The sequence below is a fragment of the Colossoma macropomum genome, unplaced genomic scaffold, assembly GCF_904425465.1.
Source record: "Colossoma macropomum unplaced genomic scaffold, Colossoma_macropomum, whole genome shotgun sequence".
Classification (NCBI taxonomy): Eukaryota; Metazoa; Chordata; class Actinopteri; order Characiformes; family Serrasalmidae; genus Colossoma; species Colossoma macropomum.
This window is the reverse complement of record NW_023494788.1, coordinates 40,835,488-41,114,165: the sequence shown is the minus strand read 5'-3', so window position 1 is coordinate 41,114,165 and position 278,678 is coordinate 40,835,488. Positions and strand designations below refer to the sequence as shown.

General features: G+C 40.4%; 2 protein-coding genes across 2 annotated transcripts in view; one reads left to right on the top strand and one right to left on the bottom strand.

Annotated features, from left to right (window-relative positions):
* Positions 1-29,090, top strand: part of thoc2 (THO complex 2) — a 104,404-nt gene extending 75,314 nt beyond the window's left edge. Inside the window, exons 27-39 of the mRNA XM_036569369.1 lie at positions 426-557; positions 970-1,154; positions 2,544-2,728; positions 6,370-6,472; positions 7,616-7,977; positions 9,810-9,868; positions 11,261-11,296; positions 22,386-22,505; positions 24,988-25,054; positions 25,309-25,448; positions 26,564-26,634; positions 27,977-28,024; positions 28,294-29,090. Of these exons, the coding sequence (XP_036425262.1) occupies positions 426-557; positions 970-1,154; positions 2,544-2,728; positions 6,370-6,472; positions 7,616-7,977; positions 9,810-9,868; positions 11,261-11,296; positions 22,386-22,505; positions 24,988-25,054; positions 25,309-25,448; positions 26,564-26,634; positions 27,977-28,004 (1,488 nt within the window). The 3' untranslated portion in view covers positions 28,005-28,024; positions 28,294-29,090. The remainder of the gene's footprint in view (positions 1-425; positions 558-969; positions 1,155-2,543; positions 2,729-6,369; positions 6,473-7,615; positions 7,978-9,809; positions 9,869-11,260; positions 11,297-22,385; positions 22,506-24,987; positions 25,055-25,308; positions 25,449-26,563; positions 26,635-27,976; positions 28,025-28,293) is intronic.
* Positions 29,091-39,290: 10,200 nt separating this feature from the next.
* gria3b (glutamate receptor, ionotropic, AMPA 3b) lies at positions 39,291-248,922 on the bottom strand. Its single transcript, XM_036569368.1, has 16 exons — positions 248,321-248,922; positions 247,852-248,010; positions 193,783-194,022; positions 128,764-128,951; positions 105,522-105,575; positions 102,794-102,955; positions 99,779-99,946; positions 98,992-99,096; positions 93,155-93,262; positions 88,148-88,354; positions 80,111-80,484; positions 69,717-69,915; positions 53,498-53,745; positions 52,474-52,588; positions 45,184-45,431; positions 39,291-41,091 (listed from the first exon to the last, which is right to left on the bottom strand). Exons 1-15 carry the CDS (start codon positions 248,397-248,399, stop codon positions 45,186-45,188), a joined length of 2,652 nt encoding a protein of 883 aa, XP_036425261.1. The 5' UTR covers positions 248,400-248,922; the 3' UTR covers positions 39,291-41,091; positions 45,184-45,185.
* Positions 248,923-278,678: the final 29,756 nt, after the last annotated feature.

The following is a 278,678-nucleotide window of genomic DNA, read 5'->3' as shown; positions in this document are numbered from 1 at the left end:
GGTGTACTTACTACTTCACATGGCTGTTTTATATATGTGTGTGTGTGTGTGTGCATAGATATATCTGTGTGTGTATATACACACACACAGATATGATTCATAAATCATGAATCAGTGTACAAAGTGTAATTATGCAGTTATACACCCTTGTTGCACTGAAATATGTAATCTAATTTTGCACTCCCACTCTGTGAATTCACTGGACCCAAAACAAAGCTCTGAAACTGTGTTAAGAACTGCATGAGGATTTATTTTTGATGGTGTCTGGTTGTTGGCCAGCTAATACTGATTATGTAAGCTCCCATCAGATGCCCTTTCCAAAGAATTACCCAATATTAACACCAATATTAAGTGTTTTTAGAGCTTTACTTTTAGAATTAAAAGTTAAATAGCGTTTATTGTGTTTATTGTGCTTGTTTTGCTAGGAATGTGGCAACTACCCAGGGTTCCTCACCATATTCCGAGCGAGTGGCTTCGATGGAGGGAACAAGGCGGACCAACTAGACTACGAGAACTTCCGGCATGTCGTTCACAAGTGGCATTACAAGTTGACTAAAGTTAGTGTTTTTTTGTTTTGAACTAAGCTGGATCTATGATTTTGTTCCTTATGCTCAAATGTTAACATTTCCTCTAGTGCTTTTGCTGCGTGTGCTGTAGTCCCTAATGGACTCGGGGTACAATGTGCAAATGTACGCAGCCAGACTGTGACCGCTAATTGAACTTTAAGTAATGAGTCAAGCCATTACGGACTTGATGAAGTGTGAGGTTGAGTCACAGTGTTTCAAATTTAATTGTATTTATTTGGAATGAATAGTCGACGTCATCTGAGTGTTGTTTTGTCTAGTCTGACGTTAAATGGTGTTTTAATAATGGTGCTATTATCTGAAAATGGAAACCTATATGTTAGTTGACGTCAGACGTCCGATGTGCAAAACTTTTGAGTGTGTCTCTTTTGGTTCTGCTGTCTAGGCGTCTGTGCACTGTCTGGAAACGGGTGAGTACACCCACATACGCAACATCCTGATCGTGCTGACCAAGATCCTACCCTACTACCCCAAAGTGCTGAACCTGGGCCAGGCGCTGGAGTGCCGTGTGCACAAGATCTGCCAGGAGGAGAAGGAGAAGAGGCCCGACCTTTATGCATTAGCCATGGGGTAACTGAGCAGAGAGCGGGCCTCGGCCTTGCATTCTGATGGGCCTTTTACCATTCCAGGGTGTTTTGGGAGGGGCGGCTGGGCTTATGTTCTAGAACTCACCTCTGTCAGGGGTCTGGCTGGTGGCAAACTGATAGGATGAAGTGTGGTAGGGCGATTTATCTTTCCATTTTTATTTCAAGTGCTGAGTAGTGGTGTAGAATGTGAAGGAATTTAGCAGATCAATCATAATTGCAAAGCAGTGCAGTTTCTGCCAACTGTTTGTTCCTCATTCGTTGTCTGGGAGTTCCCTTGCTTCTCCCCCAGCAGGTTAGCCCTATTACAGAGGCAGAGATTTATCCTCACCCACTTCTCGCTGGTGCTAGCATATGCTCTGATGCACTGTTGATGAAATTTGCCAGTCTAAAGTTATTTATCAGAGCTGGTGAAGCTGTTCGTGACTGGTAACGTTCTCCACAAGGGATCGGCTCGCAGCGTGCGGTGTGAGAGTGTGGAGAGCGTTCCTCACCGTTTTCCGAGCTCACTTTCAGTCGCTTCCCAACAAAAAGCCCAGTCAATCCAAGCAAGAGATGAGTGTGACAGGTCAACCCCGCTATAAGAGCCTCTGCATCAGGGCTTAATGAATGCCATTAATTCGCTTGTTGGACTCCGCGCCGTCCCTGCGGCCTTTGTCCTGTCACAACGAGGTGATCTTATCAGTTATCAATTGTAATGAGCTTTTCTTCGCCCTGCTAGAATAAGGTTTAAATGCCCAGCCGTTCCGCAGACCACCTGCCTCTCCCGTTCCCGGTAATGACACACTTTGTTTTCAAGCGGCTCGCGGGTGTTAATATTTCACACGTCAGTGAGGGGCGGTAATGGTAAGAGAAGCTGAAATTGTCATTTGCTGATTGGTATTTGTTCATTGTTTCTAAGGTTAATGATGAAGTGACATCCGTTAGCTTGAGTTAGTGTTACTCTTTCCCTCCCCCTCAGTCCTTTGTGCGATATATTGAGCTCCAAGTGTCTTTTCACGCAGACTCTGAGATAATTGAAGTCGGTATTGTTATTCAACTTGAACATGCCACCAGTGGGATTTCTTCCCACGCCCCATCTGACTGGGTGGATAGGGTCGTTGATCTTTTGTCCTTTTGCGCTGTAGAAGTACAGAATCATCAAATGCATTACGACATTAAGTTATTACAATTAAACCAACATTCTCAGATTTTTCTCCAGGCATCTTCGTAAATCTCAATATTAAGGTCCCCCTGCTGTGTTTTTTTTATTTTATTATTTATTTTTTTTTTTTTTTACTGAGATCATTTCATTTAGAGTTGTAGTGTTGTAGAAGCTTTTGAATATGCAGTATCTCTCGTGTGCTGTGATTTTAACCATGTGTGTGACTTGCAGCTACTCTGGCCAGTTGAAAAGCAGGAAAGTGCATATGGTTCCTGAGAACGAGTTCCACTACAAAGAGCCAGTGAGCAGCACTAACCCCGGCGGCCTGCAGAACGGGCCCGGCAACACCGGCAAGCCTGCAGCCGCCGCTGCCTCTGCCACCAGCAAGAACGAGGAGGGGACTGCTGAGGATGCGGGTGAGTTCCATATCAAAAGAGGGAATCTAGGACCATGTAACTGTGGTCTGATTTATTAGGGATGCATCCAAATTCTGGAATTCTGTGGAATCGTGTACATTGGCCTTAACTGAGGCAAATGAAGCCTGCAGTTTGTTAGATGTTCGTCTGGGTTCATTTGTGGCCTCCTGGAGGAGTCCTCGGTGCGCTCTTGGTGAAGTTTTGGTAGGCCGGCTCTCACTGTGGTTCGCTGGAGTCCCAGAGCCTCAGCAACGGCTTTGTAACACTTTCTAGATGATAGATTTCAATGACTTTGCTTCGCATCTATATTTGAGTCTCTTTAGCGTGTGGCATCTTGTCCTGCTTTTTTGAGACCGTTTAGCCAGACAGGTTCTGTTTAAGTGATGTTTAGATTCAACAGTCTGTCAGTAATCATGCCTGGGTGTGGCTAGTGATATTGAACCCAATAGTCGATTAAATTTGGTTAACTGGTTGATTCAGTAGCTTAGTAGCTTTACATTTCCACATAGGGCCAAATATCCAAAAAAAGAAGAAATTGGGAAAGGGCAAATACTTTTTCACAGCACTGTATAGTCTAGCATTTTACATGAAGGACTCATTTGATTCTTTTTTTTTTTTTTGTTTAAATGTCTCTAAATTAATAATTGACAGTTGCTTCATATTTAATGACCTTTTCTAATTTAATGGGGTAAACATAAAATTAACATCATAGTGTTTTTACTGTCCTGTACACATTTTGTAACACGTGTGTTCACTGGGGTCAGTTTGACTTCAGGCTGTTTTAGTTGTGTTGTTTTGGTTGTTTTGGATGACATTGAGGTCACTATAACATGCAGTTTTGTAATCTTGAACACGCTTCCCTCTGCTTCAGGGCCCTAACCTAACATAGCCATACCTGTAGAAGCACAAGAACCCCTGATAGTTCACACGACATGGGGAAGTGGGAAAACATACGAGAACTTTGATATTTCCCAGAGGTTTGAATTTCTCAGGTCAAACTGACCGCAAAGACATAAGATGTTGGTGAATTTGAAGGTAACATGGGGGTTACAATTTCTAGCTGCAGACTTGCGCTCTCAGCCCCAGTGACGTCACACGCACCTGCACTTTCTGCCACAATAGCAGAAGCAGCCCAACAGCACAGTAACATTTGGCTGCTGCTGCTTAGCAACATCACTTAATCCTTATTTCATCCGTAAAACGGCTAGAGAATTACATTAATGTACCTCTCTGTTGAAAAAAGTCATAGAACCCATTAAAACTGTTGGTTCCTGGTGGTTTTCTGTAATCACTAATGGTATTCTGTGTTTTCCTGATGGGTTGATACCACAGTGTAAAGGATTCAAATCAGTTAATCCGATATTCTGGGACTGATTCCACATACATTTGTTTGTTTCTTAATGGTCTCTAACTGCATCTTCCCGTTAGGAAGCGAAACGATCAGGTTTCATTCCTAATGGTTCTAATCGTCTTCAGCATGGCTTTCATGACAGCCGTAGCCTGTTTGTTTTTTCTGCGAATAAACCCGACATTCATGTCTTTATCGTTGTGGTTTTATTTAGAAACTTTCCATATTTAATTACCTTATTATCATGACAGCGTTAATATGTTTTTGCATGTAAACGTTCACTGTAACTCTTGTGATTCACTGTTTTCCCTCATAAAACCGACAAAAACACTGTGGTGGCAGAGCGACACTGACGTCATCAGTAGGTTGGCGGTGCACGTCAGGCTGAGAGTGCATGTCTGCAGCCAGACCCTTCTCAGAATCTCAGTGCCACTAGTTTGTGTTGGTGATTTTGTTCCAAAAAGGTGGTGTTGTGTCTAAGGATGTACCAAATACTTATAAATATACTAGTTTGGGCTCCCGAGTGGCGCAACCGTCTAAGCGTTGTCCCTCATCAGGAGGTCGCGAGTTCGATCCCTGGTGATGCTACAGCCGTCCGTAGCCGGGAGTCCGAGAGAGCACAATTGGCCTCGCTCTCTCTGGGTGGGTAGGATGGCCCCTCCTTCTCCCCCCATCACTCAGCGCGATGCTAGTCAGCGCAGGCCTCTGTTAGCTGACGTAACAGATCTGGCGGTTGGCGCTTTCCTCCGAGCGCGTTCGGCTGTCCAATGACGTTGCGTGAGCGGCAGTTCAAAAAGAAGCGGTGGCGCTTCACAGGTCTCAGAGGAAGCCTGTGTTAGCCTTCGCCCTCCTAGCGTTGATAGCATCGTGTGACTGGGGGAGTCCTGACTAGCGGGTGGAATTGGAGACGACTAAATTGGGGAGAAAATCGGGTAAAAATAAAATATATATATATATATATATATATATATATATATATATATATATATATATATATATATATATATATATATATATATACACACACTAGTTTATTGCCAGTAGCACAAAGTTGCCAAGTCTGCACGTCAGACTTATTGGAGATTGGAGCTACTGAGACTCCTTACTTCATTCCTGACTTATTTGAGGTGACGTAGGGTTTTTTCATCTACAGTCCAAATCAGTTGCATGCTGCTCTGGATTGCTGGCTAGTTACTATGCTCTTCTTTATATTTGTTTTTGAGATTAGATGAGAGCATGCAGGCTAGCGAGCTGTCCAGAGCAGAAGGTACAAAAACGGCTTAAAAACCTTCATCATATAGAATCCAAAATATAGTCACTCCCCCATTCACTGACGAACGAAAGTCTCATTTTTCAGGATGATTGTTAGAAGTTTTCCCTCCGTATCACGTTTATAGAACTTGCTATGAAAATAATAATCAGGAGTGTTTTTCATTTCCTTGTACTATTTCAATTAGGCTTTATTAAAAAGTATAAACGATAAAAAGATAATAGATTGTGTGCTGTAGTATAAAAATGTATCATACTGGCCTAATTAGAATATTAGTCTATAATAATTATCTTTTAGTGGTGGTAATATTTAGAATGCCACTTAATATTGTCAATGATGGTAATACTTATAGTAATAATAAGAGGAATTTAAAAATATTTATTTTTTTCAACGAAACATCTTGAACGTTTTTTATTTGCATAAACTGTTTTAGTATTCGAATGAAATATCTGATAGTTCCAGCTGTGATGCATCCCGCTTCTCAGTGACAGTGATCACGCTCTTCTTGTCTTAATTTTTTGTGAGGAGGGTTTTTTTCCTTCAGCTGTCTTCTCTTGTGGTTTGTTTGCTCTTGATGAAGCCTCCCTCCACATGTAAATTTATTACTGCTTCTCTAAGGACTTGCCCAGTACGTTTAAATAATTCACACGCTTTGAAGCGCCATCTCGGTTTCATTCAGATTTTATGAGCTTTCAATGGCCTCCAAAGGATGCTCGTAGTTTTACTGTGTACATAATGTCCACGCAAAGTGTCATCTGTTGTCCTTTCTTCCCCCCCATAAGCACATTCCATAAAGCGATTGTTATTATAGAGCCATTTTTATCGCCAGTGTCACTTGCACAGCTTGCGTCGCATGACCTTCATCTGACCTACGGTTATGGTTTTATTTAACACCGTAACCAAGGCTTCGGTAACCATTTGCGCTTTTGAGATGATTTCGGCCCATTTTGCGAAGCATGAAAGAATGAAAACCGTCATTTGACACAATCTGTAACAGCTTTATTTACATTTTGATGTTTGCAGAGAAATCTAAGGACAAATCTCAGGTGGCTCAGAAAACTGCCAGCAAAAACCCGACCACGGCGAATAAAGCAAGCAGCAGCAATGGCAGCAGCACACCTAACAGGTACACCCGAGGCTTGGTCCGCACACACACACACACAGAGCACAAGCCAAGCAGGAGCTCTGCGGAATGATGTACTGCTCTCATCTCTTGGATAATGTTATTAAAAGTTTAGGCCCTGGGGTGAGGAAGTTTAGCACCAGCTTATTATTTCAAACTACTCGCAAAATAAATCAATCTTTTATCAAAGTCTACCTTCCCTATGAACTGTGTAATCAAATTGAACAGTGTTCCAGGCGAGAATCCTCTTACTATTCTATTAAGCTGAGCTATTGCTGAAAGAACCATCTTGAAAGGAGCCATCCCGGTACGACATGGCTGTTACAACATACAGACAATTGTGAAAGGCCCATCAAATTGGTTGTGTAAAACTATCATTTTGAAAGAGGACTTCAAAGGGAATCATGTGGCGAGCTGGGAAGAAAGGTCTTCATTAAGTCCCATTCTGGAACAGTGTGAATTTAATGAGTTTGTAATGGTTCCTGCGGGCTTGAACATGCTTTGCAGAGGTCAGAGAATGTTCCCTAGTCAGCCGCTGCAGTGGAGTGCATTTGTAATTCACCTCAGCTGAGAGAAGCGAGAGGTCAGGCTGGTTCCTGGCACTAATAGTCATAGTCTGGTGCTCAGAAAATATTCATTAAGGGCACTCACTTATGCTCAGGGGCTCGGGGAATGGCACGCTTTCTACCAATGAGTCTAAAGAATGTCAAGAGTGTTTAATCGTGGATGTAATACTCCAGGCTAGGGTTTGTGGTAAACTCCCATGATATGAGGCTTAGTTTAGTTTAAATTCTTAAATTCTTTCATTTTTTAGGGTGGGGGGCTTGTTTTGTTATGGTAGTTTGCAGGTAACAGAATTGCAAAATGCTTTGGGTCCTGAAAATTGAGTGATCTGTGCATCGCAGGCAGGCTAATTTTATCTGTTATGACTTGGCAAGACTCCATAAAAGCGATTCAGTTTGAGAGGTTATATTGAGTCGAGTAATTTATGTAAGATCGCCCTCAAAAGATCATGACCCTCCTTAATCAAAACAAGCTTAAATTCAGCTGGAATTGATGCATCATTATTTGCACTACATTAATTATCATTCAACTGAGCTGTCAAGGTTACTTAAATAAATATCTGTTTATTCTCCTTTATTTCAGCACCAAAGGGAGCAAAGAGAAGGAGGACAAAGAGAAGAGTGGGAAGGAGAAAAAGGAGAAGAAAGAGAAGAATTCGGGGAGCACTCCAGAGGCCAAGGCAGGAGGGAAGGAGAAGCAGAAGGAGGAGAAGGCCGGCGACAACAAGGAGAAGACGCCCAAGGCCGATAAGGACAAGAGGAAGGACGAGAAGAAGGATGAGAAGAGCAAGACAGACGGAAAGTCCACCGACAAAGAGTCGTCCAAGGAGCGAGACGTGTCCAAGGAGGGCAAGCAGAAGGAAAGCAGCAAGGGGGAGAAGACCCCTGGGCCGGGTTCCCTCAAGTCACCGGTTCCCAGATCAGAAGGAGCAGAGTCAGAACGGGGTAAGGGAGCGTTTGCTTGGGGTGTGGGTGTGTTAGTTTGGGGAGGGGATGTCAGTGGAATTGGCGATAGATTGCATCTATCTTGATGGTCATCAAGTTGGATGATTTTAAATTTCATGTAGCTAAGCATAAAAACATTCGGCTACATGTAAATAAAAAAATCTCGTGAATCTCGACTGAGGCTACTCAGCCTGTAGGTTAATAGTATCTTCTCATGTTTGTGCTAAGTATTTCCTCTGCCCCTTGAAAATGCTTTTGGCCTTTTTTCTTTTTTCCTAGTCAGCCACAACGAACCCCACCATACATAATGTACCTCCACAGAATGTAAAGGTTCTAGAAAAGCCCCTTTGATTGGTATGGAAAACGTGTGTGGAAGTTCTTTAAACGTTATAAAGGGTAAATCACGTCTCATCCAAAGCAAGGTTCTTTAGGGCCAAACATGCTTCTGCTGTGGCACTGCTCCAGTGAACCCTTTAGTGTCTAAAGTGTACAGTGAAAAAGAGGCTTATACACATAGAACGTTAACGTAATCTATGGAGTTAAATCTGTGTCGCCAGAACCTGAATACGTGATGCTGAACCTGAATTTGTGAACCTGAATTCCTGATGCTTTTTCAAGTTGTAAAATTCAGGTCGAGAAATTTAGGCTGTAAAATTCAGGTCGAGAAATTTAGGCTGTAAAATTCAGGTCCAGAAATTCAGGCTGTAAAATTCAGGTCCAGAAATTCAGGCTGTAAAATTCTGGTCTGGAAATTCAGGCTGTAAAATTCAGGTCCGGAAATTCAGGCTGTAAAATTCAGGTCTGGAAATTCAGGCTGTAAAATTAGGGTCTTGAAATTCCAGCTGTAAAATTAAGGTCTTGAAATTCCAGCTGTAAAATTAAGGTTGTAAAATTATGGTCTGGAAATTCAGGCTGTAATATTCAGTTCGAGAAATTCAGGTTGTAAAATTCAGGTCTGGAAGTTGAGGTCGTAAAATTCCAAACGCTGGACCTGACCAGAAATGATGCTCCAATACAGAATACAATTAACTTCCTTTCTGTAACGGACAAAAAAAATGAACGTTACGTTGGATATAAATCAGCTGAGTAAGAATCTTCAAGTGATGTTTAAATCGGTGGTGGTCAGTGGTATTAGCATCAGGCCAATCATAACTGTCACATGATGATCTTAAAGCTCGATTGTATATAGTGTGTGAATTTAACCCTTGTGTGGTGTTGATGTGTGTGTTACTCAGTGGTCTGCTGGACCCACCACATTGTTTTTTTTAAACCAATACAGCCGAAACAATTTATGTAAAAATACCAGATGTTTAAAATATCACAGGTGGTCAGCGTAGGGTTCTCCTTTAGCAGCTGTAGCCAGTCAGCAGCCTGTCCATGTTGTCCACCCTCACACACACACACACACACACACACACTAACAGCAGGCCATGTAGGAGGAGAACAGAGTGAAGGACACAGCACCTCCACACTTTTACTCCCCGCTGGTTCACCCAACACCACATGTGTAATATAAATGTGTGGGGGGTGAACAGAGTGAAGACACTGAAAATGGGTTATTTTATATGTTCTTCACAGAAAATGAGCAAAGGACAAGAATCTGAGGCTGAAATAATAATAAATTGCATCATTTTTCTTTTGATAAACATTGAAAATGGGTCCCACAGACCTGAACACCACACAGGGGTTAAATTACATTTCACGTTGCTTCGTTATTATAGTACATTGACTATCCAACTCTATGTAGACTGTATGAATTCCTTTGTTGACTTTGCCTTTTCTTAATTTTAACAAGATGTTGAAAGACTGCACTTTGTTTCTTTCTCTGCCAGAACAAAAAAGACGAAAGCTTGACACCCACTCTTCGCCATCACACTCCTCTGCGGTTAAGGTTAGTATGGCCTGAGGAGGGCTGTGCCCTTGTTTCCTCTTGTCCCCCCGTTGGAGAGCACATGTTTATCCACGCATTCCTCGTCCTTCCCCCTCCCATGAGAGAATGCAGGGGAGGCCTCTGGAACCCAGCCTTCATAGGAGAGCAGTAGGGGAGAGAAGTTATACATCAGATGGACTATATTTTTTTTGTTTTTTTTGGGAGAATCACTTTTTAATACATATCAATTTTTATGATAGAATACCATGGACTTGCCAAAAATAATAAAAGCTTAACACGTCGCTTATTTTTTGGCTCCCTTTTTTTGTACATGCTGAAAACCCTACTCAAGTGCCTCAGAAAATATTTTTGTCATATAAAGCATTTTTGTAAATATAGATTATATTTTTGTAAAACGCCCTTTCCTTTTTTTGATTTTTGACATTTTTGTGAGCATATTATTTATTGAGAAAGCGTAAAAGTAAATGAGAGACAAGGCTTTTCTTTCAACTTAATTTTTTTTCCCTTAAACCTCGGGACAAGAGAATGTTTACTGGAAGAGATCCCGATTATAGCGTCACGGCAAACGGCCCTGGCATTCGTGGTTTCCGGATGCCTTTGCTGCGTCACCCGTTCCCCGGATCCTCCTGACGAGAGCCCCTTTTGCCACCTCTGCTTGTGGGTGTGTTGTTTTTTCTTTTTTTTTTTTCCCGCTCTCGAGCAGTTTTTTTTGTGGTGTGCGCCTGCCCTGCGGTGAAAAAGCGGTCCAGCAAGCATTTCCCCTGCTCCCCCAGACCTCCGCATCTTCTGCAAAGGCAGACAGGCCTTCCAGCCATCCAGGGAAAACACCATGATGCATCACCAGCAGCAGCAACATAGGGAGAGAAATGGCTACCAAGGAAAAGCATGGGCACAGCCTTTCAAGAGGGAGCTGCTTATCTGCAACCAGGGAGCTTGTTGTAATTCTATATGCACCCTAACCTCCAACACCTTACACCAAGTGTACACTTAAAACATTGATACACCAGGCCCCCTAATGTAGCGCTGTAGCACTCCACCATGTTAGAATGCTAGTCGGAGTCTAGGCCGTTTTATCTTCCCCAGCACTCACGCAGTGAATTGGTAGAGATACACTTTATTTATTTAGACCAAAGAACCCAGTTAGGATGTAACCAGTATCGCTCAGCGCAATGCACAGGTTCAAGTACATCTAGACGCAGATGCTCCTGCATAGACCAGCATTTAGACTACATAGTCCAGTCGCTTCCTCCACTAACCATGTCAAAGTTTTAGTCTTTGAAGGTCTTTAAGGGGATGTGTTGAATGCCGGCCAGCCTCCCCCCCCACTCAACCCTTTCTCCTGCTGTGTGCCAACCTCTTCAGCTCATCTGTCGTCTCCGTTCATTCCTACAGGACAATCTCAACGACTTAAAGGACTCAGTCTCCAAGGTTTGAACCCTTTTAATGTCTCCACATCTTTAATGTGCATTCCTTTTTCTTGTATAATGACAGGCTTTAGTACAAGAATGAGTGCATCGTGTGCATGCCTTACAAGGACAGGGCCTGTTAGTATGATATCTTAGACAAAATTTGCAGTTACACAAGTGGTGCCATTTGATTTCATCAGGTCTTTCAAATGCTAGAAATTTGTGGAATGGAGGTTTTGGGTTTATTTTGGATCGCAGGATCTAATTATTATGTGCTGTCCAGTGAATTGTACTTGATACCCGAAGTGCTTGAGTACTAGGGCTGCGACTATCAAGTATTTCCATTTTTGAATATTCTTTTGATTATCTTAAATAGCTGGATTTTCATGTAAGAGTAGGAAAAGCACACGACGTTTCACTTTAATAACTGAATGCAGAACAATGTTCTTGTTGCTTTTTAAATTATTATTATTTTTGCACTATCGCATACATTCTGTTTATTTCACATTTTGATTACCTTGTTTGAAATACTTTAGGAAAATGAAAAAACAAATCGGATAAGATTAGTCCTGTCAAAAAAAAAAAAACTGTCAAATTGTGAGAGTCTTTAAACTATGTCAAATCGCAGTCTCCAATCAGTTCAGGGTGTGGTCCTGGCAGCTGTGTGCTGCTGGTGACAAGCTACGGGGAGATTCACTCGAAAGAGGCCCTGAATATTCTGCTGTAACTCCCGTTAGGATGAAGCAATCTGAACCCAAAAATACGCTACATACCTGTAATCGATTGCATTACAATTCGATGCTGGAAGTGATCTCTGTTTTCAGCCAGACACGTGAAGGGGTACGGGGGCTACACACCCGGAAGGTGCAAACGGAGGTTAAACGCAGCGGCGTCTCTCCGGCACCTACCTCATCGCTCCGACACAGGAGCATCCCAGCTTGTTCGAAGCTCTGAGGAGCACATTCACGTTGTTTCGTTCAGATTGCTTCATCCTAGAGAGAGTTATTACAGAATATTCGGGGCCTCTTTTGAGTTAATCTCCCTGTAGTATTTGGCTTGATAAACATTTATTTCCCCAAAGCGCATAAAAGTAGTAAACATCGATTATTTGAATGGCTTTGCCATTTTTAAAATAATAATTATTAATTTTATTGAATATTGCAGAATATTTGTTGCAGCCCTTATCAATGCTCACTTTTGTACACGAAAATACTAAACAGAGCAAAAGAGTGATAATCATATGTTTAGGACACTTGAACAGAAATGCATGTGTTGCAATGGCTGTACAGTGTTACAGTGCAGTTGTGCTAAAAGACATTAGTCTTGTGCGAATACAAAAAAGATCTGTCACACAACTGTCCGAGCCTGATCTCCTCAGCAGCTGAAGCAGCCCAAAGGCCTGTAACTAAACAGCCTCTCTAAGTGCAAAAGTTGTGTAGTTTGGGGCTGTAAAGCCACATGCTGGAATACTAGCCAGCACAAAGACATCTTTAGGTTCAGGCACACTCTGCTGTACCTGCTGCTTTTGATATCTTTTAGATTTTATCATTTTTTTAGAATGAAGTAATTTAAAACTTGCCTATAAAATCAAACTGAGCCTTACCTTTGGGTAATAAAGTATATTTTAAAGTCTGTGACCGCGACCATGCCCAGATCCTGCTGGTGTGGGTTCATAAGTGGCTGTTTCTCTTTTAATGAAATGCAGCTTCAGTGCTAATAATTCGCCCCTGTTGAAAATCTTTTACATGCTTCTTCTGTGCTTTCACAGTTAATAGAACAATGTTGAGCTCACTTTTTCGAAGTTTTATCGTAGACATTTTATCTCAGCGCTACAGTCTTTTAATCTGTGACACACTCGTGCTGCCTGCTCTAGAAATGTATGTGCAGCCCTGATTCCTAATGCACCGTAGGCGTACACGTAGGATGCGCTTGTGGAGCAGAGTTATTCGTTCAGGTATGCAGGTTTGTGAGATCGACGTGCCCATTTCCCCTCCAGAATTTTCCTTTTAAATATGGATGTAAAGCGCAGAGAGAGAGAGCTCATAATAAGCTCACCGTGTGGTTGGAGGTTTACGGTGTTGTCAGGACTTACTGTGTGCATTTAGTACAATAAAATCTCTTTTCCCGTGTTAACAAGATTCTGCTCAATTTGCGTGTTGTAAAACCACAAAGCCCTTCATTAACCCAAAATTTGCATCTCACTGGAAAGAAATCATATCTCATATCTCATAACTTCTTTTCCCCTGCACTCCCCCATACACACGCGCACAAACTCTCCAGCTCCACATTCCGCTAATGTAATTTCTCCTCCACAATATCCTCTATTCTCTCCCCCTGCCCGCGCTCTCCCGGGCCTTCCTCGCTCGTCTTGCTGTCTGATTGGACTCTGGCTCCTTGCTCGCTCTGCTATTCTGCAGCTGACTCGTTTCTGAACAGCTTCTGTCAGCTGGCGGAGAGATAAAAGTGTTTTCGCTGTTATGGTCACTGAAGGCAATGGCAGGATATTTGAAAATATGCTGATGGCACCTCTCGCAAAAGCAATCCAACAGAATTTTGAGTAGGCTGCCATCCCTCCCCCTCCAACAGGGCCTACGTTCAAGGTATTCCCAGATATTATCTGTGATATTATGTTATTAAAGAAATATCAGAAGTGTTGTAGGCTAATGGTCTCAGCATTGCCAGGGGAGCTGTTTTACATTCACTAAGCTGACCCCTGCTGAATAGAAGATCCTCTTTTATTTCCTGCTCTTGGCTCTGGGAGGTGTCCAGCATGTGTGATTGTAACCCAGATTGAAACCGTAGTCGAGAATTTAGAGTAGTTTGCGTTAGGGATGGGAATCTCTAGGTACCTCGATTGCGATTCAGAGGTTGCGATGCGATTATAAAACGATTATTGATGCATCTTTTTTTCTATAAAGGATTTTCTTTCTTTCTCACTCCTTGGAACTTTTAAAGCGCAGTATTTGTGATGATCCATAATGAATTTACGTGATGTGGCAAGTGAACTGGAAGGCTCTCATTCACTGCTCCTGTTTGGAGCACATGAGACGCTGCTGCCACTCATCTGTGATAAAATGCGCCGCTACGGTGAAATAAGATCCAGAGGCAGTGGACGTCCACACAGATCACAGCTATTCTACCCGTTTTGTTCAGTGATTCTATAACTTCAGTTTTGGTCTCATTGTAGACAGTGGGGGGGTCGCTGTGTCAGTAAAATATCTCCGAGACGTGACGCTGTATCTCGGTTCCAAAGTGTGCAGCATAGTCTGAAAGCCCTGGTTCTCAACGACGGAGAACGGACGCAAATCCATGGCTGTAAAAGTTGAGAGAGTGTAATTTGCTTTGTCCTTTCCGAGTTGAGTGGAAGTTTTGACATCGCTTGATCGATGGCAGCAAATACACCTGGGTGGAAAATGGGTGGAAACATGTAATATGGTTTTCCCCCTCAACTCCATAGAACCGAAGTGCTTCCGTACGTTAGCTCAGGGGTCGGCAACTTGCGGCACTTACTGGCCATTTGCGGCTCCACATCAGAATTTGATTTTTAGGTGAAAATAAAATAATCCTCATTTGCAGTGAAATAAAGCTCTGCTGATCATTCAGCACAGTTTTAACAATAAATGGACCAGCGCTTTCATTTCGAGAGCTGAATTTCAGCGCATGGTACATCCTGAGCTTTCAGCTGTGCTGTGTTTTGTAGGACTGTGTTTGAAATGTCTGACTATTTTACAGCACTTGGCTGAAGCACCCAGGGAGTTCTGGGAAATGGAGTACCTTATGTGAATTGAGGCCAGAGGGATGCGTGGCAGGACATCACTTCGAAAATGTAAAATAAAAAAAATCGTCAGTGGAAGTATTTGTTCAGGGGTGCACGACTCCGGTCCTGTCCAGCACGGTTTGGTGATTTACCTGCTCCAACACACCTGATTACATTTACCTGGTAATTGCCAGGTTAAGTGGGTGTGTTTGGGCAGGGAAACCTCCGAACTGTGCTGGACATCAGCCCTCCAGGACCGGAGTTGTGCACCCCTGTATTTGTTATTTATTTGTTTATTTTAAAAATTTAATTCAGTTTTATTTTTTTGATAATATTGAATAATTTGTTAATTGATAATATTGAATATTTGTTTCAGGCGTATTTGAAATCAGTAACTATTTGTACTTACTGTGTGCTGTTTGTAATGCTATTTAAGTCTGAATAATATCTTGAACCATCAAGAAAAGTCTTCTCACGTTTTCAAGAAAAAGCGAAGCAGCTCTCTCACAGTTCTTACATAACTGCCTGATGGCAAGTGTTCAAGCTGATCATAATTAAACCGACTAGTTAATTTCCACAGTGGTTAATTTTTACAGCCATATATTTAAGTCACAACAAGCAGAATGTGAATCGGGTGAGTTTTCATCAGTTAAAGTTTTCAACACGTGAAATGAAAGCAGAAAATGCTTTTTTTGAGACGCTGTGGGTCTCAGGAAAATAAAAGTTGTCATTGGACTTGACGCTAAAACAAGCTTAGAGGACATTGGTGAGTGATGTTTGTCAGCTGTGTCAGTTGAGAGATACAATCTAGGAAGCAAGATAGCTAATCAGTTAGTTCGTCCACTTTAAGTCTCCACTTCAGAGGTCACTAATAGACAGACTGAAAGCTGACAAATGTTGCTGAAATATTACTGAATTGTATTTTATTTGATTTGACATTCAGCTGTTGACTGTATAAGATGTTGATATACCTACTAGGCTACTTCAGTAAACAGTATATGTTAGACATTATGATATTCTGGACATTTTCTATAACTGGACCTTATTGAATTTTAAATTCCCCTGCTCTACTTTAATAGTTGAATGCAGTGAACAAAAAAAAATTCAGTTTTTAATATCAGTCACTTACATGACAGTTAATTGCCAGCTGAAATTTCGTGAGCATGATGGGCCTCAGAATAAATAAGTAGAGAGAAAAGCTTAGTCGATATCTACACCTGTCCTGCACCTTTAGATTCAGCATCGGCACGTAACACCTTAAAAACTCGTGTCAGCAAACACAGCCATCAGATTAAACGAGAATGAAGTTGCTTCAGAGGACTAGTTGCTTTTTTTTGCAGAATCCTCTCATTAGACTTTTCTTCTAATTCAGTCTTATAATTTCCAAAATTAAAATAAGCTTGACTGGCTAGGCTAAGTCTTCTATATCAGGGTTTCTCGACCTGTGGAAGGACCCTGTAATAGTCCGTGGGCCTGAACTCTGAGGTGGCAGTAGGTTGTAGTGACCTGGTAACGTCACTTTAACGTCTCATATATATTTTTTAACATAACTGCAAAATCGGTGAGATTTTAAAGTAGTAGCCCAGCAAGCAAATGATACTGATATGCTGCACCCCTGGAATTTATACTTAATTTAGCTACATTTATTTGTTTTAAACTTAAGATGCATTTTCCTTGGCAATGCTCTGCAGTTAGTAAATAGACTGATTACTCTGAGTTTCCAAAACAGCTTCAGGTTTCATGACTTTCAGAGAGTTTCATTAAGCAATACAGTTTTCTAAAGTTGCACAACACAGGTTAAGTGAGTTTAGATGTAAATTTATATAAAAATATATGAACGCTGTTGTAAACTTTGCTACTTTCCAGTATAGAAACATCACCTGTAGGTGATGCTGGGCTACTACTTTAAAATGTCAGCATTTTATTCATTTTACTGCATTTGTAGCCCTATAGAAATCAATCATATATTTCTATAGTGCTGATCGAGGTAGGTTTACATATTGTTTCATAATTTTATTAAAGATTGTCTTGGCATTGGCAGATATGTCCATGAAAAATATCAGCATCAGCCCTCAATTCCCACATCTGAGCTTCCCTATTAATTCTAATATAATTTGGACATAAGCTTAATGTAGTACACTCTTACAAATAAAGGTGCAAATATATTACGAAGCCCTTTTGGCTCCCAAAGAATCTTTCAGTACATAGTTCATAAAAAAGCCGTATGTGTGTCTGTGTTGATAACCTTTGTACTAAAACGCTCCACATAAGATTCTACACCAGTCATTCAACAATTATCTTTTCTGTTCTGGAGGCCGAGAAAACGTTAGAGATGCTCAGGAGTTTCCTTATTTGTCATTGGAAACAAAATGCTGGCATGATGTAAAATGTTTCTGTGAGAAAATGTCTTCTAAATGTCTCGGTAGTCACAAAGTCTTAAATAGCGAATCAGACATTTTTTTCACAGAAGCTGCATGGGGCTTGGTGGTTTGTTGAGTATTTTTAATAATGCCTTGAAAATGTGAGTAACCTGTCTGAAATGCCCATCGTTAATGTTTATTTGGTCCTTTGAAGAGCTTACAGTGCTTTTCACTGCTCTTTGAAAGACTAGGATTTAGATGTTTGATTATCACTTGCGGTCGACGTCAGTCATTTTGGTTTATTGTCATCGATCCGATCATTTTTCTACTCTGATTTTACGTTTTGGGCGTAAACAGTGAGTGCGTATACATGCATTCAGTAATCCGATCATAATCAGATTTCTGCAGTTATCCGATTATTCAAATGGTCATGTAAACACCATACTCCGATCTAGAAATCCGATCTAGAAATCTGATAAAGAGGCTGGATTTTAGCTCAGTAATCAGATTTCTCAGTGCATGTAAACTCGTACTCTGATTTCTATCGGATTTCTCAGTCTGCGCATGCGCGAGATCAGACAGTGGATGTTGCGAGACGCAGCAAAACACTGTTGGAGCAGATGATGTTTGTTCGTATTTTCAGGTAAAGCGGCGTGATGTTTAAAAAAAGCCGCAGTTTGAGTTTTACGTTACGTCTTCTGTGAGTTTATCGGCTGTTGCAAAGCAGAAATCTGATCATTGTCTGACTCATGTAGACCTGGAGTTTCCCCATTATCTGATTACTCAAGAGCATGTAAACGTGTTGATCGGATTACTGACAAAATCTGATTTTCTGCAGTTATCTGATTATTAAGTGCATGTAAACGCAGTCAGTGTTTAAATATACCAATATGGAGTCGTTCCATGTCATGCAGGCATATTTGAAAAGTGGAAGCTTAGTCAGACACCAGCTGTGTCCTGATTGAGTGGGTTCATTGCGTTGGCCGGGATACATTGCATCCCCTAAACATGATGCACCAGACCCATCATGCACCGTGTGGCAGCATCTGACGGAACCACTGCTTCCCACTGAAAACGAATGGGATGTGTGGTGGTGTGTTGACCTGCTGGAGATGCAGAGTTAGTGAGGTTTTAGAGCCGACATACCACTAAATTACTAACAAATCATTGCTGTGAGAGCGAAACTTTGAAAAACCTCCAAAATGTAACGTTAGAGGAGGAAAAATTCTATTATTTAATGTAGGGGTGTCAAGCTCAACCACTAAAAGGGCCAAATAAAAAACTGGAACAGCAAAATAGGCATTGAAAACTTATTCTAAAATAATTCTACATAAAAATAAATAGTTTTAGGTATTTTTTTTTAAAAACGGTCTATTTGCTTGAAGTAGACACCAGGCATCTTTTCTTTTTGTGTAACCACTGGCCTATAGATTGTTGGGGGAAGGGGATCAAAACACACTATGTTGCGGTGCATGCTGGGAACTGTAGTATATCTCAGGGTGAAAGGAGTGAGTAAGAATAGAAAATTAAGATAATTTTAGAACGGTATCACCGGCCTGACTCGTGTTTGACACATGGGATTTAATGGATTTTAATAATAAAAACAGGTAATTTTGGACCATTTCTGTTTTTCCGCTCATCATAAAACCGTAACGTCTGAAGTGCAACTGACGTTTTCAAGTTATGCAAAAAAAAAGTAAGACGACAGAAATGGAGATAAAAGGTTTTGTTGCAGAAGCAGCAGTGTGTAGATCCCCTGACTGTTCTTCAAGCAGGTCTGGCCTAATGGGCGCCACCCTGACTCGCTTCATTTACACCGTTTTCTGAAAGGTCTCTTTAGGTAATGTGAGCCGGGGAGATTTTTTAGAAAGTAGGCATGTCAGCTGTGCGCAGGGTTTGGACTGAGTTTGAAAGCTCAGAGCTAATATTACGCACCTTGGCAATAAGAGAGGAATCTGTAACGGCCCTAATTAGGCAGCAGAAATATGGCTTCACAACTTAAAAGGCTCTTTTAAAGTCCCTCTGCACAGTCACTCCTTCAGCCAGGCTTCTTCAGCGCTAACGAGCTCCCTCTCTCTCTCTCTCTCACTTCGTCTCTCTTTCCCTCTCTCCCTCTCTCTCTTTTTCCCTTCCATTCCCTCCATCCATCCCTTGCTTATGTCTTTGTTTCACTCCTTTTTCTTAGTATTTATTAGCAGAAATCTGTGGAGTCGTTCCAGCAGGCGATGTGATGTTACCAGCTAACGCTGACAGACTGCTGGGACTGTTGTCAATTAGCAGAGAAAGCCTCAGCTTTTAAGCTTCTGCAGCTGTCCTTTTAGAGACTCTGCACACTTTCTACCGACTCCATGATGTCATTTTCCTTTATATACTCGCTTTGCGGTAGCTGACCTGTCTGGACAACTGTACCGAATCATCTCAGTCTATTTTGTTACTGCTCATGTTTCGCGTTGTACTGAGACACTGTAATGAGCTTCTTAAATTACTGATATCAGATTCGTAAAATGTCTGATTAGCATTTGCGAAGATGCCACATGCTTGTGTTTGGGGACTATTTTTAGCTGCTGTGGGGTCATTCATTTTTGGTACTCGTCCATGGCTAACAAAGCCTCCTGCAAATTAGCGAGTCTGGTAGTGTGGAAATGTTCTTACGGATCTATTTTGGTACAAACTCCTCGAACAGCTTTTGCCCTCATGGTTCATGTGATATGCTGACGAGATTTTCTTTGCCCAAAATGATGAATAGCATCAGAAATATTGTTATTCATAGCGCTCTCCCTTTCATAGCCTGGATGTGATTGCGTGTGGCACGCCGATTGCCGCGGCTGTAAGAAAATGTCATTTCTCCAGCCCTGTGAGATAGCCAGTCATTATGTAAGGCGGCGAGCCTGGACGTTTTGACATTGTGTGCATTTCAGACAACCTTGACATAGACGGCCTCGCAATCTGTTTATCTCTCTGCCCTGTCTTGCCCTCATGCTGCTGTTAAGCTCTGTGTATTTGCTCTCCAGAAGCATTGATTTGAAACCTGGTGCAGTTAGCTTTCCTTTCACGTTAACTGCTGTTTGCGTAGGCTGTACTGGCCATATATTTTCCAGTTTAGAATAATTATTAGGGGGAAAATTATTTTACGATTTTTGGTTCTTAAGTCAAGATTCGTTTTGTGTTTTGTGTTAAATGTCTTAATTATAGAGAGCACCAATTATGTACTACACAGATTTTTTGCTCAGAAATGCATAAAATTGTAGCATATTGTGCAAAATGGTGAGCTTATAAAACATGCAACCCCCCACACAAACACAGAAAGCCTCCAGTTAAGCATGTAGATGTGTGTTGCGTATGTAGAGAACACGTTACATGCAATAAAAATAAACATGACCTCTAGCGAGGAACACACAGTTCCATTAACCAGCACCGAATGGCCAGCATGGCTGTAGGTTTTCATTCCAGACAAGCAAGATCAGACATGATTTCACTGGTTTAATCAGTTAGTCTCTCTTCAAACACATGAACTCCTGCTTTGTTGAAATGAAAACTTGCAACTACACCAGCCCTTTATAGATAAGATTGGAAATCTCTGCACTAGAGGAGTTTGGGGTTGGCTTTTAGAGGGGCTGGAACTTTGTTTGTGGCAGATTTCGCCTCATCTCAGGGCCGAAGTTCTAGCAGGTTGTCTTCATAAGTATCTTCTCGTAATGATTTAATGGCTTGCGTACACAGTAGCTGCGTTCCAAAGCCCAGGATGCAGTCTAAGTAGTGAGGGTCCTGGGTAGGACTGTCCTATGAAGACTCCTCCTTAGTAGCCTATTAGTCACACAAATGGATCAGTCCTAACGGGGCTGTGTGGTGACGCCACCAGAGCGGCGCCAAACTCGTGAGGGAACTGGTGAGAGAAAACAGAGCCGCTGCATTGAATTTGTTGCTTTTTCATTTCTTCACATAAATGGAGGAGATGCTCTTATGTAATACGATAAACTACATATACAAATACTTCTAAATACAGTACGATATATGGATGATCACTTTAATTAATCAGTGATTTACACTTTATAAGGTAACAAAGACGAGTTCAGGGAGGTGAACAACAACGGCTTCGTTTTCCGCCATTTTCGTGGTGCTGTTATTTTTATTTTGTTCCCCTTCGCGTCGTCCGTGCACAGAGAACTGTGGGTAACTGGAGGCTTGGAAGGATAAATCTGATGCGTACTTGAAATCACTCAGAACGTATGCTGCATTTCTAGGCTGTATACGAAGGATGCTTCATTTTGGAACGGCCTGCTATGACGTAGCGTCCGAAAAAAGCAGCCTAGACTTTGGAACGCAGCTGTAGATGCCTAGTTTTGATCACTGATAGTTTCCATGAAAGAAGGCAAACAAGAGACCCCCAGAAGAGACCCCACATAAGTGATTCACACGCTAATAAATGGCACATAAGTGATTCACATGCTAATATATATTTTTTTGTTACTGTGTTAAAATTATTGCACCCAAACGTTCTGTTAATATTGCGCCTTTACAAACCCAAAACCGCTCACAAGAGAACCGTGAAAGAATAGGGTACCGTAATGAGGAAGGTCTAAAATGAGAGAGTCGATATTTAAATGACTAATGTACATTGAAAGTTGTCTGTTTTCCCCTCCTACTGTAAAGTTACTATTCTAGTATGTTTTTTTTCTTCTGACAGCAATTATGTATGCAAATGAGGCAGTTATTTTACATCTTTTTTGTTTTATAATGAACATGTTTATTATTGTTATTATTGGTAGCAGTAGTTTTTATTTGTTTCTATAGTTATCCCTTCTTGCCATGGATGCTGGAGGTGGCAGTAGCAGACTGGCTCACTCTCAGAGGTGTGATGTCCAGGTGTGAATTCTCCTGGAGAGCCTGGCGCAGCTCAAATGGGCCATGCTAATGATGTGGCAGTGCTGCTCTCACTCTCCTTCTGAGAGATTTTAACCCTGCTTTTAACCCTGTCTTGTCCCCCCCCCACCCAGCATCACGCCAACCACAGCACAGCCCCGACCAAGACCGAGGCCGACAAGAAAGAGTCTGAGAAATCCAGGGATCGATCCAAAGAGAGGGAGAAGAAGGAGGACAGGAAGGACCGCAAACGAGTGAGTATGCATTCGCCTGTGGCTGCTATTGGTGGATATAATAATACAGCGCAATTCAAAAAGATTCATCCGATTTCAAAATGATTTATTTCACTTGTAAATCATTACAGATCAATGCAGTGAACTGTAAATGGTTTAAATGAGTATAAAGTTTATTATGTAATTGTACAAGGTCTCAGTATGAACCTCCTCCAGCTGTACAGACAACATCAACACCATAGTCAAATTCACCCCATACTGGATTGAGCATGTCGGGTGTCGCTGCACTCACGGCTCTTTCAGTGCGATTTCGGAGATCATCCAGTGTTGTGGAACCAACGATGAACGCTCTGAGCTGTTGGAGGTTCACTGCCCACGAAAATCACACTGCACAGTTATGACGGATTCACTCTTATTGAAGTGGAGAACGCAGAACGCTTTCTGCTCAGGGGTCTCATCTCCTCTCAGACTGAAGGGATCCATCTTCCACTGACAGTCAGAAACTCTATGACCCCCTCTTTCAATTGGATTGTGATTGGTTCCTAGACGCCTCACGGTTGTAAAAATATGGCGCTTTGAAATCGGATGAATCTTTTTGAAATCACCCTGTACAATAATGTCAAAATAAAAAATGGATACCAAAATGGATGAAAACTACAATCGATTTCAACTTTCAACAGCTGGAGTTTCATCCTCAAGGCTTTCAAGAACACCATATATAATCGTGAGAAATAGTTTTGTTACAGTGGCATTTTTTTTTTCATTGCTATAATTCTGAGCTAATTTTGATCTCCATGCTGCTATAAATATTGGATCAAAATATCTTGGTAATTAAATTAATTGCAGCTATTGAGGCTTGTTTTTCTTCGCGAAGACCACCAGCATACACACTTCCACACTTTCTTTGGGCTGAGTCTCGAACATTAAATGTAGTGTACCAAACTGCCAGTTAGTTGTGGTGGTGATGTCTTGTGCATGTTTAGTTGCTTCTGATTGATCTAACTCATCTACAAGCAGTTCTTGACCTCTGTTTTTAGGTGAAGGTTCCCCGCTTCAAACTGGTTAGACAACATTGTCGATAATTTAGGCTGTAATAAATATTGAAGTACCTGTGATTTAAAAATCACACTCTTTTAAATTGCAAGTTCAATATAATTGAGACAACAAAGGTGGTAATAATTGAGCAGAAAGAGGAAGGGCGATTAATAACTGTAGTGGTACAAGTCAAAAAATGATCATATAGTTAATTCGTATTAAAAGCATTCTCATTTGTAACAAACAGGCAGGACAGGTTTGTGCTTTATTATTATGCCTTGAGTGTTAAGTTTAGTGAAGAACTTCAGGACATTACTGTCTAAACTGACTAGCTAGACTAACTGACTGAATTATTTACTTTATTATTATTATTATTATTACGTTATTATATTTATTATTTTTCTAAAATGTGTTAATCTGTTCTGTGGTCTGTATACAATCTATTTCAGTTTTAAAATGAATGAGAGTATTTCGAAACAAAAGCATAACATAAACACGAGTGACTACTCTGCTTTAGGTGGAAGACTCTTTCCAAGAAGCCGTCTCTCCAAAAGTGAACCCTTAGTTAGACAATAGTCATGTAATATTGATGCAAATAAGAGGTAATGAAGTTGGCTGTTAGTCTGGCTGCTTTAAGCGCTGATTCATGCTGTCAGATTTTTGTTTTATTTTATTTATTTATTTAGCTAGAATTCTCTGTGTGCTCTTCACACAAGTGTTCTGTGTGTTTTAACTTGCCATGTGAGATTTTATGGAATGTTTATTCTCAAATATGTTATCAGTAATGCAGCTTTCCAGAATCGTCTTACCCAGTCATCATCCTGGTGCTTTACGTCCCTGTGGAGTGTAGTTCCAAGCTCACCTGCTCCAGCTATTTAACCTCTTCCCAATTCCCTGATTGGTTGGATTACATGAGGGGGCGGGGCATCTTATTAGACACATACTGGAGCTGCACTGCAGGAAAGTAGATCTCCAGGAGCATGATTGGTGACCACTGATCTAGCCTAATTTCAGGTGGGGTTGACATGGCCCCCCAATTTTGCACCAGTGTTGGTCTCTATAATTAGTTTTTATTTAAAATATTAACAGAACATTTCACAAATTTAACAAGCGTGCAAAGCAGATCAGTTCGGTATTGTTGTATTTTTATATGTGCAAATCCATTCGTAACAAAATCCGAGCGCTAATCGCCTCAAAACCTTTGTTATTGTTAGAACACTGAGCTAGTGCTGGGGTAGTGATATGAGTGCGTTATTGGGCCAGTTTCGGCTCCGCTGTGTTTGTAAAAGTGTCCTCAGACACCGTGGCTTCAAATGAGCCCGCTTGTAATGTGCCGTCCGCTTTGTGTAAACAGCAGATATTGAGCTCCTGCTGTGAGAGAGAGTGGCAGGATGGGGGGGGGGACCAGAGCATCAATTGCAATTCTGACTCATTCATTTTGGGTTTTTTGGTTTGTTTGCTTTTCTAGGACTACTCGAACACCGACCGCGAGATGAGCCAGGAAGCCAAGCGCCGCAAAGATGAGAACGGAACAAGTGAGTTGTAAACGTCCCTTTTATTCATTTGGGCCGCTGCTGTGAGGAGAAGAGAGAAGGCGGTGGTTAGAGGGGGAAGCTGGATGGGAGGAGGGGGTCAGTGAACCAGAAAGCGCTCTCTCTTTCTCTCCAGCAGAGGCAATCAGAGCGACCTCAGCATGCCGCCTCACGTGTGCATGAGTGTGTGTGTGTGTGTGTGTGTGTGTTATCTTCCTCACACCGGCTGCTCTGTTCTGCCCCGGCTCCTCTCGCAGGCTCCTCCAAGCACAGCAAGAGCGCAAGTCCGCCCGACTCGCCCCGCTCCAATGACAAGGACAACAGCAAGCGCTCCAAATCCACCAGCAAAGACAAGACAGACCTGGCAAAGACTGACAAAACCTCTGGAAGCAAAAAGGTAGTGGCACTCGCACGTCTCAGGCGAAAGGGAGTGGCAGGCGTCTGACTGTGACCACCAGTGTGTGAGGGTGTTTTCCTCAGTTATCCCCGTCATTTTATGGGCCTTTTTCCTTCACTGATGTTCTTTCTGGCTCTAATTTGATCTGAAAATAAACTGCAGTAGTAGCTGCTTTGTCTTTGATCAAAATAAAAACAATGATTACTCAATTACTAATATAATCTGTAGTAAAAGCCCTGCTAAAAACCTACTCAGTTATTAAAAATAAGTGTATATGTGGATAAGTGGCAGGAAAGGTAACATTCCCTCAAATCATCATGAATGTTTGCTCAAGAAATTCCCAACAGTGAGGCCTCTGCTTGCTGTTCACTCTGACTTGAAATATTTATATAAGAAATATAAGATTTCTGTATTTCTTTAATGTTTATGTATTGGGGTGTTGGCAGTTATGAACATGAAAGATTTGCATATCTGCATCAGCCTAGAATCAGTGAATCCCTACCAACTTTAGTCCAGGTACTTTTAATACTCTTACTCAGGTTCTGACAGACTACACAGTGTAAATGTTCCCTCAAAGCTCCAACAGTGGTTTTAAGGTCTGATTGTGAACCTTAAATAAGTTTTTCCAGGTGAAAAGTTCGTATTTGTACCTTTTCATAACCGAATGTTTTAAACAGAACAGTAAAATAAAAGCCTGGAGACGAGACGGGGTGTGTGGAGTCAGTACAGCTTAGAACATATCATTTCAGTGGATTATGGTTCAGTTATGTTCCCTGACTAAAGGTACTGAGATGGACCCTTGAGGGGTCCACCCCAGTGACAAGAGGGGGACTAAACTGACAGTTTAGTACCTTTATTGTGTAGTTTAAGGTGTGAAACCTCTGGAATGAGGACAAAATCCTTTAGCTGTTTACACACTTCACAGGAACATTGGAGGTCTTTCACTCTGTGTTTAAACCATTACCGCCATCATTCAGCTACATGAGGGAGTGAGCTCTGCAGTGCTTGTATAGGGGAAGATGGCATAGCATTCTGCTAACTTACAAAGGAACTGGCACGTCTTTGAAAGTGCTCTCACGTTGCCTCATTTATTTGTTTCTTTTGCTTTATTAAAGGAATCCAGGCACGACAAAGAGAAATCAGAGAAGAAGAGAGACAGCACCGGTGCGAAAGAAGACAAAAAACAATATCCTTTGATGTTCTAGCCATTAGTGAGTGTTGTTTGCTAGATACACTTTGGCTGTGCTGTGGTTCTCTGTAAACAAACTGGAGTCCCCACCGCCACCCCCCCACCCCCCGCACACAAACAACCTGAAAGGCTCTGTAGACTGTAGATCGCACTGTGGCTTTTCTTGCAGGGCTTACCTGATACTGAGCGATATGATGCTTTGTTTTCCTCAGTGACGGTGTTAACTTAGGATTTGTGTCCTTTTTAATTTACACTGAAATAGACGGTGCTTGCAGCCCATCAGGCAGCATGTAGGATCAGCTTAAAGCCAACACAACAGCCAGTCAGTACGCGTGTCTCTGATTTGCACTTCCACTTGCAGGAATCATGTTTCAGCAGCAGCTGCATGGTCAAGAAGTCAGAAAGAAAAATGGCAAGTAGAGGCGAGTCGTGAGGCCGACAGTGGAGATTTTAAATGTAAAATGAGGTCATAAAATGTAAACAAAGTGATTAAAGTCAAACGTTTTTCATTTGAAGGAAAAACATTCATATCTCTTCTGTCGGAACAAAACCTCGTATCTCCAAAATGGTAACTTTACAGGAGAAGGAAAAAACCTACTTTACTTTTAATGCAAGTCAACGGAACCAGATGTTTTACCAAGTAATTTCGGGCCGTTTCTTTTGGTCCATTGATCATGAAATAAACACACAATGTAAAGGGCGACGGGCATTTTCAGATTATGTCAAAAAATGGAGATGCGAGGTTTCGTTCTGATATGCTTTTCTGTTTATTAATCCAGTATTAGCAGCAAAAGCTTCAGCTTGAACCAGTTGCTGCCTCACTACACTAAGTGGCAGTGTTTACCTTCTTACTTGTTAGATGGGTTGGAGAAGAAGTCTAGCCATTCACCCACAGCAACACGTGTTGCATGCTGGGTGTCGAATGTAGAAGCACAGGTTCAGTTTCCTCACTTTTTTGTTCATGATAAATCCTAACAGAATGTGCCTTATGTATTCAGAATACTATTTAGATTTAAAATTGGGCTTTAAAAAATGAACATAATGATCAATAAATATCGACAATGAATGATAAAAACTCCCCTTTTTCACAGGTTTGGAATCACTGGCCACGTTAACACTTGTACTTATATGTAAGATATCAGTTGAAAATGTCAGATTTGGTGAGTTTATCTGTTCACACTGACACACAGACACACATCTGTGTCTCACATGAAGAAAAAGATCAGATTTGGGCCACTTTTACCTGCTGAGAGAACAAAGCCTTAGACATTTGTTTCCTGGTCCTGCTTACCTGTTCAGTTTGCTCTTGCAGGCCAGTTTGATCCTTAACGTTCTTCACTCATAAATCATCCGAAAAGCACAGATAATGTATGCTGGCGCGGTCAAGGTAAGACACGACCACAGTTTGATTCATGGGAAGCGGGTTAGTGTTTTGTGTTCTGTAAACGCTGACTCAACGTTTAAGACTCTCCTCTGGGTGAACAGACATTCCGATCTCTCATTTGTTAGAATTGCAGTATTAAAATTTTAATGATTTGAGTGGCAGTGAAGGCGCACTTTGATCTGCTTTAGCTGAGTCTATTCTGCAGTACTGCTGCATTTCCTCCAGTATCGAGTACTTATGAAGTTTTGACGGCAGTAATTATTCCTCCTCAGAATTCCCTGTTGTGAGCTGTGACGAGGCGGAGACCCCCGTTCGCCCGAAACTTCTTTCAGCCATGTCAGCATCTCGACTCTTTTTTTCACCGTCTAAGCAGAGGATTGGTTCGCACCCTAGCTTTTCCTTTTTTGCCTGCGTAGATACTTTTGTTGTTGCATTGCCTAGAAAATGTCGTAGCTTGTATTTTAACCTGCCATTTTTTATTGTGATATTTTCAGTGCTGTGCTGAAAGTTCATTTCCTTTAAATTTTAGCACAATGTGCTGCTGTACTTCACCAGTGGAATTGGGGTCTGAATGATGTCGCTCTCAAATTTGCTTGCATTTTTATGACGAACACACTTTTCTTTCCTCCCCCCCTTTTTTTTTTACTTAGTTTTTCCTTTAAGCAGACAGAATGCTTCTCTGCCTCAGTTAGATTTCCAGTTTATTTATTTTTGTTTCTCTTCCTTTTAATCCATGTGAAATATTTAGACGTAGGTGTTTGAAGCAGTGCGAATGGTCGATTTGTATATTATGTATACTTTAAATAAAATGGTTACTTGTTATACATAATTTCCTGTAACTTTCATTTCCAATGTAAGCCACCTGAATTCCTCACTGTGTGTTCAATCACGTTTTTAAAAGATTTGTATAAATGAATAAAAAAGAATGGCGAGCTGGATTTCTTCATAAATAAATGGACTACAGAAAAATGGAAAGTGTTTGTCACTTTGAGGACTAATTTTAAAGTTTTTAATCTGCTCAAGTCTGCCGGTGTATGCTTTTTTCTAAATAAAGATAGTTTTCTCAGTGTGTCATATTCTCTTCTCTTTTGTGCCGTAATGTGCTGACGGTACTCGTTTTCCTCAGTGTCTTTCCAGGCCATTTGAGAAATTCAAAGTGCTGAGATTTTTGCTTATCTCAGTCGTAACGCCATCGCTTGCGTTGCTGCTGCTTCTTCGGGGCTGAGCTTGGGGGAGTGAGGTGCTGTAGAGAGAGAGAGGAGGGTCGTTTTAAAGATGGGCCCAGTTTAAGTGTCTTAGGGGAAGAATTCGCCCAAACAAGCTATTGCAGCTGGCGGTGAATGAGTGACCTGTGAGCATGATCTAATTTGCTTAATGCTTACTGGTCCGTATCAGCCTTAACTCATTTTCTTATTAATTAATTAATTAATTATCAATTAAGTGACCCTTATTAGTCCCACAATGGAGAAATTTCACCTCCGCAATCTAACCCATCCGTGCAGTTTAACACCACATACTCACTAGTGAAGACACACACTAGGGGGCAGTGAGTAAGGGGTTAGGTGTCTTGCTCAAGGGCATCTCAGTCATGTACTGTCGGCTCAGGGATTCAAACCCGCGACCTTCCAGTTGCAAGGCTGGTTCCCTAACCTCCAGCCATAAAAAGACACTTTCTCAGTGAACTTTAAAGGCTGTGCAGATCAAGGGTTCTCAACCTTGTCCACCTCAAGGCCCAAATGTTTATCAGTAGAAAGCGTGAAGGCCCACAAGATAACAAAACTCAACATTTTTGCTTTAAAATGTCATTTTTGGCAAATTTTCAGTGGGGGGGGGGTACTTTTGCAAGATGTGATGTGTGTCAGTGAACACAAAATATCACCAGAATATTGGTGCGAGTGGACAACCGAAAGGTCAGGTGTTTCTAGAGGCAAAGGGCAAAAAAAGAAGAAGCTGCCTTTGTGCACTGTTACGGTGGGGCTTGTATTAATGTTGTCAACTATCTGAAAACATTTCTCAAAATATTTCTGTTTTATTAAGTCTTCCACTGATTTTTATGCCCCCCCTCCAAGGACCACCAAGGGGTGCTTCTCGGCCCAGTGGTTGAGAAACCCTGGTGTAGATGATTACAGCATCTGTGATTCTATGAACAAGTTTTAATAAAACAATGATAAAACTGATAAGACTAGAATGGTGACTGCTATTAGCACTTCATATTTATCTGATCAGGTCATGAGTTAATCATTATTATGTTCACTTTTTAGTAAAGAGCTTGTACTTCATGATAACCAAGTCATGTACTAACCAATTTTACCATTAGTAGTTTATAAAGTAGTTTATAAAGTAACAGTCTACATTTTGCTGTTGTGGGAAGAAAACCTTGTATCTCTCAAAAACGGTAACTTTACAGGAGAAGGAAAAAACATAGTTTACTTTTAATGTAAGTCAATGGAACCAGACATTTTTCCAAGTCATTTTGGGTCATTTCTTTTGGTCCATTGATCATAAAATTTACACACAATGTAAAGGGTAACAAGTATTTTCAAATTATGCCAAAAACTGGAAAACGACAAAAATGGAGATACGAGGTTTTATTCTGATATATTTTCTGCTTTTTTTCCCCAAAGCTTGCACTTCTACTTGGTGGTCTTTTTGACTGGAAATTAAATAAATGGAGGACGGTCTCAGACTTATATACTGCATATATAAACACACTGTTTATCTCCCCACCTCAGTGTTGTCCCTCCAGGGATGCTGATAACTGTTTTGGTTCTTGACAGTGAATATAATTCTGTCGCTTCTCAGGCTGTGCTGGGCATGTTCATCTGTTACTGCTCAGGATCAGGAACAGGATCTCTGCAGTAATGGATGCCTTGCTGTGTTTGACTGTGTAATGGGTATTTATCACCCTGCCTCCATAAAATCTACTGACGTTATCAACAGAACCGAGTTTTAAAAAAAAAAGATGACTTCCTTCTGTAGTAACTCTGTGCAGCGCTGCTAACAGCTTACAATTTGTGGAAGCGGCCCTGTATTGCTCTCGCACCTGCTTAAACCGCCTTTAAACGACTCTATAAATGAATTATGCATTTTCTTTCTGCGTTTAATGACGACATAATTCAGAAATTATTTCACACCGAGCACCGAACTTGGCTTTTGTCGTTTAGTGGTCTGTTGATTCATGTAGTCCTATTGCAGCGGAAAATCTGATTCATACATCAGCGTCTTAAAAGCCTTCTTCATTACACCCTGGTGGCAAGTTTGAAATCTCCTCGGAAGAATTAGTGTCCACCGGCGTTCAGTAATGAGTCCAGTTGGTTGATTCTTCAGAAAATGAGTCAGTGCCTCCCAGACTGCACGATTCGATTATGTCGGTGTGAGTTTTTTAAAAGACACATTCAGTGTAGATATAAACCAGAGGTCACTAATAGATGGACCACGGTCCGGGTCCAGACCCAGATGCTGTCCTATGCGGACCTGAGCCTATAACCGATAAACTATGGAGAATAAATGTTGACCGGGTGGTCCTGTTTTAATCGGCCTAGCTTTTCTAGCCTTTACTGTACCACTTTAGCGGCCAGGAGACTCACAGACCAATCGCATGCGTTGAAAATATCACACGTGACGCTACTCAGCCAATCTGTGTTGAACGATCAGCAGAGCTTTATTTTACTGTAAAGGAGGATTATTTTATTTTTACCTACAAATCTGATTCTGCTGTGGAGCCACAAGAGGGCAGTAAAAGACCCGCATGCTGTCGACCCCTGAGCTAAGTTAGGCTCTCTAAAACCAAAACTTGGATGTTTCACGTAACGTTTCATAAACATATTTGAAGTCAGTGATAAAATCTGACAGAAACAGCATAAACAGTTTGTATCGTTTGGATCAAATAACACGAAAACCACTTTTTTAGCTTGGTCTGGCCACTGCGCATGCGCATATCTCCACAACGAAGGGATCTTTTCCTGCTTGCGGCTCATTCAGCGAGTTGATTGGCTCTTTTTATTAAAGGGCAGGACTTTCCTCGTAAACAGACGCCATGTTGAGTATTAATAGCTTTCCCATTCATTTGCTAACCGGGTTAATCCTTTGTAACATCTCAGGTTTGGTCTGTCTCGTGTGGCTGCGCCGCCATATTGATGACCGGGAGAAAATGCATTGTGTGGCTTTACAGTTTATTAAACTTACAGTTTAACGCAAGAACAGCCAACAGAAAACAAATTAAAAGTTTCGCTGTGTTCCTGTGTAAGCTAACTGACATGGCAATGTTTAATTTCTTCAGTGTTTGTGCAGTAATATCACTAATGTTAGCGTCAAAACGAGTCCTCGATGAATGGGGGTGAAGGGCACTAAACAGCTAAAAACGAAAAGTTAAAATAGTTTCTAATCACTTATACAGAACTTTCCTTTAATTTTAGAAAGTACAAGGATATATTTCACTAAAAAACAAAGAAAACTCACCTATATACTAAATCTTTTCTAAGAGCAAACGGGTTTTGGGCAGCAGAACGCTAGCAAAATGGCTACTGAGTACTGATTGGCTGGCGAGCGGAGCAGCTCATTGGCTGTTCGCGCTCATAGACGTCATGAACGTACATGAGGCGCCATTTTAAATTCCTATAACTCGAGTTTAAAAGCTCTTAAAAATATAACAGCAGTGTTAAAATGTTTATAGGTAGCTCAGTATATAAACCTATAGGTAGATATATAGATATATATAGATAGCATAAATTATCTTATCGGGGGTAAGATGTAATATTAAGCTGAGTCTGTACTAAATTAACCACTGTCTCGTCTGCCTAACGTTAGATAACTAAGGTGACCACACCTGTTTATTTTTGTAGGCCAATATTACATATTCTCTCTCCTGGTCATATACACTGTTTTCTTCTCTTAAATCTGCCCAGCTTGCCCATCCTACACTGAAACAGCAGCGTCAGTATGCTTTTAATAACGTTCAGGTTTTTACAGAGCTTGGACTGACTGTGCACTGCAGACGCTTTCATCCATACGGCAGTAGGTGAGTGTAGCTTGAGGAGTTGTGTAAACGTACTGTCTCAGTTAGTGCGTTTACATGCTTTCAATAATCCAATCATAATCAGATTTCTGCAGTTATCTGATTATTCAAATGGTCATGTAAACACCATACTCTGGTCTAGAAATCCGATTAAGAAATCCAATAAAGAGGCTGGATTTTAGCTCAGTAATCAGATTTCTCAGTGCACATAAACTCTTACTCTGATTTCTTTCGATTTCTCAGTCTGCAGAAGAGACTGCTGTGCGAGAAATAAACAAGCAGCGTTGCTGAGAGATGCAGCAAAACACTTTTGGAGCAACAGTGAAACCAAAAACACTCTCGACGGAATGAAGGATTTAAATATTCTTCATCTTGTTCATGTTTTCTGGTAAAGTGGCGCGATGTTTAAAACAAAGCCGTGGCGTGAAGTTTGAGGTTTACGTTACGTTTACGTTATGTCTTCGTCTGTGAGTTTATTGGCTGGTTGTAAAGCAGAAATCTGATTACTGTCTGACTCATGCAGACCTGGAGTTTCCCCATTATCTGATTACTCAAGAGCATGTAAACATATTGATCGGATTACTGACAAAATCGGATTTTCTGCAGTTATCGGATTATTAGTGCATGTAAACACACTCAGTGTAACCGTATTCATATCAGAATGGGAAAAACTCTGGTGTGATACCTTGTTGAAATGTCCTACCATAGCACATATTTATAGGTAGCACCCCATACAAAATTGTAAGGAGGATATTTTGATAGCTTAAATCACCGTATCTGAAAATGCTACTAGCATCAAAACTACAGAAAGGATATTTCGATAGCTTAAATCATCCTGTCAGAAAATGCTTCCAACATTGAAATATATAGGTAGGCTATTGTGATAGTCTTCTTATCAAATAATATCACCTGCATTTAAAGAGAAATTAGCATAATTTGATAGTGACTGTGATGTTCAAGACTTTAAATCTGTAACTAATGGAAAGTACCTGTATATCAAGACCATTTATTTTAGTGTTTTGAACATGTCACTTTTTTTCAGCACCGGTATTAAATTCGCCACCATTGCTCTCATTGATGCTGCATGTAGGCTTCAGTTGGCTTTAGCTGGGTTTGGTTGGGTTGAACTGGGTTTGTTGTTTTCCTGATATGTGCCAAGCTTGGTTTGGTTGAGGTTTTATGTTCTGCTTCTCACAGCCCACCTCCCAGTTTTAAAAGATGTTACCCTGCATGTCTGTCTGATTTAATTCTGCTCCTTATTTCATTCTTTCTTTGTCTCCACTGTCAGTTTAAACGTGCAGTGCTGGAGGCACCCGAGTTATAGGAGGACCAAACGTCTGAGGAAAAGGATACCAGGTAAATAAAAACGCCAATCGGTTAAAGAAAGTAGGGTGTGCAGAAAAAGGGGCATTTATATTTGATTAGTTTGGCAAAAAAATAAATTATATTTTATAAATGATAAATTTGCTAAGGTGAGATTTAAACTTAATTGGGACAGCTGATTGTTATATTTTAAATATTTATATTTACTTACTTATATTTTTCCATCATTTAATGCTGGATCTTATGGTCACTATGTGGTCATTTAAGCAGCACTGTCATTAAAAAAATATGAAGTTTTATTTGACACACCAGATAGCACGCTTAATCTCACTAGCAAGCAACCTGTCTAACCTTAGCACAAAACAAACAAACAAAAAAATACAATAAAATTAGAGCTCTGTATGGATTAAATGGTTCCTTTCCACTTAAACAATGTAAACTTTATCCAGTCAAATATCTTATCGTCAAATCTTAACTGTCATGGATTCAAAGATGAGAAAGAGAGACAGTGTTTAAATATATAAACAAAAGGACATTTTTGAAATCTAGATATTGACTTTTTAAAGCTGAAAGTCAAGCATACAGTAAAAAGCAGATAGAGCAATGTTCTCTGTACACCGATCAGGCATAACACTATGACCACCTCCTTGTTTCTACGCTCATTGTCCATTTTATCAGCTCCACTTACTATATAGGTGCACTTTGTAGTTCTACAGTTACAGACTGTAGTCCATCTGTTTCTCTGATACTTTGTTAGCCCCCTTTTACCCTGTTCTTCAGTGGTCAGGACCCCCATGGACCCTCACAGAGCAGGTACTATTTGGGTGGATCATTCTCAGCACTGCAGTAACACTGATTTGGTGGTGGTGTGTTAGTGTGTGTTGCGCTGGTCTGAGTGGATCAGACACAGCAGTGCTGCTGGAGTTTTTAAACACCTCAGTGTCACTGCTGGACTGAGAATAGTCCACCAACCAAAAATATCCAGCCAACAGCGTCCTGTGGGCAGCATCCTGTGACCACTGATGAAGGACTAGAGGATGACCCACGCAAACTATGCTGACACACATGAGCTGTTGTCTCTGACTTTACATCTACAAGGTGGACCAACAAGGTAATAGAGTGGACAGTAAGTGGACACAGTGTTTAAAAACTCCAGCAGCACTGCTGTATCTGATCCACTCGTACCAGCACAACACACACTAACACACCTCCACCACGTCAGTGTTACTGCAGTGCTGAGAATGATCCACCACCCAAATAGTACCTGCTCTGTGAGGGTCCATGGGGGTCCTGACCACTGAAGAACAGGGTAAAATGGGTCTAACAAAGTATCAGAGAAACAGATGGACTACAGTCTGTAACTGTAGAACTACAAAGTGCACCTATATAGTAAGTGGAGCTGATAAAATGGACAATGAGCGTAGAAACAAGGAGGTGGTCATAATGATATGCCTGATTGGTGTACAAGTAGTATTAAAATTCTCTGTACAAAGCCTCGCTCGGTTAATGAGGGTTCAGTAAATTACCCGCACATGCAGCTCTTGCTAGGCTCTAGGATGCCTGGTAAGCTTCTCTGGGCTGAGGTAATTTAAGCAGCTATTTAAATGTGAAATTTTATTCTGTGTTATTAGTGATGATGGGCTGGTTCGGGTCAGTTTCAGACGGTTTTTGTTGAGCACAGGTCAGTTTCGTGCTGAAATGTTGACGACGATGGGCTCAGAGCAAGTATTTTTAGTCTGTATTCAGGCTTCAGGCCTGATTAAAGCTCTAGTGTCTGTACCTCATTTAAAAGAGAATATCACAGGATTGACAGAAAACTGATCATTCAAATTAGACCATGTGTCTTTTTTTGGTGAACTCATGGAAGAAACCAATACGTCTGCAAAACTGTGCTGAATCCAGCTCTCTGTTTATTAATCTGAAGTAGCCCTTCTACTGTATCATTAGGAGGTATTCATTTATTCAAACAGCACTGAGTTGGCTTCCATTTCACAGTGCCAATAGATTTGCACAACCTGCAGTCAGGGCGTCTGGATGGTGCAGTGAAATGCTTTATGGAAGATAGTTATGTCAGAAATTTTTGTAGATGTTTTTCCCTGTGAGATCATTACCATTCAGGTTCATTTCATGGACCCTCACAGAGCAGGTACTATTTGGGTGGTGGATCATTCTCAGCACTGCAGTAACACTGACGTGGTGGTGGTGTGTTAGTGTGTGTTGTGCTGGTCTGAGTGGATCAGACACAGCAGTGCTGCTGGAGTTTTTAAACACTGTGTCCACTCACTGTCCACTCTATTCGACACTCCTACCTTGTCAGTCCACCTTGTAGATGTAAAGTCAGAGACGATAGCTCATCTGCTGCTGCACAGTTTGTGTTGGTCATCCTCTAGTCCTTCATCAGTGGTCACAGGACGCTGCCCACAGGACGCTGTTGGCTGGATATTTTTGGTTGGTGGACTATTCTCAGTCCAGCAGTGACACTGAGGTGTTTAAAAACTCCATCAGCACTGCTGTGTCTGATCCACTCGTACCAGCACAACACACACTAACACACCACCACCACGTCAGTGTTACTGCAGTGCTGAGAATGATCCACCACCCAAATAGTACCTGCTCTGTGAGGGTCCATGGGGTCCTGACCACTGAAGAACAGGGTAAAAGGGGGCTAACAAAGTATCAGAGAAACAGATGGACTACAGTCTGTAACTGTAGAACTACAAAGTGCACCTATATAGTAAGTGGAGCTGATAAAATGGACAATCAGCGTAGAAACAAGGAGGTGGTCATAATGTTATGCCTGATCGGTGTAAATGAGAGCCTCCTTTCATTACAGTTTGCTTTTAAAGTGAACATGAATCAGAAATCATAACCCATTTTCCTTCCATGGTTTATTTCTGAGTGAAGTGCGGTTTCAGGGACAGGGCAGCCGGAGTGCGCCTTTAGTTACCAGGCAAAAAAAATGTTCAAAACCCAAGAATTCAACCTCAGTCAGAAGTTCCACAGCGGGGCGCTGTTGTGCATTTACCCCTGCGTGGCCCTGCGAGAATGTGACTTTTTAAACTTATAATCCAGTTGTTTTGCTAATAATGCTAATATTTTAACAGTAGAACAATAACAAGGTCTAAGGACTCGTAGCGTGTATTCTGACGCCAACACCCACCAAAATGCACACAAGTACACATCAGAGACAATATCAGGTTATTTTAACCATAATACCAAATAATTTAGCATTTATCCAACATGATATCAGTAATAAGTCTTTACATTATGTAATCTGCTGATGTCCTGCCTTTGCAGATAAGTATTTAAGCACAGTCTGCCTGTTCAACAAATGCATTTATTTTAACACTACCGGAAGAACCGGAAGTTTATGTAATTTATCTGTATCCCTCTCAAACATATAATAAATGCCTGGATGAAAAAAACTAGGTATAAAGTTATAAAAAGCTATAAGTTCAATGAAGTTATTAAATTATGTGATTTGTATGGTTATCTTAGTTCAAGAAACTGCAGAGCTTGCACAAACTCATCAACATTAATGAATATTAACATTTTTCATGCGTTTCACTGGATAGGACCGATGTTCCCATGCATTTAGAAAGGCAAACGAATAGCAATAATATTGCAGCATAACTATTACTCATACACAATTTTAAAACCTGCTTATCCTTATAGGCTCTGTAATGCAAAGTAAACTGCTGTGTTAGACTCAGACGCACATCCGTTACATCAGTCATAATCTGAGTATTTTAACTGCTAATGTCTATGTTGATGATACAGATGGGTGGTGCAGTGGCCTCCTCTCAACAGAAAGGACCGAAATGTATGTCAAATGTATATCAGAGATTTCATAACTGATTGAAAACAGGCCTATTCAAATTACACTTTATTAATTTTATATACTTTTTAAAAACCTGCCAAAGTAATGACAAACCAGCCCAAATTTTGTCCACCGAGCACTTTGACCCCTGCCAAAATCAACCAAAATTTTGCAGGAACCAGCCCCATCTGGCGACATTCATCAGGGAGGGCATAGTTGAGTGCTTTGCTTGATCATACAGTAGGTGGGGGTGGTGAGAAGGGGAGGTGAAGCATAATATTATTGGTTAATATTGTTTTTCTCTGCCCACCGGTGGAGGACGTTTTTGATGCACACAAAAGTCACTTCATTTTGATAAAAAATTACAGGAAAACATGTTTTGTCTATTAAATAGTTTGATATTATTAATGCTTCATATGACCAAGTACATGTACCAGCAGCTTTTTTTTTTTACAGAAATTAAGCCAATTTCTGGATTCAGATCAAAATTTAAATCAGGAATAGATTTAAAATGTCTTTAATATCTTAATTTATAAAATGAATTCTAAAAAAGTGTCATTGATGGAAAGCACCACTCTTATGAAGCACCACAAACAACTTGAATGCTCATAGTGCCCCCTGGAGGAGAATCGTCAACCTGCTAAATGAGAGTGAATGAGTTACGGTACCGTCCAGTTTTCTGGCCAGACCTTCGTAAGGTGTAGGAATGATATAATAAGTCATGGCCACGACTTAGTAAGGCATGGGAACACCATTATGATCAATTATCTTGTTCCCATGCCTTACTAAGTCATGGGAGTGCATTATTTTTATTTATACAGGATGTCACTAGTGGAGCTCCGTAGGTGGGCTTTTATTTGCTGTTTCTTGTTATAACGATTCAAGAACCATGTTGAACGTATCTGCAGCAGTTTCGTATTTGTTTTAATGTAACAGAAAATATGTATACAATTATGCTTTTATAATTTTCTAAATTTTTCAGGATTCAGGATCACTTATCCACAGTTACAACGTTACTAGCAAGCCTTTGCAAGGAAATCTAGAGTCCTGTTTTAAAGTTTTCCTTCCCCCTCAAAGAATTAAAGTCCAGCACACACTAAAAAGCAGACAGATCAGTGTTTTCTATACAGGTTTTATTTACAAAATGTATTAAAATTCTTTGTACAAGGCCTCGCTAATGAGGTTTCAGTAAATTATACCCACGCATGCAGTTCTTTCTTTTATCAGTAGGATGCCTGGTAAGGTTCTCTGGGCTGAGGTGCGGAAACAGGAAAAGGAAGGGTAAAATTATGTAAAAATTGAAGATCGATTTTCTGCTCTTCAAGGATTGGACGTAAGTTGCAGGGCTCAATAGGCAATCACAATTTTTTCACATGCAGATTTAAAAAAACAAAACAAAACAAAACAAAACAAAAAAAAAAAACAAAACGGGAACTCAGTCACTCAGTTGTGAATCCTGCTAGAAATTCCATTTAAACAAATGTACATTTCTTCATAGTAGTTTATTTTCTTTTTTAAACTCTTTAAAAGCTTATTTTCTATAGAAAACTATCTTTCCACGGTTTCCAGGATTGATCGTTCCTAAATCCTATGGAATCACAGTTTTTTTTTTCCCTCCTCCAAGTGAACAGAAAGTGTAACAGCAAAATGTAAATGTGCTAAGCTTTTAAGACGACCCCTGTTATCACCTTTTATCAGTCTATTTGAAAATTTATGTTATTAATGCTATTTTATTACTAAGTATTTCATCCAACACTAAAATGCTAAGAAAGTGAAACTAAAAACCAAAGCTTTTATTTAAATGTGCAATGTTTCGGGAAAAATTGCAAGGTTCTCAAGTACTACATTTTAAACAGCCATATCCTTTTTCATGGATTGCGGTCTATCTACATTTAGATGATCCAGTTCATGTACCGTAGGTTCATGTTCTCGGACAGTAGGCTTTAAAAACTACGAAAAAATCCAAGTAAACGAATGCAAATACTGTAGATACGCTGTAAAGTTTCAACTAACGTGTGTATACGTGAATTCGTGTAACATCTGAAACTGATTGCGACTTAACGCATGTTAAGTGCTCACATCGCGATACTTTTTTTAGTATATTTTTGGTCATATTAATAATACAGTATGTGCATTTTTCAGTTACTGACTGCCAAATGTATTATATAACTAGAGCCTGTATGGGCTAAGATATAACCTCTTGCCAGATTTCAGAGAAATCAGCAGCACCAAACAGAAAAAAAAAACAATGACACTACTCAAGTAACAGCATATAATCTGACTCTCTCACATTAAATGATTTCTAGTTGAAATAATTCAAAATTTGATAAATTAATGCTTTGATCAATGGCTGTGATTGTGAAAGCAAATTTACAGTTAATGAAGTACAAGCTTTTTTTTTTTGTTGTTGTTTCTTTTTTCTTGTAGATTTGCTTGACGACCAAGTCCAGCAGCATTCGAACAATCACAAACACTCTCCGAAACAGTTTTCAGTCAGTCTGGCTCTTCCAAATGTGCTAAGATAGCAAATGATGGCTTTGTTTCTCGGTTTCCATGGAGTTTTACGCAGTTCAAGAGTTTATTCACAGATGACAATGGCATTCTTTCGCGATCCGCGTGTGATTGGAGAGATGTGGATGTCACTGTGACGAGCTTGCATTCGAGTGATTCTCAGAATGTTCCGTAAGGCACTGAAGGAAACGCATCCAGATCCTTCTCAAAGACAAGTCCGCTCCGGTAATTCTCTCGGATAACCGCGCCTCGGGCAGTCAGGATGGTCTGGGTGGATGTGTATGGAGTGGGCGGGGGAGGGGAGGGGGAGGGGGTGGTGAGCGAGAGGATGGTCCCTCCTAAAGATCCAGCCATCGCTTTTAAGGTTTTCTTGTCACAATCATCATGGGTGATGCGTCGCACCTGCACGGAAACAGAGATGAAGCGTTAGTGGACGATCGTTTTAAAGCGTAGCATTTCTTAGGGGAGTCAATGGGTGTCAATAGTTTTATCCGTCTACACTTTTAGAATTAAAGGTGCCTAAAAGGGTTCAGTGGAGCGATGCCTTCAAACTCAGGTTCCCAGCTCTGGTCCTGGAGTAGCCCTGACCTGCACTGCTGAGTGTTTTCCTGCTCTAACACCCTCACTTCAAATCAGGAAGCGGCTGTTAATGAGCCGATTAATTGGATCACGTCTAATGGGGGCAGAGAAAAACTACTGCAATAGAAGAACCACGTTTGGGAACCTTTCAAGGGATGGTTCTTCAAAGCAGTGTTCAAGAACCCCAGTGGCGAACCATAATTATTACAGCTACACCTTCAGCTATTCTTTGCTAATTTTTTCTAATAGATTTTTGGTCGTTCTAGATTAAACATTAACTTTTGAAGGCTGTAAAAGACATTTCTTGTTTTGTTTGAAGCTTGTATTAGTCGTTAAACCTTGTGTGGTGTTGATGTGTTTGTTATTCAGTGGTCTGCTGGGCCCACCACATTATTGTTTTTAAATCAATACAGCCATAACAATTTATGTAAAAATACCAGATGTTTAAAATATCACAAGTGTCCAGCGTAGGGTTCTCGTTTAGCAGCTGTAGCCAGTCAGCAGCCTGTCTATGTTGCAAGGTAATTTAAAAAATAATTTTGTTTGCAAATTAGGCTGAGCTGCTATTAGCTCTGTACAAGAGAATAAAGATCTACTTCAAAAATACTTCTAAGAAATATTGGCCAAGTTTACAGAAAAATAAAATTTATGTTTGGCAGCTTGTCATGGCAGTTTGGTTTAATTTTTTTGCTTATTTGGAGACCGCACTCTCAAACCACTGTAAAAAAAATGAGGTCAGCTCAACTTAAAATGATATAGTAACTGATTACACGGCTTTTCTTGAGTTGACTCAACTTGAGGACACCAGAGTTCACCCAACTCAAACTTTGTCAAAAATTCTCCCAGCTACTGTTTCTAGCTCTGCATCTCAGTTAGATAAACAAAACTGAGTTCGTGTTTTTTTTTACTCAGTTTTTCCACTAGCTGGCGCTCCTTCTATCACAGTCCCATCTGGCATATTTTCCTTTTGGGCTTCCGGATATGGACAGCTGTGGTATTGCTGGGATTCAAACTCACAACCTCCTGATATCAGGATGAATTATTAGACAGTTGCACCAAACGAGACGACGCCCTGCTTTAAAGTTAAAACAACAAGTATTTTCTCCAGTGTATTAAACATTTGCAGACACAAAATCAGAGCTGCTTCACGTGTTCCTGAGTGGTGCAGTGGACTAAGCCATCACCCCAACAGGAGGTTGTGAGTTTGAGCCCCAGCAAGGAAAAGCTGCCTAGCAGGATTGTATGATGGAAACAGTCCTGGTCCAAGTTCCTTTTATTTACCGAACTGAGATACAGAGCTAAAAAAATGAAGACTAAGAAGTTTGAGTTGGGTGAACTCTAGTGTCCTCAAGTTGAGTCAACACAGGAAAAGCCATGTAATGAGTTACTATATTATTTTGAGTTGAGCTGACCTCTCATTTTTTACAGTGTACCGTCTGTTTTCACTAATTTTTTTCTTCTATCTACAGCTGGGAAAATGGGAAGCACTTGAAGAGTCACATAGCTTTATTTCCTTCGCTTTACATTATTCATTTGGCGAAAGAGTTTTCATTTGAATTTTCACATTTTTATTTTATCTGCTAGAAAAGTGTCCACCTCAAGCAAGCATACAAACATTTATGTGAATTTTGCAATTTTCTTTCATGTTTGTCATTTCTTTTGTAGTTGATATGCTAAATCCAATAAATGGATAAAATCCTAGTGATAGTGAGAGAACTGTGGAGTAAACAAATTTCAGAGGAAAGCATGAAAACTGTAAACACAATGTCACGATGCGTAGTTTATCTTAATGCCATCCAAGCTTCACAAAAAATACTAGTGTATTGGCAGTTTTGTTGTTTGAAACCTACTTGTTTAGTGGCATCTTTAAAAAACAATATTATTTTTGCTCTGAAAGTCTGAAAGTGTTCAGTCTTCTTTGTAAAACAATCGTGTTCTCAGATCTATTTACAGCAGACGGTCAGTCCTACTCAAATATTATCCAGGGCCAACTTACATCCCTGCAACTCTTGTGAAAGTGTTCGGTTATAAATTTACACGGTTTCTTCTCAGAGTACAAACACCATTAAGCGAATGTGTTTCCATGACATGGTGCAATTTCTGATGCAATGGTTTGAAAATAGCTGGCAGGGTGACAAGCTGCTCAGTAACGGCAATGTAAAGAGAACTGGCAGTCTTTTGAAAATGTAGGTACAGTGCTTTGCAAAAGTCAGAGGCTACCTGTAATTTATTTATTCCACCCAAAACGCCATTAAGTTGTTCATTTTTCAGGAGATATTTGTGAGGAGATTTAGATAATCCACTGTTGTCGGAAGAAAACCTCGTATCTCCAAAATGGTAACTTTACAGGAGAAGGAAAAAACCTACTTTACTTTTAATGTAAGTCAATGGAACCAGACTTTTTTCCAAGGCTTTTTTCTGCCATTTCTTTTGGTCCATTCATCATGCAATTTACACACAATGTAAAGGGCAACAGGCATTTTCAAATTATGTCAAAAACTGAAAAACAGACAGTTAGATAGGTAGAGAGAGGGAGTGAGAGAGAGAATGGAACTGTTAACAACCATGCAAGACCTGGTAGACCACCAAAGCTGTCACTAGTACTTAAAGCTTTCACCTTGTATCTTGCTTCCTTTCTAAAAAAAAAAAAAAGAAAAATTTCAGATCAAACAGAAGCTGCTGGTGTTTTTAGAATAGTGGACTGTCCACCCCAAAGTCCAGACCAAAGTCCAACATCACTGAATGTGTTGAGGATTTTTTGGATTGTGAAGCAAAAAAATCAACTTCTAAGACTGAACTTTTGAGGTGTGGAAGGATATCCCTACAAATTTGTTTGAAAAACTGAAAGCAAGTCTCCCAAAAAGAATGTAAACAGTACTAAAGGAAAATGTGGACACACTAAATACTGAAGATTTTAATATTATAATTATCGATACGAGGTTTCTGTGTCATTCTGCCTTTTTTAAACACATGAAAGGTTGTCTTTAACTTTTGAACAGTACTGTACATTTCTGCCATAGTTCCTTTCAAATATGCAGTTGTGTCAGTGGTTTTGATGGCACTTTAGTGGCACATAGGCTACGTTCACACAGCAGGTAAAAGTGGCCCAAATCTGATCTTTTAAATTGAATCTTTTAAATGTGATCTGTATGGGTCATCAGTCTGAACAGATCAGCTCCTAAACTGACCCACATGCACTAAAGAACAGAGCGTCACGCTGCTTCACGGCTCATCCAGAGGTAAACAATCACGACTGCCAACGAACGCCAGTCGCTCCCGGAGGATCAGCTTCATCTTCACCAGCATCACAGGAGCCATCATGAAGCTGCACTGACTGACAGCTGGGCTCATCACCCAGAATGTGTTCAGCTCGCCGTTAAAAGGGCGCGGTCACTTCTTTGGTTCGCGTCCTCGGATTCTTTAAACTTTGCTTTCTGACTTAACTGTTCTTTGACGCTGCAGCCTCGTTTGGACATTTCTTTCAAAATCTCTTCGAACATGAAAGGCTTTGGATGAGTCTCTTCTAATTTTTTGTACATAAACATCACCCCAAATGTTTATGAGTCTCAGCAACACGAAATTATGACGAATTTTGAGTTGGATTGATGTGCATAAATTCCGATCTGGCAGTTCAGACTGAGTCGCAGTGCCGCATATCGGATTTCAGTACCACATATGAAAGCGTCTCAAATCGGAATTGAAAATGTCCGATTCAGTGTGTTTATCTGTTCACACCGACACACAGACACACATCTGTGTCACACATGAAGAAAAAGATCAGATTTGGGCCACTTTTACCTGCTGAGAGAACAAAGCCATAGACACTTACAGTGTGACCAGGCAGAACATCCACAAACAAATCAGGACAAAGACAGACATTAAAAGAATGAAGGAAAGAGCTGTTTGGATCCGTACCCCTAGATCTTAACGCTCTCCGTCCCGTACACATTGTAGCCTTCTCGGTATGTGGCAAAGTTCTGAGTGTTGGTTGGCGGTGCGGGCTTAAAGTTTTGGGCATTCTTTTCGAGTTTCAGCCTTTTGGCTTCTGCACGTGACTTGTAACAGAACTCTATTAAAGCCACCATCATGGCCAGGCCCAGCCCGCCAACCAGAATATAGAAGACACCAGCTACATTGCTCAGGCTCAGAGCGCTTGTCTTGTCCTAAGAGAAGTGAGGAAGACAGTTAGTATGGTTTGCACTGGTGAGCATTTGACAGAACAATACACAGTAAACATACTTGAGCCTGTAGCATAACCTATTCTCTAAAACAACTGGCATAAATATTAACCAGGACTTCTGACATTTGGATGGAGACATCCTAACATTGTTAAAGCTCCATTGGTGCTTCTCCCAGTGGGATTCCAAAGGGACTGAGCAAACCCGTAACTGGGAATCATTGGCTAAAACTAGCTAAAATTGACTTGGATTGATCTGGCTTCTCTACCACCACCAGGACGTCTGAGGACCTCCAGGACGGCGTAGGTCGATCAGCGCTCCAGTAGGGCGCCATAAGTCAATGCAACAGTAGAAAGCATAACTGGTGAATGTAGAAAAATTCAAGTTCTAGACATTTCTAACCTACTCTCATTGGCTTCTTCATGTGTTTGAGGAAGCTGGTCAGTTACATACAGGTCCGACCTCTGACTTCAACCCCTCCCTTAAAAAGTGTCTACATTGGCTCTTAAAAAACTTGCTCTACTCAACAGTCAGATTCATATTTTGATGTATCTTCTCCAGCATAAAAAAATACTTATTTTAAGAATTGGCTTGAACCATTCTGCTGCTGCTTACCTCCCAAACTTATTCATTAAAAATTTGTTCATAAGAGTTTATACCATTTGCAATTTAACCCTATGAGCTGCGAACGCCTGTAAATGCGGCATCTGTAATATGGTGATCGCCTTGGATTTGAACGCTACCTTAGGAGAATCTCAGAGGGTTAACAAAGAGGTTTATTATATTCTTTAACTTCTTGTGGTGCGCAAACAAAAGGTCCATTGTGACATCTCTGTTTCGAGCACAAATCAAAGACGGTTCTCATCAAGGCCTAAGCAATTTAGGTCGAAACAGTCTGACACAATGAGAAATTTTGTTGTCTGGTTCACAACACAAGAAGATAAACAATCTAATAGACACATTCCATGCAAATAAGTAAGAACGCTAATAAATCAAATATTTAATTAAAAGTTTGGTAAATAGAAACAGCAGCATAATGGTTGTTGTGTCATGGATGTCAAATGGAAGAAATAAGCAAAGAATAACACTTGGTATACTAAAAAAAAGAATTGAAATATCTTTTTTCATTTGCACTTTTACTAATTCCCCACACTATGAATCATCTGATTTAGCATTACGAGGGTAACGTTTTTCATTTAAAAACAAAAATACAGCACTAGTGATAGTATTTCAATGGGGAACCGTGCACAACATTAGGCCACTATAGTTCACTTCTTAAGCATGGGCTAAAAATCTATTCAAGATATAAATATATTTATTTATATATTTTTTTACACAGTAAAAATGAAAATGAAGAGAAATAGCTATTTGAAAAGGTTCTTTTCTTTGCATGTGAACAATACGTCAAAATGCAATTTGGAATCAGTACAAAAGACCTGCAGCGACTGACCTTACTTCCAGAGTCCTTGGTCCCACATTCACCCTTATCGTACCACCATTTGTTTTTCAGCTTGGCTAAGATGCCTTGTTCACTGAGTTTCAATACTGCAAGGTTTACAGGAGTTCTTCACGTGGGAAATAACATAAATAACATTATATTATGTTATTTTATGTTATTCAAGTCTTATCTACTTCATACTTTACAAAGCGATAAAGCAGGACTCCTGGCCATTTTTCAACAACACACACTGGCAGGCATACTATTACCTTCTATCCAGCAGAGCTACGCTAAGGTGCCAGGACCTACCCATATCGCTTTGAGTAATCGGCATACACTGTTAACAGAAGAACAGGCAGGTTTTTTTTTCTGAAGATACAACCTGCTGATCTATAGAAGCAGAGGAAAATGCATTGGTTTATGACACAGACAGTCTGATCACCTAGGGCGTTCCGATCTAAGGCTGGAACCCTCTATTGACTGACAGGCAAACAAAAATTACCAGTAATATTTTGTTCAAGCTGAGGAGAGTTGTAAAAAACAAAGAGAGCTCAGTAGCAATAATAGGCCATTAATTGTGTATGTGTGTGTGGGTATATGTATATATATATATATATATATATATATATATATATATATATATATATGTATATATATATATATATATATATGTACATCGATGTTGTCAGAAGAAACCTTGTATCTCCAAAATGGTAACTTTTCAGGAGAAAGAAAAAACCTACTTTACTTTTAATGTAAGTCAATGGAACCAGAATTTTTTCCAAGTCATTTTGGGTCGTTTCTTTTGGTCCATTCATCATTAAATTTACACACAATGTAAAGGGCGACCGGCATTTTCAAATTATGTCAAAAACTGAAAAACAACAAAAATGGAGATACAAGGTTTTCTTTGGACAGCAGCGATATACATACATACACACACAATTACACGTACTGTGATTGTAGTAAAGTAACACATTTCTATTAAAAGACATTAAAAATTAAAATAAAGAGGCACATATTTTACTGATGTTATTTAGCATTATACAAATAACTTTGTGTGCATTCATAGCTTGAGTTTGAGTTAAAGGAGACTTTCACTGAATGTCTGCATAATTAAGTAAACAATGTCATTCACAGTGGTGGTGATAGGAACCAGCCATCTGAAGCATTTCGTGCCCATAAAAGCTAAAAGTAATTATGAATATATGAAGTTGTTTTATGATGGTTTTGGTCTAAAACTAAATAGTAAAAAATAGTACTTTTTTTTCAGATTTACCAGTGTTTATCTATTATTGATGTATTATCGCTGTCTGAGGAAAAATATTTACCTCCAAAATAGTAACTTTGCAGGAGATGACAAAAGCTGTCTTAACTTTTAATGTAAGTTAAAGTGAAGAGGTTTCATTCTAGATGAATTCAGAGCTTTTCTATTGGTTTATTTGTCATGAACGTTTCACACAATATAAAGGAAAGCCAATGACGTATTGTTTTGGACAGTGGTGATTTAAAAACTCGATTTTGGACGGGAAATAAATTGCCTATTTTTGTGTTGTCCACACTGCAGTGCCTGGGTTGGCTGGTTTCTCTAGAATCCAAAATTTCACATCAAACCACTCTGAATTTACATCTCAAAAACTGAACTATGCAGAAATTCCCCTTTAATTTTTTTGTTTTTCTTAATTTCTGAATTCCTGAACGACACAAACAGCTACTCCACAGGAACCTGACCTGTTCTTTTTATAGAGGTACGAAAGCCAGTCTTCCCGCACGCTGTGGGCATCAAGAGTGGCTTAAACATTCATTGCATTTGCTGTGACCACTCACTGATAAGTGAGCCGCTCTGTCTATGCGTCTGGTTTTGGCTCGAGGAGAGACATTGATTAACAGCGTAATTATCCTTTAAGTGTTTGGTGTGACTGGAGTGAGAAAACCAATCAGAGGGAAGTGATGGCAACAGTCTGCCAAGGGCGGAGAGGAGAAGGGGCTGTCTGACGCATAATGGCGGTTTGTTACAGGTGGTAACGTGTTTTTTCTCTCTCCTTCTCTCTCTCTGAGTCTTTCTTCCCATCTTTTTTTCTCGTTCTCTCAGTCGTTTTCACAGCTGGCTTTCGCGGCTTGGTCCAGAAGAGCCATTGCTGTCTCCCAACACAAGCTCATTAGAGCCAGCTCACCGACTGTGTTGGCCAATGTGGGCTTCAAATCGCTGCAGCAACAAAGCTGGAACAGAGGAGGTGATTATGAAAGCTCATACAACCTGTCACCTTCTTCCACAGCCGGGGGGTTCTCTGCTTGTGACAAAGCGGAGGCGTGTACCAAATGTAGCGCAACCTGAGCCCCTCACTATTGGTTAAAAATAAAAAAACGCAAGATCTCTGCCTTTTAGGGGGTGAAAGATGCTGTAGAAGTGCAGGCCCCATTGTCAGGAGAGAGGAAAGATTCTGAAAAGCCCAAGCAATGGCAGTACTGCCAGAGTAGCGCAAGCTCAGCTATTAACTATTAAATGCATGGACAAAGAATAGGATAAAGGTGCCGGGAAAAAAGTGCACCATTGAAATGGGTATAATACACGGCCTACTTTCTCAAAGTAGGCATGCGGAGAAAAAGTGAAACCTTTGCTGACATTTCTGCTTTTTCAGCGTGATCTTTGGGACGCCTGATAAAACAATACGAGGTTATGATTTAGGGCTGCAAAGGTTACAGAGAAAAATGTTCAGGACAGGGACGGAAGCGTCTCATTCCTCATCTGAAACTGTTTTGCTTTGCTTGGGCCGAGCGCTAACGTCCTGAGAATGAGGCCCTTGAAATCGAAAAACATCTCAAGAGTTGTGACAAAAGAGAACAGCGTCCTCCAGACGACAGGAGGCCTTTGTTTGTCTGAATGGAGACAAAACATATTTGTTAAAGCTTTAGTTCAGTAATGTAAACGTCTCCTTTTGGCCGCCGCTCTTAAAAACAAGTGAAAAGGCAGTTTAGAAGGTAATGATTTTTGTATGGTGTCCTTCTGTCTGATGTGTCATTCATAACAGCCAGTTCATCTTCTCCTTTAGCGGAGATAAGGCTATGGCAGGTCTTCAGTTGTTTCCTGCTGTGGCTGCGCTGCCTTTGTGGAGAAGGTGGAGCAGCAGTTAAGATCAAGTAAAGCCCGTTGTGGAGGGAGGCTTTCTGACCCACTCGGGATTTTGCAAGATGGAGATGTTTCTGCAATGCTCTGTTCCATCAAGAATTAGGCTAGCCTAACTGCACATCACTCCTGTTAAGTAGTGGACAGGTTTGGTGTCTGGACGCTGAACGCTGGCCCTGCAGGACCTGAACTGAATAGCCCTGTTATGTCATAACACTTCGTTATTTCATTAAGCGTCCCATCCACCACAGTGGTTCTCAACTCCAGCCATAGGGACCCCCTGCTCTTTCCAGTTTCCCTGCCCTGCAGTGGCGTAATTAGGATCTTATGGGCCCCAGTGCCAAAAGAACATCAGTGCCCTCAGTATGAAAATGACTTTCAGTTAATAAAAAATGACAGTTGTTTTGGCTCAAACAGTTTGATGCCCTCAAGGCATTCAGTTCCACCAATTAGCATCTTACAATCTCAGCAAAACTGTCATTGGGTTGATACCTTGAAGTTATTGGGATGGTACCTCTAAAGGGCACATCTTCAGTACCTTTAGTTAGCAAGCTTTACTGATCCTTATTCTGTAGTAGTTCTATTTTAAGCTGCACCATTAATGCTGTCCTGAATCCAGGCTTTCACTTTTATTTTAAAAAGAATTTTGAAAAAGGTAAACATGCAACTTTCTCCTGGGAAAGAGGATTTAGCGAAACTCATTTAAGGTACACAGTTGGACCTTAAGACCATTGTTGTGGACCTTTATGGGCACATTTACCTTATCTGTATCTGTTTGGTACTCTGGACAGTGACCATCAACCTAAATGTTTACATTAGACTCTCTATTATACATCGTATTTAGCTGTCTGATGCCACTGGAGGTTACATAGATTGCTATGAAACATACACATTCGATAAAATACATATTTGGGCTCCCGAGTGGCGCAACCATCTATGCGTTGGCCCTATCATCAGGAGATCACGAGTTCGATCCCTGCGCGTTCGGCTGTCCAATGACGTTGCGTGAGCGGCAGCTCGAAAAGAAGCGGTGGCTGGTTTCACAGGTGTCGGAGGAAGCCTGTGTTAGCCTTCACCCTCCTAGCGTTGATAGCGTCATGTGTGATTGGGGGAGTCCTAACTAGCGGGTGGAATTGGAGACGACTAAATTGGGGAGAAAATCGGGTAAAAATAAATAAATAAAATACATATTTTGGTGTATTACTTGAATGGAATCATTCTGATATACATTTTAGAGTTATGAATAGTAAATACATGATGGTTCTCATTCCAAAATGTTTTGTGGTTAGGATTAATAGCACCTTTATCAGAGAAATAAAAATGTGTTTTCCACCTGTTTTTTGATAGAAGCTAACTGGTGAGCTGTGTTAAGTAGGTGGATCTTTCCATGTGATAGGTGTACAGTTACTGTCAGAATCTATGAGGGGCCCATTGGCTGTAGTTCGTTTTCCTCCCTGCCTTCTTCTACCTATGATTCCCTGCTCCAACACACCTGATCCAGCTCATGAAGGGCCTGGAATTACTTGTTGAGTTGGATCTGGGGATTTGAGGCAGGGAATATTTGAAATTGCGCTGGACAGTGGGTCCCCACGCCTGGAACTGAGAACCTCTGCACCAACATGTTACAGCACAGTGTTTCCCAACTCAGTCCTTGGAACTGGATGGTCCACATTTTTCCTCTAAACTGGTCCCAAATACACCTGTAACAGGTATTCAATCTACCAGGTAATGGCTTCGTATGTTGGTAGATGGGATGAAGCAAAAATGAGGACCAAGTAGCCTCAAGGACCAGGTTATAGCACAGCACTGTCTCCTTTGTTTCATTTGGTTATGTTTTCACTGGAGCATAATATCAGTGGTCAGTGCAAGCACAATTAGACGGGGCTGCCTTCAGTGGAATGCTGCCCAGCAGAGGGTAAAAGAAAACCAAATGCACCATCTTCCTCTACCAACTGCTAGGCAGGTCCACTCAGCTCAGAGATCCCTCACAAACACATATATAGGAATGCACTGCACAACCACACACTTAACATTTATAGCGACAGATGAAAAAAACAAATGAGCCCTGACCGCTGGCGGTAAATATCAATGTAATAACTATTTTATGACCTCGTAACGACTGCATAACTAAACACAATCTGGACGATAAGGTCGATTTTAAAGCGACCGCTGCCTGCCTGCTTCAGTCCCTGCTTACAAAAGCTCTCCTCAGTAGGACAAAATCGTACTGGTCCTTTTTTTACCTCCGTTAGCCAAGTCAGGGTTCTGCGTTTGGGACAGTAACAATCAGGGCCGTGTTTGAAGAAAAAGAAAGTAAGGGGGGAATAAAAGAAGAGGGTCACGTGGCCGAACGGCAGCCGTGGGCAGCCGCTCGTGACGGTTCTAGAGGGCCTTTGGTTCAGGAATAACAGCCTTGCCGATTACTCTGCACTATGGTACCCGATTTTGGTGACATTGAGGCTGACCTTGGAGTCACCTCCCCCGCTGCCGCACTCTCCCTTGTCGTACCACCATTTGTTTTTCAATTTGTCCAAGAGGCCTTGCTCATTCAGTTTTAAAACTGCCAGGTTAACAGCATTTCTTGAAACGATAAAACATAACTTGTAAGAAAATGCACAGGAGCGTGAGAAATTCTAAGGCAATAGCAAAGTAGTAGTAACGGTAGTAGTGTTATGTGCTGGAGTCTACTACTACGCAGACTTCAGTCATTAGAATAGTATCAGTATTCAGAATGGTCATTGAAAGAGCACGAAAGGACAATTTGGTTAAGAATTTCACGGATATGGAGATAAAGAGACGCTCAGAGCAAAGAAAGTGTTAAATATCAAAGGTGGCATGGAGGGTTACGCTGTTTGGAACTGAAGTGTGCGGGATGGGGACACTCGTCATTGAGAAGAAAAGTAACAACAACAAACACCATGCAATTAACATTCGTCACAAGTGACAGCGCAGCTTTTACAAGCTAAATTGAAAAACCGTTGAACTGTTAAATTAAAAGTGACAACACAACAGTCAGGAAGGACAGCACACAAGACAGAGAGAGAGAGAGAGAGAGAGAGAGAGAGAGAGAGAGAGATACGGGAGAATGAGGAACAGGAGAGAAAGAGACAGTAAGAGAGACATAAAAGGTGAAATGGTTATTACACTTAGCCCCGAATACTCTAAATTGGATTTCTGGTTCGATTAGAAAAAGAACACAAGCACACAGAAGAAGAAAACACAAGATAATCATCATCATCTTCAATCAAAGAACATTAAAGAAAACGTTATACTGTTACCTCGTCAGGTTCATTGAGAAAAAAATAGGGGAGGGGAGAGGGGCAAAGAAATAAAGGGTTTTGAGGAGGTGGTGGGGGGGAGAGAAGGGTTCAGGGGGGTTGGGATTTGGGAGGTGGGGCGGGGGGGGAGAAGAGAAATGACAACACAAGACATCAGGGTAGGTGGAATACTATAACAACATGGAGAATATTGTTATATTATTCCACCCACCTTAATGCTGAGCCCTTGGGGGTCGCCACACCATAGCCCTTAGAGTCGAGATTGCCGCCCACTTTCATGGTGTCGCAGGGCTTCCTCTGCTCAATGTACTCGTTCATGGTGGACTCGAGGAGAAAGGCGAACTTGCCCTTCGACTTGCGAACGCGGGCCACGCCGTCCGGAGTGGTCTTGGCAAAGACGGACGGCTCGGCCGATTTCATGTACGACCACATTTTTTCGTACACTGCTATTTTTGAGCGCTGAAATAGAGAGAGAGAGAGAGAGAGAGAGAGAGAGAGAGAGACATTCAGACATCATCATAACTCAAAGGTGCACAGATCTGGCACACAGATACTGTATTTCACCATCCGTGTCGACGGCTAAGATCAACTATGTGCTTTTAATCTCGATATATATGGCTAAAAATAACCTTAAAGCGAGCCGGTAAACAGACGCAAACATCTCAACGTGGAACTTTATGACAGGTTTAAAGATTTCGAAGGGTCACGAGGTGCGACATTTCGTGAGATTAATAAAAAGCAGCGCTGCGTGCCGGGGTGTCAACATCAAAGGCACGTCACGGGTTCTTTTCTGTATTTTGTTGTTTTTTCATGTAGTTCTATATTTCGCTGCTGTCGGACGAAAACCTCGTACATCCAAAATGACAACTTTACAGGAGAAGGAAAAAACCTACTTTTAATGTAAGTCAATGGAACCAGAATTCTTTCTAAGTAATTTTGGGTCGTTTCTTTTTGTCTGTTCATCATGAAATTTACACACAGTGTAAAGGGCCACAGGTATTTTCAAATTATGTCAAAAACTGAAAAACGACGAAAGACACAAGGTTTTGTTCCGACAGCAGCGAATTTTCTATCTAAAAATACATACAATAATCCCACAGTGCTAATTCAACTTGTATTAACTGTACAAATGACTCTTGTTTGCAGATACGGGCCACATCAATCAGGCGTGATTACAGTACAATTCAGAACCACCTCAGATCAATTCTGGCACCTAAAACAAACATTCATCAGCTCAAACAGGCCTCCCTTCTCACTGGCTGTGCGTACCGAGCTGTGAAAAAGTATTCACCCCTTCCCCATTATTTCTACACATATTGTCACACTTGAACGTTTCAGATCATCAAACTACGTCTAATGTTAGAGACAGATAACCCAAGTAAACTTCAATAAAATAAATACATTCCCTTTAAGTTTCAGCTCAGCGTTAAGCCCTGTCCTTCTTTTAGGAATGACTTACTAGGATGGGCGCTAGCCAGTCAGAGTGGACAGGATCATAAGGCTGAAATTTGCATAAAATTGCGGTGGCACTTTATTTTGAGTGGTACTTTTAAGCAAAACAAACACTCAACAGACTCTCGGTAACATGTCAAACACATATGGGGGTTAGGGTTAGGATTAGGGCCAGGGTGAGGCTTAGAATCAAGTTTTGGGTTGAGGTTAAGGTTAGGGTTAGGATTAGGTTTTGGGTTGAGGTTAGGGTTAGGGTTAGGTTTTGGGTTGAGGTTAGGGTTAGTATTAGGATTACGGCCAGGGTGAGGGTTAGGATTAGGGCCAGGGTGAGGGTTAGGATTAGGTTTTGGGTTGAGGTTAGGGTTAGGATTAGGTTTTGGGTTGAGGTTAGGGTTAGGATTATGATTAGGATTAGGATTAGGGCCAGGCTGAGGGTTAGGATTAGGTTTTGGGTTGAGGTTAGGATTAGGGTTAGGATTAAGGCCAGGGTGGGGTTAGGATTAGGATTAGGGCCAGGGTGAGGGTTAGGATTAGGTTTTGGGTTGAGGTTAGGGTTAGTATTAGGATTACGGCCAGGGTGAGGGTTAGGATTAGGGCCAGGGTGAGGGTTAGGATTAGGTTTCGGGTTGAGGTTAGGGTTAGGATTAGGTTTTGGGTTGAGGTTAGGGTTAGGATTATGATTAGGATTAGGGCCAGGGTGAAGGTTAGGATTAGGTTTTGGGTTGAGGTTAGGGTTAGGATTAAGGCCAGGGTGGGGTTAGGATTAGGATTAGGGCCAGGGTGAAGGTTAGGATTAGGTTTTGGGTTGAGTTTAAGGTTAGGGTTAGGACTAGGGTTAGGTTTTGGTAAGGTTTGGTTTTGCATAATGGAAGTAACATATAAACATTACATCTACTTGATGTAAGTAATGTATCAATGAAACATCTACAAAATATTTACTTCAGTGTATTCAGATGCTTCACTGATATGTTGTTGATGTGTTACTGATAATCTGTTAAGAGTTTATTAATCATCTACAAAGCACCACTCCAAATAAAGTGCTACAAAATTGCAATATTTAAGTTTCTTTACTGCAGAGGGTGTATGAACTTATTTCACTTAAAAATCAACAAATAATGAAATTTGACCAGGGGCGTTCAAACGTTTGCTTACAACTGCATATAATATAAACAAGCTTTGGTCCAGAGAGAAGGCATTCTCAATCCTGACTGGTCAGCGGTGGATGACGTATGATGCTCTTTTGTGGCCATTCAGAGAAAAAGTTGATATTTTTTCAACTTAAACACGAGTTAAAGACATGATGCACAGCTAAAGGAGCTGCACAGCTCCATACACAAAAATGAAGAGAAGCGAGCTTGTGAGACCTTCAAAAAGCATTATCTGATGCCTCCTTATTATACAGTGTGCTAAATTTTTTAAAAGGTGCTCGATCTCTCTACCAGTGAGAAAATGACAGTGCCACTTATAAATACAGCTAATTCACAGAAGCAGTGGCTGGACCATCTATCTAATAATGCTGGTATCTGGGGGGAGTGAGGCAGAGTGTAATGAGCATGCCTGAATTATTCAATGGCTGTAGGTTGGTTTGTTTATTTATTTATTTGGTTACTTTTTTCCCCTGGTGCCGTGGCATTTTAACGTCCCTGACATAAATTACGGGTCTCGCCGGCAGAACTTTGCCCCCGGGTGCACTGCGGTACAGTGTCATTTGTACTTTCTGAGGCAATGGTGGACATGCAGGCGCATGAAACGAGTTTGCCAACAGGGCCCTGGATTTGGACGAGCTGTCGGGGTGGCACTATCAATTAGAAGCATTTTTCACTGCAAGCAGAGCGAGCACTGAGACAAGCCCCAGCAAGGTCACTGGGGAGAAACCTAATGACACAGTTGGGTTGGAGGAGGGGGCAAACCAGAGCACGCGGATGGCCACATTAATGCCCCAGAATGCTCTGCCAGCCCTTGTTTTCCAGTGTTAGTACGACACATCTAACAACGAGCTGCCTCTGCAGCGAAACACAAGCTACACACCGAGCTACTGCGTACACACCGCAGTAAATATTTACAATGGATGCAACACTGTCTGTAATTGAAATGCTTTCAAGGGCGGATACAACGAATATTTCCCATGCATGAGGGTTCATAAGCAACCTCAACGTCCTGAGAATAGTTTTACATTCACTCAAAAGTTCAGATTCACTTGTCCTATTAATAATATATATATATATATATATATATATATATATATATAATTCAATATTAGCTCACACTGTAGATTATATGAGCTAAACCACAGAAAATATTTTTAGTTGTTTTATTTAATGATTATTGCATAATAAGTTATTCCTATATTACTGTATAGTAAGTTATTCTCAATGTTATACAGCTTTCTGAGTCTTTTTAGAAGCATCTACAGTCAGTTATTCATTCTGGACACATACAAATCACAAATGATGTTAAATGTGTGACGTTGCAGAGTACTAGCACTATATTATAGCCATTTTAAGATGTATCTGCAACAAAATTGTTTTTGTTTTAGACAGTTCTGACAGCACAGTCTGATTGGTTGAGACGGGCTGTCGTACTGGTTGCAAAGTAACAGCTACTAATTTTCAACCTTAACAAATAAGAAAATTGAAAATGAATACATTAGAACTTGTATAAGATAATAATTTATCTGTATCCTATCTAGTCAGATTCTGAAAATGCATGTGACACCAGAACAGACAAGTGAATCAAATTCCAAACCTGTCGTTGCCACTAAGAAACTAACAACCTGCAATAAGCCAGAAATCAGAATACAATTCGGCAAACAAGATGGGCTGTAAAATGCTTTCTAAACTGGTCTAAACAATGAGGCAAATACTGAAAAAGCTGGACAGAACCTGGTATTGCAACAGTTTCATGGCTTTCGGACACTCTCAGAAAACAAGGCAGTAAACTCTCACTGGGACAGTTCCCCTCTTGTCACTGGGGTGGAACCCTCAAGGGTCCATCTCAGTACCTTTAGTCAGGGAACATAACTGAACCATAATCCACTGAAATGATATGTTCTAAGCTGTACTGACTCCACACACCCCGTCTCGCCTCCAGGCTTTTATTTTACTGTTCTGTTTTAAAACATTCGGTTATGAAAAGGTACAAATACAAACTTTTCACCTGGAAAAACTTATTTAAGGTTCACAATCAGACCTTAAAACCACTGTTGGAGCTTTGAGGGAACATTTACACTGTTTGTACCTTGATGAATGAAAAGTGTACCTGAACAGAACCTTTATTTCTAACAGTGTAGTAAAGGTACTACTTTTGTGGGAGAAAAACTTGATGAAATTAAAGCACATTTGGTACAGCGTTCAGGGCTGCTTTACTTAACTTTTTTAATTTGGCAAAATAAATGCAATAGAACATTTAACGGTATATTTTATTGCAGAAAACATCACGGCTACGTTGATATACGGCACTCGCCTTTGCTGACTCAAGGTTGATACGTACATATGTGTAGAAAAAAGACAGCTGAAAAAAATGATGATAAATATGCAATAAACATGTCACAGATGACTTCATAGCGAGAACAATGCAGTGTATGAAAAAATAAGAGCTGCTGATTTAGCAACTTGTGGTGGTTTAACTGAACATTAAGCTGTTTTTGAATTCAGGCAACTATTGACTTGCATGGAAATTATGTTGCAGGCAACTTCGGCTGCCTAAGACTTTTGTATTGCATATGTGTATTACATAGCCAGTTAATACTAATGGTGTCTTAGCAGTTCTTATATCAACGCCACATGTTCTGACTGTACATGTCTACAGATAAAACCTCCATCTGTGCCCAGGAGGCACTGGAAGGACGTTCGCTTAAGGACAATTTCCTGTTGACGCCTGAGATGGCATCCCCAAATGAGGCTGAAAGAATGGATTCTGGCATTGATTACTGCAGGAGGAACGTGAGCTGTCTCACTTCTTTATGAAGTCAATTCGTCAATATTGGGCCGGGGATGAAGTGCCTCGGCAACCCAAATAGGCTGATTCTACAGACTTGATTGTTAAAGCACACAGAGGAAGAGAGAGAGAGAGAGAGAAAAGAAATGAATGACGGCACAATACAGGGACAATTCTGCACGATCATACTTTCATCATGTCTCAGGTCCCCATTTTCAACAGCACTCACTCTCCCTGCTCAACTCTCGCAGTCATTTAAAATTCAATTAGGGCGAATGAATCGAAAGGTTCGTCGCCGCTAATTAAACGGACGTTTCGCTGGGCAATTATGTCACGCTACGGCTTCATATATCAGCCTCCTTCGCTCCACCTGCCTCGTGCCTTTCCCAAACATAATGGAGAGGCGTAATGCGGTTTTAAGGGTTCTTTCAGGCAACAACCTTGGCTGCGCTGCCAATTTATTTGGCCGAGGCAGAAGAGAGACATTGTTTTACGGCCTGGCTTCCATTTCTGCTCTGAGCTCCGATATGTCACTTCCACTGCTGTGGATGTCCCGATAACAAGGTCTGGGAGAGGAGAAGAGAGAGGGACAGGCAGATGGAGATGAGAAAGGCTGTTACTGACCAAATCAGAGCCTGGCTGAGGGTGTCATTGTGAGGTGTAATGCCATTGGCTGTACAGTCGGAAAGTTGTACTGCTGTCATCACTATGGCATCATAAGAGCAACTATTTATATGTAATTCTGCAAATTCTTGTACCAAATATCACTTACGCCAATTACCTGGCCTGTACCATGTGACTTAATAAAATATCTGTCCATTTCAAGTTTTTGGAAACAGTAATCATGTTTACATGCAGCCTGATAATCCGACTAATAGCTCAATCAGAATAGAATACGTCCACGTAAACACCTCAGTCGGAATAGCGTAGTCCGATTGACGCCATTCGGAATACAGTTTCTATCCGATTGAACGAGGTGGGTAATCCTAAGGGCGACCGTAGTGTTAGGAGTCTTGCCCAGGGACTCTTACTGCTATAGTGGGTGCATGCCCAGGTGGGGACTGAACCCCAGTCTACAGCGTAGAAGGCAGAGGTGTTACTCACTACACTACACCAACCACATATATGGATTAACTAATTTGCCGACTTGCTGAGATTATCAAATGAAGAACCGAAGAGTTTCTCTTCACCTTTTCAAACAATCCATACACAGTATACTGAAATAAATAGACAATTAGATCAGAAAAGTCTTTGACCAATGGTACAGTAATGCTAAGGGCACAATTTCTAGATAACAAAACCACCAGCATAACAAAGCACACTTAGGCAAACAGCTCTCGCTGTTCACTGTCCAGTCACACACTCCAGTCTGGCACTGATGAACCAGGGGTCATATCTTCCGGCCCCCGAGCGAAGTATATCAACACTCCCTCAGATAATAACCTCTCCGACAAATAAAGTTGGACGTCAGATAAGAACTGATGACACAAGGAGAAGAAATGAAAGCTTTATCATTGGACATGTTCTGTGGAGTTAAGAGTCGAAGAGACAAGCTTTCAAGGCTATTACTTCAGTGTCAGGAGGAGATGGGCTCTCTGGGGGTGGAGGGGTAAAGCAGAAGAAGGGTACCCCGGACACCTGCAAGGTACTTCTGACAACAGCTGTCTCTGTGGTTGACTCTCAGTCTGCCATTATTTCAGGCTGCTGTCACTGAAGCGGGTGGAATCAGGATTTGTCAGCTTACAGGATGCCTGGCACTGCTGTACCTGCAGCTTCCAGGATCAATACAGATATATTCATATGGGTAGCTCTGAGTGCGAAATCAAAAATGCCAAATGTTTTCGAGAAAAAAAAAATTACGTTGATTTTTAATAGAAATCACACTACGGGCCATCAAAGACCATCCATTGATCATCAAAGATGTTCATATTAAAGATTTTTACATTATCATGGCAGTTTGTAGATCAGTTTGTGTTTGATATACAGTACTGTGGACAAAAAAGAGGCCACCAATAATTTAATTTCTACTCCAAATGGTCATTAAAATCATTCATTTTTCAGGAGATATGTCTGCGGAGATTAGATATAGAATAATCTGCCTGCATAAGGAGAAACAAGCTAGTGAAAAAGCAGGAATAGATAGATAAATCAATCAATCAATCAATCAATCAATCAATCAATCAACCTTTATTTAACCTCGGAGCACATTGAGGGTGACCCTCATTTACAATGTTGCCAAGCAGATACAGGAAAAGGGATTGATAATGCGTAAGAACATATCAAATAATAGAAGTAAATTTAATAAAAAATGTATAAAAATGCAACATTATGAATAAAAATACATAAAAATACAGTTGAAAATATAAGACAATAATTAAAATGTAGCTAAAATCAAAATAAAAGGAGGATAAGATCAAAAAGTAAACTGAAAATACTTTAAAATGACTAAAATAATAAGAAAATAATCATAATTAAAATAAGAATATGAGTTATACTAAGTAAACAAACAAATAAATAATACAATAATGAAAATAAGACAATAATAGTAAAAAATCAGGTGCAGGCAGAGTGGAGGTGGTTAGAGAGTAGAAAAAAATAGATTAGATTAAGATAGACTTTAAAAAATTTGCAAATCAAAGAAGCTGCTGGTGTTCTCAGGACAACAGAATGGCCACCCCAGATTCCAGACCTCAACATCGCTGAAAGTGTTAGGAGTTATATGGATTATGAGAAGCAGAACTTATATGACTGAACTTTGGAAGTGTGGAAAAATATCCCTGCAGATTTCTTGAAAAAAACTGAGAGCAAGTCCTCCTAAAAAAGGGGCGTTGTAGTAAAGGCAAAATGTGGACTGAAAAATGTGATATTATATTTAGTTGTTGAGGCTTTTTTGTTTGTTTTCTGCTTTTTGCTGAAAAAAGAATAGCCTGTACTTATTGGCTGTTTTGATTGGGGATTAAATAAAGGAAGGCTGGTCTCTGACTTTTGCACAGTTCTGTATGTGCCAGGTTGACGATTGAAGATATGTACACGTTTTGCAAAGCAGTCATGCATTTAATGGAATACTCCAGTGTTTTTCAACCCACCCTTTATACGCTGCCATCTGTATCATCGACAGTAACTTTGTGGTGTTTAATAAAGAACAGAAAATCCACTGATTCAAAACATGCTTATAATCAGTGGGAAAGTGTTTCAGCACCTGCATGTTGACTTTACTGTATGTGTGTTTTGAGTAAACATTGTTCTATTCTTTAACGAAATACATCAAAATGTTGAAATTATTGTTTGTGGTAAGGAATATGGAGTATTCCATTAAGGGTTAATATACAGCACTTTGAGTAAAGACAGAGCTACCCAGCCCCCTAATTTCATCAAAAATAAAACAAAAAAAAGTTATTATAATTCTGTTTTGCCTCCTGACCGTGACTCATTTGAACCACAGCAGGAGCCCTCGAGCCAGTTAGCGCCACGGAGGAAAAAGCCAGAGAAGGACAAATAATTTTCGCCCAAAGTCAGAATAAAGCACCCTCCTCAACACGAACACCCCGTTAATCTGTATTGATTTTGAGTTAGGCAGCGTTTCCAAAGCGCAGCCCACAGTGGCCTTCTGAAAACCCCGGGCGAGTTCAATCCCCCTCTTATTGCAGGCTGCTTTCATCATACCCCGCCCTCCCTCCCTCCTTCCTTACGTCCTCCTCTACTTCCACTCCATACTTTCTTCTTCAAGCTCCGTGCAGTTCACAAGCGCCTTCTGGTTTCCAGCATTGTCAACTATTCCCTCTTCGAGGTATTCTTTCATATCGCACGGTTTCGGGACATTCCGCAGTTCCTCCTCGTTATCAAACATGCCGCTATACCTGGTTCTCAACTATGCGGTGCGGAAAGTTGGTGCTCAAAGGGAAGGGAAGGAGGCCTTACTGTGGCATTGATGTGCCTTATGCCTGGAATACCAAACGACCAGCTTTGAGCCTTGAAGCTTCAATCCAGCAAGTTTGGTTCTCTTTTTTTTTGTCAGCGGCTGTAGTTCAGCTGGAGTTAGACAGGGGCCTCGGCGGAACTGGGGCTTCTTGTTGAAGGTTATTTCAGCTTCAGACAAGCTTGTCATTGCTTTTGTCAGGTTTCCTGCTTCCTGCAAAGAGCCTCTAATCTCCTCTGTAAAAAGAATGGCCTTTAACCACCAAAAACACGCCACGAACAGGGGCCCAGGGACGGCCGCTCTGATGTGCGGCGCCCCTTTGCTTTATTTATTAACTTGTTATCGCCGCCGTCATTCTCCCCTCACTTATCACCCTGATGCTTCGAAGTTTGGAGGTCCCCCCCCTCAGAAGGCCTTCCAGGTGCAATGACGAGTAAACAGTGTTTGAATTTATGGGCAGACGTATTGTGCTGTATAATCTATGCGCTATAGTGTCCTTGCGCCGTAATTGCTCAGATGTGAAATTGATTTTCATGCTATGGGGAAAGCAATAAAAGGCCGGACCGATTCCATCTTTACCCGTTCCGGCAGACTTGATCTGTAGGTTCGGATTGAGAAATGATACATGTAGCCTGAAACATGGTTTTACTGTCTGTTCAACTTTCATTTACCATTCAGTCATTATAAAAGATGTAAATTATTTATAGAATGAGTGGCATATTGGATGTTTCATGACTACATAAAATTATAGTAAAATAATTAAAGGTTACCTGAAAGGCCAGCTGATGTGATTTATGTGGAAAAAGGCTCATAAATAAACACGTCTCTTTATAGCCATGTACCGGGTTTTCATAATAATGGACGCTCTGTTACATTAAAACAGATATTACTTGCTTTTCTAACATATAAAAACTTGATGTACTATGTCAGCTTTACTGTTCACTCCTCAGTTTGTAAGATCGTATATGGAAACCAGTCTGCAAAAACAGTTCACTTTATCATGGTTGACATGTCATTATGTGTTATTCTGGAAAATCAATACTTTAATATTATTAAAATTAAACATTTGTAGTAAATTACATTTACAGAGAAAAAGTCTGCTTATTTCCCTCCAAGCACATAATATCCTTCTCTTTTTTATTTTTATATTGCTGTTGCATAAAAAATATATATACACTGATCAGGCATAACATTATGAGCACCTCCTTGTTTCTACACTCATTGTCCATTTTATCAGCTCCACTTACTATATAGGTGCACTTTGTAGTTCTACAGTTACAGACTGTAGTCCATCTGTTTCTCTGATACTTTGTTAGCCCCCTTTTACCCTGTTCTTCAGTGGTCAGGACCCCCATGGACCCTCACAGAGCAGGTACTATTTGGGTAGTGGATCATTCTCAGCACTGCAGTAACACTGACGTGGTGGTGGTGTGTTAGTGTGGGTTGTGCTGGTACAAGTGGATCAGACACAGCAGTGCTGGAGTTTTTAAACACCTCGGTGTCGCTGCTGGACTGAGAATAGTCCACCAACCAAAAATATCCAGCCAACAGCGTCCTGTGGGCAGCGTCCTGTGACCACTGATGAAGGACTAGAGGATGACCAACACAAACTGTGCAGCAGCAGATGAGCTGTCGTCTCTGACTTTACATCTACAAGGTGGACTGACAAGGTAGGAGTCTAATAGAGTGGACAGTGAGTGGACACAGTGTTTAAAAACTCCAGCAGCACAAAGTGCACCTATATAGTAAGTGGAGCTGATAAAATGGACAATGAGCGTAGAAACAAGGAGGTGATGTTATGCCTGATCGGTGTGTATGTATCACTGCAAAATGCCACTGCCCATAGCTGTGCTTATTCATCTTCATGCAGTGACCAGCACTGCCCATTAGCATTCACACCACACTCAGACTTTGTTGAAGTTTAAGAAGTGAACATTAGTATGAGTTACACAGAGTTTGATCAGCTTGAGCTGAGTGGTAAATTTACTTTAATGTGGAAAAAACCCTGACTCTTAATTTTTTACCTGTTAAGACTGTTATATCCTTTAAATCATACTTATATATTTATATATTTAAATCATACTTTTACTCTCACTCAAATATGTTTTTGGCTCCATACTTCCACTTTTAATAGAGTAAGGTTTTGAGACTGTACCTATACATTCACTTCTATACTGTCAGATATAGATACCCTGTTCAACGTGTTCAACCTCTGACATTAGTATACAACCACCAGTTCGTATTGAAGTGATAAGAAGTGTTGCTACTGCAGTCTGTTATTGTTACTAGAGGGAAATATGTGAGATAAAAGATTAAACATTGTGCTGTTCAGGGCTGCTGGGAAGCAAATCAGAAGGAGTAGTTTCTTCCCTGAGAATTTCTGTCCATACGTAAATGGTTCAGCCAAGGCTTCTTTTAAAATAAGGCACAACACAAATAAGTCTTTAGCCAATGAGAACAGAGATTATTTACATACAGTCCAACAGTCTGAGGCCACTAGACAATCAGAATTTTTTTTATTACGTTATATTATCAAAATAATAGAGTAAAAAAGTAGAATCTTTAGATTAGAAGAGCAAATCCACCTGAAAAAAGTCGTCTGAACTCTAGTTTAAATAGAAAAGATGAGACTCAAAAAAGTGACAGGTCCTAGCAGCTCAACGTCACAAATTTGCGTACAGTTTAATAGTGACCCACAAATAGTGCAGAATCTTGAAAATGTCTTCTGCATTTTATTTGTCATAACTTTTCTTTGATTTTAATTGTTCAAACTTCTTACCTATTTTCTGCAAGTAAGTGAACATTTTGTCTTTTAATGAAAAATATGATGATTTTCTGTGTGAACAGCTCTTCAAAACTGTGTTTGCGTGTCATGGCTGTGTTTTTGAGTTATGCTCAAAATTTGTCTAAAATTGTCACTTCTAAACAGGTAAAGTTTGGTAAAATTAGGTAATAATTTGGTACTGTTATGATTGTTTTGAGTGCAAAATGGAATGTTCAACCATTTCTTTAAACATAATAACATAATTAAGGTATAGGAGTTAAAGGAGTTTAGTCTAAAAGTCCAAAATGTGTTTTTAACTTTGAAACGGTTTGGTAGAATGATTTACATTAAACCCACAAAAAAACAAAACAAAACACAAATAACAAAAACAGCTTTTAATGTTAGTTAATGTGAACAGATTTTATTTCATGTAATTTTGGACCATTTCTAATCATCTGTAACTCCTGAAATGTTCATACGATGTAAAGGACAGCTGCTGGGTTCAATGTAGAAAATTCAAAAATAAAAAAAAAGGTTATACGTGTTTTTGGGCAGCAATAAAAAGTGAAAAAAACGGAAAAAAGGTAAAATCACATTTGAATTCCAGCAGTGGCCGGGAAGCGCTCTCGTATCAGTGATGTGTGAGTGGGTACGAGGCAGTTGCAGCCTGTGTGTAGGCGGGTGTTGAGCACTCCTGTGGCGTTTTACGGGGCGCACCACGGGAGTCTCCTGAGCCAGCTGGTGCACTTTACTGGAGAGACAGATGTAAGCGCCTTGAGGGGCTATTGATCAAGAATCAAGACTTGTTTTATTCCATCCTTGCAAAATATTGTCCTCTCATTTCTAACACGGCTCTGTTGGCGTGCATTTCCCCGGGCTGCGTAAATGGAAATCGAGATTGGAAATATGTTGACTGCAGCATTTCTGTGTTCAACAGCACCAGCCTTCTGCTGCACTGCGATTGCCTGGCATTTCTGAACGTGGCGCAGGAAATTGCCACTTCAACATGACAGCAAAAACTGTAATCCGGCTAAATGCTCCAGATAACCTGGATTTACGCTTCCATTCGTCACCGCTTAGATCTGTGTGCTGCACACACAGTCGTAATCCTGATATTAAAGATTTCAAAGGCCATATCTTCTCGAAAATGAACTTCATCGCTCATTTTTATTATGCGTGCAGTTCTGAGGTTTAACCTTGCATTGCCTTTTTCAATAATGAGCAAAAGGCACACGTAATAATCTTCCAGACTTATGTTTATACATTCAATTTCACTTTAAATACACCTACTGTCGTAATAATGAAAAAGTTCAGTGCTTAGTTGCTTCAAATTAAGCAGGATCTACTGTTTTTCCGAAGCATTTGCAGCGCAGCCCACGTCTATCTATAAAAGATCAAGCAGGGAAGCAAGTAGTGCAGATCCCAGCAAGCCTACACATGTAGAAATAACAGTATGTACATCAGATTCCCTCCACAATCTTGGCGCTCGCCCTAAACACCCACGAGTTTATTCCACACGTCGACAGGGTTTGGTGCGAATCCATGAGAGATGATTGCTAGGAAAATATATAAATAAGTAAGCGGGGGGACTGTGTCAAAGATGATGACATATGTCTTGCTCCGAATGTTGTGGCTGATTTGAAACTTCCAGCTGCTTTCTGCCGTGCGGGTCTAATTAAACCCGAACGTAGTTCCCGAAAAACAGATCTGAAATAGAACTCGAGCCCCCATTAATCAGTATTTTTTTCCCTGTCAGCCCTCTGCAGTTTTAATTAAAAGTCCCCTGGAATAGCGGTTCACACATGTCATTTCAGATTTGAAAGCTTCAGAGTGTAAGTAGGACACTCATTATATAGAATATGGGAGACGTGCGGGTCCCTCACCACCTCTCAGTTGTCTTGCTGTAAACCTTTAATGACATCAAAAACTTGCCGCCGAGCAAACCTGTAATTGATGGAGCTCAGCTGAGCTACTCGGCGAGAAGCAGCTAGCAAGCGAACATAGCCTAGGACTGATTGAGAAGGCCGTGTGCTGTGCAGCATGTTCCATTTCCATTTACTGCTCAGTATGTCCAGTCTCCATTAGAGCCCCTGTGAAAAATGCCTGCTCGCTATAACCTGGACTTTTTAGGTCCTTCAGTACATTATCCTCACAGTAATGTGAGCTATTTTTCTTACGTAACTTTATAAAAAGTCATAAAGTCATATGCAAAAGTCTGAATATCCCCACACAAATGACATATTTTGTTGATTTTCACATTCTCTAGTACACAGTTTCTGTTGAGTTTAATATATTGGAAATAAACAAAACATAACAGATAAAATGGGTCATTACTTTTGCACAGGCCACATTTTTGTTGTATTCTTTTCCAATACATTAAATTCAAATATACAGGGTGATTCAAAAAGATTCATCCGATTTAAAGCACCATATTTGTACAACCGTGAGGCGCCTAGGAACCAATCACATACCAATTGAAAGAGGGGGTCATAGAGTTTCTGACTGTCAGCGGAAGATGGCTCCCTTCGGTCTGCATTCTGTGTTCTCCACTTCAATAAGAGTGAATCTGTCATAACTGTGCAGTGTGATTTTCGTGGGCAGTGAAGCTCCAACAGCTCAGAGCGTTCGGCGTTGGTTCCACAACACTGGATGATCTCCGAAATCGCACTGAAAGAGCCGTGAGTGCAGCGACACCCGACATGCTCAATCCAGTATGGGATGAGTTTGACTATGGTGTTGATGTTGTCTGTACAGCTGGAGGAGGTTCAGACTGAGACCTTGTACAATTACATAATAAACTTTATGCTCATTTAAACCATTTACAGTTCACTGCATTGATCTGTAATGATTTACAAGTGAAATAAATCATTTTGAAATCGGATTAATCTTTTTGAATCATGCTGTATATCTAACCAGCTTGCTTAGTAGAGAAAGCCATGTAATTCCCTTGGGTGCAGTTTGAGGGGTAGGCTACCTTGCATGACAAAATAAGAATTCAAAGCTGAGAAGGCATTGCCCCTCCTGGATACCGGGTCTGTTATATATACTATATTTATTTTTACTTTATAAATATGAGATAAAAATCTACATTGAATGTCTAAAAGGAGAGAAAGTCCACTCAGGACAAACATTACCATTCCACTGCAGCCATGGTGCATCGACAGACTGTCCTAATATACAGTGCGCTATAATAGACTGTACGTGTAAAGACAAGGTGCATTGATTAACGCTGAAAAGTAGCTCCGAAATCAGTTTTGCCTCTCGTATAAACATCGCCGATAGTTAATTTCAGCCTTAATTGCAACGGCCGTCCCACTGCGCCCACAGCCATATTGCTTACTTCATCTCCCCTGTCTTTCAAGTGTGCTGTTTGACCCTAGGGGGCCTCTTTTCATCACGTCCAATTTGCTGGCCCAGGCAAAGCAACTAATTATATTTTGTGAGTTGACCTCTTCAGGTGGAAGGATGAGCTGTGGACTCTGATTAGGCTGCTTTATCACCTCTGAAGACGCCTCCTCACCATTACCCTCCTCACACTGACAAACCCAGCTACCTCAAGGTTGTACACAGCACCTGCTGTAAAACTCCACAGCGGTTAATGACCAGCACCATCAAAAAGGACAATATGAACTTATTGACACCACTGGCGGAAACAGCAGCATCCCACTAACGAGGAAGTGAGCGGTGGAAGGGAATGTACTGCTATGTCAATAAACTACTCAAAGGATTAGCCTGGAGATGCTCCAGTGTTTTTGGACAGCACACAACCAAAATTTTCAACATTTCAGGTGCTCCCCTACCCACTTAACTTTGGGGAAATAAACTTTTTAACAAAATCTCCAAGTCACTGCTATTATCATTCAAGTTGCATCATTGAAAGGGAGGAAACCCCAACATGAACTCACACCAGGGGGAGCACACAAATGTCTGTTTGCAGTCACAAATTGCACAGCGATAAAGTAAAAGGTGCAAATCATATTTTACATAGCTACACAATGCAAGGTACATTTCGTGTTGCTACTGTCTGAGTATGTACTGTTTACTCAGTTAGGTTGTAGAGATGACCACCGACAAAAAAATCAGCACCGGTGGTCATTATGGAAGGATGGAGCTTCTCATCAGCCACACTGTGCAAGACTGACTTGTTTCAGTTTTCACAATCATGTGTAATCATTCTAGTAATAATCATATTTTTAAGATGATCAGTTAATCTGATTACTGTCTGTAAAAGATCACCTTTTTTGTATCGTACTGTTCTGCTTCTTCCTAACTCTGCACATATGCCCTTAGACTTAGGGTTAAGCCTATTATTACAGCTCAGGAGACAAACAATGGAGGAATATAAGATGCATGCAAACTCACCCTAAAGAACTCTTTGGTGGAGCCTGAGTCGAGTGTTCCATAGGCAATCTCTGTTTGTTTAGCTAGATCTTCTGCGCTCTCAATAGGCGAGACCATTCTCTCCACTGTGAGGAAGGCAGCCAGGTTAGCCGTGTAGGACGAGATGATGATGAGGGTGAAGAACCACCAGACACCTCCCACTATTCTGCCCGATAAGGACCTAGAACAGACACATAACATAAATATGCCATTGAAATCAGAATCAGAATTGCTTATTAGTCCAGTATGAGGAATCTGTTCTACAGAGACAGAAAAGATACTACAAAAATAAAGAATAATACACTGAATAAAAATATGAATATGAATAAAAATACTGTACACGTTCAGAAGATAGATGTTAGAGATAGCAAGGGTTGTTTGAAGTAGTAGTCAGTGATGAATGTCAGCAGATGGAACAAACAATGGTGCTAAATTTTTCAGGGTTTTGGTTTAATTCTTATGTTCCTGGTCCTATAAAACAGATCCATGCAGATTTACCGCTTAAATCTGATGCTAAACTATATCTGGCATTTGTATACAAATGTATGCAGACCAAAAATAGCAAACTATTTCATAGTTCTGAGATTGCCCTCCGAGTTAAGCCCAAACAGGCAAACAGATTGAGCATGAGAAATGGATCAGGAAGTCAAATGAAAAAAGCTCATGACGGATCATTATGGGAGAAGACATTTCAGTGTCAGAGTGATGCATGTCTGACAGCTGGGTGGATTTTAAAATATTCTATGTGATCAGTAAAGATGTTCGCTCATCGTTCACAGCTCTTCAGAACGCCCGGAATGACCCCATATGCTTGATAGTGTGTAAGAACACAGTCTAGAAAAGAATCTTTGCATCTAGATCTCTATGACTTATTAGTTACAGCATGACATTGTGGAACAAATTGACAGTAAATTTGATCAACATGTTGCAATATGGTATTCCTTTGGTGTCTAGTGGAGGGAAACCATCAGGGCCTTCTGGGTCTTCAGAAAAGACCTGATGATTTCTGAGAACCAAAAATATGTCGGTAATTTTTGGTTCATTTCTATTCAATAGAAGGAGGAATCAGCCAATCATGTTTTGATTTCCAATAATCAGGACCAATTTTGTGAGAAAAACGTCTCTGTACCCTTCTGGAAGTCCTAGATATTTCGCTGACTGTGAATCCGAGTGGCAGCCTAATCAATGGGTTGTTAGAAATGGAAAACAGCGGTGGCAGCTCTATACCAGCCTCTCCACTGAGTTACTGTGAAACTGCTACAGGGTAAAATATATGCTAATATCTCTGTCACAAGCTTCAAGTAAAACATGAAATGTGTTTTAGATGAACCAAAAATGTTCATACGAAATGCCATTAGCTTAGTGCTAACCAACTACTAGAGTCCCATAGGGATGCTAGCAGAAATGATCATTATTGTATATCTTATTTTTTGACATTCATGGCTTAAACTGAAGGCCTAGCTCTAATGATCATGGGTCGCCACTGGTGTCATGCAAAAAGCGGCTATTTCTGCTGTTTAACATACTCTTCTCATTAATCACTGTGATTTCACAATGTTGTCGTCACGTTTACTTTGACATGTAAACAATGTGACCTAACAAATGACATACAACCATTTTGACCACACAAACATATGCATAGGCAATAATAAGTCCTTAGTAAACTAAATTCCACAATGTGCAGGATCAACAATATCGAATACAGTCTGTTAAGATCAGTAAGTACTTGTTACAGATGCCCAATTATGTTGCCTGGCTGGAAGCATTGTTATGCTAACAGGTGGGAATTGGCTACTACTGTAAAAAAATAAATAAATAAACAGCCATTTTCCCCTCTTAGACCTTTTGTGGTCATAAGAGAACATATGATTTAATCCAGACTGGCTCTATGTTTGACATATAGTGTGTTGTATAGGATGAAAATGCCATTAAATCATGCTGTGTGCACTGTATAGGGTGTAGTGAGCCATTTCAGATAAACTCGCACCAAGGAAATTGCTGTTGTAGCACATTGAACAAAGTATGAAACTGAGTCCGAGGTGGCCTGCAGCATCTACAGGTATTTGTTCCACCTTATTATGTTGACTAGTGAGGTTAATAAAGAAAGAAAGCTAATCAGTCACCTCATATTGTGCTATATGGCTGGAACGAATGGCTGTAGAATCTATGAGCCGAGTAAGAATGAAGGACAGGCATATAGCATAACAGCTTGGTGAACATAAAGATGCTAAATGAGCTCCAGTTAATACTTTCTTATATATTTTCTGCCATCTACGTGTCACGATTAGCCTATGAGGAGCGTATCGCTGTTGTTGGAAGTAAACCTCGTATCTCCAAAATGGTAACTTTACAGAAGAAGGAAAAAACCTTCTTTATTTTAATGTAAATCAATGGAACCAGACTTTTTTCCAAGTCATTTTCTTTTGGTCCATTCATTGTGAAATTTATACACAACGTAAAGGGAAACAGGCATTTTCACATTATGTCAAAAACTCAAAAATGGAGATAGAACTGTCTCACCTTCGGTTTACTGTGCAACAAAAGCAGACAGGACTGTTTGAGAGAAGTTCTCAGGTAACAGAGCTATTTATATTATAAAACTCTTCCACAACTAATTGACTAATTGAGTATTTCTAATTCAATTTATGCAAACCTAACAAATTCCACAAGTTACAAGATATTAGGAAAAATAAGAGTTTCCATAACTGCTTAAGTCAGAAACACCACTCACATTCCCCAGATTGGTTAAGATATGTGAAAAATTAGAGACCATTCATCTACTTAATTTCCATTCAAAATTGATTCCAGTCAAAAATTCTTCCTTATTTAGGGATTTCTGAGGAAATTAGACATAAGATAATTCACTTGCAGAAAGAAGGGGGATGTCAAAGCAAAAATAAGTGACAAAACTGGAGACCACCAAAACTGTGACCATCAGATTAACAGTACTTAAAACTTTCATCTTTAAGTAAAATCAAGCTCCACTCTTCCTCTTGGAAAAAATCCATCCTTCTGCGTTGAGAAGACAAGTCAACACTAAGGGTCTGAAAGGATGTGTTGCTGTCATAAAGCCCTTAAATAGCTACTAGTGTTCTCTAATAAATAAAGTGACCGCCCCAGTCCAGACCTCAACATCACTGAATGTGTTTGGGAGTAACTAAATGATGAGAAGCAGAAAATGCAACCAACTTCTAGGACTGAACTTTGGAGGTGTGGAAAAATATCTTGGCAGATTATTTTGAAAAACTGAAAGCGAGACTGCATAGCTAAAGAGTGGACACCCTAAATAAAAACTAGCTGTTTTGACTGAAAATGACATAAATGTAGGGGGGTCTCTGACTTTTGCACGCTACTGTATATACTGTATACTAAGTTGGGAGCCACTTGTTCCAAGTAACAATGAATTTATTAATAATATGTCATTAATATACAATAATGTCTTGCACAAAGAGGATTTAAATGTCATAAACTAGATAAGACCAGAAGTTATTTATTTTAGATGAATATAAAAATATTTTAGATGTTAAGTTATGAGTAACAAGACATCCTTTAGAAGGCACTCTGGATAATAATTTCTTTAATTTAATAATTTAATTACTGATGTGATATATTTTTCTCATCATATATATATATACACATATATACACACATTACAATGTATAGAATATGTATGCAACGAAATTGTGTATGAACATTTAACACTCGAGACACATTTCATTTTCTTTCCAGTCAAATTTCTGGCTAAGTGCTTTTGTTAAAGGAAGAATAAGGTGCTTAGTTTATCTGACAGCGTCTGCGAAACTCAAAATTATGCCCAAGGGTCAAAGTGCAGTTTTAATCTGGGCTTCTGTTCTTTGTGGGGCTCTTAAGGTTATTAATTAAACAGCGCTTATTGATTAAGAGCTTTTGGTAATTGCACCCACTAAAATCAGAATGGCTACTGTCCATCGACATTATAATCCCAACAGCAGAACATATGAAGCGCAATTAGTTGCCTGTTTCTCCACTAAGCAAACAGGGCTTGTATCCAGGTGGAGGTTACAAGTACGAGCTGATGGCTTTGGGCTTGCATGACTGCAGTTTTCTGTCAGTTTTGCAATCTTGTGAAATACATAAATGTCACGCTGCACTGCAAACCTTTATGGACTGATGCAATGTAATCACTGGATTTGAGATTAAAATGTCAACATGGTCTTTAGTGGTACTGACAACATTGTCGAGCAATGTAAACTGCCCTGTAGCCACACAGTCCAACATGGCAACAACACAACACCATGATCAAGCAAAGGACTATAGGGGAGAGCAGGGTTGGCTGTAGGGCTGCACAATAAATCATATTTTTATCGTTATAAGCCTGACAAGTGTTTCTCTGCGCTGGGACTGAACCCTGCTCTCCCATATGGGAGATAAAAATGACTTAACCATTAGGCTAAATAGTCAATTACAAAATATACACATGCACAGCTCAAAAATGACTCCATCCTGAACTACACGCCTTTAAAAATGCATCAAACATCGGGATTGTTCTCACACCCAGTATTGTGTTTTAAGTGTGTGAGGCAGTAATGGCTAAAATGTTTAGTCATTCTTGTGTGTCTATATAAAAATAAATATATATTTATTTGTTATTGTATCCTTTATAGAAGTAGTTGTTGAGGTAGTGCTGAGTGTTTCTAGCCTTTCAGTGCACAAAAAACATGCTTGCAGTTCAGATGTTAGTAGCTGTTGACGTCTGTAACTGTTAATAGTTAATGGTGCTTCTGTAATTTTGTACAATTTTGTAGCTTTGTTTAGTTAGATTTATGTTTACACATTCAAAACAATTAATAATAATAAATAAAAAAATACAACATATGTACTCGTGTCACATCCAGTCAGAGGTAAATTATTTTTATAATGATTTATCGTTTCTTATATTGGCATCATGATATCCCACAGCTTTATCGAGCATCGCATTGTATGTCAGTATCGTAAAAATGGTTGGTTGGTGTTCCAGTGGACCCCATGCATACCATCCATTAGGATAACTCAACTAGCAGCAAATAAAAGCTGAACATGTTCGCTGAAATAACAGACACTTTAAATGGCAGAAAATATTTCCTGGAATTTGTGTGTTCATGACTAAATCCATGTTCTCAAGTTGGTTGGCACTTCCGGCTTAAAAGCCTGTGCTGCATTACTATTTATTATTATTTTTTATTTTGTTAGCTTATATAAAAACATTACAATTCATTATAAACAGTTTTGTATGTTTATAATGAGTTTCATTTTATATTTAGTGAATACAATATGAAATACAAGTTTAAATAAATTAAAAGTTTCTATGGAAGTCCAGAGAGGCCATGAGGTAGTTATAATGTTCTGGATTGTTATTTTGAGATAACAAGATAATTAACTTAGATAACAAAATTGTTATCTTGAAATAAAAAGTTACTTATCTTGTTATCTATAGATAACAAAAGTTGTTTTCTTAAGATAATAAGATTTAGATAACAAAATTGCTATCTTGAAATAACGAATTACTTATCTTGTTATCCCTAGATAACAATTATAGCAACAGCTCATGGCCTCTCTGGACTTCCGTACTTTTAGCTATTTAATACTTTATTAATAGGCTCACTCATTAGCAAACAACCTAAAAGTTATAGATGTTAGAACAAGTTTTACAATGTAATTTAATGTGTACAGTGATATAGTACAGTACGCTATAGTAGGTGTGTCATGTAGTATTATTTAGTATGGGTGTAGTGTATTATGTAAATAATATATGTTTGTGGCACAATTACACATGTGCCAACCAACCCCAAAGTCAATCTACCAACCAGCCCCACCCACATCAGGACACAACCATGTATTCACTTTATGTTAGCATTACTTCTCATCGGCTTATGCATCATATATCAATATATAGCTGATTGTCATTACCTAAAATGGATATATTGTCAGTATCTCTCTTTAAAACATTTGTATAATATAAATAATCAAACATAATCCCCACTTTAACAGATTATAATATTCAGAGCTCTTGACAACATGGATGAATTTTGGTCATTGTTTATGTTACATTTTTGAGAGCTTCCCTTTTTGACCCAGAAGTTCATCGTTCTGCTCTACAGAGCTATACGGCAAAAGTGCTGTGTTCCAAGATGAGGGCCACTTCTGGAAAGTGATACTGTGGCATTAATTCACTGACCGTTGGAGCCGGTCATTAAGAGTGTTCCGTCATTCTTGCCAACGCTGTGCTCAATAACTTCATTTGACTCCTGCTATAATGTGCTCCTCTACAATACACTGTTTACTGCATTGCCTTTTTCACACCACTAATGAGGCATTCACTGCCTGAGACATTAATGGGACATTAATTGCTTAAAGTCTCTTGATGCTTATTTTATTGTCTTATTATAATGGATTTTGTACTAGACTCCATTGTAAGTTCCTTTGTTTTGAGGTGTGTTAGAGCTGCTATTAAAAATAAGCATTGTAGTACATGTAGAAAACATGCTGCTGTGCGGGAAAACATAACTGAACTGTAGGTAAGTTATATTACATTTGAAGAGTTTCTCGAGTCTCTAATATAAACTATGACAAAAATGACCTTTTTAATTGATGAATAATGTACTAAGCATATGATGATCAGTTATTAATCTCAGTGTTACTGAGCTCTGCTAAAGCCTGAGTAGACCGATAAATCAATGTGATCAGTTATTAATCTCAGCGTTACTGAGCTCTGCTAAAGCCTGAGTAGACTGATAAATCAATATGATGATCAGTTATTAATCTCAGCGTTACTGAGCTTTGCTAAAGCCTGAGTAGACTGATAAATCAATATGATGATCAGTTATTAATCTCAGCGTTACTGAGCTCTGCTAAAGCCTGAGTAGACTGATAAATCAATGTGATCAGTTATTAATCTCAGCGTTACTGAGCTCTGCTAAAGCCTGAGTAGACTGATAAATCGATGTGATCAGTTATTAATCTCAGCGTTACTGAGCTCTGCTAAAGCCTGAGTAGACTGATAAATCGATGTGATCGGTTATTAATCTCAGTGTTACTGAGCTCTTTGAAGGGATGATTGAACCAAACAGTCTCCTCAGTAGTGATTATGTTCACGAGTGATAAGCTAAGCATCGATGTTGTGCTTGACTCCTGAAGTCCAGGCTTCTAGAGCCCTCTGGCCAATCACAGTGTTTTACTGTGTGCTCTGAGTATCTTGACCAATCACAGCTCCAAATGAGTGTTTCTGGGGGTGTTTTTATAAATCACAGTTCTTGTAAACCAATAAGAGTCAAGTATTTAGATCAAAATAATGCAGAGCAATTTTTCTCTGTCCCATTATTGATCCGCCAGTGTGTTTTATTGTATATGTAGGAATATAATCACAGTACTACTATGTTGTCCACGTTGTGTAGCCCTATTTAATAGGATTAGATTTGGCTACATTAGCTTGCGCATTGATAAACCCTTTTGTTTCCAATGTGTTGTTTTTGGACCGGAGCTCCAACAGGCTCCGCATGAGAAATACGGGGGAATGTGCAAAATGATCTACGACAACCTGCAGCACAATGGAGTCCTAATTAATCAGCTTCCTGCTGTTGTATTTACGAATAGCGTGAAGCTTTTTTTCAGACGCGTGCAAAGTACTGCAGAGGGAAACACTAACAGCGATGAATAAATGAAGTGGCTGCGAAGCCCATAAAAGCCCAACAGTTACAGCGACTGCCGTAGCTATTCAGTCTGTCATGAATGTGAAACTGTGAACTACAGTCTAATCAACTTTTAACCATGAAGAATCCTTTCATGCTTCAGAGGTGCCTCACAATCTGTGAGCCGTTAGCTAAACCAACATCACAATCGCAAGCATCTCTTGGTTGTTTTAGAAACATCTGGAGCAGCAGTTTGACATTTTATGAACGGAATCTGTTGTTACATGTGCACAGAGTCAACTGAACTCATGAATAGTGTAGTTTTTTCTCTCTACATGAGGTTTGAAGATGAGCTTCAGGCCACAGAGTTTAAATTAACTGTGTGAGGCCAAAGCCAAGAAGTTCAGTGAGCAAAAAGTATTTCATACAACTCCAAACGCTGAGATGCAGGGTTTAATTTGTGAAAGATGAGGTTCCAGAACACTGAGAAGTGATGAAACCGGCAGGCTGATGGGGTGCGCTTGTGTGTGTGAAAGGAAAAGGGCATCGATCAGTACAGGGTTTCAACATTATGTTGGATCTTACTACTAACGAGTGTGTTAACGAGGCTCCTAAGCATTGAATGAACGTTCTCTCAACTAACAGCTTCTGGTAATATGACTTTCTGTATGAGTAGTAGGGATAAAAAAAGCCCAAACCACAAACATGAACTTGCAAAATATGTGACATATTCAAAATTCTGTTTTTGATCAAGACCAATCAGAATTTTTTAAGCAGTAACTGTAATTATGAGGCATTTAGCCTGGCTAGAAAAACCAGCATAGATCAGCATAGCTTGTTGTCGGAAGAAAACCTCATATCTCCAAAATGGTAACTTTTCAGGAGAAGGAAAAAACCTACTTTACTGTTAATGTAAGTCAATGGAACCAGACATTTTTTCAAGTCATTTTAGATCATTCCTTTTGGTCCATTCATCATTAAATTTACACACAATGTAAAGAGTAACAGGCATTTTCAAATCATGTCAAAAACTGAAAAACCATAAAAATGGAGATACAAGGTTTTCTTCTGACAGCAGCGATGTGTTTGGATGCTGGTATGCCGGTTAACAAGCTTGACCAGCATAAACCAGTCTAAACCGGTTTCTATTCAGCAGGCTTGCTGAGCATTTTGACCTTCAAATTGGACAAATCTTTCCAAGACAATCACCATCGCATATGGACTGGAAGCTTCTACACTGATTGTTCAAAGCATAAAAGTAACCAATCACAGCAGATAACATTACAGAAAGGCAATCACTACAGTAACGGTGATCCAGCTCTGAATGTGGCTCATAAATCTGAACCCATAACCACCATAATTACAGAGAAAAATTGCAAGCAAGATAATTGCTGCTTAAGGTGAGTTTAGATATATACTTTTGCCTATAAGTTGTGTATTTTATGTATCTCAGTTCTATGTTTTTATTTTATATATCTCATTTTTTTAATGGTTATGGTTAAATTACTAGCTGACAGCTACGGGAGTGAAATTCAAGATTTGGCCCACCCACACATTTGTTGTGCCCACCTAATAAGGCAGCCTATGAGCGGCTACTTGTCACAAGCATACTAAAATCTTCTAAAGGAAGAACAATCATAGTAGTAGTTGTGCATTTGTGAGTGAGAAACAGTGTTGTTCTTGTTTTTATTGTCGTCTTTAACTCTTAGAAGTCGAGAATTAGCCACTGATTTATGTTACATAATAATTTACATGTAATTACATAAATAATTCCATAGTTATATTTATATGTTCTATATTCTGTATCAACAGATTTGAGTCTATGCTTCTCAGAAATGGTAAAAATGGTGAAAAAATGACAAAAATGTAAAAGATGTTTTTTGTGCAAAGCAAATACTGTATGCAGAACAATAACTCTATTTCAACTCTTTATAAAACTCAACTATTTATAAAAATATCTCAGAATCTGCACTTATAGCAGAATTTCTCTGTTTTGAGCTGTGAAATATTCAAACTGAATTACATCATGCTCTTGATTTTGCTGGTGATAAGTGAGACTTCTTAGCTTGGCTTTACACTGTAAAACTGCTATGCAACTTCACTTGCATGAATTGTACATGCAGCTAAAATGCACTTCAGTTGCATAATGTAAAGCGTCCTGCAACTCTTCTGGAATTCTTTCGCAACAAGCGTCTCAACTTTTGCAGAATAAATTTCATTAACGCACCACGTGACCATATCAAACATCATTTCAAATGATTGGCTTCACCAGATCAATAGACAAGAAAATAAAACATTTGACATTTGACTTTCTGCAAAGTTGGTAGTTTTTCATTTTGTCATTTACTTGAGCCTTGAGGCCTTGAAGTGTTAGTACAGATCTGTGATCCAATAACTGTGATGTTTAGAAGGATTAGAAGCATCTCAACAGCCAAAAAACAAACCAAAAATGGAAATACATTTTCATATGTACTGCAAAAAGTTGGCAGTTTCCAACTGAGCATTGATTTTGGCATCACAGATACTGCAATCCTTTACGATGTCATAGCAAAACTCCTAAAAGTGGATTGCAATTACTCAACGTACCCGCACTCTGAAACAATCCAATCAACTTTTAACCAGGAAAAATGCAAAGACACTGAAACGTCCAGCCCAACAGCGGAATGAGTGATGGCTCTTTTATGAGCGTAAAGTGCAGAGGGATGGGAATGGAATAGCGATGAGGCCACCAACCTTGGTGAGATATCACAGCCCTGCTGCATGAAGGCCCCCAGAGAGAACCACAGGCTGTTAAAAATCCCAAAGTCATTAGGCGGGTCAGGAGGAGTCTGGGGGTCTTTGGCTTCATCCGTCTCGTCCAGATGCCACTCGTAGGGGCTGAAGCGGCTCACGAGGAACAGCACCACGCTGACACCAATGTAGGCGAACACGATGCACATCCAGATCTCGTAAGCCAGGGGGTCCAGGAAGGAGAACACGCCCGGCTTGGACTTCTGAGGTTTCTTGATCATAATGGAGATGCCCAAGCTCATGAAGGGCTTAGAAAAGTCTATCACTTCCTCTCGGACCAGCGTGATAGTCAATGGTGCGACAGCTATATCTGCCCTCTAGGAAAAGGGACATACAACAACACTGGTTAGCGTCCTGGTTTTCAGGCTGGTGGATGGCAACACACATGCATAATATCAATAAAAGCCTACTTAATGAGGAGTGAATGGAAATCGGTGACTTTGTTCACGCTTGAAATTAATCCCTTCTTGGTGTTTGATCACCTTTTTCATTTTGAATGAGTTCATCAGAAAAATTGGCCTCGGAGTGTTAGCTTGAATGCTAAAAACGGGGTCACGGAGTATTTCCACAGGCTCTGGTATGTGGGTTGAGCAAAACCAAAGCAGGGAAGAGATTCAGATTCAAAATAAGTGATTTGCCTTTGCCCTGGGGTGCATTTGCCTAACACTGGAAAACCTATTATAAGTGTACAGTACAGCAGTGATGCAGCCTTCTCAAAAAAAGGGAAAGAAAGAGAAAAAAGAGGACATCCACTGCCTCGGAGCATGTGGAAAAGACGTGCAAAGCATAAAAGCGGTTTTGACTGCGGAGCGCATAAATGGCAGCTGAGCCTTCACAAACCATTCAGCGGCTTCAGCCAAGCTCCTTATGCTGACCTCCGCTGCCCAAAAGAGGCAGAGGAGAATTCGGACTGAATTTTTAAAGGATAAGTAATGGAAGCAGTGACGTCACGCTAGCTGGCAACAATAGCTGTCTACATTAACACTCTCCACCTACAAATACATTCTTTCATGGCATCTTTTGGGAGACTGAGCTTTATAGAACATTGGCTCATCTCCAGTTCCACCCAATGAGAAACTGTGCTTTTTGTCCGAATATCTAAATTGAAGCTTCGGCTTTATTTTGGTCACAGAAAGTTCGGGAAGACTTCATTTGATATCTATCTACATAAGGAGTTCATACCACATGCATTAGCATTGAATATCATATTTAGTAAGCAATATTTGAGTAGTTATTAACAAAGCCAGTAACCGCAAGATGACTTGAGATGTTGTATGAAGTAAATGTTGACATTAAGCTGAAATGACAGACATTTATTCCATTTGTAAGACTGTTTTGAAGCATAATTCCCAAATAGTCAAACTTCTAAGACAGAGGCTTAGTTAAGAACACACTTTATTAATTCTACGTACCTCTACTTAAATAAAAGAACAAAAGCACAAGCAGGGATGCGGGAAGGTGATGTAAATTAGGGCTTCTGAAATTTTCAGCATAATATATCTCTGACCACTGTCGGCCCGCTGATGACAAAGCTGGTGGTCCACTGGTGTTTTGCTCAGCGTTTTCCAGGCGGCCCATTGGTGGTTAAGCAGAATAATAGGGAAATTCCACTTATCATCGGTCATTTTTCCATTTACAGCCCAGTTTACTTATTTTTCCTTCCTTCCTTTCTTTAAGTATACTTTGTAAATTAATTTAGCAGATCATTTTAATCCAGCACAGCGTCAGCAATAACATTTTCTATAAAATCATTTTATATCAGGCTTAGTCATTATTTTTCTCTCTCAGTTGTTTATAAAGTTTATTTTCCAAAATAAAAGTCTCTGTGCATTTAAAATCTGTTTGAGGAGATTGAAAACTAGTTAGAGCTTGTTTGCAGGACAGTAATTTGGGTGGTCAGAGGATGGACCAGCTGTGGCAAACAGTCAGTAGGGTGCCGACCTTATTAAACTAGCGGGCTGATATATGCTTGCTGTCTGGGATGTGACGAACACGGTGACTGTGTTTTTTCCATTTTTAAAACTTGAATTGTTTACAGAGACAAGATACAGCTGTACACCTATGACCGACACAGTAGCCATGGCTGATACTTACCCTGCCGTCTCTGCTCTACTAAGGTTTTTAAAACAGTATTAGACTGTGTCAGGGAACAAAACTAGCCTATAACTCCTATAACAGTGCAGATTTTGAACATAGAAATAAAACAAAATAAAAGCATAAATTACATCCTAAAAAAAGCACACAGAGTTCTTTGCTACGCTCAAAATGTTTTAAAGTTTGTTCTATTTTTGCTATTCTTTTCAGCAGTTGCAGTTAAATAATCTTGAAATCTGGTGGTGCTGCAGCCCCCTCAGCACCCCTGCTTCCTGCATCCCTGAGCACAAGTTTTATTAAGAACACCTGCAAACATGAACAACTAAAGCCTGCTTTACACTGTCAGACTATACGTTTCCTGCATATCACACTCCATGTCAGACACCGATCAGGCATAACATTATGACTCCAGCAGCACTGCTGTGTCTGATCCACTCAGACCAGCACAACACACACTAACACACCACCACCACGTCAGTGTTACTGCAGTGCTGAGAATGACCCACCACCCAAATAGTACCTGCTCTGTGAGGGTCCATGGGGGTCCTGACCACTGAAGAACAGGGTAAAAGGGGGCTAACAAAGTATGCAGAGAAACAGATGGACTACAGTCTGTAACTGTAGAACTACAAAGTGCACCTATATAGTAAGTGGAGCTGATAAAATGGACAATGAGTGTAGAAACAAGGAGGTGGTCATAATGTTGTGCCTGATCAGTGTAGATTATACAGTAAAGATTTTTTGGTGATAGATTTATGATGCAGGGAAATGTTGACATTCTGCATGCCAAAAAAAAAATCTCGGTTTATTAGTGGCGATGCTTCGTCTGATAAAAAAAGCACGTACTAAATGGCTGAGAATGGGAGGCTGGAGCTGCTCTCAGCTGGGAAAAGGGCTACATGGAATGCTTATTCTGTAAGTGAACTGAAGGTCAGCAGGTTCATTGTTCTGTCCACTATATGGTAGCTAGCTCTGCTATTTCACTGCTGGTCACTCTATATGTGAAATGAGGGCTGAGCCATACTAATGACATGAGCTAAAGTTCTTAAACTTGTGATGATAAAACTTTTACCTTCATTTATCATCACACACACACAAAGGTCATTCCGAGATTTTTAACCCAATTTTACGACCAATTTTTGCTTTATTTTGTTGATTAGCACACAGTGTAAACCAGGCTTAACTCTGTCATAACACATCTTACGTCATCCTGTGAATACTGTTATAAATACTGAAGTATTGCTTTTGAAGATATTCACTGCTTATGTGTGGGTCATAAAGTCTCTCAGTGTGTCCCAATTCAGGGGCTGGATCTTTCGAAGGACACGGTCCACAAAGGTACGTCCTTCGAAGGCTGCTTAGACCCGCGAAGGCTGAACCGAAATGCAATACTGCAGACCATCTCGGCCGCATACGAAGGAGCCTTCGAAATGGGACAGCCTAGTCGCGCCCCTGTGACGCAATTGGCCTTCAAATGCAGCCTCCGAAGGATGCAGCCCCTGATTTGGGACACACGGTCTGTGTAGGGCACCTTCAAATGAAGTGTTACTGAAAAATCTCTGGCTGAGCATTGCTGTCTAGCTAAACTGACATCGTAGACTGCATCACTAGCTACTGTAGCTTGCAATGCATAATTGGTTTGTTATTTATTTATCATTTTTATTTTGGCTGATCTGTTGTAGTTTTATTGAGCCAGGTAAGTGCATTCATGCTCTTCTTAAATGCTGCTACAAGCAGAATTATGCATGACTCATTGTGCTAAATAGCCAGTCGCCTCTTCCAGGGTTGCTGTAGCACTTTATTTGATTCATGTCATTTAAATTGGCAACTGATTTATTTTTTAATAATTTATAATGTTGGTTTGGTCCATTAAAAAATTGTTGTGTCTGTATTGCAACTTGGACTAAAACAGAGGTTACCAGCCTTGCTCCTGGAGATCTACCTTCCTGCAGACTCTAATCAACCCTGCCTGATACATCTAATGATTGCCTACAGAAGTCTTTGATTGGCTGAAGGAGATGTGGACATAAAATGTCCTGGAATGTAGATCTCCAGGAGGAGGGTTGGTGACCACTGGGCTAAGAGACAGTACTGGAAATGTGCTAGTTCATGTCGTGTACATTAAGCCCACATAGTGTAAAGTTTGAGCTAATAAAAATTGTCCATCAGACAATTCGACTGTAAAAAAGTCAGAATCAGAAGTGAAACACTTCATAAAAACATGGTTGGTTCATTCCTAGAATGGCTAAAGTGATGCTAATGGAATTTCCCCGTTTTTTTTTTAAATGCTTGCCATATTTACTGATTACGATTCACAAACAACCCAGCAAATTCAGCCGAGCTCCTTACGCTGACCTCTGCTGCCGAAGCCGAGGAGACGAATCTTTTTTGCCCTAACCCTTCCCTCCTCATGCGTCACAAACTGCCGCTGTGGGAGCCGGGGACCTTGGGGTGTGACAGCCGGAAACCGTAGCAGTTCCCGCTCTGTCTCTCTGGGGCATTCGGACGTAAGGTCAGCGAGAGATTCCAGATTTCCAGGAAGCGATTAGTTATGCAATGAAGGCAGGATAAGGTCGGGGAAACTTTGCAGGTGAACGGTGGTTCTAAAAAACCCCCCGCAAATATTAATTTCCTTTTATCTTGTAGTCAGTAGTGAGTGGGACTCTGGTGTACTGTCTCAATAAATCATGGAATAATTTGCATATAAATAGCTAATTAAGCGTCTACCAGAAGTGATTTATCAGCAAGGCAGAAACATGCTTCGGATCTCTTCCCCCAGCACTATGGATAAATAATTGCATGTGATCATCTTTTCTGACTCCATGGTTGAAATATGCACTGTGCACATATGTGCAGTGGCAAACAGTGGTGATGTAAAGTACTGCATCCTCTAAGAGGAGAAGGAATCAGACCACATTGCTGTGCAGATAGAGCCGCTCAGCAGCGCTCCATCAAACCACGGTCAGAAGACGAAGGGCTGTTTTCCATCTGCATTATTTCTTTTTTATCTGCGAGACGTTCTCGGTTTACCCCGAGCTCGCAGCGCACTACCAAAGCAAATGCTTAAGGGTGGTACTGTGGTTTTTTTTAACACCCAGGCTTCTCTGTAAAACTGAAAGAAGAAAGGAATCGACTGCCGCTGTTTAGACAACGTTACTGGCAGGAGTGTTTAAGTGACTCATCAAATAGCAGCTTCTGTTCCAAAGTATCGATCTGTGGGGGACGTCATTGTGCTTCATTGTGACTATTGAAATAAAAATGAAAATGAAGAACACATGAACCTGAGAAAATAGGCATATATTTTTCTCGGCTGCCAAAGCAAAAAGAAAAAAAACTGAGATACTCTCACAGCCACATATCATTATGTCATGTAATAACCACTTCATCCTAATGCAGTTCTCAGCGTGCCAATCAATACTGAGGACAAATAAGCCATAAAAGCAAGCATGTGAGGGTAACCTTTGAAAGGCAGGAAGAATCAAATGAATAACGCTGGTCAAAAGGTCATGCCACGTAGGCAACCATTACTCCTGAGTGTCCAGACCGAAATAGCACCACAGGTATTCTACACAGTGGCTTAATGGGAATATTTTTCTTCTTCTTCCTGCCCAGAGTTTTTTCTTTCTTTCTCATTTTGAGAATAATTCTGAGCGTTAGCACATCAAAACCAGGCAATCTCTCTGGCTGATGGTTAGGAAATTGAACAGATGAGGTAACCCAACCCTCATGCATTTTGTATACGGCCTCTCTGCGCTGGATGTCAGTCCGTGGGATTGGGAATGATTTGCCTTGGGTTTGCCTGCATTTAGAGCGCAGGAGCACTCTGACAAATGTAAAGGTGAATGCTTGGCCTGGTACAGTGTGGAAAAGTGGCTTTGTGATGTAGCAGCGCTGAGATGAATCGATGAGCAGCGCGCTGGGAAGTAGCTGGCCTTAGCTCAAAGGGACAGTCTGAGCAAACAGTGTGTGGAAGTAGTGACGTCATGCTAACTGGCATCATTAGTTTTCTCTAAACGACACTCCCGTGCCCCGCCCACAAATGTGCTCTTTCAGCGCAATGTTGTGTCCTGCACAAAAGGTTGGTGAGCCTAATGAGAAACTACAGCACACAGTTCAGTTTTATGTCAAAATACCTAAATTAGAAGGCATTATTATTTCATTTTAGAGATTGAGAACACACTGTTCAAAAAGGGCCACCTGAAAGTTTTTACTTTATTGAATTTCACATAGTCAACAGAACTCAAGACAGATAGATTGCAGCTTTGTTAACTTCATATCAGAAGCTGAGTCAAAAACTTTAAGGCAGGTAGGCAGTTGTTTTTTATTATGTAATTGAGGTTTTTAGAGTTAAACATATAAGTGTCATTCTACAGAAACATCCACTTTTCTATGTATCCATAGGAGTCACTGGTGTTACTGATCGTCACTGGTGTTACACATAATAAAGGAACACCAGAGACATTTTTAATTAAACACACATTTTACCAAATGGCTGCTACAGAGCATCAAACCACATGTTGTCAGTCATGGAATATCCACTAAAATATGGAATTTAATCCATTTGTATTCTATTTTTTCACAGTTACCTCAGAATAAAGTCGGTCACACCAGTGACTTCAGCTAAAAGCTTCATATGAAATCATGAACTAAATGAGAAAATCTCTGATAACTGAAAGACACAGTGGACTCACCATGCGCTTTTCTTCATAGATCCTCAGAAAACAGGTAAAAGGAAGTCGAGTGATGTCATCAGTGTGACTTTTATTTCAAAATAAGAGATTTTTTGTTATGCAGTAACACCAGTGACACGACTCCAGCTCTCATTATATATTTTATAACATTTATTTGGCATTTGTTTTCTTTATGTCATTAAAATCATACATTTCATAGTCGTGTATAGATTATTGCAGTTAAAATTGCAGAAAATGTTTTACCTCAAAATATGGCCTCAGCCTTCACACATGACTGTGAGGACGAGCTCTTCTGTGGGTCTTCTATAATTCTATATGATTGATTTAAAAACCAATATTGCTAAATTGATGCTCAAAAACGTGTAATTGTTAAAATAACATTTTATTTTAAAATATAAATAAATTGTAACACTAACATGTTTTTCAAGTGTAATATATCTCTAAACGCTAGGGACACAAAAATGGACGTTTCCATAGAATGACTCATTACACACCGTACAAAGATAAATAAATAAATTATTGTGATCATTTGTTTTTTGTGAATTTACATTCTATTTCTGTAAATTAACAGCAGCAGTGTGTTATACAGTATATGTCTGCTTTATTTACATGTATTTAACTTTTTTTTAATGGGTATTGAGCATTAAATTTACAGGACTTTGACAGACTTTTTACAGTGCAGGAAGGTCACTGGCTCAAGCACTGCCAGCAAGCTAATGTTGCAGCCAGCACCACTCCCTACTGCGGGAGGGTTGAAGTTATTCTAAGGTATATGCCAACAGCATTTTCTTGTCATACTGGCCTCCCTTGTGCTCTCTGGATAAAGTCAAGCTAGCAATTTATCCCACGAAGGTAACATTTCACATAAACATAAATAAAATTAAAAATGAATGATGCCTTAATTGAGGTATTTTGACAATAACCTTGTGAGAAGCAATTTGTCATTAGACTGAATGAGATACATCCAGCCTTGCTACAGTTACTATAAGTGGGTGGAACATGTATAGGTCTGCTGTTGTTTCGACTGACTCGCTGTTGTGGCATCATAAAGGACTTTGATTATGTATCTATAAGAACAAAACCATTAAGTTCACTTTCTAAGATCTTATCACCATCAACTTCTCATCTGAAGGATCAAGGAAGAAGAGCAGATTAGTATAAAGCTGTAAAGCTGTGAGAAAGCGATGGTACTCACCCCATACACTAGTTCACCCACCATCCCGTTCCAAGTCTTGGTCTCAGGGTCGCGGGCGCCGTATTTGCCGTCCATGACTATGGACAGCCTGTATTTAATCCCAACGTGTTTGGCTATCTCGGAAGCTAAATCGACACAGTAGCCTTCATACTTGTCATTGCCTTCCAGATGCATATGGTTTTTCTTGTACATCACATACGGTGCTTCCTGTTAATCAAACACACGCTGGTTTATTGTCACCCATGCACAGCAGTCACCAGAGCCGACCGACAGCTGACCAGTCAAGAGCATGCAAGGGCCGTGCTGGGTAGATCACACACACACACACACACTCCTGTTCACTCTTTCTCACACATACACTCCTGATCAGTTTCTCTCTTCGTGTGTATTACTCTATATGTGTCTCTCTAACACGTACACACAGACAACATGGACACATACACAGGACGGTGGAGACAGAAGAAGCAGGTATGGGGTCATGTAGCTAAGACCAATGAGTGGTCACAGCCGGACCCTTTGGCTAATGCACCCAGCCCCTACTAAGACTATGATGGTGAGCAGGTAGAAGACAATTGGTGTCTCTCTCTCTCTCACTGTCTCTCTCTCTCTCTCTCTCTCTCTCTGGTTCTGTCTCATAACTGCACAATAACACAATCACATGTACACTACCATTCAAATATTCGCCATATATAAAACGTAATACGCCATTTGTAATTACGCAGTAATTACATGTGTACTGTATGTTCACTCTTCTCTGCTTGTCGAACTATCCTACTTGTTTAAAACAAGTGAAAAGGTATGACTGTCTACCTGAGTGATTTCGCTTTGTATAAGACAGCGTTTTTAGCCCATAGCATGAAAAACCTGGGCAAAATATAGGCCTGATCTCAAATGGCTTCCTATTCCCTACGTAGTGTGCACTATGTAGGTCATTACAACAGCCTCTACACAAAAACAGTGGATTAAAAGTGTAAATAAAAGTCATTTATATTCAGTCACAGCTGCACAACATTGTTTAAGGGAACATTTAAGGGAAAACAAGTATTTTGCCTTTCAAATTACTTTAGAGCAATAATTATCTGTGTCCATTAAATTTTGTTGAAATTTCATCATCACTTTTGAAATAGTTTAATGTGAATTATAATGTTATTATACTATGGAATTTGATTGTAACTTGTATATTGTCGCTGTCCAAAGAAAAACTTCAAATAGTATCTCCAAATTAAGGAACTTTACAGGAGAAAGTAAAAATGTTTCAATGTAAATTAATGTGAAGAGGTTTCATTCCAAGTCGTTTTGGGGCATTTCTATTGGTCCTTTCACCACACAACATACAGGACAACTGTTGTGCTCAAATAATGTTGAAAAAAAAAAGTTATTTTTGGACAGCAACAATATATCCCTGCTGCTGGAACAAAACCACATCTCCAAAATGGTAACTTTACAGGAGAAGGAAAAAACATAATTCACTTTTAATGTAAGTCAATGGAACCAGACTTTTTCCCAACTAATTTTGGGCTGTTTCTTTTGGTCCATTCATTATAAAATTTACAAACAAAGTAAAGAGCAACAGGAATTTCCAAATTATGCAAAAAACTGAAAAACAATAAAATTGGAGATACGAGGTTTCTGCAGTGATATATATAGAGTATTCTTGGTCATTTTAGAATCACACAGTTCCATTCATCACTGAGGACATTGTCTTCCCTGGCATATTAGAACCATTTTACACAATATCTGCAACTACATTGATTTTATATCATTATTGATATCGTCGCTGTCCAAAGAAGAACTGGTATCTCCAAAATAGTAACTTTACAGGAGACGGCAAAAACGTTCTTTACTTTCAATGTAAGTTAATGGAAAGATATTTTATTCCAAGTCATTTTCGAGCATTTCTATTGGTCCAATCATCATGAAATTTTCACACAATGTAAAGGACATCGGCTGAGCTCAAACGAAGCAGAAAAGTAAAAATCTCAATAAATGGAGATACATGTTTTTCATTGGACAGCGACGATATATTACTGAAACCTTCCAAACTTTTGACTGGTAGTATACACTCATACACTCATACACGCTCTCTGTTGGTCTTGTTTGGACCGTGTTTGTGGGGGCTGAGTAGCATCAGTCGTGTCTTATTTGAGGGTGAGCAATGGGGTGGGTGAGCAGGGTCATGAGAGGGGAAAGGGGCATCCGATTCATAAAGTAAATGGCAGTGACTGGAGACGGATCAGTCCATTGTTTGAACAGAGTCAGGCACGTTGCACCGTTGCGTGGGAAAGGCCATGTCATTCCAACAGAAGGAAGAACATAAAGAAGAAGAACACAAAGCAGAACATACTGGCAAATAAAACAAAAAACAAACAAACAAACAAATAAAAAAATAAATACATAAAGCCGTTTTTAGAATCCAAAAACTCAAATATCTAGCCAACATACAGAACTATACCAAGAAAACTGAGCAAGCATTTCTTTTTTTTCCTTTTCTCTCTCCATTGCAAACACTGCAGCAGCAGCAGCTCGTCTTTCTCTTTTTTTTAGCACATCATCATTACCAAACAATAGGGCTCCTCACACAGAGAGAGCGTCCCTATTAGAGTCAGAGACAATTAGGTTGCCAGTGGGTTAGCAGCGGTTTGTTTGCTTTGTGCTGAATGTGTCCTCTCACCTCGTCTATTCTGAGATGGCTTCTGTCTCGGCCGAGCCTGTACACGTCTGCTGATGGGCAAACTGCTTTGGAGCTGTTTATTGTTTACCAGAAGTGGAAAGTAACGAATTACAGCTACTCCTATTACAGTAGTTGAGTAACTGTTTTCACTGTGGCAGTATAATTATAGTTACTGTATTAGTGTTTATTCTTAATATAGTATTCAACTTCACTGTTTTCAGTTTACTAACCATTACAGACTGATCTTCACAACTCAGCCTCCAATCTGAGGAAGCAGTTAACTAGTCTAACTAGTCTGGGCTAAATAGCTACTGTGCTCTTTTACTTTATTAACTTTTATTTGTTTGATACTTTTACATTTGTTCTTTTTTAATACTCCAAAACAGCAAGTTTGTGAAAAGCTAGTTAGGTGATACCAAATGTGATGAATTCACAGAAACCATATTCAAATAACGTAAAATGTTTTGATCAAATAAATATATGCAAGTGGAAGGAAAAAAAAATTTAGCTTAAAGTAATTATAAAAGTGATTATAAGTTTTGTAATAAACAACCTATTTATTCTTACTTGAGTATTCCTCTCTATGAATATTTATACTAATAACCATTTAGAATATCACCTTCAGCAACCGCATTAGATATCTAAGCAACCAGCTAGCAATACCCTAGCCACAACCTGGGATATAATAGTAACCACTCAGCAACACCCTAGCAACCACCTGGGATACCATAGGAAGTACATAGCAACCATGTGCAATATTTTAACTACCACTTTACAACACCTTTGCAACCACATTGAACGCAATTGTAACCACCTAGCAGCTACCTGGGATACCATAGAAAATAGGTATTAAACACCTCGGATACCATAACAATGACCAAGCAACAACCTAGCAACCACCTGGAACACCATAGCAACCACACTGCAACACTCTACCAACTGCATGGAACACCATAGCAACCACACTGCAACACTCTACCAACTGCATGGAACACCATAGCAATCACTCAGCAACACCCTAGCAACCGCATGGAACACCATAGCAATCACTCAGCAACACCTTAGCAACCACCTGAGATACCATAGGAAGTACATAGCAACCATGTGCAATATTTTAACCACCACTTTGCAACACCTTAGCAACCACATAGAATGCAATAGTAACCACCTAGCAACTACCTGGGATACCATAGAAAATAGGTAGTAAACACCTCGGATACCATAACAACCAACAACCTAGCAACCACCTGGAACACCATAGCAACCACACTGCAACACCCTAGCAACCACATAAAAAATCATAGCAACAACCTGGGACACCATAGCAACCAATTAGAAACACCTTAGCAACGACCTAATATACTACAGAAACTGGCAGTAACCTAGCAACCACCTGGTAACAGCTTAAGCTGTGCACTCACTGCATTTTTCATTTTTCCAGAAAATGCACTTTTCTAATCTACTGTTATCATGGGATCTTCATCAGTAGTTGATTTTGAGATCATTTGGGATCTAAACATCGAGCTGGACCTTCTTTTTGAGCCCGTGGGTGTGAGGTTAATTGCATAAAGACAGACTATTTCTATCTTAAATCCAACACAGTGCAGTTGTAGGTAGGAAATTTCAGTACTCTTTCCACCCCTGCTGTTTACAAGCTAAATTAGAATTTGAGAGAAAATAAAAGTTACAGCTGTTGTCCTAAATAGCGGGTCATTAAAAGGCACTTTGATTTTTTTAGCACTCAAACAGTCAGAGAGTCATTAAAGCAGACGGTGGAGTGATTCTTCAGCGCAGAGCAACCTCCAGGTCAGTATAAAACAGGATCCGAGCCAGGGTAAGTGGGGCTAGTCCCACGCTCATCCCTCAGATCCTGTTTCGCCTGAGAGAAACCACTGAACCCCTCTCAGCGCTGCCGTTTTCACTGGTTGGTCTATCCCGTGTGTCATTGACCATTTACTTGATGAGTGGAGACAGGTCTTTACTTACGTATGCATTGTATGTCTACTTTGATGATGGCAACGAAAAAAAAACTCATTACCATTGTACCATTATGCCGTTATTGTGATGTCACTGCTACGACAGGCCACTGGAGTATGGAAAATCAAAATGCTTTGTCATCCACACGGATACAGTTGAAACACTCGTTTTTTGTTTTTTTTTTGTCCTTTTTATCTTTTTTTTTCCAACCCCGCCTCGACTGTTTCAACGTGTAGTGAGTGGATGGAAAGCAACGCAAAAAGAAATGTACTTCTAACCGCCCAGGACAGAAGGGAGTCTACACCATGACCCTGAGTGGCAGAATACGTGACACATTTAAAACGTCATGGAACGTGTACCATAATAGTAGTGACCACAATTGTTCGGTTTTCCACTGAGGTCGAATCGTTGTTGTACGGCTGATCCATTATATTTACAAAGCGCTCAAACTCGTTCCAGTACCCGATCTGCAAAAGGGAAAACATTTAGGTTATTATTCAAACATCAGCCATTCTGAACCATATTAATGCTCTCCCCGGTGCCCCCTCCCCTTCTTTTATAGCCCCCTTTCAAATGATTAATTCATGATATCAGTACAGACACGTTAAGGAGACTGTCAGGGATGTATAAAGCTATGAAGGCAAACTCTCATAAGACTCTGTTCATTAAAATGGCATTAGGTGCCTGAGCTTCTATTGCTTCCTGCTAAATGGAAGTGGGAGCCACGTCTGCCTGATGATTTTTTTAAGCAGTGGGGAGACGCTTACAGTGGCTTTCTGTGCCATACAAGCCCTGAACAGCTCTCAAATCTGTGCTTACAATGTTCAGCCTAGTAGACAGACAAGGAGAACAATAAACTGTCAGGAGTGCAGCGCTTAAATGTCACGCGGTGGCACGCAATGCTACTCCTGTTTAACTAAAGCTCAGCTGATGAACTAGCGCGAATACAGAACTGGTTCCTCTCCGTTTTTCAATTTCAACTCCATTTTCTACTCGAGAACCCAAAGCAGTTACAGCTGTTGTCCTAAATTAAATGGCACTTTGATTTTTTAGCCATCAAACAGTCAGAGAGCCATTCATGCTAGAGAAACCAGCCTAGACCAGCGTGCCAGCATGCCTGGTCACCAGAAAAACCAGAAGATGTTGTGTTTTGCATGCTGATATTCTGGTCAACCAGCATGACTATGCGGGGTGACCAGCCAAACCAGCACAAAACCAGCATAAATCAGCATAGACTTGCTTAGACCTGCATGGAATGCATGCTGGTCTGTGCTGTTTTTTCAGCAGGGTGGTTAGAATGGCCATAGCAGTGGAGAGCAGACCTTCATGTGAGCAGCAAACAGGTATGTAGACATGTTCAAAACCGCACCCTATTCACTATATGGTGAAGTATTTTAGCATTTCGTCTGGAAATTATTACGTCTGAAAACGCAGGCTGAATTTTACTGGCTCTACTAGACACACACACTCGTTATTGGGTTAACACTCGTTATTACATACACAGGTTATTGGGTCCAGAGTGCTGGATGGTGGGTAGTTTAGCTGCTGGATTAATATGCTTTGTTGGGTTACTTTCACCACCCTGGGTAGTTTTAGCCGCTGTGTAAGTGGCTGAATCATAGTAACAACCCAGCCCAATAAATGGAGTTTCATCAGGCAAGAGCTGGGCTGACAGAAATCTGTAAGAAAAATGCTGTATAAAATACATTACTGCGTACTCTCGAGTGAAATAATAATAATAAATAATCATTTCTAAGTAAGGGGGTCGGAGACACATTGGCTTCTTTTTATCTATAAAGCTCTTACTGGCCATCGTACATCACAGAAACGCTCAGTGTAAATAATGCAGTTTATCAGACTCGTTCCAGTGATTGGATCAGCCTTCAGGTGCCGAGAGCTTTTACAGAGCTGGGAAAATCTGCTTTTAGCTGCAGCACCAGTGAGCTGGAATTCACTACAGGAAACTTCTTTTTTTATTATTATTATTACAGGAAACTTCACTCTCTGGTGTCACATGAACATTTTAAACTTTTAGTCTCCATCCAGCTCCACACAGCCTGACACTGCTTCATTTGATTTTACTTAACTTTTAACATGACTTTGGGTATGTTTTGACTTTGTCTTAGCTATTGTTTTTACTTTTTACTTTTATTTTTTTACTTTTGTACTTTTACCTCTTTACTTTTCATCATTCTTTTTATTTCTTTTTTTACTAGTCTTTTTATTTCTTTTATTATTGTCAATTTACTGTCTTCTACATCTACATCTATTTCTTTAATTTCATTAATCTATGTTTTTATTTATTTTATCCTTATCTGCTTTGTTACTTGTTTAGTTGTTATATTGTAATTTTAGTCATTTATTGATTTAACAGTTTATTGGTACCTTCTTATCATTAAATTTTACTTTTATGATTTTTATTACTTAATTATAGTATCTGATTTATTATTTTTTTACTGTACACCTCCTCAGTCCTTGATTCCTGTATTACTCAGCTACATTGTAATTGAGGGTCTCCCGCAAAGTATTCTGAGTTTAAATAAAGGTTGATTGATTGATTGATTGAAGTAATAATAACTATATTTTTCTGGTTTTTGTGTGCCATTTATGACAGAATATCTGATTAGCATTAGCTTACTATCTTGGACATGTTTGTTTCCATCGTCTTCCTACAGAATTAAGATAATTTAGCTAACTTAGACATGTTTCTTTCCACTAACTGCAGCATTAGCTCACTAGCTAACAGACATATTTCTTTCCATTGTTTTAATCAGGATTAGTGTTAGCTGGCTAACTTGGTTGTCCTCTGTCTCACTGCACCATTAGCATTAGCTTGCTAGCTTAGATATGTTTGTTTCCTCTTTCTCACTTAATACTGGTAGCTTATAACATGAAATGTGTCTGAATTTATTGCTAAATGTATAGAAAACATTTCAGTAAATATTAACCTTAGCTGATAAATGAATTACATAGCTACATAGCTAATGTATCAGCTATTGGAAACAACTTCACTTTAATGCTTACCCAGTAATCTGCTACTTTTCACACTTAATGTACAGCATGCAAGGCCCATTTTTAAGAACATGTGGGAACCTGTTATTGTCAAGTATTTTTATTTTTAATGGACAGCGAATTTACTGATTTTCATTTATATGTTAAAGCAACCAAAGCTGGAGTTCAGCATTAACCCAACCCTTGCTGGGTTGGTCAATATTGCCAAACTGACCCAACTTGGGTTATTTTTAGTAGTGCATTATTACCTACATCACAAACTATACTGGTTATATGTCTAATCGGAAGCCATAGAAAATCAGCCATACTGCACTGTTAGAAATAAAGGTTCTGTTCAGGTACATTTTCCGTTCATCAAGGTACAAACAATGAAAATGTACCACCAAAGGTACTACAGTGGTTTTAAGGTCTGATTGTGAACCTTAAATAAGTTTTTCCAGGTGAAAATTTCGTATTTGTACCTTTTCATAACCGAATGTTTTAAACAGAACAGTAAAATAAAAGCCTGGAGACGAGACGGGGTGTGTGGAGTCAGTACAGCTTAGAACATATCATTTCAGTGGATTATGGTTCAGTTATGTTCCCTGTCTAAAGGGACTGAGATGGAGCCTTGAGGGTTCCACCCCAGTGACAAGAGGGGAACTGACCCAGTGACAGTTTAGTACCTTGTTTTCTGAGAGTGTGGGGAACATCCACTGCACTGAAATCCCACAATGCAAGATATACAGTCACAAAGTCCAGACTTGTAGTTTGTGTAACATATTAAAAATGTTTGTATGATATTAAAATTGAGTTTGAATGAAAAAAAAAAACAAGATATAATAAAATGTGGCTTAAAATGCTGATCAGACCTTCTGAGAACTGTTTGGATATGGTCCTAATACTCTAAAGAGTGCATGTGATTGACCTGCTATGCCCCTGAAGTAGAACTAACCATAACAGAGTGAGCGGAGAGAAATGATTAAAACGGGCTCTACACATGCAGGCCGTGTTTCAGACGATCCTCTCTCTGTCTGTGACTCACTGACATCATTATCCAGCATTTACACTACGATGTCTTAAAGATGGTAATGTTCTCTATGGAGTATCTTGCTAGCTTAGTTTATTAAAGCTGTGGGCAGAATACATCAGCCATGCGATTGTTGAGGATACTGCGTATGTATGCTTGACCCAAGGCTTAGACTGATCAGTTTATATCAAAAGAAGAGAATTTTGGCAAAATACATCAGCCATTTAGTGAGAATTGGAAAGTTACACCGATCAGGCATAACATCATGACCATCTCCTTGTTTCTACGCTCATTGTCCATTTTATCAGCTCCACTTACTATATAGGTGCACTTTGTAGTTCTACAGTTACAGACTGTAGTCCATCTGTTTCTCTGATACTTTGTTAGCCCCCTTTTACCCTGTTCTTCAGTGGTCAGGACCCCCATGGACCCTCACAGAGCAGGTACTATTTGGGTGGTGGATCATTCTCAGCACTGCAGTAACACTGACGTGGTGGTGGTGTGTTAGTGTGTGTTGCGCTGGTCTGAGTGGATCAGACACAGCAGTGCTGCTGGAGTTTTTAAGCACCTCACTGTCACTGCCGGACTGAGAATAGTCCACCAACCAAAAACATCCAGCCAACAGCGTCCTGTGGGCAGCGTCCTGTACTTGCTCTGTGAGGGTCCATAGGGGTCCTGACCACTGAAGAACAGGGTAAAAGGGGGCTAACAAAGTATCAGAGAAACAGATGGACTACAGTCTGTAACTGTAGAACTACAAAGTGCACCTATATAGTAAGTGGAGCTGATAAAATGGACAATGAGCGTAGAAACAAGGAGGTGGTCAGAATGTTACGCCTGATCGGTGTATTCACCAAGAATAACCTACCTAGAAAGAAAACATGGATTTATATGCACACATTTATGACATATTTCCGAATTCCCGAGGACGAGTTTATATCTGATCCTTGTTGGCCAAGTAGCTGTTGATGTTCTAGAGATGTTAACATTCTTCCCTGATATTTCCGAAGACATGTTAACAGGTCACCAATGTATTGAACTTGGGCCAATATTACTTCTATGTGTTATTTAGGAAAGGGTGCATTTAGTGTAGTCTAAACTTTGGACAGAGGGCTACTTTAAAGAACAGCCTGCATTAATCATTTCATCATTTTGAGACAATGTGCAACTTATGCATGCAACCTGTGGCTGATAGTCTTAATCACTACGTACAGTTTAACTTAGTAATAGTTAATATTTTGTGCAGCATCAAAGGTGATCGATAACAGTGCTTCCTTCCTCAGAACAGCTGCTCTACTCTGAATTATAAACAGCAGTAGTATAGTTAAGGTAAAGCCACCTCTTGGTACATTTTCAGTGATTAGCAAAATGTTTGTTATGGTCTTATATGATGACGACTGTTGCAGAACTTACATAATCTTGTTCCTTATATCAGCGTATTAGATAGTGCTCTCCAATATAGTGAGTAAGGTGCCGTTTCAAACACGTGGAATATCTCACATATCACTGGTGACCCCTGGTGTCACTGCACTGCTTTTCTTTATTTGGTTTTGTTCAGTTGCTCACATGATATGTCTGAAGCCAACATCTATCCCAAACCTCGCGCTGCTTCTATGCTAACTGAAGCATAAATCTTGAAATGGCCACTGTCTATTATCGTTCGTATCAAACCATGTATTCCGTAGACTAACAGTTAAATTCATGAGCTTTTCTCTGTGACTTTAACTGGAAACTTTGGTGTCTGAAGAATGAAATGTTTTCATAATACAAGGTCATTCAAACCTAATTAAAATCAATGGAACTGCATGTAGTCTAAGCCAGCTAAGATGTGCAGCGAGATGTGGGCTCTTTTTATAATCAACATCCAAGAACAATCTTTTATAATCAACACCCAGTTGTCTCCTGTGTTGTCTTGGCAATGCTTTCTAGTCTTTTTCCAAGTTCTGTCAGCGCTCATTTCAAAAACGAGTTCAAATTAAGCTGAGCCATTGTTGCTTTAAATCTTTCACACCTACATTCTAGCAGCCAATGCGACAACCCCAGCCTACTGCGAAATGAAGAGATTTGTTCAAGGATAGATATAAGAGTTGTGTGTGCAATCCCAGGCTGCTCGCTTTCTCTTCAAGAGCTTCTCTGATGTGTGGATGGATTTCAGGACCTTGTTTGTTTGCTTACCTTTCTCGGCCCCCCTGCTTTCATTTCATAAATGTCGATAGTGTAGTTTGATCTGCGCCCGAAACTGTCAAACTGGATATTGCCCGTCATCCCCTGCACTTGCACCTGCCAACAAAAAAAGTCAGGACGAAACCAGACGGAATAACAGGCAGAGCTCAGAGCCTCCATGGGCAAATGGAAAGTGGTGGCGCACGGCAAATAGAGTCATTTATAGCAGAATGGCAAGCTGGGCTCGCTTGAATAACTCATTTTGATGAGCTGAATTGCAGAGTATGAGATTATGGCAATGGCGAGAGGCATATTCATATGAAGCTGCAGAATAAAGTGGAGATATAGAGTACAGAGTAATTTTTTTAGCTCCCAATCAATATTCAAAAAAATACTTGCACAGAATATTATGTGCACAATGTGGACAAAAGTATTGGGACACCCCATTCTAATTATTGAGCTCAAGGTTTCAGCCACTCTTATTGCTAACAGGTGGATAAAACCTATTTACCCTGTGGGGAACATTACTGTTCTCCGGAGGTACCGGAACGCCTCGGCTGAATGATTTTCCATTTTTCATGGGCTTATTGGTTTACACTCACATAAAGACATAAGTTATGATAACTTATTTAAAATAAGCGAATGGCGGTTATAAAATAATAATAATAATAATAATAATAATAATAATAATAATAATATGACCGTTTTTCATGAATGTTTTTAATACTCTGTGCCTGAATTCTTAGAAAATGTATGGGGGGACAAAAAGGTACTCTGTTGGTGAACTGAAGAGGCTCACCATTTTTAAGGCCCTCTCGATGTCGATGCCTTGGCTCCAGGGGACAGCCGGGTTGGCCAGGCAGTCTCCAGCGCTGCCCCGTCGTGACACATCCACCCGCTGCCGCCGGAGGTACCGGAACGCCTCGGCTATCACCAAGATGGCATCATAGGACAGTGCAGAGGTGTACTGCACAGAGAAATGTGAGTTGAGTAACTCCGCCCCCTTTAGCATGCAGGAAAACACATATCTGAACAGCAGTGCCTTCAGGACTAGAGTTGAGGATCTCGTCTACAGTTATTTGTGTCATTCTGCTTTACCATTTAGTTGTAATAATGTAATACATAATTAATTACACTGTGAGATACGTGATAGGTTGAATTTGTGTTTGATTTACTCTTTATATCAACAGGTTCATTCTGTTTGTACCATCACATAAAAGTGGATGCTGATTTTTGTTCTGTATGAGGGGCGGAGCAGGCTAGGAGTGTTGGACAGAGAGCTGTCAATCAAGCTGCACTTTGACCACACCTACACAGCTCTCAGAGAGGTCTGATCAATGGTTTTTAAGCCATGTTTCGTGATATCTATACCTTGTGTTTTTCATTTAGGTTTTGCTGGATGTTTAATATCATTCATATAACACTCAAGTTTAGTATCATATAAGCAATTTTAATATTTTACTCTGTGTTTCCCTGGACTTTAAGCTGGTCATACACTACATCATTTTTAACCTGATTTAACCCTGATTTTCCCCTTTCAACAAATGTTCACAAGCGATTTTCCAGGTCAGGAGCTCAATCGAAAGTGACTGATGACATGAATGATCTGGTAGTGTGAGAGAGGGAACGAGTGAATCTTTAGCCTTCCCATCTTTAGGGATCTAATGCTCACCACGTGGCCACGAGGGACTGGGATGCAGCCTCACTTCCTGCTTTAAAATACAGGGATGTGGCTAAAATAAAGCTCCGCCTGTGGACTAAAGCTTTTTGTGTTCCGGTAGTGATATTGTTTTACTTTGTTTAAATTTACATGTGAACGTCAACTTTAAAAGAAATCAGAAAGATCTTTTGACATAAAAAATGCAAACAATTTAATATTATTTTGAAATTATATTATATTATTTGAAATTTAGGGGTTATGCTTTGGGAAAGACAATAGAAAGTAACCCATAAATAATGATTTTTTTTGTATTTAGCATATTACTATCTCAATTAAGGCCTTTGTTTTTAATAATTATAACATATGAACATATAATGTATCTGAAAACTTATTTTTAATATCATTATTTATTTGTCGTTTTTTAGTTTTTGACATAATTTGAAAAGACACGTTACCTTTTACATTGTGTGTAAATTCCGAAACGGCCCAAAATGACTTGGAATAAATTCTGGTTCCATTGACTTACATTAAAAATAAAGTAGGTTTTTTCCTTCTCCTGTAAATTTTGTAATTTTGGAGATACGAGGTTTTCTTCTGGGTGAACACAGTTTGAACTGATTCAGTAGAATCTCCCTTAATGTTTATAATATATGGACCCAGGCATTGATTCAGTTTGATTCAGTTAATTGAATAATGCTCCAGTTCTGGCTGTAGTAGAGAATGATATCTGTGTTTCTTTGTGTTTTCACTGCCTTCTTGTATGAGCATAAAAGCACAACCGTCCAGTTCAGTTTAGCTTTATTTCTTTCCCATGATTCTGAGCAGGATTTGTGCTTTTAAGTGATTTCCACTCTCTGCCTAAACGTCTAGAGTGTGCACCCTCATGACAAAAAGACGAGAAATTCTATAAAAGGCTGAGTGTGTTAAGTGTGTGATGCTCTCCATTTTACAACCCTATTAGGATTTTAAACATTACATATATAATATCATGTCTGGCTTTACTTGTTTCAGTGAAACATGAGTGAGAATCATATCGCTGGTGGTAATTGCTTCTGTGGGCTAACTAAGTCTGTGCACTAGCTTCCACATCATTCAGGAACGCAGTAAAAATGAACTGCCCTTTTTCTATGTATGTAGCCTACATTGCTGTGTGTAGTATAATTGCAATGTATCGCAACATATAATCATAACTGGGCCCCACATTCAACAGAGGGAAGACGCATTTCAGAGAGAAGACACCATTCAGCACTGCTTTACATAGATTTACAAAAGTGTATTGTTTTGTCTTTGCGGAAGAGGCTTTAAATTGGATTCTAATTATAGTGAAATGTAAAGTGTTTGGCTTTGTGAGGAGCGGGGTTTCAGGGCTATTGTTGTTCGGGGCGACACCTGTAATTACGCTGCATCTCGCTGAACCAGCTCGGAACACGCTGGCATCCACTAATTTGCAGTGAGCAATGCTTTTTTGTTTTCTTTTATTTCCTCAAAGCTTACTTAGGGATTCTAGCATCTTATATCTGGCGGCCAATTTAAGGAACACAGTGTCGGGGTGAGCTTCCATTCTTTAGTCTGAAGATTCACAGGCAAGGTGTTCCTTCAGCTACCGTTAGACGGCTGGAAAATTGCGGAATATGTTAGCATGTGGTTATATTTGTGCGCCAGTGTGCATTTACTTCATCTCCAGACCAGCAAACACAAATATCGGATAATTACTTTGAAGCATTCTGTGCAAAGCGTGGACCTAGAACCTTCTTTGACCTGTTTACCAGTTTGATGAGAGACATCGTTCTTTACTCATCCCTTCACAGCTAAACTTAATGAAGTGCCACTTAAAATCTATTCTTTTGCTGATTATTGTTTAATTAGATGTAAATTGAGGCTCTGGTTTTAACGCAGCCTTGAACTGGACCGTCGATATATTGACCGCTGTGAGGGGGGAGGAGTGAAGCAAATGAAGGTGGATGGGAGGAGAGGAGGAGGAGATAAAAGAAACAGAGAAAGGATGGCAGGGAAGGAAGGCAGAGGTGACAAGAGTAGGAGAGTACAGAAGAGAAAGAAAAGAGAACGCAGACAGGAGAAGATAGAAAACAGAGAGGCTGTCGAGGAGAGAAGATTGCGCTTCTTGTTTTTCGTTCCTGACTATGAAAGGCTCACCTTCAGAGGCGTGTTCCGCGCCTCTGGGAATTCCCTTTCATCTAACCGGTCCCAGCGCTGAAGGAACTGCTGCACAATGGGGTTTTCAGGATTGATTATTTGAAAGCCACTTATGTTTGCGCCGCCGAAGTACACCTTGTCCAGACTCACATTGGAGAAGCCCTGAAAAGAGAAAGAAAGAGACTTACAATGCTGGTTGCAGGACAGAACAGGGGGAATCTTGTTCATAAAATGGAAGAACTTATCATAATGTTGCAGAAAATTGCTGTTACAGCTACAAATGGGTGCCCTAGCATAGAATAACTGTAGGCAAATATTGATAAACATAGTGGCAAGAACCAATAAACAGTGATCTAAAAAGCTTTTAAGCAGTTTAACTGAATTGTTTGCATTATTCTTCTTATAATCCATGGATTCCAATTTCCCGAATCACTATGAATGTTCCTCAAGGCTTTTGAACCTCTTCTAACATTTAAATACAACTGATATTAATTTATATATCGCTGCTGTTGGAAGAAAACCTCGTATCTCCATTTTTGTTGTTTTTCAGTTTTTGACATCATTTGAAAATGCCTCTTGTCCTTTATATTGTGTGTAAATTTCATCGTGAATGGACTAAAAGAAATGACCCAGAATGCCTTGGGAAAACGTCTGGTTCCATTGACTTACATTAAAAGTAAAGTAGGTTTTCTCCTTTTCCTGTAAAGTTACCATTTTGGAGATACGAGGTTTTCTTCCGACAACAGCGATATGCATATCTATCTATCTATCTATCTATCTATATATATATATATATATATATATATATATATGATATACTTCAAAACAGCAGAGTGTAAATTTGGGGATTTGAAGGCTTGTCTGGTGGAAGTATGTAATTGCAAGCTAACAAACGTGGAAATTAGCATTATTGTTAGCATTACGTTAAGCTAGTGGTGGTGTACATTCACATTTTATGGCAGAACATTTGTGATATGTAACCGACGTTAAAGTAACCTGCATTTTACTCTCTTAGCAAAAATGGTTATTTGAAATGTAACAGTTGCGAGAGCCCTTTTGTTGCCTTTTTAAAAGGGTTCTTTAGAGAACCAAATAGAACTGATTTTCCATGATGGAGAACCATCTGACTAAACAAAGAACAATTTATGCATTCAGATGGTTCCCTGAGTGTTCTGGGTAGAACCATTGCCTTTACTAAAGAACCCTTGCGGAACCAAGGAATTGTGTTACAGTGACTTACTTGACATGTCTTCATTCTTCTGTATACTGGACAGTGTTATTATCCACTATGCTGTCAATAACTCAGTCAATAACTCTATGTTGGCACCCACTGCACTGCGTAATGGAGGAAGAGGGAGGACCGTCTACTCACCCAGAGAAAAAAGACCAATTATGCTCTCTTTGCCTCCCTAACGGAAGGCTGGGGCATCATCAGTAGTGCAGACTTAGGCTCTGTTCACACAGCAGGTAAAAGTGGCCCAAATCTGATTTTCTCAACAAATCTGATGTTTTTGTTTGGCTGTTCAGATTATCTTTAAATGTGATCTGTATGGGTCATCAGTCTGAACAGATCAGCTCCTAAACTGACCCACATGCACAGAAGAACAGAGCGTCACGCTGCTTCACGGCTCATCCAGAGGTAAACAATCACGACCGCCAACGAACGCCAGTCGCTCCCGGAGGATCAGCTTCATCTTCACCAGCATCACAGGAGCCATCATGAAGCTGCACTGACTGACAGCTGGGCTCATCACCCAGAATGTGTTCGAGCCGTAAAAAGGGCGCGGCCACTTCTTTGGTTCGTGTCCTCAGATTTAACTGTTCTTTGATGCTGCAGCCTCGTTCTCCTGCGGCCGCGTTCGGACATTTCCTTCAAAATCTCTTCAAACACGGAGAGTTTTGGATGAGTCTCTTCTAATTTTTTGTACAGAAACATCAGCCTAAATGTTTATGAGTCTCAGCAGCGCAAAATTATGACGAATGTCGAGTTGGATTGACGTAAAAGTCGCATGAATTCTGATATGGCTGTTCAGACTGAGTTGCAGTGCTGCATATCGGATTTCAGTACCACATATGAAAGCGTCTCAAATCGGAATTGAGAATGTCAGATTCAGTGTGTTTATCTGTTCAAACTGACACACAGACACACATCTGTGTCACACATGAAGAAAAAGATCAGATTTGGGCCACTTTTACCTGCTGAGAGAACAAAGCCTTAAAGTTGACTTGAAGTTGAGGTTGAAATATCAGTGCTTATCAGTGCCACCATTACAAATATTTAGTATGTAGCAATTGCCTGGATTGATAGGCTGTTTCTTCAGTCAACTGCCCAACCTTGGAGCAACAATGCCATGTTTTTGACAACTGCTCTGCTTTTGACTTTATCAAATGCCATGTTGTTGACAACAGGCTAATAACGGTGGAGGGGTGGGGGCGGTCCTTGTCATGGCCAAACTGTCTCTCAGCATAACACTGTTTTTCAGTGGATCGTAGCGCATGTGTGACTGACACCATGTCTTTTTTAAAGTCAAGTAAAGTGACAGGTACAAGGGGCTATGCTGAGGGTGCCATGTAGCGCATTGCCATCTCTTTATTCCAGACTTAAAGAGTTACGCCTACTCGCAGTGCCGGTTTTCTATTCTTTTCTAAACATCCCTCCCCGACTGGAGCACAGCATGTTCCTTCCCTTTCCCACTAGGGTTTAAAAAAAAACTCTGCATAGACTCACCAGATTGGCAAGGATGTAGTGGTAGCCTCGGCTGTTCTTGCCCAGGGTTACGACCTGTGGGTGAAGAATCAATAAGAGTTAGCTGTCCATGTTAAAAAAGCACCACCGTGCACTCAGGTAAGCTCTACTGGGTGCATTCGCATAGCAGACTCTCTTAAACACAGCGGCGGCTTCCTGCGAGGTGACAAAGGAGCTCAATGCTGATGGATGTCTCTTCTCGCTGGGAGGGCTGCCTCAGGTGTTGCCATGCTGTGAAAAACAAGCCTTGCTTTAACTGGAATACGTGCTTTTCTATGTTCCCAATATAGTAGGTATGAATACATATCGTACACAGGTGTATAACCAAGTAGAAAATGGGGACACTTGGCTTTTCAAAATAATTTTAATACAAATGAGCTTGACTTCTTAGTCAGGGTGCGAAAACATATATCAGACACTGAGAGTTATCACTTTGGGTACTATTTCAATGTAATTGCACAAACACATGATTATTTATTGTCAGTTACATAATGAATTGCATTTGTATCTGATTTACATGCTGTATTGACAGGTTTGACTCTGCACTTTCAACCTTTTTCAGTTTGTTTTGATGTCAATACTTGGGAAAAATGGAAAAAAGGATTGGTTTTTATCTAAAAAGGAAGACAGGAATATTTCGTTAAATTCAAATTATAATAAATACCTCATCTGCTGTTTATGAACACCAGTGTGCAGTTTTGACAGAATGTCTGTGCTACAAGTGAGAATTAAGCCATATCAGATTATAGCTTTTATTATCTCTAGCGATAAACATTAACAATTGGTTAAAGACTAACTAGGTTTCTTTTGAGGTAAACGATATAATGTAAATACTGATGACAATATTAGTGACAGTGCTACCTTGAGAATAATGTCTAACCTCACACATTTTATCCACTCAAATGTAGGTGTTTAGACCACCTTTTAAGGCAAAAGATGTAGAATATGTGCTTTTAAAGTCCAATGATTTTAGAATGTTTCTGTATAGCTAAATTGTGTAGTTATGAATTTTATGCCTCTAATAACCACAAAATAACTAAAGTATTTTGAATGACATAGTGATGAATACACTGCCTGCAGCCTTAGAGATTATTTTATGATATTTAGCAATGACGTTTTGGTATAGAATGTATTTTTAAAAGCTATTTATGGCATACATGCTGGGTGATTTCATGCCAAACAGTCCTTAAGGAAAAAGGAAAACATGTTCATATTAACCACTACTTTATCATTATCAGCGCATCGCTGTTGTCGGATCAAAACCTTGTATCTCCAAAATGGTGACTTTACAGGAGAAGGAAAAAACCTACTTTACTTTTAATGTAAGTCAATGGAACCAGAATTTTTCCAAGTCATTTTGGGCTGTTTCTTTTGGTCCATTCTTCATGAAATTTACAAACAATGTAAGGAGCAACAGGCATTTTCAAATTATGTCAAAAACTGAAAAACAATAAAAATGGAAATGAGGTTTTCTTCCGACAGCAAACGATATATACAAACTCAGAAGACACTTATAGATTCACCGGTTGTTTTGGATAATTAAGAAATGGCTATATTTGCATATTTTTAAACATTGCAACATTGCTCCCATCGCTACCAAACACAGAACCTTGCAGTCTTGATAGACAAACACTGGCAGTAGAATTGCTTGTGCTGAAGAGCTCAGTGACTGTAAAGGTGGCTCTGTCATAGGATGCCACCTTTGCCACAAGTCAGTGAAATTAGTGCTAGATCTACTTTGCTCAACTGTAAGTGCTGCTGTGAAACGAAAACATCTAAGCATCCTTGGGTTTGTGAAAGGCTCTATAGAAATTGAACTTATTCTTGTTATTATTATTAATATGGTAACACTTTACTGTAAGGTACAGTTCATAAGGCTACACGACACCCACATAAGCTTGTCACGACAACTGACATAACTCTACATAAATGTTTATTAATGCTAAATCCAACAGGCATCACCTGTCAAACTTGGCTACTTTAGCCAAGTTTGATCAAAATTGGCAAATGGGTCATTCTACAGAAACATCCGCTTTTCTATCTCTCCATAGGAGTCACTGGTGTTACCGATCCTCTTTGGTGTTACACATAAGAAAGGTGACACCAGAGACATTTTTGATAAGAAAATTGTTACCATTATCATTAACTAAGAACAACAACTCAGCCATGAAGCTGTAGACCACACAAGATCGCACCGTGGGCCACCGAGGGCTGAAGTGCACAGTGTGTAAAAATCGCCTATCCTCTGGGATGACCAATAAGCTCATACAGGTGTGACGGTCAGGTGAGCTGTATATTGTAGATTGTGTGTAAGTTGTGTTTACCAAATGTTATACATATCCAGAAATGTCCTACATGCTTCAAGACATTTCATAGTTATAACCATAACTGTTCATAGGCAGTTAATGTAATGTCATTGTAGCTTTGTGTTTGGTTTGTGCTGAGCCGGTGACCCAGATGCCGCTTGCTCAAATTCCTCCAAGTTTGCCTTCAAATTAGCAAAAAAGCTGAATGAAGCTGTGCCTGGCTCCTAGCTGACGTGGCTGAGGGATCGCCGTGTGTTTTCCATGTGACAGGAAAGTCACATGAGGGAAGAGAGCTTTATTCATCTGGCTGCTGAAGTAGGTCAGTCCATTCTGACAGTGACAACACCGCAAATTCACATTATGCTGGGGCGAGTGTCTGAAGGGGAAGAGTGTCGAGAGCGATGGAACGAAGAGGGCCAAGAGAGAGATGAGAAAGAGAGATGATGGAAAGAGATGAGGGCGTATTGACACAGGGAGGACGGAACCATTGATGCTGAGCAATGACTTGCAAAAAACTAGGAGTTATTACAGTCGTTTTGTATTGTATCGTTAAAATGTAATTACGCAGTTACATGTTTAATTACACAGTTAACTATACTTACATTTGACATACATTCTGTAGCAACAGGTTAGATTTCTGACTTATAATATTTGATTAAATGTGAAACTCACCAGAGATTAATGTTTTTTTAAATTACGCAAAATCAGACCGTATGCAAAACATTAGTAATAATAAGCAACAGTAATTAGGAATAAAACCAGTTGGTTACTGACGACTCAATGCTCTGTACATTTTTGCGTCACCCCTATTTTAACATGATGGCTCAACCCATCAACTAACCATCAAGCACATAGTGGGTCAGGGCTGTGACAGCAGGGAAAGCATGAAGAGGTGGTGGAGAATGATGTCCTCAGCACTGAGACTGGAAAGCACTGGCTTTCCCCAACAACTGACCCATGCTCCGCCCAAATGTGTTCTTTCATAGCTACTGTTGGAAGTTAAATAATGTTTGCAGAACACTGAAAAAATACATTCAGCATAATGGGAGATTTCCTTTATTTGAATCTGTTGCTTACATCGTGTCAAGGCAACATATCATCATGCTTTCTGTTTTTACTAACCTTTTTCTCTCTTATCTTGGTAGGAGTTGAGCATAAACACAAAGATGACGTATCAAATGTTGAAACTGAGAAATTGTATATTTTTTTGAAAAATATTTGCCCATTTTGAATTTGATGCCAACAGCACATTCCAAAAAAGTTGGGACAGGGGCAACAAAAGACTGGTAAAGTTGTGTAATGCTAAAAACACACCTGATGGTTGATTGGCAACAGGTCAGTCACAGATTGGGTATAAAAGGGCATCTCAGAGAGGCGGAGTCTTTCAGAAGTAAAGATGAGGAGGGGTTCGCCACTCTGTGAAAGACTGCACCGTCAAATAGTGCAACAATTCAAGAACAACTTCTCAACATAAAACAGCAAAGAACTTTTGCTTTTCATCATCTACGGTACATAATAACATCAAGCGATTCAGAGAATCTGGAGAAATCTCTGTATGTAAGGGTCAAGGCCAAAAACCAGTATCTGCTGGCTGTGATCTTTGGGCCCTCAGGCAGCGCTGCATTAAAAACAGACATGATTCTGTAGTGGAAATCACTGCATGGGCTCAGAAACACTTCTGAAAAACACTGTGAAAACAGTTCGTCGCTGCATCCACTGCTCATTTAAAATGGACTGAGGGGAAGTGGAAAAGTGTCCTGTGGTCCAACGAATCAACATTTGAAATTCTTTTTGGAAATCATGGACACTGTGTCCTCCGGGCTAAAAACTTAGGACAGAATTAGTAAAAATATTTTGAAAAAGTAGTAATGGTTGAATACTGAATACACTGTCCTAAATGTATTCAGTAATGTATTCCATTACAATACATACAAAAGTTCTGTATTCAGAATACATTTATAATAAATTTACAATTCATATTGAAAAAAGTCCATGAGATAAACTCTGCCGTATATTTTATTTAATTCACACTGTTCTTCTTGGTTACTGGTTGGTGTTCAGTTCAGTTATCCCACAAAGGAGCTGACTAAAGCTCAGAATAACTGGCTCATCACAGTGATTTATCAGGCTCTACTCAGGATCTTCAGTGTTTGTGAAGAAGCCTTTTTTTGAGTTCTTCTTCAGAGAGCGCCTGATTTTAAAACAGTTACTTAACAAGCAGTGATGTTTCTTTGAAGGATGGTGAATATATTTTTAAACGTATAGGTAAGTATCCTAAAATTTCCAAGACTGGTTTTTGGTATTCACTAAGTCTGTAGTACAAACTCCGAAGCGCTGTGTAATTATTTTTGGTAAAATGATGTTAAATACCAAATTAGTCTATCTAAATTATAATGAAACCATGATCAGCTTCCAGCTATCAAGCTGAGAAAGAGTGAAGTAAAATGTCTCATAATTATTTAGAGTAACAAGGTGGTAAGTACAAACATAACGTCACACTCCACAAAGGGAAAGTTATTCAGTTACATGGCGTAAAATGACAGCACAACATACAAAGATACTTTTCTGAAGTAAATAGTAAAGCAAATAAGATGTTGACTTCAGCTTCGTGTAAGAAGGTTCTAACGGTAATCTATTATGAATATATACACGGATTGAGTAATGCTATAACTTACCGCTACAAAGCTTTAACCAGCATTATAAATAAATAACTACTACATAAAGTTCAGATCCTCTGAATAGACTATTAAATGAAATAAGCTTAATATAAAACCAGAGGAAAAACAATCCACACGGCCATATCTACATAAACATCACACAGACATGAGTGTGGATCACTGCGTTCCCTCCGTTATATAATCCTATCCCACTTTCTGGGTGTGATATTCCTGAAATAGTGTAATTTTGGACAGTATCTTTCTTAAACTGCGACTCTGTAATGGTACTGAATGCAGTCCAGCAGCGATGCTGACCGACCCAAAGTGGCGGCGCCACTGACATGCCTGGCTGGACCCAATGAGGCATCTAGGTATGTATATGTATTGTTTAGCCTATCAGTAATGCTTACCACAGTTGGTGTAGTGAAGTGGGTAATAACGCTACCTTCCCCGCAGCAGACTGGGCCTTCATCTCCCACCTGGCCATGCACAGCACACTACACCAACTGTAGTCCTTGGGCAAGACTTTAATGTTTTGTTTATAATATGTTTCTCTGTAACAGGATTAAATGGCATAAGAGCATCTGCCAAATGTGTAACTGTAAATATCAAAAATCATAAAAATCTACACATGATTTGAAGTTGACAGTACACTCTCAATGTATTTTGACTAAATTCATACACTACAGTTTCTCATTAAATTGATTTAAATTTTCGCCAACATTCTTGCAACAATAGCTGTGGAAGAGCGCAGTTCTGGGCCGAGCATGGACAGATCAGTTCTTTCAGCTGCCGCTTTAATCATGGATGGGCTGAACTTGCAGCTGCTCTAATAAAGACCTCAGGTCATTGTGCCTAGGAGAGACAGCAGCACTTCCCGTCCAATTTGATGCCCTTGACTTTTGGCTCAGGCTTAGGCGGTCAGAGCCAACGAAGGCATCGGCCCTCTCCCACACATCACCACTGCTGCGGGCACCGCGCACACCTGAGTGGGAGACGGCTGCAGAACACTGCCTCACAAGCTGCCAGCCAGCAGGAGCGCTGCACAACCTTAGTTCAGACACAGCGAGGGCTTAATGACACTGCTCTATCCAGAGGCCCAGACCGGCACTCACCACTCACAGGCTGCAGGGTTGCCGAAGGTGTGTTTCCACAAAAGCCAGCGGTGCACACACTCGCTAATTAATTTGCCTTTCCAAATGCGGGGCTGCAAGCCAGATCAAGCTAAGCTCTGGCCTCAGCATTCCGGTCTGTGCTTTAGCCTCTCCGCTAACCTTGAGAGTTCTTTTGTTGTTTTGGACTGTGACTCAAATGGATCCCATTTGAATTTCAGGGCACTTTTTATGTACATCAGCCATGTCACAATTCGAAAAATTGGATGCGAGAGTGATTTAGATGGCTCTACAATCTCCCACAATGCATATGCAAGACATAACATTATGACCACCTCCTTGTTTCTACACAGATCAGACACAGCAGTGCTGCTGGAGTTTTTAAACCCCTCAGTGTCACTGCTGGACTGAGAATAGTCCACCAACCAAAAATATCCAGCCAACAGCGTCCTGTGGGCAGCGTCCTGTGACCACTGATGAAGGACTAGAGGATGACCAACACAAACTGTGCAGCAGCAGATGAGCTATCGTCTCTGACTTTACATCTACAAGGTGGACCAACAAGGTAGGAGTGTCTAATAGAGTGGACAGTGAGTGGACACAGTGTTTAAAAACTCCAGCAGCACTGCTGTGTCTGATCCACTCAGACCAGCACAACACACACTAACACACCTCCACCACGTCAGTGTTACTGCAGTGCTGAGAATGATCCACCACCCAAATAGTACCTGCTCTGTGAGGGTCCATGGGGGTCCTGACCACTGAAGAACAGGGTAAAAGGGGGCTAACAAAGTGTGCAGAGAAACAGATGGACTACAGTCTGTAACTGTAGAACTACAAAGTGCACCTATATAGTAAGTGGAGCTGATAAAACGGACAATGTAAGTTGACACATGTGGTAGTTGGCATAACATTACACGGTTACAATTTCAAAGAATGGAGCAGCAAATAGAAACAATCAGAGCTTTTCATTTAGACCAAACCACAAAAAACACTCATTGTTTGAGTCAATTAAATATTAGGAATGTTTAATTTATTTTACTTTGTATTGAACAGTGACAAAATACACAAGTCCCGTATTTGAGATGAAGCAGAGACCGCCTCTGTAAAATATTACTAGAGCAAAAGTCCTTTATATTCATATCTTAAATAAAAAAGTTCTGATTGGTTCACAAGTAGTTTGGGTGTTTTTTTCATCCTGAGATAGACTCACCTATAGCTTAGAGGTAAGAACTTATTAGAAATGAAATATAAAAAGCAATATAAACGCTATAATATTGTATAGTTGGTTTTCAGATCATATATGAAAATATAGCTGATTACTAAGTTATTAAATCTGGCAACTAAAATTGATATATTTTCAGCATCTTTCTTGAAAATATTTCCTATAATTATGTTGTTTAATCACAAATATTTTTAACACATTATAATATTCAGAGCTCTTGACCAAATGGATAGATATTGGCCAGGAGGGCAGCATTTGTATGCCACATTTTGTGAGAGCTCCCTCTGCTTTAACACTGTGCCAACCAACCCTGTGCCAAACAACCCCCCTCTCCCCTACTGCTCAAAACTTTGAACCGATTTGAATGTTATTTTTCAAAATATTATACATTTTGATCTAAAGGTTTGCGCCTAAATGCTTGTAATTTGTCTATAATTCCTGTGTATGAATTTACCTCTAAAAGGGAAAAAATTTGCATTTCATTTTGCATTTTTTTTAAATGCTCAACCAACAAGTATTCTTCAGCGGCCAACAAGTGCTCAGAAAATTTTGGACGTTCTTCAGGCCAGTTGGAAAAGCCTCCCAGGTGGCTCCTCATGAAGCTGCTTGAGAGAACGCCAAGAACGGCAAAACTGCACCAGGGCAAATGAGGGGGCTGCTCTGAAGAAGCTAAAGCAGAAGGTAGTTTCCTATAAGTCCATAAATGATATTTCAGTTTTGACGTCTTCACGCTCATTCTAAAATGTGAAAAATAGTCAAAATAAGCCTCTTCTATGAGTAAATGTCTCCAAACATTTGGCCTGCTCTGTACGTTCATAAACAAATCATCTGTAGGTGCAGTTTAATCTCACCCAGGCTTTATTTTAGGATCCACAATGATATGGGATTAGAGAGGCACAAGACTTTGTAATATTTCATAACAACCGATTAGCGATACCGGAATCCCTCTAATAAATAAAGATGATGGTTTGAGGTGGGATTACTCCTCTAAGAGCGCCACTGAGAGGCATTAGGGGACTGGATTAGAGGAATGGTTACCGTTAAAGTGGAGTAAATACGGCGAGCTTCTTCCACCACGCCTGTAATCTTCCTTTTTCCTCTGCCTTCCCAGCCACACATTGATCCCGCCTCCAGCTCTGTTCCCCCTTTTGTTCCCTCGAGGCAGTGAAAGGTTTTCTGTCCTTGTGAGAAGTTTCACTTCCCCGTGATGGGCGAAGACAGGCTGGGATGACCCCGCGCTCACCCAAAGCCTCTGTCTATTCACTGGGCCCAGACAGAGAGAGAGAATAATGCAGAGGCCTGTGGCATGAAAGCCAAAGCAATACATTGGCTCTGGACGTTCAATAAAAAGCCAAGGCTCAGGACTGCTGGGTCACGCCGGCTCGGGCCTGACCTTTAACTAAAACGCAGCTCACCACAAGCGCCTGCGCCCGAGTGAGATATTTGAAGATGTCCGCAAAAGGCCATAGACTGAGATGAGTGTGTAAACAGTCATACTCTCATCATAAAATTATGCATGGGGGAAATTATCATCAGTATGCATGGCCACACTGTTGTGGCTCACATGATTGCCCTTTTCCACTGAGAGACTGGACGCCTGTAATTTGGCTTAGAAAACAGACCTTACTACTAAAATTCCAAACTTGTCCAGACAACCACATAAACTGCACCCTTAAAACAGGTCTTTAACGGGTTATTGATCAGGGTCCTGAGGTTTCAACATCAACATAAAGAGCCCTTTAGCTTCCTGAAGGTTTGTTGAGTGTTCTTTGTGGTCTTACTGCCAGCAATGATAGCAATAACACATAAGGACGTCTGCTAGGAGTGGTAAGAAATAACAGTAGCAGTGCTAAACGATGCCCAAGTTGTAATCCTTAAAGCAATGAATCAGTCAATGATGCTTATGGTGCTAATAATGAATGAGAGCAAATAGTCACTCATTAATGTTTTTCAAAACACATCATGCTGACTGGTGGCTACTACCTTCCATTCATTGTTAGCAGCATTAGCAATCACATCTCATTTTTATATTCCTCTGTAGATGATCTACTGACCATTCATAGAGCTCAAATTACTCTAGAATCAAATTATTGCAAACAATTTGGTGAAACTCAGTTGAATATCTGACTTTTACCAGATTATGAATATTAGGCTGTGTTCAGATGGCAGTGCACGTTCCCCTAAAAACTCCTGTCTATCCTAAGACAGGACGCACTATTATGGACTTTTCACACAGATGAAGCTGAAAAATATCCAGCTTCAGTGAAAAAGCTCTACTTTTCATGAGGTAACCAATCAAAAAAGAGCGCAGCTATAATTGAACTGGATAGTGAATGCTGGGCTGTACAGTAGGACAGTCGTACTTACTTTGCACTGCTATAATGGAGGTTTGCTAAAAGTACCCTTCAGCACTGTAGCTTGGTGAGTAGTTTACTTTGATGTAGGAATCAGATGCTTTGTCTCTTTGCTTGCTAGTCGTGGTGTTCAAGGCACTTGCTAACTTTGCGAATGTTCACATTGGCTGATAAGAAAAAAATGATCCTGGGGGACTTTTTCTCCGTCTTTCACCTCCAAATAAAGCACAATAAGTTCTAGATTCTAGGTAGTATATCCGTTTAGTGTGATGTGGTGTTGAACTTCCTGTCCGCAAAGACCCGCTCTGCTCCTTTTCCACTTTGCAATGTTTATCACAGGTGGATTCCTTGCAGTTCAGACACAGATTTATTTGTGTAATACTGTGTCTGCTAAGTTAGTGTTAGATTATAGCTTTGTTTTCACAGCAGGTGAACGGTTATGTTCACATTAGCAGGTTGAAGCAGCACAAATCTGATTTTTTGCCCAAATGTGACTCAGATCTGATGTTTTCAGGGCTGTGTGGACACAAATCTCATCTTTTCAAATCCGACCTGAGCCACTTTCATATGTGGTCCTAGTTCGGATACGTATCCGATTCGTGGCCATGCGACCTTAATGTGACGCTCAGATCGGAATTCATGTGCTTTTTTTCCACTGTGCATGCGGCATCATTCAGCGTTACCATGGCAGCAGCGCCGAACAGAAGTTAAAGCCTGTAAATGGTGGAAAAGCAGCTCATCTCACCTTTTTCTCCTTCGTCTCGCTCTAATAAAGAAGCTGAGAGCTGATCAGAGTTAATTATCTGACATTTTCAGTTCTGATTTGAGACACTTTCATATGTGGTACTGAAATCCGATACGTATCTGATCTGATGTGGCAGTGCGACTCAGTCTGAACAGCCAGATCGGAATTCATCTGACTTTTACGTCAATCCAACTCTACATTAATCATAATTCTGCGCTGCTGAGACTCATAAACACTGATGTTTTTGTACCGAAAAGTTAGAAGAGACGTATCCAAACCCTCCCTGTTTGAAGAGATTTTGAGAGAAATGACCGAACGCGGCCGCAGGAGAACGAGGCTGCAGCGTCAAAGAACAGTTAAAAGTCTGAAAGCAAAGTTTAAAGAATCCGAGGACGCGAACCAAAGAAGAGACCGCGCCCTTTTTACGGCGAGCTGAACACATTCTGGGAGATGAGCCCAGCTGTCAGTCAGTGAAGCTTCATGACGGCTCCTGTGATGCTGGTGAAGATGAAGCTGATCCTCCGGGAGCGACTGGCGTTCGTTGGCAGTCGTGATTGTTTACCTCTGGATGAGCCGTGAAGCAGCGTGACGGTCTGATCTTCTGCGCATGTGGGTCAGTTTAGGAGCTGATCTGCTCAGACTGATGACCCATACAGATCACATTTAAAGATAAGGTGAACAGCCAAACAAAAAAATCGGGTTTGGTGAGAAAATCAGATTTGGGCCACTTTTACCTGCTATGTAAACATAGCCTTAGTTAAAGGGGAATTCCACCAATTTTGTAAAATGTCTGTATAATTCACTGATGGAAATATAAACATTAAATGGCTTCATTTGAAATGGTTCATTGTAGAAGCTCACCGACTTGGATTTCTTTGCAGTGGTGGTGATAGGAACCAGAAGTCGCAATGTCTTCAGTGGCCAGCTTGGCTAAACTGACAGTTTAACATCACATGAGCTCCACACAGCTTTCAGAATCGTTTACATTCACAGTTGATTTTAGGCATTTGGATGTGTATTCAAATGTAGACTTACAAACAGGAAAAGCTGAAAAGCCATTTGTTTTTTCTGAAGGACATAAACAATTCTCAGAGGACTTCTGGCTGTGATTTTAACCCATCTTTCTTTCATCTCTGCCTTAGTTGTGCCTACTAAGCAAAACTTACATAGCTTGTTGTCCTTTCTTTCTCTTAAAACGCACAGAACGACCTGAACTGAGACTGCAAGAGGGTTTTACAAAGGACCCATATCATGCAAAACCAATTTTCCCAAACTTTTGATGTAGTATGTAAATACTGCTAAAGGTTTAAAACATACTTTTCACTTCCCAGTTCATACAGTCCATATATGGAAACTAAGCTGCAAAAACAGCCTGTTTTAAATTCATTGTTTTTGTGATGTCATGAAAATCAATGCATTTATGTATGTCTTTCTAAAGAGCTCTGAAGTGGTGAGTCATTCTGTCGTCCACGTTATGCCCATATTGCTCCAAGTCTAAGCTGTTTTTTTCTACTATAGAAACAAATGGCATTTTCAAAAAACCACTGCTGTGACATCCTGTATTAAACAAAAATGCCCAAAAGCTGATACGTTTTGCCCTGTGTACATTTTTGGAGGAAAACTGTCCATATGGCCAAAATGTATAAGCTTTAGAACATTTTTGTTTACCACAGGAAGCGACAGTGGCAGTTCTCCAAAGTGGCACTCATTTCTATCATAGAGAAATCCAGCTTAGACTCAGTGTTCCTAATACGGGCATGATGCCGACTTCAGAATCACAACATGACTTCAGAGGTCTATACAGATAACAGCGGTTTAGCCCTGCCCATTCAAGCTGAAGTTATAAGGTGTGTTTCAGCCTGGACTGCTTTTTGAATGAGGCACATTACAGGGCAGCCAATCAAAACAGAGATCATTTCCATAGATCAGTTTTGAAAGCATAGTAGCAAAAACAGCCTGTTTCTGGAAATCAGGTCTGATCAATGTCTTCTTAGAAGCCACATTCCAAAAGAACAAGTTTGAACACGTGTCTTGACCGGATGATAATCCAATCAGCACAATCGGATCATGGTGATCGATTGCTGATGTCAAGTGTAAACATGGCCTATGTTATGTAGTTGTGAGAGTGAGAGACTGAAATGTGGCCTGCATGCAGACCCTTAAGGTTTGGGTCTGGCAGACAACCTCCATAAGAGTTCTACCTGAGCAGTTCTTACTAAATATGACAGATTCCAAAGTTTCTTAAGGACACTCGTTTCTTAAGGACATCCATTAATCAGATAGAGATAAAGTAGAAGAGCCTTCTCTTATCGTACATTTGCCGTATCAGATGCCCCTCCATTAAAAAAAAACCTGCTGCATCATCAGTTCCATCTGACGCAACAGTTGCCGTGTGGAATGACTGATCAATAAACCTTCCCCATAAATCACCGGAGAGGAGGGGGGAAAAGGACAAAATGGCCTCCGACTCTCTCCAAAAAGCTTGCTGGAAAACTCAGTTATCTTCATTTCAACTCCCTCAGGCATGCTTTTATGCGGGAGGCCAGGAGCACGAGTGTTCTCTGGGGGATACATTCTAATTAACTGGCAGGAATATCCGCAGCTACCCTCTCGACTTGGCAGCCTGAAATTTATGCCTGAGTGGGCGGAGTATGGCTGGCTTCCTTCCAGAAGAAGAAATGTTTGAGAAAACTGCGAAAACTAGCCCAGTCAAGGCCATTTGGGTCCGAGTATCACCTCTCAGATACATTTTAGCCATGTACTATTTGATTTCTCACCCTCTTTGTCCTGGCTTGTATCTCAGGCTAGGGCCATAATCCCACACCATTCACAATACAGTCGTAAAGCAATTACTCATTGTGTTATTCAGAAATAAGGCCCGATGCTAAAATGCTAAGCCAATACAAAGAAAAAAGTGCCTTTTGAAGTAGTGGAAAGGAAGCAGAGGAAGCGTTTGGGGGTCCATCGCTTAAAACTAACCCTTTAATCCCATTAGATTCTGTAAGTTGAGACATTAAATGGTCCCTTGAGCCCAAGGCAGCGGCAAAGCTTTTAAGGCTTCAGTCTTCGGGGGCTTACTTCAAACGGAACTAGCTCACTGCTATTTCGGGCCTCTCCTGGTTGGCCCAGTTCTGCGTGCTGTAGTAACAATGCGCTGAGGTGGTATCAGTAGCACCTTTGATTTCATCGGCAGCCTCTAACCAGTCTGTGCAGAGATAGAACAGAGGGTGTGTACATGGGGGAACCCGGTGGAAGATCATTAAAGAGGGAAACCAAAGTGATCAGGAGCTTCTGCTCATGACTGAGACCTTTTCATTAAGGCTTTCTTTTTTAGGATGTCTTACACCAAATTTTGAGCGACAACCTTCGTCACGATCAAAAGGCAACAGCTAAGATTTCGTGGTAATTCAAAGGCGCTCTTGAAATGAGGTCTGTTTGAACTTTGTGGGTCAGAATGCTAAGAGAAACATTAGTGAATCCGTTGCGAATTACGATGCAAAAGCCGAATCTTCAAAAAACTTTCCTTCAATTTCTGTTCATTATTTATTTAGTGTTTCTGCTTACAGTAATTCATTCAGTGGTGGTTCAGTAACACAGCCACCAACACAAGAACACATGAAACAAAATAATTTATCAAAGAAAGGCTGTCTGAAAGCTAGCAAGCTGCATCAGCAAGTCTGTCGTCTATGCCCTTGGTAGCCGTCAAGCTAAATTTAGTTGGCGCTGATAAGCTATGGCACTCAGCTCTTGGTCCTTGCTCCAGATAGGTAGCTCGCCACCTGTCTGCTTGGGTGATTTGTTTCCAATTGCGGCATCAATACTTAGATAAATGCCTGGTTTCATAAAATTTTCAGTCAATGCAAATTACATTTTTCTCAAGTTTCACTTTTCACATGACCTTGTTGGGGTTTTTCAAGAGAAAAAAAGAGCCATCTGGTATCTAATAACAAACAACAATACAGAAAGGTCTTTACTCAAGCAGGCCATCAGCAGAACACTCAACCCACAGAGGTACAGTAGCAGCTATTCATTATTTTTCACTCATCGAAACAAAAGGAGAAATCTGATCAAAATAGCACATCCTAAACTTTATGCAATACAAAATGTCTTCATAACACCTTTATACAAAGTTCTGTAACACAGCAGTGTCTATTATTCTATATCAGATGTACAAAAGCCTTTCATGACAACTGGCATACATGTACACATTTACAAAGGCCTGTTGTCAAAACACTTGCTGTTGAAATTACATCAAAATGAACAAAAGCAGCTTTTGTGACAACCACATTTGTTGAAATTAGCCTTTTTAAATGTTTATATAGATTAATATCAGTTGTCATGAAAGGTTTATATATGCTATACGGCCAAAAGTATGAGGACACCTCTCCTAATTACTGAGTTGAAGTGTTTCAGCCACACTCACTGCTCATTAGAGATGTATAAATCAAGCGGATAGCCATGCAATGGTTCGGCCATAGGACGCCACCTTTACCATAAATTGGTTTATGAAATTTCTGCCTTGTTAGGTCTGTCCCGGTTAACTGTAAGTGCTAGTATTGCAAAATGCAAGGGCCTCAGGGCAACATCAGCCACACAGCGATGGACTACACAAACTCAGAGCGCTGAGTACTGAAACATGTGCCACATGAAATTGGGAACTCTGAAGTGAGTGTTGCATCAGTTCCAATCCGCCTCTGGAAGCAACGTTGGCATAAGAACTGTGTGTCGGGTGGATCATGAAACAAGTTTCCATGGCCAAGCAGCTGCACACCAGCCTAAGATTACTATGCGCAGTGCCAAGCATCGGCTGGACTGGTGAGAAACACACATCGCCACTGTATGATCAAACAGTAAACAGCAACAATGTTAATTCTACAGCTTACAAAGACATTTTAGACAATTATATTTTTCCAACCAGTGTCCAAGATGAAGATAGGTTGAATAAATGTTTGCAACATTGCACTCTTCTGTGATCCGGGGCCATACTACAGAGATCTTTTTGTCTTAAGTGAAGATTTTTCACAAATTCGTATTACAGAAGCAAATCTTATCTTAATTTAGGAATCTTATCTTACAGTGTCTTATCTCCAGTTTAGGAAATCTTAAGCCCTTAATCGAAGCTGACAGTTAACTGTCATGTCTGTTACCTAGCAACCGACCATACACCACAGCTGAAGCATATAAATATAAATATAAAGCTAAAACATAATAAACTTAAAGTTAAGAATATTCTGAGAGCGCTTTGTGCTGTTTATCAGAGTGTAAAATGTCACTAACCTATGAGGGTGAAGACTAGGTTTGGGTTGAGGTTAGAGTTAGGATTAGGATTAGGGCCAGGATGAGGGTTAGGATTAGGGTTTGGGTTAAGGTTAGGGTTAGGGTTAGGATTAGGTTTTGGGTTGAGGTTGAGGTTAGAGTTAGGATTAGGGCCAGGGTGAGGGTTAGGATTAGGGTTTGGGTTGAGGTTAAGTTTATGGTTAGGATTAGGTTTTGGGTTGAGGTTGAGGTTAGGGTTAGGATTAAGGCCAGGGTGGGGTTAGGATTAGGATTAGGGCCAGGATGAAGGTTAGGATTAGGTTTTGGGTTGAGTTTAAGGTTAGGGTTAGGACTAGGGTTAGGTTTTGGTAAGGTTTGGTTTTGCATAATGGAAGTAACATATTAACAACACATCAATTTAATGTCAGTGATGTATCAACAGAACATCTACAAGATATTTACTTCAGTGTATTCAGATGCTTCACTACTGATACTTCACTGATATGTTGTTGATGTGTTACTGATAATCTGTTAAGAGTTTATTAATCATTTACAAATGACCACTCCAAATAAAGTGTTAAAGTTTTCTTCCAACAGCTACAATATAGTATGTAGTGCCCAGCTAAGGTTCTCTTCCTGTGTATTAAACACATGTTTATCACAGCAGTTCCTCTACTATCAGAACCAATATGAACAGGTTCTCCATGCCCACTTTACTGCAGCAGCCCACGGCTGAAAGACATCAGCACATTCAAACTGGACATACATGTGACAGATGCATGGATCAAAATCAGACGGCTGCTCCATAACATAAAGCAAACCAGATGTTTTTGGATGTGCTGTCTCTGATAACAGCCAAGATCTGGTGATAATTCAGCGGCACTCAATGTGGAACATTTTGAATCAAGGCGCAATGAAAATAGAGACGAGCTCAAAGAACTTGCCCTCAGTTTCTGATCAGTGATTACTTATTCACTGATTAATTCACTCTCAGCAATTAGAAAAAGTAACCAAGACTTTTTTGCCTTTGAAATACGAAAGACAAAATACTGAAACAATTCACAATAAAGCAGTAAGAGCTTTGTTTTTGCCACATAATTTAAAAATGTTTGATCATGATTTGCTTATATATTTTTAAGCAGTCTTCTATAAAAACGAAAAGATAAACTTAGTTTGTAAACAACAAACTTTGTGAACAATTCATCTGAAAGATGTGCAAGTGCAATGTTCATATAAGTCATATCATCATATAAGTGGTAAGTATGGTTTATGAAAGGAAAATGAATGAGTACATAAAACTTCCCAAAAATAAACAGTTTCAGGATGTGGATTTCTCTCATTGTTTCCCCTGAGAGTCTTAGTTCTACTCCTGCCTTGTTGGGGCTGTACTGTGAGTTTGTTATTCACTCTAAATGGTGCAGTATTACAGCCAAAGAGGGTGATTGGAATAGTATAGGTGTGAATTCTGTGCCATTCACACAACTTAGTATTAAAAAATTACGAAAGATATGAACATCTTTTGGTTTAATCTCAAGAAATATCTGTTCAATTGCTGTCAAAATTTGCAGATGACATTGTTACTGGAATAGGAAAAGATGAGAGCAGGTTCTACTTGAATATTTTTAATGACATAAAATATCCAGATTGTATTTTACCCCATAGACTGTGCCCTGTGCACCCCTGCAACGAGTCAGTGGTTTTGTTAGGCACAACACCTTAACTGTGGTAAAATCACTGTAATGCGCAGCCCTTTTTCTTTTCATACAACAAAATATAATAGGATAAAATACATCAAGGTCCAAGAAATATTTCAATTCATTATGAATAATAATCACTATAAACAAATTCTTCTGCCAAACAATGTGGTTGGTCAACAGAAGGTTGAAAGTTTCCAAGCAGCATACCAGTCAAAGATTATTCCGTCAGCTGTGCAATACTTTTTAATAACTAAGAAATCAGTGTGTGTCCAAAAGTCAGCCTACTATTTAAATTGTTCCTATTTTGCACTCCTTTCTAAATTAAATGTCCTTCTCAAGTCAGTGTCAGTGTCTTATATTTGCTTACATTTGAACAGTGACCTAGAAATAGTGCAGAATCTTGAATATTTACTCTTGATTTCAATCATAGTAACTTATCTTTGTTTTAAAAATTTTTAATTCTAAAATGTTCTGTTTTTTCCCCCCCAAGTTAAACAAAATAAATCCAGATTTTTAGTGAGGCCTCAGACTTTTGGACCACAGTCAGCCAATTTTAGAACCAGAACTATCCATTTCAAAATGGATAAACAGTTTCTTAACTACCATTACTATAAAATTACAATTTTACATGCTTTCTAAAACAAGGCAATATCAAAAAATCTTTTAAAAAATGTTGGTATATGACCATGTCCACTACGGTACATTTGCCTTTGCTAATGCTAAGCACAAGCACCTTGACAGAGCTCCATATCAGATCGGTACTGGATATCGGCCGATACTCCGAGTTCAGATATCGGAATCTGTATCGGGAGAGAAAAAGCTGGATCGGTCCATCTCTAAATTCGCTGTTTAAAAATACTGCTCGTCTTTGTTCAGCATGACCTCTGCCTCTGCGTCGCACCTGGCTGAAGAAATCCCAGAGGGAAAGCACTAAGGTAGGATCTCTGTGACAGCCTCTTATCTGCTCTTCTCCTCTCAGTCCTTAAAAGATACATGGCATATGACAAATGAGAAGCAGCAGGAAGTGTGGAAATGAGGACTTATCCACACGTGAGGCGAGAATGAATTTCATGAATTTTGCATGCGGTGGCACGAGATCAGGAGGCTCCTCTGCCTTGGAGACGGAGGCGCAGAAGTTTCCCCCCGTCCTCCGCTGCAGGTGGCATATAGAAATGTTTGGGAGGATTTCCTGGAGCAGGTTTGCACTGCTGTTTTCTTCCTTTGGTTCTTATGCCTGGTGCTCTGCCTGCTCTCTCTGGCTGGCTCTACAAACTCCACAGACTTTGAACAGCTTGCGAGCCTTGGGCCTGTCCCAGACGCCATTCATTCATGGGCCCTCATTCTTCAGAGAGTTGCCGAGCAGGCTGTTGCCTCTGAGAGGACTTCTGCACCAAAAGTCCAGGAGGCGCCTGGACCAGTGATGGATTTAAGGTGCGTGCACACCTTCTGGATACAGAATGTGGCTTTTTAGAAATGTTCTTAATGCAAATTTGCATGTTTTCTTTGTCACATTGCAGCAACTTAACAAAACAAAGACTAAACAGGCTTGTTCCGAGGAAACTGTGTCATATGTGTGAATATTTGTGATAATTATTTGGGAATAAGGCCGAAACTCCTAGGTTTTTGCCCTTTTTAGCACTCAAACCTTTCAGTTATTCACCCACCTTTGGACCAAAAAAGGTTAAAAATGTGCTTTTAGCTGTTCAAAGTTATACACTTAGGCTTCATATCAGATCAGTGTGAAACCTCCCAATGGATGAGCTATAGATTCAAATTATTAATGAACTCTGATCCATTCAGACCAGCGCAACACACACTAACACACCACCACCACGTCAGTGTTACTGCAGTGCTGAGAATGATCCACCACCCAAACAGTACCTGCTCTGTGAGGGTCCATTGGGGTCCTGACCACTGAAGAACAGGGTAAAAGGGGGCTAACAAAGTATGCAGAGAATCAGATGGACTACAGTCTGTAACTGTAGAACTACAAAGTGCACCAAAGTGCACCTGATCGGTGTAAATACAGTGTAGAGAGACGGCCATTTTGCACCATTCAGAAGCTCCGCTGATATCATGATGCATCCTCAATAGCATATCACACCATCTACTCCGAAAGTGGTACATGGAGTCATATCTGAGCCATATTGGCTATGCTTTCCCACTCTACCTGCACATGTGCGATAGGAGCTGCGATAGGAGCTGCGGTAGCCGCGTAATCTGCAGCTCGATGAGTTAGCTTTCCTCCACAACGAGCACTAGCCGCAGGAGACTCTGGGCGCTCCCACTGCAGTGGTGTTGCTTAAAAACCATTACAGCGAGTCTGCATACTCCACTGCTTTGCAATAAAGAGCATCTCCCCTCCTCTCTGCGTGGCTTATCTCCAGCGCCAGCGCTCCCGGGAGGCCCGCTCTCACTCACAGCCTGCAGACAGCAGGGGCTCATACACTGATGGAGCCTGCGGCTTCGCAGTTCTGATCCAGACTGGCTACCAAGCAGAGGAACAGCCTAGTCTGGAGTAGTATACGGGCCTTTATTCATCAAAGCTGCACAGAAAGAAGTGCGGATTTGAGCTCCTGTAATGACGTACGAACTGCTCCGTCTCCATCAAGCGACGCTGAAGCTCGCAGTGATTGGAAAGCAATCGATGAATCAGCTTCAGCTGCACAGAACCCAGCACCTAAGCAGCAGTCTCTCATTTGCATGTCATTTTCAAATGATATGTTCCATGTGGCCCTAATTTACATATAATTTACTTGAAATGCCCAATTCATGCAGGTGTTGCAAGTATTCAGCAGGTTCAGGAGCCATTGGTTATCCTTCATACAAATCCACCCAGTCACGGAATACTTTCATGTCCAACTGCTAGGGCTGATAAATTTTTATTATTATTGTTGTTATTATTTTCTGTGTGTTATTATTTTGTAGCTGAAGTGTTTAGCTAATTATAATTATTATAAAAAAAGGACTAATGAGCTAATACTGTTATAAGGTGGAGTACACTGTCCTTTACCACTTCATATAGAGTCCATGTAGAAGTAAATAATGAATCTGAATGTGAGTAAAGCTCCAAGTCTGCATATTCTGATCCACATTTATAGGTTAATTGTTGACAACATTCAGTCCAAATGATGTAACACAGACTGCCATGCTCTACTGCATAATTATCAATGTTATTTTGTATTTTTTATTGTTATTCATTGAATATATTCATAATTATTTCCTCTATTTTATTGGCAACAATTACTTTCTTTTAATTTTTTGTTAAACTACAACATAAATGTAAATTTTCTTTGCTGTACTTTTTCCAGATCACACGACTTCCTGTTGCAGTTTGTGCTTCTTTTTTTAACAAACATGCCACACGGTGAGTTTGAGCATCTGAAGTGCCCTCAACGCGTTTACACAAAAAATTCAGGAAAATAATTCAAAAAAAATAAGCAGCAAGTTACAATATATTTCTCATGCATTAAACCAGCTTAGCTGCTATAGGTTTTATATAAAATTCTATAATATAGTTGTTGTCATATGGAAACAGCATGAACGCAATGCCATTAGACACACTGGACACCGCAGTTTTCATTTTTTTGATATTCCAGGTTGAAAATTTTCATACCTATTTGAATGCTAAAAAAACATGTTTGAATGCATGTTTTTTCAGCCCTGGATGAGGAAAATGTCCAATGGTGTATTGGTTTACATTTACTGCAGCTGCCAAATGTGAACAAAAAATACCCCCAAAAATATTTTTCTTTTTTCTTTAAAAAAAAAACAAACAATGTACTAATAATGATACTTATTTTCATTATGAAAAATCATTTTTTCATGTATATTTCATATTTAATGCATGAAAGAGGTAATGATTTTCATGAATTAACCAAAAAAAACAAAAATCAGGTTGTTTATGTTAATAGGGCCAGAGTGAGTGACTGATTAGCTGTTAGTAGCACAAGCCTAGTAATGCAAAGCGACTTTGCCAGCTATAACTAACACTTAAGGCCTCAGCCGACTTCTTGTGGAGACGACGTTCGCCTGGCATCAGCGAACAACACGACGTAATTACGCAGAAAACGAACAACCGCAGACGTTGCGTGGAGGCCTCGTTCACCATGGCAGCTGGGTGAACTCCGTGGACGAAGACGCTACGCGGCAAAGCCTGTGATTGGTCAGCAAAAAGGAGTTGTGCCGTGAAACAAAGATGGACAACTTTGAGGAGCTTCGGCTTTGGCAGACACACTAATATTTCACTGTGAAACATGTAGTTGTTAAATAAACGATAAATATCTCCTAAATGTAAGATGCTAAGTCTGTTATTCGGTAATACTAACAAGTACTGAGCAACATACAGGTTATCTTATATTTAGGTTCAGTTGGCTTGTTTCTTGTTCGAATCTTCCCGTTCCACCTTAAATGGTGGCAGTATTCTGAACTCAAATGTTGCCGTAGTTAGAACAGTGAAAGAATCGTTTTCCAGCAGTCATGAAACTTATAAAAAATCATAGCGTCATGTGGAGCATCCGCAACAGGCAGCACAAACCGCAGAAAGTATGCCAGCTTGTAAGCTTGTGCCTCGCAAATTTTGTTTCGCAAGAAGTACGCTGAGGCCTTTATCTAGCTACATCCAGCACCCTAGCAGTATTTTGTTATATGCATGATTTGCAGAACCCAATTTTAAATAGTTATTTAATAATCCTAGTGGTTTCTTAAAGGGTACACGGGTATATGCACTTCTCTGGGCCTCCACAGCTCAGCCAGAGCCAAGAAAATTAGTTCAGTTAGGTTCAATTCAGCCGATGCATGGTGCTGGTGGTGGTGGTGGGGGGGGCAATGAACACGACTGCCCTGGAGGCCAATAACAAGGAGTTCCTAATGTAATTTCCCTAATTCTTCTCTCCCTCGCTTGTTCTCCCCTCTTCCCCCACTTAATCTGATGAAATATTTAGCAGAAATGCAGCCCCAGGAAAGGGCAGCGTATGAAACAGTGTATCGTCATATTCCAGCAAAGACTTTTAGAGGACGCAGATTAAATATATTAATGCCAAATGATATCACAGCTAGAAATGAACAGAAAAAAACCTAAAGATGATTACTGTCATACTAAAAAGACGTCATTTTACATGATTTGCAACGACCAATTTCCTTCATTTGTAGCTTTTGATATCCTTCCGTCTGGGAAATCAGACAGAAAACCTTTATTTAAAGTGCAACTGAGCCAAGAATCACGGCGTACGGCAATTCACACCCTAAAACGCAAATACCCAAATTAGCCACAGTAAATTAATACTAAAAGCCGTTTGACGTCAAATTATGTCTCATGGCTCATATGAGGTTCATCAAAACAATGAAATCTAAAACTCAGCGACTGGTTCTGTGCGATAGAAGCGGCTAATGGATCTAAATGAATGCTAATGAGCAGAATCCAATTCAGCAGCTGATTGCCTCTCACAGACAGATGTCAGAAATGTATGTTGCGGGGTTGGGATCCAGACAGAAGAGGGGAACTATGGGTAAACATCCCTTCATCTACTCATCTTAATTGTATTTCTAGCGAGCTGATCTCCCCTCCTCTCATTTCCTATATAGGGGAATTGACATGCTTGGAGTGTTCGGGGAGCTTGGGCTTTATTACTCGGGGATTAACACTCCGGGACAGCAAAATGGCTTTTGCAGCCCACCTTCAGCCATGAGGATTGTGGGTAAGAAAGAGACTCGATTGACGTTGGCCTGCCAAGGCTTTCAGACCACCAGAGAGAGAGTAAGAAAGAAAGAGGCCCCCGGTGCTGTAAGCCTGCCAAAGTGTTCAGACCAGCGGAAAGAAAGGGCAAGTGAGAAGAGAGAGAGAGAGAGAGAGAGAGAGAGAGAGAGCTTTTACCTGTTCTAAGATGACGTTGATCCTGTCCACTTCACAGTCAATGAGATAGCGCTTCTCCTGCCTCCTGTCCATTTCCTCAATGATGCGCTTGTACTCCTGAGGGTCTGTTATACTCCCCACCGACCGAGCCGTCACCTGCCAGTTGTTCGCCACCGCCGCCTCCATTATGGCCTGCAGTATGGAGAATCCTTAAGGAAGAAAACAGCGTACATGTTAGACTATTATTTCAAAGAGAATATACTCTAAAAATAAAGGTTCTTAAATGGTTCTTGTCTAGGAAAAAAACTTTTAATTAGTGCAGAACCATGACATTACACAGAGCAACTTTCAACTTTAGCCAGGTTCTTGAGCCAGAGGTGTTTCTGTGGTTCTCTTTCACAGCGAGTGTGAAAGCATGAACAACTGCGGCAGTGTTTACAGGCTTTTAGTACGTTCAATAGATAATTCAGAACCATTGGCCAGCTGTGTTTGCACACAGAGGAATTAGACCTCTGTATTTAACCCATCCGTGCAGTGAAACACCACATACACACTAGTGAACACACACTAGGGGGCAGTGAGCACACTTGCCCGGAGCCGTGGGCAGCCCTATCCACGGTGCCCAGGGAGCAGTTGGGGGTTGGGTGTCTTGCTCAAGGGCACTTCAGTCACGTACTGTCGGCTCAGGGGATCGAACCAGCGACCTTCCAGTCACAGGGCTGGTTCCATCATAAGCACTGTTGCTGTTATTTTGTCTCAAAGCTACTCTTTGGATAATATTTCATGACTTCTGGACCAAATCAAATTTTGAAATGTAATGTTTATTTTTTTTTAATGACTTTTTTTAATCACAATTTTCTAAACCTAAACTTAAATCTAACCCTAACCTAAAAATGTTTTGCCCAAAACACCCCAACTGATCACATGACCCCAGATCTACGTCACATGGCTCTGCATCATTTTGCTTCACCTGATTACTGGTTCAGCTCACCTGTTTAGCTCACTACATTAACCCCCTCAGTCTGATTGCACTTTGAGGAGTATTGCCTTTGTTACGTACAACCTTACAGTCTGTTAGTTCGTTAGTTAGTTCGTTAGTTAGTTAGTTAGTTAGTTTTTCCATGTATGTTCACTGCTTTGTTTGTTTTTGACCTTGTCTTCTGCTCATCCTTGTTAGTATTGTTGGTATTTCTGGTTTTGCCTACTTTTCTGTTTTTTGGACTCCCCTCATGGTTACTGGTTTCTTGATTTGGCTTCTTACTCTGGGCTGGCTGACCTTGATTTTGGATGCTCCTTTTTCTAATAAACCTATTTTACTTCACTTTGGTCTGCAAGCGTCTGAATTCTGTCCGAACCTGAAAATTGCTGAAGTTCCAGATGTTTCTACTACTGTCTTGGACTTGTCTCGGACTCTGCCATTGGTCTCACCAAAGTTAGTGTCTGGTCTCAATCGAGACCAGCTACCATTTTAAAAATATATATTTATTTGTGTTTTTATTCTCTTAAATAATGCCTTATTACCTCAAAATGATTACTTATTTGCTAAAAATAATGACCCGCTATGTGAAAATAATAATTTAGCACATTGTCCTGATGTATTCTCAACAAAATTACTCACCTTATCGAAATAAAACTCAATGTAAAGAAAATAAGTTGTTATTTTACCTGGTCAATATTTTGAAAAAGTTATTATTCAAGAACAGAATTACAGTCATTATTTTGGTTTAAGTTCATATGAGATAGTTTGACATTCAGGTGATCTTTTTCCTCCTCCACCTGGTGGGAAACAGCTTCTATAGATGCACGATTGTCTTCAGAACAACTAAGAAAACTTTCCCACCTCTGATAAAATGTGGAGCTTGTGTTAAAAAAGAAAAAAAATAAGCTCTACAAAGTTAGAGCCATTGTGCTGGTCCTGCCTGACAATGTAAGCTATTCCTGTTTTCCTCAGTTTTTCTGTAGTCAGGACATTTCTGTCCCAAAAATAACCTTGTCAGGACCTTTTTGCTGCCAGGGTGTTTCTTTCACCTATAAAGTTATCATTTCAGAGATTTGAGCTTTTATTACAACGAGTATATAGTGCTGTGTCTGGATATTAGAAACATCATAGCGTGAAGCAGCAATTTCCAGGCCTGAGGAATAGCCGAGGGTGCCCTTCAGCAGTGATGTATCATTTCATGAGCTTAGAGTGCGGGGGAATTATTTGAAAGGCTGCCACATGTTCTGGAGTTAAATGAGCGAGCCCTATGTAAATTCTTTGACTTTGACGCTGAAATTGTTCTCGTTCCGTCGCTAGCGCCCGTCCTTGGGATGTGGGGCCAGCTCAAAGACGGGCAAAGACAAAAGCCCGATCTTCCTTTCTTCTGGGCGGAAAAAAAAATAATTATATTATAGGAATATTGTGAGAACATTTTCATACATAATTCAGATGATGAAGATATTAGTTTAACTGAGCTCTCTGCTCCAGTATACCCAAATGACATTCTTTCAACTGATTTACTCCACAATGAATAGTGGGGTGATAAATTGGCACGAATAAATTGCCTGGTTTTTGTGCGAGCTTCGCTAAAAGGATTTACTCGTTTCCAGTGTGCAGGCCGAGGCACAGAACGAACCGAGACGAGCAGTGGTAATGCTAATCAACCGCAGCCAGGGTTGTTTCGTAAAGGGAGAGACAATGTAATTGTTTTCAAATGTATCCGCAATAAGCCCCTTTTCTCCATTAAGGCACAAGTGAGCCTAACTTGTCATATTCACGAGAAAAGGCCATAGAAATGTCCTGCGATGGCAGACTTTGCTGACCACGCTTCCCAAACGCAGATTGGGAGGGAAGCCTGATTTAGGACCACGATTAATACCAGCGCACAGCCGATCGGCCAATGGGGGATTATGTAAATGGCTTAAATGCAGTCTGAATGGCGTCCGGACAGAAAGCACGTATCGTATTGTTCCAGCTGCTTTGCCTCTTGCCGGCCTTATCGTTGGGCAGGGACGCGCAGGCACCACTGTGACAAAGCAAAGTGTCTCGTTGGCAAGTTCTCCCTGCTGAATGCTTGAACTTCCTCTTAAAAGGCTGAATTAGACTTCTGCATCTGCAAATCTGTGAACATGCGCAGACGTTAGGCGCAGATGTTAACATAAGTGTCTGTGAACATACTTGCGCATAATGTTACCATGTGCACTAGAGGGCCCCGTCACATTTACCAGACCTGAATGTACACAAAGAAAAGTCTTGCACTGTAATGAAGAGAGAATGGATAGAGTAAGTTAAACACTGGAAACAATACTATGCTATTTTGGTTAGTTCTGTTTTAAAACATACTGTATGGCTGCAGGGATCACTGTAAAAGCCCCACCACTCTCATGCCTAAACATTGCAAGCCCTAAGTGACCTCTGATCCATGCACCCCAGTCATTTTGCGTAATGTGACAGAATCTAAAAGATTTAATACTTTATTCTATATATTTTGATCTGGAAAAAGTCTCATAAATACTACAGTAAATGCAATGGAACTACAATTTACTGTAGAATGGACAACATTTAAAAGGACCTTATCATGGAAAATGAAATTTCCCGAATTTTAAAAATGTACCTTTTCGTCCTCAGTCCATACAGTCCATACAGTCCATACAGTCCATATGTAGAAACTAAACTGCAAAAACAGCCTGTTTTGAATTCATTGCTTTTGTGATGTAATGAGGACCAACTCATTTACATATATCTGCCTATTCAATGCAAATAGCCCCGCCCATTCACATAGAAGTTATAAGTAGTGTTTTAGCCTGTACTGCTTTTTGAATGAAGCACAATACAGGGGTGCATTTCCTGAAAGCATCGTTGAACAACTTAAAGAAAAATGATAGAGAGACTATCATTTTGAACTCTCTCTCTCTCTCTCCACGGTTACCATGGTGGTTGCTCAGTGACATTTTTAGGAAATGTAGTCCAGGATAGCCAGTCAGAACTGAGCTCATGTGCATATAACACTCTTAAAGGCACAGCTACAAAAACAGCCTATAGCAATTCTAAGAGATCTGGAAGTTGGAAAATGGTAATACAGAAATTAATTTTTGGCGATTTTTGGCACATAAACCAACACTTTAGGGGACTAAAAAAAACAAGACGTAGAATATTGGCTCTATATATAACTAAATAAGTTGTATATCAAATGAAGTAACTAAATAGTCAGTTTAATTCAACATAACGTAAATTCCAATCATCAGTAATGACTTAATAAGATTTTTGTTTCTGTCAATATCATTATTGACAAAATACTGTATACTTGGCGGTGGGGGGGCGGGGTAAGCATCGGCTTATACTGCTAATAGCAAGTAAGAGCCTTGCTCTTGCCCCACTTGACAAATGCGTAAAAAAGAGACCACCGATATTGAAAGGAGGCAAATAAATATAACAACATTCAGTTATAAGAGTTTGTACTTCATTACTTTACAACAGGGATCATCTTAATTAACTACATTAAGCTTAAGAGGGATAGTCTTGCTATGTTTCTGTGATTTTGATAATTAGACTGAAGGTTAGTTAGTGTTAACGTTGTCATGCAGTTAGCTAGCCAGCACAGTTATTCACAGCTGAAATATGGGACACTTTTTCCTGCATTTTTTCACACTGGCCTTACTTGCAGGAGACCACCTGGACATAGTGGCCTTCACTTGATTTGAGTTTGAGACCCTTGATCCAAACAGTGAAGTATAGAGCAGCGAGAGTGGTTGGTGGGCTGCGGGTATGGTGGACCATGAGAGCAGCAGCTACAGCAGTGTTTTATTACAATATCCACAATTTTGGATATGCTTCCCTGTTCAACCAATCAACGTTTGCTTGACACACAGGTTTGTGTGATGTGTGGTTGACAATTTGGATTACTCTGCTGCTGCAACATTACCCATAACCCCCTTCTCTGCATCTCTACACAAGTACATTTCAGTGCATCCTCACAGATTTATAAAACAGCCTTTAGTCCTTCTCTCCTCTCGCTGTCTCGGGCACAGCATGCGGCCCCCCGCTCTGCAAAGCGACCTTTCGGAGAAGAAAAGCTCCGTGACGGGCCCAAAGAAACGCCCCGCACGCCACCCATCCGCAAGAGTGGAGCAGGAGGGAGCTGAAAGAAATGGTGTGTCAACCGTCCCGGCTTCATGCGGAAGAATGGAGAGCGTGGAGGCGAGCAAGAGTGACACCCTCATTAAGACAATGTTTCCGCTCCGGCTGGATAAAACATGAGGGCCGTATATGTGCATACATGTGCATATACGCCTGGCGGAGCTCAGGGCCATCTCTCTGTCGACTTAGCGATCGTCGCCGTGCCTTGACAATGCAAGTCAAATTTGTAATGCCTGATGTTCAAACGCTCTGGCCATTGCTCAGAGCAGAGAGCGGATATGAAAATAATCTCTTCACGCCATTTTCCTTCTCATCTGTAACACAGCGATAACTTAATCCCAATTCATCAGGTCCAAGTGACAGAATCAAATGACCATCAAGACAAAAATGTATTACGGGTATGTATTAATCTTCTGGGCAAATTTCCAGTCAAATGACTTCAAAGATGATACCCTTATGGTAATATATCTGAGTAATGGAATTCAGTCTGACTCTCACAAACTTCTGAAACTCTATTTTAATACTATCTGCTATAAACTTGCTCTGAACTTGAAGCTCCACCATTACATTGCTAATCTATTTTTCATCAGCTTTGCATGATTTCACTGAACAGGACTCCACAGCTGAGAAAGGCTTTCATAACTCATGTTTTATTTACACTAGCACCACCAGCCAAAAGTTTGGAATCAATGTTTTCGATAATATTAAACCAATATTCTTGCAGAAAGATGACAAAAATGCTAAAGTTTGGGTTCGGCTGGTCAAATGAGATGTATTGTTGATTTTCTGCGAACATCCTCTACAGAGATCACACTGCACGTTTGAGTGCAGTTAGTGTTTGTCAAATTCAACATATTGGGGAAAAAATCCAACTAAAAAAAAATAGCCTGTGCAAAATGTACGGCACATTTTATTTTGTATATTTTATTTTTTCCAACAGGCTAAACTAATAAGCTAAAAAGCAAATAAATAAGAAATGATGCTCAAAATTAGCAGATTCAAGTTTGTTCCATGCAGAGAATGTTTTAACTTATTTTCACTCAGAAAACCAGCAAAGCAAATAATTTGAACAAGATATTCAAACCTTGCATACAACTAAATAAACACAAATATGCTCTGGATTGAAAATTCAGAATCTTCACTGTTGTGACGATCTTAAAAAAAGAGGGTTCTCTTCTCTCTATACATGTCCTCAAGGGTTCTTTAGTAAGGGCAATGGTTCTATTTAAAACCATGAGTTCCTATAGAACCTTTTGGAAAGCCAAAAAAGGGTTCTTTTATTGTTACAGCCCTTTTTGGAGCTATATAGAACCCTATACAACACATTCCCCATCAATCTGAAGAACATTTTCACCATGCAAAGATCCATTTATGCATGAAATGGTTCTATATAGAACCATTGTCTGTACTAAAGAACCCTTGAAGGATGTAGAATATTAAGCCAAAAAAAAAAACAGCACTGGAGCAGCAATAACAGTAATATCAGTAATATCAGTAATATTAGCGCTGCAGGATGCCTTCAGCCGACCACGCTGAGCAGTGCTCATGGGAAATGTATGGATAAACCAACCAACAGACAAACAAAACAAAAGCAAAAAAGGCAACAGCAAAGTTGAGATGAGAATCTTCAGAAGTGTTTAACATGTTAAGAATTAAGAATGTGTAAAACAGAATGTAACTGTCTGCAGTAGGGGTGTGAATCTCTAGGCAGCTCATGATTCGATTCGATTACGATTCAGAGGCTGCGATGCGATTATAAAACGATTATCGATGCATCTTTTTTTCTATACAGGATTTCTTTCTTTCTCACACCTTGGTACTTTTAAAGCGCCATATTTGTAATGATCCATAATGAATTTACTTCCAATATTTTTTATTAATAAATCAAATGGAAGTGATGTGGCAAGTGAACTGGAAGACTGTCCTTCACTGTTGTTGTTTGGAGCTCATGAGACGCTGCTGCCACTCATCTGCATTAAAATGCGTGAAATAAGATCCAGTGGCAGTGGGTGTCCATGCAGCACGTTACAGCTGTCCTACCAGTTTTCTTCAGAGATTTCAGAACTTTTAGCAGGTTTTGGTCTCGCTGTAGAAAGTGGGGGGATCGCTGTGTCGCTGTATATCTTCGAGACGGGATGTGCGCGAGAAAGCCCTGGTTCTCAACGCAGTCTCGCCTGGATAGTAGCTACGAAAAGGCAAAGAGAGATTTAAGACAAACATTTGGAGACGAATGGACTTATTAGCGTTTATAAGCAGCGCAGTTGTTTCCTGGTAGGTTAAATCTGCAACAAGAGACTGTCAAACACTAAAAAGTTGCGAAGATGAAGTCAGCTTCTCTTTCGAATTTCCCCGTTCCACCTTAAATTCAAAAAACATCATAAACCTTTTTAAAAGTTTATTAAGTTTTACAGCATTTCTGTCTATTTGCCCTCCACTACGTCCCTGCATTAACCTCACCATTCAAGTAGTTGAAGGTAATAGTCACCTCAGCCTTCAGTAAAGTGAGGTTCTCGCTTCTCCTAATAGTCCCTTAATCTCAGTGCTTCCTCGTCTTCGGCTAGCGCTGTGTCTCATGTGAGAAGGTCTCGTGTCTGGGGTTTATTCCGGAGCCCACACTCCTGTGATTAGCATCAAGTCAGTCTTTTCACTTCGAAACAGATGATTAATACCGGCACTATCTGAGTGCAGAGCTACAAGGCTGATCTGAATGGGAACAACGGAATTCATTTAAGATTCTTCAAAAGATTCCATGCCTCTCCGACTCCACATTTGTATGGAAATTAAGAGATGAAATCTGACTTGGGGTAAATATTCGCGCCCGAATTGGAGGAGCGACTGTGCTCTTGCCTTCAAAGTCAGCACAAAAGTTTTCTCCCCCAGACATCAAACCCCAAGATGAAGAAACTATGGAGTAAACACAGAAGTCTGACGGGCGGCAGAAGATGAAGCTGTCTGTTGCTTCCCACTGCTATGAAACAGGGACAGAACAGTGGGAACACAGTGCTCTCTGTAGAAATATCCACAAACGTAAGGGTCCTGTAAAATTACAGGGACATGGTTTGACTGCCAGATGTGACTATGTATAACAGCACAGTACGACTGTCGTGGTCTGACTGTGGTCGACTCAAGCTTAGTGTCCTTGAAATGTGGTCCAGACTGAGATTTGGCCATGTAAACACTTAGATCAAGAACTCCAGGGGCATCGCTAGGCCTGTTTTAGGAGGGCTTCAGCCACCCTACATTAATGTATATTGTTTATTTGAATCATAAGCAGGTTTTCTCATTAATTCTTTCAGAGAATAGACTGGAACGTCAGTCATAAAGGCTTTAGTTGTGACAGGATGTTGGCTAAAAACTCACTCAGATAGATTATACATTCATATACCGAGTAAAATAGCAAGTAAATACTGTTTGAGTGAATAGAACTGCCTACGGGCTCCAGAGTGGCGCAACCGTCTAAGCGTTGGCCCTATCATCAGGAGATCGTGAGTTCGATCCCTGGTGATGCTACAGCCGTCCGTAGCCGGGAGTCCGAGAGAGCACAATTGGCCTCGCTCTCTCTGGGTGGGTGGGATGGCTGCCTTTCTCCCCCCATCACTCACTCAGCGCAGGCGTCTGTTAGCTGACATAACAGATCTGGTGGTTGGCGCTTTCCTCCGAGCGCGTTCAGTTGTCCAAAGACGTTACGTGAGCGGCAGTTCGAAAAGAAGCGGTGGCTGGCTTCACAGGTGTCGGAGGAAGCCTGTGTTAGCCTCGCCCTCCTAGCGTTGATAGCGTCGTGTGTGATTGGTGGAGTCCTAACTAGCGGGTGGAATTGGCAAAGACTAAATTGGGGAGAAAACCGGGTTAAAAATTGGAAAAAAAAAAAAGAAAAGAACTGCCTACAATATGAATGTGTGGCGATTATGGCCATGCTATTACGTTTTTAACTCAATCTTAACCTGTTTGTTAGCTGTAATCTTAGGTTTAGGTGAGGTCAAGAAATGCCATATAACACTAAAGTTCACGAGCTGATAAGCTAATTTTTTTACGAAACCCCACAGACATTGAGAGTGTGAAAGAGTGAAAGAGCTAGAGATAATATGACTGACAGCTCTCTATATTTTTTCATTTCATATACAGATGTATACAAATGATGTTTTGTCGTAGTGAAAAAATGTGCACGTCCTCTACAACAAACAAACATCTGCAAATTTTAATGCATAATTGAATTACTACTTTAAACATCTTCATTACAGTTTATTTGCAAATAAATAGAAATTGTGCACTAAAGTTTGCATAAAAATGTCATATTTACATTTGTGTAACATCATGTCTGGTTTTGTCTGTCTTCCCTGTTTTAGCCATGTGCCTTTTGTTTACGTTCTTCCATGTGCTTTGTTATTTTGGTTTGGTCTCCTCCCTGGTCATTTGTCTGTAGTCTGTAGCTCCGCCCTCTCATTTTCCCCAGGTGTTCCTTGTTTTCCCTCTGTGTATTTGTACCCCCATGTGTGGTTCACTCTTGCATTTTCTCTCTGTTCCTTGTTTTTTTTTCCTGGTTTCTGTTCTCAGTTTGTTTCCTGTAGATGTGTTAACTTGTTTTCACTTAGAAAATTAACAAAACTTAGTATTTGACCGATGTGTTCAAACAGCTGTATCTCTAAGTCACGTCAAGTGGAATCCAGACATTGTTGTTCACAATAAGTTAACCTCTTAAATGGCCAGGGGCCACCAGCAGGGCTAATAATGTTATTATACACTTCTAAAATCTAAGAATAGCTGAACCAGTTTGCACTAAAGCCCCTGTAGTTACTGAATAAAAGCTTTAGTATGTAATAAGCCTGGAAATTTAAAGGGTTAATGCCAGGGTAAAGATCACATAGTTGATTGTAACGCAATATGTCCCTCATTTCCTAAACTTGTACACGGATGCATTTCTTTAGAAGAGGCTACAGCTCTGCTGAAGGCCAGTCGAGTGAGAGGTTTTTGCTAGTTCAAATAAAAAACTGAACTGATCTCTCTTTAAGCCATGAGTTCTTATAAATATGAGTTTAGCAAAAAATAATCTGGTACAAATCTATTCTCTGTTTATTTGAATAACATGTTTAGGACCTGCAACTTACTGAAGAGAGGAAATGGCCCTGCTGGACTTCAATATATTTGTTCAATTGTAAGTGGATCAATAGCATTGAAGTCCGATTAGATTCATGCCATGAATCCAAGCTATGAAGAGTCAAATCTATTGTGAGCCAACTTGATCAAACAGCCTCAGCTTTATGTCTATTACTACTCATGATGAACAGACATTTTTGGACCATATATTTTTTTTTATTTCTCCCCCTAAAGTCTTAGCCCCCACCCACAAACCTCTAGTGATGCCCCTGATGCCCCTGCAAAGTTTTTAGGACATTTAATGGACAGTTTGGTCCAGTTCAATCTTACATTAAGGACATAGTTGGGCTATTGTGCGCATGTAAATGCAGCTTTAGCCTCTTAGTTTATTTAATTTTTCAGTGTAAGTCAATCAGAGACCGGAGTTAATTGACTTTGAGGCTTTAAATCGGAACAGTTTGATGATTGGCCGCCCTGAATTTGCATAGCCATTGTGTGGCAAATTGTAGCCAATAAGTCCCTGTCCTTGCCAGCGGCGATTTACAACAGACGAGCCTCTCCGCTCTTGGGCCAGTGGCCATCTAGGGCATTAGCTGATCAGAAACCACCCCCCAAGCCAAGCCAAGCTTGAATTGCAGGCAGAGCTAATTCCCTGGCGTTGCCATTTTGCTTTTATTGACAACCCTGCGAGCCCTGCTCCCAGCTGCCCCACACATAGACACACTCCGGAACCTGCATTCACGTCTTTAGGGAAGCAGGCTCGAGCTGTGTGGCACAGCAGCCAGTGTATTACGTTCGACTACATAAATTCCGGAGACAACGACAAGATTTCCTTATCGGCATCTATAAATTCCGGGCGCCGGGGTGATTGCGGCGTGGGAGACGGAGGCCGCCTCTGATTACCCTCCTCAGAGATCATCATTCCTTTGAGCCGGGAGCTTTTTAAAACGCCATAAAGCTCCAGAGCGCTGCATAGTCAGCACGGGCGGCGCCCTCGCATGGCCGACTGCTTGCTGATTCACAAGGTTCAGTGCTGGAATCTCTCCATCTTACATGCTGTTGAGTTCTTAGTTTTTCGCATTTCTTCACTGCCCCCCCCAATCCTCCCATCCCCCAATTCATGCACTTGACTGGAAATTACATTACCATCTTTGACACTCCTGGCCAGCTAGCAGCAGTGTTGACAGCTTTGGAGATAAAGAAGCGTAACAGGCTGCAGAGTCCCCTCCCCCACCCACCCCTCAGCTGCGGGCCAACTAGGAGCATGTTCAAACAGTGAGTGCTGGCTCCACGTTAATTTGTTTGCTGTTTACATGTGACATCCCAATCCAAGCTTTCTCAGTCATAATGCTGTAAATATAGGTTGGACCGTGCTGTTCAGTGGCAAGCTTGGCACTGTTCCTCTCTGTATGATGCCTCTCTTCCCACTCTCCAAGAAGTTGCCTTCCTTTTAACATGCACTTAGGAATCGGCTCCACCCACCTGAGTCACTTTAAGCAAATTAACAGATTAGGGCTAATTAATATCAAAAGCTACAGCAGGTAACACTGTCCACTTAATTAGAAACACCTACACTATGTGTCCCTTTCTAGTTAGTGAAACGTGCGCCCATCGTTGATGCAAGCAATCAGTTGTGCACACAGCCTTATAATCTCTATAGAAAAGCATTGGCAATAGAATGGGACACTGTGAAGCAGCAGCACATGAGCCTAAGGTCACCAAACACTGGCTAGTGGGGTATAAAGCCTCCAGCATTGGGCTGTGGAGCTCCATCCAATGCCTTGACATACTACACCCTCCCTATACAACTACACTCTCCTTAACTTAACCATGGAACCTTTCGCATGCATGGAAAATGTCATGAATATAATTTGTAATTAATAACTGACTTTAAGGCCCAATCCAACTTCTTATTTTTACCCCTACCCTACTCCTTACCCCTTGGAACTGAGTTACAGGGTAGTGGTTGAAATCTTCCCTCTGAAATGGGACCCTCAAATAAAAAGAGCTTTACTTCATTAACAGCTACCAGCGCTGCTCTGTAGGCGACCCTGCCAGTCTGCAGTGACAGCAGAGGAGGGTAAAGTTCAGCTCCTCACTGCTGGGCTTTAGTTACATTTAGGGCATCATATGATCTTCAAAGAGGGGGGCAATTATTTATTATCACCCACCCCTAATTCTTCAGTGATATGAAGCTGAAGTCAGATATTCGCCAGCTTCTTGTTGGAATTTTCCCGTTCCACCTTAAATGGTGCAGCAGCTACATACATACTGGCGCTTCAGGCGTCAGCACTGCTGGACTATTTAAGGTGGAACGGGAGACATTAGCATGCTATTAGCAGTTTTTTATGCTTGTTATGAAGAAAACGACCAAAATACACTGAAACAACATTAAACTAAGATAATACAGTGGTTATCGAAATACTTATATTTGTGTGTTTCTTTGGTTGCTTGCACTGCCATCTTGCCGGTTTTTCTTTTTTCCCATAACACTCTGTTTGGAGTGTCTCTGAGAAACCTCGGTTTGGAGGGCCATGTAGCCCCCTGCCTCTGGCGAGAATGCGCAAAATGAAAGGCTAAGGGCTAAGTGGTAGGGGCGAGGGGTGAAATGGGACTGGGCCTAAATCTACATATATTGAGTTCTTTGTTACAATTTCTCATTCGGTTGCATGAGATTTTTGTATAAACATTCTTAGCAGCTACATTAGCTGGTCTAATCCACCTGCTAAAACAGAATATGTCTGTGGGTGGAGCATGAATAGGTCAGCTGAGCATTTGCAAAATAATGATTGACATGAACGGCAGTGGCAGCAAATCAGAATGACTAAGCTAAGAGAGCTGCTAACGGGATATTATATATCTTGTAATTCACAAGTAATTCACTTTTGCTAACACTCATTTTCATACTGCATCTAACGATCAGTTAGCTGGATAAATCAATCAGATTAGACAGGACTGAATGGTGCTTGCATTTATAACGTTCTGTGTTAAGCTAGAAATTAAAACTTAAAACATAAAACTCATACGCTAGCTATCATTTGCACACACGTTTGATAAGAGATCTTGTGTATGAGATGAGTTCTCCTCAGCATTGCACTGATTAGCTTTAGTGTTAGCTTCTTTGGCATTAAAATGACCTCATTTGAAGTGGCAGCTCCGTATTAGACTTGAAAACTGACCATTTTTAGTGCTTTAAATTGATCTGCATTCATTTTATCAGTTCTCAGATATTTATCTGTACTGAACAACTCATAAAGACAGTGTATTTTTGAATAATAAAATGTTTTAAATGTTCTCCTCTAGGGGTGGGAATCTTTAGGCACCTTCACGATTCGATTCGATTACGATTCAGAGGCTGCGATGCGATTATAAAACGATTATTGATGCATCTCGATGCATCTTTTTTCTCTATACAGAATTTCTATCTTCCTACTGTCTAAAAACGTGGTAGTTTTAAAGCAAAGTATTTGTAATGATCCATAATGTAAATGCATTATGGATCATTACAAATACTTTGCTTTAAATATCTAAAATATATTTTATTAATAAATGAAATGGAATGATGGAATGGAATGATGTGGCAAGTGAACTAGAAGGCTCTCAGTCAGAGACGCTGCTGCCACTCATCTGCGATAAAATGTGCTGTTACCCTGAAATAAGATCCAGTGGTAATGGGTGACCACGCAGCGCGTTACAGCCACCCTTTTGGTCTCGTTGTAGAGAGTGGGGGTGTATTTTCGAGACTGGACGCTGAATCTCGGCTCCAAAGTGTGCAGCATAGCGCGAAAGCCCTGGTTCTCAACGACTGAGAACAGACAGCAGACAGCAGGTCACATAGCACCGAAGTCTGGCCTCGCCAGTAGCGAACGAAAAAACAGATTAAGACGAACATTTGGAGACTTATTCACATTTATAAATCTGCAACGAGAGTCTTTCTCTAAAAAGTTGCGAAAAAGAACTCACTTCTCTTTCGTATTTTCGGAAAATTAGACCGAGAAGCTGGCGAATGAGAAGTGACTTCAGCCTCGTAAAACAGCCGGACGCTGAGATGTTTTACAAGAAACTCTAGTTTTGAAGAAAGGTTTTCTGGCGGAGATGGGAGGAAATCAGCTAAAGCTAAAGCTTAAAGCAGAGCGGAGTAAATCTGCGCTCTCGTTTATATTTTTAGCCCATACTACGACATTAAATGTTGTGGCTCCTAAGGTGGTTTGACTTCGTTCAAAGGCAAAATGGCTCTTCTTAACATTTGTGTTGTGACTCCTGATCAAACCTGGCTTTAATGCAGAGGGAGCTGGTCGGATTTCAAACTCATCCAGTAGTGTTTTTGTTATGTGCCTCCACAGACTGTCCGGGCGCTGCACTTACCCACTTCCAGTTCAGCCTTTTGCATTCCGTCAACATTACGTTATAAATTAAATATTTAGAAAATTGATTTTTGACATTTGTGAATCGATTCAGAATCGTTCACGTCCGCATCGCGATGCATCTAAGAATCGAGTTTTTCCCGCACCCCTATTCTCCTCTATGTGCTTTTAGATTTTCTTCTGTGCTACAGATGCTGCACAATGGCCTGAACTAAAAGTTCATAGCAACAGACGTGGGACTTTCAGAATTTTTCAAGTTGTTGGTCAGTGATTTGCAAATTGTAACATTCCAATATGATGTTATGGAAAAATCATGTCCCAGGATCACTTCCTTACCCCGGTGAAAGCCATTTCCAAGCCTAGGCCTGTTGGAAATCTCAGATCTTTATAAAGAGGACACCACCTTCCCACAGAGGCGTTGATGATGCCACCGTGTAAGTGCTGCAGGCTGCTGGAGCCGCACTTTAAGTAAAAGCTCCAGCCGCGCTGCTCAGAGCCTCGCGGATCTTAACAGGATGAAGTTTGAAGCCTCACCCGTGGCGGCTCAGCCGTAATTGAATTTACTTGTATCTAATCTCCTTCCCTTCCTCCTATGCTTCTTTCCGGCGGCTCATTAAAGGACCCAGGCTGGTACGGCCTGTCACGGGCCTCCCTGAGCCCCGCGCTGCCCTATTCCTGTCTCTGTGGGCCCGGCTGTATTTAAACACCCCAATCAAGGGGAGTAAATTGTCCATTTCCCCCCCCCAGAGCGCGCTCTGATCTGAGCCGTGACGGCTCTGCCACCTCCGGAGCAGCACTGCTGTCGTTTGGTTGCTTAGCATCCAATGCCAGACGGGGTGAGAGCTTTGGGAAGACTGCAGCTCCTCATCTGCCGTCTAATTTTGCCACTGGCTAAATATTCAAGAGAAGATGAAGGTGGAATAATTCCCATCTCACAGAGAAACTGTGTCTGAAATGATTTTATGTGGTAGAGATTATGGATAAATAATAGGTATTTTCTGTCAGGTGTATATGATAAAATACTTGGCTGTTTATTAAATTTGCCTCATATACTTGCGGTGTGCACAATGCAATGTCTAGATTTAAAGGGGCCAGCTCCACTGACCGTATAGTTTCACTCTGTAGTTCTACAGTTACAGACTGTAGTCCATCTGTTTCTCTGATACTTTGTTAGCCCCCTTTTACCCTGTTCTTCAGTGGTCAGGACCCCCATGGACCCTCACAGAGCAGGTACTATTTGGGTGGTGGGTCATTCTCAGCACTGCAGTAACACTGATGTGGTGGTGGTGTGTTAGTGTGTGTTGCGCTGGTCTGAGTGGATCAGACACAGCAGTGCTGCTGGAGTTTTTAAACACCTCAGTGTCACTGCTGGACTGAGAATAGTCCACCAACCAAAAATATCCAGCCAACAGCGTCCTGTGGGCAGCGTCCTGTGACCACTGATGAAGGACTAGAGGATGACCAACACAAACTGTGCAGCAGCAGATGAGCTATCGTCTCTGACTTTACATCTACAAGGTGGACTGACAAGGTAGGAGTGTCTAATAGAGTGGACAGTAAGTGGACACATGTTTAAAAACTCCAGCAGCACTGCTGTGTCTGATCCACTCAGACCAGCGCAACACACACTAACACACCACCACCACATCAGTGTTACTGCAGTGCTGAGAATGACCCACCACCCAAATAGTACCTGCTCTGTGAGGGTCCATGGGGGTCCTGACCACTGAAGAACAGGGTAAAAGGGGGCTAACAAAGTATCAGAGAAACAGATGGACTACAGTCTGTAACTGTAGAACTACAAAGTGCTCCTATATAGTAAGTGGAGCTGATAAAATGGACAATGAGCGCAGAAACAAGGAGGTGGTCATAATGATATGTCTGATCGGTGTATCTGTCTATTTACCCTACAGCAGTTTGGCCCCTATGACATTATGATGCTATAAGGAACGCTTTAAGTGTGAGACACAATCAGTACAGAGGTCATTTACATACATCCTAAAAGCACAGTAACAAAAAAGAGAGGTTGTAAAGTTTTTGATCCATAAACTCAAAGAAATGTCATAACTGGACCTCAGAGAAATAAATAAAAGAAAAGAAAAATGTCCCCTTTGAAATGTTTAAAAAGAAGTTGAGTAAAAAATGTTTGTAGAGGATCCTAGTAGAGGGAAGCGGTGACAGGAAGATGAGGCCGGGCCCACTGTAATTGCTCCTTCCCCTCTCCGCTCGACGTTTGAGTGAAGGAGCCACTGGAATAAATCAAGAGGCTATTGGACCCTGTCCATGGTGCTGAATTGCTACTGAAAATGAACAGAATGGAATCCATCGAGATAAGGGAGTTGACTTCCTAGCACAGGAGATTACGGCGCAGGACTTTCTCGGGGTCCTGCGTTGCTGCGAAATGAAAAGTTTCCTGAAAATCCTGCTGAGATCCTTAGACCAGGGCTGATAAAGACAGCCAATTTCTGACCACACACGTCCAAAGAGCGTTGTTATTTATAGACTATGGAGCTGCATCTCATAAACAAGACGAAACGTGCGAGGAATGGGGAAAGAGGTGGCCACTGGCTTTCAGCTAGGTTGTCTTCATTTTTATGTCTTTCATTATCCGCATAGCGCTTGCATTCCACAAGGACCCCCCCCCCACCCCCCACCCCCCACACCCCACTCCTCTGCTGTTGCTGAGAATGATCATACATTAATGAGGCGGCGTCTTTCTGGATACTTTATCTTCATTGTCCTCTGACGGAGGCAAAATAAATACCTACTCAATGTTTGATGAGTGTTTGCCTGCGCGCCGCTTGTACTCACAGGAGCCGAGCACGTCCCTAATGCTGTGTGTGTGGAAGCTCAACGCGCCGGGCCCCGCAAAGCCGGGCGGCGAGGTCAGAGGGGGCCAAGGATTAGGGAAGACTGAGTTGCTAAATCAGGATTTTACCCAACTCCCCGCTGGCCTGGGACATGCGCCGCTGTTTGTTGTTTCAAGGAACAAAAAAGGAGAAAAAGGGAAGAGAAGAGAAGAGAAGAGAGGAGAGAGAAGGCTTATAGAACTTTGCTGAGCGCGTCTGCTGATTTGCTGAAAGAGTGCTGGTGGTGGGGGGCGGGGGGGATGAGGAGCGGCGAGCCGAGCCTTTGATGTGGCATTTTCCCTCTAATTAAAACGATCTCGAGCCAAGTACAGTTCTAATCGGCCAGACAAGCTGACGCGTGAAGCCGAGAGAAAGCGGAGCAACACCATAAAGCGTATCTTTAAAAGAGCACGCATTCACCGGGGTGGAGGGCCTCTCAGCGCTGCCTTTCATTTCTGCAGCCCACAGACTGCTGCAGCCGGTGGCTACACACTTATACACACTCACACACAAACACGCAGGAGCACACAAACACACCGACGTTCGGCGCAGAGCACACCTACGCAAAAAAACACATAGCCTACACTCATGGACACTATGCAATTATCTGTTACATCAGACAAGTGAGTCATAAACTGAAGTGAAAATATAATTTTTTTTCTCTCACAGTGGTAAAAAAAAATCAGACTGAATATGTAATCTACCTTAGCATTGAATATTTAATCTACCTTAGCGCTCCGTGTTCTAAAGCCTTGCCAGCAAGGCTCTCGTTTACAAAAATAAACGGTGATGAGGAAGAAATTGTGAGTTCAATTTTGCCACTTTAACCAAGATAATCACCTCGTTTTGCGACGCATACAGTTTTTGCAGTACGATACCTGAACAAGGTATTTAGAAAAGATATCCTTCTTAAGCTAAACTCAAAAGGTGATGCAAAGCCAGCTTGCTTTAAACACATTTAACATATTACCATCAGTTAAATACAAATTCAGAATGACTTGTAGGGGCTACATGGCCTGAGTCTTCAGATATTGAGCTAACTAATGCACTGAAACTGAATATACGGCATTCATGTCAACCAAAGGTGAATTCAGTCTCATTAGTAGCAGCTCCTCTACAGTTAAGCTCTCCACACTCAGGGAACGATATTACTCTAACTTTCATTTCTAATCCGTCCATATATGTCAAAGTTACTGAATACACTGGTAATTAGGGGGCTAAATACGCTTCTCTTGCCCATAGCATGGCTACTACAGTTGTTGTGATAGTTTAAGCCACATTCAGAGGAAAAGTGAAATGCTAGTGCAAGATATTCCAGCTAATAAGCAAACAAGCTAGTGTTTTCACAAACCATTCATGGTGGTGCTTCAAAATTCACCTGAAATGATCCACTGGAACTTACGTCTCTAATCTGTGCCGTCATATTTTTCCATATTTAACGTCCATATATGTTAAAGTTACTGCCTGCATTGGTAATTAGGGGTAAATACGCTTCTCTTGCCCACAGAATGGCTGCTACAGTTTGTAAGCTCTCCACATCGAGAGGAAAAGTGAGTTTACATATGTTAGTGCAACATATTCCAGCTAATAATAAGTGATTAATACGTGAACAAGCTAGCGTTTGTTCAATCCATTCATGGTAGTGCTTCAACATCATCTGAGACCATCCACTAGAGCTTTCATTTCTAATCCATGTCATCATATTTTTCCATATTTATGTCCATATATTTTAAAGTTTCTGCATGCATTGGTGATTAGGAGGCTAAATATGTTTCCCTTGATCACAGAAGGGGTACTACAGTTTGCTGTGCTAGTTTAAGCTCTCCACATTGAGAGGAAAAGTGAGCCAACATATGGAAGTGCAAGCGTTTTTACAATCCATTCACGGTGGTGCTCCCCGTGTCTGCGTGGGTTTCCTCCGGGTACTCCGGTTTCCTCCCACAGTCCAAAAACAAGCAGTCAGGCCAATTGGACATGCTGAATTGCCCCTAGGTGTGAGTGTGTGTGACTGTGTATGTCTGTCTGTCTGCCCTGTGATGGACTGGCGACCTGTCCAGGGTGTATCCTGCCTTCCGCCCAATGACAGCTGGGATAGGCTCCAGCACCCCACCGCGACCCAGAAGGATAAGCGGTTTAGATGATGTATGTATGTATGTATGTATGTATGGTGTCAATATATGTTAAAGTTACAGAATACATAGTCATTAGAGAGCGAAATGAATACAGTTCTAATGGCCACAGAACGGCTACTTTAGTCTGTTCTGCTCGGTCACACTCCACATTTAATGTCCATATATGTTAAAGTTACCGCATACATTGGTGATTAGGGGGCTAAATATTCTTCTCTTGCCCACAGAATGGCTACTACAGCTTGCTGTGCTAGTTCATTGTGTAGTCCAGTCCACACTGAGAGGAAAAGTGAGTTCACATTTGCTAGTGCAAGATATTCCAGCTAATAATTCATAAGTGATTAACAAAAAAAAAAGCTAGTGTTTTTACAGCCCATTTTGGCCGTAACAAAAATCAAACCACCTTAAGAACATTTTATGTCCATTTTACCATCTCGGCTGTAAATATGTCTCAGTATATGTTAATGTACTTGTGTTGGCTAAAATATATAATATAAACAAAAACACAGACTCTGCTCTGCTTTAAGCTTTAGCTCAGCTATAGCTGCTTTTCTCGCATCTCTGGCAGGAAACTTTTCCTCAAAAGTAGAACAGTTTCTTGTAAAATGTCTCTCAACGTTTGACTTTTTACGAGGCTGAAGTCGCTTCTCATTCGCCAGCTTCTTGTTTGAATTTCCCCGCTCCACCTTAAATGATGCCTGAAGCGTCAGAATGTAACTGCTGCACCATTTAAGGTGGAACGGGAGAATTTGAATGAGAAAATGACTTCAGCCTTGCGACTTTTTAGTGTTTAACAGTTTCTCGTTGCAGATTAAACGTATCTGGAAACCAGCTGGAGTGATTATAAATGCATATAATTCTGTTCGTCTCCAATTTATCGATGTTCGTCTTAAATCTCTCTCTTTGCCTTTTCATTAGCTACTTCTTAGGCGAGACTTGTCTGCGTTGCTATGGTGACCAGCAGTCTGCGCTGATCTTCAGGGTTAAAGGGTGAATTAGCAGTTCTACGTTAACTCCAGCGTTTAAGACCATTTATTGTCAAACTGTGTTGAACGATCAGCAGAGCTTTATTTTACTGTAAAGGAGGTTTATTTTATTTTACCTACAAATCTGCTGTGGAGCCACAACAGAGCTGTAAAAGAGCCACATGCTGCCGACCCCTGTGCTAGTTTAAGCTCTGCACATGAGGGCAAAACGTGGGTTTACACATGTTAGCACAAGATATTCCAGCTAATAAGTGAACAAGCTAATGTTTTTACAGACCATTTATGGAATTGCTTCAAAATCATCCAACCTCTTATATTCTTCAATATATCATGTCATTTTTTGTTGAAGTAACTGTGTACATTAGCAGTACATTAAACAGGGCTTATCATGTAAACATGTGAATAAGTTTAACATGCCCACTAAATGTCTTCAGTCTACTGTGCTGGTTTAAGCTCTTCACACTGAGGGAAGTACTAGGTTGATACAGTCTGGCTAGTATGAGACGTGTTCCTTAGGCCAGCTAATAAGCAAACAAGCAACTGTTTTTGCTTTATGAACCAATCTGGGTCATGCTTCAAAATCACCAGACAAGATCTGATATAACTGCTAAGCTAGCTGATGAAACAGCTGTAATTTAAGGCAAATAGCGAAGTAGGACGTTGATTCATTCTGGTATGAAGTGGCTTCTCATTAAGCTTTATTCACAATGTAATCTGCTATTTAGTCACTCAGTACATTAGAAATCTTCAATTTTATGATCTTTTTAGCATCTCGGATGTAAAATGGAACATTGTCCTTATTAAAACTCACTTGTGTTCTCCTGTTTGTGAAATGCCTGCATGTCCTAGTTAACAATATGCCAGGGACTCTTATCTGGTCTAGTCATAACTGTAGAATCTACTTTTATCACTAACCATTCTGTTTTATTTATCTGAATTCTGACCTGCCATTGGTCTCTGACCTTCATATACCTCAAAATAACTGAGGAAATCTGTTTTCACAACTAAGTAGGATTATTATTGCAAAATTATTAATTTCAGAATTGGATTTTAGCACTCTTGCAGCATACTGAATCATTTTATATTGCCAACTTATGTGAGGGAAGTGAACTGCCAGCTTCACATGCCTGTGGAAAGACTTGTTATGCAAAAATGTGATATATGGCCATATACGTGCATGTCTCATAAAGGGTCAGGCATATGTTTTAAGATATACATTATATGTTGTGTATATAAATGTATCAAAAATTGGACCTAGGTATAATTATAATAACTTATAATATATTATTATATTATTATTATTCTGATATGATAAATACATATAATAATAATTTATAATAATTACATATATATAGCTGCTGTCTGAACAAAACCTTGTTGTTTTTCAGTTTTGACATAATTTGAAAATACCTGTTGCCCTTTACATTGTATTTAAATTTTATGATGAATGGAAAAAGAATGAAAAAAAAAATGACACAAAATGACTTAGAAAGACGTCTGGTTCCATTGACTTACATTAAAAGTAAGCTATGTTTTTTCCATCTCCTGTAAAGTTAAATTTTTGGAAATACAATTTTCGTCTGACAGCAGCGATATTATTATTATTTATTATTATTTTTAAATATGTGAAAAAACAAAAGTTTCATTCATTTCATATTTAAATGATTTTATTGCGTAGCTTATATGTGCATGTTTTTAGCTTTTAGTTGTATATGTAGTATTAGTATTACACTAATACTAATTGTACTAAGTAATACTACTAACACTAATACTAATACCACATTATACCAACTGATACTACTAATACTAATAATACTAACAATTAGTATTATACTAAATACTATAATTAATATTATACCAATTTTCACTTTATCAGGAAGTATGTGGAAGAAACAAGGATGCATAAAATCTTGCTATGTAACATAAAGCTGGCATATATGAGTAATATGTACTATCTATATATGAATAGACACCACTGTAACCACGAAGCTACCTTCTGAAATTGATAATAAGTCATAAATAAGGGGCTAAAGAGCATATTGATTAATTTCAGTATGAAGTAAAACACCATTAAGTTTTATTCACAGCATAATTTGTGTTTTATGAGGGCTGTCTTTTTAGCACATAGCATTCAGCATTAATTTGTTTTCTATTTTATAAGTGGTTCTTTAGTCCTGAGCTCTTACTTAGTGCATTAAAAATAATGTATTTTATGAAGGAGATCTTTTTAGCATGTTAACAACCATTAGGCATTCTGTTTAGCATAAAATAAGACTTTTCTTATTAAACCTGGTTTAATTTCCTATTTATAAAATGTGCTTTGTCACCTGCTTTCAATCCAAGGACTCTGAACATTCAGAATGGTGAACTGCCATTTTTCTGTGACCTCCACGTGTGTTAAAGATCTCCGTGCTGAGTTCAGCGCGAGTGAGATGACTGTGTTTACCAGCGTTCGCGACGTGCAAAATGTCAAATGGTAATTCAGGCAATCCATTCACAGAAACGCTCTTCTTCATTCTCCTGGTGCAGCACACGCACGTTTATCGTGCGTATCATCACGCTAATGGGGTTTTAGATGGATCAGTAAACCGGAATTGTTTCTGACATTACCCCAAACATCTGTTTATGTACCCGTGTATACAGTGTACGAGCTGTAGTCTCCTGCGAAAGTTAAATACCAGCCCCTATTTGTTTTTCACTTTGGACAAATTGCCTGAGAAATCCCTGTTACGTACTGCGAAATCAGAGCAATCGGTTCTCTTAGCTAGCCGCTCCAAGCAAAAGGGCAGGTCATTTTGTCTTGTATAACGTTTCTGATGAAAAAAAAAGGGAGAGAGTGCTCTCAGCGACAATTTCATGGTTGCTAGAGCCGGCACTGGGTAGGTGGGCAAATGGCCTTTTTCCAGGTTCAGTTAGCAGGAGAGGCTAGGAGGCGATCCCTGTTTTATTGTGTGGTTACTGCTAGATGAATCTCAACATGCTTTTAACGAAAGACACGCAGAATATCTCCAAGCCCCCCCCACCTTTTTCTGCAGATATGGAGAGGAAAGAGGTACTTCACTGTAACTTAACGGGGGAATTTGGAACTGAATGAATGCAGTACTGGCTAACAGCTAGTGGATCTTTTAATAGCCCCCCCCCCACCCCCTTTTTTACAAGCCTCTCTTATGTATCTAGTCGGTCTGCGTCTTTCCTCGCATGTCCTTTCCTGTCATGGTGTCAAAGCAGATATTTTCCACTTCATGCATATTTTAGCTCTCGTGAAACTGGGATGGTGCTAAAGCACCGGAGGCGACTGTGTAAAAGATCCGCAGCCGGCTGCTGATGGTCCGTCTTTTCGGGCGTCCTGTTGTTTGGGCGGCAGGCCTTTTTTTCGGTTGGAGAGACGCATCTTAGGTGGTGGAAATTCAGTCTGGAGAGGAAGCACTTAAGACATGAATAAATCAGAGATTAGATGCGATTGGCAGCAGTTTCTCTGTGTAGAGATCATAGCCAGAATGAATGAGGGCAATATTTATAGCCGGGTTTTACTGAGGGACTACAGAGTGGAGCAGCTAGCTGGGAGGAACCAGTGCAGGAGGCCAGTGAAATGGAGCATTAACGATGCTGGCACACACACATGCACACACACACACACACACGCACACATATTCAAACTCAATAGATGGATCCACTCACTGAAGTCCTGGATAGCATAGCTGTGTGTGGGACACAGACCCAGCCGACAACTGTCCACTCCAGAGGGACACATGTGCACATGCATACACTTGACCTCCTATCTTTATGAAGGACTTACATTTAACTGTATATTACAGTGGCTCAGTTGTGGTAGGCCTATGCTTAACCCACAGCTTAACTGCAGTAATAAAAAAATGCTAATTAACACTAATTCGTTCACACTAAGTGTTGTCTCTTTTCTCAAATAGAAGCTGTACTCTGTGAAGAAAAGCTTCAGGACTGGCAAAATCCCCTCATAACAGAGAATTTCCATGCTTTCCTGTATAAATAAAACATACAAACCAGGGCTTGGTTGGGTAATAATACCCAGCAATACCAGGATTCAAACTTACACCCCACCCCCCCATGTTAGAGCATGATAGAGATTCACCAGCTTGTCAAACTGAAGACTAAACACTGTCATGGTAAGCATTACAAAAACATATGAAGTGCATCCAAACCTAAACTTCAGCAGGAGAATAACAAAAAACACATTTTTATGAAGAGAACTAATGGAAATTAAGATCAATAAGATATGTAAAACCAAATCACAAAGCATTCTGGGAAGCTCCACCCCCAGGGCAACATATTATCTAAGATTGTGCGTTTCTATTGTTTCACTGAGTTTAAGAGGTGTGATAATTCAGAATGGACAATCATATCAGTCGTTAAAACACATTTTAAAGCTACACTAAGCTTAATAAACTACTTGAGCACAAAATTAAAATATTAATTTAAAATGATATTGACGAATATTTCTGTTTACTGGACTTTTCAAACCCGCTAATGTTGATATTAGAATTGAACATAAAATCAAAAATAATAAAAAATTTGATTTTTACACGTAGAAAGTAGCCTATAAATGCCATTTTCGTAATAATAGCTATATAATAACATATATATACACACACACACACACACACACACACACACACACACACACACACACATACATATACATATATATATATATATATATATATATACACATATATATACATACATATATATATATATATACATATATAAGAATATGTTACCCAATCACGTTGCTGTATATTGGATAATTAAGTATCTCTGCTGCCACACCTGTGCTGCACTCGAGAGCGTAAAAACCTGGAAAACTGAAGGCTGCGTTCAAGTAACAGCCTTTGTGCTTTTCCAAAGAGCGTTCCTTTTAAAGATCAATGAACCTGCGCAGTTCTGTGTTGCTCCTGTGCACTCAGGTTTCAGCAGTGTGAGATCAGTGGCACCTGTGTACCCCTGCCAGTCAAAATCTTCTCCCACGTGAGCCAATCATAATCATTCAGCCCTGGAGCGCAGTGCGCAAGAGGGTGTCTGCTGGATCCCTGCTGGGCTGCAATCTCTTTACAATAAAGGAAATAAATAAATATATAAATACACCTGACAAGTTTCACAATAGGAGAGAAACAGCAACAAGTACACGCAATGCACATACTGTGATTCGCAATCGTGAATTAAAGAGACCAGGTGATCTGTAGATATTGGTGACAGCAAAGGTAGAGTTGATCATTTGAGACAAAAACAAGAAGCTATGTAGGACGAAGTGATTTTGACAGCCATGAGAAGAACGATTAAAACCAACAGGGGTCCCTTGAGATGTCAGCGTCTTGCTTATAAACATCTCACACGTCACTGCTTTCAAACTGGCACAGTTTTCTTAGAGCACACAGCTCTGGGTTCATCTCAAAAACAATCGCAGCGAATCCACATTATCCTGCCATTAACCCCTTCAAGTCTGAAGTTATTGTTGTTTTGCGTTGTTTTTTAAATGTAATTACACAATTACATGATTACTTACTTGGCTAGATGCTTAATTTCTTTACATTTCTTTACATTAACTGTTAAGAATCAAACAGGTAAATGTGCAAATTTGCAAATATACTTATTTATAAGTAAAGAAATAAAAACTACAGTGTTATTACTGTACTGTACTATAATATCATTACTGTACAAAAACCTTATATTGGAATGGTGCAACACCGGTGTACACTATTGTGTGTATATATATATATATATATATATATATATATATATATATATATATATATATATATATATATATATATATATTTATATTTATATTTATATATCTTATTTATTTTGTATACTTTTGTACTACAAGGGGGCTACGCACCTAAGAGTTTCACTCACCTTCACACCTGTGTAAATGTGATGTGACAATAAATGTGATTCGATTTGATTACTTTAAAATACTCATGGCTGAATCAACCATATGGGCATCCAGGGCCACCCAATGGCTAGGGGCACCAAAGGGCCCTCAATAAATAAATAAATATAGTCCTTAGACAAAGAGCTAATGTTAGTTCAGTTTAGATATTTTGCGAAGAATGAACAGGACAAGCCTCGAGCGATCTTGGGGCAGCATTTCCACGTGCTATTTTTGGTTTTATTTGAGTCTCTGCAGTTTCCCAGAGCACGGCAAAGAACCGCAAAACTGCAGAGCCTTTAAGTGCCTCATTCTGGACAGCTGTTTAGTAAGTTGTTCACTGTTTTCTTGTATTCACAATGGTGAATGTAATGATGTAAAGGCTTGTGTCTTTCAGCGGATAAACAAATTTATTAACAGGCTATTTGTTACGATTAGATTGTTACTATTCTGTTCTTGACTCAGAATTTTAGTGATGGATTTGGTGTCATACCTTGAATATTGAAATTTTAAGCAGCATATACACCGATCAGGCATAACATTCTGACCACCTCCTTGTTTCTACACTCATTGTCCATTTTATCAGCTCCACTTACTATATAGGTGCACTTTGTAGTTCTACAGTTACAGACTGTAGTCCATCTGTTTCTCTGATACTTTGTTAGCCCCCTTTTACCCTGTTCTTCAGTGGTCAGGACCCCCATGGACCCTCACAGAGCAGGTACTATCTGGGGGGTGGATCATTCTCAGCACTGCAGTAACACTGACGTGGTGGTGGTGGTGTGTTAGTGTGTGTTGCGCTGGTCTGAGTGGATCAGACACAGCAGTGCTGCTGGAGTTTTTAAACACCTCAGTGTCACTGCTGGACTGAGAATAGTCCACCACCCAAAAATATCCAGCCGACAGCATCCTGTGGGCAGCGTCCCGTGACCACTGATGAAGGACTAGAGGATGACCAACACAAACTGTGCAGCAGCAGATGAGCTATCGTCTCTGACTTTACATCTACAAGGTGGACTGACAAGGTAGGAGTGGACACAGTGTTTAAAAACTCCAGCAGCACTGCTGTGTCTGATCCACTCAGACCAGCGCAACACACACTAACACACCACCACCACGTCAGTGTTGAGAATGATCCACCACCCAAATAGTACCTGCTCTGTGAGGGTCCATGGGGGTCCTGAGCACTGAAGAACAGGGTAAAAGGGGGCTAACAAAGTATCAGAGAAACAGATGGACTACAGTCTGTAACTGTAGAACTACAAAGTGCACCTATATAGTAAGTGGAGCTGATAAAATGGACAATGAGCGTAGAAACAAGGAGATGGTCATAGTGGTACGCCTGATCGGTGTATGTGATATGACTGATTTTTCTTCTTCATTTGAATTTTGTTTTTGGATGATGTGTCCTAATGTGCCATATCAGTCGAAAGATGACAATATACACATAACAGTTACATCAAACTCTGCTCTCTCTGCTGCTAGCTGAGCTTTATGCAAATGAGCTGAGGGGCGACCAATCAGATTGCTGATATGATATGTGAGACATTTAAACGTTAGATGAGTTCTTTAAGGTTAAAAAACAATATTAGGATTCTAAAACTGCCATTTTGAGAATATATGAATAAAACATACATTTAAAATATAAATTACACACTTTTATTATTATTATTATTATTATTATTATTATTATTATTTTAGCAGGTGCAGATATATGATCCTGAAAACTGAGTGCTGCAGCCCCATAACACCTCCATGTCCCGCATCCAGTTCATGTGGACGAGGCACCAAAATTCTAATGCCCAGAAGCACCAAATGATCTTAATCTGGTCCTACATGTATCCAAATAAATGTAACTCGTTCCCACCAACCTCTGAGAGTTAAAAAGGCAAAACCAGGTATTTCACAAGTGGGAGAGAAAAATCAATCATTTTGCCAACAAGTAGGAATTTATGGCCTCTTAAACTGACTGGTGTCCTCTGGAAACCTCCGCAGGGAGTCAGATTTATAGACAATATAGTACAGCAAAGCCTGAAATGGCCTCTCCCTCTTTTTGCAGTTTGTCTCGCTAACCTGGGACATGGTCTAAGCAAGCACGGTCATCTAATCATCTCATTCACAGGCCACTTGGCCAACGTGCCACTCAGCCCTGCCAACTGTGCCAGGCTGCAGTCGCCTCCCTTGTTAACAGGGCCGGCTGCTAAACAGGGCTCGTTATTGTGAATTATCTGGGCTTAATGCAGTGCCAGTGGCCTTTCATTAGAGCATCCCTTTCAGATCCGTCAGCAAACGGCAGGGCAGGCCACAGAGCCTTGACATTAGCTACATTCAGGGGCTGGCGTGAGGACTATTTGGAGCGCCCTGGCGCACACGCCTGCCACTGTTTTGCTGTCCTTTAATTGATTTTAGACACTGGCAGCTGGCACTGTATGGGGACATGAAGCTACATCTAAAAGGCTTCGAAATGGCCTGGCTTACATTAATGGAGGTCATGAAATATTTATTTCTATATGTAGTTCATGTGGTGCTAGCGGGTGGTGGTGGGCCTTCTGACCCGACTCCACCAACCTAGGTTGCTAATCTTAGAACACTTCAGAAATAATTCATCTTGGAAGAGTGAGAACCTGACATGCAAGCTACTGGATGATTCTGCTAACATTGCTAAGTCTCCTGCCCTGATGCATTTGGCATGAGATAACGCTAATCTTAGCATATATTAGAGATGAAGCGCTGATCAGGAGGTTTTTGACAACGGCATGCGAACAGTTTCAAAAGAAAGAAAGCAAAGCTAAGATCTTCCTTCAACAAATCACAGCCGGTCAACCCACCATAGCTAGCCATAGCTGTCTCTACAGTCGCTGGTAGAAAGACCAGCTTAGACCAGCATGGCTGGTCACCAGCAAAACCAGCATATCGCTGCTGTCGGAAAAAAAAAATTCGGTTTTTGACATTATTTGAATACCCATTGTCCTTTACACTCTGTGTAAATTTCATGAAGAATGGACCAAAAGAAACGGCCCAAAAAGGCTTGGAAAAATGTCTGGTTCCATTGACTTACATTAAAAGTAAAGTAGGTTTTTTCCTTCTCCTGTAAAGTTACCATTTTGGAGATACGAGGTTTCTTCTGACAACAGCGATATGCTGTGTTTTGGATGCTGCTATGCTGGTCAGTAGCAATGGAAGTTAAGTCACCAGTTAAACTAGCATATGGTGGTATGCTGGTTAACCAGCACGACCATGCTTGATGACTAGTTAACCAGCACCAGACCAGCACTAGACTGGCATAAACTTGTATAAACCAGCTTAGTCTGTGTTGTTTTTTCAGAAGGGTTAGATAAGCCAAGAACGACACACGGCTCAGTTGAGAGATCACCTGGTGATAGTAGCACAGGTGACGGTGTAATGGTTACTACACTCTCAGAAATAAAGGTACTAAACTGTCTCTGGGTTAGTGCCCCTCTTGTCACTGGAGTGACAAGGTACTGACATCTCAGTCCCTTCAGTCAGGGAACATAACTGAGCCATAATCCACTGAAATGATATGTTCTAAGCTGTACTGACTCCACACACCCCGTCTCGTCTCGAGGCTTTTATTTTACTGTTCTGTTTAAAACATTCGGTTATGAAAAGGTACAAATACGAACTTTTCACCTGGAAAAACTTATTTAAGGTTCACAGTCAGACCTTAAAACCACTGTTGGAGCTTTGAGGGAACATTTTCATTGTACCTCAATGAACAAAAAATATACCTGCACAGAACTTTTATTACTGACAGTGTAGCCTGACTCGTGTCAGAAAGCATTGTCTTCTTTTTTTACCACTGACAATGTTAAATTAGCTTTAGAATTGCTAGTGTCAGTGGGCAGTTTGTTTGTATTTCACAATTTACATTAGTTTGGTAAAATCTATTCTCTAATGTTGATGTTTTTATTCAGCTGGATGAACAGTGTAAAAAGAATGAAAGAAAAAGAAAAAATAAAGACCTACATAAATATACAGTTCCTTCACCAACCAAACCACAGCAGGCCATAGTTGATATCTCTACAACAAGAGAACAAAGGTTTAGTGAGATTATCACCTTGTAGAGTTTGTAGTAGCTTAACTTGTGTTACAAATTGTCAATTTACTGTCAATTTACTATTGACAGCAATGAATTAGCTTTAGCATTGCTAGTGTTAGCCAGCATTTTGTTAGCATTTTACCATTTGACATTAGAGTGATTTTATGGAAAAGTCCATTTTTGTGTCCCTAGCGTTTACAGATATATTACACTTAAAAAAAACATGTTAGGGTTACATTGTATTTATATTTAAAAATAAAACAATAAATTATTTAAACAATTACACCTTCTTGAGTCTCAATTTAGCAATACTAGTTTTTAAATTAGTTTTTAAACCCACAGAAGAGCTCGTCCCCACAGTCATGTGTAAAGGCTGAGGCCATATTTTCAGGTAAAAAATGTTTCTGCAATTTTAACTACAATAATCTATACATGAGTATGAAATATATGATTTAAATGACATAAAGAAAACAAATGCTAAATAAATATTCTAAAATATATAATGAAAGTTCCCCAGGAGTCATGTCACTGGTGTTACTGCGTAACAAAAAATCTCTTATTTTGAAATAAAAGTCACACTGATGACATCACTTGACTTCCTTTTACCTGTTTTCTGAGGATCTATGAAGAAAAGCTCATGGTGAGTCCACTGTGTCTTTCAGTTATCAGAGATTTTCTCATTTAGCTCATGATTTCATATGAAGCTTTTAGCTGAAGTCACTGGTGTGACCGACTTTATTCTGAGGTAACTGTGAAAAAATAGAAATGGATTAAATTCCATATTTTAGTGGATATTCCATGATTGACAACATGTGGTTTGATGCTCTGTAGCAGCCGTTTGGTAAAATGCATGTTTCATTAAAAATGTCTCTGGTGTTCCTTTATTATGTGGAACACCAATGAGGCTCAGTAACACCAGTGACTCCTATGGACAGATAGAAAAGTGGACGTTTCTGTAGAATGACCCATTAGTTTGGCAGAATCCATTCGCTGATGTTAGCGCTCTGCACTGATGAGGACTTGATTTAAAAGGAACGATGGTTTGTTTACAAGCACTAGCCAAAACAATGTTAATGGAGTCCCAGTTGAATAAAATAGGAGAACTGTGCAAGTCTACAGTGTTTTTTTACAGCATGAGTAAGCTGGAGTGATGTTCTTCTGGAGTGTCTCGTTGTCTTATGGGATACAGACTGACCCCATTTTTTATTCATTCGGCTGAATGAACAATATCAAATGAAAGAAAGAAAAAAAAACTATGTAAATTTATGGTTCCTTCACCAACCAAACCACAGTGAGCCACAGCTGACGTCTCTAAGGTAAGATAAGCCAAGAATGTGCATTAGGTTTAGACACTAGATCAGGGGTGCACAACTCCAGTCCTGGAGGGCCGGTGTCCAGCACAGTTTGGAGGTTTCCCGGCCCAAACACACCCACTTAACCTGGCAATTAAAAGGTAAGTGTAATCAGGTGTGTTGGAGCAGGTAAATCACCAAACTGTGCTGGACAGGACCGGAGTTGTGCACCCCTGCACTAGATTATCAACTTGTAGAGTTCAGAATAGCAGCTCTGTGTTATCTTTTTTGACACTGACTATGTTAATCTACTATCCCTGTTTATATCAGCTACAGCATTTTGCAATTCGCTGTTTTAAATTAAACTGGTAGCAATATGAACTCATTATAACTGGATTTCAATGCATTTGTGTTGTGCTTACAAGCGTTTCTTTACAAGATGAGTAGGCCGGAGAGACGTTTCTCGGGAGTGTCTTGTTGTCTTGTGGGAGGCAGACAGACCCCGTTTTCTATTCAGCTGGATGAACAGTATCAAAAGCAAGAAAGACTAAGACATACGTCAATTTATGGTCCCTTCACCGACCAAACCACAGCGGGCTGTAGCTGACATCTCTACATTAAGATAAGCCAAGAGTGTGCACAAGGCTTAGCGGGGAGATTAGTAGCACTTAGCATTGTTTTTCCAATCTGAGAGGAAGATGAGAACGCTCTGCTGGTGTCAGCTCATTGATCACGAAGCCATCTGAGCACACTGGCGTGTCCTATCATCGATTTCACCTTGTCAGAGATGTCCACGGGTGGCCGGGACACCTGAAGGACGCGCAAAGAGGCCAGTTTGTCAGTAATTACTATGCACATATGAAGCTTATTATAGAGCATTACATCTGTTAGGCCATGTGGAGCTGGGGGGTTGGGGGGCACTGCTCCTAGAGAACTCCAGAAGAATGTCTCAAAGGCGAGCGTCCTGCTGTGGGTCGGTTAGATGCGTTTAATATCTACCGCACTGGGCTATTTTCAACAGTAATGCCTCCGCATTTGTCTCCAACCAGCAACTACGACTGTGAAGCCGGCCAGTGGGTTTATAAACGCGTTCTACAGTGGGTGGAAAAAGCTTCCAAGGTGTGAGGAACCAGCCTGGATGTTTTATTTACTTTAATGAAAAGCTTTTAGTCGATAAAGGAGGGAGATTTGCGGGATTTAGGCCTGACACACATCACAAACTATCTTCGCAGAGCTTCACATCGAGTGCTGCTGTCTCAGGCCCAGTACGGTTCATAGCACAAGGATTCTGGGAGAAAGGAAAAAAAAATTGAACTGCATTGTTTCAGCTTGACCAGATTCGAGGTTCAGATGCTTGAATTTGCAAAGAAACAGGAATCACACCGCGTCCATTCGAGTGATTATGGAGAGCGGAATGTATTATGCAAATCTCGCAGAGCATTCCAGGCCAGCCTAACTGAGCGCCGATTTCGGTTCAAAGGATTTCAAGGGAGCGGAATCTTGTTTATCGAGATGTCCCGCTGCCGCCGTCTTTACACGTGTCGGCCATTTGTTTAACGGCTAATCGGACCGAATACTCCATTTCGTAACGGGACAATGAAATATTATTCTTTTCCCCTCGGCCGCCCGCAAATGGAAAATGATGAATTTGTTTTCTCATCCGACGAGCGCGCTATTGACAGCGGAGGCACTGAGCATTATGGAGATTAGTGCTGCATTGCACATCATCCCCCACATTCAGTAATGGATCGTTGTCATTACGCCGAAGGATGCGCTCTCGCAGGCTGCGGCTATCGCGAGAACAACTGCAGCCTTGGCGCCTTGGAGCCAACAGTATTTGTGTCTGCGAGACTAAGAGACTAAGAGACTAAGAGACGCTCCCACTACAAGACACACCTAGAAAACACGGCCGTGGCAAATACGAGACACGTCTACTATAAAAATGCCTATTACAAAACACTCCCACTACAACTCACACCTACTATAAAACACGCCTACACGAGACGTCTGTGGGATATTCTTGCAACAATACACGCCAACCTCAAGACATTTTCACTACAGTACACCCACTAAAGCCATGGGTACTTCTAACTACTCTGTCTGTGAACAAAATCTACATGCATATCGTCGCTGTCCAAAGAAAAACAAGTGTCTCCAAAATGGGAACATTAGAGGGCAAAAGCGTTCTTTACATTTAATGTAACTCACTGTGAAGATATTTTATTCCAAGGAATTGCAGAGCATTTCTATTGACAGCCACCGTGTTCAAATGATGCAGAAAACTAAAAATCAACAAAAATGGAGATGCATGTTTTTCTTTCGACAGCAACGATATATATATATATATATATATGTTGTATGCAAAACTTTGGCCCATGTTCAAATAACATTGTTGATTTTGAAAATAAGAACACATCCTCTACAGAGACACACTTCCTCACATTCTTTGCTATATGACAAACTCAGCAAATGATTAGAAAGTTTGCACTGTTTATGTTTGTTCCCTGTAGAGGATGTTAACTTATTTATATTTAGAAAATCAACAAAACATGGAATTTTGACCGATTTGCATATGACTGTTGCTTGTGAGCTCATGTACATTTTACTTTTGTAAGCAGCAAAACTGCTTTGTGCTGGTGATGCTATTGTTTGCCAATGCAGAGAGCGGTGCTGCTTCACCTTCATGTCGGGCTAACAAGCGGAATTTTTTTTTAAATTCACACGTTTTCCTTCCAGACCGTAATCAATGTCGAGACAGTTACTAAAACAAAGTAATTATTTACAAATTATTTTTTTTACTTCTTTCATTACTCAATACTTTACTTGCATTACTCTCTAAAACCAAATACGCATCTGTACCAAGCAGAAAGTACAAGGGAAAACCCAGGAGTCCTTTCAGTAATTTATTTAGAAAGAAACAGTCAATCACTGTCACTATCCCAGATATGCTTGATTAATATTATGATTGGCTGATGTTACATTAAAAAATGAGACAATTGCTATGACTGTTCAACGAGAACAGAACTCTTCAGCATTAACATGCTTACAAATTAATACCACCTTAAAACAAAGGACAAAGAACGGAAAACTAGAGAATAAAATTTCTTATAAATTTCTTCACAATAACCAATAAAATTATCCAAAAACAGCTAAATAGAATCTTCAATAATGAAATGTAAAGCCAGTCATCATTATATGACGATTATTTCCCATAGATGTAACTGGGGGGCAAAGGTTTGTGTACATAACATATATCATGAAGATACAAGTCCATGAGCAGCACACTATTAACCATGTGGGGTACCATAGCAACCAACTGGAATAACATAACAACCACTTAGCACCCCTTTTAATAACCACCTGGGACACCATAGCATCAGCTAAAACACCACAGTAACTGCCAGGAAACACCCTAGCAACCACCTGGGAATTGATTAAGCTGCACAATCACTCTGCATTTACTTCAGGAAATGTACTTTTCTAATTAATATCACTCTGTTAGAAATATATTTTAATTTTTTTAAGTCAATAAAAATAGTGTGATCACACGAATGGATTACTTTGTACCACAGAACCCCCAACAGTGACCGTGATGTATTTCTGACACAGGATCAGGGAGGGTCTCTGAGCTAGCTGAGCATTTCGCTCAAAGGATGGAAGATGGGTGGAGCTGAAACTTGAGACAACTGGTTATTTTCCCTGCCCGCTGTTGCATGATGTAATCAAAATTATGAAGATATTTTAATAGTAATATTTTTATAGGCAGGTAAAAGTCATGAAACTTTGATCAAAGATTACAGGAAAACAAGAAGTTTGTGTTGTAAATGGTATGACATGCTGTGCTTAACATGATCGGATAAAAAGACCAGTTTGATCCAGTTGAGTAATATGTACTGTACATGTTTAGGGTGGTGTTTCTGCAGTGGGTGTGTCTCGTAGTGGGACTGTCTTCAGCTGGATGAAAATCCTCAAGGCACATTTGCAAGAAATGCGAAATGCATAACACTTCATAGAATTTCAGATGAGGCAGCTTGGCACCGTGCACGGTTTGGACGACCGTGGAAGGATCTGCTGTGCTCTGTGGTACCACACACTGCCTTTATTTAGGGATCGATTTGGCAGCCGTTTCGGAGCTCGGGAACAGTAGTCACGGTGTATTTACATAGCATTGGCTCATGGCTGTATCGTATTCGAGGCATCGATCAGGAGAGGAGAGGCCAATCGGCAGCAAGCAGCGGGGCTTAATTCGCCATCACCTCCCTCTTGTTGCAGAGAGTACACTCGCTGTCAATATAGCCTGGATCTCTTTCTTGGTCTTAAAATGCTATCATGTGCCTAAATGGATGGAGGTTCCTGGGCCTCACCCGCAGAATGTCACTCGTAATGCCTTCCCCAAATTGCCAGTCACAAATGTCAATTGAAAGCAAAAGTGCTTTCAAATAGCGTCAGCACAGACTGACTGGACTGCTTTCCTGCTTTTCATATTTGTTCGCTGTTCTCTCCCCTCACTCTCACTCTCTCTCTCTTTGTTTTCCCTTTAGCTGTGGGTGTGCTGCAGAGGTGCTCTCGGCTGGCTGCAGCGGGGGGATGGAGAGAGCGAGAGGGAGAGAGCGAGAGAGAGAGAGAGAGAGAGAGAGATGAGCGAGCGAGAAGAAGAAAAGAAAGAAAGGGAGACAAGAGAGGCAGAAATGAGTTGGCGCTGGAGAGAGACTGCGTGTGTGCGGGGGAGATAGAGAGGTGTGAGAGAGAGAGAGATTGCCAGCAATAGAGTGACAACGAGAAACGGGGGAGAGCGAGAGACAGACAGGAAAGAGAGAGAGGGCGAGGGAGAGCGAGAGAGAGAGAGACCCATAAATCAAGTGGCGGTGCGAGTGCTGAATCAGGGACATGAGGTAAGGTTGATTGTGCCTGGGAGAGACAATAAACCCCGTAATCATCCGTCTCTGCTGCACAAGCCTGGCAATTATCTGCCCATACCTGACCGGCGCCTTGCAAAGGGCAGAATCCATCTCACTTCCCTCTGCTGCTACCCCGTATGCTTTTCTCTTTCCTTTTATTTGTGTGCATAAAGAGGAAAAATATATTCAGCAGCTAGCCAAATGTATGTCGGGGACGACTCCAACATGCTAAAACCTACTAAAAACAGTAAAAAGCCAGGAAGTATACAAGGACATCACCAGATATGTTGTGTTCAATGAAATTAAAAGGACGCTTCTGTTGTCACCAGGGCCGGCTTTAGCCCTTAGCAGGCCCTTAGCAGGCCTGCCATCCTCCTAACTGATATACTGTAATATTAGAGGCTAACTAGCATTCTGGACCGTTTTGACCACCATTGAGCCTCACGCTGTACAACACTGTGCAAACCTCACCTTCATGAACTGACCCTCCTGCTTTTGCTGCATAAGCTCAAACTAACTAATTAACCATTGCTCCGCCTGTTTTTCCCCGTTTTGTATTATAATATTGTATACTAACGCTGTTTGCTATCCGGTGTGGTCCAGAGGAGGATGGGTTCCCCTTTTGAGTCTTGGTTCCTCTCAGTGTTTCTTCCTCTTGCTCTTAGGGAGTTTTTCCTTGCCACTGTCACCACTGGCGACGCTCGTGGGGGCTCAGACCCAGATTTTTCTGTAAAGCTGCTTTGTGACAGCACCTGTTGTAAACAGCGCCATATAAATAAACTTTGACTTGACTAACTAATAATAATGAGATCCACAAGCTGTCTGAATTATGCACATTTATTCAGTGCATTGCTGATAAATAGATGCTTGTTCTTGCTGGGGTTCTTGTAAGTTACAATTTAAACTAGAAGGGAGAAGTTGGCTTGACAAATCCATTGTGATGAAATCCCAGCTAGTTGTTATGGTATGCCAGGTTGTTGCTAAGGTTTTGCTTTGTTATCCCAAGTGGTTGCTAAGATCAGCAATACAACAAATCAGCAATACAATTGTATATGGATGGCAGCTCAGCACCTGAAGCTCAATCCTAGCAAGACTGAGCTGCCATTCATTCCTGAGACTACAGGTCCTCACCATGATCTTGCTGTCTCATTCGAGAACTCCAAGGTCGTCCCATCTGAAGATGCAAGAAGTCTCGGTGTGATTCTGGGTGACCAGTTATCGTTCTCAGCTCATATTGCGAACCTGACACCGTCTTGCAGTTTGATCCTGTACAACATCCACAGGATCTGACCCTTTCTCTCTTGAAAGGCCACCCAGGTGCGAGTTCAGTCTCTTGTAATCTCAAGGCTTGACTACTGCAGCTCACTCTTGGCTGTTCTTTCTATGTGGGCCATCACGCCCCTGCAGCTCATCCAGAATGCAGCAGCATGGCTTGTATCTTCCTAAGTTCAGATTTAAAACTCTGATGCTTATTACAAAGCCAAAAACGGACCAGCCGCTCCTTACCTGATAGCAATGGTCAACACTCTAACTGTACCTCGAGCCCTTCGAGCTTCAAGTACAGCTCAGCTTGACCCATTATTCTTCAAGACATGTGGAGGAGAAGCATCAAGACTTTTCTCTGTCCTGGCACCCAGGTGGTGGAACGAAGTCCCACTGGCTGTCTGAACAGCAGAGTCTCTCGCGGTCTTCAAACACAGACTGAGGACCATCTCTTTACACAGCACTTAAGTGAGCACTAATAAAATTACTAACTGAAATTTCTAGCAATTTTGAATTCAGAACCGTTGGCCAACTGTGTTTGCACACAGGGGAATTAGACCTCCGCATTTAACCCATCCATGCAGTGAAACACTCTCATACATGCACACTAGTGAGCACACACACTAGGGGGCAGTGGCTTGCCCAGAGCGGTGGGCAGCCCTATCCACAGCGCCCGCGGAGCAACTGGGGGTTAGGTGCCTTGCTGAGGGGCACTTCAGGCACGTACTGTTGGCCAAGGGGATCGAACCGGCAACCTTCCAGTCACCAGGTTGGTTCCCTAACCTCCAGCCCATGACTGCCCTCCATATCTGAGTAGATTTTACTGTAACCTACTTGTACTAGCTAAGACACATTCTTATTTAGAATGGGACGTCATAAAAGCGCCTGTAGGTGCAATGTGTAGGTGTCCCAATACACACACACACATATATAGATAGCCTTCTCTTCATTCCTGAGCGAGGGATCTCTTCGCTGTTCGTCATAAACGTCAGGCTTTCATGTCCACACGCATAAAGATTAATCACGGCCCTAAAACGAGTCACAGTATCTAAACCTGGATTAACAGACAAAGTCATTACCACTTTTGTAAACAGAGGTTACCACAGCTGTGTTTGCCGAAGCTGAAACTCAGCCAGAAAGCCTGTATAAATCGAACCTGCTTCATTAGACAGACCCCAGATCCACGACTTCTTGTTGTCCAACTACATAGATTTGCATAGTTTTGTTTGATCCTCTTAAATGAGAGGAGCTAGTGCCTTGAATTACCCAACTGACATACAAAAATACTTTGAGTTGCTCATTATACAGGGTCACCTGTTGAATAAGTGGATTTAGGAGCAGTCTTTGCACCCACCTAGGTCCCCCATGAGCCAAAGGCCCAAAGAAAATGCAAAGATGTGTATGTGTTGATGTTAAACAACGTTTCCAAAATGTGTCTGCATTTTATAAATAGATGTGATTATTTTCAGTAATTTCAGCCCCCGATCTGGGAGACTAATGGACTATTCCATGTTGTTCTGTAAAGACACAACTGTGCAAAGACAGACTAGAATGAAAAAGATGCAACAATCTACACTATATGGCCAAAAATATGTGGACACCTCTAATTATTGAGTTCAGGTGCTCCAGCCACATCCATTGCTAACAGCGTGTAAAATCAAGCACATAGTCATGCAATCACCATAGACAAACACTGGTTGTAGAACGATCTGGCCTATATTAACTTGGACATCCTATTCCATAAGAGCTCACTGACTTTAAACGTGACGCTGTCATAGGATGCCACCTTTGCCAGTCAGTTTGTGCAGTTTCTGACCTGCTAGATCTGCTCCGGTCAACTGTAAGTGCTATTACTGTGAAATGGAAGTGTCTAGGAGAAACTCAAGCTCAATTATGAAGCATAAACACACAGAAAAACACCCATCCATTGTTGCATCTATCATTAAAGAGCTATGAACAGCCACTGGAAGCACAAAAATGTGCGTCAGGAGCTTCATGAAATGGATTTTCATGGCTGAGCGGCTGCACACAAGCCTAAGATCACAATGCACAATGCCAAGCGTTGGCTGGAGTGGTGTAAAGTGCCGCCACTGGACTCTGGAGCAGTGGAAGCATGTTCTCTGTAATGATATATTACGCTTCACTATCTGGCAGTCTGGATGAATCTAGCTTTGGCGGATGCCAGGAGAATGCTACCTAGCGGAATGCATAGTGCCAACATTTTGGTGGAGGAGGGATAATAGTTGGGGCTGTTTTTCTGGGTTTGGGCTCGGCCCTGACCAAAATCCCACCGAACACCTTTGGGATGAATTGGAACATCAATTGTGAGCCAGGCTCTCTCATTCAACATCAGTGCCTGACCTCATAAATGCTCTTTTGACTAAATGGGTACAAATTCCTACAAATCTTGTGAAAAGCCTTCCCAGAAATGTGGAGGCTCATATATAAGTGACCAACTCCATATTAATGCGCATAGTTTTGGAATAGGATGTCCAACAAGTTCATATAGGCCTGATGGTCAGGTATCCACATATTTTTGCCCACATGTTCCGTGTGATTTGTGGAGCGTTGAGAGAGAAAATGATTCCCAAATCTATCTTTTTTTTCACTCAGTGCTGCAGAGGCTCAGCAGACCGTACATAATGCTAGTGGTAAGTCAGTTTAGATCCAGCGTTGGGCTAATTACTCAAAAAAAACATAATCCACTCAAGTTAGTAAATACTTTTCTCAAAATGTGATGGGATTTTGTTACTCATTACTTTCTGGAAAAAAGTAATCTCATTACTCATTACTTTACTTCCACTCTACTCTGTACCAAAACATCTCACTATATGGCAGATAATTTGGCTTGTTTTAAACACAGTTTTGAGATGATTTCACTTAATGAATTAAGTAAAATGTCTAAGAGGTTTCTTATAATGAGAAATATTAGGCATAACAATTCAATTTTAGATGAATTCACTTGCCAAGGTTTTTTATTATTTTTTTTTTTGGCTGTGTAGACAGTTGTGCATCCACTTGCCCACATTCCTGTCTTTTGCCTAGAGCCCCAGAATCACTAAATCCACCTCTGAGCGGAGCTCTCCACTTTTTTGTCTTCTTTGTAGAATGAGATGTACCCAGTGTTTGCACCTTTTAGTCGGGGTGCTTAAAAGAAAAAATGACCAATTTACCACGATAAGTAATTTAATTTTCTCTTTCTGCCTTTTTCCTGTATTCTAGAGAGTTTAAAAGCACATCGGAATGCATTTGGCTTGATGCGACGGTTCCACTGCCTTAAAATTTGTTTGTTTTTGTCTGAAATCAAATGTAAATGCAGTTTATCACGCAGTTATTTAATTAACTTTGCAATTACATTTCAATTATATAGCAAAATCATGCTAATTGAACTTAACGGATACGGCTTAATGGTAATGGTGAAGAAGTCCTCCTCCCCACGCTGTGCTATTTACACTGTCCTTTTCACGCCACGTTAGCTTCAAGGCTACGTGCACAAGATGGCAGCTGCTTGTAATGCCTGTCAAATGGAGGCCTCATGCTTTGGGCCCTCAACCTTGACTGTAATTTGCTGTTATAAACAGACGTACCTGCCTTCGTTCCAGGTAAAGCTCTCTGTCAAAATGGCAAATGTACCAAAATTTAGCATCTCATCACGCAAATCCGCCCCGGGCAAGCGGACTCGGAGGGAAAGTGCCGGCTTAAAAGCAGTCTTTATGAAGCCCATGCAAGAACTTAACGAAAGTGACGGGGTGGTAATTAATCAACTCTATTGACTGAGTGGGAGAAGTAAATGGACGTGAAACAGCCTTTTCCCAGCACTTCTTTTCAGTTCCTCAATTAACGGTCACTTTACGCTGAAGGATGAGGAAGGGTGTATGAAAAATAGCCCGATTTCTTTATGAACGGCAACCATCACTGTGCGTTAGGCAAAGTTCTTGTGAATATGAAAAGGCTGAGAGAGATCACATCTTAAATATGTTTTAATAAGGAAGCCAAATTTCAAATGAATGTGCTGGACGAAGGAAAAGCAGAATGATCAGCCTTTTTGTCCTCATAAACAAAACATCTCCACCAGTTATTTTAGTTTGTAGATCTTTTTTTAAACAGGTTTTCATATTCTGACAGGCCAGAAAGGCTACTAAAGGTCAGGCATCGTCGTATAAGAGCAAAAACCTCTTGGTAAGCAAAGAAGAAAGGAGAGAAACGCTGGCTTCATCAAACGAGATACAATAAAGGTTTTAAAAAAATAACGCTACGGTTTACACATTAATAATCGAGATCAGAGGTGTTAATGAGCGAATTCTGGCACAGTTAAATCATTAAAGCCACTGGAATCTGAGATGTGGCTTGAAACTGTATGTGTGAATTAACTTCCATTTTTCAGGGCACAGTTTTGTTATTTCTGTTTCTAGAGCTCATGTTAGCTCTTATGTTACATAATGAAGATTCGGTAAGAGCTACAGAGTGCATTACAATGCCCTTGTAATGCTCTTATCAAGCTTATAGCTGTGAATGAACTGGCTGTACACATCTACATTACGAAACAATTACAAGGGTGAATTTAGCATTTTCAGAAACACTTTTATTTGTGTAGATTAAATGCATTATAATCTTTTGCAAACAGTTTAAGGGTCCATAATTAGGCTGTATCAGTCCAGTAACTGATACATGACTACCAACCCATTGCGACTGTGTTAACCTTGGGTGAATTACAGATTTTTCAGAGGTCTTTCATTTGTTTATTATACGTAATAATCTTTTGTCCAACATTTATTGGAATCAACACATTAAACTAGTGCTTTACTGAGAGACACAGTCTAACAGAGTGGGTTTCTTTATTAATAAGCACAGTTCATACAGACCTCAGATCAAAAAAGACACATCAGAAGTTAATGTGTTGTAGTGCATGTTAGCTAAAAGCAAGCCTAGTTCCAGAACATAATTTTTGAGGATGCATATTATTCAAAAAATATTATAAAATACAGCTGCTGTTTCTTTATAATCACATGACCCGAAGTTTAAAATCCATAAACTTACTGGAACTGCTGATTTGTCATTTAGGTATTGATAGGAAACCCGCTGCTTAGATCATAGTCGTTCACAAAATTATGATGTATAATAAACAAATGAAAGTGCTATGGAGAACACTTAATTATTGCTTAATAGAGTAGTAATAAATAGCCAGCTAATTACCAGTTATTGACCTTAACAAAGGCTTAATACATTAATTACAAGGGCATTTTAGTGTCCCCTACACTGAAGTATTACCAGAAATTCTTTTTGGAATATGAAACACGAGTTTATTGACCGCTGACAGCTGCAGTATGGTGATTTCTGAAGTTTACATCTTCTCAGATCTAAGCCGATGCCTCAAAGCACAGTGTTGCTTCACCCTGCAGCAGGACAGTGACCTGATTTGTCCTATTAAAGCTACAATTGATATTTTGAGGCCCTTATTGTGGAGGATTATTAACTGGCCATGTCAGTGACCCAACCGGACCACCACTGAACATACATTTCTCATACCGAAGACCAGACTGAAGACCCCCACAATGAGGAGAAACCAACATACAGAGTGACAGAGCTTTAATGGAGAAGCTTATATTGATGCGCTATTTATCCAAAAGTATCCAGACACCCCTGCTACTTTAAGATGCACCCGTTGCTGACACAGGTGTATACAGTCATATGCAGAGGTTTAGTCAAATTACATGTTTTTAACACATCCTCTACAGGGAATATACTTAAATATGCCATTTGTCTGCAAATTTTAGGGCACAATTTCTTCTTTTTTATGACATATTGGGAAAAACATAAAACATTGAATATAAAATGGACCAGTTCTTTTGCAGAGGCCACATTTATGTTTACATTTTTTAGCAAATGAACAGTTATTGTGCATTAAAACATGCTGAAGTCTGTAGAGGATCTGTAACTTATTTTCACTTAATACCTACAAAACACGTCATTTGAGCAAACTTTCGCATACGATTCTACGCAATAATGTATATCTTCACTATGGAACAAAATATTATGCTGTAGAAACAAAAATTATACTTAAAAATCCAGCTGTGATCATAATTACCCTTATACACATCCATCTCTGATCAAAAATGGACAGTTTGATGCAATTTGGATATGCTGGTGGTTATCAGTGCTGGTAAAATCTGAAACCAAAAACAAAATGTGCAGCTGTGGCTCTGCTTCCTCTCCAGCGTGAGTCTCAGAATGAATTCCGGCAGTGTTTGCGAGTTTCTTCTTTAGGCTAATAAACGGCAGTTCTGTATGTGTCGAAACCCTGCGTGGAAAGATCTCTGAGGAGGATCCGGTAAACGACACACCTGGTTCATCAGCATCGTCTGCAGTGGTGTAATTTAGTGATGCAGGGAACCAAATTGGTGCAGGTGGTGTGGGGGACCACCTGAGAAAGTTTTTAAAGCATTAAAAATCACTTCTCGGACTGCTTGGTCCTATTTGTCAGTCGCATCAGCCTGAACTCGCAAGCGGAGGTTTTAACCTAAACTCGTACTCAAGAAAAAGTATTATTACTTCATTAAAAATAATGACTTGGGCAGAAGGAAAAGCTAAACAGCCCAGCAAAAATAAGTTGAGTGGGAGTAAAAAAGTGACAGTCATTGATTTAAGAGTTCCCTATGGAACTGCAGAGCAGCTTCTTAGCACATTCAGCTCCTATCATCAAAGGAATTTATGTTTGTTAGGCTTTGTTCTTCTCTGTTTGGGTCATTTGGGTTCAGAATAAAGTGCTAAGATGCCAAAGCATGAAAGTGAGATATATGAGGAACTGCAAAGCAGTTCTAGTGCTGAACCAACAGAACAGAAATCAAACATATGACTAGCTGCTCAGTATGAATGGCTAAAAAGTATACTCAAGTACAACTGAATGTACTTGAGTATAAATATATTTGAGTATAAATATACTTAATAGTATACCTTATAGTAACAAATTACGCTTTATCATTTTTTAAAAGAGAAAATAAGTTAACGTATCCTACACATGGAACAAATACAGATATAAATACAGTTTTAACAGATCGGAAAAAATAAAACAAGAAATATTAAATTTGCCACAACTTTTGCACAAGCCACAAATTATGTTGAACTTTTCTGATTATTTTAGACAATTATATGCTTCCAACTTTGTGGAACAGTTTGGGGAAGAACCTTTTCTGTTCCAGCATGACTGAGCCCCAGTGCACAAAGCAGCTCCATAAAGGCCTGACTGGGTGAGTTTGGTGTGGCAAACTTGACTGGCCCTCACAGAGCCCTGACCTCAACCCCATCAAACACCTTTGGGGTAAACTAGAACATTATTGCACTCCAAAAAAGAGTGGAGGCTGTTATATCTGCAAAGGAAATGAGGAGAAACTTCTTAATAATGCCCACGGTTTTGGAATGGGATGTCCAACAATCTCATATAGGTATGATGGTCAGGTGTCCACATGCTTTTGGTCATACAGTGTACTTTTCATGAGTTTATCTGTGTAAATTCCCAAGCATTTGCAAGCAAGAGATCCTATTGAGCACCCGCCCCCACTGAAATACACAGCGCACAGCTGGCACATCAAGCAAGAACATCATTTGTGTAGTTTTTCCACAGTAGTTTCAACATTTGAGTGAGATAGCCGGCTTTTGTCTTTCATTACGAGCTCACATCTTAATCCAAAACAGTGTGATTTGTATAAAGTGTCCCACCATCGATGAAAAGTAGAATAGAACAGCAACATTTCTGTCATTTTTTTTTTTTGATGAGTTCCAATGAGAAGCAGGAGACGTCTCGCCTTGGCCTGCATGTTAAGAGCGAGGGAGGGGTGCGACTGTACGTGTTTAAGAAAAAAAGAAGAGGGTGAGTCAGTCCAAACAGCCAGACGGGAGCTGTGAAAACTGACATTGGCAACAAGACAGTGGGTTTCACATATAGAGGCTCACTGGTCCTGTAGATGGAAAAAATGAAGAATTTAAACTGTTAAATCTACGGGAACGGGCAGACCTCCAGTCAGAGCTACATCAATCAATCCACGCCTATGTTTCAGCCCACATTCGGCTCAGGTTGTCGCTTGAATTTTTATGTTGGAACAAAGCAGTGATCCGAACTTGGTTGTCAACTTTCAGCTCAGCAAGATGTATCAGTATATAGTGGTTTTCGATGTGCCACAACATTGGTGGAGCGTTATTATATAAAACAAAGACTATTTATTGGATGGAGTTTGAAATTCAGCACGCTGAGGCATGATGGTCAGATCACAAACAGCTTATTCATAGACATATTGATAAAATGTCTTCTGTTGAGTAATGAGAAAATACAACTGAAGCATGAAGCGTATGCGTGAAGCGCAACTGCTGATATTTGTTGACTTCAAAGAGTCAGTAAATATCTGGCTTCATTAGGTACTTACAGTATATTCTCACTGCAAAACCAGAGCCATTCTAAAATTAGACAACCATTCATTTAGTTAAATAACCAGATATTAGTGAACTGTGCTCTTTAAAAGATGGTTCTTTAAGGGATCTCTAGGAAAGACAATGGGTCTGTACATCGTGAAATGGTTCTTCAGATGGATGGAGAATGTGTAGTATACATACTTTTTGAAAAGGGTTCTTTATAGCACCAAAAAGGGTTCTTCTACTGTTACAATGCCAAGCTTGTAACAATAGAAGAACCCTTTTTGGTGCTATATATTTCAAAAAGATTCTGTATAGAACCATATGCAACATCTCCATCAACCTACAGAGCAATTTCATAATGCAAAGAACTCTTAAAGCATGCAAATGATTTTTTGAGTGTTCAAGGTTCTATATAGAACCATTGTCTTCACTAAAGAACCCTTGTAGAACCATCTTTTCATCATGGAAACCCAAGTTGTCTTTGATTTAAAAAAAAAATGGATGTAGTGAATAAACATTGTAAAAGAAAGTAAATGTTTGTGATATAAACACATATATGTGATGAAAACAGCCTGTTTAGAATGTCTCTAAAGACAGATCAAAAAGGATCTATGACTGTCATAAGTCATATGTCATAAGTGGTGGATCTGGCAAAAAATAAATACAAGATTTGGTAACACCTCAGTATAGGAGGACATTATAATGCCCCATTATAAATCTTATAATGCTCTAATTAAGTCTTATGAAGCCAATAGCTGGTACGGGTTGCTCATTACTACTTTATTAAGCAATAACTGGCCTTTTATTTATGTATTATACATCACAATCCTTTGTGCAACATTTTAAAAGCCTAATCAAGCGAATAGCTGGCAGCTAACTTATGAAGACAATCCACTTTTTTTATAACTCTGTACTACAATCGTCAGAGCAACTTTGGGGCAGTTAAGAGGACATTATAATGCACCTGTAATGTTCTTATTAAGCCGTATCAAGCCAATATCTGGTAATTAACTGGCTGCTCATTTCTACTTTGTTAAGCAATGACTGGGCTGGGCACTTTTATTTGTGTATTATATGTCATAATCTTTTGCACAACATCTTAGATGTCCATTATTATGCCCTTAGTAAGTCTTACAAGGCCAATAACTAGTAGCAAACTTATTAGGCCAATAACTGTTAATTACCTGGCTGCTTATTTTTACTTTATTATGCAATAATTTCCCACTTTAGAATAGATTTATCACTTCAGAGAGTCCATGTGTGTCTATTTGGAGCTATTTGGTGATTTATTATTGGAGCAATCAAAAGGAAATCAGCACATTACTGACCAAATGCTCATGCACAAGATTATGATGTGTAATACATAAATACAGGTGCTCTGTAAATGCTTAATTCACTCTAGTTACTGCTTATTGAGTAGTAATAAACAGCAGGTTAATTAGCGATGACTTAATAGGGTTTAATAAGGGCATTATATTATATTACCCGTACACTAAAGTCTTTTGTTATCCACTTAGCTAAATAAATTGACAAATAATGCAAGTTATTGTCTCTTGACCTGGCCTCATTGCGATGAACCTGCTAGGGGAAAATGGCATTTCCTGACTGAGACGGGGGCATTTAGGAAACACTTATCTGAAGTGATAGGGCTACTTCATCAAGCCAGAGGATATTAAAAGGATGTTTAAAAACACACCCTTTAGAGTAAAATAGTCTCAAGCCTGCACTGCTTAACCAGCCGGATCTAATTCAGATTCAGCTGCGCTGAGGCTACAGTACTAGGTTGAGTGTGGGTTGGTCAGGCCTACGTGGGCAATTGCACAGGAGCCTCGGTCACTGGATAGGGTCATGTCTTTGAAACAGGTGCTGATTTGACATGAAGACTGCCAAGGTGTTGGCTGGAGCGCATCAACAAACTCTTTAATCCTCCCCCGAGGCCACAGTTCTCGCTCTAATAAGGATTACACTTCACTGCTGGCTATGAGGGAGGGACGGTGGCTTGGCATGGCGTTCGGTACAGTATGTACAACACTATGGCAAGTTCTGTATATGGGAATTGATTTATATAATGGCTAAGTGTACATCCTCTTTATTACATCAGTACATGGCTACTGTGCAATTATAAGACTATTAACCTTTACAAGGTGTGTGTGGGGGAGCGCTTTTACTGTCATTTTGCTATTCTAGGTAAATGTAATTGCATAATTACATAACTATTTGCATAGTTATGTAATTACATGTACATTTATATTGCATGCAAATCTGCATTCCTGATCTTTTTCTGTTAGTTTGGATGACAAAAGAAATGTGAAAAAGTATGGTGAGAATGTAACGGATGGATTTTTCTTTCAGCAAAACACATATTATATAATGATATAGTAAATAATCAACTGCATTGAACTACACTGACATTGGATTTGCAGATCTGCACCTCTGATGTTGTTCCATTCTTTTAATATCACATATTGACAAAAACATTATATATATATATATATATATATATATATATATATATATATATATATATATATATATATATATATATATATATATACACACACACACACACTTTTTTTTTTTAGTTTAGCTATGAGGCTACTTTTGCTAACGAACACTAGAAGACAACAGTCACCCTAAATCTTCCATCAACCCCCTCAGACTGCTTCCAGGTTTAGACAACAGGCTGCATCTAGCTTTGTTTCATTTTTATAGTTTATGGTAAGTCATACTGTGTCCTAAACCACATTGACAAGCCTGTGTGGCTTTAATGAAGACCTGTATGTGGTTTGGGGGCATTTATTAAAGTTCAGGAGATGTATTTATAGGAAAGATTTGGGTGACTCTTGACTTCTAGTGTTTGTTAGGTGTTAGTTTTGTAACTCCAGGACTAAACTAAAGAAGCAAAATATGGATGCAAAACAGGTCTTGACTAACTGACTACATGTGGAATAAATCTGATTTTTTTACCAAATCATTCCTTTAATGGCCATGTTTGTCACCTTTATAACAACTAGTATGCTTGTATAACACCCTTAGGTCCTCAAAGTTCAAGATATTTGCCTTGTATAAAACAATATTAGCAAGTCAAATTATACTTTCATCAGTGTTAATGACAACACATTACAACAAATGACCAATTAATGTAATTGAAATGGAAGTGTAAACATGCATTTTAATAGAATTATATTATCCGGCTATGCTGAAATTTGAGCGATGGAGCTAGACGAAGGCCAGCTATGGCTGCTCTGAAGGACACATGGTGGTGATGGAGTCTCAGACCAGCCGACTGAGCCTCCCTCCTTTGTCTAATCTAATTAGCCACACATTATCTCAAAGAAGCACTGTGAGCAGGACCCGAGGGCGCGGCGGGGTTCTCCTATAGAGCGCAGGAGAGGCAACAGTAATGGCCCCCCTGCGTGACTTATTCACATGAACTCCTGACGTCCTCAGCGACCCTTCAGGGGCTGCATTGTTAATACTTTCTCCATATTGAAAGACCACAGTTGTTCCTTTTGCATGCACAGAAGCAAACAGCATGCACAATGCAAGCTAATCTCACCCACTGCCAGACGTTTATATTATTATTGGTGGGCAAAAGGAAAAATCAGAGACCCTTCATTAGTTTAATTTCCAGTCAAAAAGGCCATTTAGTCCAAGTTATTCATTTTTTCAGGAGATATTTCTGAGGAGATTGTATGTAATCCATAAAGATGGGAAAAGTCCCTGACTCACACTGGGACTCCATTTCCCATAATCCCACAATCACGTGACTCCTTAACCTCAGAGCAAAACCAATCATCGTTATAACTCTCCTGAGTATTGATCTGATTCACCTGTGTGACTTATGTAGTTTAGTATTTAAGCCCAGACTTTACCTCAGTATCTTTGCTTCTCTAGTAGAGCCACCAGGTCATTCTACAGAAACGTCCATTTTTGTGTCCCTAGCATTTAGAGATACATTACACTTAAAAAACGTGTTAAAGTTACAATTTATTTATATTTTAAAATAAAGCAAGTTATTTTAACAGTTACACCTTCTTCAGACATTAATTTAGCAATATTGTTTTTTTAAATCAATTATCTAGAATTCCAAGCACCACAGAAGAGCTGGTCCCCACAGTCATGTGTGAAGGCTGAGGCCATATTTTGAAGAAAAAAAAAACACATTTTTCTGCAGTTTTAACTACAATAATCTATACATGACTACGGAATATATAAATATAAATGACAAAGAAAACAAATGGCAAATAAATATTATAAAATATATAATGAAAGCTGTTGTCCCCAGGAGTCGTGTCACTGGTGTTACCACATAACAAAAAATCTCTTATTTTGAAAAAAAAGTCACACTGATGACATCACTCGACTTCCTTTTACCTGTTTTCTGAGGATCTGTGAAGAAAAGCTCATGGTGAGTCCACTGTGTCTTTCAGTTATCAGAGATTTTTTCATTTAGCTCATGATTTCATATGAAGCTTTTAGCTGAAGTCACTGGTGTGACCGACTTTATTCTGAGGTAATTGTGAAAAAATAGAATACAAATGGATTAAATTACATATTTTAGTGGATATTCCATGATGGACAACATGTGGTTTGATGCTCTGTAGCAGCCATTTGGTAAAATGCATTGTTCATTAAAAAATGTCTCTGGTGTTTCTTTATTATGTGGAACACCAATGAAGATCAGTGACACCAGTGACTCCTATGGACAGATAGAAAAGTGGATGTTTCTGTAGAATGACTCTACTGAGTGTTTCTCCTGTGTGTATTTCAGTTGTCTTTATTGTGTATTAGACTATTTTCTGGATTCCTGATTATTGCCTCTTGTCTCTGCCCCTCTGGTTATGTTTGGCCTGTTTTACCTTTTTGCTGATTTGGATTTGTATTCCAACTACGATTTTTGTCAAGGCCTTTGTTATTAAAGCCTCATCTTTTGGATTTTACTGTGAGCGTCTGACTCTTTATGTCACATTACACAATGTACAAATAATTGGAAAAAAACAGTTCAGGAGCGCAAGACTTGGTAGACACCAAAACTGCCCCCATCAGATAAACAGCACTTAAAGCTTTCATCTCTGAGAGAGAGGAGAAAATCAAGCTGCTTCAGATCTGAAAACATCCACAGGTGTTTCTGTCCATCCTTCCACTGTGAGAAGACGACTCAGCGCTGTGGGTCTGAAAGGATGTGCAGCTGTCAAGAAGAACCTCACTGAGAAAAGGAGACGGACACATCAAACAAAGAAGCTGAACAATGGACTGACCACCCCAGAGTCCAGACCCCAACACCACTGAATGTACTTTGTAAGACTGAAGGTATGGAAAAATACTCCTGCAGATCTTTTTGGAAGCTGTAATAAAGGTACAAGGTGGAAACATCAAATGCAGAAAAAATGTCTATAATATTTAGTTGTTTAAGGTTCTGTTAAATATCTTTTTTCTGCTTTTTTTCTGATGCTGAAAGATAAAAAACTTGCACAGTGCTGTATGTGATAAAGCAGGGTGAGTGTAGCTACACTGTAGGTGTTCCTAACAAACCAGCAATGCAGTGTAAGTTGTAGTATTTGTGATACAGGAATATTTTCCTTGCTGTAATGTGGCCCAATTACCTGTTTCCTTACCGATGGGTGAGAGATCTAAAGAAACAGTGGTAAACATCTGGTCCAGGCAGAAAAACTGTGCTATTATAGATTCTGTTCGTACAGCCCTGAACATTTTTTAAACAGCTCTGAACCTTATAAATAACGTGAAACATGTCACTTGTTTCACTCCGACTCATTATCCATGGCTATATTCAGGGTCACATTCACCCACTGTCTCTAAAGCAGAGAGAGAGAGAGAGAGAGAGAGAGCGCTAAGAAGAGAGAATGCACAAGCGTGTGTGAGAGAGAGAGAGAGAGAGAGAAGGAGAGGGAGAGGGAGAGAGTAAGAGAGCAAGAAAGAGAGACTGTGCATGACAGAGAGAGAGAGAGAGAGAGAGAGAGAGAGAGAGAGAGAGAGAGAGAATCCATGGGAGGAAACGCCTGATAACATTAAATACACTGGCTGTTTTAAAATTTCAAGTTCACTGAACATCAAATAGGACTGCTGTGCGACCCAGAAGGATAAGCAGCTTAGATAATGTGTAATAGATAAACATCAAAGAGTAAGTTAACAGAACAATGTGCATCACATTATAACTTTTATAAGGACCTTTTACAAGTTAAAACTCAAATAAAGAGTTAAAACTCACTGCAAATTAATTTTTAGTGCACATAAAAAACACTCATTTGAAAACCAACCCACCTTGAGTCTGATGTTGTGTATATAAAAATATTATATATATATATATATATATATATATATATATATATATATATATATATATATATAAAAAGTTTACCTGAATTTTGTTTATAATGACTGTTCAGCTTCTAAAATCTAAATTTATTATATAAAACTGTAGATAAAATGTTTCTTTGTTAGCAGAACATCAGAGCTTAAAGTGGAGAGCAGGTAAATGTGCAGACGGCTTTGATAATATCATTATTGAGAAAACATTATTGTACTATTTATATTTATTAATTATTAGTAAGTAAGTAAGTAAGTAAAGTTTATTTATATAGTGCTTTTTACAACAGGTGTTGTCACAAAGCAGCTTTACAAGGAAATGAGCATTACAAAAAGAAGTCCGGGTCCGAGCCCCCATGAGCGTCGCCAGTGGCGACAGTGGCAAGGAAAAACTCCCTAAGAGAAACAGGAAGAAACCTTGAGAGGAACCAAGACTCAGAAGGGGAACCCATCCTCCTCTGGTCGACACCGGATAGTAAACATTAATTTTTTACGCTTTCTTTTATAAAAAAGTAGCAACTGCACACTTTATAAGATGACTGAGAAAATGGGGCATGACGTCCCAAAGCAATTCTATAATGAACTCGGCTGAGACCCGGATCTTTACGTGCCCAGCCAACACCCTGATAGATTCCAGCATATCAGATCATCTTTTTCAGTGTCACTGTAAAAAAGGCTACAGGATCAACTAATCAAGCAGCAGATCTGCAGCTGTTTTGTTTGAACTATAATGAGGAATCATGATAATCACATACATCGCCGGTTCTCCTTTCTCGCTGGCCTGGAATGGGTCACTTCTAAAGCAAAATTCATGTCGCCATGCACAGTGCACACACTTTCTGCTCTGAGATGTGATACAATGCTTTTAGCCGGTCCAGCTCCCCTGACAGAATCAAACTCTGGAGTGGAGCTCATCCTTTATTTAAAGGGTCCATATGAGGGGAAACTGAATTTGCATTGCTTTTTTGACTCTGTAGTCCATACTGTCCATTTATGGAAGCTGAGCTGCAAAAACAGCCAATTTTGAATTCACTGTTTTTGTGATGTCACAAAAACCAGTGCTTTTACATATATATCTACCTACTCCACCCCCAGCAGTTTAGCTCCACCTATTCATGCTGAAATCATAAGGTGTGCTTATTTTTTTAACAAAGGTACACAAACAAGCGCTGCAATACATTCAGTCCTGATGTAGTATGTAACCTGAGTTATGCTTTTGGTACATGAAGCCACACAAATGCAGGTGGAAAAAGTAAAATAAAAGAGAAATATTTAGGATATAGACTGGCGACCTGTCCAGGGTGTATCCTGCCTTCCTCCCAATGACTGCTGGGATAGGCTCCAGCTCCCCCCACGACCCAGAAGGATGAGTGGCTTAGAAGATGTATGTGTGTGTGTATTTAGGATATAGGCCCTTCAAGAGAAACAGGCAAATGATAAGCCTGTGTTTTCACCTCAGCTAACATTACTAGCCTAGATATCTTTTTAGCTTCATAACAGCAGTTTGTAAAGAGTTAATTAGCTGATACCAAACGTGATGAAGTCACAAAATAATGTTGAATATTTTTGTCCATTAAAATGAACAGGAGTTTGATATTCATTGACGCTTTCACTGTGCCGCCTTCCACACCGGTACAAAGAATGGACCTCAGGAGGAAAAAAATGCAAGAAAATATAAGAAAATATAATAAATCAGTGCTAAGTTGCAAAGGCAGCCCGTTTTAAATGTTTTTGTTACGAAAACCAACACATTTACACGTATCGGCCTATTCAGCCTACAGCAGTTTAGATCCGCCTGTTCACGCTGATGGTATAAGGAGCATTTCAGCCCTGACTGCTTCTCAAATGAGGCCCAATACAGGGAAGCCAATCAAAACAGAGCTCATGTACATATATCAGTCTTAAAAGCACAGTAACAAAAACACACGTTAATTTCTAAAGGGTGAAAAGAGGTTGAAAAATGGTCGCATAAACTTGAATTATATTTTTGGCGCATGAAACCACAAATATGTGAGAGGAAAAAGGTAAAATATAAGAAGCATTCAGGATATAGGCCCTTTAAGAGAAACAGACAGATGTTAAAATGTAAACCTTCTTTTTTTGAAGAGTTAATTACGTTCTCAGAGTTTTTTGTGACTTTATCATGTTGGATTCCAAACAATGATTGAGTTTTTTTTTCATTACAATAAACTTGAGCTTGATGTTTATTGACTGTCACTGTGACACATTCTATGTGGTATAGCTGTGATTTGCCTGGACTGTTCATAATTCACACCAGTACCAATAGTGGACCTCAGGGAAAACTATAAAATCCAGTAAATATAAGAAATGGCTTCTTTAAATGGGTCATTCTACAGAAATGTCCACTTGTCTATCTGTCCATAGGAGTCACTGGTGTCACTGATCCTCGTTGGTGTTACACATAATAAAGGAACACCAGAGACATTTTTAATTAAAAAAATGCATTTTACAAAACGGCTGCTACAGAACATCAAACCACATGTTGTCAATCATGGAATATCCACTAAAATATGTAATTTAATCCATTTGTGTTCTATTTTTTCACGGTTACCTCAGAATGAAGTCGGTCACACCAGTGACTTCAGCTAAAAGCTTCATATGAAATCATGAGCTGAATGAGAAAATCTCTGATAACTGAAAGACACAGTGGACTCACCATGAGCTTTTCTTCATAGATCCTCAGAAAACAGGTAAAAGGAAGTCAAGTGATGTCATCAGTGTGACTTTTATTTCAAAATAAGAGACTTTTTGTTATGCAGTAACACCAGTGACACGACTCCTGGGGACAACAACTTTCATTATATATTTTAGAATATTTATTTAGCATTTGTTTTCTTTATGTCATTTATATTTATATATTCCATAGTCATGTTTAGATTATTGCAGTTAAAATTGCAGAAAAATGTGCTTTTTTCTTCAAAATATGGCCTCAGCCTTCACACATGACTGTGAGGACGAGCTCTTCTGTGATGTTAGAATTCTATATGATTGATTCAAAAACCAATATTGCTAAATTGAGGTTCAAGAAGGTGTAATTGTTAAAATAACATTGTTTTATTTTAAAATATAAATAAATTGTAACCCTAACAGGTTTTTTTTAAGTGTAATATATCTGTAAACACTAGACGTTTCTGTAGAATGACCCAAATATAAATCAGTGCTGCTAACTAGCAACATTCACACTAGTTATCATAACTGAAAAACAAGCTCTAGCATACCAGCAATCTTTTCCCTGTTATATCCTTAAGTGCCTTGCTGCACCCTGGGCTCGGTAAGGAAAATGCTGCCACCTCTAATCTGTATTTGTGTCTAGTTTGGCTGTTGCTGTAGTAAGTGCTCGGCGGGTGGCTGGATCCTAATGAAAGCACGGCCTACCTCAGCTCAGCTTGTTTCCCTAAAAATTACACTGAGAGCTGACACTCACCGAGACGGCAGATCAATATGTTTACCCCTTACATGTAATCTCTTCTGAACGGTTTCATTCCCAGGTAATAATGCGGTATGTGGGTATCTCCGCTGTCCTGATTCGCTCACTTTATTGCTGACACTTGAGATGTGAACAAAGGCTTTATGAAAGTGAATGTTAGTGTATGTGGTTGATTTCCAACGAGTGATGACTTGGCTGGACATGTGTGGAGTTCTGCTAATGGAAGCTTCCTTCACAGAGTGAAATGTGGTGAACTATGACGGAAAATAAATACTGTAATAGTACTGAGTATGAGCCATGGATACCTTTACACAGCCTCGTCTCCACATCGCCAAGGCATGATGGCTGAGCGTAGTGTTTTTATAGCCTAATTTGCTAATGTTTTATAAGCCTTTAGCATTACTGATTTTTATTTGAGGCCTACAGAGAATTGAGTTACACAGTAATACTCCTCCACTGTGTCTGGCCTAAAAGCACATTACTTTTACTTAACTCTATCAGTGATTGTAGCTGGGAGTCCAGGAAAGCTAACTGGCCTCACTTTTGCTAGGTCGGTAGGATGGCCCTCTGTCTACCCCAGTTATTCTGATTGAACAAAATTGACAGTGTTCTCCTCCAAGCATGTTAAGCTGTCCAATGACAGTTCATTAGCATTAGTTATTAAAGTGTCTAGCCTGTACTGGTGGAAGCACTGCTAACATTTCCCCTCCAACTTTGGAAGCTTCATAGGATATGACCTAACAAGCAGATTGGAATTGGATTGTTCCAAAATCCCACCAAAAAAAACAAACAAACACAAAAAAATCCAGAAAACTAATAGTTAAGGCTAGTATAGCTAACAAGGCTAATTAGCGGCTGTTGTGTATCTTCAGTGGAGTCCAAGATGGTAAAACTACTATTTATTTAAGCATTCTTTATTAAACTTAATATAAAGTGTTTCTATTACAAATTATATTATCATATCTTTGCAATCTTTATACACATTTCAGAATTTCTTAGCATTTAGTTTGTGCAAAAGCCTCTGATGAGTAGATCAAACCCACATAAGAGCTGTCTGAGCACAAGCTTTGATGGAAGGAATAAGAAGAAAATAATCTGACCTTTTTATTTTATTATTATTAATATTATTATTATTATTATTATTATTATTTTATTATTTTATTTTTTTGTTGTTGTTTTTACAAAAGCCTTACCATGGTCAGTGTCACAAATCTGCTTAAATGTGAATAGTAACCTAGAAATATTGCAGAATTGTCCATATTAATTCATGTTCATTTTACTTGTCATAGGTTTTTTTTAGATTGTTTTTGAAATTCTGAAACTTTGTCATTTATTTACAGCTTTCAATAAAAAAAATCCCCAATTTTAATTTTGGTCTCAGATTTTTGGACCCCATTCCATGCTAAAGTTTCAGCCTCTCCTCAGAGCTCTCATGGACTCTGCATGTAAAGGGGTTTGTTACATCCTCAAAATTTTGAGTAGCATAATTTAGTTTTATTTAAAATATTGACTGATTTATATTTAAGCTAATGCTCAGGCATGATGAGCATGTTGCGGACCCCAAAAAGCCAAAAATAGACTGCTGGACTGTGCTATGGTAATGATGGGTAAATGTCAGTGTGGTCTGTGTGATAATGAAAACTGTCCTTTGTGCAGGAGCCCATGGGACACTGGGATTGTAGTACTTTAGATTAGAACACACGGCCAAATGATAATGGTAGTGTTCCAGTTTATGATGGTCCAATTAAATCTAGTAACTAGTAAAATTTGAATCTAGTAATTAATGGACCAATTATGGACTATTTCTATGCAATTAAAGGGGAATTCCACCTAGGTTTCAAAATGTGTTTGAAATAAGTTTATTAATTGGGTCATAAACACCTTTATAAACAGCTATAACCCATTGTTTAAAAGGGCAAAAGTGAGCTGTAGTATCTGACAAATAGGAACATCTGTTGAAGCTGACAGGTTTAATGCTGACTGATGGGGAGGAATAAGTAGCCAGCAAGATCTGAGCTTTAATAGTACAGATGAATGTGGGTTCACTATTTGGCAAACAACAGGTCACTGTTTCCCTTTTTATATATATGTGTAGTTTTAAGGTGTTTATGATCTAATTAAATCATTTTAAACCACTCAGAAACCATTTATAAGGGTGGTCTTACTGTAAAGTGGTAGGAACCAGACGTCTGAAGTGTTTAATGTGCTAAAAGCTGCCTCACAGAAAGTTGTTATATGGAATGTCAGAGACTTTGTTCTACAATATTTCTGAGATAAAATAATATATATTTTTTAAATTCCATCATAGTGGAGAGGTACATGCAGGATGTTAAATTTCCCCAAATAAAATTTTCAGATCTATCACTGTTCACTGGAGGTTCACTGGTGATTTTTTTGAGTAAATAAAATGGTTATATCTGTGTTGAAGACATTACGACCCCTGCTTGAGTCAGTAATCTTCTCTAAAATGCACCATTCCACATCAAACCACTCTGAATGACTTTGTTTACATCTAAAAGATTGAATTTTGTAGATTGTTTTAAAAAATAGATGTAATTCTCCTTTAACACATATTTCTCGACACGCTCTTATTAAAGAAATAAGACCATCAGTAATCTCAATAATCAGGCATTGTAAAGGGATTATTTCTAAAGACGGGCTGCTGTGATATTTTTTGCAAAACCAGGGAATTTCCACCTGCTGTAGAAAGATACAGTAGCTGTGAAAAAAGGAGATCTACACTAATCATATCAAGGTGAGGTGTTTGAAGGTGTTTTGCAGTTTTTCACTTTCAGCAGGATGACTCATCTTTACCCTTCCTATCAGTCTGGGCAGGTGCATGTTGCCACTGCTGCTAACCATGACTAACATTAATGGCCTAGCAGGCATTGGTGTAGGCGTTTTCAAACTTAGTTCTGAGCTGAGGACCCCTGATGTCCCCCCAAAACTTATAATGTGCAATTATTTTGCTTGCTAATATGCATATGTAACGTATTGGTAATCTCTGTATTACGAGGAATCATCCTCATATGATTTTGCCACCCTGGCATTAATATAGACTAAAACAGAATAGAATTCAGAGATAGAAATGGGTTAATAATAAGGGCAGATAAACGATTAAAATAATTAATCAGGATTAACTGCAATATTTTCATATCATTTAAAAAGCAGTGCCTTTTGTTAAAGCTCTGTGCAAAAGTTTTGGTGTGCCAGTCAAATGAGGTGCTTTGTGAAAATAAGTACACGCCCCCTACAGAGAACTCACTTGTGCACATTCATGCACACCTGCTGCCTGCTCATAACTGTGTGGGCGTGTCAGAGAGCAAAACGATTGACAGGGGCATCTCCCAGGCAATTCATTGAGCACCCCCCCAGAACAACAGACCACTTCACACTTCTCAGCTGGTCTCTGAATAGTGAAACATGGAGAACAACACTCATTATAGAGGCCTCATTACATTTAGTTTTACATGTAGTTACATGACGTGTAGCTCATGCTGGAGAACTCAGGCATCTTATGACGGGTAGATCACGGACATATCGTGTATGATATTTGAACACTAAGCACTCACATTATATCTCTAACCTCTAGCTAAAAAGACCATGCTTCTGAAGCTGAGGTCGCACAATCTCCCACTATGAGTCGGCATTGGTCATGTTTGTGGACACTGTGGAGAAATTTCTCCTGTGCCTTATTGGGCGTCATGCACCACAAAAAATAGTATCTTGTCAGGTGAAATGATCTTAAATCTTGTTAATATATCTAATATTTCCTGTTTTGAGATGGTTGTGCACTGATTATAAGATTATCCAGCTCATTTCTAGACATTATTTTAGACATATTTACTTGTTTTAGGTGATTTTAGTACGTAAAATCATCTCACTGTACTGGCAGATAATTTTGCTGGTTTTAAGCTCATTTCTTACCACAAGCAAGACTGTCTGCCAATATAGTGAGATAATCTTACTTAATAAAATCACTTAAAGCAAGTAAAAAAAGGCTGGAAACAAGTTTCAACAGGAAAAATATTAGATTTATTTATTATTTATTATTATTGACTACATTTAAAATAATTTAACTTCACAAGATACCTTTTTTTGCAGTGTGTCTGTAAAGCATGATTACAGGGAAACACTGTCAGCCTTGGTGATAGGGGGTGTAGCTAATATAATACAAAAATAATGTATCATTAATAAATACCGTTAAGGTGAACTGCAAGCTATCACGTTCTCGTAAATGAAGTTAATTGCTTATAGTATCCTGCAACTGGTGGCTAACGCAAGTAGGAGGTGGCGTCTAGCTATGCTATGAACAATAGCGTAATAAACCTTCATAACAAGCAGCACTAACAAGTTTAAAAGAGCTTAAATAACCTGCTTGCTGGGAGTTTTGTCTGGGACTGGGAGCAGTGGGAGAGCACTCACTTTCAGTGTGGGAGAGGAACGTGAGTAGCTAACATATCACTGTTGTGGGAAGAAAACCTCGTATCTCCAAAATGGTAACTTTACAGGAGAAGGAAAAAACATCCACTTTTTATGTAAGTCAATGGAACCAGAATTGTTTTCCAAGTAATTTTGGGCCGTTTTTTTTGGTCCATTCTTCATGAAATTTACATACAACGTAAAGGACAACAAGCATTTTCAAATTATGTCAAAAACTGAAAAACGACAAAAACAAACGGCAAAGACAAAACTGGAGATAAGAGGTTCTTCTGACAGCAGTGATATACATATTTGTACATAGATGTACTTTGGCAGATCTGACGTCACCTGCACCAAATAGAGTCCCACCCAAATCGGAGCGAACAGAAGAAACAACAGCAAAGACAAGCAGCGTTCTTTCTGCAGTTCAGAGTAAAAACATCACAACTGTGGTTGGTGTAGTGTAGTGGGTAACATCTCTGCCTTCCACGCTGTAGGCTGGGGTTCAAACACCCTACGCTTTACCAATAAGAGTCCTCGGGCAAGACTCCTAACACTACCTTCACCTACCTGTGTAAAAAGGATGAAATTGTAAGTCGCTCTGGATAAGAGCGTCTGTCAAATGCCGTAAATGTAAACAACTATAGATAATGGAAGAACACCACTAAAATGAGTTGACAGGGGGTTTTAAAATCAATTAGATTATGAGCAATTACTATCATAACGTTAATAAAGTTTCCAGTAAGCACAGAGACTGGCTGCTATTTTTGCTTCTCAGGTTAGAATGTTCGGATACAACTGTGCCAAATAGCACCAGTGCGCCGACGTGCTTCAGCGCTAATGTACATCGGTGAGCGCAGGTGTGCCAGTACATTCCAAACAATTATGAGTGCTCTGCTCTAAGTGCATTCTCTATGAGGGAAAACAGTACCTCGAAAGGCATGTTTCTCCATCCAAAGCACTTGAGTTTAATGAATTGCTTAATTTGCAGGGAGAGTGATGGTGTTTTCCTTCATGGGCGAAGGGCCGGTTAAACAGCGCGGGATGGTTGAGCTACTTCGCAGACTGCGGTGTTGACACAGGGAGACAGCGCAGATGTTATGAAGATTGGACCAGACTGAGTTATCTCTGCTGCTCTCTTTGCTGTCTCGAGAGACAGGCGAAGTGCTGGCCAGGTCTCCTGAGGGCGGGGTAAGGTTCAAAACCTCTGAGTGATGAAGAAACAAACAACACACCCAGAGAGTTTTGTTCCCTTGAATGTAAAGGGTAAAGTTCATGTGTTCTCATATCGCAGAACATACTGATGTATTTTTGTGAAATCTGGTGTTTCATGTAACGATGATATTACAGTCTATGGATTTAAACCTTGAAGTCAGTACAGATACACTGTCATTATAATATTACACAATGTTTTTAATGGTGTTATATGTATATCTGGGTCATTGTCCTAACTAATTAGTTATTTCTGAGCAGAACCAGTGTTTTAACATTTCCATTCTGGAGTTCCAATCCAAACATGGCATTCCCAAACCGGTTAGAACACAAAAACTGGTTCATTCTATTCCTTTTACTTAAAGGGGAATGCCACCAATTTCCAAAAATTTCTGCATAATTAAATGCTTAACATGTCAACAAAGTCATTCAGAGCGGTTTGGTGTGAAAAGCTTCGTTCTAGAGAAAATTACAGAGTCAGAATTGTTCACAGTGGTGGTGATAGGAACTAGACATCTAAACAACATATTATATTTAAAAAAATCTAAAACATATTGTACCCAATTTATTTTAATCAATTCACAGTGGAGGGATACATGAAGGCTGTTCTAAGTCAATAGTCCCCAAAAGAAAACTTCTTGTAGTCATTATGTTACCATTATCAACATTACATATATAAACTCAGAAGGCTTGTAGGGTCACTGTTGGTTGAAGTTAGTAAATAAAATGGCTATATTTGCATCGAACTGTATCGAAAACCCCTCCTTCCGATCATCATGGCTGTAAGGAAACCGGAGTTGGGAGTTTCTCGACACTAAACTATTTCACATCAAACCAAGGTGAATGACTGTTTATATCTCAACCACAGAAATAATGCAGGAATTTTTTAAAAATTGGTGGAATTTCCCTTTAAGCTACAAGTAGGCCTATTGTAATTAAATAAAGGTTTTGGAAATTATAAGACCCAGTTGTGACATTTTTATTGTTTCTTAATCAGTAGGTGAACTGCATATTAATATACTCAATATTAGTGCCATAATTGTGTTCCAGAGGTTGTTGTGATACTGTAGATTATGGAGTTTGGCAAAACGCTATTAAGCAATATATGTTGCTATCATAACAACAAACAGGTCTGCTTACTTTACTGTAATGAGGCTTATCCTCAGGAAACGTTTACAATAAGCTCAACTGACCTTAGGTCATCCATGAGTTGTGTAGCTGTCAAAGTGCTGGAAATACTATAGCATAGCTGGAGCTCCTCCAGTCATTCACAAGCTAGTTTAAATTCTTGTTATGTTGCGGTTAATGTTATTAACCAGTAACAGGGAAGACAAAGTAATCGTTCAAACGCATCTGGAGACGTAACTTCAGAAGTGACGTCTGCATCTACCATGATTTCCTCACAGTGTTCCTAAACCCCTCATATTGGGGCTGGACTGGACAAAGCAAGCCAGAATGTTCCACATTGCTTTTTGGTGGTCACGTTGGCAAGACTTTTGGCAAGCAAAGGCTTAGAAGGCCTCTGTGCCTTATCTAATGGCTCAATAGAAACCCATGGTCTTGACCAAGTAAAGGGACTGAGGCCAGTTCTTTGAGTACAGTCAAGCCTGCTTTGCTAGTAACAGCACAACAAACACAACACAACCTGTGAAACATTGTAAGTAATTGTACAGTAAATACTGGTCAGTGCCAAAATGTGATTAGGCAGGCCGAGGGGCCAACGGCATGAGGCGACAGCCAACATACAGCAATGTAAAAGTAAGATTAGGTGCACAAAGTACGCCTACAATGTGTTATCATACTGTCATGATATCTAATGTCAGTATTAAAGCACAAAAAAACAATATTATGATCAGAAATAATAATGTCATGAATGTTCTGGTTCATTTTCTGATACATATCACACTGGCAGTTCTTTTTTTCCATTGTGGAAAAATTCCGATATTCTTAGTCTGATTTGTGTTATAAATATTTTAGCAAAATAATTTAATGATGATGGATTTGGTGATAATTACACAAAAGTAAGGAGGACTATTAATAACTGTGACGGCATAAATCAACTAATGATCATGATCATGGTAAATACAACGGCATTTGTAAAATACAAGCAGGGCAGGTTAGTGCTTCTATCTTTTCATCATTATTGACTATAAACAAAAACAACAGTCTATTTTAGGTTTAATTAGAGTTCAAATGTACGAGATAACTGTAAACATGGCAGCTCGAAGCCATCTGCCTATTAACTAAATGTTAGTAATAGATGGATATAAGTTTTTGTTTTAGATAACTGAAGGTTCTGCTTCAGACAGCAGACGTTTGCTGAGAAGCTAAGGCTCCATTTACAGTCTTTACAGACAATAATCCCATAATGGTGATGCAAAAAAAAAAAAAGGTAGTGAAGTTAGCTGTTAGATTAGCTGCTTGGCTAAGCGCTGCTGCACACTGACAGATTTTTTTTTAGCCACTTGATGTGTGCACGCCGCATCTTTACTCCAACAGCTGGTCTGTTTTCGCTCGCAGTGACAGTGTGATATGACTGGTGTTGTAAATTTTATAAAAAAAAAAAAAAAAGTCTAAAATGATCTAAAACAAATCAGAATTATCTAAAAAATGAGCAGTAATAGGTTGATGATCACTTCATTTCAAAAAGTGGAAGGGACATAACCACCCCCCCCACCCCAAATTTTGCACCAGCCTGATGATGCTAATGTGTAAATAGTACATACAGTTATAGGCGCCCTAGTCATGTATTGTTGATTTTCTAAGTGAAATAAATTAACCCATTATTTACAAACAAAGCATATCATCTCATACTTCATTACTGTTTATTTGCTAAATGTAATATATTGAAAAAAGACATAAAATGTGACCTGCGCAAAAATAATGGCACATTTTATATTCTATTTTTTTTTTTTTATATTCTATGTTGAACTCTGCATACAATTTGTACACTAAAATTTACGTGTAAATTAAAATGCCTTATTTAAGTGTGTTCCCTGTAGAAGATCAATGAAAGATGTAAATTAACTGGGGGTGTTCAAACTCTGACTGTAAGTGTGGAAATAAAGTGGTCATGCTTTTGTTCTATAAATTAATAAATTAATTCCAGCTTCTTCCTTAACAAAGGCTTTATGCTGAGATCCTTTGAACTAAAAGTTTTTTCACACTTTCATATCTCATTTTCAGATCTTCTTTAAAGAACCATCCACGTAAGAGTGGTTCTTTTATGGCTAGTACGGGTGGAGCCGTTACAGGTGGTGGGAAGCACTTACCTCTGTCTGTGTCGTAGAGGTACACGAACTTCTCCCACCTATAATAGGTCAGGAGACTAAGGACGGCCCCCTTCAGGGGCGGGCGCATCTGGATGACGAACTGGACGTCAGAGTCGATGGGGTAGCTGGGTGTGACGAAGGAAGTGTGGAGGGCGCCGCAGAAGGAGGTCAGCGTGTTCATGGACTTCTTGTCGTAGAAGCCGAAGATGGCGTACACCCCTCTGGAGAACTGCGAGCAGACTGGAATCAGAGCGAGACAAGAAAGAGTGTTAGAGTTCGCTTGTTATAAAAGCCTATGGCCTTAAAATGAGAAGAATAAGGAGGAAATGACAAATAACAAGACTATTTTCCCAGAAAGGAGCTTCACACGAGTCGACAAAAGACCCTCTATACAAGCGCGCGAATAAAAATCGGATGACTCCAGTCTGTAAGCAGTGTGAATTAATCTGTATCAACATAGCAAAGTGCACTGATTACATGGATGTGAGAGGAGAAATAATTGCATTTTTTCCAGCAGAGTGAAGGGCTGTGTTGAGGCTGACAGCGAGAGCTCATCAACAGACTCTTGCCCCAAACCAAAAACCGCCTGATTGGCTGATCAACTGTTCCTAATCCCCCAAAACACTTGAAGCAAATGAATGCTAATTACGTACATCTCTGTGAACTGGTAACATCCAATTACAAACTTAGATTTTTAATGGTTTGTTGACTACTTCTGTTCAGTGGAGTTATTTAGCCCAGGGCCGCGCAATGATTTGTTTTTGAACGCGAGAGACGTATTAATCCGAGCTACGCTACTTCCCAATGTTTGTCAGGACTTTGGCTTGACGGAGCTTCATTAGCGAAATGGCAACGTTTCCAAAGGCTTCGAAATTAGCTGAGCATTCCACAATTCCATGTGAGTGCGTGATTTGGTCTGGAATTCCGCTCGCGAGGCACTGGAGCTCCGGTTCTAATATATCTACAGCCTCGGGCCCTTGTAGAACACAGACTCTGTTAAAGAATAACCGAGGTCATATGAGGTAGCGGCAGTGGCCAGACTGCCCTGATATGCTCTTCAAAACGAAGGGTCCTAAATGGTTCTTGGCTTGGATGTATGGTTCTAGAAAACAATAGAACATTATTTAAAAGGTCTTTATACTTCATATAGGTTTAAAAAATGGTGGAAAGGTTCTTTAATGGCCAACCTATTGTAAGGGGGCCCAACCATGGTTCTGGTGGTCTGCCTCCATGCAGAGTTCAGCTCCATCATTAATCACAACCAATTACCTGATTCAGTTAATGAAGGTTTTCAAGAACATCTGAATATTAGACACAGCTGTCCAGGGTGGGGCAGCACTGATGGCTTTTTTGGTCTAAATAACACATTTTTGGCACCTTTATTTTCAAAAGCACAGTATGAAACTGTCAAAATAGTAAAAATCAATTCCTAACAACAACAAAATAATAACCTAATGAAAGATCTAGAGCTGGTTTGAAAATCTGTCAAAAAAGGTGAAGTATTTTATGTGTGTTCTGCCAAAAAGTGAAGCATCTCATGAATCAAAAAGGAGCAAAAGTCCACACTCATAGATGACAATCTTTCTAAATCATTTTCCATATTTGACAAAAAAAACAATCAAAAAAATATATCTAATTGAATAAGCTCACAAAAAGAAAACACAGCCAAGTCATATGAGTCTGCCCATTAGGGAAAAATGTGAAATAAAATTTAATATGTATGGATTTATTGTCCTTTTATGTTTTCCAATAACAAACAAATGAAACAAAATGTGATGTGTTTACAGTGGCGCTATCACCACTGATTATTTTAGTAATTGGGTAGGTGATTATTTTGACAATGAATCAATACGTTTTTTAAAAGGCAATGAAAATGGACGAAGCTTAACAATAACAAAGGTAAGATAAACTATGAAGCCTTTCCATACAGCTGAATGAAAAAGTTTAAACACCCACAGTCAAATTACGACAAGTTAACACCTCCTCTACAGGACACACACTTAAATATAATTTTTCTGTTTATTTGCTGAGTTTAACATACTGGAAAAAAAAAACAAACTATAAAATTTTGCACAGGCCACATTTTATATTTTATTTTTATATTAAATTCAGCAAATATAGAGTAGTTAATTAAAGGTGCAGTTCCCTGTAGACTGTAGATTTACTTATACTTATACTGATACTTATTTGTTTATTTACTTATTTTCACTTAGAAAATCAACAATACTTATGTGTGTATGTATTTATATATATATATATACACACACACACACACACACACACACACACGCATACACCACTTTGTAAAGGGAAAGAAGCCATACAAATGGTGTCTATAAGATTCTTACTGTAATTTCTTACTGTAGGACAATTTAACTATACATAGCTATACTATATACTATCTCATCATGAAAATGCTAATGCATCACTGCATTTTGTAATTGATGATTGCTTCATTAATTAAACATTAGATATTTTGTTAAAGGAAGTCAGGTCATGGGTTGCGAACAACCTGAGGTGTTCGTTTAAGGGTTAAAATGCTGAAGGCCGGTCTCCAGTCTCCTGAGCTTTGCCCTATTAGCTGTAACTGTGGTGGTGCTGCTACTTCCACTAAGCCTCTGCCTTTATTTTCCCTCTGACAGACTGCTGCCTCCCTAGTTCCAGGTGTACGCATGCATGCTGATACATCACTCGGGCCTGCATAACAGACCTGCAGCAGTGACGGGGAGATTGTACAGCAGTATATGCGTGCTTATGTGTGAGTGCATGCGGGAGTTGGCTCCTCGTGGTGCTTCTGACAGCGCCTCAGTGCTTTTTCCCCTGGTTTGCTCGTAATTTGGGCCAGCTCTGACACAGTCTCTCTGCTGAGGAAGAGAAAGGGAGCGCTTCCCTCACCCTCGGCTTACTGGGCTTATTAGGCCCGGCGCTTTGAACGAGAGCATGCCACACGGATAAATATGTCTCTGCCTGCCTGCCGCCTCGCCACTCCGATTGAACCCCTCTTTTGTGCCGGCCCGCCTTCCCCCTAACCATCTGGCCGCTCCCTTAAGCATACAAGCTCTTCAGGCTTGGCAACTTCTCTTCACCTGAACGCCTCTCCACTCAGATCGTATCTGGAGATACGCCTCGGCTGCCAGACCACAGCCGTTCTGGGGGACTGCCTGGACATAGACGTTTACAGGCTTGATCGGGAAGGAGGAAGGAGAAGAAAAACGGTTCCAAATAACGGCTTAGTACTTTCTGCCATTCTGCTGCTGCAATTAGAGGAGACTGATATAAATGTCAATTGAGGAAAACAGTCTGAGGCTTGTTTTGTCCGGCCGCTCGGCTCATCGCTTTTCATAAAGCGCGGAGGGGCCCGCGGTGTCATGTCGCATTTCAATAACGGGTATTTACTCTGCGGCAGGGCACGCTAGCTGCCGTCCTGGCATCATTTCAGCTGAGAGAGCAGCCTGCTAAGTAACATCAGCCGAGACTGGGCAACTCTCATCATGGCAAGAGTATCTGTTTCTCTTCCTCTGTTTCCAGGGTCTTTAAACATCATGCATCTGCAAAGCCAGCAGCAGTTCTGAACCTGCAGTTTCAGGGTTTGCTGGGATTAACTATTAGGGTTAACTGTAAACCTAGTACTTACAGTTACAGTTAGAGTTGCTTGGGCTACCTTTTTGTAGCTAAAGCTATTATCTAGCTAGTTAAGCCTAGGTGGCTTACATAATTACCCTGATAGCAAGAGGATAGTGGGATACTGTGGCCCCGCTGATGGCAAAGCTCGCTGTTTTACTCAGCGTTTTCTGGGCTGCCCACCAGCAGATAAGCAGAATAACAGACCAAATTCCAGTTATCATCGCTCATTTTCCCTCACAGTCCAGTTTACTGATTTTCATTCCTTCCTTTCTTTAGTTATACTTTGTAAATTAGTTTAGTCATAATAATTTTAATCTAGCGCAGTGTCAGCAACAACATTTTCTGTAAAATCATTTTACATTAGGCCATTATTTTTTGTCTCTCAGTTGTTTGTAATATTTGTCATAGTTTATTTTCTAAAATAAAAGTCTCTGTGCATTTAAAATCTGTTTGAGGAGATTAAAACTAGGTAGAGCTTGTACGCAGGACCTGGGTGGTCCGAGGATGGACCAGAAGAGGCAAACAGTCAGCGGGGTGCCGACCTTATCAAGCCAGTGGACCAATATATGCTCGCTATCTGGGTATTAATTTTTATTAACTTGACTTTTATAAACAGTTGGGCTACCAATGTGTTGCCAACAAAGGTAGCCAACTTCATTATTGACTATTATTGACTTGGCTTATAAGTCATGGTGAAAAAAATACCCTTAGAAACAAAGGAATAGATCCCAAAATGAATTCAGAATGAAAAACGTCCTAAAATGACAGTTTCTGGAAAATTTTGACATTGAAATATACCTTAAAACTAGACTTGCAACCAGTATTGCAACCAAACTAGACTAGACTGTCAAAAGCATCCAGCGTCCACAGATAAGTTTATATTTATATATTAAGCTAGCTCATAATGAATGTCTGACTTTAGCTTCAGTCATTACTTTAACATGCTAATTTATCATGGACATTTTAAATTGAGCTTAAATGATTAACAATGAACATATGAATCATTAAAAAAAATCAATTACACTGAGTACACTAGATATCCAAAAATGTTAAATGTTGACCATACAGCTGAAATTTGTACATGATAGCTAGGTAGCTGCTTTAGAGTTATGCCACCACATTGCTAAGTGATACGCAAGCTAAACAAGTGTTATGATAACACAAAATGAATGTGGAGTGGGCAGGGTTTGCGTTGGCTCGGTCCCATGCTTGCTCAGCCCTCCTCCAGATCCACCCTGGATCTCAATAATCTTTATTTGCACCTCTGTCTCATCAGATTTTATTGTTTGAGCTTCAATTGTTTGTCTCCTGTACTCAGGAGACGTCTATGTAGGCTACAAGCCTGAAATGTGTCTTTGTACTGTTTATATAACCCCTGCTGGGGAAGTAAAAGTTAATGACCTTGAATTTCGAAAAAAATGCCTTTAATAAAAACTCTGCACTATGCATCCCTATACCTCCCAATTGCCATAACACGGAGCTGCTCTAAGCAGCTTTGTGGCTTCGTGGCCGGTAGTGTTGAAACCATAAGAGTCATTAGACACGGCCGTGTCCCACAGGCAGGCTTTCAGCCTGATATAATGTAATCACAGGCCCATGCGTTCCAGCCGCCTCTCGCCACCACAATCATACGTGGCCCAGGGAGTGGGAGCGAAATGCTGGAAATGTCAGTGCTGATCGCCCAGCTCTCGCTTTCCACCACAACCCCCTCCTCTTCCCTTTTCTTCTCTTCATTTTCTCTCTCTATCAAATCCCCTCACTTATAGCTACAGCACTGAAACGCTGTCAGAGCGGCATAATTCACGAGTGTTTCTGAGGAGGGAGGAGAGTGGTCGGGTGGGGGGCTGTGGTGTGGTATTTGCTCTTGTCGTGCGGAGATGTAAAATGCTTCAAACCATTTACTCCAAATGTCAGCCAAAAACTCAAGAATCCCTCCTTTGTGATGATGCTTATGACCCATTGAAAGACATATCTGCACTCATGGCCTCATATTCTATGGCCAGATAGTATTACACACAGCAGATTGCCATGTTATTAGGCCTGCCTACGTTGTATCTACACTTATTGGCCATGTTATTAGGTTCATCTACCAGATAGGTGCACGGTAGGTTTACAGCTGCTGATTGTAGCCCATCTGCAGCACCTCATCAATGGAAAGGGACCATCATAAGAACACTGCTGACTAGATATTATTTTGTTGACAGACCATTCGCAGCACAGCAGTGAGGCTGACACGGTAGTGGCATAGTAGTGTGAAGGGCACTGGTAGGAGTCTTCCAGATAGTGTTATAGATGTGACTGGTTACTTTATTAGACACACCTATCTTGTTGTAAGCATACAGTTAGAGACTATGACCTTATTTTCATGCATCTTAAATATCAGGACTGCATCTGGATAGGGCTTATCCACATAAAAATGCAAGTGTAAATGTACCGTAAATAGATTGAGGGAACGCTGAGAACTTGTGCTGGAATTCTTGGTGGCTTCTGCTTGGAGCTAGAAGGCCAGTCCCCCACTTTTTAACTGTGGTAGCACTCATTTAGGGCTCAAAAACTGGGAGGAGATGGGATGGTGGGGTTTGATGGTTGAGTTGAGAATTTATAGGGGAAATTCCCAATTCCACCTCCCCCCAATTCCAGTTATTCTAATAACCCTGTTTAAAATCCAGTCACTCAAACCACTTCAGTTAATGGTCTTAGATGCATTTAAGCCAGATGTTATACAAGTGTAAATGCAGCTGTCTCTCCAAGCCACATTCAACATTCAATTCAGTTTCTGATACGTGTTGGATGTTTTTGATGAGCGAACTATTCTCATCCCTCCAGTGACATCGAGGACGAAAACCACTCATACAGGTGCAAGACACAACTAATATAGGGCAGTCATGGGCTGGAGGTTAGGGAACCTACCCTGTGACCAGAAGGTCACTGGTTTGATCCCCTGAGCCGACAGTACGTGACTGAAGTGTCCTTGAGCAAGGCACCTAACCCCCAACTGCTCCCCGGGCACTGTGGATAGGGCTGCCCACTGCTCTGGGTAAGTGTGCTCACTGCCCCCTAGTGTGTGTGCATTTGCTGGTGTGTATGTGGTGTTTCACTGCCCAGATCGGTTAAATGCGGAGATGAAATTTCCCCGTTGTGGGACTAATAAGGGTCACTTAATCTTAATCTAATATGCTGCCACCATGTTGGTCTCACTGCTGTTCTAAGAATGTTCAACCGCTCACATGATATCTGGTCATACAGTGGTCCTTTTCCACTGATTGATGAGACAGAGAAAGGCAGATAAGTTTTGTATGGGAACAGGTGGACTATGCTCAGTATTTGTACACCTGTGAAATGCTCCTATCTGAAAACAAGGACACATTTGTTTTTGTCATTTATGTACAGTTTGGTTATGTATTGTTCTAAGCTGCCATTTACATTGTGTAAATATTTTCTGATAAATGTATCAATTGAAATGGTCCAAAATTAATCATAAGAACATATTGTTACATTACCTTAATTTATAAGCTACGAAAGTTAAAAAAAGTTACCATATATGAGTCATTCTATGACCCTAGCATTTACAGATATATCACACATGAAAAACATGTTAGGGTTACAATTTATCTATATTTTAAAATATATTAATAAGTTATTTTAACAATTACACCTTCTTGAGCCTCAATTTAGCAATATCTGTGTCACTGGTGTTACTGCACAACAAAAAATCTCTTATTTTGAAATAAAAGTCACACTGATGACATCACTCGATTTCCTTTTACCTGTTTTCTGAGGGTCTATAAAGAAAAGCACATGGTGAGTCCACTGTGTCCTTCAGTTATCAAAGATTTTCTCATTTAGCTCATGATTTCATATGAAGCTTTTAGCTGAAGTCACTGGTGTGACCGACTTTATTCTGAGGTAACTGTGAAAAAATAGAATACAAATGGATTAAATTACATATTTTAGTGGATATTCCATGATTGACAACATGTGGTTTGATGCTCTGTAGCAGCCATTTAGTAAAATGCATTTTTCATTAAAATGTCTCTGGTGTTCCTTTATTATGTGGAACACCAATGAGGATCAGTAACACCAGTGAATAAAAAAGTGGACGTTTCTGTAGAATGACCCATATATATTATGACCCTGCACGTAGATAAACTGGTATCTGAGATCCGAGTGTAAAGAATTTTGTTATTTGAGTTTCTTTGATTTCTGAAAAAAATGAATTTGTATCTCCGAATTTATTTTTTAGATTTTTTTTTACCTCATGTATTTATGGGCAAATAGAAATGCTCCAAAGTGGTGAGGAGTAAGCTTTAATTACATTAACTTAAAAGATATTGAAAGTTATGAATGTTTTTGCCCTCTCCTGTAAAGTTGCCATCTTGGACATAACTTTTTTTTTTTGGACAGTGATGATTTTCTTACATAAACTTAACTGGTCAGTTCAAGTCCAGCCAGGTTTGAGCTCTCAGAAAGCCTCATAGGGAATGTGTTGTAGGAGCATGATAACTAGCCTGTCCACTGCAGTCCAACCTTTTAGAGCATCACTTAATGCGAACCTCCCAGCGCTCTCTTTTTGGCGCGTGTTTGTGATGGATCACTCCGAGGAGAGTGTGCTGTTCCGCCCTGCTGTGTTTAAATCCATGTCTCGCTCTCTGGCCCATAGGTTCTGACTCACCGTGCCAGTCCAGCAAACCAAACACATTCACACCCTCACACACTCACACACTCGCTCTCAGATCCACTGCAGATCTCCTCTGTGCCCCAGCCAGGAGGACATGCCACCTCCATGACACTGGCACTCAAAGCGGCCGCTGACCAATGAACTAGATGTCAGGCTCCACACAGCCACCCACTCCATCTTCGCCCAGGCACATCATACCTGCCTGCTCTGGCAGCATGCCCTCCCAATCTACAGCCCTGTGTCCTGGGGGTTGCTTAAGGAGCTCCATGGGTTTAAAATAAGGACACGCTGTTTGCTGAAGTGTGTGGGTGACCACTGGGAACTGACATGATAAACTGGGGGAAACACTGGCTTCGACGGAGCGCGGACAAAATGCTACAGCAAACATTTAACATCACATCTCATTGGTCCTGAAAAGTACCAACAAGGTGACTGCTGAGAACACACAGCGCTTCTGCTGGTGACATAATCATGTAGCCCAGAGGCAGTAGCTGGTAAACAGCAGGGAAAATAGGGAAGAGTTCCAACCAGAAGGCAGTTCTGACTTGCACATCTCAAGTATGTGCTAAGACTGTCGTCAAATGAACGTCTTCTCACTGCAGTTCATGACGGAATTATGCTGCTTCCAAGTTGTGAAATGTGGTAGGAAATGTAGGTTTAGGGTTTAAGGTTTCTTAAAGTGAGAATTTGTGCTATAAATTATCTTATAAAATCAGTTTATATTTCATATTTCATTCCAGAAACACACATATATGTCCATATGTGACAAATATCAGTTGGATAAAGGGAAATCCATTTGTGATAATATCCAGTGGAGGAAATAAGTATTTGATTCCCCACTGATTTTGAAAGTTTGTACTCTGACAAATAATTAAAACAGTCTATGATTTTTATGGTAGCTTCATTTTAACAGTGAGAGATGGAATATCAAAAAGAAAATCTAGAAAATTAAATAATATTTAAATAAAAAATAATTTGCATTTCATTGAGGGAAATAAGTATTTGATCCCCTAAAAACCATGACTAATGTTAGTTCCCACAGACCACTGACACACCCTAATCTCAGTGAAGTCGTTACCTGCATGAGAGACACCTGTCCCAAATTGTCACCTGTATAAAAGGCCACCTGCCAACAGACTCAGTGACACTCCAACATCTCCACCATGGGCAAGACTAAAGAGCTGTCTAAAGATGTCAGGGACAAAACTGTTGACCTATACAAGGCTGGAATGGGCTACAAAGCCATAAGTAAGAAGCTGGATGAGAAGGTGACACCTGTTGGTGCAATTATTCGGAAGTGGAAGAAATACAACATTACTGTCAATCGACCTCGGCCTGGAGCTCCATGCAAGGTATCACCTCGTGGAGTCTCACTGATCATGAGAAAGGCTAAAAATCAGCCAAGAACTACACAGGAGGAGCTGGTTAATGATCTCAAGGCAGCTGGGACCACAGTCTCCAAAAAAAACCATTGGTAATACTATAATCTGAGACGTAATGGTTTAAAATCCTGCAGTACACGCCAGGCTCCTCTGCTCAAGACGGCTCATGTCCAGGCCCGCCTCAAGTTTGCCACTGAACATATTAATGACTCCGAGAGAGACTGGGAGAAGGTGCTGTGGTCAGATGAGACCAAAATTGAGCTCTTTGGCCTCAACTCAACTCGTCGTGCTTGGAGGAAGAAAAATACAGAATATGACCCTAAGAACACCATCCCCACCGTCAAGCATGGTGGTGGAAGTATTATGTTTTGGGGGTGTTTTTCTTCTAAGGGCACAGGCCAACTTCACCGCATCGACGGGAAGATGAACGGGGCCATGTATCGCAAAATCCTGAGTGACAACCTCCTTGCCTCCGCCAGGGCACTGAAAATGGGTCGTGGATGGGTCTTCCAGCACGACAACGACCCAAAACATACAGCCAAGGAAACAAAGGAGTGGCTCCATAAGAAGCATATCAAGGTCATGGAATGGCCTAGCCAGTCTCCTGACCTCAATCCCATAGAAAATCTATGGAGAGAGCTGAAGCTTCGCGTTTCCAAATGCATGTCTAAAAACCTTAAGGATTTGGAGATGATCTGCAGAGAGGAGTGGCCAAAATTACTCCTGAAGTGCAAACCTTATAAAAAACTACAAGAAATGTCTGACTGCTGTGCTTGCCAACAAGGGTTTTGCCACCAAGTATTAAATGATGTCTTACTAGGGGGTCAAACACTTATTTCCTTCAATGAAATTCAAATTAACTTTTATTTCTCATTTCATGTAATTTTCTCAGTTTTTCTTTTGATATTCTATGTGTCACTGTTAAAATAAAGCTGGCATAAAATTGAGACGTTTCATTTATTTTTTTAGTCATTTAGTCAGTGGGGGATCAAATACTTATTTCCTCCACTGTATGTCATATATTTGAAACCTGTATAGTGACATAAATCATATTAGCTAACTAATATCCAGGTTAGTTAACTGAACTGCCTAATCTGAAACGAAGCGAGCTAGCTAGCAGCATAGCCAGATATATTAGCTAGTTATCTTAAATGATGTCACTAAAGTACAAACTGCAGTGAGAAAGTGGCAAAGAGAGCAAAACAACACACACACACACACACACACACACACACACACACACACAAAAAAAAAGTATCAGCAATATGAAAGTTAATTGTCCTACATTAAACTTTTGGTATTTTGAAAGTGAAATTTTTGTTCCTCAATATCTCAAAACTGCCCTGAAAGCAGGTAGAACCTTATAATTACAAGCCGACAGCAGAACATTAGTACTGACCTCTTTACATGGTTGAAAAATGTTCCACCTGTGCAGATATACCTGATAACAGAGCCGGTTATTACAAGTGTCTCATATTGCTGACCAGCGGTTGCTAAGTAACAACAGTGGTTGCAACACACCACTTGTGGTGGAACTACTTTTTTGGTGGAAGAAATAAGAGCTCAAAAAAAAAAATCAACAGAACACTCAATGTTGTGAAACTCACTGCTGTCAGAACAAAACCTCAGATCTACATTTTTGTCATTTTTCAGAATTTGACAAATTGAAAATGCCTCTTGCTCTTTACATTGTGCGTAAATTTCATGATGAATGGACCAAAAGTACTTAGAAAAACGTCTGTTTACATTGAATTACATTAAAACTAAAGTTTGTTTTTTCCTTCTGCGGTAAAGTTACCATTTTGGAGATATGAGTTGTTTTTTTCCCCAAAAGCAGCAAACTGTACAAAATCTACTAATAACTGTTATTACTAGCGTCTTTATTATTCAGGTAATTGATAATAATTAGCAACAAGAAAACAACAGCGACTTCAACCATATTAATAATCATTAGGCCTATTTGAAGTTCCAGAGAATTTGTTCAGTGCTTTCCGACCTCAACAAGATGTGTAAATAAACAGGCTTCCACAGCTGAATAAACTTATGAAAAAAGGCAAGATGGGGAGAGACAGAGCAGAGAGGCATTTCTATTTAAAAGTGCTCTATCTGGGAGATGGTTGCCATGATTACCAAAACAATTACCACCCTGAGTCTCAGCAGTACAAAGGGCTGGAGTTTCGCCGAGCGGTCTGAGGAGCAGCGCCGGCGATAAAACGATGCATTTAAAGGCTCCTGCAGAACCGCGCTCTGTTGTTTCGCAGGGAAATGAGAGATAATGCTGCTTCATTTGGGTGCGGGAGGTAGACGTGCTAGGAGTTGATTGATACTTGAGACACCGCCTTTCAGAACAGGACCAGTGACGCCGCTGTTCCTCGGCTGTGACAGAAAAAAACAAAAAGCAAGGCGAGCAATTAACTGCTGCCTTTACTCTGCCAGAAGAAAAACAAAGTGCTATCGCCTTTAAAAAAGATTAAGCAGATATTCTATTGGTGCAGGGGAAACTAGGAGAGGCTGGTGAATGGACAGTTTACCGACTGTTGCCGTGCATTATGGTCTGTTTGTGAGGGAAGCTTCTTCTATGCACACAAAGCAGAGAATGAAAGTGTGCTTTGATGATTCTTTGGCTTTATTCACATTATAAGCCTTAATGGTCAATTACGTTACTCTGATCTCATCTTTCTGCCTCAGTCATTCACATTCGTTTATGTAAGAGTCTGTTTACACTTTAGCCACGTTGGGATGATCAATAGTCATCTGATTATGAAATAAGCCAAGTGTAAACGCAACCAACCATGTCTAGGCCAGTTTTCATTTCCACCAGAGGGGCAACAGAACCTCAGTCATACGAATAACCCCTTAAAATCTCAGGCTTATTACATATTAAGGCTTATTATTCAGTAACTACAGGGACTCCAATGCAAACTGGTTGAGCTTTTCTTAGGTTATGGAAACTTTAGGACGATTTAAGGGGTTAAACATTAAGCTACACTTGACTAAGAAAGTGCCACACTTCAGATGGCAATCTTCAAGCATGGCAGCAATCACCCACTCACTCCCACCATGGCTCACACCAAGGCAACTAGCATGAGGACAGCAAAGTCTGGACAGTAGTTTTGGATGGTTTTATTTCACATGATCATCAGATGTGGAAACAATGACATCCTAATAATGCAGAAACTGAATCAGCCAATCACTGATGACACAACAGGTTCTCAGCTGACCTCAGAATATAGTTGTTTAGCTTTGCATGTTTAGCTTTGAATATCATGCTACATAGACTGACTGACTTTTTGAGATGCCCAAAAGGGCAGTTAACGGATTGTTTTTGTAAAATGCAATTATTTACACCACTCTTATCATTGCTAGCTAACTCAGCATGCTACACTATATTGCCAAAAGTATTCGCTCGTCTGCCTTCACACGCATATGAACTTGAGTGACATCCATTCTTAATCCATAGGGTTTAATATGATGCCCACCCTTTGCAGCTATAACAGCTTCAACTCTTCTGGGAAGGCTTTCCACAAGGTTTAGGAGTGTTTATGGGAATTTTTGACCATTCTTCCAGAAGAGCATTTGTGAGGTCAGACACTGACGTTGGACGAGAAGGCCTGGCTCGTAGTCTCCGCTCTAATTCATCCCAAAGGTGTTCTATCGGGTTGAGGTCAGGATTCTGTGCAGGCCAGTCAAGTTCTTCCACACCAAACTCGCTCATCCATGTCTTTATGGAGCTGCTTTGTGCACTGGTGCGCAGTCATGTTGGAGCAGGAAGGGTCCGTCCCCAAACTGTTCCCACAAAGTTGGGAGCATGAAACTGTCCAAAATCTCTGGTTCTGATGAAGCATTAGGAGTTCCTTTAACTTGAACTAAGGGGCCGAGCCCAACTCCTGAAAAACAACCCCACACCATAATCCTCTCCACCAAACTTTACGCTTGGCACAATGCAGTCAGACAAGTACCGTTCTCCTGGCAACCGCCAAACCCAGACTCGTCCATCGGATTTCCAGACGGAGAAGCGTGATTGGTCACTCCAGAGAACACGTCTCCACTCTAGAGTCCAGTGGCGGCACTTTACACCACTGCATTCGACGCTTTGCATTGCGCTTGGTGATGTAAGGCTTGGATGCAGCTGCTTGGCCATAGAAACCCATTCCATGAAGCTCTCTACGCTGTTCTTGAGCTGATCTGAAGGCCACATGAAGTTTGGAGGTCTGTAGCGATTGACTCTGCAGAAAGTTGGCGACCTCTGCGCACTATGCGCCTCAGCATCCGCTGACCCCGCTCCGTCATTTTACGTGGCCGACCACTTTGTGGCTGAGCTGCTGTCGTTCCCAATCGCTTCCACTGACAGTTGACTTAGTACCGAGGAAATTTAATGACTGGACTTGCTGCACAGGTGCCATCCTATCACGGTACCACGCTGGAATTCACTGAGCTCCTGAGAGCGACCCATTCTTTCACTAATGTTTGTAGAAGCAGTCTGCAGGCCTAGGTGCTTGGTTTATACACCTGTGGCTGTAGAAGTGATTGGAACACCTAAATTCAATGATTTGGATGGGTGAGTGAATACTTTTGGCAACATAGTGTATGACCTGTCTGCAATTTAGGCTCCAAACTTGATAGCAATGAGAACCTAATGGTAATTCAGAGTTACCTACTCATAATACCACAATAAGCAGGAGAAAGTTCACTGTTAATAAGCATATTGATGGCATAGTATCATGTAAAGTAAGAACAGTAATAGTTTCTGGCAGAATGGATGGAAAATGACATGAATAGTACACACATTCATATACACACATTCTGCAGTGTGATTTATTTATTATATGAAGCAGGTCACTTTTCTGCACAATGGACCGAGTTATGGTCCAGCTCACTGCTGTGTATGTAAATTAGGTAAAACCAGGACTGAAGTTTCGCATAATGTATTAGAGTGCAGAACGCCTATGCATGCAAAAGAATACTTATTACTTATCACAGTCACAGCCATTATAGATAATTATCGCTATATAAATACGACGGCAAAACAAAAGCCGCATGCAAAAGCTAATATCACCTTTTCTTCCATAAACTGCCGCAGTGTTTGGTCCCTACTGAAAAGCTTTCTTTCGTGCCCAGCATTACCTTAATCGTTAATCATTAATCATTATCTTTCGCCACATGACTTTCAAAATCCTACCAGATTTCAGAAACAGAGAGCATCTCACACTTAACATTCTGTCTTTTACAGAAATTCTTCTGTTTTTGTCGTGGGGGCTTGCGCAGTAGATGATAAGGAAAAAGCAGTTATAACACATAATGAGTTTCAGCCACGACAAACCCCAAAGCTCACCTGTGATCACATGAGGCAAACAAAGCTACTTGTTTGTGCTTTTATGGTCACACAAGTAGCTTAACAAAAGCGCCAAGTGGGGGGAAATATGTGGTTGAGAAACGCAGATAGCATTTTATTCAACCCTAGACGGCTAAAAATGAACTAATTTCCTCTCTCACTCTACTGGGTCACCTGCACAGTCTCTCGCTTCTGACTGAGCTCCTGAACTGGAAAGTCAAATTGTCGAAAACTGTCAGAAGATGCAGAATCGAGCTGAATTCTTGCAGTCTAGGCCCGGCTTGACAAGATTCTGGATGGTAATTTCTCGTATTTGCATGGAACTGAGAAAAAGCAACACTAATGCAAAATCAAGAACTGTCAATCGAATTTCTCTGTATAACAGAGGTCCATTTATCCGAATAGGAGATTTGTGTAGTGGTTAAAAGTAAACAGGCTATAAATGACACACATCTGTCATAAGCATGAACAGATCTGTGCACTGACTCGTCTGTGCACAATTTAGCATCTATTTAGCAGTTGTTCATATGGTCCTCCACTGGATCACGGCAACATGTTATATGACATATGCATGTGTATATCGGAATTCTGATCTATTCATTGCATATATTCAAGCCACTTGAGACACATTTAAGCAAAAACAAACAAACAAACAAACAAACATATATTTGTACAACTACAACCCTAATTCTTAAAAATAAAAAGGAAAAAATGATATTTTGGGGTAAGGCCATAGAAGAACCACTTTTGGTTCCTAGAGAACCTTTCAATATTTGGATCTTCTTGAGAAACCATTTAGTTGACAGTACCATTTGTGTCTTTAAAGAACCAAAGAGGTTTTTTTTTCCACTTTTTGTTTCCTTAAGAACCGTTCAACTAAATCTGGAGTTTGATTCTCAAGAACAATGTTTAAAAAAGAGCTTACTTAAGAAAGTACTTGTACTTGTGGTGCTGATTACATGGTACATGGCTGAAAATGTAATCAGTAACAGTCTTCCAGATTATGAAATCTAATATGATTACTTTTGGAACTGTTCAGTTTGGATTTAATTTCATAATTACTAAATAAACTCCATAAAGTTGAAGATTCAACCTTAAGCCTTGTATGGTGTTCAGGATCTGTGGGACCCATTTTCAAATGTACCAAATAAAAATTGTTGCAATTTATTATTATTATTTCAGCCTCAGATTCTTGGTCTTTGCTCATTTTCTGTGAAGAACATATAAAATAACCCATTTTCAGTGTCTTCACTCTGTTCACCCCCCACACATTTACATTACATATGTGGTGTTGAGTGAACCTGCGGGGAGTAAAAGTGTGGAGGTGCTGTGTCCTTCCCTCTGTTCTCCTCCTACATGGCCTGCTGTTAGTGTGTGTGTGTGTGTGTGTGTGTGTGTCTCTGTGTGTGTATGTGTTTGTATAAGTGTGTGTGTGAGGACAGGCTGCTGACTGGCTACAGCTGCTAAAGGAGAACCCTACGCTGGACACTTGTGATATTTTAAACATCTGGTATTTTTACATAAATTGTTACGGCTGTATTGGTTTAACAATAACGTGGTGGTTCCACCAAACCACTGAGTAACAAACACATCAACACAACACAAAGGTTAGTATTCCCTCTCTCTCTTCCTTTTTATGATATGAATATTGTACGAAGTGTGAAGAACCTTTTATGAATTCAATGAACCTTTATTATGTAAAGCTTCTGTACCACTTTATGAGTTCCTCACATTATGCTGAGGTTCTTCACACACACACACACACACACACACACACACACACACGCACGCACGCACGCACACGCACGCACACACACCTCATTTACAAAATTCTCTAAAGAACAAGCCATAGAAGGTTCTTCATTCCTGTAGAAGGTTGCAACAATTGTGGCCAGAAATGCATGGACGTCAAAAGCTGCAGCTCCACCATCCCTTACTTTTCAGACCCCCTGGTTCTCATGGTGGAGCCCCTACCCTTACCAAGCTGCTGCCTACCCTGCTATTGTCTGAGTGTTGCTGGTGTATCTGCCCACACTCTGTGCAGAGAAGCGCATCTGAAGGACATTCGCACCACACAGTGTTTCGTGCCTCTTTTTTTCCCACAGAGGTTTCTGAAAGGGTTTGATACATGTAAGGCTTATGAAATTCTGTAATTGGATTTCCAGAAAGCTGTTGACAAAGTCTCCCACGAGCACCTAATCCCCAATCAGCAGTGCGGAGCTCCAGCATGCTCCTGGAGCTGAATAGAAAGTAACCTAAACAAGTGAGAGGTGGCAGCCATCAGAAAACAGCAGTAATAAGACATGAGCCCGTATTTATCGAATTCCTCAAATTAAGACGACTTACCCTGGAGCAGTTTTTGCCCTTCATACAAGCAAAGCAAACACAACTGTGCTATAAGGACAGATAACCTTGATCCTGAATCAACATTCTCACATATAATACCCTGGCAGTCAATAAGAACTGAGAAATGTTATTTTATGAAATGTAACAACATTTGAAAAAGACAACCAAAGCTTTCCGGAAAGCAGTGAGTGACTTCAAGCTTTATCAGCCAGCCAATCAGGTCGCAGCTCAGGCAGCCAGTGATGGAGGATTTTCTGCATCCACAGCCAGAGCTCCTCTTCACCATAGTTAGGTAACTGAATGTTATTATATAAATTTACACAGCTATGTAAGCTAGCAAGTTAACCAGTACAATCGGATACTCTGGTAACAGTGTTGTTATGGTAACAGTGTGCGTCTGAACCGCCTTTTCATCCTTTGTTTGGTATAAAGGAACGGCTTCCCACGCATTCCTCACTCCTGCCCACAGACCATCCAGACTGTTTGGATTATTCTCCATACATTTCCCAACATAGTCCCACAACTTCTCAATGATACTTAACCGGCTGTGTCATCACCTGAATTTCCTCCTCATCGACCTACTCACTTGATGGGAGCTCAGGCATCTGATTGCAGTCTTCCTGCTTTAAGTGAATGGATAGATCCATTCAAGCACTTTAAAACCAAAAGCTAAATCAGTGCATGACATGCATACATAAAATGCTGCGCAAATGTCAGAGAGCACTCTTCATTTATTTCACTTCCATTTAAAATGGCCATTCAGTATAAGTGATTCATTTTTAGGAGATATTTCTACGCAGATCAGATAATATAATCCACCTACATAAGAAAAATGAAGGCCAAAGGATAATAAATGAAAAAAACAGGAAACTTCAAAAAAGAAGATTAAAAGATGTAGAGAAAATGGGACTCGCAGCAACCGTGCAAGACCTGGTGGACCACTAAAACCTATCCTGAGATAAACAGTACTTAAGTCTTTCATCTTTGAGAGAGAGGAGAAAATCAAGCTGCTTCAGATCTGAAAACATCTACAGGTGCTTCTGTCCATCCTTCCACTGTGAGAAGACGACTCAGTCAAAAAGAGCTGTCAAGAAGACCTTACTGAGAAAATGATACAGACAAAAAGAAGACATTGATTGTGTTTACATGCACTTAATGATCCGATAACTGCAGAAAACGAGATTTTGTCAGTAATCCGATTAACGCGTTTACATGCACTTGAGTAATCAGATAATGGGGAAACTCCAGGTCTACATGAGTCAGGCTGCTTTACAACCAGCAACAAACAAATAAACAAATACAGCGTCGCTCCAAAAGTGTTTTGCTGTGTCTCGCAGAAACACTTCCTGTTTATTTCCGGTACCACCGTCTGTTTTTGCACACGCGCAGACAGAAATCCGAAAGAAATCAGGGTAAGAGTTTACATACACTGAGAAATCTGATTACTGAGCTAAAATCCAGCCTCTTTATCAGATTTCTTAATCAGATTTCTAGACCTTACTCTGATCTAAGACATCAGAGTGTGCTGTTTACATGACCATTTGAATAAGATAACCGCAGAAATCAGATTATGATCGGACTATTAAGTGCATGTAAACACACTCAATCTGCAAATCTAACAAAGAAGCTGCTGATGTTCTCAGTACAGACTGGCCACCCCAAAGTCCAGAGTTTTGCACAGTAATGTACATCTGATCTGCTTCTTTTTCACTGCCAGGGGAGACCCAAACATTTTCATACAAACTTCATTTAGTTCTGTCAGAGTCAGTATATATGGACTTTGTCACTTCAACATAAATTGCAACCGCAATGAACATCAACATACGCTACCAGACACTCTTCTAAATGGAAGTAATGTCAGTTACTTCAAGTTGCACCCGTTTCTGACACAGCTGTTCAGTTGCACCCACACAGCATGTATAATCTCCATAAAAAGCATTGACAAATAGAATGGGATGCCGTGGAACAGCCACTCATCCAATGTCACCATGCCCAATGCCCAGCTTCGGCTAAGGCCCCCAGCATTGCGCAACTGCATTCTGTGGAGTGATGGAGCACCGTCCAATACTTTCGGGATGAGTTGGAGAGCCGAACTAATCATCCAACATCAGTAGCCGACCACACTAATGCTCTTGTGGCCGAATGCAATCAAATCCTCACAGCAATGTTCCAACATCTAGAGTAAAGCCTTCCCAGATGAGTAGAACCTGTTATATAAGCAAAAAGGGGGCAAAGTCCCTATTAGTATCTTTGATTTCAGAGGAAACTGCCTATAAACTTGTACGCATATATTGTATTTTTTAGGTCAAGCTTTTATTTATAAGAGGCACATATATTAGCAGTGTATTAGCAGGAGCTGAAGAACATGACGTTGCCTTTACACAATATAATGCAAGGACACCCGAAAGAGCAGATCTGGAGGCAGCACTCCTCCACAAGTAGGACTTTCTCGATATTCTGGGCTTGGGCGGCCCTGAAAACACACACTTTTTTTGGCTGGGGCAGAGAGTGGCAGGCTTCGCTCCAGCGTTCTAACTTCTGCGTATCACCACACACTCCCCGGAGCGTGAGCTGGAGAGGAGCGGAGAGCCTTATCGGAGCGAGAGCTTAAGGGAATAGTTAAAGAGGACATTTTCAAATAGCCTCTCCTCCTCGGAGTGGCTAAGCTGCAGTCTGCGAGAGGCCTTTTTTTATTTAATTTTTTTTTTTTAAAAGAGCGCATTTGAACCGTGGGTGGCGCTCTTTTTCGGCTGGGTTCAGCACTATGCGCAGTGAAACAATGGCGAGCTCAGAAATAATGCCACTCAGTCTCCTCGCCCTCTTTCTCTCACTCTCTCTCTCGCTCACTCCCTCTCTCTCCCTCCCTCTCACTCGATCTGCAGAAAGCCGGCTCGTTCCCAGCACCCACACACCCATCCATCCATCGCGACCTCCTCCACAGCACCTCTGCTAACCTATTTGTGAGTGGATGGCTTTCAGCCAGGCCTAAATGAAAAGCTAGCGAGCTTCATGCTCTGCTAATCATTGCGTCAAGGCAAGGAGGCATGTTGTACGCTTGTTTTTCATTCCAATATTCTCATATTATACTACACTTACTGGCCATGTTATTAGACCCACCTTCACGGTACAGCCTGTGGGTGTACAGTTAGAGAATATAGCTCGTGTCTTTCACTGTCTGTGTTCGTTATCCTCTAGCCCTTCAACAATGGTCAGTTTTTGACCGCTGGACCAGATATCCTTTGGCTGGCAGACTATTTTGAACCCAGAGATGACAAAATCCCCAGCAATGTTGATGCGCCTGGTATATGTACCAACACCACTAACAAGCCATGTTGATGTCAGTGCTGAGCAGAGAATGGTCCCCCACCCAAATCATACCAGAGTGCTGGTTCTTTTTCACTGATGGATGAGGTGTTGGGGACAAACTGTGCAGATACAGTCAGTAATTGTGTACCCAGAATCCAGCTAACAAGGACCGCTCCCACAATTGTGGCTCCTGTAATTGTTCTCTACATGTTAGAAGCAATCTTCTCAAAGTAATCTCCACAATGGTAACTTTACAGGAGAAGGAAAAAACCTACTTTACTTTTAATGTAAGTCAATGGAACCAGGCATTTTTCCAAGTCATTTTGGGCCGTTTCTTTTTGTCTATTCTTCATGAAATTTACATATAATGTAAAGGGCAACGGGTTCTTTCAAACTATGTCAAAAACTGAAAAACAACAAAAATGGAGATACAAGGTTTTCTTCTCTTTCTCTCTTTTTTTAGTGGAGGTTGACAATTTACACTTTAAAACATATCCTAACATTCCATTATGGTCGTGGGAATGTTGATTTGGAATATTAAAATATTCCAAAAATGTCTTCTTTCCAGAACATTAAGAACATTCCCCCGAATGTTACTGCAAACTCATTTGCACTGACAATTTAACTTTATAAGAACATTTGAAATGTCCAATTCTCTTACTGTTCCCAATATTTTGTGCCTGAGTTAGAAGAACATTCCCAAGAACATTACTTCATCCTCCTTTGGCATGACAACATTCTAGGAACACTGATTTGGAATGCTCTGACAATGTTCAAAAAGTCTTTCTTAATGTTCACAGTCCCAAGTTAGATGGGCTCTCCTCCTCCTTTTTCATATTTTAGGAAACTCTTTAGAAATGCCATCCTAAGAACATTAAGAAAACCGGACTTACGTGTGCTCCCAGAACATTCCAAGACAGCGTTCCTGGGATATTAAATTGTTACTGCGGATGAGATTGAGGCATTGAGGTTCTGGAGTCAATTTACCTAACTTCGCAGGCCTCATTCACCCACCAGTCTTAGAAGAAATTTCTTCTTAAAACCCACTTAAGTTAAATTTTCACGAACATTCACCAATGTTTTCTTATTTGGGATTTCTTTGGACTTTTTCTTAGGACCTTTCTCAAGACCAAATTTAAGAAAAGACTTAACTAGACATTAAAACCTTGAAAGAACAAAATCAAAATTCCCACCACCAAAATGGATTTTAATAATTCATGCTCAGAATGTAAATCTGTCAGCTTAAATAGTACAGTGCACCTATATTGTAGGCATATTTAGTATATTGAGGCAAATGAGTGTTGGCAGGTGTTTCAAATAAGCAGGCAACTCAGTGAAAATAGCACCTTTACATCTCTTTGATTAACATTTGCATTCCATTACAGCTCGGACCTTTAAGATAGCCATCGTGGGCTAATATGGCTCAGCCTGGACGTGTTCTCAGCAGCTCTGATCCAGTGATATATCAGAATTCATGACTAGCAGTGCTGATAAAAAGAAAATATATTTCAAAAAGCCCCGATCCAGGCCAGAGAGAAATTTGCATTGTTTGCTTGATTACAGCCATGAATTTAAAACAAACTCTCTAAGGGGCTGGCCGTCTCTCTGCCCGGCCCTGGCGTTTTCTGCCCAGAATAACTAAACAGGACAGGGGCGGGTGGGAGGGGGTGCTTTAACCTTGAAGGCATCATTTAAAGAAGACTCTCTTCCCTTTTTCAGCTTCTCTTTCTCTCCTCTCTCTCTCTCTTTTTTAAGCATGAGGAGTCCACTTTCCCCATTTCATCTTGCAGAAGCCCTGGCCGAGGCTGTATAATGTGGGAGGAGAGTGGGAGAGCGGTGGCCTACTTTATCACACAGCGAGCCACATCGGCCCTTCATTTCGCCGTCTGGCGGTCTGAGGACGACTTCTGCATTACTGAAGCCTCACCTTGCGGGCAGAAGCCGCTTCCATAAGATGTAAGCAACGAGGCGAGGTAAATATCAGCATCCCCAAAAGGTCCAGGAGCAATAAAGCACCATGATTGGCGGAGAGGTGGAGAGACGGGCATCAGGTCTGAGGTTCAGGTTACCTGATGCTACAGGTCAAACCTTTCAAGACATGGTGGACAGTCATACTATCAATATTTCGCACTGCCCTAGTAGGTAATTCATTTTTCAAGAGTATTTTCCAACTTTTTTTCCTTGATAAGCTGTTTTGTTACTGTCACTTTAACACTGATTTATGGAAATGACCTCTGTTTTCATTGGTTGCCCTGTATTGTTCCTGTTTCATAAAGCAGGCTGGACTGCTACAGGCTGCCTGTGGTAACACCACTCGTTATCACTTCAGTGTAAATGGGTGGGTAACCTGCTGTGGGCTGAATGGATGGGCATATACATCTGTGCGCAAAAGTTAAGGCACCCCTGGTCAAATTACATGTTTTGTTGTTTTTCTAAGTGAAAATACATGAACACATTTCTGCACATTTCAATGCACTATTACTGTGTATTTGCTGAATGTAACATATTTGAAAAAAGTGCCTGTGAAAAAATGATGGCACATTTTTTGTTTTATTTTTGCTTCCAATATTTGCAGATAAATAGAAATTATGCAGTAAAAATATTTAATATATATTGTTAACTAATATGTATCATTTAATACAATATTGTATTATACAATATAACAATTTTGGTCCCTGTAGAGGATGTATTGTCAGTCAAAAACAGAGGGGTTTCAAACTTTTGCATATGACTATTTTTGTATCTCCATATATGGTCACTATGGAGCGAATGGTAGGTTTTGAAACACTGTTTACTACATCAAACTCTTATTTCAAAAGAATCAGGAACATTTTCTGTACTTTCGGCTCCTGGTGTAAGTGCAGCTGTCCTGACAAGGAGCCTATTAGGCCTGCTGTGGACACCTATAGCAGAATCTTGACAGTATGGCAGAGATAGAGAGTAAAAGAGGGAAGATGGGGAGAGAAAGTGGAAGAGAGCAGGGTGAGTGAAAGGGGGAGAGAGAGTGGGGGAGATAGAGAGCAGTGGAGCAAGCTAGGATGTGTTTACAGGAAGCTGCAGTGTGGCGTGAACGGCGTAGGCCATGTGAGTAATGGAAGGAGACGCGGTGCCCTTGAGAGGCCCCGTCGTACCCCGAGGGGCCCTCTGGGTTTAACCCAGTGCCGGGGCGGCGGCCACAAGAGGGAACGCACAGGTGATGGAAGTGACAGTCACGTCCGCGCCGGGGCAGCCAGCGGCCGAGTCGTACGCAGCCAGCATCTCCGTCAGGACACCAGAGCTGCTTACACTTCTGATCTCAAGCTCAGAGGCCACAGAGCCTTCAAAAAACAATGCACTGTCTCTTTTCATAGACCTTTGCTCCCACTGAGACCCACTGTTTTTATTCAGTCTTGCATTTATTTTGGTGTTACAGGTCTAGAGAATGAGGGGAGGGGGCCAAAAATGCCAGGCAGACATCCAATGGAATGAGTCTAGCATGAAAAGGGCCCAGATTGTCTTTTCAGGCCGCAGCTGGGCAGGATTAGACGCCGTCTCTGGCCAGGGCAAGCTTCCTGAGTCTCATGTGAGGCCCATAACAAACCAACATGGCTGGGGAGAAACAGATAGAGGGGAAGGAGAGGAAGGGAGAGAGAGAGATGCAATGCTTGTAATCACTGCCTAGCCCATGCCTCCTCGCCAAATCTAACAACAGCTGGTTTGGGGCCATGAAGCATGAAGCAGCACAAAAAACATGCATGACTAGTAGACATCATGGTATTCACAGACAGGAGCTCTGTTACAAACCCCATTAGCCCTTAGACGGCTAGAATTAATATTATCTATTTTGCGTAAGATTTGGCTTGTAAGTAATTAGTAAATAAAACGGAAAAAGTAGCATTACTTTGTTAAGACAAAAATATGCTTTTTTTAATGTTAAAATTTTAATAATTTAATAATAATAATAATAATAATAATAATAATAATAATAATAATAATGATGATAATTAAGGCATCAGATTACATGGGACTTTTTCAGACGTCTTCACATATTAACGTCACATGCTCAGGCTCAAAAAGAAGGTCCAGCTCGATGTTTAGTTCTCAAATGCAAACTCAACATTATACTGATGAAGATATGATGACAACAGTAGAAAACTCACTTGCATCCTCAGAGTTATGACAGTTCTCTTTGACTACTCTTTAAAACATGGTTAAAATCATCAGCGTCACCCACTCAGGAAAGTATAACTGATGTTATGTTCATCCACACATTGCACGCAGTTACACATTTCCACCTGAGAGGTCTCCAAATACTCAAAACTCATGTAGTGTAGCTCTAATCAAGTTCAATCAACTTGATTACGATCGACAGTTCAGGGTCCACACTTTCAAAACTTCTCCACATTTTTCAGTGAGCTACATCAAGACATAATTAAGCAAAATTTAAGAAGAGGTGTTTCATGGTGTTGAACAAAGTGATGATGGGATGAAATCCCAACTTAACCAGTGAACTGAGACATGCTGTTTCACACTAATGTTGAATAACAATTCCACAGCATCTCTTCAAGGGACTAATCCATGCTCTGCCCATAAAACTGCTCTTTCACAGCCACTGCTGTGAGCCTTGCAGACTGTTGGCAAAAGTGTCATTAAAACTAATATGTATTAGTTATTGTAGTGCCCAGAGGAAGCTCTGTACTCTTTATATATTTATTTTGTATAGTGCAGTCCAGGTGCAACCAGTATGTTTGGTGTCCATGGCTCCTACAACTTAATATCTGGTTTATTCCACCGACGCAGTTGATGGCAAAAGCTGGAAACTTGAACCTCTGATGAAACATTCTGCTGAACACTGTGACATACTTTCCATCACAGCTCGACCGAACTTTGCAAATCGACCATATCTACCATGATAATGTAAACGCAGCATTAGAATAGTTTTGCACCTTGTTATCTCATGAAAGCTTCATTATGCTAAATCAAGTGAATTTAACAAATCCACACGACGGCTGGGGGCTTATATATTCTTGTTACCTCCTTTTCTTGTTACTTTTTACTATATTTATGTTTATTTGCATTTTGCCCTGCAAAAAAGGCTCTTATTGCCAAGAAAAATGGTTTAAAATTGTTATTAAATTACAGATCATGCTTTTGTGGGTGTGTATGTCTTGTCTAATTGAGACTTTCCGGGATATAAATCTGATTGTTTGGCTGATCAGAAAGTTATAATTTTGCTTAGTAATTATCATAGTAGCATAAAGAATTTTGCCTACTTTGCAGTTCACCCTCATATCAGTAGCTGTGAAAGAAATCTTTGTCTGACTGCTGGCCAAATCAAGCAACCTCCAGAAGTGCCAGTTGCACATCCTGCTGCAGCACAATATTCCACAGCACTGGACCAGCGAGGCACATCCCTATTTGCAAGCTCTTCTTTCAGTGTCGCAGAGAAAATCGATTGGACTTTCAGAGAAACAAACAGTACAGCTGGACTGGACGCTGCACAATAGGGCCACAGTCAATAATAAGCTACAGGCCCCAAAAAAAGTCAGAATTTCATTGTGAGGTTATGCAGAATTCATTTTCCTTTACGTCCGCTCCCTATTGAGATTCATCACGGTTGCATACTGCTGAGACATTGTGCCTGGCTTTTGTGTGCCGTGTGAAGGGGGTGGATTTTGATCAATCGCTGTGGTCTATCTGAAGCCCAAGCCAAGGATCAATGGCAAATGATGATACCTCTCTGCTCGGATAATACCACATTTAAGGTATCGAGCTTTACTTTGATTGACATAGCTAAAGACTGCTGCCAGTTATTTTAACTCACGGTATTGTGGCTACTGTAATTTTAAACCACTTGAATAATTCACAGTTTTGTCTCGCCTCGCTCTCTGAGGGAATGGAGAGAGAGGCTCTGGCTCTGTAACACACATACACACATGCGCGAAAATGGGAGGACTGCTCCTCACTGCGAGCCTTTTAAGGGCACTGAGTATCTGGTTGGTTGGGCAAAAAGTCTCAAATGCTCATTTGAAATTACACCACAAATCTGAGGGCAGCTGCAGACTTATGTACGCACTGCTCTGCAGGGAAACTGAAAGCCCTCAAAAATTGAAAAATACACAATCCGATCTTAGCACATCAAATGCCTCGTTGGTTTCCCGAATATAGGGAGGCCACCTTAACGTTATATAACATCATGCAAAATATTAAACAGCTTTTTTTCCCATTTGTGGAGTGGAGCACTTATGTTCTTTCCAAATGACAAAACAAGCTCTAGGACATATGCTAATGTAGTCCTCTCCAGTACATGATAACTCAGAGCTCAAAGGGCTCAGAGCTCTAGTCGGAGTGAATGTTCACTTCCTTTCAACTCTTTTCTGGGAGACCACGGTTAAAATCCCTGTGATGTGCACACCAGTGGACTTCTTTATGAATCTCGACAGTATCTGGAAACCCAGAGATGAGGAATCGAGTTGGCAACTTGGACTCAACACTCAAGACACAGTCTTAACTGACTCTAACTCAGACTCAGGACTTATGACATGTGAAACACCAGCCTGAGAGAAAAGCTCATACAAAATGTTTTAACTTAGGGCTGCAAACATTAATGCGGTATATGAATAAAACCTTTTCATTTCTGATGACTTTGTCAGCTTTGCTACAGTCATGCACAGTTATTACCTTAATGCTTGCAGCAGCATCAGGTTTGATATCAAATAAGGAGTTTTTCATTATAGAAGAACCTTCAGTCTGGTGGACAGAATAAAGACAATAAAGACGATTCTCAGGTGACTCGAGTCTTGACTCAGCCTTGCACCCCAGAGACTCCAGACTCAACTTGGACTTGCAACCCAGAGACTTCAGGCTCGACTCAACCCTGAGATTCAACACTTAGACTCACACTCCAGACTCCAGAATTGGACTTGTACCCCAGAGATTTTAATTTGACACTGACTTGCAACCCAGACACTCGAGACTTGACTCAGACTCGTACCCTAGAGACTCGAGGTTCGACTTGCACTTTAGAAACTCAGACTCTATTGCAACCCAGAGAATCGAGACTTGACTCTGAGTTGCAGCCCAGAGACTTGAGACTCTGGTCGCTTCCTTTTAGCTCTTTTCTGGAAGACCACAGTTAAAATCCCTGTGACTCAAGCCTCGACTCAGTTTGGCACCCCAGAGACTCGAGACTTGACTCTGACTCACACCCTAGAGACTTGATATGTGACTCGGCTTCACACCCCAGAGACTCAACACTTGACTCAGACACACAGCTTAGAGACTTAGACTCTACTTGCAACCTAGAGATTCAAGACTTGACTCTGAGTTGCAACCCAGAGACTCGAGAGTCTGGTTGCTTCCTTTCAGCTCTTTTCTGGGAAACCACAGTTAAAATCCCTGTGACTCAAGCCCCGACTTGGTTTTGCACCCGAGAGACTCAGGACCTGACTCAGACTTGCACCCTAGATACTTGAGACTTGACTCAGTTTCACATCCCAGAGACTCGAGACTTGACTGAGACTCACACCCAAGGGACTCGAGACTTGACTTGGTTTTGCAGACCAGAGACTCGAGACTTGACTTCAACTCAAACTCCAGTGATTTGAGACCCGACTTGGACCCAGAGAAATGACACTTGACTCAGGCTTGCATGAAGCGATTTGTGAACATCTCTGTGGGAACCTATACACTCTGTAAATAAGGTGATGAAAGCATGCCACCATCATGCCTCTATAATTCACAAAGGATGGCAGCATCTTGAAAGCTGAAGCTGATTCTGTACACTCCTTTCATCTGGGTCTTTTGTAGGCTTTTATGCCATTTCCTACCCGCACAGCTACACCACCCAGAAAGCCAGGGCTGCGAACAATGGAACAGGCCCCATCAAACAGAGCAGATTATTGAACAGTGACAGACTGCTAATTTCTTAGCAGATGCCCGCTGAGTGTTAAATGCATTGGGGAACTTTGCTCTGAACTTGTGAAGGACAATGAAGTCAGGAGACAGAGCCAAATGACACACTGATGCCACCCACAAGCAAAGATAAAACAGGGCAGCGGTCCAGAAAGTGTTTGAATCAGGCCGTATAAGCACAATTTGAAGTGGAAGGATCACAGATTGCCTGATTACTGCTATTGTGAGGACTGTGAGTTGATTCGGGCTGGAGGAGCCGCAGGAAATTGGGATGCCTTTGTGGAGAGGCCGCTGAAGAGAACGAAGAGAAAGAAAAGAAGCGGTCGAGGATCTCTCAAAATGACAAGGCTTTAGGCGCTTGCTCGTTCTCTCCCAGCAGTTCCTTAACGGACTTCTGAGCGATTCCTCCCCTAATGCGGCCGATGTTTAGCCATAATCGGAAGCAGACGGATCGCGGCATCCCCAGGTGCTCTTCTCGGGTGACGAATAGACTTCAATAACGAGTCACTTTTGCTCGTTCGATTGTGCACGCCGGGTGTGCGCCGTCGGGTTTGTCATAAAGCAGCCACAGCCTTGCTCTCAGATAAATGCGTTCCAAGGCTAAATGAGATTTTATGGGTTCGTAGACTTGTTTTGGAGCGGACTGACGGCGGAGGAGGGGGTTGATGGTGTATATTATTGCTTTTTTATGGTCAGCGAGGCATTCTTCTCATATCGTCATGTTGATATCATCTTCAATAAGAGCAAAGGCTGCACCTGTCATCTTGTGACTTAGCACTTCGCCGCGATTTAAAGGGAGCATGCCGGAACATGGTGTAACCAAAACAACAACAACAAAAAAAAGAACCTCCCTTGAAAAGTGGGTTTCCTCTGAACAGCGACCTAACAGCAAAACAGGGTCGTTAGAATGCTGTCAGAGCATCCTCTCTTGTCTCAGAATGGCCAGTGCTGCCACTTGAGCCGGATAAATAGGAATATTTAGCTCTCCAAAAGTACAGCGGAGGAGACAGTTTTGAAAGCTGTTATTTTATCAAACAGCATCTGTGAGGGCTAGTTGTTCCAAGGCAAATGAGGCCTCTGACAGCAACCCCTCTTTTCGGGTTCACTTAAAGGGGAATGCTTGATATCCCGATTAAAAATTCATCGTGTTTTATCTGCCTACGAGTCAGTGGATTGTTCATTGCATGTACAATACCATCTCTCAACAGGCTTTACGGTGTAAGTGCAATCCAAATCGTTGGATTCTGCACCGGATTACAAGTCTGCCGATGAAAAGCCAGTGATTCAAACAGTTCTCGGAAAGATACGACACGGCATTAAAAGTTAGTACACGGGGTGTTTAAGATGTTGTCCTCATCCCTCTTATTGCCGTACTAAATATTTGATCTTCGTGTTTGAACACTTTGTCACAATTTCCGTGTTTTTGGTTTATTTCGTTGCATGAAAGATGCACACCCACTCAATATGAAAGATGAATGAATCCAAGAGGTGCTGCTGCGAACGGCTGCTTAACTCTTTAGGCTCTGCTGCCACTTTCTCTTGAGTGTTTCCTTTAATTCCCTGTATCAACCTCCTCAAGGTGTCAGAGTGCCCTTATTCTTAATGCCTAAGCCTATTATTTCTATCCTTGAATGTTCTCCATTGTATAGAATACAAATGCATGTCCAGTGCTCCTGAACCATTCTGCTGGTGTCCTGCAGGTGCATATAAATGGACCAGAGTCCATGCCTCTACTGGCAGAAGGTTAGCTAGAGGTCTTTTGTCTCATTTTCAAATGGGTCTGATTTGATCAGCACATGTATGATTTGATAAAGCCACCTCCACGCATACAGAAACGCAAGCAGGATGTGATTATAACTGATCGCTGCTAAATGCTAACGAGGTGAGACCTTTGGTATTACTTACCAGCAGCCTCCTTGTTTGGAAGAAATGGGATGTGACAGATTCATATGAGGAGGTTAGCCTCTGCATTTTGTTTATATATGAACTCAAGTGAAATAAATTAATTAGGGATTCACTGACATCCTCTTCAGGTGCCTTAGGAGGCCTCATGGGGATTTACAGTCATGGCAAAGTGGCTAAATGAAAAATCTCATTTGTTTAATATGGTGTTTGCGAGGGCCTTCATAGACAAGTTTCATAAGTGCTGAGGTCTAAAGAAACAGTTTATTCCTCTAAACCACACTGCAAGCTCTTAGCATGGCAGGGTTGCAGCAGTTTCTGATTTCGTCAAATCCATTAACTTGATAACAGTTGAATTATTATTTTTTTAATCTTATACAACAGCTTTGACTACTCCCAACAAAACAGTCTGTTCTTCTAAACCACTGTTTCTCAACCCTGGTTCTGGAGGCCCACTGCCCTGCACTCGTTAGTGTTTGCCCTGCTCCCAACACACCTGATGCAGTTAATCCGCTCATTGACAGACCATTATTGAGATAAAATGAGTGTGTTAAAGCAGGAAAAGCACTAAAATGTGCAGGAAAGTGGGCCTGAGAAACACTGCACTGAACCACAGTGCGAGCTTTCAGCACTGCATGACTGGCAGTGGTTAGCAAATGTTTAGCATTTGATTGCTTGTGATTATAAGTCTGGCATCCTGAAAAGAAGGCTAAAATTAATCTTTATAGTCTCATAGACACCGACATCTATCATTTGTCCATTTCTAAACTAAGTTTATATACTAGCACTCAGCATGATAGCAGTAATCAAACTATTAGCACTTGATGATTTGATCATGTCTGGTATCCTAAAAATGAGGATTCATTAATTTTTTGTTGTCTCATAAACACCAATAATTGTCACTTGACCACTTTTAATAAAATAGGATGTTCTCCTAAACCACAGCTCTAGCTTTTAGCACTGCATTATGCTGGCAGTAGTTGGCAAATAATTAGCATTTTATGATTCAACCAAGTCTGCCATGCTGACAGCAAGGCTGAATTTCTTTTTTTTATGGTCTCAGACACACTTACCACTTTACTTCTAACAAAACAGTCTGTTCCTCCAAACCACAGTGCTGGCTTTTAGCACCACCTGACAGAAGCAATTAGCAAATGGCTAGCATTTGATGATTTGATCATGTCTGGTATCCATAAAAATGAGGTTTCATTTATTTTTTGTTGTCTCATAAACCCCAGTAATTGTCACTTGACTACTTTTAACAAAATAGGATGTTCTTCCAAACCACAGTGCGAGCTTTGAGCACTGCATGACTGGCAGTGGTTACCAAATGTTTAGCATTTGATTGCTTGTGATTATAAGTCTGGCATCCTGAAAAGAAGGCTAAAATTAATCTTTATAGTCTCATAGACACCGACATCTATCATTTGTCCATTTCTAAACTAACAGTCGGTTTCCCTACACCACAATATTAGCACTCAGCATGACAGCAGTAATCAAACTATTAGCATTTGATGATTTGATCATATCTGGTATCCTAAAATTGAGATTTTGATTTTTTGTTGACTCATAAACACCAATAATTGTCACTTGACTACTTTCAACAAAATAGTATGCTCTTCCAGACCACAGTGCTAGCTTTTAGCCCTGCATTATGCTGGCAAACACTGTTTTGAAGGTTATTTTTTTTTCTTCTTCTTCCTACTTACAGTAGAATGCAAATAATTAGCATTTGACGAGTCAGTCAAGTCTGCCGTGCTGACAGCAAGGCTGATTTTCTTTTTTTTTTGTGGTCTCAGACACACTTTTCATTTTACCACTTCTAATAACAGAGTCTGTTCCTCTGAACCACAGTGCGAGCTTTCAGCGCTGCATGACTGGCAGTGGTTACCAAATGTTTAGCATTTGATTGCTTGTGATTATAAGTCTGGCATCCTGAAAAGAAGGCTAAAATTAATCTTTTATAGTCTCATAGACACCAACATCTATCATTTGTCCATTTCTAAACTAACAGTCGGCTTCCCTACACCAAAATACTAGCACTCAGCATGATAGCAGTGATAAAACTTAGCATTTGATGTCTGGTATCTTAAAAATGAGGTCTCATTTCTTTTTCTGTTGTCTCAAACACCAGTAATTGTCACTTGACCACTTTTAACAAAATGGGATGTTCTTCCAAACCACAGCTCTAGCTTTTAGCACTGCATTATGCTGGCAGTAGTTAGCAAATAATTAGCATTTGATGATTCAATCAAGTCTGCTGTGCTGACAGCAAGGCTGAATTTCATTTATGTTCTCAGACACATTTGCCACTTTACTTCTAACAACAGAGTCTGTTCCTCTAAACCACAGTGCTAGATTTTAGCACTCCATGACAGAAGCAGCTAGCAAATGCTTAGTATTTGATGATTTGATCATGTCTGGTATCCTGAAAACAAGAACTTCATTTGTTTTGGTCTCGTTGACAGTAATCTGTTCCTCTAAGCCACAGCGCTGGCTTTTAGCACTGAATGGAAGTTGCACTAGTTAGCAAGTCATTAGCATCTGATGATTTGATCAAGTCTGGCATCCTGTAAAAAATGGCTGGGTTTAAATTTGTATCACTGCGTTTGTCTCTTGAATTTGCCCTAGAAAAGCTGGAGTGCCCTCGTTCGTATGGCAGAATGCTCCAGTTCTGAGTTTCTATCAGAGGGCATAACAACAAGAGCATCAGGAGCTTAAATTAAATGTAATGTAATGAATGTTCCACTTGCTTTTAAATGGCAATATATGAACCTATTTCAAAACATGCATTTCCCATGTTTTAGCCCAACATACTAGCAGCAAGGTCTCTCGACTGTATCGCAACAGAGGACATTAAGTAGGAAGAAGAAGAAGAAAAAAAAACAACCTTCAAAACAGTGTTTGAAAGCAACCTATGCATTAAAGCCACATGCCGTGGGAGGGTAGCAGTAGCGATGTTATGTCGGTATGTCAGCGTGTGAGTGAGTGTGTGGGTGGGGGAAGGGGTGGGTGGAGGGGCTTTTGTGTTTGTCCTCAGCGTTGCTCCGCATCTGCAGCAGGGGAACAGCTGAGCCATAGCGTGACCCAACAACCGTCCTTGTTGCCCTGAAGACATCTGCCTCTCCCTGCCTATCTGGTTCCCTCTCTTTCTTCAAGCTCTGGCAAAGCTGGAGACACTGGTTGCAGTGTGTAATCTGTCTAAATGCTATAAATTGTGTAGACTACACGCTCACTGAGCACTTTATTAGAAACACTATGCTAATACTGAGTAGGGCCTCCCGCTGCTCTCAAAGCAGCCTCAGTTTTCATGGCATGGATTCCACAAAATGCTGGAAATATTCCTCTGAGATTCTGGCCCATGCTGACATGATTGCATCCTGCAATTCCTGCATTTTTTAGGCATACATTCATGCTGCGAATCTCCTGCTCTACCACATTCAAGGTGTTCAGATCCCATGACTAGGAAGGCCACTGAAGAATACTGAACTCAGGTACATGAAACCAGTTTGAGGTGACTTTTGCATTGTGGCCATGAAGGGATGCACCTGGTCAGCAACAATACCCGAAGTGTGTAAGTGCTGTGGCATTCATGTGATGTTTAAAAGGTACTAATGGGCCCAAAGTGTGCCTAGAAAACGTTCAACCCCATTACACAACCTCCACCCGTCTGGACTGTTAACACAAAGCCTGTTGGGTCCATGGATTCATGCTGTCGGCACCAAATTCTGAATCTACCATTCATGTCTCTCAGCAGAATCCAATATTCATCAGACCAGGCTATGTGTTTCCAGTCTTCAGCTGTCCAGTTTTGGTGATCCTGTACCCACTGCAGCCTCAGCTTTCAGATCTTGGCTCACAGAAGTGGAACCTGACGTGATCTTCTGCTGTTGTAGCCCATCCGCCTCACGGTTTGGCTTGTTTTGCATTCTGAGATGCTTTTCTGCTCACCACAATTGTACAGTGTGGTTATCTGACCTCTCTCATCTACAAGGCATCTCTGTCACTCACTGCATGTTTTTTCTTTATTGTACCGTTCTAAATAAACTCTAGAGACTGTTATGCATGAAAATCCCAGCAGATTGTCACTGGCTTACCCAAAATGATTGCATTCAATATTAAAATCTCATTAGAAATAAATCAAAAACACAAATAAAAATGAATTCACTAAACGTGACATATTTGAAATTCCATTTTTTATATTGACCAATCAAAACCATTATTGTGAAATGTTTTAACCTAAAAAAATAAAAGAGCATCTCATCATAAAAACATAAAGTAAAACGCTTTCAAGACAATCACCGCTGCATATGGACACAGCTTAATCAAAGCACGAAAGGAACCAATCACACCATGTAACATTACATAAATGCAATAACTACAAATAGTTATCTGACGTTCAAAGTGGATCATTAAATCTGAACACATAAATGGCAGAATAAGAGAGAAATCACAAGCATATTACAGTTATTGCTTCTTTGCGCAAAATGAGCTTAGATTTTTTTTCTATTATGAGTTCTGAGTATGATGTATTATTTTAGGTATGCATTTTCCGGTTCTGAGGATGGCGTCTAACACATACCTCATACGTTAAAAAGATATTGCTTTGAATTTGCTTCATTTAAATGAGTGTACTGTTTTTCACTCTACTTACATCTGTCAAGAACGTAAGTGTGCTGATGTAATGTATTTTATTGTTTTGGAACCAATGTACACATTTGAATCAAATAAATTCATGCTTGAAGTGATGAAATTTAAGATCCAACCCACCAACTTGTTGTGCTTATCAAAAACAGCAGTGCTGGCTCCACAATTGGATGGGCATGGCTGCTCACACCAAAATATTCTGTATGTAAGTTGAAAAAAAATGTTAAAACATTCTATTTAATTATATGATTACATCATTTTTATTTACCCTAATCATCTATCTAGCTGTCTTGACTAAATGCGTGAATGTCTTAAGTGAGTTTGTGAATTTTGGCCCTGGTAGATCTGCCCCAGTCATGGCTCAGTCATGTAGCGGCACTATAAAATAATAGAGCAGGGCAGGTGGAGTGCTGAAACATTGAAAAATTGCCTAGCCTCTGTTGCATCACTCACTACCCCTAAACTCCTAAACTGCCTCTGGAAGCAACATTATCGCAAGAACTGTGCGTTTGGGAGCTTCATGAAATGGGTCTCCATGGCTGAGCAGCTGCACACAAGCCTAAAATCACTATATGCAATGCCAAGCGTCGGCTGCACAGTGGCAATGGTAAAGTTTGGTGGAGGAGGGATAATGGTCCGGGGCTGTTTTTCAGGGTTTGGGCTCGGCCCCTTAGTTCCAGTGAAGGGTAAAGTTAATGCTACAGCATAAAAAGACATTTCAGATAACTATTTGCTTCCAACTTTGTGGCAACAGTCTGGGAAAGGCCCTCTCCTTTTCTACGGTTTCTTCTATATAAAATAAAAGTTGCAAGAATCATGACTGACATGGGAGCTTGTAGCCTGTAAAAATGACTGATATAGACTAACATCACTGTAACATCACTAGTAATAATGACATTATGCTATCTTCCCATGCAAAATGAATCTCGTCAGAATAGGACTTAGCAGTATAAAAGTAATCAGGAATTTTTACCATTGTAACTCGTTTGTTAAGCCATCTTAGACGCCCCAGTCCTCCATATATATGAGAGGTGTTATAGTTTTTAAAGAATATTTATTTAAAAGTAATTAAAAGGTATATCTGCAGTGGTTTTCCTAGGCTACATTTTTCTTTTTTAGTGCTTATTCCTCTGATGACATGTGCAGTGCTCAATAAAATACAAACCCTATTACCAGCAGACTTAAAAAGAGCCTTTTAATATGTAGCATGTAAAAAAAATTCAAATTTTTCCACATGTATTATATCCCATCACATCTTCCGTTATTACATGCATTATGAACTGCTTTCCAAGACCCAGCCAGAGTGCTTCGCTTGCATTGGTTGTCAATGCAGAAGCCATGCATGACTGCATGGAGAAAAAAAATGAAAAAGTCTTTCATCTTCCAGCCTTCCATTATCCATGCCCTTTGTTAGGATGAGCTGCACTGTAGCGCAAGCTGTGCTTTTCAAACATCTTCTCTTCCCCGAGGCTTGTGCTCGAGAGTGGAGGTGGACAAAAGTTCTCACTTCAATGAGGAGCCGAGGGTTAGCCTAAGATACTTTCCAAAACAGCTCTCCAAGGCAAATGACTCACAACGACCAGAGCGGATTCAGTAAACAGCCAGTCCGGTGATAAAATAAACATATTTCCTTTTGGCTATGAACATTGGAGGCCCTTTTCGCAGAACCCATGCACATTCTGTAACTACGTTACGTCTGGACAGTGGCTCGTCTTTACTTTACATCTCCCCTCGAACCTCTGCTTGCGTAGTCTGACTAATAAGCTACTGTTCTGCTATTTGACAATAGCAAAACAATGTGAACAGAGGAGTCTGGGAAATGTAGTGTTCAAGAGGAGAAGAGCTAACTAGAACAAGGTTGAGATAAGCAAAGATTTACTTTGGGCAGATCATTTACCAGATGGCACAAAAGTAGACTGCAGCCAATGTGTACAGCATAATGAAATACCATCAGCGCTAAGCACCATTTGGCTACCTACCAGCTAAGCTACAGTGAAACAGTATAGTCATGATAGGACACAAACATATTGTCGGTAATATAGTCATATTGCTCTATGTAATCATAAGCCCTATGACAGGATGCTACTCTGGGTTTGCTTTGCATTATAGTTACTGTAGCCAAACTAGCATAATGGCTTCTCTACTTGTCTGCTCTCAATTTACTGTCTCATATTTATCACCAAAACTAATGCATGGTATACTGATATTAATGATTTTTCATTATTAGGTTGAAGCACGCAGTAAAACTGTGTCAGAAGTTTTCCAACGATAACAGATTCATGTAAGAGGAGGTGACAAAAGTACTTGAAGATGCAAACGACCACTATCCTTTGATTTATTTTTCAGTTTTCCATTATTTAAACGTTAAACGATCTAACTGAGCTGGATTAATGTCTGTGAACCAGGGTAAACGTTTACACTTAGCTAGTAGTTCACATTAGCCTAGCCAGCTGATGCTTGTTAGCTATCTAACAGCATGCTAGCTTGCCTAGCACAACTCGTAACATGAAATAAAGCATGGGGTATTCAAATGAGTTCATAGTCCCTTTTATCAATGACTTAAATGTAGAAACCTTGTTTGTAAGTATTTGTTTGCTTTGTAAGTGTCTGCTACTTTAATGCTAGCTTCTGCCATCTATGGGATTCAGTCTCTATGGGATTTGTGTTGCGTCATGTGGCGAACATTCACTTTCCCACATGAATCCATGGACCCAACAGGCCTTGCGTCAACAGTCCAGGCTGGTGGAGGTGGTGTAATGGGGTGGAGAACGTTTTCTAGGCACACTTTGAGCCCATCAGTACCATTCAGTCATCACTTGAATGTCACAGCCTATTTGAGTATTGTTGCAAGCCATGTCCATCCCTTCATGAGCACTATTTACTATATCTTCTAGTGGCTACTTCCAGCATGATAAAGCACCATGTTACAATGCAAACGTCAACTCAAACTGGTTTCATGTACCTGACAATGAGATCACTGTTCTTCAGTGGCCTTCCTAGTCACGGGACCTGAACTAATACTGTTCAGCTTTTCTCTTAGAGCTTTGACATGTAACAATTTTTACATTGTATATTGCAATTTTAGGTAAATTCTTTAGTAAATACTTTAAAGCCTAACTGTGAGGAGCCTGTTAGCCTGTTATTTTTTTTGTAACATGATCTTTGAAAAACTGAAATGAATCAATTGACGCTTTTGTTAGAGTTTTTGACTCTTTAAAAGTTTTTAAGATGCTATCATTTCCAAAATGCATCATATTTGGAAAAGTGGATGTCCCTGCTAGAAAACAGTATAGACCAGCATGGCTGGTTACCAACAAAACCAGTATAAGACTATGTTGTGTTTGGGTTGCTGGTATGCTGGTCAGCAATGAAAGTTGATATGCTGATCACCAGTGCAACCAGCTTATGTTGGTTTCGGATGCTGGGTGACCAGCTAAACTAGCACCAGACCAGCACTAGATCAGCTTAAACCAGCATAAACCAGCTTAGATCAGCATGGAATTCATGCTGGTCTATACTATTTTTTCAGCAGGGCTTTTAAGATGGTGCTATTCTGCTGTCAATACAGTTTTGTTCTGCATTTATATAAAACAGTGCAATATTTCATTACTTCATTCATTATTTTCATTACAGCAAACAAACATTCGGGTATGAGTGCTGTACACATAAATTACAGTACCTCCCGTATCTGCCGCCAGTAATTTTCTGTAAATTTACAGAGTCATTTTTTAGAGTGTACATATCAAACTGAGACTCCTCCGGGTTTCTGAGCTCAGAGAGTCTGGAAACGCTCTTTTGAGGTCATGAAGCACAGATAATGAAGAAGATGTACATTATGGTTGGATGGTGCCATTTTTTAAATTGAACCTGTCAAGTTTCATCTTTTTCGTAGCCTGTGATGCCGGGCGGCTAATTCTCGGCGCACTACACTTGTTTTTCAGATTCGAAAGACCAATATGTCATCCCATTCAGACGAGTAACGTAAGTAAAATGCTGCAAATCAGTCAGCGTGTCTGCTCAGATTTGGAGTGCGTGTTTAAGCTGATGATGGAGTTCAATAGGAGAGCACTACCCAACCATATGCAGTCAACAGTCTGTTGTATTAGGCTGCTCTTTCCCGCTACGCTCCCTTCGGTCTTCCACACATTCAGCAGACCTCCTCTTCGAGTTGCCTATGGAAAGGTGCATGCAATTAAAATGCATCTTTGTTGTAGTCTTTTGTTCTTTTGCTCGCAGCGTAAAAACTGCAGACTGCAGAACGGCTCGGCCAAATAACCATCTGCTTGCCGGGTGTTTAAGGACCTGGAGGATCCAATAAAAAAGGGGTAGGCACATGTAAAATCTTGGCAGAAGGGACACACGCCATTAGCTTAATGACAGAATGAAGGATGGGCGACTTTGTGCAGACGGAGAGGCGAGATTAAAGAGCCTAGGACTGCAAGTTTTGCCTTTAACAGGAATCAAGGAGAAGGAGCTAATAAATAGCATGGAAGGCTGCAGCACTGGGCTTGATGTTTCGTTGCCTCAGGTGGGAGGGAGATGCAGGAGCGGGGGACACTAGCGCCTTTAATTCAGCAATGGCCATCAAAAAAAAAGGCAAGAAAAAAGGAGAACCCAATGCTGCGCCCTCTGCCTTTTTCATGTTGCCCCAGCTGCTTTGAACTGCTCATCCTGCTGCACTAAATGTACCTGCAACTCCAAGCTTTGAATGACATAATGGGCCAAACAGAAGTAATTAGAGAATTTTTTTTTCATTTTTTTCCTCCCCGTTTCTTGCATCCACTTCAAAGCAACACGAATGTCTTGGTCTCAGAGAGAAAACGTGGCAAATGTACAAAGCCCTGCCTGGAGGATTAGCGCAGCCATATTGTTTTGCTGCCGGTCACTAATTCAATTAATTGTGCAGCTTAGAAAAATGACTCAGACAGAAGTTTCGTCTTTCGGCCATGAGGAAAAGGTATTGCTTCCAAATTCTCGCTAAACCCACAGAGGTGTGTTGAGGTTGAGACTGAATTACTGCACTAGTTTTTAATCCTGATTTCTATTCATTATCACAAACACCAGTGTTGGGAGTAACGTGGTACAAAACAACACATTACAGTAACGGAACTACTTTTTCTCATAACTAAGTAGCACAAATTACACTGCAAATTCTTGTTATCACATTGCATCACTTACATCACTCACATGTCTAACTTCTTTCATGCAGGCCCTCTATTCCATTCCTCCAATGAAATGGAAATTCAGATATTTTTTATTAAATATATCCAATGAAATATTTCCCAAATAACTGAACCCAGACTCACAACATTTCACGTATAGAAAGAGCCAACAGCCAATAACATTTAACTAGGACACCTTTGGCTCTTGAGCTGCTAACGAGCAATAAGAGGTAAAAGGGGAGGGGGTAAGAACCCCCTGCTGTGAAACCAATTTACACATCTCAACAAAGATGGACGTGCCGAGATAAATCGGACAGCCCAACTGCAGATTTCTTTATATCAATCGTGTGTAAAAAATAGCATTTCAACACAACAAAAACACTTTTATAAATGTTGACTTGCCTTCTCATCTAAACAGATAGGTTTTATAAATTATACACATTCCCACTAAAATATATTCCATTAATGTTATTAAGGGGAACAATGCACAGTTCACTGAAGGGACCTCCTTCCAAAACAGATGGAAATTATATTTTATATCCACCGTGAAAAAAATAATTACACACGATGCGATTCGTAAATTTCCTCTATGTAGATTATCCATGTGTGTCCTTGTATGCAAATTGTGTGTGCATCCTGCGACAGCTGACTGCATGATTTTGTGAATGTGAGCAGCATCTAACCACACTGGGATGAAACTGATGATAAAGATCTCCATGCTGAAGCAGAGAAAGTCCAACCTCCCTAAACAATCCCTGAACAGAACCAACTGGACTTTCCTTTAGGAACAGCTCTGTAAACTCTACATTTGATCCTTACAGATTTTATTCCCTGCAATTTAGTCGTATCCAATTCCACCCACTAGTTCGGCTCCGCCAATCACACAATGCCACCAGCACTAGGAGGGCGAAGGCAGCACAGGCTTCCTTCAAGACTGTGAAGCGCCACTGCATCTTTTTAAACTGGCACTCACACAACATCACCGGACAGCCAAACGCACTCGGAGGAAAGCGTCAGCTAACAGACACCTGTACAGGCTAGAATCACGCTGAGTGATGGGGGGCCAACCCACCCACCCAGAGAGTGAGAATCACCAGGGATTGAACTCACAATCTCCTGATGATAGGTTCAACACTTAGACAGCTGCACCACTCTGGAGCCATTTTTAAAGATTTTATTGTGAGGCAGCTGTTGTTGAGCTCTTTCTAGTGGCTAGCTTCTAGGTTTTCAAACAGCATCAGCTTTATATTTTATCATTTTTGAATCATTGTTATCAAGCATAACTGCATAAATGCCGGGATAGCGATAGTCCTTTTAAATGTTTGCTGAGATCGGTTATTTCTTTTTAAATAAAACACTGAAAAGGACTACCAGGGTTTCTCTTGTACTTTCCAGCTGATACAAATGTGGGTTTTACAGAGAACCATGTAATAATTTTTCCCATGAAAAAATAAGTAAAATAATCCCCCTACAGTTTGAGAGATTATTTGTTATGTATTACCTTTTTTGAGTAACTATCTGGTACCTGACACTGATACTGTGTAATGCCTCCCTTCTGCCCTGTAGTCTCTGATACTTCCACTGACAACTGCCTTCCGAACTCCATTTCCCAGAATCCATTGGAAGATCACCTCACCTACAACCAATCACAGAACTCCTCTCCGTTCATCATCACCTGATTTCTGATTGGCTTCACCTGTTCAGTTGTGTATTCAAACTGTTTGTTTCAGGCCTGATTTTGTGAAGTATTGCCACAGTTTCACTGAGCGTACTGAGTGTTTCTTTCCGTCTGGTTGCCTGTGTTATGACCTGCTTTGTTACCTGAATTCTGCTTTTGGATTCGCCCTTTTTGGATTTATACTCTGTTCTTGTGCTGACCGTTTTTTGACCCTGACCACTCTTTTGATATCTTGTCTACTTGATTGTTTGTTGTTGGCCAGTTTAATAACCATGAGTTTGGTAGTCATTTATTAAGGCCTAATTTTTAACGTGAGTGTCTGACCAGTTCTGCTGCATTACATACTACTGCTCCCTTGTACTTAGCAAATAATGGAAAACCTCTTAAACAGGAGCCCATTTATAATAGGAACCACTGCAGCGATAAAACAATGCAAAGTGAATGTCTGATTCATAAATCTACATGTTTTAGGTTTAGCTAGGTCAAAGTAAATGCAACAACTGCATTGAGAAATCACTAATAATTCATGGATGCAAGTAGATTAAAAGGGAGAAATAGTCTGTTTTAAATGTTTATTCGTAGAATTCACAACTGCTCAATGGATTCTACAGCATGTGTGTTTGGAGTCAATGGATTTTATGCTTATGCTTTAAGCAAATATGTCTAAATGATTATCTGTAGTAATCTATGGTGCAAGTTTCAAAAACACTGTCAATTTTGGACTCTCAATACAAAAGTCAGGCTAATTTTATCTAGAAAAAAAGGTGAGCTGCGATGCACAAACTACCCAGATCCAGGGGGTAGTTCTTCTAGATATTATTGATAAAATAACAACTGAAAGACAAGAACTGCTTCGCTGAGTAAAGAAAGTGTAAGATAAAGAAAAACAGAAGCATTACCTGAACAGTAAATACTTTGTGAGCTACCTCACCTAGTCTGAAACAGCTCAACCATCATCTTCCACTTGGCTTGACATTTGCACCTTGTCTGGCTTTTGTAGCCTTTACCGGTATGACATATTTAAGTGTTGAAACTTATGCTGAACTTGTCAGCGATTTGAGTTTTCATGAGTCACTGCGACTGAGATCATTTCTAAAAACTTTCTCCATGCTTTTCAATACCTTTGCACTAGTTTTTTATAGCAGACTCACAAGGGATATTGTTATTGTTGTTGTATCAGGATGATAAATAGTGTTTTTTCTAGCTTGAGTTGGTCCTGTATAAAATGCAGGGGTTGCTGACTACAATACAGCATTGCTCAGGGTTTCTACTGCAGTAAACATCAGTGTGCAGAACAAGACACCATGAAAAAGAGGTTCAAGGGTTCTTTAGTAAAGGCAATGCTGTATACAGTGGTGCTTGAACGTTTGTGAACCCTTTAGAATTTCCTGTATTTCTGCATAAATATGACCAAAAACCTCATCAGATTCTCACACAAGTCCTAATAGTAGATTAAGAGAATACCAAACTAAACAAATGAGACAAAAATATTAGACTTGATCCAATGATCAGTATTGATCCAATATTACACACCTGTGAGTGGCAAAAGTGCCTGATGATCAACTCTTCTCCTCCTCCTCCTCAGAAGGTCCTCTGCAATCTCATTTGTGCCATGACTCACTTCCACAAACGTGTTGTGAAGATCAGACTGTGATAGATCCCTGTTCTTTAAATAAAACAGGGTGGTCACTCACCTGATTGCCATCACATTGATTGAAAACACCTGACTCTAATTTCACCTTCAGATTATCTGCTAATCCTAAAGGTTCACACAGTTTTGTTCTGTAATGTTGGAACATTTTCTCAATAAATAAATTACCAAGTCTAATATTTTTGTCTCATTTGTTTGATTTGGTTCTCTTTATCTACTATTAGGACTTGTGTGATAATCTGATGATGTTTGAGGTCAAATTCATGCAGATATATAGACAATTCTAAAGGGCTCACACACTTTCAAGCACCACTGGTTGTTTGTATGGTTAAATGGTTCTTCTCTATGATGGAAAACCTGCTGTATGTGATTCACTAAAAAACCTTTTTTCTGCAAAATTGTTCTGAATGTTCAGAACTGCATTTCCCTTCTGAGGGCTCGGAAGACATGCACCATTCGTCAGAATGATGTCAAAATTACAACGGAAGTGGACATATTCTATTTAGATTCTACAGAAAAGCTTTTCAGTGATATATGACACAAAGTGGTTGTGCCAAATCGGAGCTAAGCCTTCATTATATTTGCTATCTTTTGAAAAATACAGCTCTGTGTGAGTGGATGAGAATTGACAAACTGAAAGAAACACATTGTCCACCGAGTTTGGACCTATTTATGAATACAGCTTAATTTGCAAGCAAGCGATTTCTCAAGAAGGACAATTTGGCGCGTAGTCCGATCTATGAGGATGGATCTTTCTGCATTGAGTTTATTTTCTTATTGCAAGTTTACAGAGTTGTCCAGAGTTCATCTCAAGTGTCTCACTAGTTTCATCAAGTCTTTTTCACTCTCAAACAGAGGAAGGAACAGAACGGTGTGAAATGCCTGGCCATTGCTTGAATGAAGTGAATCCCATTTTCAAATTCATTCGCAAAATCATCTTATTATTCTCACTAATGTCACTGAAATCCACACCTGCACATCAATCAGTGTTTCAATCAGCGAGGTTTGTTCTTAAGACACTACAGGCAGAAATAACCATTTTATTCCAGTCAATCATTTTGCAGATTTTTGGATATGTCTTCTCTTAAATCACTAAATATTAAAATTGTGCTGCTATGCAAGGTTATACTAGATCCTACTCTACTGAATGCGAGTTTGCATGCAGGTATTTTTCAGTGTCCTGTATGCCTGACTGTTTTTATCCTGTTTGAATTCGTCTGTTAATCGGCTACACACTTAAAAAAGATGGTTCTTCAAGGGTTCTTTAGCAAAAGCAATAGTGTCATGAGTTGTATATGGAACCATTTCATGCTTAAATGGTTCTTTACATGGTGAAATGGTCCATCAGGTTGATAAAGAATGTATTTTATATGGTTCTATATAGAACCTTTTCTGAAAATGGCATAGTATAGCACCAAAAAGGGTTCTTCTGTTGTTACTATGTCAACGCTTTTTGCTGCTATATAGAACCATATTCAAAAACGTTCCATGTAGAGCCATTGCCTTTACTAGGAAACTCTGAAGAGCCATATTTTTAAGTGTGTAGCTTTTCCAAATGAGAGTGGGCACGTCTAATCAATCACTTTGGATGGGTGGAAAAATCAATTGTGTCAAATAAAGCTCATCAATTTTGTCATTGTCTGCAGCTATTTTAAGTAATTGCAAGTTTGAACACGCTTGCAATTCATTTGTGGACATCACTCTTAGAAAAAGGGTCCTATATAGAACCAAAAAGGGTTTCTAGAATACCTGCATTTATGAAATTTATGAAAAATACATGTCCGTTCTTAGACCTGTTCTGAAGGACATGACAGAAGGATTTGCTAATATATCCCTCATAACTGGATTTATGGTGCATTTATTGCACAAAATGGCCTGAAAAATGTTATGTAATAACAGCCCATAGTGGTTTCTTGATTAAACAATAAAACAATGAGAACCCAATAATCTGTTCTGTAAAAAAGTGTGTCTTCTCAAAAAAACGGCCACATTGCATGTTATTTGATTTTCTAAATGAAATCAATATAACTCATCCACCACAGAGAACACACTGCACAATTTAATGTACAATAACTGTTTATTTGTGTAATTAACATTTAAAAAAAAAAAGGCACATTTTATATTTTATGTCTTTTTTTCCAAGATGTTAAATTTAGCAAAAAATCATGCATCAAAATATGCAGATGTGTTCACTGTAGAGGTTATGCACTTATTTTCACTTCATCAACAAAATGTGTAATTTGAACGCTGGCATTCCTACTGTGCATACCACTGTGTGTCGCATCATTTGCATATCAAAATCTGATTATATGGAACTTCAAACACAGAAAACATGTAAGAATATTGTAATCAGCTGGTAAAGAGTCACAGTGATTTATTTTGTTTATAGTTTCCACTGTAGTTTCTTGCTTTAAGTGTAAAGTGTACTATTTGTATGATGTGCAGTACTGTGTAAAGGTTTAAGGCACCAGAGAATACTTTATACTTACATACTTATAAATACAAACAATACTAATACAATGGGAAAAGATTTTATGTGTTCATTTAACCATTTCCAGGGCCAGTATTATGCCCAGTATTATTTGTAGTTATCATTCAGTGCCTTGCTTGACTAACCAATACATCATTAAATTTAGGTGTGCTGCTGATTTGAAGGAATCATTACAATCCCTGGTTATGTTTTTACTGCATTAATGTCTGTTTGCATTCATTCTAATGCAATACAGTGCTTTTACAAGCATGAACATACATACTGCCCAGATAAATGGCTTTTCAACAGTTTGCATAGGTGCCTTTAGTGCAGAAATGTCTGTATAGAAATGTCACCTCAGGAATCTGTAATGTTTATCCATGTATAAGTAACAGAGATAGGAATGTTTACTACATGTTTGCATTGTAGCCACAGCAAATTTGTTCCAAGCGTTCCACTGCAAGTAGAAAACGTCATAATGTTTATCATAATTTCTCCGAACCTAACTGTCTACCTAGCTAACTGTCTTTAGCTAGAGAGTTTACAGATGACCATCAAAGTTTTACATTTTGTAATGTTTCATACACAGGAGGTACAACAATACTTCTCGGCTTCGTTATGGCAAGCAGAGAATACAGTGAAGCCTTCCTCATGTGCTTCCATACTTATCAACAACTGCAAATATCCCCCCGACGAGGTGATGGAATATTTATCAGGGCGTTAATTCACATAGGATTAACCAGGGTTTATTCCTTCAGTTCATTTTATAGCCATAATCTTCACAGATGCATACTATAATAACTTAAACAGATTCAAACAGGACTAAAATCGTAGAGATATTCTGGTAATAATTACATCATCTCCCCATGTAAAACTGCTCCAAACAGCGCTGCAGACAGCATGGTTTGTACAAGTGGCTCAAAAAAAAAAGAAAAACAGAAATCAAACCCCTGATATGGGTAAAGGAATCAGATTGAACAAGACCACAATTCACCCCAGCCCCAGCCCTGAATACCACAGGCTAACGGAGAAGTGAGGCCATGGCATTTTCAAAACAAACTTCAGATTGGTTTAAGATTGCCTGGCCAGGGATGAAAAATGATGTGTGGCAGACTTAGCCGCAGCGTGGAAGCCTGAACAAAGGCAAAGTGTTGCCGAAGTTCAGGCTCTCAAAGCACCATTTCGAGGCTGAGTCTCAGTGATACAGGACTTGGCAGAGAACAAATGAGGGGATTATAATCACTCTAGCAAAGCAAGGACATGTGACAGGGCGAAAAACAGCAAAAAAAACAGAAAAGGCAAAGCTTCCTGATGAGAATGAGAACATTTCAGTGTTTACAATGGCAACAGATGTTGCCAGTTAAGCCCAGTGTGTTAAAATGTGAAAACGTTCCGTATGCAAAGTTTTATTAAATATTAAGACACTCCTCTCTCCTGGATAACTAAGGGCGTAATCCTGGAAGACTCTCAGGGATTTCGTAACTCATTACGGTGAGGAATGTTTGCCTCTGAAACACACTTCTGCTGCAAATTAATCTAAACAAAACATGCACAAATGTGTTGCTTTGGCTTTGGGATAACACCATATTGCGCATATTAGCCTCACAGCTTGAATCACAGTTGATATCTTATGTTGGTATAGTGCCTTAACTGAGGCCACAGGAAGTATGTGTGCTCCACTCTATGGCAAAAAAGCTGCCTCCGTCAATAGGCTTTAGCAGCGAAACGCTTTTTAATCTGCTGTTTATTTTATTGCTTTCTGCTGAGCTGACTGAACCTCGCGCAGTCTAAGGGGCGTTTCGCAAGACATGACCATGAGCCAGACAGTTTTGACAGTTCCGCCCTAAGAATACGAACGTTCTTCCATTTACCCGACTCGCTGGCTTGGCCTTATATTCTCTGGCAGTTTTTTGATTTGAGCGTGTTTTTGCTCGGACAATGTTTTCAGAAAAAAGAGAGAGAGAGAAAGAGAGAGAGAGAGAACGAGAGAGCGAGCAGAGCGCAAGATCAGCCAGAACTGTTTTTTGTCTGCCTGGCCGAAGTGACTGCCGCATTAGGCATGTGCCCCTCTCCCTGTCAGATTGGGTTGGATGTCACAGCATGCCATTTAGTGGAATCGCTCATTCAAAGCAGCATCCGCTGTGCAGAAAGTCTGTGGTCCAAGAAATTACCATCAAACGCTTCGGCCATTTGCGACAAATATAAAAGCTAATGTACAAACATTTAGGCTAATAATGCTTGTTATCTCATCTGTCCTGTAAAACGGCACAGGTTTGATGGCAATGCAGGAGCTGAACGATATGGGACGAAATAACAAGCTGAAGAGAGAAGAGTACGATCACATGCAGCTTCTGAACATGTTGTTACTGTAATTTCTTGATCTTACAAGGGAAACTTGTCATTTTGCTGCCCATCTATGCCCAGCCTGGGAGCAGCACAGCAACAAGGCCAACAGAGCAATTAGGTGCCTTGACCAAGGACAAAACCAGAAACACTCAGTCAGTCTTGGGATTTGAAGCTGCAACCTTCCAATTGCTGGCTCACCTCTCCTACTGCTAGGCCTCCTGCCACCCCGGCCTTCAGAGCAACATCCAATTTGGGTGCCCCACACCTCACTCACCCCAGTAATAACCTTAGGTATGTAAGAACAGAGCAGAGTTTTGATGGCAAAAAAATGAGCTATTAACACGCTGCTAGCATATTTTCCTAGTTTGACCCTTCCAACCATCCATAGGCTGAAGCGCAGCTGCTCATGCACTGTTGCTGTGACTCCATGACTGCAGCCCTTTTACTCAAATACAGCTTATAAATCAGTTCCATTGATGGCTATTTTGATAAAAGCTATTTGCAGATGCTGCAATACTATGAATTTGTTTATCACCGAAGTACATCTAGAATTTACAGGCAAAACACAGCACAGCAATATCAGTAATATCAGTAACATTAGCATCGGAGGGCACTTTCAGAAGACTACACCAGACAGTGCAAGTCAAAGTCAAGTCAACTCAAGTCTTTTTTTACAACAGGTGCTGTCACAAAGCAGCTTTACAGAAAAATCCGGGTCCGAGCCCCCATGAGCGTCACCAATGGCGACAGTGGCAAGGAATACCTCCCTTAGAGCAAGAGGAAGAAAGCTTGAGAGGAACCAAGACTCAAAAGGGGAACCCATCCTCCTCTGGTCGACACCGGATAGCAAATAACAACAGAGAATGAGATTCAATCATTAGTATAACAAGTTGATAGACTATGGATAAAACCTGCAAACTATTAAAAGCATAATAAATAGTAATAAAACCTATTACTCATATGGCTGTTTTAATCAAAAAATCTTTCTTTTGGGGCAAATAAGATCAAATTCGACAAATGTGATTGATAGTGATTAACGACACTAAATAATCGCAATTATTTAAACTGTTTGGCAGCCCTAGAAAAAATACTCACAAGAAACTCACTAAACTTTTTTGACAAATTATACTGAATACATTTTAAGAAGTACTTACTCAGGGGTCCCATGGTTTGGGGACCCTTAGCAACTGCTTATATACTATGAAACAGCCCTGATCACAAGCAATCGTGTCCCATGCTTAACTAAACAACAAAGTGGCCCTGTATCTGACCCTGATGCTGTAGCAGAAATACTATTGTGTTTCGAGTACAGGAGCCAATTTCTCTGACAATCATAAAACATCACTCACGGAAACCTACCACGTCCCTTAAGCCCGGCTTGCTTCTGTTTGCTCATTTGTCCGAGTGTATTGAATTTACGGAGCAGGGATGCTCTCTGGGAGGATATTTGATCATTTAAGCACTCATAACTTTGGCAGCGAGACCCAACGAGAGCGATACGACCCCAAACAGGATGGTGACAAGGAAGGGACAAACAATTTGATGTTAGAAGGTCTCGTTTCTTATTTCCTGCTGTGTAAATGTGGGCCATTCAGAGCCGCTGTTAATGAAGGCTTCCAGATAGACACGTGACCTGTCTAGAGCACAGCGAGGAACATCATCTCCTTTAAATAGATTCACCTTACAAGACTTGGGCTCTCTTGTGCCAAAAAAAAAAGAGAGAGAAACGAATATGCGCAAGTGATATCATGCCATGTTAGCTCTGCTGATACAAGTCTGTAGCAAGGCAGCATTGTGGTCAGAGAAAGCACTCTGTGGAAGCTAGTATTAGCTTTCTCTTTACTGCATACATTTAAAGCTTTCCATCTTTTCTTGTGTACAAGTATACAAAGGTCCGTCTTCCAGCAGACCTCGGCAAGAAGGCATAGGGCCATTACCACACAGGACCTGTGATGAATGACCCTTAATAAAAGTGCAGAGAAAAATGGAATGCCATCAATATCCATTTTATATGTTCAAAGCTTGGCTCGGTTTCAAAAAACAGAAGAGGAACTTTGGAGGAGCCATAAGGCTGCATTGATGCGCTGCTTGAGTATCTTCAAACAGCGCTTCCGTAAAGACGAGGGCTCAGTTCTTTTGGCACGGTTTCACACTGAATTCCCCCGACAGCATCTTGTATTCGTTTGTGAACTGATCTCCAATTTGCAACGAAACGGTGCCACCTGGATAAGTGCAATGTGAAGCTGCGAAGCTTTTGTAAGGACTCTGACAAGCCCAGCTTGAACCATCATTTATACACGTTCAGTTTGACAATGTTCCCAAGATGTTCCCTAACAAGTCTCAGACGCTACATTGTACCGATCAGGTCTGTGACAGAAAACGACAGTCCCTGTTCGAGAGTAATGAAGAACACACTTCGCACCTTGGAAGCCACTTGTAACACAAGAAATCGCAGCTTCTCAGGGGACCTGCTTGGGATCTGAAGACACAGCAAAGACGATATTTACATTTTTCATGTACCACAGTTTGTACCTTTTCTTTTCTGAGTCTAGCTGGCGAGTTATTCAATAGGTGTGCAACACAACATTGTGCACACTGTAACACTACATTCGGGACCACATTATGTAACATTTTCCTCAATTTTGAGATAAATGCTTATGGTTTCAAAACAAATCACTCACTTTCCTGCCCATATGATCCACATATGTCCTGCAAAAACAGCCTGTTTTGCATGAATTGATTTTGTGATACAATGAAAACCAACATATTGACACATATCCACCCATTCAGCTCACAGCAGTTTAGCCCTGCCCATTAACACTGAAGGTATAAGAGTGTTTCAGCCTGGGCTGCTTTTTGACTGCACAGCCAATGAGAACAGGGAACATCTACATGTATTTACATATAGACACAGTAACAAATCAGCCTGTTTAATTCTAAGGTATTAATACAGGTTGAAAATGGTCTTGAAATAGATTTTGACTGTTTACACAAACCCACATAAATCCCAAATGTCATATGTGCACATTATGAACCAAATAAATACAAGAAGAATGTAGGATATGGCCATGTTAATGACACTGGATATGGGTACAGTTCACAACATCTTTGTAACAACACTGGTGCACTTCAGTCACTGACCAGTCCAGATGATCTGGACATGAAGTGGAATCAGTCAAAGATAGGGAAGAGACTCCAAACAGAAGTCATTTACTTTTAATGCATCCAGTGAGGTGAGATTTATTGCTGGTTCTTTTGCCAGACATGGAGAGCTCTACTAATCAGACCATGCCGAATCCACCATTGGACAAATCATAACAACAAAGGGTAAGACTTCTCATGGACACAAGACCAGAGCTATCAAAGAACAGTTAGCAGTCAAAACATTTAGGGTAGGATGTTCTAAATACCCAACTTCATAGAGTACGACAGTCTACAGTATCCGCTGTCTTACTGTCCAGCCTGACCAGAATGCAGAGACAAATTTCTGTGTCTAATGTTCTTCACGATCTACACTGTTCGTAGACAGTCAAGGTCTTTACCTGCTCATTCAAGGTCTTCAACTCTTCTAGGAAGGCAGTAGGTGTTGGAACATTGCTGTGAGGATTTTTGGACATGCAGTGTCATAAATAGTGCTTGCTAACACGATCCTACATTCAAGACTGCTGTTCTCTCCAAATCATGCATATTTTTTTTTTCTAAATAACTGTTAACACAGCTAAAATGTACTTCTCCAACAGCTGGTTTGGCTCTGTGAACTAGCTCAATGAGAGAGCTGCCTTTCAAGACGTCACTTAAACACTGTACCAAAGTGATTCAGTTAAATATTAAGCGAAAGATGGGGGATACAGTTTTGACGGCGGCACATCTGTTGATATGCATATCAAAGGCAAGCCATGAATGCTGTTGACAACTTCCAGTACTATCGCGGCGTAAGACGCCAATTCGGAAAAACGACAGATTCCACCATCATCAAAGGGCTGCCAAAGTGCCTCATATGTTGAAGGCAGTTTTGAAACATGTTCTTGATGGAGCTGCAAAAAGGCAAGACAGTGAGAGAGCAAAAAAATGGGGCATGCGCTCCCATAGGAGCACATGGATCTTGCAAACAGTCTGCCCTTAGATTTAATTAGATTGTAAGATTCCAGCCTCCTTTCCTCGCCGTGATCCTGTGCTTTTCAGCCCATGCAAAATTGCAGGCCATTGGCTATTCTTTATTTGCTCGTTTGGCTATTGTATGCGCTCTTATAGGGAATAAAAAGCTCATTAAGAGGTGACCGCTGCTCAGCGTGACGTGGAGCTCCTCAGCTTTTGCCTCGACCCCACCCCCCAAACCTCAGCCTTCGCACATCATTGACTGATGTGGGCTGAGAAGGTATGGATTTTTTTTTTTTTCATTGACTGTCAGTGCAGAGAGGCAAAATGAGATCTGTTTGTTAATGAGCACCCACTGCAGAGCTGGGGGTGGGATTCCCACAGATTCATAGGCAAGTTTTGCGAAAGGGCGTAAAGAAGGCCATCAGATGCTTATTAAGAAAACAAGCATTTCAGAGCTCATGGGAGATCATCCTAACTGATCCCCACTAGCTTAAGTCAACGCTACCCCATATTACCAACTCCTATAATATACCATGCCTGAGAGTGGACAAGGTGATGGTCACATATCAAAATATCATTTAGTATCCAAATTGGCACCGACACCACTGGGCTATATACAGAATGTGGTTACCATGGTGAAAGAGAACAATAACTAGATCTGGCATTAGAGGCTTTTTCAAAAGTACATTAGAAAAAAATGAACATTATCTCCTACACACACAGTCCTTGAAAACCTTCGCTTGCATAATCAGACATGCGATCTTTTCAACAACTATCAGGAACCTCGGCAGAGCTCGGGTTATACCGCGTTGCCAAGGGAACTTGTTTTGAATTCAAAGAGATTTTGAGTCAGAAATACCAACACTGTAACCACAAAGCACTTCCACAGGCGGCTATTCATCCTCTTATTGCGAAACACTTTCGCTTGCAAATCAGAGTGGACAACCATGGGAGCTGGAAAGCGTCGCTATAAAAGGGATATCATCGCCATCACATCAGAGTCAGAAGGGAATAATAAAAAGTACATCTTGGCATGAAAACTTAAGAGCAGGCTGCATGTGTGTGGGAAGAATCTCAGATATCACACCTTTAAACGCACTGATAAGTACAAGGGGTTGGGATGGGTGGGCTCTGGGGGGTAAGCAGGACTTTCTAGCTTTTGAATACATAAGGCAGCTCCAATAAATACGGCGTTGAAACCTTTTGTGAGGTGAGAATATTTAGTTTAGTTAGAGTAAGCTGTGCATTACTCATCTAAAAAGCAGAAATTGGATTGCTTCTACGAGGCTTATGGGATTACACACTGGAGTTGTCATCCTTGCGAAATACCCAGGTACTCTGTGTTGGGGGGGGGTGAATTAAGCTGGAATGTCTGAAATGAGTAATTGATAAGGCCATTACAGCTGGAGAGGAACAACATTTGAAAAATGAGCAAATTTCCAGCAGGGCTGAAGGGGGACGGTGCACTGACACGACACAAAATCACTCCAGCCTGTTGTAAGACACGTTAATGCACAGCAGCATCTCCTGCACAACCGTGGGGGGAGTACTTACAAGCATGGGTGACTGAGAAGCTGTTGGACGACTCGAGGTTATCTACGTTGTAATTCAGATGGAAGGGCTTCTCGGTCATGTTTTGGTTGGTGTTGTAGAGCTGCACGGCGAACCTGAAGGCGCTGTGCTCCTGCACCGTCGACCGCATGAAGAGCCCACCTTGGAGGAGGACAGGAGAGGGAGATGAAACATCTCAGCAATGTAACACACTGTATCTAGGTTGCTGCAACCAATGGCACTTTGCAATGACAAGTCCAAGCCTTGCTGATTTGATTAGAACTTTGCACCGGCAAGTTGGTGCCAATCCTCCTTATTCCAAAGCCCAGTAAAGACCCCACCGAGTCCTTACAGAAACAGACTGACGGTCTAATCACAGCAAGAGTTGAAACGTGGGAACGACTAAGAAACGAGCCCGTGAAAGCAGGCGAAGCTTAGCAATCGATAACGATAACGAAACAAAAAGACTTACCTATGTTAATCTGGTTGGGGAAGCCTGCGAGGGATCTGCCAAAGAGCCACATTAGAAACAGAACCGCGCTTTGTGCCATTTTCGTCCAACCTTTCAAAAAAAAATCAGCCCCTAAACGACGAACCGGTGGAGGAAAATCATAAACGCAGTCTTGGGCGCTAAAAAACAGCCCAAATCCTCCAGATCACCGCGCTGCGCTCACAGTGCACCAGTCGGGCTCATTGAGCTGCGAGTCGAGCTGCAGGACAGGAGCGAAAAAAAAATGTTCAGCAACTGAGAAAGAAAAAGGGAGCGACTTATCCCAAAGATGGTGGTTATTGGCGAGAGCGGCGAACACGGCTCCTCCAATTGGACCAGCAGCGCGATATTGATCAAACTTGAACTGACGTTGAATAGAGAGGAGGAAGAAGAGGAGGAAGGAGAAGAAGGAGCAGAAGGAGAGCTTCTCTACGCGTCTGACTCCAGCAGAGCCCCTCTGCAAGGCGCGGGGAGCCCACTGCGTCGTCTGCCAGCGCTCAGATCGATAGCCGCGCTGATGATTATGGCTAAATAAGCAAAGGAATCGCCGAAGAAGTTCATTGGGCGAGGGGAGCACGTGCAATCTCTCTGATTAAAGCCCCGTGCGCCTGTGCTCGTGCAGATAGATAGCCCAAAGTGCGGGACGCGGTGCCTCAGCCAGCTGACGGGGAATGAGCCCCCCCCGACCCCGTCGGATGTGGAGAAGTGAGGCTGCAGTAACGTGAAGCCCCTTTTATTGACCACCATCGATCGCTTTGTTCGGAATCGTTAAGCCCCCCCAGCACAGCACCATATTGGCTGGCTATTGGACAAACAGTACGGCAGGGAGGGGTGGCGGTGGTGGTGGAAGTGGTGGAGGTGGTGGTGGTGGTGGTGGGGTTTATCTTGGTAATAAAATAACAATCATGGTAACAGCAGCGGGGACTGTGTTATTAAAGGCAGACTGGACTGGCTCGCCTTTTCAGACAGTGCCCACAGAGGCGTAGGCTATTGTCCTGACCCGAGATAGCCTCCCCGCACTATAAATATCTGTTTTTATTCACGATTTGAGGAGCGATGGGCTCCACGTTGACGTGCGGACGAGGAGCGCTGTCCATGGTGCTGAAATAACAGTTGCGTTGGTTGGACGGTTTGATTTGAGCTCTCTCGAGCAAAACTTCACCAAACCCTTTTATTTAGTTTTTTATTTTTTCCTTCTTCCAGACAGCAGTTTCGAGTCTCTTTCCTTCCTGTTTTCTTTATTTATTCGAACAGCCACCTATAGGCGATCCACTGTGCACTGCAGGCGAACGGTAGAACAATTCAGGGATTACAGCTCCCGTTTATCACGCTCCGCAAAGCTCTCCCTAAAATTGAGTTTTTAATTGCATTGCAAATGGGGGAAGACTTCAGCTATTGATACTGTAATGGGCTCGTGCCCCTCAGCGCAGCTGTGCGGAGAGAAACTTCATCGCAACTTCTTCTCAACTGCGGTTCAAAGATCAGTGGCAAATGTGCTCGCGGTAATGAGTTACAAAGACAGATATGCCATTTGAATCTGGTCCTCACTGCCCCGCCTGTGGCTCGCGCTCACCGAGCCTCACAGTAAGACTGTCAATTAAGGATCAGCTTCCTTTGTAGTACGTGCTGGCTAAGAGTGTGCATTTGAATGTGAGGGCAGTTCAGTAATCTTACTGTGAACATTTTTATATAGAGTTGGATTGGAAGCCATGCACTGCAAAACCTGATGAGTTAAGTCAGCTCAAATGATTCGAGGAAACTGATTACCTCAAATGGTTTAAGTTCAGTAACTCAGCTACACCGATCAGGCATAACATTATGACCACCTCCTTGTTTCTACACTCATTGTCCATTTTATCAGCTCCACTTACTATATAGGTGCACTTTGTAGTTCTACAGTTACAGACTGTAGTCCATCTGTTTCTCTGATACTTTGTTAGCCCCCTTTTACCCTGTTCTTCAGTGGTCAGGACCCCCATGGACCCTCACAGAGCAGGTACTATTTGGGTGGTGGATCATTCTCAGCACTGCAGTAACACTGATGTGGTGGTGGTGTGTTAGTGTGTGTTGAGTGGATCAGACACAGCAGCGCTGCTGGAGTTTTTAAACACTGTGTCCACTCACTGTCCACTCTATTAGACACTCCTACCTTGTCAGTCCACCTTGTAGATGTAAAGTCAGAGACGACAGCTCATCTGCTGCTGCACAGTTTGTGTTGGTCATCCTCTAGTCCTTCATCAGTGGTCACAGGACGCTGCCCACAGGACGCTGTTTGCTGGATATTTTTGGTTGGTGGACTATTCTCAGTCCAGCAGTGACACTGAGGTGTTTAAAAACTCCAGCAGCACTGCTGTGTCTGATCCACTCAGACCAGCGCAACACACACTAACAAACCACCACCACGTCAGTGTCACTGCAGTGCTGAGAATGATCCACCACCCAAATAGTACCTGCTCTGTGAGGGTCCATGGGGGTCCTGACCACTGAAGAACAGGGTAAAAGGGGGCTAACAAAGTATCAGAGAAACAGATGGACTACAGTCTGTAACTGTAGAACTACAAAGTGCACCTATATAGTAAGTGGAGCTGATAAAATGGACAGTGAGCCTAGAAACAAGGAGGTGGTCATAATGTTATGCCTGATCGGTGTATAATGGGTGAAAAAAGATATATATGTTAAGATATATATTAAAGTTTGTAGCGCTAAACCTTTATTAAAAAGCAAAACTCCAGACATCCCTTGATACTATCTATCAAAAATAAAATGTTGCCAATTATACAGTAATAAAATGCAAGTTTAGCTGATTCCTAATAATAATATAAGACCATTAAAAGTGTTTATTGTGCATTATTGCCATTAATAATGCAACTGTCAGTGATTTTCACATAACCAACCTCCAAGGACATACTGATACAGATCATAATGAATAAAGCTTAATGCATATAGAAGTGTCTAATTTGGGCCTTATTGAACAAATAATAACACCCAAATATATGTTGCTTAAAATAAAGTGTTATTGAAATTCAGCCATTTGAACGATAATTTTCAAATGAAAAAAGCCTCCCAAAAAAACGAGGCTTTGACAGCAACGACATAGAAAAATGCATTTCCATTAATGCGTTAAAACATGATAATTGCAAGCGTGAACCTAACCACAGTGACCCACTCAATAGAAAAACATGTACTCTTTGGCTCATGTGATGCATTTTAATGCAGCAGTTGCTCATTAACACCTATGCCTCCCAGATTGAAACCTAGAGCCGGTTGTGCTCAGTCAGTTTTGTTAATTCTGCTCATTTGCAAAATTCGACAGAAGCATCATATGACAAACGGCATCAAATTCCCCCAATGTGTGACTTGATATCTTGCAGTGAGGGCTGTCTTTCAGGGGTCAAAGGGTCACTACAGAACACTCACCTCCATATGCGTCCCTGGAGCCTCAGCTCTGAAAACAGAGCATCTAAATGAGGTCTGAGTACATATGTGATGCAGATGGAATGGCAGTGAAAACGCTATTAAAAAATCTACTCAAGAGTGTGAATTGTGTGGTGTGTGTGCTGATCTCTTCATCAGGAGGAAGCAGTAGGTCATGCATGCAGCATTGATTAGGAGTCAAAGGGTCAAGAGGATAAACCAACTGTCCGAGGACAGACAAAAGCATACAGACCAAAGGATAGACTGATAATGTAAGACCAATAAACAGTATCACTCCTAGAAGAGGTTTTGTTGACAAGGATTGAGCCTGTCTTGGACTAAATTCACCATCGAAAATCCTATTTAGTTGATGCTTAAACCTAATCCGGGTCTGAGAAATGATATGGATATGGATATTAAATAGAAAGTGACACCTTATTTTAAACAAATAAGCTTTTTTTGGATTGTATTAGTTTTGTATTGTTAACGTCAATATAAAGAGCAGAAAATGTTCATATTAATTAAAGCTAGAGCCCGTTATCTTATGCAAATGGGGTAATGCTATTTGTATTCACTAGATTTCATTTACTGTTAGGACACAGAATCAGCCAATCATCATGTAGTATCCAGACTATGAGGTATGCAGCGTCACACCTTGACACAATCAAGAGTGCGTTGACTTGTCCTTCCATTAATGCTGTTTTTTTTAACCCCTTTAAATGGCCAGGGCTCAATGGCGAGCCCAAAGTTTTATTATACGCATCTATAACCTAAGAATAGCTCAACCAGTTTGCATTTAAGTCGCTGTAATTACTGAAAAATAAGCCTTAGTGTGTAATAAGCCTGGGATTTGAAGGGATTAACGTTTTTCACACTGCAAACTACCAAATTCTTTCATTTATACACGGCACATGTTCACACCAGCATGAGGCCTGACAAGAATCAATAAGCCTGAGACAATATTGCAAGCCCTGGCAATTTAAGGGGTAAAAGACATACGATCAATGCTTGTTTATTAACTATTTTAAAATCGGCACAGAGCATTTAAAGTTGTATTCTAGAGAAGAACTCAATAAATGGCTTCTGTACAAATAGTTCGTACTAAAGCCTGAGTAGACTGATAAATCAATGTGATTAGCCAGTAGGTAATCTGAGCTCAGCTAAAGTCTGAGAGTTTCAGTTTGCACTGATAATAATAAGCCTTGGTGTGTAATAAGCCTGGGATTTTGAGGGATAAACCTTTTTCACACTGCAAATTACCAAATGTTTTCATTTACACATGGCACATGTTCACACCAGCATGAGGCCTGACAAGAATCAATAAGCCTGAAACAATATTGTGGCATTTTCCTTTACAATATTCAAGAAACAATGGTTTACTTAGCCTATTATAGAGCAATATTACACAAAAGCAAAACTGATTTTTACTATGAAAAATAGTCAGAAATATGTAATTGTTCATATCTTTAAGAAAAATCATTGTAATGTGTTACATTATTATCATTATTATTAAAATTATTTTCAGTATTATTTGTATGTATTGTATATAATTAACAGCTTAAAACCCCATGCTTATTATATCCTAAGGTTTAGAATACAAACATTGGGAATATCTTTTCAGAATACAGAAATAAAGTATCTGTCTTCAATCTGAGTTGTATCTGATAAACGCAGTATTCAGAATACAGTTACCTTTTAATTATGAGAGAATCCTTTTAGAAAACTTATCCACTAATTCTAAAAAATATGTACCATCTTTTAACCCTTTAAAATCCCAGGCTAATTACATACTAAGGCTTATCATTCAGTAACTACAGGGACTTTAATGCAAACAATGAAACAATTCTTAGATTATAGAATTGTGTAATAAAACTTTGGTTAAAAGAAATACTATCAATGCTTGTTATTAACTATTTTAAAATCAGCACAGTTGTATTCTAGAGAAGAACTCAAAAAATGGCTTCTTTACAAATAGGTCCTACTAAAGACTGATAAATCAGTGTGATGAGCGAGTTAGTAATCTGAGCTCAGCTGAACCTGAGAAGACTGTTAGTTGGGTTATTATGGCATTGTCTGTTTGACTGCCCTGTCCCATTCTACTGCTACTGTATTATAGTGCTTCGTAAACTTCTTGCTAGTTCTTTCCAGAAATTCTATGAGCTAAATGAGGTGCTAGATAACTGCACCCAAAATACTGTCTGAAATGCTGGAATAGCAGGAAAAAGAAAAGAGCAGTCTGACAAAGATTAAACACTATCAGACTAAAAAAGTGCACTGATTTAGTAGAAGTTGGGGAGCGTTGTACATAGGGCTTTTATTTTGTCAAAATGAACACATCTTAGCAGTTTTAAAGAGACGAAATGACTGTCTAGGCCTTTCTAGTGTTAAGTTATGGGAGTGGGGATGTGAGCCTGGACATGTCTGGGTCCAGGCCATTTAAGAGGTTAAGCTACCATATTGCTGTATTTGTAGTAATACTTTTTCCATTATTGCATGCAATGCAGTATGATTTTACCAAGAGAGATGTCGCTTACTGGAATGGTCAGAATGATCAGAAACTGGGCTCAGAGCACAGCAGCAATTTGTGTTTTGCCTGACTCCATTAAAAGGTGAGGTTCTTCAACCTTGGCTAGTGTTACTCGTGACCCAGAAGTGTCAAAGCCATCCATCGCAGTCATTGCACTTCCCATCAAGCACGCTCTGCGAACGCTACAGCACGGCTCCACTGCAAGATAATAGCTGGGACAAATTCGTTATCGTTGAAGGGGCCTTCGGCTGAAGAGCGTCTGTGTCAGCAGCAGCCTGTTGGGTGACATTTGGAAGATTCTACAGAGTCTATCACTCCCCCGCAGATGGGTGAAACTGATAGTGACTGAATTTAAGAGATAGCACCCTTCCTCCTCCACTCCAAATCTGACAGTACATTTTTGACCAAGGATGCACTCGAAAAAATATCATTTTCAGTATGAACTTCAGGATTATGAGATTTTTTTCCTCAGTTTTTAGTAATATTTTAGACATTTCCAATTTCCTCCCGCTAGGTATGAAATGACATTCCCATCAACCATAGGCCTCACATTTCCATAGACTTATGAGGTTGTGGATCACTTTGAAGTTGGCAACATTTAGAACACTGTGTCTATGGGAAAAAGATGAAATTTTCAAATAACGCCCCTTTCACACCATGTGGAAAACAAGTTTTCAAAGCCAATACATTTTATCTTACGTACAAGTTTACATGAATGTCATACGCAATGCTGGGGTGGGTAATCAGGAGAATTCCTGGTGGTCCGGTAGCATTTTGGGCCAGTTACTTATATATAGGTCTATATTTCTAAATAGCCCCGGTTTACTTATAACTGAGTCTTACAGTGGATAGAGATTAGGTGAAGCTGAAGTTACCTTCTTATTTTCATTTATCTACCTTAAATTATGTAGCAGTTACATGCAGATGCCTGTATGGGTGCTAGCGTGTAACTGCTGCACTATTTAAGGTGGAACTGAAACATAACATCAGCCTTGAGAGATCATGTGAAGATGAACAGGAGCAGCAAGAACTGCAAAAAAACAAAGTGGCTCAGAGAAGAAAAGAATGAAAAAGGTACTTAAGGAGGATGAGGACATATCCGAGCAGGTGGGCAGTGAGAAATGCTGACCCTAACTTACTTAACTAGCACTAGTTTGTTGTATATTTACCGTTGTTATTATGTCACATTTTAGATAAATGTTTTTGCCAGTTTTTATTTTATCACTAGCAACCACCTTGATTGTCTTAGTGTAGCACAGAAATAATAAATAAGAGTAAGAAATTAAGATGACAAAAATTTGCAGATTTTTGTAAAAGTTACTTTGCACTAATGCTGTGTGTGTGTGTGTGTGTGTGTGTGTGTGGCAGGATATATACTGTTAGAGTTTGGGGTGGGCAGGTCCGCATATATAACTCTTATAAGTCCCGCTCTCACTCTGCTCTTACGCATTTATTGAATATCCCTTAGTTACACAGAAATGAAGCTAAATCAACACTATTATACAACCGGTGCTCAAATTGTGGCCTAGTAATGCCAAAGCCACTTGACTACCACACTTATAAAGCGTTCTAGTAGGCACAGGGTATTTTGAGGTTGTCAGTCTTATAAGGTCACTGAGATGTGCAGGAGTGTTAGCTTGCTTGTAGTATTTATGTAACTGATATTTGGTGGATATGCTTAGGATAAAATAGAGGCTTTGGATCTCATTAGCAAAGCACAGAAAATGATAGGGCCAATTACTGAAAATGCCATTCATTTTTCTCATAGACTTAAATGACCCAGACCCAGGGCTCTTCAGGATGCTAAGAGCAAACGACAGAACATGTTGTCAGAGATATTTTTTAAACAGTGTCTCCATATGGTCTGTTAAGAATTTCTGTAATTTCTATAACAATGAACTGTGTTCAGGCCAATGACATATAGCATAATTTAATGTAGAAATGTAAGTATTCTTTTCCTTTGTAAATATCTCGTTATCACTGCTATTATAATGCTGATTTTAGCCAGCAGTGGTGTACATTTACTTTCCCACTCCCATTAATGGCGTTCAATACTATACAGTAGTATTAAAAACAGAGCTTGGAAGATTTGTGTGTAACACATTTTTACTTTTTATATTGTAGTTTTTCAGAAAATCCTTCAGAAATTATTTAAACTTAAATTGTAAGTGTGAAAGAAAATCTGTCATTTAAGCATTTGAACATGAGAGGAAGTGTGTCGGCGTAGATCATCACAGCCGTGATGTTATTGGCGATAACACACTCCTCGAGTGTTCTACTGCTTTTAACAGTTAAATAAATAAAGTAATAAATTAATAAACTGGGCCGTGAACGCTGCGTTTAATATGTTTTAATGTTCGCAGTTCCTTCACCAAATTATAGTTCCTTAACGAGCAGCTTGTTGCTGCGTCAGAGTAACGAGCTCCGCCCACTCGCTGCACAGCCAGCAGTTCGTTCTCCAGCTCCTTACACTAAATTCCCAAACTGTCATCACCACTGAGCAGCTTTTCAGTCGGCAGCTGAGACAGAAGAACAGCTAAACAACCTGGAATCAGCCAGAAATGAACCCAATACCATTCGCCAAACGTGTAGTCTGATCTTCAGAGTCTGACCAAATCGGACTGAGCCATAAAACTGCCACAATATCAAGGTCAGCTCAGTTTTGTCAGTTTTTGCCAGATCAGTATTAATGTTGTTTTGTTCCAGCCAGTCTGTAAAGCATCTTACAGCCCATTTAGTTTGACGAATGGTGTTGGGTTCATTTCTGGCTGATTCCAGGTTGTTCAGCTGTTCTTCTGTCACAGCTGCCGACTGAAAAGCTGCTCAGTGGTGATGACAGTTTGGGAATTTAGTGTCGTCTCATCTTCAGAGTCTGACCAAATCGTCTGTCGGTCAAATGTGATCTTAAAAGTGTCCATTTTCTGTTTGTGGCAAAGTAAGAAGTAAAAACGTTCAAATGGCTTGAGCGTCTCCTACAGCTGTCAAAGTCGTTTTCTAAGCAAAGTGGCTGGAACTAACTGCATAATTTTGAAAAAAGCTCAGATGAAACAGCTGATTAATTTTTTAGGATCTTTTAAGATGCTATTTACATTGTAAACTGCTGTAGTGCTGTGAATATTAATTACAGTAGCTTCCTGTTATCTCTGTCACCAGTAAGTTGCTGTAAATGTACAGAGGAATTCTTCACAGGGCATCTTAAGATAAAATGCAACTGCAATTAATGTATTTTCAATTTGTAAGTCAAACAAACCTCTCATTTTTGTGAGTGTGGAATGGACGCCCAGGGAACTTAGCAAGTTTGCTTTGATGCCTTGAGCGTTCAAGGCATCAAAGCAAACTTGCTAAGTTCCCCATAACATGGCAACAGTGTAACAAAATGACACCTTTGTGATCTCAGGGTCACGCCTTATTAAATTAGCATGTTTTAACCTACAACAGCTTACAAGCTTGCTCATCTGTGGCTGGGAAGCTCAGCTTTATTGGGGAAAAAGGGGGTGAAGAAAAGCTGTGGCAGTGCTGTAACAGTTACATAAAGCTTGGTGTGAGATCACAGCCTAGAAAATGTGCCCCAGCTCCAGAGCAGGCATGACGAAGTTGGAGAAATAAGAGCTCGGACCGCGCCGACATGGCGCATCGAGAACGGCGTCACAATCCCCCTCATGCGATCTGGTTTCTCTACGCAAACGCTCTTTGGCAGAAGTGTGACGGAGGCTGCCGTGTTATCAGCTGCACAGGCTGACACACTTTTTTTCTCCCTGGGTCCCTGGGGGCTGACACAGGCCCGGGCCATGTGATGGCTCTCCTCGGCACGGCTAGAAGATGTCTTCACCGCACAGGGCTCAGAGAGAGTGAAGCAGAGGGAAGCAAGAGCAGCTTCAGGTAATAGAGTTATCACTGCAGACCAGTGGGCTATCAGCAGCAGATGTGTGTAGAGGAGCCCACAACCAAACTAAACCAGACCAAACCGCACTAAAATAGTATTGTTAAGCAGTGAAGCAGTTAAGCAGTGACTCAAATGGCAGTAAAAGTCACCAAAACAAATAAGTAAGAAATAAATAATCACCATAAGAATAAATAAACGTCCCAAAAAAGGTGCTTTGGAAGAAACACTTTTGGTTCCCTAAAGAACCCTCCAGTTAATGAGCGAGAAGAAATAAGTGTAACTGTTTTGGCATTTTGGTCAATTACAATTACAGTTTTAAAGTATTTACATGGGACAGTCACACTTGCTATATGCTGTTATTTTCAGGAGCCCCTGGGCCACTCAGATATTCCATTATTTGATACATAAATGGTAACAGAATTTTGACATCTTTATAAATTGGCTAATATTTGATGAAAAATGTATGTAGCGCCTGCAAAATTCTGTAAATTAAAAAAAATATTAAAGTGTCAAATCAGATACCTTTCCAGAAAGTGTTAGTCTGGAGTGTCTGTGAGCTGAAAATGCCAGAATTTTGATAGTGGTTAATTCTATTGCTTATTATTGAGATAAAATCAGTAATTAGCATGAGATGGCCATGTGTTTGTATTCATGTTCTGTCTTCTTGGATTCATACCGAGTGCTAAAACTCTGATACACAGCAACTCAGGCTTTATTTTTGATTTCAAATTGAGTTGATGTTTATTATCATGAGTGTTCTGATATCTGAATCATATCACTTTTTAAACCCTTTATAATATCAAAGCTAAAAGAGCAAATTCAACTGCAGAGAATGGATTTTGGGTGGTTTTTGGAGTTGGATTGCTGACTGATGGTTGGTCACAGCTGGATGGAATCATTAGTGAGGGCAGGGTCTTCTGAGTGCTGTAATGCTAAATGTATACAAGTGCTAAATGCACAGCTCTGATATCAGGATTTTGGGTGATTTGTTTGAGCCAGATTACTCACTAATGCTGACATCATGGCTCATTGAGGTCTGCTGAGCGAGGATATCTGTTTAAGTTGCACATTGCCTGCGAAAAGGGAGTTCAGGTTCTAGGCAATAAAAAAACCTCCACATAATGTCCTATACCAATTAAACATTTCTACTTCAACCATGTGTGCTAGAACCATACAGAACCTTTTATTTTAATCGTGTTGAAAAGTTAACCGTTTAAGAACAAACCTGAGAACAAAGACATTAACAACACGTTGTCTTTAAACTCCTACGGCTTACACTTAGATACCACCAAGGGTTCTTGAGCAGTGTTATAGAAGAGCCACTTTTGGTTCCCCAAAGAACCATGCTTAAAAAAGATTTGCGAGCATGAAAATACAGACAAGATAAAGGCTCTGTAATGATTTAAGGGTTCTTTCTAGAATCTTTTTTTTATGTGGAGGTCCTGAAAAAAGGTTCGTCACACTCGAACATCTCATTTACAAAAATAGTTCTTTACAGAAGCACCTATTGAAAGGTTTTATAGGACAATGGTTCTCAAAACTACACTGAAACACAGGGGGAGAGTAAAGACATGGACCATCTAGGAGTCCCTGAGGACCCGTCTACATAAGGTGTTTTTATTGTTATTGTGATTTGTTTGTGTATGTATGTGTGAGTGTGTGTGTTGGGGTAAACACTAATTTAATTTCCCCTTTTTGTACTTAACATTCATGTTCAATAACAGGCACAACTGATCTTGTGTTGCGTATACTGCATATTTTCTGATATTAGTGTCATATTACACTATATTACCATTAGAAATATAAAGATAAGCCCAGCTGGACACTTTCAGGCTTAGATCTTACAAAGTGTTTGTGAAAAAGCTCCCCAGTAGAACTGCACTGGAACATCTTAGTACATCCAGCATATGAACTGAAGTTTGTTAGGCACTGTTCTTCTCGCTGTGGTTCAGTTTGGTCTAAAAAAAGCTAAAGCAAGGTGTGAAGAACAGTACAGCAGCCCAGGAACCGAACAAACAGAACAGAACGAAATTAAACCCAAAAAAGGAAAAAGGAACCAAATATTAATGACTACAATGGAAGTGAGCAGAGGGTACATTCCTCACAAAGCTGAGTATTTAAAAATACTCAGAAAAGTATATATCTTATTGTAGATCAAATTACAAATCAAATTACACTTGAAGGCAAGGAACTGAGTAGATGGATCATCATCATCATCATCAGGAGGAACACTTTTGGTCAGCACTGCTGCAACTACATGCTGGCAAATGACTAAATTACCAAAAAGCCCTTTAGAGGAGATAAAATTGCTGTTGATTAAAGTCATGCAAATGGAGTGATAACACTTTACTTAGATGGTCCTCTGTAGATGTTTTTGTAAATGCAATGTTTACCAAAAGAAAAAATGATGCGATTTATTATTAATTCAACCTCAGATTCTTGTCCTTTTCTCATTTTCTGTGAAGAACATATAAAATAACCCATTTTCAGTGTCTTCACTCTGTTCACCCCCCACACATTTATATTACACATGTGGTGTTGGGTGAACCCGCGGGGAGTAAAAGTGTGGAGGTGCTGTGTCCTTCACTCTGTTCTCCCCCTACATGGCCTGCTGTGAGGGTGGACAACATGGACAAGCTGCTGACTGGCTACAGCTGCTAAAGGAGAACCCTACACTGGCCACTCGTGATATTTTAAACATCTAGTATTTTTACATAAATTGTTATGACTGTATTGATTTAGCAAACCAATAATGCGGTAGGTCCACCAGACCACCAAGTAACAAACACATCAACACCACACAAGGGATAAGTAACATGGGAATTCAACTGAACTTCACTGTGAGTGTTATTTGGATGGTCCACTGTAGATGTTTTTGTAAATGATCAGTCTGTCTTTAAGTACAATTACACTAAATAACCATTAAATGCAACTAAACTTCAGTTCATTGTGAAAGAGGTTATTAAATCGATCCTAAACCCTAAACCTAAACTAAACCTCAAGGCAAAAACCTACATCTACTCCTAACCCTAACCGTGATGTTGTTGATAATCAACTGAACATCGTCAGAAAGTTTGGCAACGATTTAAGTGTCTATAGGGGACCATCCGAATAAAGTGTGACCAATAGATTGATCAGAATCATAGCATGGATTTTTTACTTGATTGTGAAGGAGGTACATTCTTTGCATTTTTATGATTGATTATGAAGGAAGTACAATTTTTTAACCCCTTGCTCAGGTTAAGAATTTAGGATTTGCAACGATTTCAAACTGATGCCATATCTATAATATGTGGCCAATTTCAAACAGCTCTGATATCCACCATTACATGACATTTCGTTATCTGAAGTGTTTGGATCATTTGCATTGAGTAATTATGTGAAGCCATCTGTCAGCATGCACCCCGAGCACAAACAATGTTTTTCTTTGTTTTTTTTTTCCTTTTTTGCCAAAGGTGAAATTCTCCATTGCAACAGTTGGCCCCCCCTCACTCCTCCCCCTAATTAAATCAATTGGATTCATCACAGGACTCTCGTTTGCGAAAAATTCGCCCCTCTAATGGAACTGTCTCTGAAGAGTAGCAGCGCCTGCCACCTTGCCACTCTGTTCCTCACACCTTATTACAATCAATTATGCATCAGAGCCAGCCTTTCAAAACGGAGGCGAGAACGGGCCTCCGAGCGTCATTACGCGGCAGCCCCGTCACCATGGATATCGGGACGGTGGACGATCCAGGACCCCGCTCTTCTGCTCAGACGCTTGCATCAGGGCCCCTGCGCACTGATTCGCTACACGCAGCTGCCGCGGCGACGATGCAGCCAGCTTTGTCCTGAGAGGTGGGTATTGTTCCAGAGCTGCACAGCTAATTGAGGGGAAAAATAGAGGTTGCCATGGTTAATGAGAGAGAGGTGAGGCAGCATGTCATTTAGGCAGTTCTTCTTTTCAATCACTGTTGATTTAACTGGGCTTGGCAGTGCTGTTAGGTGGCGTGATCTGTGGATCTACAAGAATGGACAGCGTGGCGGGTTAGGCCCCATGTGATCCCAGTGTTTAATGAAAACAACCAGATGAAATTGTTTATTTATTTTTAATTTATTGTATTCGTTTATGTACTAAGAACAATACATATAAACATTTTCACATAGAATGCAGCACATATAATGTATATAGAGCATCTAGCTTAAGCTAATCTGCAGCCCCAAATAGACTTTAAAATACACCTTTAAAAAGATGGTTTTTCAAGGGTTCTTTAGTAAAGATAATGTTTCTATATAGAATGTTTATGTAAATGGTTCTATGTAGCACCAAAAAGGGTCTTCAATTGTTACAAGCACATTGTAGCAATAGAAGAAACTTTTTTGGTGCTATATGGAACCATTTTAAAAAAGGTTATACATAGAACCATATACTACATTCCCCATCACCAGAACCATTTAAGCATGCAACATATATATATATGTGTTGTTTTGCATTTTTTGGCATAATTTGAAAATGCCTGTTGCCCTTTACATTGTGTGTAAATTTTATGAAGAATGGCCCAAACTGACTAGGAAATACGTCTGGTTCCATTGACTTACATTAAATGTAAAGTAGGTTTTCTCCTTGTCCTGTAAAGGTACCATTTTGGAGAACCATTATCTCTACTAAAGAACCCTTTTAATTGTTTAAGATTGTGAAAGAAAACATGCAAATGTATGTATCTGACTATATTTGTGCATATGAATGCATCTTTATATCCATATATCAGTTAAAATTTACAAAATGTTTACAGGTTTGTTTCTGTTTCACTTTTATATTTATATTTAAAACTTAATTTTTGTTCATTCTTTCTTTCATTTTGTGTTTTTATTTCTGAAGGTAATACATTCCATAATGCCTTTAACTGTAAAAGATGACTGACCATAGGTTGTTTATGTACTGATATTCAACAGTGGCTCCCTAGTTTGTCAGTCCATTCTTTACCTGCCGTATAAGAAACTGGGTCAAAATTGTTTATGCACTTAAAATAAATGAGATTTTTTTATATAAAATGATCAAAACACAGTTGTATCTTTCTTGATTTTTACTGTAATGTCGTCTCATTGGTTTCTAATCCAATACTTTCAAAACCTGTTCATTTAACAACATTACAGGTTTAATGGCTGATTGAGAAGCTTGACCCCAGACCCACAGTAAGACACACAGTAAGACTTATGTGATAAAATCATGGCGTTCACATACATCTGTGCAGCCTTGAGTGGAAAACAAGGTCTCAGTAGCTCCAGCTTTCTCCTACAAACCTCCTCAACCACCTGCCCTTTCTGTGAAGAGATCCTGTTGCTCCAAAGCAGTGATGAGCCAACACAGGTCATGCTAGATGAATACAAATATCTTTCGCAGGTTGAGCTAATCGCACACTAGTGGTAGTTAAACTCAATGAGCCAAATGACACACATTAAAAGTGAACACAAGTATTTCAGTGTAGGCTACTGTGAACAATACTGCAGTGTAATTGGGTGAATCTACTAAAGTGCTTGTAGGTCCCTCGTTCTCCGTAGTCTGATCTTCATCCTCACATTGTGCTTGCTGTCCATTTAATATTGCATGAGTGGCTGTCCAGTGCGGCGTACATGAAGTTTGCTCTTTATATAATGTACAGTTGAACGGCTCTCGAGGAAAGTCTGTCAGGCACAGGCAAAGTGATGTGGCCACTTTATTAGAAACACCATCCGTATAGGGCCACTTTGCTGGTGGACAGGAAGATACTGTAAACCATCTGCTGATGCACAATTTATATGAACCAGCCTCTAGTTTTTTATCAGTTTCTGACCACAGAGCTGCTCTTGGTTAGATATTTTTGGGTGGTGGAGCAGGTCCAGCGCACCAGTAGTCTCGTGGCCAGAACCTACCCATTGATTAGTGGGTTAGAGCAGTGGTTTTCAACCTATGGGGAGTGGTGGAACTGCGAGGGGGCAGTCATATCAGTTTGCTATGAGGAACAGGATGAAATTCAAACAATTGGTAAAAATAAATTAATTAAACTAAAAATAAAGATAATTATGTCAGAATGGACTGACATCCAATCAAATACTTTGTTACAGACAAAAGTAATCACATCACTGTAACGTACCTTCTTTACCCCCAACAAAGTGGTCAGTGAGTGGAAGTACAAGGTAGGCGTTTCTCATAAAGCGGCCAGTTTGTCAGCCTTCTAATCTGCTGACTGACATTTTCAGACTTAATGTACGATACTGTTCCTGCGTCAGAGCCTTTTTGGGCACCTGGATTGTTTTCTCTTCGCTTCATCGTCTGAGTTCAGCTGTTCTCTGTTGGTCGCTTGCATACAAACAAGATGAGGTTCGGGTCCACTTTTGAAGCGTTTGGCAAGAACACATTCTTGCGGTGTTTGTGCAGGTGTGCCCGCTGCTATTCTTGGCCCACGCAGACATAGTGTCATCAAACTGTCTAGAGAAAATAGCAAAAATGTATGTATGAATTGCATCCATCTGCAATTCACTGACAATCATCCGGCCTGTCTGCTCCTTCTTGCCTCTTATATAGACATTGTTAAAAAAAAAAATAAATCAGAACACATATTCCCCCTTTCCTCAAAAAAAAAAAAAAATACTTTCTCTTCCAGTGGGAGAATAGGCACTAAATAATGTAACGTCCATCAAACTCGCAGCTATCAAGGTGGCTTTATAATGAAACATTGAACAGTTTGCAGAATAAATATTACACAAACTCCAATGCCAGGCAATGCGGCAAAGGGGCCATTCCTCCAGTGTCTCACATTTTATCCCTGGAAACAGATGTTGTGTGTTTCGAAAGAGCTCCTGCTGTTCATTAGTCCATCGCATGCTGCTTAATGCCTTGCTTAGCAAATTGGAAATTATATTTTCCGCACCTGCAATTTGATTTCCAAAGGCAAAAAGCCTGTATGATTAGCCTAAACAAAGCCCAATAGCTGCAGACTTAATGGTCACCCGGAATAATGTGGTGCCGGTAATAAACTAACTTTGCGCATCTTGCTATGCCAATCAACGAAATTGGATTGTCAGCGTTATGTAAAGCCGGCGTTATTTGCGTGCATGCAGGAGGTTTATTAGAAATATGTATGGAATACATAATACAGAAAATACTGCCAGAAATAATGGGCACGACGAGGAACTTTTTTAAAGTCTGCATAATTTCCATGGCCTGTTGCTTGAATAAATAAGTGAAGATTAACTCAAAGAAACCACACTTGATGGAAAAGCTGTGCAGAAGATAAGGATGGTACACAAACTCTGAATCATCCATAATCATACCCTTTATATAAGGTTTGTGATTCATTCCCATTCAAAATTCCCATTTCAAATAACACTGTCGAGCTGAATATCGTCTATACTGGTGATATGGTGGAAGTACACTAAGCAATTACACCCAGCGCAGAGAGCATCGCAGTGGAGATCGTTCTAACAACTCAAGACAGCTATTTATATTTTCATCATGTACAGATATTTTTTTCCCTCAGAATGGTGATCCATGTGACGTCTCATCAATAAGGGAGCGCCGTCCGTTCCAATTAGTGAGAAGTCTCGGCGGTGAGGGCTTCTCCACGCCGGGCTCAAACGGGCCTTGGCGTGAAAGAATGAAGCCATGAATAAATTGCTGTTTTGCGAATGAAGATGTCAGGTAAGGAGCTCCGCTTTGTAGTCGCATTTGGGGTGGGAAGATTTGCATAACCTGTGCGAAGGGTGCTGGAAGCGAAGGTGACAGTCATATTCACAATGCTGCCGTTACATCAGACAGCAAACAGGACCTGCAGGGCAGTGCGCCATTCCAATCACCTCCTTAAACGCATCCCCTTTCTGGGAGCTTGGAGAAGATCTTGCTGCTCGAAGTCAGTGATGTGCCAACACTGCATGCTGCGAATGCAGATGAATGCAAATATGGCTCGCAAGTTGAGCTGATCTCACACTAGTGGTGGTTAGACTCAATGGGCCAAACAGCATATTAAAAGCAAAGGCCTAGTGTCAGAGTGTAGGCGACTGCAAACAATGCCGCAGTGTTATTTACTTAGCAGTGCTTGTTGGTCCATATATTTATAGAAAGTCATTTACACTACAACACTACAATGGTTACTGCCATTTTGCATGAGAATACTGAATTTCCCCTTACTTGTATCATGAAGGTGGATGGTATATATATTTAAAAAAATGTTTTATATGTTGTCTTTGAAGCATTTTCAGTGAAATATAGGGCTTAAATCATTTGCACATCATTGCGTTTTGTTTTTATTTACATTTTTCACAGCGTCCCAACTTTTTTGGAAATGGGGTTGTACATTCTCCCTTTACCTTTATTTAAACCTCCATGCTTCTGGTAGATTTGCTTTCAGTTTTTCAAAGAAATCTGCAGATAAGTTTTTACACAATCCAAAGTTCAGTCAAAGTTCAAATTGGTTGAATTTTCTGCTTCTCACGATCCCAGTCATTCCAAGATCCAGTGTTTGGGCTCTAGAGAGTCCAGTCCATTGTTCTGTGAACATCAGCAGTCTTTCTTATTAAATTTCTTCTTCTTTTTTGAGGTTCTTGTTGAACAGCTACACATCCTTTCAGACCCACAGCGCTGAGTCGTCTTCTCACAGTGGAAGGATGGACAGAAACACCTGTGGATGTTTTCAGATCTGAAGCAGCTTGATTTTCTCCTCTCTCTCAGAGATGAAAGCTTTAAGTGCTGTTTATCTGATGGGGACGGTTTTGGTGTCGACCAGCTCTTCCAGGTGGTTGTTAGGAGCCACATTTTAAATATACCTTTAATTCATTTTTCTGAACTCTTTCCTTTGACTTTCCTCTTTCTTGTGCAACTGGATTATCTTGTATATACACAGCTGTTCTGACTGAAATATAAAAAAAAAAAAAAATTAGGACGGTACAAAAGGTTACATGGCACACACACACACACACACACACACACACACACATATATATATATATATATATTTAAACACTGTGTCCACTCACTGTCCACTCTATTAGACACTCCTACCTTGTCAATCCACCTTGTAGATGTAGAGTCAGAGATGATAGCTCATCTGCTGCTGCACAGTTTGTGTTGGTCATCCTCTAGTCCTTCATCAGTGGTCAGAGGATGCTGCTGGCTGGATATTTTTGGTTGATGGACTATTCTCAGTCCAGCAGTGACACTGAAGTGTTTAAAAACTCCAGCAGCACCGCTGTGTCTGATCCACTCAGACCAGCACAACACACACTAACACACCACCACCATCAGTGTTACTGCAGTGCTGAGAATGATCCACCACCCAAATAGTACCTGCTCTGTGAGGGTCCATGGGGGTCCTGACCACTGAAGAACAGGGTAAAAGGGGGCTAACAAAGTATCAGAGAAACAGATGGACTACAGTCTGTAACTGTAGAACTACAAAGTGCACCTATATAGTAAGTGGAGCTGATAAAATGGACAATGAGCGTAGAAACAAGGAGGTGGTCATAATGTTATGCCTGGTTGGTGTGTATATATATATATATATATATATACATACATATACAAGTTCATATACAAAGCGATTTCAAACTTTTGAACTGTACTGCAACTATATAAGTTTTGCAGCTGGTTGTTTTAAAATTGTAACTTTTCTACAGTGTATTATTGGCTGATTTATGAATGAGCCATGGAAGACTACACCTCTGAGGTCTCATGAATGATTTATTGTAGGCACATGCATTATTGACAACGCCAGAGAAGTACAATGTTATGCTACACATGCTATTAAAATATAGAGCTATAGCTGTGCTGTATGAGAACAGTCTCCTACCTGAAAACCCAGCCTCCAAATATCAGAAACTTTTATTATAGTTCCATTAAATGCAGAAATATTTCAAATTCAGATTGAAATACCCTTGAAAGAGTCTTTAGAGATGTCTTCCTCATATTTTCTGACAGAAATTCTTTCTCTTACATTTGTTAAATGTTTTACAGCTTCCTCTAAAGGTGAAGTGCCTGGGATGTATCATCTATTTGATTTAATTCCTCCTGACAGAGGCAATTATTGCCCTCCCTCGACTCAATGTGTGTATATGTGTGAAAGTAGCCTTCTATTCTTACACTGTTTGAGCTGTCTTGCGAGAGGCAAGCCACAACACTGCGACAACGTCTGACCTCAGACTACATTTCAGCTCCGCACGGCAACAGCAGAGACAATAAGAGAATGAAGGAGCCTGCAAAGCCTAAAATTTGATTGACATCATTTTACAGTCTTTTATTGAATCTGGGAACTATCAGAGATGTTATTGTAGATGTTATTGCATCTTCGGTGAGCAGTGTATCAGCGTTATCAAAATGATTCATACCTGAGAATATGAGGGCGGTCTCCTGGAAGCAGATTATAGCGAGTCTAGCACTAAATTACAGTGTCAAAGTGTGATTTCCTGCCAAAAATCATTTCCAGCACAAAAAAGGCTAGCATTCATAATAGAGAGTGAAAGTTTGGTGGGGTCTATTTACATAATGCAGAAGCCATTATCCATAATAGTTGTTACTCATTGTTACCCATGTTAATTCAACAGTGCAGGAGGCCTGAATGTAACATACATTCAGTAATATACTGTGGTGGCAGTGGAGTCCTGCCAGTTCCTGGGCACAACAATCACCAGGGACCTGAAGTAGGACAGCAACATCAGTTCCATCATCAAGAGAGCCCAGCAGAGGATGTGCTTCCTGCGTCAGCTGAGGAAGTTCAGCCTGTCCCAGGAGCTGATGGTGCAGTTCTACGCAGCCATCATAGAGTCAACACCACGTCCGTCACAGTGTGGGGCAGCTCAGCCACCAAGCATGACCTCCACAGACTGCAGCGCATCATCAGGTCTGCAGAGAGGACAACTGGAGTTAAGCTGCCCACATTGCTGGAACTGAAGATCTCCACTGACTCGTCCCACCCCGGACACCATCTGTTCCAGCTCCTTCTCTCAGGCCAGCGCTTCAGCCAGATGAGGATCAGGACATCCAGGCTACAGAGGAGCTTCTTCCCACAAGCCATCACTCTCTTAAACAATTAAAATATTACACATAAACAATATTCCAGCTTCTAAACTGCACTTCTAAATATATTGGTATATATTATCACACTCAACTCCATCCTCTGAAACCACCGTCTCAGACCAGTGTTTATTGTAGCATCTTACTTACCTGCCTTATTACCCCACTTATCTGACTGTTACCCCATTTACCTGCCTTATTACCCCACTTATCTGACTGTCACCTTACTTACCTGCCTTATTACCCCACTTATCTTACTGTTACCCCATTTACCTGCCTTATTACCCCACTTATCTGACTGTTACCCCATTTACTTGCCTTATTACCCCACTTATCTGACTGTCACCTCACTTACCTGCCTTATTACCCCACTTATCTGACTGTCACCTCACTTACCTGCCTTATTACCCCACTTATCTGACTGTCACCCCATTTACCTGCCTTATTACCCCACTTATCTGACTGTTACCCTATTTACCTGCCTTATTACCCCACTTATCTTACTGTTACCCCATTTACCTGCCTTATTACCCCACTTATCTTACTGTTACCCCATTTACCTGCCTTATTACCCCACTTATCTGACTGTTACCCTATTTACCTGCCTTATTACCCCACTGATCTGACTGTTACCCCATTTACCTGCCTTATTACCCCACTTATCTGACTGTTACCCCATTTACTTGCCTTATTACCCCACTTATCTGACTGTCACCTCACTTACCTGCCTTATTACCCCACTTATCTTACTGTTACCCCATTTACCTGCCTTATTACCCCACTTATCTTACTGTTACCCCATTTACCTGCCTTATTACCCCACTTACCTTACTGTTACCTCACTTACCTGCCTTATTACCCCACTTATCTTACTGTTACCCCATTTACCTGCCTTATTACCTCACTTATCTTACTGTTACCCCATTTACCTGCCTTATTACCCCACTTATCTGACTGTTACCCAATTTACCTGCCTTATTACCCCACTGATCTGACTGTTACCCCATTTACCTGCCTTATTACCCCACTTATCTGACTGTTACCCCACTGATCCCTTTCTTCACCACTATATTTAACTGCTGCTGCACTCAGCACTTTAACTTTAGACTCATACTTTGCACTATGTAAAGGTTACAGTTATGACTGTGTGTGTGTGTGTGTATGAGTGAGTGATGGTAGGAATGCATATTTACTTTATTTTTATTTTTTATTTTTATTTTTTTGGATTTTATTTTATTGTATTTTATTCACTACATGTTAATGTCTGTCTGATACTGTGCACTGTGAGCTCCTGTAACCAAAACCAAATTCATTGTATGTGCAAGCAAACCTGGCCAATAAAGCTTGATTCTGATTTTGATTCTGACATGATATGATAAAAAGTATATAGGCATCTGATCATCACCCCCCCACCCCCCCTTTCACTTTCACTAATCTTATAATAGCTTATATATAATAGCCACTCTTCTGCAAAGGCTTTCCACAAAATTTTGGAGTGTACATGTGGGAATTTGTACCCATTCAGTTAAAAGGGCATTAGTGAGGTCATCTGGACGATAAGGTCTGGCTTGCAATCAACATTCCAGTTCATACTAAAGGTGTTCAGTGGGGTTGAGGTCAGGGGCCTGTGCAGGCCACTGGAGTTCCTCCACATCAAACTCGTCAAACTGTCTTCATGGAGCTCGCTTTGTGCACAGGGGCTCAGTCATGCTGGAACAGGACAGGGCCTTCTCCAAACTGTTGCCACAAAGTTGGAAGCATATATTGTTTAAAATGTCTTTGCATACTGCATTAACATTAATCACTGGAACTAAGGGGCCCAAATCCTGAAAAACAGCCCCAAGCCATTGTCCTTCCTTCACCAACAGTCATCAGACTGCCAGATACTGAAGATAATGGATTTTCAAAATCCAGTTAGTTTTTAGTTTTTAATTTGATTATTTAACTATTCTAATATAATTTTAATTTAATTATTTTTTTCTTTTAAATGCAGTTTGAATTATGTTTTTAATGTTGTTTTTAATCATGTTTTTCTATTTGCATTTACTTTACTTTTCTTAAACATCTCTGACTCCGAATTTTCTTATTTGTAAAGCACTTTAAGTTGACAGCAGTGTTTGAAAGGTGCTATATAAATAAACTCGCCTTGCCTTGAAGCTGATTCATCACCCCACAGAACACGTTTCCACTGCTCCAGAGTCCAGTGGAGGTATTCTTCATACCACTCTAACTGAGCACCTAGCGATAAGGCTCTGGAAATCCTACGGAAATCCATTTAATGAAGCGGATGATGCATTGTTTTTGTGCTGGTGTTGCTTCCAGAGGCAGTTTGGAACTCTATAGTGATATTTAGTGATAGATATATTTAATTTTTACACGCTACATGCTTCAGCAATTGATAGCCCTGTTTTTTCAGTATGCATGGTCAACCACTTTGTGACGGGGCTGTTGTTGCCCCGAGATGATTCCATTTTACAATAATAGCACTTACACTTGACCAGGGCAGATCTAGAAAAGCAGAAATTGAACTGAGGTAACATCCTATCACAGTGCCAAGTCAATGAACTCTTCAGTATGTGCTTGGTTGTATATACCTGTTAGCAATGGGTGTGACTGAAATACCGGGACTCAATGATCAGAACGGGTGTCCACATACTTTTGGCCTTATAGTGTAACTACATGGCAGGTATGACTAGGTGAGCACAATTTGAGTCACTATAAATGTTCTGATTTTGCCACAAAGTGCCATCTTGACAGTTTAGTAGACGTGAATATTTTAAAAACTGTGGGTTGCTTTTTTTCTTGGTGAGGACATTAAAGGGTTAAGGCCAGAAACACACTCAATGCAAGTACACCAACACAAATCACAGTGCCAGGCTTAGGCATTGCAAATGCACGGCCCCTCTGTACAAACTCAGTGTGTGTTCTCACTTTACTGTGGGGGTCAAAACATTCAGTACATTGAAATGAGAATAAAAGCTGATTCAAATATCTTTGGAGATCTAGAGATCTTAGTTTTGCCAATAAAAATACTCACTAAAACTTCTATAGACTGGCTGAATGGAAGGCCATAAACTGCTGCAGGAGAGAGGGGATTCTTCAGAATTCTCTGCTGGTGGCATGACCCTCCCCATGCCTCCCAAAATAAACAAAAACTCAAATATACATGATTCATGTCATTCAAATTTCAAAGACAGGAGGCACATTTGCAGATATCTGGTTTGAATGTAAAAATATAATCTGTTTACTGTCTCATGTTCTGTAAGAATATACTGTATCAATATGCAGTGGCGTTTTTTAGTGTATCCTGATTCCGACCATGCCAGCTTCATTTGCAATATCTCCACCCTTTTTCTGCACAATCCTCCCACGTTTTGTGTGATCCTTCCTCGAGTGCATATGTATGACTGAGAAGTGCGTTTTGCCTTTTTTCCCCATGCACACGGCCCATAAACTGCCTGTTTAGGCCGGTACACCAGTGTCGTACATAACATGCAGGCAGGATGTGTGCAATCCGCATCTAAGCCTGTGTACATTGGACCCCTCTATGTCCAAAATATAGTGGAAAATGGACAATGATTCAATGAAGGCAGTATTTCAGGAAATGCCTTTAGTGATCTTGTGAGGCTTTTTTAAAATCCCTGGTCAGTGCCCTTGAAACTATGTCTAGATTCTGTCAGCAGCAAGACTTTGCACTGTTTAATAAGAACCGCTTAAGTCATTTCGGATATCTGGACTAATTAATGTCATGGCGGCTCTTTTTGGCTAGGCTTTAAAGATGCAGCTGGTGTAAGATCATAATGAGATGCTAAGGCATTCAAATTTCCTTAACTGCGGCAACAGCAGCGAAGGCCTATTCCGCTTACACCACAAACTCTCAATAGCATTTCAAAGGTTAAGTTCACTGGAAAGGTCAGAATCATTTAACATTTTCTTCTAAGTGATCTCTGAGCACACGGAGAGGGACCCTGTGTATAAATAGGCCCATACTGCAGCTACATATCCTGATTTAAGCTGAATGGTCCTTGCCAAGTTTAATCTTATGAGGCTGGCAGTGTTTTTCATGAATCCTCTGCAAATAGCCTGAGAAATTACCCACTGCACAGAGCAGATTTTATTTTACACACTGTGGCCCGGTCACACTGAGGTCCACAATGTTATATACACTAAGTAACATCTTGAATGTATTTGATTTAAATGTGTACATAATTTTCACATTAAAAAAAATATATATCCACACACACATCCTCTAAGCTGCTTATCCTTCTGGGCCACGGGGGGAGCTGGAGCCTATCCCAGCAGTCATTAGGCGGAAGGCAGGATACACCCTGGACAGGCCGCCAGTCCATCGCAGGGCAGACAGACAGACATATACATTCACACCCACATTCACACCTGGGGGCAATTTAGCGTGTCCAACTGGCCTGACCGCATGTCTTTGGACCGTGGGAGGAAACCGAAGTACCCAGAGGAAACCCACGCAGACACAGGGAGAACATGCAAACTCCACACAGAACGGACCCTGGTCACCCGGCCAGGAATCGAACCCGGGCCCTTCTTGCTGTGAGTCCAGTGACTATTAGTGCCAGGTCTTCAGTTTGGGCCATGCCTGTCAAAATTTGGTAATGAATCAAATACACCTGCAAGCAAATGCTAATTCCTGCTAGCACCACTATGGGATATTAGGTGTATGTTGGCACTAAGCTACTGGCAATTCACATTAACATTTTTGGCTGTTGTAGCTTAAACACCAACATATGACGCTTGTAAAAGACATTCCATGTTTTATTTGAAGGTTGCAATGTTGTGACATGGCATCTATTCCACTAGTAGACATAAGATGTCTAGTGAGATGTCAAGCCATGCCATCTAGATAGCCACCCACAGCTCTGTGTTATTTGTAGGTCCAGGATCTTTAGTGTGAATGGACCTCTGCACCACATAAATGCTTGATTGGGCTCATGTCGGGCAAACGTGCAGGCCACGCCATTCATCAGAACTCTCCAGGATGCTCCTTGAACCAATTCTGGACAACTCGGGCCTGATGGCTTGATGTAATATCCTGCTGGAATAAAGTCTTTGATGGGCTGCAAATGGTCACCAAGCAGTGAAATGTAGTTGTCACCGGTCAATGATGTTTTTGGGTGGACCCAACTCATACTATAAGAACACTCCCCACACCAGTATGGAACCACCACCAGCCTGCACAGTGCCTTGTTGACAACTGGGGTCCACGGCTTCATGGGGTCTGAGCCACACACGAACCCCACCATCAGCCCGAAACAACTGGTACAGTGACTCATCGGACCACGGCGCATGTTGCCAGTTCTCTAGGGTCCAGTTAGCAACCTCATGAGCCCAGGTGAGGCACTGTTTCTGGTGTCGTGGTGTTAACAGAGGCTCTTTGGTGGGTCTTCTGCTCCCATGTCCCGTGGAAGCTAAAGAACGCTGCACTGACCTGTGGGATATGCATGTGGGGCCTCCTGCCCTGAATGTGGATGTGATTTCTGAGTCGCTTGTCTGTTTGCTCAGACAATTCTGGCCAGACGCTGCCGGTCACGATCATTAAGCACCCATGGGCGGCCACTGCGCTGTCCACTGTGGGTTGTAATGCCTTCTGTGACGTATTTTCAGTACAGACGTGACACTGTGGATCGATGAATGTTAAGTTCCAGCACAACTTCGGAAATGAAATGTCCCATTCGTCGGGCACCCACTATCATGCCTCGTTCGAACTCATAATAATAATAAATAAAATAATTTACGTTACCTTGCCATGAGCATGCTAGCCAGTGGTCAACCTAACTTACAAGATAATACCGCACAACTTATACAGGTGTGGGCCCAAGCCATCCCCTGAGGTAACAGCACTTCATAATCAGTTTACATACTGATATCCCGTGACTTTTGGCACGTAAGTGTATGTTACAGTCTTTCAGTAAAGAGTGAAACAGAGCTGGTGTCACTGCTTTCAATTACTAACAACTGGCTGAAAACTGATTAGACTAAAGCTGATATTCACTGTTAGTTAAATACACTCTGTCCAAAAGTTTGTAGACACCTGCTCATCCAACGTTTCTTCTGAATTCAAGAGTATAAATTTGGAGTTTGATTCTCGCAGTAACAGTAACAATTGCAGTAACAGCCTCTACTTTTCTGGGAACGCTTTACCCTAGACATCACTGTGAGAGTTTGATTGCATTCAGTCACAAGAGCATTAGTAAGGTCAGTTACCAATGTTGGATGATTAGCGCTGGATCACAAATTCCATCTTAGCTAATCTGAAAGTTTGCTGCGTCAAAGACCAATGCTGGGGGGCGTTATACCCCTCTAGCTGACTCTTGGCATTTGGCATGGTGACCTCACATATAGCTGCTCCATAGCATCCCTTTTGGCAATGCTTTTCTGTGGAGATTATGAAAGCTGTCCATGTGCAGTTGAACTCCTGTGTCAGCACCTTAAAGTAGCTGATTTCACTAATTAGAAGTCAAGTCTGGATACCTTCGGACATATAGTGTCTCTTGGTTTACCAATGGCCTAGAATTAAGCTTTTATTCCTCACAAAATTGGCCTCATCCTTTGGAATCAAATTGAGATCGATCTCACCTATTCGAAATCAAAAGGTGACTGATTTCACAGTCAATCTGCTGTGTAAGGCCTTCAGTTCATCTCCTGAAGGCCTAACCAATAGGGGAGCAGGCTTAGCTGTAACTGCCTAGACACCAAAATCCTAATTTTCCATTGGACATTTCAAGAATTTAGCACTTGTGTTTCCAACCAAAAATGAAATAAAAGTAGTAGAGCACCTGAAGTGTTAAAATACAATGAGCATGATGATTTAAAATTACTGATGTGTTTTTATTTCACAGAAATCATTAAGCCCTGAGGATTCCATTCAGATTTTTTTAGTTTTGTCTTTCACTTTACCACCTTTTGGCAACAATTGTGTTGAGGATATATATTCTATTCACATGCATACAGTTGAATCAAGCAAATTCAGTGCATCACTCTTTCAGTGCAGGTTCTATGCTAACCGTTCTGCATGTGCGCCTCAATCCATAGCAATTCCCTCATCGTTTTAGGAACTGGCTAAGAACAGAACTACTAAGCATGATCTTCAAACACTGCCCATATATACAGAATAACTTTGAGACTCTGACTTGCTCGATACGACTCTGATCATAAAAGGTGGTGCTAAAACAAGGCGCTCTGGTGCTCAGGTGCTTAGGATTCCACCCAGCTGTCCACAGAGAGCTCTTCAGTCAGCACATTCGCGCTAGCAGCTGACATCTGCATATTCAGCACTTCTGTCCTGTAACGGCTGACGTGGTTGGACAGAAGGCTGGCAGTGATGAGAGGGCCATCCTGCTGCTAATGTCTTCAAGATTCTTACATGCTTGGCTGCTGTAGATTAATGTAATGAGGGTGAACCTGAAGATACCCTGCAGCAGCTCCAGTCCAGCAGAGCCACAGCACTGCATGGCTCCATAACAGATTCAGCTCCTTATTATCGAGCGTTTGATAAACTGAGCTGGTCTTGCCCCACCAACAATTAAGCATGTCATTAGAGAGTGAGGTCTGGATAGTTGGGAGACTGCTAAAAGACTACTTTTGAATATATGAAGGCAACTAGGGAGGTAGAAACAATAGAAAGTTGTGGATGGAGCTCACACAGTGTGGAACATTCATGGCTTTGTGGCCTTCAGGGAAAGTCTAATGATTTCTGTAAACCAAAAATGTTGTCCTGCTTAGTTAGTTTTATTAATTTAGTTATATTTTAATAGAACAGGGGTTTCTAATCTTTTGCAACTTATGGCCCACACAACAAACCACAGCCCAGAACAGCTTCTGCAGCCATCAGTAAGATTTTACTGATTCAATTGTTTCAATAACTCAGTCCTCAGTTGAGTTTCACTTGACTGCATAATCACACACATAAATGCCAAAAAATCCTACAATTTTCTGTTTGTAGCCATTTTTCTATGATATATGAACTCCAGAAGATCAAAAAGAGAAAAAATTTACATTGACTTGCACTGAATAGATAAACATATCTAGCTAGCTATGTCAGTTACATAGCTGTCCAGTCACTCAGCTGTTTAGGCATTTTGATGTTTTATTTTTTGCAAATAATTATCACATCAATGATATTTGTCATATTTAAAATGATTGGTTTGGTTAAATGTGCATACTTTGTAAAGAAGCATTGTGGTGTAAAAATATGCATAATAAATGCCTGCCAACAGCCTCCTAACAGTGCCACCAGGGCCCACTGGGGGGGCTGCGGCCCACAGGTCAAAAGCCACTGTAACTGAATCATCAAACTTGCTATATTTCTTCTCTGTCCTGAGACAAACAAATATCTCCAAAATGGTAATTTTACAAGAGGGGGCAAACATGTTCTTTACTTTCAGTGTAAGATAATGTTAATGAGACCTTGTTCTAAGCTATTTTGGAGCATTTCTATTGGTGGCAGGGAACCAGACACTCGCAGCAGAGGCTTGAGTTAAGATCTTTATGTCAAAGGGATTGTCCAAAATCAGAGTCGATAAACCAAAGCAGAAAGTCGAAAATCAGAAAACCAACACAGAACAAAGGGGTACAGATAGAAACGGGGTCATAAACAGAAAATGGGTCATACAGGAACACAGGAGAAACACTTAGCACACACATAGGTGTGGCGATACTCCGCAAATACACTAAGCTAAAGCCTGGGCTTATATACTAAACTAACAAACAACAGAAACAAGGAGCAGGTGTGAGTGTAATCAGTAGTCCGGAGATGAAGAGTGCTGATGGTGGATCAGTGAGAGTCCTGAGTCATGTGATACAGCAAGGAGTTCTGGGAATTGGAGTCCTAGGAAGCCAAATTGGCTGTAGTTTCAGCCAGGCTGAAGGGAAGCGTGACAACTAGCAATCGCCAACAATGGAGATACTTATTTTTTGTTCGTTATTTTTTTGACAGTGATGATTTAAACTTAAAAAGTACTGTGTTACTACTCTTATTTCATTGCTAGAAATAAAAACCAGCAGCAGTTCTGTGCCAGCTCTCTTGTAGTCACTATGAAACTGTGACACTCAGTGTAAAATATACAATAATGTTTGCTGCAAGCTTCAGATAAAACATGTGGAGTTCTTTTATAAGCTTCAAATGGCTAATCTAAGCATGTGAGTGGTTAATCTAGAATGCCCAAAATATTCATGTGCACCAGAAATGAACATTTAAAGGTGTTTTTTCTCTTTTTTTGACTGAGTTTTGACATTTATTGTCTGAACCAAAGGCCTAGCCCTGATAGTTGTGCTGCTTGCATGATGTCCTCCTGTGAATGTAGCCAAACTGTCTACATTGTGTTTGTGCACAATGCATGCCTGGCTACCATGACATCAGGATAACTAGATCTGAATGCATTCTGATTACAAACACAGTTGCACATGCCTTTTAAATGCCTTTATGGGCAACATTCAGATACAGAATACATTACATTGCCTTCATAAA

Bases quoted from the DNA above. Each gene is read 5' to 3' on its own strand.
- gria3b (XM_036569368.1), bottom strand. From the start codon at position 248,399: ATGGCACAAAGCGCGGTTCTGTTTCTAATGTGGCTCTTTGGCAGATCC. The intron at 128,952-193,782 runs GTAAGTGCTTCC...TTCTTCCTTAAG, and splicing joins CCTCTACGACACAGACAGAG to GATTCTCCATACTGCAGGCC. The intron at 80,485-88,147 runs GTGAGTACCATC...CCCTTTTCCTAG, and splicing joins TGGGTGAACTAGTGTATGGG to AGGGCAGATATAGCTGTCGC.